We start from the raw sequence: 288,358 nt of genomic DNA on the forward strand, positions 1-288,358 counted from the left end.
TTAGGCACTTCTCAGTCCATGTACTTTTCCTGGCATCTGACTTCTGCCATCGTTTCCTAGAGTGAGATCAACAAAGGCTGATCTGGTAAGAGGCAGAAGACTTCTAAATGATAAAGATCTGGCTTACCATCCTCCATGTCCTGAGAGTACTGGGTTCTCATGTGTTTGCAAGCACAATGGGACTGAGAAGGTAAGCCTCACCCTGGAGCAGGTGTCCTCCTGGGGGTGGGGTGGGCTGTTATGTTCTGGGCACAGCTCCCCACCAGTTGGCTTGGCTCCAGGAGGGTGGGCAGCCTTTCCTACAAGCCCAGGGAGGATGTGCCATGCTGCTGACCCACAAGGGGCCAGAGCTACACCTTGGAAACCACTCACATCTCTTAGTCTTGACTTTGGTATCGGGTACTTTCTGACTGCATCTACCATGCCACTGACCATGCGCTCCTCACAAGCAACAAGAGACAACATTTCCTAAAAAAATTTTTTTGAAACGTTTATTGACTTTGTGTGAATGTTTTGCCTGAATGCATATCTGTGCATGCATGCCTCTGGAGGTCAGAAGAGGGCCCTAGATCCCCTGGAACTAGAGTTATGGATAGTTGTGAGCAACCAGGTGAGTGCTGGGAATTGAACCCAGGTCCTCTGCAAGCACAGACAGAATCTCTTCGCTGCTGAGTCATCTCTCCAGCTCCAACAACAGAGAGGGTTTTTATTTCCAACTCCATTTCACGTGACCTGGAGGCTTGTGGGTCTGTGCCTCCCCTGGTCAGCTGGGAGATGGAGGGTGCTGGATGTGCACCCCAGGGTGCTTCCTCACAGACTGTCTGCAGACAGACAAAGATGCAGAGAAGAACCTGAGCTCCAAGGCTGTGGTTTCAACGCAGAACACCCTCTGGCTCCAGAAGCAGATACATTTGCAGGGTCTCAGGGAGGGGTAGCTGGGGCACAAGGAGAAAACACTTCTTGCCCAAGAGCCTTCGGATGGCACAGCGGCAAAGGTGCTGCAGGCTGCGCGGGGTGTGCGCCAAGGCGAAGAGAGACCTGTAGAACGGCTCGTGCTTCTGGAAGGAAAGGGGAGGAAGAGTGAGGCAGGGTCCCGAGCTAACAGACATTCTTCCTGGCCAGAGCACCTTCGGCTCGCGCCATCCTGCGACTCAGACGCCAGGCAGACAGCAGAGTAGCAGCGCTGTCACCTGAGACCTGGCCTCCACTCAGAGAGTGGACACGTTTTCCCAAAGTGAAGCGCTCATTGTGTCTGAGGGACACTGTTGGGGATGTTTCCTCCAAGCCCTTTCTTCCCTGCCCCTGGCACAGCAACCCTGTAGCTCTAGGGGTGGTCCCATCAATCTGAAATGGGACAAGCATGCTGTCTCTCTGGAGCCACACCAAAGCCCATGGCTCATGGCTTTGTAAGGCACTCACCAACATGTGCAGTGAGACCCCAGAGAATGTTCTCTGGGTGCTTCTGGAAGGCAGTGTCCCCCGCTCTGTGTGATCAGCGGTTGCCTGTGGACCCTGTCATGTGTGGATGTATGCAGTGCTCACAGTGGAGTGCAGGTCACATGTCATAATCTGCATCTCCTACACATGGCCGGGGGGCATTCCTGGAAAAGGCGCCTCCTTCCTTCCTTGCATGCTGGCTCCCCGAGCCCCAGCACTCTTTAGACCATCGAGAGGTGGCTGTTTATTCCTCATGTCCCATAGCACTTCACACTTGTCCCTTGGTGTCCACAGAGGTCTGGCTCTACAACCTCTGAGGACACCAAAGTTCACGATGGGCAAGTCTCTTAAAAGCAAAGCAGCCTCATGTTTGCTCGAAACATACACAACCCTCCCGTTTACTCTCAATCACCTTGAGATTACCCATAATGCAACAATGAAAATGCTGCCTAGGGGGGTTGTTGTATGTTGTGATGTTCCGAGAATAATGACAAGTGATGAAGGTCTGTGTAGTTTTTTTTTGGGGGGGGAATCCAATGTACACCCAATATTTTGGACCTATGGTTGGTTGACTCTATAGGGCAGTGCCCTCTGATCACCACCCAGCTTCCCTGTCTTTCTTCCTTTACATCTTTTACTTCCTGGGTTTGGGTGTAAAACTCCAGACAGAGAAGTGAGAGGGACTGAGTTCTGGAGCGTCAGGGAAAGGGATTGAGATTGAGGCAACTCCTCACCTGGTATACTTCTTCTGGAATCACCTCCTGCCAAGAGTCAGAAACTCGGAGCTTAGTGTAGGAGTTGAACAGAACTTCAATGACAGCAGGCACCTGTGCACAGGTCCTCAGCACCTGGGGGGAAGTGGGGAACAGGATGCAGGGTGATGGGCTTGGGGTTCAAGGGGAGAGAGGCTGGAGATGCAGGCAAGTTTTTGCATTTCATGTCTGCCGCTCCCTGGCTGTGTCCTCAAAGGACCAAGTTACACCACACAGCGGGAAACGATCCCAGAACAGGAGTGTTTTCAGCTGAGTGAACCCTCCGGGAGGCAGGGGCTCTTCCAGGAAGCCCACATCTCTGGATCACTCCCTGTGCAGTCAGGGCTGGGGCTTAATATTCAGGTTTAGGGGCAGGGGTGGGCTGGGGAATGCCGATGGGTGACAGCCCCCTGCCTTTGCCGAGCTGCTCAGAGCAAGCGACAGGCCTGAGGATTGTGTTCCCAATTTTCCACTGCAAGTTTTTAGTGCCAGAAAAGAATGGCAAGGGGAAGAATTGTTTTTCTGTTGCCTTGCTACTTGGTGTGGAATGCCCTTTGCATTTCATTTCACAATTCCCACAGAAAAAATATTCTTTTATTTACGTTTAAATATTTAGTTTTATTTTGACTGTTGCTGTGGGATGTCTTTCTGTAAGCTGTGAATATATGTTGCTCTGATTGGTTGATAAATAAAGCCATTTGGCCTATGGCAGGGCAGGATGGAGCCAGGCAGGAAAATCCAAGGGAGACAGTGAAAGGAGAAAGGAGAGGCAGAGAGATGCCATCCTGCTGTCCAGGGAACAGCATGTAATGATACACAGGAAAGGCCATGGGACATACTGTGAAACATAGATTAATAGAAATGGGCTGAATTTAGTTATAAGAGCTAGCTGGCAAGAAGCCATGGCCATACAGTTCGTAATTAATATAAGCCTCTGTATGTTTATTTGGGTCTGAGCGGCTGTTGGACCTGGTGGGATACAGGAAAACTTCCAGCTACAGACTGTGTGTCTGTGTCTGTGTGGGAGTATGTGCATTTTTTGGCTGGGCAGCGTGGCACACACCTTTAATTCCAGCACGTGAGAAGCAGAGGCAGGCAGATCTCTATGAGTTCTAGGCCAGCCTGGTCTACAGAGTGAGTGTCAGGATAGCCAGGGCTACATAATGAGACTCTGTCTCAAAAAACATTTATTTTTCCTTATGTATATGTGTATGTATTTGGATGAGTTTATGTACCCCATGTTGGAGTTTGAGGAAACCAGAAGAATGTGTCTGATCACCTGGAGCTGGAGTTACAAGTGTTGTGAGGAGCCTAATATGGGTGCTGGGAATAGAACTTGGGTCCTCTTGAAGAATAACAAGTATTATTTTCTGGGTAGATAAGCATTTTTACAGCTGCTCTTCTTTCATCTTTCATATTCATATTTCTTACAGTAAAAAAAATCTTACTACATCGGCTACAGTCTGATGTTTAGTGCAAACAACACTGATAGTTGGCGTAATTATCTTATTCCTAATTTTTGTTTGTTTTTGCAGGTAGCATCTCATTATGTAAGCCTCTATATCTGGAGTTTCTGATAAATAGTCTAAAAATGGTTTATTTATTTATTTAATACATATTAGTGTTTTACCTATATGCATGTCATGTGAGGGTGTAGGGTCCTCTGGAACTAGAGTTATAGATAACTATGAGCCGCCATGTGGGTGCTGGGAATTGACCCTGGGTCCTCTGAAAGAGCAGCCAGTACTCTTAATGGCTGAGCCATCTCTCCAGCCCTTCTGTTAACTTCTTAAAACCTTAATTTTCAATCCCCTTAGTTATTGTGAAGAATTTAAAAAGTAGACAATTATTGGACTTGAGAAGACACTTCAAGCTTTTTGTTTTGTTTTGTTTGGTTTGGTTTTCTGAGACAAGGTTTCTCTGTGTAGCCCTGGCTGTCTGGCCTCGAACTCACAGAGATCCGCCTGTCTCTGCCTCCCGAGTGCTGGGGTTAAAGGCGTTCACTATGATGCCTGGCCCTTTTTAAAGTATTTTTTTTTAGGAGTCAAACCCAGGCCTCACGCCAGGACAGGCTGTGCTGCCGACCTACACTGGTGCCAGCTTTGGCATCACTGAAGTTTAGTTCTTAGTTGCAGGCGACAATTTCATGTTTTCAAATTCTTCTCTGGTTATTAGCATATCTTATTTTAACTTTTCTGGGATCACAATCACCTATGTCTTCTTGGCAAACAATCTCCATTTGAGAGAAATTTAGTGAAGAGATGTGCAAGGCCACAGGCAGGGCACAGCTACAGGGCATCACTGTGCACTATGAAGAGCCCCACTCCATGACCCAGGCGCAGGGGTATCTGAGTGGAGCAGAAGTGGGGTTGGCTCCATTTAGAGGTGTGAGGAGCGTTCAGCAGAGAGACTGTGTTTCCATGAGTCCAGGAGAGGTGGCCCTTAGTGGTCCACACTCAGGGCGGCAGATGGCAGGGAAAGAAAATCATGTTTTTCATCCTCTCTGTGGTTCTTCCTTAGTCTTCTGGGCTGTTTTCTCATCTCCTTTTTTTTTTTTTTTTTCCATAGAGGGATGTCCCTCCGTTCATTTCTGTGCCTATCTCTTCTCCCTTGTCTCTCATCCGGTTTCTCGGCTTCCGGTACCATCCCCATGCCACTGGTCTCCAAGGCTATTGGAATCTCTGGAATTCTGGGCTTGACTCTCCAATGGCTTCCTTCAGATCTCCCCTTTGTCCTGTCCTAGACTGGGTGCATTGAATTCTTAGCTCCCGGGCCACACACCTGTGGCCTTGGCCACCTTAGCTCACTCCTCTTAGCTGGAACATCTGTCCTTCCGACTCTCAGGCTGGAAGCCTGGGGGCATCTTTGGTTTCCATCTCTTTCATTCCCAACATGAGGTCTGTGAAGAAGCTCCCACAGCTCTGCCTTCGAGGGCCATCCTGAATCAGTGTCACCCTAGCCTAAGTGGTGTGCCTCATGTGGGTCACTGTGTCAGGATTCCAACGTGTCTTCTATTCTCTTCCTCATGGCAGTGGGGGAGGGGTGTCTGATGAAACATTGGTCAAGTGAAGCCACTGCTCTGTGGATATCACCAACGGCCAAAGTCACAGCAGTGTCCCTTAGAGCCCTATCCAGCCTCCCATCCACCCTCATCACCTCCGAACACCTTCATCCACCACCGTGGTCCCCTGCTATTCTACGTGCTGCTCAGGCCTCTCCAGCCTCAGGCCACAGACTGACTGCGCATGCTCATCCCCAGACCTCTGTACAGATGACTTCCTCATTTCTTTGAAGTTTTTGTTCAAAGGCCACCAACCTTAACTCCCCACTCTGAACTCACTGCCATATGCTCCACTCTGCTTCTCTCCCCCAAGAAAAACATCAGGGTAAAAATGAAGGCATTTGTGCCAACCCTAATAACAATAAAGTAAAGCCAGGAAGTCCCAAGGGAAGGGTCTGCAGAGCCACATGCTGGCCCAAGATCGGTGGGCACAGCCTCATACAGAAGACACTTCTTCGGGGGCATTTGCCAATACCTGTCTGTCCAGCTTCAGCTAGTATCACCCTTGTCAGTGACTCTGAGGCTGAGGACTATTATTTAAAATATTATATGATTTTCTTAATTAAAAGTACCTGCATTTATTTATTTGTGCATGTATGTGGGTATATATGTGCCAGTGCATGTGGGCAGAGGTCAGAAGACAACTTGCCGGAAGTCAGTTTTCTCTTCCCACTTTACGTGTCTCAGGGATTGAACTCGGGTCACCAGCCTTGTCAGTAAGTGCCCTTATCTGCTGAGGCATCTTGCTGGCCCATGAAATTCTCCCAATTTCCCCCCTTTTGTTTTCGGAGAGAGTCTTGCTGTCTATCCTAGGCTGATCTCCAGCTGACAATCTCTTGCCTCAGTTTCTCAAATTCAGGATTACAGGTGTGTACCACTGTGCCTCACTTAATTTTTGCTTTTGACAACATTCTTTCCCTCACCTGCTTCACATTCATGATGGTGTGTGTGATCCCTCTGTAGTGCTCTGCAATTTCCTGATTCATGACACTATTCTGAGGAGACACTCTCTGTGGTGCACAGGCTAACATCTCCTTGGCCTTCTCCTGTCATTGGTTGGTTATGCTCATGGATGATAGTATCTTTCTGCCCTATTTGGCTGCAGACTTCTTGAGGGAGTATGGCGTTCTCTGATCTGCTCACCCATTTATCCAAAGCACCTAGCATCGTGCTGGTTCTGACTGGTGCTCGTATGTATATCTGTTGAATAAATAATTGAATAGAAATACTTACTACTTTCTTGTTCTTAAAAAAGGATCAAAGATATGTTTTCTGAGCTGTTCAAATCTGAAAATATCTTCTTTCATTTGGTGTCAAGTGAAGGGTTCTTGGTTCAGACTAATATTCTAGTTTCCAAACTTTTCCTTTAAAAATATGTTAAGGGATATTTTTCAGCTTCCCTAGGCCCCTCTGTTTTGCAGAGAGTCTTTTCCTCTGTGTGTCTGCTGTGTGTGTGTGTGTGTGTGTGTGTGTGTGTGTGTGTGTGTGTTTCTTCACCCCCAATAAGTGCTATTCTTCAACTGAGAAAATATGTTAATGAGGGCTGAGGATGTAGCTCAGTTTGGTAGAGTTCTTGCCTAGCATCCAGGAAGCCTCGAGTTCAGCTCACAGCTCCTTATAAAACTCTGGGGTGGTGGCCTGCTTTTGTGTCCCCAGCTCTTCTGAGGTGAAGGGAGGATGATCAGAAGTTCAAAGTCATCCTTAACTATGCAGGAAGTTCAAGGTCAGTCTTGACTACATGAGACCTTGTCTCAAAACATACGTAGAGGGTAGTTCATTGTCTTCTGCTGATATTGTAGCCAAGAAATCTGAATCCAGCCTGTATTTTATACCCTTAGAAATGATCCGTTTCCTGATTGTATAGCTAGTAAGATTTTTCCAAGTATCTTAAGAACAGTTTTGCTAGAATGTCAAAGGTATGTTTTCTGTCATTTACTTGTCAAGAACACTCAATTAACCCCAAATTAAAAGTTAAGACTTTGAATGCAGCTGAGTTTTATTCTATTAAGTCTTTGGCCATGGTTCCTAATCCTCTTTCCTAGACTCGTCTTGAATAACGTCACCATCACACTCTGACCTTTGTGCCTGCCACTGTCTCTTTCTCTTCGCCCACCTTATGTGCCTCAGGGACGGAACTGGTTGAGGTGACATTGTTAAAGTCCAGAGACCATGACTATGCAGGGAGCCTGGCACCACGTCAAGCCAGCAGCGACTGGGGGGTGGTGGTGGGTGAGGTCTGGGTCCAGGGAAGTGGTTGCTGAGTCAGAAGGAGACAAGATGGCATGGATTTGGGTGCAGTAGGTAAGTAAGAGGGGAGGAAACCTGCTTCTTTTTCCACCATGCTCAAATCATGCATGGAGTCCCTGAGCACAGACTGGCTAGACCCTCTCTCTGGCCACTCAGGATACAGCGCAGAATCAGGAGCGGCAGGGAGGGAGGGAACTGGAGAACGCACAGCCAGTGTGAGCAGCACCCGGGCTGTAGTCTGTCTGGCACCCTTGTTTCTCTTCATGTCCCCCTGTTGATTTCTCTTAGCCTGTCTGTCTTCACAGTCCCCAGAGGCTATGTCTTCACCCAGCTCGCAGCTCTTCTAGATTATCTTCTGAGACACACATTTCTTCTCCATGTCTCAGATGCCCTACTTTTTCTCTGTTTGCTGTCTCCTGACCTTGGGAAACCCACCAAGTTTTTATTCGTGTGTGTGTGTGGCTTGTGCACACGTGCACACGAGTGTCCAGGCCTGTGCCTGTGCATGCAGAGGCCAGCATAGCACCCTCAGCGTCTTCCTCTGTTGGATTTTGAGTTACTGCCTTGAGACATGGTCGCACTAAACTGGGGCGCTTGCAGTGCGGGTTGGGTTGGCTAGCTAGGGTGGTCTAGGGGACTGCTTGCTTCCCTCCCGCCCCCAGTGCTGGGGTTACAGGCATGCATGCAGCTGTGTCTTGCTATTTTTATGTAGGTTCTGAAGACTCAAACTCAGGTCCTCGTGACTACAGAGTAATCCTTCCTAGTACTGAGCCACCACACCAGCTCCTCTTTATTCTTTTCTGATAAAGGCGAGGACCGGTGCAAAGTCTGTCAACACGTGAGGAAGTCATGGTCCTGCTCTTTGCCGAGTCCTCAGAGCGGAAGAGGGGCTTCTAGGGCACGTGTCCATCCGCACATTGTATCGTAAGAATGACTATTGCTGATCCATTTCTTCCAATGAAATGACCATCCCCAAGTCAAGCTGAGGCCATTTTCAGAAAAGGGGGCAGGACAGAGTGAGTGGCAGCTGGGGGGCTCTGACCCAGGAGCACCCACCTCTCTACCTCCTCTAGCTAGGTGTGTCCTTGTCCCTTCCAAGAGGCTCTTTACTTGTTGATATTTCTGGTGTCCCCAGTCCTGGGCCATCACCTCTCATTCATTTATCCTCTCCTCTGCTGGGGGAAGCTAGCCCCCAGACAGTCTCCTGCTTCCCAGGTGCTCTCTGGGACTTTCTGTTTCCGAAGGCCATGCTACCCCCTCCCCCACCCCAGACCCGCTTCTTCTCTGCAGAAACAAAACAAAACAAAACAAAACCCCACGTTAAATGGCTCCCAGGGACGGCATGCTAGGCAGACCTCCCCCACCCAGGGTAAGAAAGAGCTGCCCTCCCCTAGAGCCAACCCCTCCCCCACCCGGGGTCATAGACTGTGACAAAGTCTTATTGCCTGTCTCCAGGAATTCATTTTCTGTCTCTCCCTCTGTTCCACCTCTCTGGGGCTCCCCGCCCCTCCCCAGCCCCTCAGCTCCGTGCCCCTCGTGTTTGCCAGGCAGCTGGCTGCCTTCATTATTTTTACGCCAACACAGTTTAAAAATCTCCGCTGCCTCCTTGCTGTCTGCCGAGAGGCGGCTGCCACATTACTCTGACACGTTGATGTCATTAGTGTCCAAGCGCACGCTCTTCAGCTAATGAGGCGGCAGAAAGAAAATTAAGGGGAAAAATCACACAGGCACATTGCTTTATATGTAGATGGAGAAATAAAGGAAGGGTAGGAAAACAGAGGAAAGCTTCCTGACGGCTCCGGTCCCTCCGCCCCTGGAGACACCGCTGCGCAGCGGGCAGCCAGGGAAACAACCGGGCAGCCAGGGAAACCGGGCCTGCATTTTGACCACAGTTCCGCCATCTCCTGCTCAAATCTGGTGGAATTGCAGCGAGTGGCTGAAGTCACTTTGCCTAATTCTGCAATTTGGCACAAAACAAGCAATCAGGCGGCTATGGTTCCAACAGTGTCAGCGTCCAGGAGTGAGGCAAGACCTGAACACTGCAGATGTTTCTGGAATCTTCCTTCGCACTTCCGGCTATCTGTCTCCCTCATCTGAATCTTCCCAGCAGCCAGCGTGTCCCCTCTGCTCTCTCCTCCAGTTTCTTCTTCACACTCAAGTAGATTCATTTCAACACGCAGATTTTGTTAATGTCACCTCCTTCATTTAAAATGATGAACTGGATTTCTATTGTCCTTAGGCAAAGGGCCCAGGCCTTTGATAAGGCAGGCGCCTGCTCAGCTGTTTCGGCATGGGTAGGTGTGGGTGTGGGGGCTTGTGGTTTCCTCTCTACCATGGCAGTCATTTTTCCAGGAGGCATGCATTCCATGCTTGCTCTGTCACAGGGCGTCTGCCTGTCCTGTGCCTGCTGTCTGTAATGCCATCCCCTAGGCTTTGGTCCTCAGATCTGGGCTTGCTCATCTGTATGCCTGGGGTTTCTGATGGTTAATTAAGATTGTCACATTGACAGGATCTAGAATCATCTAAGACACAAATCTCAGGATATGCCAGTGAAGGAGTTTCCAGGTGGGGTCAAATCAGATGGGAAGACACACCCTAAATGTGGACAGCTCTCCTGTGGGCCAGGGACCGTGCAGAATCAGCTCTAAGCATCAGCACCTAGTTCTGTCTGCTTCCTGACTGTGGGTGCACTGTGACCAGATGCACCACACTCCTGATGCTGTGGAGTCCCTATCATGAAACTCTGTACCCACAAATAATGAGCCAACATTACCCCCCACCCCTCTTTTTGGTTTTTAAGACAGGGTTTCTCTGTGTAATGGTCCTGGCTGTACTAGAACTCGCTCTGTAAATCAGGCTGGCCTTGAACCCACAAAGATCTGCTTGCCCTTGCCTCCTGAGTGCTGAGTGTTGGGATTAAAGGCTTGCGCCAGCACTGACTGGCTAGACCTCTGTTTTTTAAGTTGCTTCAGACAGATTTTTATTGCAGATATGAAACAAACAAACAAACAAACAACAACAACAACAACAACAAACCAAATACACACAGCCAGCCAAGGCCAAGACCCAATTTGACACTTGCAAAGGTCAAGTGGTTCTGTGACAGGTCTCAGTGTGTGTGATTGTCTTACCCCCAAGTCCGGCTACCCACAGGGGCAAAAGTCTGTGTGCTCCTGTTCCCAATGGAACTTCAGCCAGGACTCTTAAGCATGTTTTAAAATCTATTGTTATTTTGAATTATGTAAATGTGTGTATGTGCCAAGCAGTGGTGGCTCATGTCTTCAATCTCAGCACTCAGGAGGCAGAGCCAGGCGGATCTCTGTGAGTTCGAGGCCAGCCTGGTTTACAGAGCTAGTTCCAGGACAGGCACCAAAACTACACAGAGAAATCCTGTCTCAAAAACAACAACAACAACAACAACAACAACAAAAATGTGTGTGTGTGTGTGTGTGTGGGTGTGTGTGCATGTGCAAATGTCTGAGGAGTTTAGAGGTATAGGATCCTCCCCCCCCCACATCTGGAGTTACAAGAGGTTGTGAACTGCCTGATGTGGATACTGGCAACTGAACTCAGGTCCTCTGCAAGAGTAGCACATGCTTTTAACCTCTCAGCCATCTCTCTTGCCCTTAAGCGTGGTTGTTAAATGAACACATGAGAGGCGCGGTGGGCAGGCAGAACAGTCAACAAAGCAGGGGAACTCATGGCTGGTCCAGTCTTTACACTTCTGGGGTCACTGGTAGGCCCGCAGCTCAATTACTCCTAACACCCCCTACATCCCCCCCCCCCCCCCCCCGCAGGTGGCTGACGCCCTCCTCGGGTAGCGTACCTTGGCTCCCTTGAAACAGGGCTGGTTCAGAGAAAGAGCACCAGGAAGGGACGGACTGCAAAGGGCTGTGGAGAGGGTCAGTGACACCAGGGGACAAATACAGCTGACCACTCGGTCCCAAGTGGTTCCCAGGTCATGTCTGCCTTAGGCTAGGGCTTAAGGCCCTCCTAGTCTCTTTATGGCCTCAACATTCTCTTTTGTGATGAACCGGAAATGTGCTCTTGAAAGATGTGGAAAAGGGATTTGGATCTCATCTCAGAGCCATGAATTTGAGGAGAAATTCAGTAAAGCCTCTATCCCAGATCACAGCTGGATCCACATTCTTGGGTCTCCCTGCTCTATCGGGAGTCCCTTGCTCCACATCTGGTTCTTACTCTGTCTCTGCACCTTTAGGACTGAACCCTGGCTTCCAGCCTCTACCTGCACCTGCTCTGGGGCTGCCCCTCTGCCTCTGGTGTGAACTAGGGGTCAGCGGGGCAGAAGGGCCTGGCATTGTGGACACAGTGGGCTCCAAAGCCTGGCACTCCTTGGCTTTCACAGCAGTACAGTGAGCATGCTCAGATGGATGTTCCTTGTCTGCCTGATGCCATGACGGTGCCTTTGTCTGGGCACTGGGAACTGTGATTTATGTCACAAGCTCTCTGGGAAACCTTTTGCCTCAGTAATTCTGAGCTCCACGGGTGTCTCTTTACATCTATTTAAAGCACGGCTGCTGCTCATGGGGGCTGCATGCTCTGTAGCATTCCAGGTGGCTTGGTTGTACCTGCCACAGTGCCTGTGTCTTGCCTGTGGAGCATCTTTGGGACAAGTTTGGGTACGCTTGCTGTGCACCCCACGGGGCTGTTGAGGCCAGTTAAGCGAGTAGATGCTTTCCCAGGTGAAACTGACAGGAACCTGGGTGGGAGGGAGTATGTTGCCTTTCCATCCCCTTGGTTTGGTTTTGTCTGCTTACCCCTGGGCAAGGCCAGCCCATCACAGGCACATCTAGCATGGACTTGGTGTGGGTAAGTGCATCTCATCTGCTGGCTGTTCAGGGTAGTGGGGTCATTTCTAGAAGTGCAAGGGTGTCTGGGCAAAGAGATCAGCACCTCATGTCCGAGGTTGGTTGCAGACTTGTGTCCAGGAGTCAGTCACCAGAGTCCCTTGCATTCACACAGCAAACCTTGACTGGGGTTTGCATGTACCTGCACTTGCCAAATGTAGGGCAGGCAATGCCTTTTTTACTATAAAGATTTCTCAAGAGCTATTCAGTTCCTAACACGCTGGTATGAAATTGGCCAGAGGATCCTTGCGACTGCCAGCGTCAAATGTTTCCCATGACCCTGCTGTAGCATATTGCCCGATACACGCAAGCTCACCCCCCAATCCTGAGGTCTGAAGAGATGAACATATGACCACACCCCATATGGCTGGCATGGCATGTGGGCATGTTGCAGAACAGAGGCCCTGAAGACTTGGAGGGGAGCATGGAGCCATGTGCTGTGTCTGTAGGTCAAGATAGGGCGCTCACTGCCCCTAGAAAACCTCCCCAGGGATCAGGTTGGGAGGCTGCAGCTCAAACTCCAGCCTCTGAATGGGGAGGGGTCCCTCAAATTGAAATGACTTGTCATGGCATGTATGTGGAGGTCAGAGGGCAACTTGCAAGAGTCTGTTCTCTCTTACAATGTGAGTCCTGGGGACTAAACTCAAGTCTCCAGGCTTGGCGTCAAGTACCTTTCTCCACTGTTCCATCTCACCCCCTACCCCTTAAAGGAAACCACCATCAATCGCTTTTTGTTTGCAGCCTACTAGGTGAGATCCACTGTGGTTTTTATTTTGTGTGGTTCCATATGATGATGACTGAGCATCTGGGCTTAATGCAGACATGATGTGAACTGAAGGACAGTTCCAAACTGAAGGGCAGTCCATGTCCCGGGTAGTTGAACAGGTCCTGCTGGGAATGGGGAGTGTTTACAGTGTAAGCTATGGATGTCGAGATCCAGAATCCAAGAATGCTAGCACTTCCTTTTTAGAGCCTGTCATATTGAAATCTGTGTATTGGCAGAGCACCATGGGGGATGATGTGGGTGATCCTGTCAACAGAGTCCACATGCTTGAAGCAAGGGGTAGAGTTTCCACCCTTCTCCTGACTCCTGATGCATCCTTCACTCTGAATGTGCCCATATGCAAAGTCATTTGAGAGAAATGTGTGAATCTTACTATCCTCAGACACTGAAAACTTTCTTTGGATCATCTTTGGGTAACAGCTTCCCAGATGCTGGTTCAAAACATACCAGGAACACATACATGTTCACAGGTGCATAGGTAGGTGTATATGACTGAGGTTTCTTGGGAGATGGGGGGCAAATTTTAAAATGAAATGAGCCAAAATATCACGACCAATTTGGCTTCCTTCAATGAAGTCTTCTAGCTAATACTTGGGGAGTGGTATTGTGTGTGTGTGTGTGTGTGTGTGTGTGTGTGTGTGTGTGTGTGTCTGTCCATGTGTGTTGTGTATATGCACATGTGTGAATACCATGTGCATGTGGAATTCAGAGGACATGTTTGGGTGACTATCCTCACCTTTCACATGGGGTCGCATGTCAGATATCCTGCATGTCACATAATTACATTACCATTCATAACAGTAGCAAGATTACAGTTATGAAGTGGCAACGAAATCATTTTATGGCTGGGGGTCACCACAGCATGAGGAACTGTATGTATTAAAGGGTTGCAGCATTAGGAAGGCTGAGGACCACTGCTTTTGCAAACCCTAACACATTGGGTCTGGACAATTAGGCTACGCTGGCTGGTTGGCCTGACACTACACTACTCTTCAGTGTTGGATTGAAGGCATGAAGCCGCCAACGCTGGGCTTTTACATGGCTGCCAGGGATCCAAACTTGGTTCTTCTTGCTTTGCTGCAAGCGGTTTCCCGACTGAGCCGTCTCCTCAGGTCCTGAATGTCCTTTTAACTTTTCCTTTTTTCGTGATTTCTTTATGGCATTTTCAGACATAGACATTATTGTACTTTGTTCACACGTGCCTGGGGGTTTATTATGGAAGCACTGTTTGTCTTTTACGTGATTAACGACCTGACAGATGGAGAAAGAGACAAGGTGAGCTAACAAACTTTGCAAAGGCGCAGCCAGGGCAAGGGATGGAGGTCTCAACACAGGGGTGACCTGAACAGGGCACATGAGGTGAATTTCACGGCAGGGGTGAGGAATTTGCGAAGGTGTAAAGTGCTCTCATTAACAAGGCGCTGGGCAGGTTGGGTGACTTCGATGCAGATCAGACACCAGCTGTGACAAGAGACTCATTTTCATCTTTCTGGAAATTACACCAAAAGACGAGCTGCTGGAATACCCGGGAGCGGGCGTTGGGATGGAATCACGGAAGTAAGTGCTAGGCGTCCCCAGGAGATATTCTGGGATACTTAGCAACAGTGCAGCCTATTTATTTTTCTTTTTGCTAACCACAAGGAGACCTCTAAGTCTTCGCTTCTCAAAGTAGGGTCCCAAGTCTCACAGCCTCCACCTCCCTTGGGAGTTTTGAGAGAAATGCAGACCCTCCCGTGATCCTCTGGGCACACAGCATGCAAGCCTTGGCATGTCCAGTGTCTGCATGGCCAACCTCCCCTGGGGTCCCTTTTACCTTGGGGAAGGCGTCAGGCCACACCGAGGGGGCTCCGTGGTTGAGTAGCGCCTGCACCGTGCGCTGCGGTGCTGCCGGGGGCGCGCACGTGGCCGTCTGCAGCGCGCGCGCCAGCGGCGACGCTCCACCGTAGTCGAGCGCGCCCGCGTCGGCGCCGTGCCGCAGCAGGAGCGTGCACAGGCTGGGGCGCGCGCGGCCGCAGGCCTTGTGCAGCGGGCTGCGCTCGTCCTCGTCGCGCGCGTCTGCCGCCGCGCCGCCGCGCAGCAGGAGCGCGCACAGGCGCAGGCAGCGCGCGTGCTCGTCAGGGCTACGCGTCGCCGCTCCGCACGCCGCGCTCAAGGCTGTCTCGCCGCGAGCGTTCCTCGCGTCCACGCGCGCGCCGCGGCCCAGGTAGAGTTGCGCGTGCTCGTCCAGGCCGTACTGGGCCGCCACGTGCAGCGGTGTGTCCCGGCCAGGGCCGCATTCCAGCTGTACCGTCGCGCCGTGCTCCAGCAGCGCCTGCGCGCACCTGCGGGCAGGCCAAACCGGTCACCAGCGCGCGTGACCAGCCGCGACCGGCCACCCCACGGCGCACCGGGCACCACTGGCGAGCTCCAGCGAAAGCCAGAACTTCGGAGCTCCAGGGCCAAGGCTACCCATTGCAAAGTGAATAGACCTGAGACAAAATAAGATTATGGCAAACCCAGGGTCCCAGCCCCACGGGTCATCAAATGAATAGGGACTTTCATTCTATAAGCACGCAGAGTTAGGATGAGTATGGCAATCACTTGGTGCTATTTGGGAAGGTAATGTCCACATGCATTTTTCAGGGAGCTGGGCACTCGGACTTTATCTGGACTCTCAAACCTGGAGGTTAAGGTCTAGAGAGAATCCTTTTAGGTCAGGATGCCCCATCTTTCCCGTGCAAGGCAAGCCTTGCAGTACCCCAGTCTGGGGCAGAGGGGTGGGGACTTCATCCTCTTTTCAAGGCCTCTGATTCAGACAGGCACCAGAGTTTTCTGCGTTGGAAGCATCAGGCAGAAGCAGCACACCCATGCCTACATATGGCGCTGTTTATTCAGATCCCTTCTTTCTTGACCAAACTGCGCGTTTTGGTGACGCAAGTTTTCAGTCTCTGAGGGTTTCTGAGTCCCACGGGAAATTGCTTCCCCCCCCCCCCCTGAGGAGAACGGGTTCTCCTGCCTCTAGGCTCACCGACTGGATTCAAGACTGCCTTTGACCCTACACACCTATCTTCTTACGGAAGAGCAGCTCTCTCAGCCGCTCTTCTGTCCCCTGGGAGCACCCCCACACCTCATCTTTCACTGATGGCTGTTTGGACCCTGTTAGATCTGACAGCCTAGCTCCCGGGTGGGAAATGTAGTCTGTTAACCTGAGACGGGGAAAGTAGCCACAGGCCCTCCTCGGGTCCCCCCAGCTTGTCTCCTGGGTCTCTGAATCCCTGGAGAGTGTTAAGTTGATATACTCCTGCACACTGACGGAAGAGCAGAACTGACCGCATCAGTTGGCAGTATTCTTCATTTCTGCCCAGTGACACTGAAGACTTGGCTCCTTGACTTTCTCCTTCCCGCTTGGTTTCCCTTTCTCCGGCAGTGCTGCCCGCTCTCATTTCCCTCTGTTGAGGAGAGTATGGCCAACCATTCCTCTCCACCTGCCTGCTGAACTCTGCTGTGGGAGGCAGGACCCTCCTTGGAGACTGGCTCTGGTCTCAGCTGACCCTTCGAGATCATCACACAGCACCCTGTCTGTCTCGTTCAGGGGCATGTCATTTCCCACCCACCGGATACCGCCTCCAGCACACTGCTGCAGATCACAGCTCACTGGGATCTGTTGGCCTCCACCCTTCTCCATTGATGCAGGAGTCTACCCCAGCTCTGCGGGGTGGGGGTGTCTTCAAGAACCCCTCCCTTGCCGTCTCCAGCACTGGCACCTATTTCTGTGCCTGCTGGGATCAGTTTCCACATTTGCTCCTTCTGTCCACCCCCCCCCCCCTCCCCGTGTCTGCCCCTTCCTGTCATCTTAGCATCCCCAGAAGAGGGCCTGTTTCTACCCTCCGGTCATCCTTTGCCGATTCGCCATCCTCCTCCCCCCTCCCCCCACTGCGACTAGTTTCTCAACCTGGCTGGTGACATAATTACCCTCTCCTCACCATTCCTATGCCACTGCCCTTTGAGACCCCCCCCCCTTTATCTGGAATGTCCAGGAGTCTCCTAATTTGTCCACTTTCAGCCAACTAAGCTCCATGCAACCCAAAAAGAATCTTTGTGGTGTGATGAGTCAATGGATCCACACCTGCTTAGGACCCTGCCCTTTCCCCTGGGACACAGGTGTCACGTGGGCCAGCCCCCTTGAGCCTCACCAGCTTCCCTTGCCAAGGCTCCTCCTGCTGGGGTTCGGTTCTCTCTGTCCAAGGATAGACCCTAGGATCGTCCTGTGCTTGTATGCTCTCATGCCTGTGTTTATACTTGTCCCAGGGACTCACTGGTATGGCCTCCAACTTCCTATGCCTTCCCTTCCTCTTCCCCTGGGAAGCCTTCCTCACACCCCCAGGCTGAAGGGTGGCATCTCTGTAGTGTCCTTTGTTTTGTGATCAAGCAGGACACTTGTCACGAAACCGCAGCACTGCATTTCCGACGAGAGAGCTGGCACCTTTGTCTCTCGTCTTAAAACTGTTGGCTCCTGTGTGTAGAAAGTGTGTCTGACTGTTGGGTGTAGTGCTGTGCCTAGCTCATTATCTGAATTCCCTGAAAGCCTGTTGAACAAATGCCTCTCGCTAACGACCATCTCTCAGCTCCCTATTGCATCGCTGCTGTTTTTCCTATTATTTACTTAACTGGGGCTCTGATCCAGATCATCCATCCAGGGTTTGGGGGCTGACAGCCGCTGCCCTGAAATGCATTTCTATTTCGTCCTGGGGACTCTCAGTATTTTTAATTCTCCCTTTGTGTTTCTCTTGCCTCCGCATCAGCAGTATCATGAGAAGTGGTCTGTCTTGGGTGAAAGATCTTTACAAACAACTACAGTGTGATGTGAAGCATCCTTTGGGAAGAAGGTACCCAGCTAAGAAAGGATGCAAATTTTACAATCAGAGTGCTTCGCTTTGCTTCCTGCCTGGCTCTCTGGGAGGAATTTTGAACGGTGCAGCGGGAGGTTAGAAATCAAGGGCTCTGTCTCACTTTGTCACCGAGCCTTGAAAACATTACAAACATTTTTGCCTACTTTTTTTTTTTTTTAAAGCAGCGCAGCCTCCAAAGAAATAGGAAGAGCCTGGCCTGATGAGCTAATGGCAGGTTGCTGTTTGCTACACAGGGACAGAATGGGGACATTGGCCACACTCTGGAGGGTTGCAGATGCCCAGCTTTTCTGCTTTTAATGGAGAGCTTAATAGGCTAACCCTTGGTGCTTTATAATACTGGGCAGGGGCTGGAGATGCAGATTCGCTGGCTGGAGAGAGAAGCCACAGGACAAATTGATAGGGGCAGGTCTCTCTCAGCATAGGTCAGGCGGTCAGTAAAAATGAAGGCGTGCTGGCCTAGGTAATGACACACACACACAGATCTGCCCCATGGCTGCATGTAGCCATCAGTCTACAGGACACACAGACAGTGCTGTCTTAAGCCACCAGTAAAGAATACATTTGAGGAAAGCTTGGGATTGTATAGGGCAAAGAGGGGTTACCTCAGTAGGGGGTGCCGTGGTGATGAAGGGCTTTGATTTCCTCTCACTGTCTTATATTTTCAAAATTTCTAAGACTAGTTGGAGTAACAACTTGATATAAGAGTGACTGACGCTGCTAATCACAGAACCCCCCCTCTCCCACCCCATCAGCCCCAGCCCCAGCTGGATTATAAGAATGTCTCTTTCCAAGTTTCTAGAACACTCTAAAGGTTTCCACCAATGCCTCTGCTAGAAGCAGGGGTTTGGAAATGCAAGACAGGAAGAGAGAAGAGGGCTGATTGTGAAGGGTGGCAAAGAAACAGGTGACGGTGTGGGGACTTTCTGCATCCCATCCCAGGAAGAAACCATTTCTTAAACAATTATCATTTCCACGCCACATCTGTGGTTGTGGCAATTTTCACTGGAAAAATGTCCCCTACAGGTTTGTGTATTGATTGTTTAGTTCCAGGTTGATGGGGCTGTTTGGGGAGACTGGAGGTTTTAGGAGGTAGAGCCTTGTTGGAGGAAGAATGCCCCTGGAGGTGGGCTTTGAGAGCTCATAGATTAACCCCTTACAATTTACTCAACTGGCCTCCTCCGTGTGGCTGAGATGTCACCTCCTGCTCCTGTCCCTGCAGCCATGCCGTCCTCACCGTTACGGACCTCCCCCCACTTCTGGATCCATAAGCCAGAATGAATTCTTCCATTGCCTTGGTCATGGTGTTTTATCACAGAAACAGCAAATGACTAATGCAGTGGTCCAGAGCGAAAGCATCACTCAGCCTTCAGAGGCCAGCAGGGAGCTCCGCTGGCTGAGCGCCGAACTCTAACCTGGGACTTGGTAAGGGAGTTTTCTGCTAGCCTGACAGACAGGAAAAATCAGAAGGGCCTGAGGGGTGGTACAGATTGTCACTGCTGGGAGCCAAGGGTAGTGCCATCACTGGTGGCTCTCAGAACACTGACTCCATCTCACAGGGATTAAGACATTCTTGAAGGTGCCTGATTGCAAGAAACTTGGGCAGAACTCACCCCTTCCCCCTTGCCCTATCTCAGCCTTCATCCCTGTCTTTGACGATGACTGCAGAGATAACGCTCCAAGGTCTAGGTGACAGTAACAGACGAAGCCACTTGACGAGAGGCAGGAGTGACTATAGCTAAGGGCACCAAGAGCTGTCGCATCAGGGCTATTTTATCTCATGCCCCAAACACAAGCATGAAGAGCCCACTCCCTGCACACGGCTCCCCCCTTAGCACTCCCCACAGACCATGGCTGTTACTGGTCACCCTCTGGCAGAAGGTCCAAGCACCTCAGCTTGGCCTTTCCCATGTCCCATCTCTTCTTCGCTCACCTGTGCCCTGCCTGCCTGCTCAGCCTCCACGATTCCTGCACATTCCATTCAGGCGGCTCCAGATAGTCCTCATCTCTGCCTCACGGTCACCTTGCTTCCACAAAGCCCTTCATGTGGTCATGTGGTACTCCCTTGCCCTCTGGTCCTAACTTGGAAGGCCTTTTGGCATCTTCAACACCTTGTTTTATCTTTTAATATTTTATTGATTAGTGTGTGTGTGTGTGTGTGTATGTGTGTATGTACACATGTGCCAGGGGATGCATGTGGAGGCCAGAGGACACTTCTGTAGAGTCAGTGATCTCCTTCTACCTTTATGTGAGTTCCCAGAAGGGAACTCAGGTTATCCGGCTTGAGTGACAAGTGCCTTTACCACCGAGCTATCTTGCTAGCCCATGTGCTTTTTTCCTTGTTGTATTTATTCACTGCCCTATCTCAGTATTGCAGATGCATGGGACTTAGAAGACCAATGATTCCCAGAAAGCCATGTAGCCAGGAAGTGGCAGGGCAGAGTTCTAGATTGTTCCACTTGCCTTCCAAGTTCTCAGTTACACACACCATCCTCTCTGCGGCATCTTCCCATTGAGTACCAAATTGGTACTTTGTGGCCATGTTTCTGCATGTACCATGGCTGTCCTGGGGGGTTACAATGGAGCTAAGGATTCCCATCACCTAGCGTTTCTACCGTGTCTCTTCTATGCATAGGTCTGTCTGTCTGTCCAGGTAAGGTTGCCTGTGTAGTCTGTAACACAGTGACATCCTAACAGGTGGGTATTCTGGGAGTGACTGTCCCATCCTGCCTAGGTGTGAGGCAGGTTACTCCCTTAACATTTGTGTGTTACAATGTGCACACAGCTATGCAACTGCTTTGTGATGACTGTGAAATAGCCTAATGATGAACCTACCAGACTATACCTTGCTGGAGGTGTGTCTTTATAATTTGTTATGCACCTTTGATGAGCCAGAGAGTTCTCTGGGCACATTCCCTAACTCCACTAAGAATTTAAGTGTGTGTGTGTGTGTGTGTGTGTGTGTGTGTGTGTGTGTGTGTAGAAGCCAGAAGCCGGCAGCAGCAGGTGTCTTCCTCTACCACTTATGGTTGGAGATAGGGTCTCACTAAAGATGGAGCTCACCCACTGGCTGGATTGGCTGGCCAGTGAGCTGTGAGAATCTCCCTGTCTGTTGTTCCCGGCACTGGGGTTAAGACAGATGCCAGTACATCTGGCTTTTATGTGGGTGATGGGGACCTGGTGCTTGTGATGCAGACACTTCACCCACTGATCCACCTCCCCTGAACACTGAGCTTTGAAAAAATAATTAATTGATGGAACCCATGCCCAATACTGCTCAGGTGGCTGTGAACCCGAGACGTGATAGTCTATGGACTTGGGAAAAACCAAATGCTGTTAGTTCTACTAAAGAAATACAACAATGATGAAATGACTCCTAATGACATGCTGCCATACCCATAGATCAATGTCTTGCTCAGTCACCATCAGAGAAGCTTCCTCCTACAGTAGATGGGAACAAATACAGAGACCCACAGCTGGACAACATGCCGAGAGTGGGAGGCCATGGAACACTAATTTCTAAATGGAATGTCTCCATCGAGCCTCTCCCTTCAGGACCCAGGGAACTTTGTGGACGAGGAGGCAGAACAATTGTAAGAGCCCAGGGATAGATGATACCAAAGAAATAGTGCCTTCCAGACACAGCAGGACGGACACACATACGAACTCACAGACAGTGGCAGCATGCGGAGAGTCTGCACAGGTCCAGGCCAGATGGCCCAGTACTGAGAAGTGGCTATGACCTCCCATCCCTGGCCAAGAAGCTACCTCAAACTGGAAACGCAGCTATGTCTTCCAATGAAGCAGTTAGAGGAAAGTTGCCTCCCACTGACTGATTCCCCAACCAGGGGATGGGGATGCCACACCCCAGACTAATGGAGAGCTGCTCTACCTAACTTCTCCGGACCTTCTGCCAACTGTCTTCTTTGGGACCAACTACCCACCTTTTCATTTTCCTCCCTCCCCATTCCTCTGGGGATGCATAGGAGTTCCCGGCAGAGAAGGCCAGTGTCAGTAGCCAGAGCCTTCAAGGCAGAGGAAGCGGGAAGAACCTGCTCGGCCAATTGTAGCATCATGGCCTCCCTTGGGGCAATGGCTGCGGCTGCATTTTTCTTGTGTGGGATGGTTGCCGTGGATGGTGATATTTGGGGGCCAACTGTCTCTAGATTACACACGGCCTCCCATGCCTTGGCAAATGGAGGCATAATTAAGTGGAAAGGACATTTCAAAAACTGGCTGCTTTTGATCACACATGGCCCATCAGCTCACACCCGACCTTCTAGAAACTTCTTTAGTGTCCTTTCTTCCAAAAGAGATGAACAGCCATCCTCTCTCTCTCTTCCCCTTCTCTTTTGCACCTCCCCTGATCCTAATACGCTGGATGAAGTGAGAGCCAATGGCATCAGAGGTGAGAAAAAGGCAGGGGTGCAGAGAAGCTGATAACGGAATGAGAGTGAGGAGTTCCCAAGTCACACAGGGAAACACACAGATCCCGCGACTGCGCCTGAACTGCCTCTGACAAAAGAGTCCACTTGACTAACCCCTGCCTCGAAGCGATGCACATCATCACCTGTTCCCAAGGATAGCCTCTTCCTGTCGCTCAGCTATCGCCGCCATAGGCCGCTGCCATTCTGGTTCCTCTCACATTGTCTAGTTTTGTCTTTCTGAGAATCTGTCACGGTTTCTTTTGCGCCCGTCTCTGCCCCTCGGTCACGTTGTGCACAAAGTAAACCGCTCTTGTTTTCACTGTGGAGTCCCGTTCAATTGCTCAGATAGACCACGCTTTAATTGCTGTCGTCTGCTAGTCTTCACAGATGTTTGTGTGTCTTGACTTCCTGATTGCTGCCACGGTCATTTTTGTAAACATCTTCCTGCGGACAGGAGTCTACATTTTCTTTACCTAGAGCCCGGGAAACGGTAACAGGTGGGTCCATATTTAATGTTATAAGAAAATGGAATTTTCCCAAAGAAATTGTATCATTTCACACAGAATTTCACATCAAATAGTGGTGTAGGCAAGTTCTAGTCACTCTACTTTCTCACCAATATTTGCCATGGTCAGGGTTTTGTTCGTTTTGAATTGTAATCAGCGTGAAATGGAGACTGTTTCATTGTGGTTTTAATTTGTGTTTCCTTGACAACCAGTGATGCTTAGTGTCTTTTATGAAGTGTCTTTTATGAAGGCTTTGGTCCTGAGGTAAGAGCTTTGATTTGGTTTCTAGGTAATAAGATGCAGCCTGGGGAGTACACTGCTTAGTTTTGCCAACTCAACACCAACTAGAGTGAGGCCTCTGGGAAGGAAGACCTCAACTAGGAAAAATGCCTCCATCAGATTGGCCTGTGGGCAAGACTATGGGGGCATTTTCTTATTTAATGATTGATGTGGGAGGGCCCAGACCATCTTGGACAGTGTCAACCTGGAGCCTGGGTTGTACAAGAAAGCAGGCTGGGGCTGGAGAGATGGCTCAGAGGTTAAGAGCATCGACTGTTCTTCCAGAGGTCCTGAGTTCAATTCCTGGCAACCACATGGTGGCTCACAACCATCTATGTGATCTGGTGCCCTCTTCTGGCCTGCAGTCATACATGCTGTATGCATAAAAAATAAATAAATCTTAAAAAAAAAAAAAAAAAAGGAAGCAGGCTGAGCAAGCTATGAGAGCAAGCCAGTAAGCTCCTCCATGGTCTCTGCATCAGTTCCTGCCTCTTGGTTCCTGGCTTGAGTTCCTGCCCTGACTTCCTTCAGTGACGCTGTGATCTTTAAGCCAAGGAACCCTGTTCCTTTTCAAATTGGTTTTCTTCAGCATTTCATCAGAGCAACAGAAAATAAAGGAATACAGGGAGAAGCAGAAGGCTGAGGACACCTGCCTGTGATGGCCTCAAGGGCAAGCTCAGGCTGAGCCAGTGGTGGAACATGATTGGATATTAATCATGGCCATGAGTGGAACTTCTCTGGGACACAGGCAGGATTCCAAGGGCTCACAAAGGAGAGGTGATCTTGCAGCATTGCCCACACAATGCCTGCTTGTCTTTGGGTCCTGGCTTTGTCAGTGTTCCTGCGTGTCACACACTGACTCAGCACCAGCCCCCTCTGTATTTCAGCTTTCTAATCTTTAGACTGAGGATGGCCATGTCTGTCAGAGCAGAGAAGGTTCTAGGGAATAAAGCACTTGCAAGTACTCAGGAATGACAGAGTTCTTCAAACAGCAAGCCACCAAGTGGGACGTCCTGAGTCTGCTCTCTTGAATATTCCCTAAGATGCCTTAAATTTATGTCAACTGAGACTTCCTACTTAACGGGCATGGGAGCAGGCTGCTTGCTGGATTATGTATCGGTGACCTCAAACTGTGGGCTGCTGGTGTTGGAGTTGGGAGTCTGAACCATTGTCCCCACTGAAATCCTGAGCAGAGCAGCTTGGCTTGTTTATTATTTTGCTTCAGAGATAGAGTAGAGATAGTGTCGGTCCCACAGCCACAGACTGAAGCAATTGTGGATTGCAAATATTTGAATAAAAATTGCATCTGTCCTGAGCATGTGCAGATTCCCCCTAGCCATTGTTACTAACATTTCAGCACGCTGAGGGTTTATGCAGCACTTACATTGTGTTAGGCATTCTAAGGATCTGGAGGTGATTTAAAATATACTGGAGGATGTGTGTAGCTTCCATTTAAATTTGAGACTGTCTCATATATCAGACTTCAGCATCCTCAGATTCTGGGTACCCACGGATATCCTGGCACCAACTCTGCATGGATACTAAGGAATGCCTGCATGCCCTTTCCTTCCCCTCAGATAGTCCCACCTGCCAGGCTGGAACTGGAGCAGAATTGCTTAATGATTTCCTTCAGTGATGTCTGCCCCCGCCACTCCCCACCTCAATCAGCTGCTTCCACAGGTCCAATTCTGACTTATGAATTATCTTTCACTTAGCTGAACTGACACACCTTGAACAAAAAAGTGAGCCCGTGTGCTTCTTATTAATGTATGTCACGGAGGAAGCAAGTCATCTTGACTTTGCTTCCATCAAGGCGGGAATAGCCAGGTACAAGAATCACGACTCTAGAAGTCATCTATGGTTTTAATCGCTAGAAAGAAAAGGGTGGATAGGGTCGGGGGAGGGGGCTCTGATAACAAACAGGGCGAGGTTGCCATGCAGCCTGCAAGGTGGGGAACAGAGGGACTTTACTGGGATTTTTCTTTTTTGGAAAAAAAAAAAAAAAGTCTCTTCAAACAGCCACTAGATTAAAGGTCTCATATCCCTTTTCGTGTGCTGAAATTCCGAATTCTGAGCTTGCTGGTTGGAAGGAAGCACAGATAACTTTTTTTTTTTTTAATCCCAAGAACTCAGAGACTCAAAGGTTTTCAAGTCCTGTGCCCATGGAGAATTGTGGACTGAAAGGGGGTGGGGGCAGAGCTGGATCCCTTGGTATGGGGACCATTGTTAGAAGAGCGAGGGAACGAAATGGCTCTGGATGTGGGTCAGCGACCTTCTGGCTACTGTGAGGTAAAAAAACATTAAGGATGACCTAAAATTGACTATGTATAAAAGATCCCGGAGAAGGCAGTTCTTTCTTGTCAAAGTGACAATGTTTATACTCCCTGAAGCCAGACCTCCTCAGAGTCCTGCCTTTGGGAGGACTTTTTGGAGCAGAAAAGTCTGCTTGCTCCCTCACATCTTTCCTGACATCTATTAACATTTTTTTCCTCTTAGGGAGTAGGCTACATTGGTGTAGAGGTGTGTGATGGAATCGGCCTGTGTTTTCAGCATGATCATCGACATTGGAGGGGTTCTAAGTTGGCTGTTTCATCGTTCTGCCTGAATTTCGGGTTTAGTCATCATTTAACTTCAACTGCCTCCCCGACATCCCATGCCAAGGATTTAAATGATACAAGACTCCCAGATTAAGCAGTCGAAGGGAAAGGTTCACACACAGAAACAGAAGAGAAAATGATCCAAAAGAAGCAAGAGGATGGCAGAGGAAAAGAAATTTTAACTAACATCATCCTGTCCTGACATGTGTTCAGAGCTCTAATGAAACAATACCCCAGACCTGCACGGCACTTAAAAATCAGCTGGAGCCAGGAAGCTAGTTTCTGTCCAGTGCAAAAACTGAGCAATGTTACTGGCGGCACCAGGTCTCAGGGGCTTGTGGTCAAAATGCAAACTTGTAGGCTTATCATGCGGGCTGCTCTCAGGGCTCACAGTACTTTCTGCTCTGAGTAGGTCCTGCATTCTCAATTCTAAGTAAAATGTTAGAAAATAAAGTATAAAAGAAACCACCTGTTAATTTTATACTCATTTCAGATTCACAGGAGCATTGGCAAGGCAGGACAAACAGCTCACAAATTCCCTTTATCTAGCTCTCCCTCAAGTTAAGATCTTGTGCTGTTATGGGACATGTGTCTCCATTAAGAAACTAACATTGGTGATGAACTAATGGTACTAAAAATGGTGATTGAATTTGGCTCTCCCACTTCATACCCATGCTCTGTGTCAGGATCTAATCTAGGGTACCATGCTGCATTCGAGTTCTCTAACTTTAATTCTGAATAAGACACAAATAAATAATATATGTGTGCCCTTAGGTGTACGGGTTTTTTAAATACTATACATGGAATATCATTGAATGGGTTATATTTTCTATTGGAACATGCTATGCTTTGGAATTTTGTTCTCAACAAAGAACATTCCAGCAAACAAAAGGTCACAGATGACCAACAAATGGATAGGTTAAGGGAAGAAACAATAAAACCTCAAATGAAATGGAAATAGTATTTCAATCTCCATAAAATAAATATAGCAATAATACAACTGATGGGAAGACCTGCTGTGGATGTGGGTAGAACCATCCGGTGGCTATTTTTTAAAATATTTATTTATTATTCATACAGAAGAGGGCAACAGATCTCATTACAGATGGTTGTTCATTACAGATGGTTGTGAGCCACCATGTGGTTGCTGGGAATTGAACTCAGGACTTCTGGAAGAGCAGCCAGTGCTCTTAACCTCTGAGCCATCCCTCCAGCCCCCGGTGGTTCTTAAGATGAAGTAAGGAGTGGGTGGAACCAAGAGAGGAACATAGAGGAATCCATCCTGCCTCCAATGAGGTGAGTAGCCTTATCCACCATGCTCCTGTTGCCATGAGGGTCTGTCTCACCTCAGACTCAAAGCAACGGAGTCAGGTGACTGTGGATCAAAGCCTTTGACACCATGAGCCCAAATAAATCCTTCATTCTGTAAGTTGTTTACATCAGATGTTTGTCATAGTGATGGAAGGTCTATTAGACATACGAAATCATAACTGTCAACACATTTCTCAGTTTGGTAAGTACATATTATCAATTGCTTAAAGTGAGACATAAATAGAAATTCCTAAGTCTGGACAGGGAAGACAGTCGATTTCTTACTGAAGAAATGCAGGTTATAAGACAGTGGATCGGCGTGTCTAATGTGCAGGTAGAAGGAAGAGCAGAAGAGGAAGAGAAGGAAGAAGATGGAAGAATGGGAGGGAATGGGAAAGAACAAAGACCAGGTTGTTGGCCCAGAGTTCCTTATCAGCAGAGATGCCTTTCAAACAGTCAAAAGGAATAACTGTTTTCAAATAGCAAACACTGTGAGCATTCACTAGCAGCAGACTCTGATCCACTGAAGAAGTCCTTGGAGCAGAAGGAAAATGATAATATGATGAAGTCTTGAATTTCCACAGAGCAATGAAAAGAAAAAGTATCTACATAAGTAAAAGTAGAATCTTGTTTTGTATTCTTTCAACCTATTTAGTAGATAATTGACTGTTAAAAACTAATAGCAATACATTGTGGCACTTGAATGTATAAGTAAAGTGTACAATACCAATAGCACAGAGGACAAGAAGAGATAAGTGGTTTTATACTGTCATATAATTTTATAGTATGGATTATTATTGCTTGAGGTCAGACCAAAATAAGGTAAAAATGTACAGTGTAAAGCCCAAATGGAATCACTGCAATAACACAACCAAAATCATATTTATTATGGTATGCCAAAATGGAGATAAAATGAAAAATGCTCAGTAGAGAAGATAGAAGAAGATACAGAGAACAAAGACTAGACTTAAGATTTAATTTGAGCTTAAGTAGACCAAAAATTACGTTAAATGCAACTGAGCCAAACACCAAATTAAAAGGCAGAGGCTTGTGGGATTGAGTAAAAGAAAACAAGATTCAATTGTAACCTGCCTGTAAGAAACCCACTTAAAACATAAAGTTAAAAGTTCAGCCTTTAATCCCAGCAGAAGCAGAGGCAGGTGGATCTATGAGTTTAAGGCCAGCCTGGTCTATAAAGTGAGTTCCAGGACAGCCAGGGTTACATAGAGAGACCCTGTCTCAAAAACAAAACAAAGCTGAAACAAAAACAAAGCTTCATAAGCTGGGCATGGTGGTGTATGTACATTATCTCAGCACTTGGGAGATGGAGGCAAAAGAATCTTTCAAAGTTATTCTTGGATACATAATGATTCTGTGGCCAGCCAGGATATGTGAGGCTCTGTCATCAAACAAACAACAAACAAACAAACAAATCAACAAACAGTTAAAGTTGAAAGGCTGGTTCAACAGGCAGTCGACATCTATCTTAACATTTCCTTTATTCTCTCTCTTGACCATGGATGGGACTTCTGTCATAGTTCTAAAAAATAGTCTATAAAAAAAAAAGATACAGGAGATTTTTTTTTTAATCTGCCAGTAGGTCAAGAAAATTATGACTTCTCCCTTGCTAGTAGGCTCCATTGTCTTCTCAGCTTGCATACACTGATGAAACAAGTTATCACACTAGAAAGGCCTACGCAGCAAAGGTTGTGGGTTGGATGTTTGCGTGTCTCCAAGATTCACCTTGAAAGCCAATCCTCCATGGAAAAGTACCAAGAGGAAATAAATGGATGCACTTTAGGGAGTGGTTAGGTCTGAGGTCTCTGTGGTCACAGGCAGAAGTGGTGCTTATAAAAGGCCTGGAGGGAAGTGAGTTCACTGCTACCAGTTCTTCTGCCTCTTCTGCCATAGGAATATGCAGTTCAGTGCCAGAAGCAGACAGAGCCCTCACTAGAGCTGCATCTGCTGGTGCCTTGATCTTGGACTTCTCGGCCTCAGAAATGGGGGAAATAAATATGTATGATTTATCAATTACCCAACCTAAGACATTTTGTTGTAGCAGCGGAATGGACTGAAAACAACAAGGAACTGAATTCATCCACTACCGGTGAGGAATGGAGACGTCCAACCCAGCAGTCCTTAAGGAACTGAATTCAACCGCATGGGCTTGTCCACAGGTTTTTCTCTAGTTGGCCATTCAGATGAGACCATAGGCCTTCGTGTTGTCTACAGTGCAGTCTTTTGAGAGGTCTGGAAGAAGAAGACCTGACAAAACAGTGGCCAAACTCATGACCCTTAGAAATGATGAGGTAATAAATGCATTTTCAAAAAGTTAATTTCAATTTTATGTGTACACATGCATATCTGCATGCTTGTCTGTGTACCACATTTATGCCTGGTGCCCATGGAGATGAGAAGAAGGCATTGGGTCCTCTGGAATTGAAGTTAAGGATAGTTATGAGCCACCATGTGGGCTCTGGGAACTGAATGAGATTTCTCTGCAAGAGCAATCAGTGTTCTTAAATGCTGAGCCCTCTCTCCAGCCTTTCAATGTAGTGTTTGAAGTCTGTTTGTGCTCATTTCTTACACAGTAGTAACAGAACTCACGAGATGTAAAATGCTAATACCAGTAAAGACAGAACCATACTGATGTTGAAGTAGCTGTTTTAAATTATTTCTTTCATTTTTTAATTTTTGAAATTAAAATGCAATTATATAATTTCCCCTTTCCCTTTCTTCCCTCCAATCTCTCTTATGTATCCACTTCCACACTCTCTCAAATTTAAATTCATGGTCTCTTTTTCTTTAATTATCATTTTATACACATACAGAGAGAGTTTGTTCTAAATATGTAAATATAACCCACTCATATACATACAAGTAATATTATATAGACACCTAACATCATGAGTGACAGAGGTAATGTGACAGAATTTACAGCCAGTAAAAGAAAATAAACATCAACTTCCTGCCAACAACTTAGACAGCTTCGCTGAAAGAGACAAATCTCGGTGAAAGCTTGCTTTAGAGAAAAACCTACTTCTGTCTAGGAGAGAACCGGAGTTCACAGTTAGAAACCTCTGGCCAAGAAAACACCACATCCACATAGCTTTGGTGGTGAACTTCATCAAACACCTGAGACAGTTTAAGATCTAGAAAACAGAAGAGGACAGAGGAGGAGGGACTGCTTCTCAGTTCATTACTGAGATTGTATCACTGATGCTCAAATCAGTCAAAGATGGTGTAAGACAACTGTAGACTAATACCTCTCATGAAAATAAATATAGACATTAAAAACATCCTAGCAAATGAAAACCAATTATCTATCTGTCTATCTATCTATCTATCTATCTATCTATCTATCTATCTATCTATCCAACTGTCTGTCTCCATCTATCTATCCATCCATCTATCCATACAACTATCTATCCACCAATCCACCTATTATCTCTCTCTTTATCTATCTATCTATCTATCTATCTATCTATCTATCTATCTATCTATCTGCATATATAATCCATGAGTGTAGTTAATAATCCTAGGAATACAAGGTTAGTGTAACATCTGAAAAATCAATGTTAAGAGACAAAGTAATATCATATGATCATTTCCATACATATAAAAATTTAAGAAAACTCTATGTCCATATGTAATACAAACTCTCAACAACCTAAGAGTAGAAAGAAGTGCTTTGTCTTTTAAAAAGACAATCTACAAGAACTCCTCAATGGTGAAAGACATTAAATGCTGTGCTCTAAGGCGGCAAGGGACAAGGAAAATAGACTCTTCATCACTACTCTTCAGAATTGCACTGGAAGTTCTAGTCAATGAAACAAATAGGAGAATGAGAATTCAGACTGTAAAGGAAGCCAAGCTTAACTTGTTTGCAGATAATATAATTGCCTGCGTACAGATCCCATGGAACTTATAAAAAGCCTTTAGAGAAACCAGTGAGTCCATTGAGGCAGAGGGCTGCAAGGTTACTACACAAAAAGAACCAATTTCATATGGTAGCTACACAAAATCAGAAACTGAAATAAAAATACCTTCCACGGTGGCATCAAAACTATGAAATGTTAATAGCTGGCCATAGTGGTGTTCTGGTTTCCTTTCTATTACTGTGGTAAAACACTCTGACCAAAAGCAACATAGGGTAGAAAAGGGTTTATTTATTTTATACTTCCAGGTCATAGTCCATCATGGAAGCAAGTAAGGGGAGGGAGGAACTCAAGTAAGAACTTGAAGCAGAAACTATGAAGGGTTGCTCCTTGCTGCCTCACTCACAGGGTCATGCTTGGCTGGCTTCCTTATGCAGACCAGGAGCACCTGCCTGGGGATGCTGCTGCCCACAGTGGACTTGGGCTTCCGGCATCAATTAACAATCAAGACACTTATCCACAGACATGCCTGCTAGCCAATGTGCTCTGTGCAATCCCTCAATGGAGAGTTCCTTCTCAGGTGACGCTAGGGCATGACAAGGTGACGGTTAAAGTTGACTAGGGCAGTAGACATGGTGGGCGTTTGTGACCAGATTTCAAATAGTGGAGGCAGGGAGATCATGAATCTGAAGCCAGCTTGAGCTATACAGCAATACCCTTGCAAGCCGTGTGTGTGTGTGTGTGTGTGTGTGTGTGTGTGTGTGTGTGTGTGAATGTAAGTATGTGAGTGTGTGTGTATGTGCGTGTGCATATATATGAATCAGGAATAAATCTTATACAACATTTGCAAGCCCCATGCACTGAAAACTACAAATCACAGTTGAGAGAAATCAAAGATGACCTAAATAAATGGAGGATGAATTATATCCATATGTTGGAAACTTAAACCTAGACATTTGTTTATGATGCTTTCTCTCCCCAAACTGATGTATATGCTCATGGCAGTCCCAGTCAAAACCCAGGGGCATCATGTAGAAGGTGAGCAACTGAACCTAAAATTCAAATTACATGCAAATGATCTATTCTAGTCAAAACAACTCTGAAAATAACATTGAGGGCTTACTCTTAGGGTGTATTACCCAGTTACAATAGTCAAGGCAATGTTGTATTGGTGTGAAAATGGATGGTTGGCTCTTCCATCCTGACCACTTGGTGAGTGGCCAATGGCCACACTCTCCGTTTGACTGTCTGCTGAGATGGTTTTAGTAGTACATCCTGCTGTCTTCTTGAATCCTTATGAGGATCCATCATAAGGCCACTTGCCTCCCTCATGGCAATCGTGGGGCAGGTTCCTGTCCCTTCCTGGCTTCCGAAGAGCTATGGGGCTTCTTTCCTCAGAGCTACAGACAGAAGCTGCTCAGGGGAAGTCCAGATCTGGCTGCCTGCCATGGGATAGCCTTACACTCACATGGCTGCCATCCACCTCTTCGGGCTGGTGTGTGAGATGAGGACTGTGAGAAGTCCTCATCCATGGCAGCTCTTCCTCTCAGTGTTTATGTAACAGGATGGCTTGATGTACTATTGCCAGTTAAACTAGCAACACTGTGTCTTATTTTGTGTGTACTTGGCACGAGAGTCTAGAAATGACCCCAGATATGATCGGCCAGTTGATCTGTGTGTGTGCATGTGATTGTTTGTGGAGGTCAGAGGTCAACCTTGGGTGTTATTCTTTAGGAATTGTCCCCATCCCCACCCCCTTTTTTGGGGATAGGGTCTTTCAATGGCCTGGAGCCCACTGTGTAAGCTAGGTTGGCCAGCCACTGAGCGCCAGGGATTCTTATGCCTCTGCCTCCCCAGCAACAGGATTGTAAGTGCATGCCGCAGCATTTGGAGGGAGGAAAGGGAAAGAGGAAATGATAATAATTATGTTATAATTTCAAAAAAAGAAACAACTAAAGAAAACAAATGCATGCCACCATGCCTGGCTTTTAAATATGAATGCTCATTATCAAACTCCAATCCTCAGGCTGCAGGGCAAGCACTTTACTGAATGGGCCGTCCACATGGCCCCGATGGATTGAGTTTTGAGCAATGTGCAAAGGCAGCTGAGTGGAGAAGGGGAGGGGCTTTGACACCAGCAGGTTTGATCCACGTCTGAAGCTAAGTTTTGATAGACCAAACCTTAGACCCTGCTTTCCTCCTGGAGGACCCTTCTAAGTAGTATTTCATACCATTGAATACTACTCAGCATGAAAAATTTATGATCTATCGGCTCTACACAGCAAGAGTATGGGTGCGCCTCAGAGTAAATATGCTGAGGGAAAGAAGCTAGAGGAACCCCTGCTGAGACAGTTTGGTATCCATATGGAAAAGCAAAGACACACGTACACACACACACACACACACACACACACACACACACACACACGTCACTTCTCACAACATATTCACACATGAACTCAAAATGGGTCATAGATTTTTCTGGATCAGCTCAGTCTTGGCCTCTGACAGCGAGTCCCACTGTGCTTGAGACAGTAGATAGGAGATGGAGGGCGGGAGGCCAGGCAGCTTTGCATCTGTACACAATTGTTGGGGGACCTATGGAGTGAACTGTGACCTCAGAGGCAGCAAGATGGCCGTTTGGCTCCCAGAGATTTAGATCAGACACAGGACTGTTGTGAGTCCACAGCAGTGGGAATGGATCTAACTTATCTTGGGCTGATATCCAAGATCCAGGCACACTCCTCAGCCAGGTTCTGAGTGCAGAACCTCTCCCACTATTAGCCTGCTTTTGTCTATTGGGTTTCCTGAGAAACTGCAGGACACAGTATCTGGGGTTACTTTGGCCTTGAAGTTATAACTCAAGGTGGTTGCAGTCTGGGCAAGATGAATCCAGATTTTAACGTAGAACTGTAAGATTTAAGTTTGTAGATGAGAACCTAGAAAACCTTTGTGGGCTTGGGTCAGGGAAAGAAGTTTTAGAGAGCCAGGTGGCGGCGGCGGCGGCGGCGGCGGCGGCGGCGGCGGCGCACGCCTTTAATCCCAGCACTCGGGAGGCAGAGGCAGGTGGATCTCTGTGAGTTTGAGGCCAGCGTGGGCTACCAAGTGAGTTCCAGGAAAGGTGCAAAGCTACACAGGGAAACCCTGTCTCGAAAAACAAAAAAAAAGAAGTTTTAGATAAAATAGCCCAACACATATCCTAAAAGAATAAAATTGACAAACTGAACTTTATCGAAATGAAGACCTATTCTTCACAGACATCAAGAGAAGATAATAGAAGGTGAAAGACCCCAGACCCCTGGGATACTTTCGTCTGCGAGAGGGCTCCCCCAGAAACCAAGATTCCAAACCAGCAGACGCAACACGCATGAGGAATGTATTCAGCACTGGCACAAGTGGGCTCTCTGTCCTGGTCAGTCAGAGAGCCCTGAGCAATGGTTACAAGCATTTTTAAAGGCAGAAACTACAAAATTAGCATAAGATACCAGGTGCCCCGGGTTTGGCCCAATTTAAAAATCATCATATATTTCAGCAATCATTTTGTTACGCTGGAAATTTTGTAACATTCGTTGTAAACTGGTTGGCTCAGGGGATGTCTGGGGGAGCGGTTACTCTGGAGGGGAGTTTACATAGTTACAGGCTTGTGATTGGCTGACATTTGACCTAGTTGTGGACTCACCAGATGGTCCTTATCTTGGGTCCCCTTTGAGGAATTTTTAAACAGAGACTTATTATTATTTTAATCTATAATTGCAGACCTTGTCCCAAGGCCGACGGCTGGGCTCTGAAACTTTTTACTTATTTTTAGGGAGAGGATGGGTCAGTGTCTAACGCAAGCAAGTTTACAGAAGCAAAGTCAGCAATTTGCAATTGTAAAATGTATCTCTAGTTTTTTTTTCCTCAAAGGTAGAGGTTGGGAATTGGTGCTTGTCAATCAGGTGTGACGAGAGCCTCGTACCCTCAATATATAAAGAGATCTTGAAGTTTTAACATGAAAATATCTGAACTGAACATCTGGACAAAGGGTCTGAACAGATAGCTCACCTGGGAAGAAATACGGATGGCAGATAAGTATGGGCTAAGTATCTGTGAGTAAGTCCAATATAATTGGGAAATAATATAATCGGGGAAATGCAAACTGAAGCCATGGTGCCCCCCTCCATAAGACAGTCTAGCTATTGCAACCCTAGGTTTACCCAAAAGTAAAGGACACAAAAGCTCAGGGATATTTGATTTGCAACAGCCCCAAACTGGAAACAATTAAATGTCTTTCTTCTTCATCATCATCATCATCATCATCATTTTGCAGTAACTAGGGATTGAACTCACATTCACAATTGTGTGAATTCACAGAGCCTCACAAATGCCAGCGAAGTGCCTTAACCTGAACTACATGCCTGAGTTCAAATATCTTTCAGTTAGGAACGGACAAAACATACTGTAGTATATCCACACCGTGAAGTACTACTTAGCATGAAAAGGGAATGAACTATGGGATGCTCACGACAGCATGGATGTATCCCAGAAGAAATAAGTTGAGGGAGAGAAGCTAGAATATGAAATTTTAGAAACTGTGCGACTTCCTGATGTCCTTCACCGGGTGGGACCGCTGCTTTGGGCCTTTAGCATCTCCTACTCTGAACCCAGCGCCTAACATCTTGGCCTGCTGGCTGCGCCGTGCGCCTCTAGGGGCAGAAGACCCCGGTAACTTTGGGCAGGTGGTGAGCAGCAGACCCCAGCAAGATCCAAGGGCGAAATGGAGTGATTTTATGTTATCACCACTACAGAGAAAGCAGCTAAGCAGTTATAACGCAAGAGCAGGGGCTAGAATATTCGAAAAGAAATGTTGGGACGACCGAGCACAGGCAGGAAATCCCAACAGCAGCACTGAGGTCGCGGGTGGGGGATGGGGGGGGGGGGATGGGGGTGAGCTTTGCTCCTCCCCGACCCCAGGCAGCGCAACCCCGGGCGGGTGGAGTCCTTGCGGGCCTCGGAAGCCTCTGCCCGAGGAGCTAACCATTTATGTCACACTGTGACAATTATTCTGCATAAAATTATCATTAAAAACCCTAATTTTTCAGCTTCCAACTCCGCCAGTGGCCTTTTAGCATTCTTCAGCGCCGCGTCTGCAGGCCGTGATCAGAGGCTCATTACCGCGGCGTGGCGCCCCGCGCGCTCGCAATCAAGCGCTAATTAACCCGCCCGGGGCCGCGCCGGAGGGGCGGGGTCGAGGACGGTCCAGCGGCCGGTGGGGCGGGGTTCATGGCCTGGGGCTGTGAGTCGGGATCATTGGCCTGGGAATTAGGTTCCGAATCCCAAGCCTGGAGACCAGGGTCAGGTTCTCTGATGTGGGGAGCAGGCTTAGGGTCCTCGGCTTGGAGCCTAGGGGGAGACTTAGGTACTAAAGTCACAATCCTAGTTTTGGGTACTAGGACCCATAGATCTTGTCCTGGGGACCAGATTCGGAAAATCTCCAGCATGTGGGGTCTAGGGATAGAGTGGTACCCAGTCTGGGAAGTGGGTTCAGGGTCCCTAACCTAGTCAGGGGCCTGGGAAAGAAGCAAGTATGAACCCGGGCCCAGGAATACGTGACCAAAGGCCAGACTTGGGTCTAGGCCTGAGACCTCCCAAATCTGGGTCCTGAGACCTGTCAGCGGGGCAGGGATCGGCTTACCCCAGAGAGGCGGGTGTGCGGCACAGGTGCAGGGGTGCCAGGCCCTCGGCGCTGAGCAGATCTGGGTTTGCCCCATGCTGCAGCAGCAGCCGGGTGCAGGCGGTATGGCCCCCGAGGCAGGCCTCGTGTAGGGCACCACGACCTCCGGGCCTGGCATCCGGATCAGCACTGTGACTGAGAAGGTGTCGCACGCAGAACACGTGGCCGTGGGCCGCAGCGATGCACAGCGGTGTGGTGAGCTCCCGCTTGTACTCCAGGGTCCAGAGGCCTGGGAGGGGAAGGGAGGGGACGAGATGTAAGGCTGAGGTAGATGGACGGACCGGTGGGGCGGGAGCGCACTTTGCTAAGGTTGAGGGGTGAAACTACCTAGAGGTTAAGTACCCAGATGGACGTGTGCGTGAGTCACTTGACAGCAGAGTTAGAGATGCACACCCCAGACAGAGAGCAGAGAGACACACAGAGTGAAAGACAGGATCCACGGAGGAAGACGAGAGACTGGGGAAGGCTACGATTGAGATTACTGCGAGATAAGGGGATTTCCCAGATGTGGGGTGACTGGAAATCCGGTAAAATTTAGAGTTAAAGGCTGGTCCAGAAGGAAGGATGAGATGAGATAGGATGTATGTATGTATGTATGTATGTATGTATGTATGTATGTATGTAATCCCAGTGCAGAAGGCACCTCTTCTAGGCTCTGGATTGGGGGTAGCTTGAGAGAAGAGTGGGCTGTGGAATTTTCCAGAATCTAACCTTCTGCCGCCTACCCCTTCATCATTAAAAGGAAACAAAATAGAAAACAAACCCCATCACCAAGGTTTGCTGAAAAAAAGACTTCTTCTGAAAAACAAAAAGTTGAGTGTTCATAGAAGTGGTTGCTATAGAAGGTTGCTTTCACAGGGCTGTCAAAGTCCACATGATTCTGGTGTGCGTGCGTGTGTGTGTGTGTGTGCGTGTGCGTGTGCGTGTGTGTGTGTGTGTGCGTGTGTGTGTGTGTGTGTGTGTGTGTGTGTAGGGCTGTTCCTTCTCTATGGATGAACGAGCAAGCACACACTGTGTGTTTGGCTTCTCTGAACACTTCTCGGCTCTCATAAAGCCAGGGCAAGGTTGTTAGTGGCCAGGAGCACCTGCAGGATTGGGAGGTGTCCCCTGGGAATACCATCAAGGGACAGACACTCACATGGCAGGACGGCTTTCTGTAATGATGGAAGAATCGATAAGGTGCCTGTAATGAGCTGTACAGGAGACCCTTTCTGAGGCCACCGCCTTCCTGGGACACATGCTGGGCTGTTTTGAGAGCCCACACTCGTTAATTATCTACCTGCATGTGGCAGAGAATCCCAGCCTGCTGCTTGTCCCCAAGGCCCAGCCTTGAGCTTGCTGTTTGCTCAGTATGGAAAGTGGGGAGGGACTGTTGTCACTGGTGTGGCAGTAGTCAGAGACCCAGGGATTGTGTGTGTGTGTGTGTGTGTGTGTGTGTGTGTGTGTGTGTGTGTGCGCGCGCGCGCGCGCGCGCATGCCTGGGGTTGGGCTCACTTTTCTAGGGAAAACAGTCTGATTCCAGGGATGGGGTGGGTCTTCCTTGAGGAGAGCGATCCCCTGTCTTCCTCAGGGACCACACCTTGAACTCCTGCTTTGGTGTGTTCCCAAAAATACAGAGTCTGCTCACTTTTCCAGAGCCTTCGAAGTTCCTAGCCTACTCTGCTGCCTTCCCCAATCCCCACAGTTCTGTATGCCCACGCTGATGAGCCAAGACTCCCCAGGTTCTGGGCTGTACTGATAAGATTCCTTCACACTAACAAGAAAACTTAAACTTCTGGGCCCAAGAGATGATGAGGTTGGTACAGGACTTGAGTTTGATCTCCAGAACCTACATACAAAATCTTGGTATGGTGGTCCATGCTTGCAACCCCAGTGCTAGGGAGATGGAGCCCAGAAGACATTTGGGCACATTGATCTGACAGCCTAGCCCAGTTGACAAGCCTCAGGTCAATGAGAGACTCTGTCTCAAGAGTCAGTGTTCCCAGGGCCTGTTTCTGCTCTGGGGAGTCAGGTGACTGCGCAAACAACCAGGGAAGCTAAATATCCCCGAGCCCCTTCTTTCCTGGTCCTCACTGAGTTGGGGCTGACTAACTGGACTGGCATTTCCAGGGTACTCCGATGTCAGCACAATCTAGTGTCCTTCCCTGCAGATGTGTGTTATAGAAAGGTGTGGAATATAGGGTTCAAAAGACTATAGGGGAAAAAGGAACTAAATTTTAGACTTTGGCAACATGAAAAAGATGGGGTTGGGGAGGGTGGCTTGCATGTGATTTGAAAAATAAACATAGCTTAGCATTTAAGCAGCTGACATTCTTGGTCTGAGGCAGGTGAAGGAGGGAAGCCCAGAAAGATCCCACTAGGGAGGTGGTGCAGTCCAGATGGATTGACAGCACCCAGCCAGCAGGCCCCATGCTTGTTACAAACTGCATAGCTCTTGGGCAGTGTTTGGGGTTCAGTTCTCCCTCTCATGAGAGGTATAAACAGAAATGTGCTGGTAAAGAATTACCTTTCCACATGCTTAGCCTGCTGGAGCTCCCAGGTTAGGACTTGGGATACTGGCTACAGATCCTCAAATTCCCATGGTCTGCCAGAGCTGTGGTGGATTGCAACACAGCAGCGCATGGCAGGTGGGTGCCCAGTGCAGCCTGAGTCCATCTGGATGGCTCAGCACGTAGCAGTCACACCCGAGTAGCCCAAGTGTGCCTTGACACACAGCACAAGGATCTATGCATTTACTTCCCTTCCTTTCTTGTTTTCAGGCTTCTCTAGGTTCCAAGAGGAGGGTCTGCTGGGAGCCCAGTGTTCTTCCCTCGGTTGAAGCTGTGTGGGTTTTAGGATGTCACTTTCACTGACAAGTTCCAGTGCTGTTCAGTGACTCATAGAAGGACCTCCCTCAGAGCTTTGTGTCAGAGGTCTGTCTGGTCTGCTGTGGCTCCCTCAGCTGCCAAGATCAACAGCTAAACCAAGGCTTTGCTTTCAAGGCAAGAGACACATCCAGCGTCACTGGATGGGTGCTTCTCACCCGTTATTTTCCTTCTCATAGCCCGTCACCCACCAGACCAGGTTTGTTTACAGAGCTCCCTTGGTTACGTGCTCCTGACAGGCAGTCTGTGGACTCCACCTTCACACAGGATGTACACATCTTCAGAGTGTTAGTCAAAGCCTAAAGAAGCACAACTGAGCTTTAGAGGAAGTAGGGTACCTGAAAGCCCAAAAGTGGCCAAGGATGTCACCTGCCATTCCATCTCTCCATTTCTGATCTCAAACACCACGTTGGTGTCCTGGAAGAACTGGTCCATGAGGGATCGAATACGGTCCAGGTCTCCTGCGACCAATGCAGCATGGAACTCAAGCTTGGGAGTCCCAGCTCTGCCTTGAGGCTCTCTGTTCATCTTCTGGAAGATCTGCAGTTTTCTTCCAGCTGAGTTTGGTTGTCTCTCCATTGCAGAACAACTGATTTCAGGGTGGGTTCTTTAGCAGAGGAAGAAGGCCTTACGGAGAGTGGGCTATTTCCATTGTCATTACTCAATTGTCCTCCGGTTGGAGCCCCATGGCAGTGTATTTATAACTCCTGTGGGTTCTGATGTGATAATGGTTACTTGATATGACTGGGGTCATGTGACCACCGAGATGTCACCGGGTTCTCTCCCTTCCTGTGATTGTATAGATGTTAACCCCAAAGGAAAAAAACAATGCTTCTGCTTATCTTGGCGCTGCTCCGAACATGCTGAGTCAAAGACAGACACTGGCTACATGTATTTATCCTGATGGACAGATGCAACATTTCTCTTATTCACTGTTTGGTCAGGTGACCCCAGCCTTACACAACATTGATGATACTTGTTTGTGCAGGTTAAGTGACTAGTTTGTAAATATGACCTCAGTGGCCCAAACACTTAGCAGATAAATAATACTCTCTCAGATTAAGAAAATATCATATTTAGAAATGGTAAGTAAGGGTCTTAAGAGGAAAGACATAGGGGGCCCTGCATGCATGGGTACTGCTACTTAAGGACTGTAGCATCCACTGGGGGTAACAGGCTTGGAGAGAAGAAGGCAGGGCCAGGATTCTCACTGATGTGGTCAAGCTGTGATCGGAGCCCATTACATTGGTGTGGCAGAACCTGCTCTCTGTCCAGTAGTCTATACTGCCCAGATCCCAGGGCTGACAGTGGGATCTGCTCAGAACTCCAGTGGAACTGCTGGAAGCTGCTTTGCAAAGAGGGTCCTGTGCTGGAACTTGCTTTGGTGCTGAAGGAAGGGTGTGATTGTTCCTTGAGTCGCTTGAGGGAGACCGAAGCCCAAAGCTGTCAGCTGTTTGCAAGCAGTGTGCACAGCGCTCAGGTCCTAGCAGTGGTTTCTGCACAGACACATGCTTGAGAGTTTCAAGGTGCTTCAGGATGGCTCCATCAGTAAAGTGCCTTCTGTGCAAGCAAAAGACTTGAGTTCAATACCCAGAACCCATGTAAAAAAGAAGTCGGGTGCAGTGATGTAAGCTTGTATTCCCAGGACTGGGGAAGCATAGATGGGTGGATCCTTGGGACTCCCTGGCCAGCCAGCTTAGCCTAATTAATTAGTGATATTTCCAGAGCACCTCGAGATCTGTCTCCACTAAAGGTAGACGGCTTCTGAGGACAACAGACCATTAAGTCTGTGTTTCAAGACAGCCAGGCTCTACCTCAAGCTGACAGCAAAACTTTGTAGTGTAGTCCACATGGCGCTGGTTCTGTGCTCCAGAAAGTTGCAAGAGTGAAGGGGGTCATGGAAACTTGTACCAACATTCCAGAAAGCAGCCAAGGTCACGTGATGTGTGGCAAAGTTAGATTCTCTGCAAGGAGGTCATGGTAAGCCATTGTCCAATGCTGTGACAGTTTCACTGGAGACCTCAGGACATCGGCAATGCTGGGATCATTGGATGTCCACCCAGGAGAATTCCAAGCACAGGGTAGAGCTGGCCCAGGGGAATCAATGTGTGCTGCAGACTGCAGAGCTGGAGGGCGGGACTGGAGCTCAGACAGCAGATATGGAGCCACGGGACTTGGTGTTCGTCCTGTCTTATAGGACTTGGTGTCTGGTTCTGCTATGGTCTAGTCTTTCATCACTGTGCCTCCCCGCTCCCTTTTGGGCTAGTGATGTTTACTCTGTGCTGTTGGATATTGGAAGTATGTGGCTTGCTTTTATATTTTACAGAAGCTCATAATTAAGAACTTGTCTTGAGGGCCAGCGAGATGGCTCAGCAGATAAACACCTGTTCCACAAGCCTGTCAACCTAAGTCCGATCCCTGGAACCCACATAAAGGTGAAGGAGAGAACCAACTCCACAGAGCTGTCCTCTGACCTCCATATACTCCCTCACACACAAACACAACCATAAGAAATAAATAAGAAAGGAAAATAGGAGAAAAGGAGTTTGCCTTGAATCTCAGATGAGACTTTGAGTTCTCTCTCTCTCTCTCTCTCTCTCTCTCTCTCTCTCTCTCTTTCTCTCTCTCTCTGTGTGTGTGTGTGCATACTTGTAGATTGCACTTGCATGTGGAGGCCTGAAATTAATGGTAGCTCTCCATTTTATTTATTGAGGCTGTGTCTCTAACTGAATTCCGAGCTTGCTAGGTAGCCAGCTTGCCCAGGCTATCCCCACCTCCCATCTCTCTTCAGTACCAAAGTTTCATGCAGCCCTCATGCCTGCCTGGCTTTTCCATGAGCATCTGGGGATCTGACCTAGTGTCCTTGCACTTGTGTGGCAAGTGCTTTATCCACTGAGCCAGCTGCTGGCCCTGGACATTTGAACAGTATTTGGACCATTAAAGACTGTGGAGACGTTTGGAAACGCACTCAGTGCATGTTGCATCATGAGATGAAAATGGAGCTGTAGGTAGAATATGATGATTTAAAATGACATATTTGGGTGTAGAGCCGATGAAGGATGGAGCTGTGATAGTTAATTTTCTTTGTTAACTTGACTAAATTTAGAACCACCACAGATACAGACCTCTGGGTGTGCCTACAGGGCGTTTCCCAAAGGGTTTAACTGAGGTGGAAAGACCCCCCTTCAGTGCGGGCAGCACCGTCTCGTCGGCTGGAGTCCTGGACTGAGTGGAAAGGAGGAAGGGAGCTGAGCGTCCGTGTTCATCTCTCTCTTTGCTTCCTTGTTGCGGACAAGATACCAGCAGCTGCCAGCCCCATGCTCCTGCCGCCACAGCTGGAGTGATTTTTACCATCATACCTTCCCTGCGAGGTAGACCGGGCCTTCAAAATTTGAACCCAAATAGACCCTTCCTTTGCTAGGTTGCTTTTCATGAATTTTTTGTCACAGTGACAAGAAAGACAATATACCTCTCTCCGCTCTTGGTACTGACCCGAGTCACAGGCACAGGTGAGCGTGCACAGGCTGACCCAAAGGCTGGATCCTGCCTGTGATGCTTGGACTCAGCTGTTCCACCAAGTAGGGCCTCAGGATGTACTAGATACAGGGTATGGCTGTCTGTCCACCAGGGATGCCTCCACTCAGGTAGATAAAGGATGCTGGCTGTGCAGAGCTCCAGAGGGTTCACTGGTGAGAGCTAGTGTGGCTGGAGGGGCCTGGCCGCAAGCTACAGCCCCCTTGCTCATTCCAGCAGCAACCTTAAGTGTTTCCATTTCCGAATGCAGGCACTGCACCATCTTATTCTCCTGAAATGGATGGTCATCAGATCCACTTCTAGAGCGCTCCAGCGCAGCTGCAATATGGGGCAACTTGAGTTTGCCCCTCATGTTAAACTGGAGGATGTTTTCCAAGCCATTGTAATCTGTCATTCGATGTTTTTAAGAGAGCTGGAGGGGATCTTGGATGAAATGGGCTGTGCTCTAGGCTAAATTTAGCTTCCTGTGTTTTTGCCAGTTCACTCAATATCTGAGCTGGAATTCAGTAGCTAGGGTGTAGAACTTTAAAAATAACTGCTGGCAGGCAGTGCCGCCTTTGCAAGTGGGACATGAAGATGACCTCACACACCGGGCAGAGAGCTGGCTTTTTTTTTTTCTTCCCCAGAACAAGAATAGAAGCATTGTTGACTATTACATTAAATAAATAAACCAACCGTTTCTTTCTTCTAGTCATTCACCAAGCATTACGTTTTGGGGGGTATATTGTAAGGTTTCAGAGGTTCAGAGATGAAAACTCCATGTGCAAGGATCACACAGAAAAACAACTGTCTGGGATACCCTAACAAGAGTCGTTTAGTCTTCCCCAGCGGTGGGCAGTCCCGCGGGCGGGAGCGACTCCTTTCTGACTCTGCTCTGGATTGGGCTCCTTACCTGCTTTGTCTCTAAGTGACACTACCCATGTACACCTGCCAAATGTTCCCACACGCTCTTTGCCCGCCCCCTCTCTTTCCTCTCTCCATCCCCCTCTTCTTCCTCCCATCCTCACCCCTTTCAACTCAAAGTCAACGTACAGCCCTAAGAATGGACACAGGCTTTACTTTCTTCTCCAAGTCTACATGGAAACCAAACTTGTTTTAAATGTGAATTTGTGGATAAGTTGCTGAAAAACTGTCTAAACCCGAGGACCTACGGTCAAATAGAAGGACCAGAGTCTTTAGTTTTACTTTTCAAGTGCAGAACAAACTGAGATTCCTTAGACTAGAGAACACCACACTAGGCCTGTCTGGAAAAGCCTCCACGGCATTAGGAAAGCTGGTCTGGGGATATTTCAAAACCAGGTGTCACTTGTAGATCAGTGGGAGTCTATCAAGGTGAGCAGGACAAAGTGTGGTTTGGGATGTGATTGTTTGTTACTATATGGTGGGGTGACGTAAGAGGTGTGTGTGCTTCACCCGGAGATGGGTGGTATCCTGAAGACTTCAGAGAAGATGAAAAACCGTGGTTCTTTGGAAAAGAAAATCTGAATGAGTGATTCACAGTGGAGCAGGGCCATGCACGATGCCTCAGAGCAGGGCCTAATACTTTGGTTCCCCTAATACTCGGGATCCCCCAAGGAGCTAGAAAAGCCAGGGAGGACAAAGCCCCAGCCTGAAGACTCTCTTGTGCTGTGCTGGGCTGCGGCCTGGGCATTGGGGCCACTGGGAACTATCTGTGGTCAGGTTGAGACTGTGCTCCAGAAGGGAGCTAGGGACTCTGTAAAATGCTGCCTTAAGGTCTGCCCTGCATGTCCACTGATGGGTGATTTGTATGAATATGAATATACATGGGGAAACAGAGAGCCTCAGAGATGCACTCAGGGTCCAAATGACCCAAGCAGACCAGAGCATTGGGCGGGGTCAGTGTTACAAACCAGTGGGGAAACTCCAGGCATGTCGGAAGGATCCTGTTTCTTGTGAATCGAGGGTATCAGACTGCTACTCATGGCTTTGAATCCTCCTGTTTAAGGCTCTAGAGACTTCTTTTTCTTGTTGTCCAGCTCAGAGGCAGTTGGTGCCAAGGGCATACCAAGGGATATTTGCACCCAAATTTAGGTGACACAAATGTAGCAAGTTATTTGGAGTTATTTTAAACCATCAAAGCATGCCTGTACAGAAGGGTGACTTGTGTCAGTGAAGGGTCAGTTCAAGTTCACTTGGGTTTTCAGAACCCTGAGTCCTTCTTGGAGTCCCCAAGCAACTGTGCTTTGCTGCCTGGGGTCTCCTTTGATCTCTGTTTTGAAGGTTGCATGCATCTGGTTCTGCCTCCACATTGGCTCACAGTTGGTCTGATTTTTCTTGGATAGTGTCTTGTTGCTCAGTTAGATTACTAATTTACCATTTATCAACATTAGCAGTTACATTGAAGATGAGAGTGAATTTTCACACCTCACACAGCCTTAGCAGACCTTTCTCTCCAGTTCCTCTTCCTGTCTTGGGTATCGCCATTAAAATCTCTCTTTTCTTGCATTGAGGTTCCACAGATGTTCTGACCAAAGAGCTGGTCTTACCTGCAAATTCTTCTGAAGGCTGTACTCTCCTGGAAAGAGGATTGCTAATGAATTTAATCTGCCCCAAGTTGGCAGCTATAATTATTTTGTTTCTTCAGACGAACTAACAAATGGTGCCATTTTGACGGTTTGTACGGTAAATGGTGCAGGGCACTAAACAAATGGATGGCTGGGCATGAATGAATGGAGGAGAAGGAAGGGAGAAATCAAGGCAGGAGAGGATGCCCAGCTTCTGTCTGAGTGCGGAATGAGGAGTCGCTTCTCCACCCTTGAGCCAGGTGGTAACTGGATTTGAACATCATATTGCAGAGAATATTATTTGGAAATTTAAATAATAGGCATGAAACTTTGTCCATAGGAGGACACAAATTCATCTTTCCTAACTATCTTGTCATGGAGACAGCTAATGAGAGATTTTTTTTTTTTTGCCTCTGGATCCAGTGAGATGAAGGTGAATTCTACCCTGTGATGACAATGGGTTGTACACATGGTGGAGTCTGAGAGGTGATTCTTATCTTCATGGGGTGCCAGGATCTTGACTTCCTGTATCGGAACTGACAAAAGGCCATCTTTTTCTCCCAAACAGCATTTAAATATTCATACTCTTGGGACTTCGTGGGATAGTCCAGCCAGGTCTGGGTGTTAGGCTGATGGCTTGATGACAGGGCTGGCTATTTTCTCTTCACCAGCAATTTTCTATGCGACCCAGCCAAGAGGAAGAGCTTCCAAAGCAGGACATTGCTGCCGTTTTCCCATACTCTCCAGGTAGAACCAGTGCTTGGCTTTCTTCCCGGGCCATTGGAACGTATCTGGTTTCCTGCTGGGGCCATGTGTCCACGGAAGTGAAAAGTTGAAGGGGCAAGGAGTCGCAGTCACATGGACGCTTTGGAGACTTTGCATAGGCCCTTGAACGTGCTCACTCGCATCGCTGGCCCAGGCAGTGTAGTCCTTTCTGTAAATGGCCAGCGTGGTAGTTTGAATGAGAAAGGTCCCCCATAGGCTCAGGTGTTTAAACATTGGTTCCCAGTTGGTGGTGATGTTTGGCGAGGTTCTGGAATCTTCAGGTCATGGAGTCTTACTGGAGGAAGTATGTCACTGGGAGTAGGTTTGGAGAGTTCATAGCCTCACCCCACTTCAGGTGTGCCTTCTCTACATTTTGTGTGTAGTCGAGAGGTTATCTCTCAGCTTCTTGCTCCCGCGGCCTGTTGCCACACCCTCTGCATCATTATGGCATGTGACCCTCTCATTATATATAGCTCAAGTAAAGTTCCTTCTGGTCATGGCATCTTATCACAGCAACAGAAAAGTGTCTAATACTGCCACCTTCTAGATTCCATAGGACCCCAGGCTGATGGTGTCTCTTCCAACAGCCCCACAGGTGCAGGCTGGGTCACTGGCTTCTCTCAATCCCTTTCTCATCATAGTCTCTCTGGCAGTTTCTGAAGGCCACCTTCCTCCATCCCACACTCTGCATTTACTTTAATCATTATTGTTTTAAACGGGAAGCCTGGCAGGTGCGCAAAGCTCCATTTTCGACTTCTGAGACACAGCTACCTACATTAGTTACACAGACATTAATATGAGGAATGTTAAAGTGTCTTAACCTTTTCTCTGAATGACAATGTGAATACGGCACACCTCATTTAACAAAACATTAAAACATTTACTTCCTCAGATCAAGTGTATCTATTAATAATGACTTAAATTATCTGTACCAATTTCACATTATTAAGAAATCTCATTTCCATTGTGCAGAGGAACACAATATGGGCGCCAGGGTGGGGGGGGGGGGCAAACCACCCCTGTAACTTATTTTCCCTGATGTGCTACACAGCCCAGCACAGGCAATATAAAGCAGCAAGGTCTAGCCCCATCACTGACGTGATCTCAGATAAAGGTCAAGCTCCATTTGTGCAGATAGCCCACAAGTGCTTTTTGGGACCCAGGATGCAAAGGTGCCCTTGAACGTGAGATGCCACTGTGGCTGAACGGAAGGCAGAGCCACCAAATACTCCTCGTGCACGACCCCATGGCAAAAGCTCTGGCAGGACATTTATAGACTGTAGGGCTAATGCTAGGGAGCCTGTTACAGAGCATTCTATGCCCAAGGAGGCGATGTTCTCTTTGCAACTGTCCTGGGGATATAATGACACGGTAAAATTGCAGCTTCTGCCTCTTGAGACAAATTGCATGCTCGGCCTGATTGTTTGCTATGAATCTCACACGGGGAGCAGGATGCTTCCCTCTTGAGGTTGGTTTAGTCTGATTGTTGTGCTGAGCGAGCGCTGTGACCCTGTTTGAAAGCAGAAGTTGATGGGGTCTCTTCCCATTCTTTTACAAAGGGCCAAGCAAAGCCAGTTTCCTCTGATGGATGGAAAATTCTCTGGACTTCTTTCTCCAAAGTTCTCTTTTGTCACATTTATTGATTTACTTAGTGTGTGTGTATATATGTGCGTGCATGAACGTATGATTGCCTCTGAGTTCATGTGCCAGCAAGCAGAGCACCTGAGCAAGCTCTATGGGGCATGTGTGGAGGTCAAGAGGAAAGGTTTCAGAGTCTGTTCTTCCTTTTCACCATGTGGGTCCCAGGGTCAGAACTCAGGTTGTCACGTCTGGAGGTAAGCACCTTTATCACAGAGCCATCTTGCTGGCCCTGGACTTATTTCTTATTGGAAAAAAATGGCGTTAAACCTCCAACAGGAAAAATTACACAAACTAAATGAATATTAAACAAACACGATATCCAAATTTACTAATTTAAAGTGTAAGTTGGGTGGCTGGAGAGATGGCTAAGAAAGTACAGTGCTAACAAGCATGAGGACATGCGTTCAGATCCTGGTGCCCACAAAAGTGACTGGCACGGTGGGCATGACCAACCACCTGTCCTCTCAGGGCTCTGGGCAGAGATAGGGGATTCCCCAGCTCTGGGGTCAATTAAGAGGGTCTGCCTCAACATATAAGAGGACAAGACATCAAGGAAGACAACCCACACCAACTTCTGCCCTGTGCATACCCTCACGTGCACTCATGCCTGCACATACACACGCTCCCATAACCCACACCAACTTCTGCTCTCCACATGCCCTACTGTGCACTCACACCTGCACGTACACATGCTCCCACACACATTTGAACATACACATGCACACCAGACACATGCATACCAGACACATGCACACCAGACACATATACACGTGCAGAAAATGTAAGTTAGGGCTGGGGATGTAGCTCAGTTGATAGGGTGCTTGAATAGCATGTATCAAACTTGGGGTTCAAGCCCCAGCACCGCCTAAGACTGGATATGATGGAGCATGCCTGTAATCCCGGCACTTAGGAGGTGGAAGAAAGAGGACCAGAAGTTCAAGGTCATATTTCAAGTTCTAGCTCAGCTACATAGCAAATTGGAGGTCAGCCTGAGCTAAATGAGACCCTACCTCAAAAAATATGTCAGTTACATTTTCTGGCTAAATCATGAAAGGGTTTCTTACAAAACTGGATTTTGGATGTCCGTTGATGCTGATGGAGGGTTCATTTCTACTGAACTGGAGACATACATGTATGGAGTTAATGTATGCAAAGCTTTCTTCAGTTACTAGAAGCAAATGGATGGTGTGGGAGCTCCTGCCTTGAAGGATTTGAGTCTAGTGGGAGGTGGACAAGGCAGCCATTAGCAGTGACTGGAACTGTGTCATCAGAGGCCTAAGCATTTGTGCTGTGGTTACCTAGGGTAAGGTAAGGTGTCAGAGTAGCTGGACAGCAGGTACCTTCCGAAGGTGGCATATGCCCAGAGCAGTGGGAAGCTGGTGTGTTTCTCTCTGGGGTGTGTGCTTCCTCCCTGATTGCTGCAAGGGAGCAAACCCTGTTATTCTTCACTGAGAAGGAGGCACGGTGCTATGATGCCCAGGGTGGTGTTCTGGAGTCTAGATGGAAGGGATATAGGTAGAAAAGAGACCAGTCTGGCAGAGGGCCTGAGGGTGGGAGCTGAGGGTCGTCACAGGCTGAAACTGCCACTTGTAAGAAAGGCTTGGCCCTCCAGTTGCCAGTGCCCTCAGGATTGAACACAGCTGTAGACGGTCACCAGGCTCACTACTTTCCAGTGTAGCCAAGGGTAATGAAGGCTTCAGGTACCAGTGGGAAGATCTGACGTTTTCACCTGAAAACCGTGACAAGCCACATGGGCTCCACAGCTGCAGGGACAGACCTGAGTCACCGCTTCCACCAAGCATGCGTCGTTCTAGGTTGATCCTAGCCAGTATCCCATGAGTCCAGCCCTCCCCAGTGGATACTGTGAACCCCAGGGCTTCCTGGAAGGAGGAATTGGCATGCTGCCAGTATCCAGAGAGCCCAAAGGTCTCAGAGGCTGAGAGGGTTTCAGGACGGACCCCCTTGCTGAGGTGTAGTTTAGTTTTCCAACCACCTGAGGTGAAGGACCAGGGCTTTCTTTTTCTTTTCTTTTCTTTTCTTTTCTTTCTTTCTTTCTTTTTTTTTTTTTTTGGAGGTTTCCCAATTTGTTATAGACTTGATTCTTTTTCCAGATCCATTGAAAAGTAATTACTGGAGAAAACAAAATGAAAATAGACTTGGAAGTCCATGAATCCTACCTATGAAACTGTGTTATTGTATCAAATCGCTACAAACATTTCTAAAGGCTAGCAGTCAATGTCAGTGTCAAACATTTCCCCCAGACGCTAGCCTCCCAGCAGACTAAGGGTCGCACTGGAGTGTGGAACAGGCTTTAGAGTCATATCTGACAGGTGAAAGGAGACTGGGACGGGATGGCTGGGGCAGGCAGGTCCTCCAGTGTTTGCCCTAAAACTTAAACCATGTGCTGTTGGGTAGATGATGCCACACTTTCTCTGTGAAGCACCAGACAGTAAATGTTTTAGGTTTTATGGGCTTCATGGTCTCTATGGCAACTACTCAGCTCTGTCTTTGGGATATATAAATAGCTGGAGATTATTTGGAAAAAAAAAAAAAGGAGGTGTCAATGTGCCAATAAAACTTTATTCATAAAACTTGTTGGCTGATTTTTGCTGTAGGGACTGTCTTAGTTTCTTTTGCTGTTGGTTTGATGAAATACTCGGCGAAAAACAACTGAAGAGAGAAAAGTCTTATTCTGGGTCATCGACCAAGAGTGAAGTTCATCATGGTGGGGCAGTAAAGGTGGCAGGAGCCTGAAGCAACCATCGCATCACATCCACAATCAGGAAGTGGAGGGTGATGACTGCGTCAGCTCCCTTTCGCCACTTGTACAGCCAAGGGGATGGTGCCCCCCACAGTGGGCATGCCCATAGGTGCATCTCTCCGGTGATTCTAGTCTGTCAAGTTGACAGAGAACACCAGCTGTCACAGAAACCTTTGCTGGCTTGTGGAAAGGAGCACATACCAACTCATCTCCAAATCGACATGCTCTGTCTTACAGGGTAAATGTGACTCTCCCATTGTAACCAAATGCCCAGCATCCAGGCAGACCCTGCTCCCCATCTCTACCTCGGGTATACAGAACATGGATCTGTAAATTCATATCAAACTCATCCTGGAAAATGTGGGGATCAAAGTTATTCCTTCAATCATTTTTAAAAAATATTATTACATTTATTCATTTATTTTACATTCCGATGGCAGTTTTCCCTCCCTCCTCTCCTCCCATTACCTCCCCTCTCCTCTCCTCTGTGCTCCTCTCCACCCAATCTACTCCTCCTCTTTTTCTGTTCAGAAAGGGGCAGGCCTTCCACGGGTGTCAACAAAGCATGGCATTTGATCTTTCTTGTTTCTTGCCCCATTCTGCCCTTTTCTTGGACCCAGCTGTGCATGTCAGCTTTTTACACTATGTGACAGTCCACCGTCATTTTATTTTCATTCACTTTCCTTTCTGTTCTTCAGGTTGGGAACTTTGTGCTGATATGTTTTCAGGTTTCCCGTGTCTCCCCCATGCCCCTCCATCTCCTCTTTGATCTGCTGTTAAGTCCTTTGTAGATGAGAACAAGATCAGCCCCAGCATCAAGGAAGGGGACATGCTTGGGCACATGGCACTGTTCTAAGGACTTTATCAGTAAAGGCGGGAGAGATGGGGAAGCACAGGGGGTGTGTGTCTTGGCACCAATCTCTCTACCTCCACCCTTCCTATGTCTGTTAAGGACTTGTAAGTTTTCTTTCCAAACTGTATGCTCCCAGTCCTCTGCCTAATGGCTGCTCATTGTCTTTTCAGACAAGTGTTGGGAGTTCATTTGGGTCCCACTTCCCTGGACAACGTCTCAGACCCTGTGTGCGCCTCACCCACTGCTGCGTTCATCACAGCCTCTGGACAGTTGCTCATCCGTCCAAGGCCAACCTGAATATCCCATCATCCACCTGGTCTGAAAATATTGACCACTGTGGAGAAGAAGGTCAAAGTCAGCTCGCCCTCCATATCCAGGTTCTGATGTTGGTGTCAAAAGGCAGGGATGCATGGTTCTAGGAAGGTCGACCTACAGAGAGCGTGCCTGCCATGGCATACTGCCTTTGCCATGTTTCAGAGGCAGAGCACCATTTCAGGAGCTGGAGTCCTCTCGGGCAGGCAGAAAACCTCTCTCCTAATTCCTCCCTTCCCTTTTGTTCTTCCCAAACCAAGCTCTCCAGCATGCCTGGCAGTGATGCTAATGGAGAGATGCCATCAGCATACATTACCGTTTTATTAGTCTGTTTCTCCATTTTGATTCTGAAAATATCCTGATTTAGTCTAATTGCAATTTCACCGTGTTCCACAGGCAGGGACAGTAGGGATGGTTCGTCCTGGGGGTGGTGGTGGTGGTGGCTGAGACGTGACCTGGTAGGATTTTTCTTCCTACTCATATGTCTTTTAAGCTGGACCATTAGCTCTAAGGCATGCATTTCATCTCTTCACAGTGTGACTCAACCTGCTTCTGGGACAAGTAAGCACCTAGGGTGTGTGTCTTGCAGAAAGCAAAGAAACTCTCTAATTCTAGGTATTTTTGTGTTATCTAATGCGGGAGCGGCTGCTGTGGCCATCTTATTCCTAAATAATTTAACTATATTCAAAGATAATCTGATGTTATTGTAGGAAAGTGTATTTCTAATAAATTCCACTTGATCTGGGTGAATCAATTCAGGCGGTACATAATTGAGTCTGTTAGCAAGGACTTTAGCAAGAATTTTGCAATCAGCGTTAATTAAGAAGATGGGACAATAATTTGTGCATAATTCCGGATCTTTTCCTGGCTTGTGAATCAAAGTAATAAGAGCAATGCTCAGGCTGGTGGTGGGATAGTGTCATTAGGTTCTGATTTATAAGTACTTAGAAAGGTTTAATTTCATTTTGCTGCGAGCAGGGTCTCCCAGCCCCCACATGCTCTGACCGGGTGAGCAGTAGAGTTGGTGGGGAGCATGTCTGTTTCCTTTCCCTGCCATGGATCCCCTCCTGCTTCTAGTGTCTGCTCTTATTCTGTAGAGGAGCATCTCATGTATTTGCCCCTCCCTCCCTCCCTCCCTCCCTCCCTCCCTCCCTCCCTCCCTCCTGCCCTTCTGTTTTTCCATCTTTTGCTGAAATGTTCAGAACTAGGGTTGTGTGACTGCACATGCATGCATGGGTGCTGGTGGGTTATGTCCCTGGGGCACCAGTTCAGTTAGTTGTAACATCTTCCATGGGAAAGTGCCTTTATGAACCTTCTTGTACAGAGCCTTTAGGTGGGCAGGGAGCATGAGCACCCTGGCTGCAGGCAGGAGGACCTTTGCTCCATTCTTTTTTAAAAACTAATTAATTTCTTAAAATTTATTTTGCATCCCGGCCCCAGCTTCACCTCCACCCCTCTTCCCATTCCCTCCTCCACTTTCCTCTGCCTCCCCTCCCCAACCCACCCCTCCTCTACCTCTGTTCAGGAAGGGCCAGGCCTCCCATGGGTGCCAACAAAGCATGGCCTATCAAGTTGAGGTGAGGCTAAGCTCCTCCCCTCGTAATAAGGCTGGGCAAGACAACCCAGCATTAGGAACAGGTTCCCAAAAGCCAGCCAAAGCATTAGAACAGGCCCTGTTCCCACTGCCAAGAGTCCCAAAAGCAAGAAGAGCAGCTAGGCTGGTCCCATGCAGGCTCTCTAGCCATCTGTGAGCTCCCATGAGCAGGCCAGTTGCTTCTGTGGGTTCTCTTGTGATGATCCTGACCTCCTTCCCCCAACCGGCTCATACAACCCTTCCTCTCTCTCTTCAACAGGATTCCCTGGGCTTGGCTCAGAGCTTGGCTGTGGGTCTCTGCATCTGTTTCCATTGGATATTGGAGGAAAGCTCCCTGGCGACAATTGGGGTAGTTATCAATCTGATCACAGGAGACAGCCAGTTCAAGCTACCTATTGACTGTTGCTGGGAGTCTTAGCTGGAGTCATCCTTGTAGATTTGAGGGAGTTTCCCTTGCGTCAAGATTCCACCTGACCCAGAAATGCCCTCCCACCCACATCAAGTCATCTCTTTTATTACTCTCCCCCTCCATCCACCCCTCAACCCCATCTCCCATATTCCCATCCCCCCTGCCCCCAGTCTACCTAGGAGAGCTCTCCTATTTCCCCTTCCCAAGGAAATCCATGTGGGCCCCTTTGGGCCTTCCTTATTACCTAGCCTCTCTGGGGCTGTGGATTGTAGACTGGTCATCTTTTCTTTACAGCTAACACCCACTTATGAGTGAATACATGTGTTTGTCTTTCTGGGTCTGGGTTACCTCACTCAGGATGGTTCTTTCTAGTCCCATCCATTTGCCTGCAAATTTCCTGATGTTTTAAACACATGCTCCTCTCCACTCATACCTGGTTGGTGTTTACAGAGTGAGCACAGTGAGCCTTGGTGTCCTGCCAAGTGCAGCCCCGGGGTGAACTCTGAGTATCATGAGGTAACCAGGGGAGCATTGGATACACAGTGGCTGGGAGACCTCAGCTGGGTTGCTTAACACCTCTGAGCCTCATCCGAGCCATTTTCTTCCTCAAAGTGGGAAGGTAACACCTCTCGAGAGCAGCAGGTCAGTGTGGCATCACATCACTGATTCCTGTCTCTCTGGGGTGGTTTGAAAGAAAATGGCCTCCAAGGGGAGTGGCACTATTAGGAGGTGTGGCCTTGTTGGACTAGATGTGGTCTTTTTTTAAAAGTGATTTTTATTTATTCTTTTTTTTTTTTAAATTTATGTGCATCGGTGTTTTGCCTGCATATATGTCTGTGTAAAGGTGTCAGATCCCCTGGAACTGGAGTTACACACAGTTGTAAGCTTCCATGTGGGTGCTGGGAATTGAACTTGGTTGCTCCGGAAGAGCAGCCAGTGCTCTTAACTGTTGAGCCATCTCCCTAGATGTGGTCTTATTGGTGGAACTGTGTCACTGTGGAGGCAGGCTTTGAGGTCTCATAAATGCTCAAGCCACACCCAGAGAAATAGACCACTTCCTGTTGCCTGTGCAAGATGTAGAACTCACAGCTACCTCTCCAGCACCATGTCTGCCTGTATGCCGCCATGTCCCACCATGATGATAATTGACTAAACCTCTGAACAGTAAGGCACCCCAGTTAAATGTTCTCCTTTATGAGAGTTGCCATGGTCATGGTGTCTCTTTACAGCAATAGAAACCCTGACTGAGACACTCTGCTGCCTCCATGGGAGGCTGACGGCAGGTCTGGTCCACTCTGCTGAGGGACTTGCTCTCCTTTGCCTCATAGCCAGGCTTTGGCTCATTCTGTGCACATGATGTGCAACTTGGTTTCCTACCAGCCATTTAGACAATACCACTGCTTCCCAGTGACTCCAGAACTAGTCAGTGGAACTCTCTGCTAAAGGCAGGGCATGGTCTGCATAGATCTCTGTGGGAAGACCTACTCAGGGAGACAGGGTGGCTGGGAATGGGTGATGCTAATCTCCTTCACGGACACAACTCCTTCTCAGTTTGTGAAGAGTGTCAGAGTTGACACAAACTGATAGGAAAACTAAGCTTCAGAGGAATGGGCTGACATGTTCAAGGCTCCACTGACAGCAGCAAAGTGAGAGTCATGGTCACTTCATTGAGACCTTTGCCTTGCCCACTGTACCACTAGTCTGGCCCTGGCCCTCATGTTTATTTTGTGGCAGGAGCCACATGTGCTTTCTCAACTTAAATGTCCCATATGGTGCCCCTCTCCATATGGAAGGAAGTATGACATTGCGGCATGGATAAGGCTAAGTGTCATGGCGCCTTCAGTGTACAACCTTGGGTAAGAAGTCCCATTCACAACTGGTCCCCATTTTCACATGTGTGCATGTCTGTTGCATGTTCGTGTGTACTCATCCCACCTATAGATGCTACTGGGGAGACCTCTTAATAAAAGCCCAATTAGTTTTTCGTTAGCTTTCCCCTGGATACTTAAACACCATTGCCCTAAACACAACATCATACATCCATTCCTCCATTTCCATCAGGAATTCAAGTAGCATCTTGACTTGTATATGACGTACCCTCAGCAGAATCACAGAATACTGATACCCTTAATAATAGCAATTAGCAATCAGTTGTTTCTTAAGTATGTGATTATGGCAGTTACTAAATTGTACAGTTGATGCATTTGAGGGGCTAGGTGGGTCTTGCCACCCTCCTCTCAGCCACCCTTTCCCCGTCTCTGTACTCTAGTAGATATAGGAAAGGAGCCAGAACAAATGATACGCTTGTCATGAATAGTAGGAGGTCGGCTTTGGCTTGAAGTGGAGTGAAGTATTTCTCTGCAGAAGCTCACTGTTACAGGGTCTGCATCCATCCAGTGCAATGTCAGTAGGGGGGCTTGGCTAGGGCATGCCAGCACTGTACCCCATGACTGAGCTTCTCCCCAAGACTGAGACCCTGTTCAAGGCACTGGACACAAAGTGTGAGGCCTGGGAGTGGTATGTGAATTTGGAATATCTGGTGGCATACCAAAAAGTAGCCCAGGGAGACAGCTCAGTGAGTATCGTGCTTGCTACCCACTCTCAAGGATCTGAGTTCCGATCCCGAGCAGCCACACAAAAAGCCAGGCACAGTGGGTGGCACAGGTCTGGGCTCAACACCTGGAGGTGGAAACAGGATAATTCAGGCTTCTGTGAGCAACATTAATTAAACTCAATAGGATACACACACACACACACACACACACACACACACACACACACACACACACACACACACACTCTACAAGGACAACCTGATTGGGAAAAAGAATGGGATCAGCAGGAACATAAGGGAGTCAAGAGAAGTAGTAGGTGTGACTATGATCCAAATACATTATACACATGTATGCAGTATCATAATGAAACCCAGTCTTATATATAATAAATGTATGATTTTATATATAATATATAAAAAGCACATGACAAATAGTATAAAAGAAACCTATTCTCTTCTGTTTAGAATGATTTTGCCCATGACACATGGCTCTCGCTTTCCTCATGTGGTGGATATTCCCCACTCTGCCCCTCCCGTCTCCCCACTGCCTGTTCCCAGTCTTCCACATCCCCGAATTCTGTACAGTGTCTATGTGATCTTGAGTCTTTATGCCCTGTCCAGGCTGCAGTCACATATGCCACAGTGTCCCAAAGACCTGCCGTACCTGTCAATCCCAGTAAGTCTTGTGAGAACAAAGGCACACAACCCGTGACCTAAGGCAGTGGGTCCCAAAGGATAGCTAAAAGTTAGTAATCTCATGGGTCAAAGTTCATATAAGAAAAAAGCATGCCAGCTTCACCTCGGGATCACCGTGAGCCTTTGGGATGCCAGTGTCTCTGGGGGCAGTGCAGAAAGCAGGTCCAAGTTCAGCCCGTCCAGGAGCTCCTCTGTGAGGCTCAAGGAAGTACCAAGGAAAGCCCACTCTTGTGCCCTACAAAGTGCTCAGAAACACTGGCCAGACAGACACAGCACCACTGTGGGCTCACACAGTGTGTGGCGGTAGCTCACTTTCCCCTCGAGCTGAGGAGAAGTCTGGGCATCAAAGTCTATAACCAACAGACTTGTGGTGGGAGGATTGTGACTTCCCTGACATATTCTGCCTGTTTCCAGCATCATTGGTGACATGGGAAGAAGCGACAGTCTGAAGAGAGGATTCCATTGTACAAATCTTAGCCGTTCAGGACATGTTAGCAAGGGATGTGCGGAGATCAGTCTCGCTTTGGCCAGGGTCCCAGCGGCTGGCAGGGGGCATGCATGTCCAGAGGTCAAGGAGGAGGTGAGGCAGTTCATGATGCTCAGCCTCAGGGCAGGGTGGGTCAGGAGGGAAGTACATTACTTCCAATCCCATCGCCACCTGTGAAGACACGACCTCCTTTTTTCGGTTCTGGAGCCTGGCTCCTGGACAGATGTGCTGAGCTGAAGGTCAAGGCTGATGGGCCTGAAGACCTCAGATGAGAGGAATAAGAAATGCCTCTCTGAAATGAGCTTAAATACCACATGCCACAAGGAACGTTTGTCTAGGAAAGATACTTCAGTCACAGGCATGGGATGGATTCCTCAGAGGTTTCAACCTTGGACTTCCCTCCTCATCCATTCTGAGTTGTTCTCCAGCAGCAATGCCCAATGCATGCTCCTCATGCTGGTGCATTCATATACTTATGTGTGCATGAATGTGTAATGTCACATGTGCTCATGGATGCACATACATTGGGAGGTCTGACCAGGGGATCGATCAGGGACTCAGAACCAGCATCACCAGGACACATTAGACTGGCCAGAAAACAGTTGATGGTCAACTACAGGCCAGGATCAACTTTGCAGCATCTGTGACCAGGAGACCATGTCAGGTAACAATGACCAGAAGGATTCAAGGGGATAGGAGACATTGGCCATGCATCCACACAGACATGGAACACTACGAGAGGAAAACTGTAAGGCAACACAAAAGCCCATGTCTGGTGAGAAAAGAGAGGATAACGGAGGGCTGGGGAGATGGCTCAATTGGTAAAATGCTTGCCAGACAACCGTGAGGACCCATGCTCAGTTCCCAGACCCAGGGAGAGATGCTGGGTGTGGCAGTACGTGCTTGTAATCCCACAACTGGGTTGGCCAAGATGGGTGGATCCCTGGGCTCTCTGGCCTGCCAGCCTAATATAATAGTGGATTCCAGGCCAGTGATAGACCCTGTTTCAAAAACCAAGATGGATGGAGCCTGAGAAACAATACCTGAGGTTGGTCTCTGTGTTCCCCAGGCACATATACACATGCATGTCACTTCCCCAACACATGCATCCTGTTAATTACATATGTACCCCTGTCCACATGTGCACCTATGTGAGCACACACACACACACACACACACACACACACACACACACACACACACACACACACAGGAATGGCCTACCAGGCAGTGAAGAATTGTCAGCATATCCTCATTAAACTGACAATTTCAACACAAAATTTCAAAACCAACAATGCTTGTGCTCTTAGGGCCATGGCAAAACATGTTTCCTTACTTCCTTTTGAATTTTGGAAACACATCCCAAGAAAATTTCATATTTCTGTACCTGTCACACGGTTCCCAAGAACTTATCTAAAGATATGCCCTGTATAAGAATGAAATACTTTGGTTACAGCATTGTTTATAAGAACAGTAGTGTAAAGACATTCTTCTTCAGGTATTTGGTTTAAGGATTTTTGGTTAATTTGTACATGGGATGGATTTATTTATTTTTAATTATGCATGCATGTGCACAGTTAAAAAATTAAATTAATAAAATTGTGTGTGTATGTGCACATTTGTTTGTGAATGCAGTACCTGCAGAGGCCAGAACAGGGTGCCAGATTCCCCCGAGCTGGAGTTCTGGGCAGTGGTGAGCTGTCTGACTTGGATACTGGGAACTCCACTTGGGACCTCTGCAAGAGCAGTACATGCTCTTAACCACTGAGCCATCTCTTCTGCCCCTACTGTCAATCTTTTTGGATATGAAAAAGACCATCAAATGGCCTCTGTGATGTAGGAGCGGGTCTGTGAAAATTGCACCATAAGTGGATAGAGGAGGAGAAAGATGGATGTGAGCACAGCTTGCCCTGGGGCGGAGCAGAAGCTCAGCTCTTCTCTTGACTATTTTGTGTGATGTTGAACTTGATGCTGAGGTAACATACACAAGTCCTTAGCATGTGTGATAGGCAAGTTTGTAAGCATTGTTGAAGATGAAGTCACCTGTGTTAAATCCTAAGAACACTACAAAAAATGCAGCCAAAACTGGGGAGGAAGGGACTTTATGCCAGAACAAAGGCCACCAAGATCTTACACAGAAAGTGTTTCTGTAGGCGTCTGCCTGTCCAATGGCTGCCTGTCCAACCCAAACAGATGTGGCCCTGGAGACCTGTGTATTCTGCAGTTTTGGGGATGGAGCCCAGAGTCCTGGGCATGTCAGCCAAGCCATCTGTCACCCAGTGACGCCTGCAGCCTCACCCTTGTTACTGACCTTTGCAATAATATCTTACGTTGTTCTTGCTTGCTATGGGGGTTTGAATGGAAATGGCCCCCTAGGCTCAGGGAGTGGTGCTGTTAGGAGGTGTGGCCTTCTTGGAGTAGGTGTGGGGTTTTGGGGGGAAGAGTGTCATTAGGGAGGGTTTTGAGGTTTCAGATGCTCTAGCCAGGCCCAGTGTCACTTCCTCTTCCTGCTGCCTGAGGATCCAGATGTAAAACTCTCAGCTCCTTCTCCAGCACCATGTCTGCCTGCCATGCTTCCTGCCATGACAATAGTGGACTGAACCTCTGAACCGTAAGCCGGCCCCAATTAGATGTTTTCCTTTATAAGAGTTGCCCTGGCCATGGTGTCATTTCACAGCAGTAGACACCCTCACTAAATACTACCTTTTAACAGTTTCCCTTGACATTCATCCTTGAACACATGCACAAATTACTGCCCATTACAGTGTCTACCTGCCGATACACTTACTGTCCTGGAGAATCTCTCCATTTGTTATTTAGTTAACAAACAGCTATCTGAGAATCTCTCCATTTGTTATTCAGTTAACAGCTATCCGAGAAGTGGATATCAAGGATGTATCACCTGTCTGAACCCTTGCCTTCTCTCCCCAGGGCAGACCGTAGCATGCATTAGTAATTGGCCTGTGGCCTTGTGTGGTTGTTACCTAGGAGTGCTCCTGTGGGCAGCTGAGCTGAGGGCTCCTTCATCCAGTCGTCATTAGCCAGCTCTATCACGGCGTCCACGGGCTCCACCTCAGTGCAGATCAGTTCCTGCACAGTGTCATTGTCCCCAGCGGCCAGGGCACACTTTAATCTCCTCACTAAGTCTGAACTGAGGGGATAATCTGGCGGAGAGTCCCAGCTGGACATTGTGGTGTCCCTGTGCAAGAGCAAGGCTTCTTCTCTTCTTCTAAAGCATGTCCAAAGTCAGCCCTGTCCTCAGAGGAGCAGAAGAGGCTATAAATAGAACCAGGGCTGGGTTATGAGCAGCAGGGAGGGCCCAAGCTGCTGCCCCCTCCATTGCAGGGCCGAGGAGGTCTCTTCTCAGGGCCACTGTGCAGGCTGCTAGAGAGATGGGCATAGGCAATTCAGTGTGTTTAGAGAAATAGAAAAGCTCTTTAGAGAGAAACTCTGGAAGTGACATTGTTTGAGAAGGTTGGGTCAGTTATCTTTCTTATTGTGGTAACCAAATTCCCAGCAGGAAGCAACTTAAAGTGTGTGTGTGCTGGGGGGATGGTGGCGGGTGGCGCTGATTTTGGCTCACAGTTGGAGGGGCTGCAGTCCATCTGGGAAGTACAATACAGTAAAGCAGAGAAGGCATGGTGACATGAGTGTGAGGCAGCTGGTCACAGCATCACTTCCACGGTCAGGAAGCATTGAGCAGACAGGAAGTGGGATGGTGCTAAAAGACCTCAAGGCCGGCCCCCTGTGACTCACTTCCTCCAGTGAGACTCCACCTCCTAATGGCTCCACAATCTTCCAAATCAGAGCCACCAACTGTGGACCAAGTGTCAAAACACAAGAGCCTTGGGGGACATTTTACCTTGAAACCACACCACAGGGTTTCACTGTGTAGCTTAAGCTGAATGCGAACCTGCCATCCTCCTGCCTCAGCCTCTGGAATGCAGGGATGACAGGGATGTGACTTAAGGCCAGCTTAGAGGTATTGTTGACTGTTTCCTTTCTTAACACAGGCCACAGAAGCATCTACCTGACCTGGTCTTGGGTCTTCTGTTGTATTGAGAGGGAGGGGCACATGCTGATATTCTATATCATTTATTTACAGATCTATTTAAAGACATCATGTGGTCCAGGATGGCCCCAGACTTATTATTACTACAACCTTAAACTCCTGATCCTCCTGTCTCCTCCTCCTGAGAGCTGGGATAATAGTCCGTGTGCTACCCTATCCAACTGTATGTGGGGCTGGGGATGGAACCCTGGTCTTCCTGCATGCTAGGCAAGTGTGCCATCCTTAGTCCTGGCATTGGGGTCTTGAGTTTGTGCTCCCACATGCAGGTGGTTTTCTGTGTGGCTGGGGAGTGGCCACAGGGACTAGTGACTGGTGGGGGAGGGGAGAAGTGTACAGAAACACAGTGGCATTGTGCAAGGCTGCTATCAAACCCCAAATCAGAAGGGAGGCGAGGGCCCAGCACTCGTTAGGCAGATAATAGGATGACAATGTCTCAAAATACGGCCCTCGCCGATCTTAATTACCCAGCGATCTGCTGGGTGGTTAATCAGCGGCACATACACTATGCTAATGATCCTGGCTAATTTTGTTATAATGTAATCCTTTATCAAGCCTGTGATGTATAAATTAGGAATTGAAATGTAACTAACACAAATTATATTTAAGGCAACATGCATTTCTTTATTTCAGTCTGAAAATTTCTCATCTTGGCTCCTTGCGTTGATGGACTTTCCCTTGTCCCTAATGCATCCCCCCAAAATAGTAGAAAGGAAGACAGAACCTCTAGTTTCCCCACCCAACGTACTTCTTAGAAGCCATGGTTCTCACTTTCTCCTTCAGTGGTTGTCTTTGGAAGGCTCACAATGGTAGTCATTGCAGGTAGATCCCGGCTTCCGCTAAAGGGGGAAGCTCCCTTGTTCTCTTTTAACTTTTAAACCATCACTGGTGTGGATGAAAGACCAACATTCAAGGAAACTGCTTTCCCCCTCTTTTTATGTGTGCGGTGTATGTATACCTCTGCATGTACGTCCACATGTGTTGTGGGTGTGCATGCATGTGTGCGTTTGTGGGGGCCCGAGGCCAATATCAGGTGTCTTTATTTTTTAATGGTTCTACTATATTTACCAAAGCAGGGTCTCTCTGGAGTCCACTGATTCATCTGGCCTGGCTGACCAGAAAACCTTGTGTCTGTTACCCTGTGCTGGGGTTGTAAGTGCTCATCGCCATGCCCAGCTTTTAGATGGATGCTAGAGAATTCAGGTCCTCAAGCTTGTGTGGCAGGCACTACATTGGCTGAGCCATCTCTCCAGACGTTTGTCTGCCTGCACTTATAATGAAATTTAGCCAATTCTGAGGGGTCCGAAGGGCTATGGCACAAGGTGTTCCTATATAGCTGAGGCTGGTTGAAACCTGTCATCTTCCTGCTTCAGCCTCCCCATTGTCAGGTTTACAGGTGTAAGCCATCATGCCCAGCTCAAGGTAGGACATTTGGAAAGTGATTAAGATAAAAGCCATTAGAGTACAGGCCCCACGATTGAGTCTGGGTGATTTTATAAGAGGAGAGAGACACACACACAATGCTCTGTGTCTCTTGTCACACAAGAGACCACCTTGGGACTCTACCAGCAAAAAGGCCATCACTATATACGTCCTTTGACTTTGTACCTCCAGAACCTTGAGACACAAAGAAACTTTTTACTTTATAAAGTCGCCTGCTTCAGGTATTTTGTTATAGCAACAAAGAGGGATCTAATTGATCTTTCTAGTGGCTTCCCTTATTGAGAGCTAGGGGAGCCAGAAACTTTACAATCTGGCTGAAAAATCTCTGATTCTTTCTAGCTGTGTCTTTCACACCTTTTCAAGGGCAACAGTTTTAACCTAGGCGTGAGGGTGAACATGTTCACTGTTTTGTGTCAGGATTAGCTTTTCCATCAGCTCAGTGGGTGACACAGTGGTTTTCATGACAGCTTTTTGTGCAATGAGGGAGAAGGGGCATTCACTCTTCTCTGTGTTTTGACTGGGTGTGGCATAGTAGGTATTTTTGGTGACTCTGGCAGGAGTTTTTGTTCTGAAAGGGATCGACTTTGAAGGTCTAAGCATTGTGCTGCCTAGATGGAGGTGATGGTGTGTTTTTGAGAACAAACACCTGGGTTTCATTCACCAACTCCACCCCCTACTTATCATTTTGAGACAGGGTCTCACTCAGTAGTCTGGAGTGGTCTTGAATTCATGGCGCTCCTCTTGCCTTAGCCCCCTTGAAGGTGGTTGCAAGTCCAGGCATGTACTACCACATTTCACTGGTAAACCCCTTCTGAATCCTGACTTAGGCCAGGCACTTACTGTGTGGAGAGCGTAGCAAGCCCTACACTCCAGGCTGATGACAGCTCTGGCCTGTGCCTGCCCGTTTCTGAAGTCTTGTGTTTATCATTGTGCTTTCTTTTCTCAGAGCTCAGGGACAGGGACGTTTATGTCCTCATGTGGCTCATGAGGAACCGGGCAGGACATCATTGACTGAGGTCACACCGCTTGTCCTAGTTAGGGTGACTATTACCGTGATGAAACACGGTGACCAAAAGCAATTTGGGAGGGAAAAGAATTTTTTTAAATTTTATTTTTTAAAGTTTTTTTTTTTAATTAATAAAATCTATTTATTCTATGTATTTTTCACATCGTATATCTTGATCCATTTATTCCCTGTCCCTTTGCATCTGCCCACCACCCCAGTGGGCCCCCTCCCCAGAATAAAACAAAATTCAAGAGAAAAAAAAATGAAGAAAATAAAACGAGAAACATTTGAAAAAAAAAAAAAAAACAAGGGAAGGAATTAAAAATCTCATCGTGAAAACTTCAGTGCAACCCAACCAGTCACGCCGTGTACTCCTTGGTCCATCCATCTCTACTTGCAAGTGTTCATTGCAAGGAGTCTGGTCTGATTCGAGGCCCCGGTCTCCACTACACGTTTGATGCTCTGTCCCCATTAGGACTCTTCCCGGACATCCTCCTGGTACCCTGTATTGTGGAGATCCTGCAGCTTTGGGTCTGTGGGTCAGGTTCCTTCACGTACTCCAGCAGATCGTAGATGGAATGGATGTTGGGGCAGGCCGAGTCCATGGAGTTGGTCCTCCAGACGGGAGATGGGGATAGTTGTCCCATGCCCACTGGTTCAGGGCCAGCTCACCCACACCTCCGCTAATGGAGTTGGCTCTATTGCGCTGCCCTGGTGAAACAGGGGACCTGTTCTCCTGAGTGCTGCAGCTGGTGGGGGTCAGGGACAGCTCTCCCTTCCACTTGTCTCAGGCGTTGATGGGCGGGGTGGCAGGAAGGGGAGGACACTTCTCTTCCGTCCATGTTGCCACAAGACAGATATCTGTGTGATGGGGGCAGCTCTCCCACACTCAAGACTTCGGGGCTGGCTCACATCTGTGCCAACAGTGTTGCCTTTGTTGTGTTGCTCTGGAGGGGTGCAGGGCCTGCTCTCCCACCCTTATAACCACAGGACCAGCTCTCCCACCTGCCCCAGGTGTTGATAGGTGGGGGAGGCATCTCTCTTAGCCCATGTTGCCATGTGGCAGATGAGGGGTGGGACTAGGCCTCCCACAAGGTCAAGTTTTATTTGGCTTACACTTCTATATCACAAAAGGAAGTCAGGACAGGAACTCAAAGAGGGCAGGAACCTGGAGGCAGGAGCTGAAGCAGAGGTCATGGAGGAGTGTTGCTTATTAGCTTGGTCCTTATGGCTCGCTTAGTCTGCTTTTTTATAGAACCCCGGACTACCAGCCTACTGGTGGCCATCCACAATAGGCTGTGCCTTCCTATATCAATTGCTAATTTAGAAAATTCCCTACAGGTTTTCCTATAGCCAGATCTATGGAGGCATTTTCTCAATGGAGGCCACCTTCTCTTGGATGACATAAAACTAGCCATCACTCTGCTGTTCTTCCAGAACACCCCAGTTCATTTCCCAGCACCCAGATGGTGGCTCACAACTGCCCGTCACTTCAGATCCAGGGAATCTGATTCCCTTTTCTGACCTCCACAGGCACTTGTGTTCAGGTACACATAGACCCTTGTGGGCACAGACATACACATAATAAAAAATTAAAAATAATAAAAACAAATCTTGACAACACCATTTGATAATCTCTAGTATCCATTTCTTACCACATCTTGTAGTGAACTAGAATAAGTGTAAGAAAGACTGTCTTGGCAAAAGTCACAGCTAGCATCTTAGCTGATGTGGGGACATATTTTTCTCTACTATCAAAAGGGAAAATAAAGCAGCTCACTGTCCCCATTTCCTGCCTCTCTTGGTTTGGAACCAATTGGAAGGAGGCGCCAGACCTAGGAGGTCAGAGTGTCAGCCTCATTACTGATGAGCCATCTGCAGAATGTCGCTTCTGATCTGAAGCCAGATGATCTTTCTAGCAATCCCTGAATTAGAGGACATTCGCAGTCACTGCTGCCTGGTTTCTTCCAGCCATGCCTGACTGGCCCCACCCAGGAAGCTGAAGGAGCAAAGAATACTTCTCAGTAACAGAACCAAACAGAACCCAGAAGGGCAAAGCCACACAAGCAAACTCATTCTCCTAAATGAAATCCTCGCCAGGGAAAAGCATGAGAGATAAGACGGGGCCAGGAGCATCCAGGAGTGTCACGTGGACGCAACTTCCTAGATGCGACTTGGTGCGTGAGGAAGTGTGAGGCCAAAGAGACCCCTGAGGTGTTCTCCCTCCTTTGAGATGTTTTAGAAATTGGGCTAGGACAGAAACAGGAAATAAGAACAACACATATCTTAAAAGTCACAAAATGACAGGGCTAGAGAGATGGCTCAGTGGTTAAGGGCACTTATTGCTCTTGCAGAGGACCCTGGTTCAGTTCCCAGCACCTACATATGTTGGCTCACAACTGTATGTAACTCCAGTTCTAGGGAATCTAACGCCTCTTCTGACCTCTGCAGACTTCTTTATCACATGGTACACTCAGACAGACAGACAGGCAGACAGACAGACAGACAGACAGACAGACAGACAGACACACACACACACACACACACACACACAGAGAGAGAGAGAGAGAGAGAGAGAGAGAGAGAGAGAGAGAGAGAGAGAGATCGATTAAAAGACCCATGATAATCAATCACTCTCTGCAGACAATATGGCTTATTAGAAAACACAAACATACACGGTGGAGCTGGCTCAGTGTGTAAAGTGCTTGCTGCAGAAGTATGAGGACCTGTGATTAGGTTCCTTTTGACACAGGTCAAAAGCCAGGGCAGTGCTGTGCTCCTGTAGTCCCAGTGCTGGGGAGCCAGAGGCAAGAGGATCTTGCCTGGCCAAGTCTAGCTGAATGGGTGAGGTCTCGGTTTAGTGAGAGGTTTTGTCTCAAAAAATAAGCTGGAGAGAGATTGAACAAGGCACCCAATGTCAGCCTCTGGTCTCCAGATTCATCTGCACATGTATGTGTGTGCACAGCTGAACACACACGTGCCCACATATACAGAGAAGAAAATACAAGCAGATCAACTCAAATGTATTTATTAGAACCTATAAAATGTTCAGTAAGCCAGACTTATACCCCCACTGAACGACAAAAATGACAGCTTTTCTATAGACCAACAAAGTAGAAAACTGGACTAGGTGTGAGGAGGGACTCCTAAAAAACAAACCACACCAGCGTTGAGGGAATTTAACAAAACAAGAGAGTTGGGAGAAAAACCCATTCTACCAAGCGCGAGCCGCACAGGGTAGCAGCGGAAGAGCCCCGGGCAGAAAGGGGCTGAGGACATTCACAGCAAATTCACAGGAAGGGGAACTACCAATAGATCCCTCAAGATGATGCTAAATCCCACCATATGTGAAGAAATACAAATTGAAAAGAGACATTAAGTTGATAAAGGAAGGCCTGTACCCACCTGAGCTGGACGGGAAACTCTGGAGGGAAGAGCATGTAGTCTGCTTTTCCTTTCCGGCGGCATGCACATAAAAGGATGCAGAGAGAAAGGTGAAGGAGTCTAGGTAATGTATTAACAGCCATTGCTAAGCAAGCACCTTTAGTTTGTAAGAAATTGGCACTAGTTCTGTGAATGGCTGATGCTGGGGATAAATCCCAGCACCTCGTTATGCTAAGTGTGCGGTCTACCACTGAGCCGCATCTCCAGCCCCCAAAGCGGTTACTATTATTACTATTTATTTTACAAAAGAATACATTTGTGAGAAAAACTCAGAAAATGTGGAAGAGTAAGCACAAACGGTGCTCACAGAAGAGAGGAGAGCGTGGTTGGGAGCGTGTTTGTGGGCATGGGGATCGGCGTCTGATGGAGCAGAAAGCCACAATTGTCCTCAGTGGATGGTGGGTCTGGAAACCGTTGGGCTGGAGAACCGCCATTTGCAGGAGAGTGAGCCCTTTCTCCAGGGGGGACTTTTCTTTGGGAGGGGCCACTTGATGAACCCATGCAATCTGGAACCAGCCCAAATATCCACAAAAGGGAATTGGTTCAGTAGGCTGTGGTGCATTAATCCAGTGGGGCTCTGTGTTGTGGGGAGATCATTGTGATGGTGGGGTATTTAATGGCATGGAAATTTGCTTACTGTTTATTGTGAAATGAAAATCTGTTTTTAAACTGAGGGAAGAGTGAATTTGATCACTGTTTGTCAAGGATGCACTTTTTAGGGGAAAGATTTGCAGGATTTTTTTTCTTTTTCTTTTTCTAATTTTATCTGAGTTTAAAAAATTAGTCAAAAGCAGAAAAAAAGAGATGTATTCAGTGTGGTCTTAAGAGAGACAGAGAGATCCAATGACCCCAACAAAGTCTACCTTTGGGGTCCTGGAGTGAGGCTGAGGTTTCAAAGCCAGAGTTGTACATATTTAAATGGTTCCCCTGGCAAGATGTGTTCCTATCCTCTGCTGGCCTACCACTGTCCCCTCTGTAAGACGATCTAACAAGCTGTAAATCTCTTCCTCGAGAAGCTTCCCCTTCGGCTGGCCCAGGCATTTCTCTATAGTGATTTTTTTAAAGCAGGAGAGCACTTTTCGATGGACATCCACTTGATAGATAATATAGGATGGTTTTCCTATAAAATGTGGCTTTTAAATGGTTGAACAAGACAATAAATGCAAGAAAAAGTCAACCAGAAGGTGGTTGCCGAACAAAGAAAGGCCGAGGGTCAATTCTGTGTGTGTGTGTGTGTGTGTGTGTCTGAGAGACAGGGGTAGGGAAGGAGTTCCTAAACCCCACCCATGGGAGGAGAACTTTAGCCTCTGGACTCAGAAAGCTAGATCCGAAGACAAAGCCATGGTTTTGTGAGATGGATACTCAAAGCCACCTGGTGCCTTTCCTTTAGGCTCCCTCTGGCTTTTGACAAGGTTTGTACAGCTAACTGCTCATGTTATTCTAGACTTAGATGGTAGAGAATGGATTAACAACACGGGCCATCACATTACATTAGCCATGTTTTTCTAGAGAGCTGAGCAATGGCAGAAGACACAGAGATAGTGATGTTGGAAAGGACACAAGACCCACAGGCTACACGGCTATGGGAAGAGAGAGGAGGGTTGCACTGGAAAGGGATAGATGAGCTCGGGGTCGTCTACTCCCACACCAGGACCTGCTGACCTGCAGATTTGGGTCAGCATGTTTAGATACCCACATCTTCCAAGACTCTAAACATTTTTTTTTTTAAGTTTTAGTTCTTGAGTGTATGAGTGTTTTGCTTGCATGTGTTTATGCATATCATGTGTGTACAGTACCCACAGAGGCCAGAAGAGGGTGTTGGACCTCCTGGAACTGTAGTTAGACAGGTGTGAGCCGCCAGGTGGGTTCTGGGAACTGAACCTTGGTCCTGGGCAACAACAGCCTGTGCTCTTAACTGCTGCGCCGTCTCTCTAACCCAGGACTCCAGGACTCTTGGCTGGAAGAATGGGTACAAGGCACCCGTACATCAGATTACCACCAAACATAGAGAACGGGAGAGACAAAATGCTGAGGACAGGGCTGTTGCCATGGTGATGCTTGACACTCGGACAAGAAGGTGGGGAGGGTCCACAGGCGGTGGAAGGGACTGACCAGAGAAGTGGAGTTCTGCATGCAACTCAGGGAAAGTAGGAATACAGATGTGAATGGGACACTCCGAGGGTAGGCTTTCATGCAGCGGCGGCTGGGTGTGGAGAAGGAAATACACATCAGGCATTGTGGGGGAGTGTACAGAGAGGAGCGAGTGTGTGCGCCCCGGAAGGTGGACGCTCGTTGGAAGGGACTTTACTGAGAACGCTGCTAACAGAGCAAGTCTAGAATGGGATGGAGGAGCAGATGACCTGAGAGCCAGAGATACTGGCGGGGACATTCCACTGATGTGGGAGAGATGAGATAGATGTGAGGCTGTTCCCCATCCAGATGGGTGAGAGGAGAGTTCTCACGGTGTCCTCTCTGCTGCTGACGTAGAAGTCAAAATCACTTTCCTGAGCAGGGCCCAAGATCAGGGTAGAGAGCTGAAACATAGCAGGAAAGACTGGAAACAGCCTTGGCGGTTGGTGGGGCAGGAGCTCAGGAGGGTCAGAGAGGTGAGTGAGTGGAGTCTTATCTGTGAGTCAAGGAACGGGCAGAATTTTGGAAGATGGAAATGTGTTTGCCTAGATTTGTGGTTCTCAACCTGTGGGTGGTGACCCCTTGGGGAGTCAAATGGCCCTTTCACAGGGGTTGCCTAAGACTATCAGAAAACACATATTTGCATTATGATTCATAACAGCAGCAATATTACAGTTATGAAGTTGCAACACAAATAATGTTATGGTTGGGGGTCACTGCAACGTGAGGAGCTGTATTAAAGAGTGGAAGGTCAGGAAGGCTGAGAACCCCTGCTCTAGATGGAGGTAGGGAAGAGAGTGAATAACAGGGAGACAGGCACATCTGGGCCCCCAAAGGTGGAAGGTACCATGTGACCATGCAGTCTTGGGGAGTGGACACTTAGGCTGGGTCCCTGGTGCCAGACATGAGCTGTCAGTGAGAGACTATCCAAGTTCTCCCGAGGCATCTTGTGACCCTGGAAGGATGCGGTTTGACGAAGGTTAATCTGGCATAATTTATGGACAGGAGCGGAGAGGGGACCCTGGGAATAAGGAGAACGCTCTCTTGTCACAGACATCTAGAAAGAATGGCTAATGAGTGGCAAAACAATGAGATTAAACAATCCATTGATTGTGCATTTAAACTTCTAATTTTAAATCTAGCACACTAATTAAGCATAAATTATTTTGCCATTCAAATGTATTCTGGTTGAAGCTTTCTCTCTGTTGGAGGTGACAGGGGAGGAGGGTGGAGGGGAAGTAACCTCAAGTCAATAATCAGCAACATCTCAGCTTCCCCCGAGAAGCTCGGGTAGTGCAGCCTTGCTCAAGGCTCTCACCTCCATATGCACTCTGCACCTTGCAGTTGGGACCAGCTTCTGCTCTCTGAGAAGTGCTGTCCTTGAAGGTGGATTGGAACTGCTGTGGCTTTTTCTGATTCCTCAACTTGCCAAAGATATCTGGAGTGGAGCACGGGAGCCAGGTGCTTCCAAGCCAGAACAAGCCAGAAGGCAACCCAGATACCACTGAATAGATAGCCTCTAATCAAGGTTGTGTGGGACACCAGCCATTTCCTCCAAGGTAGACCAGAAGGTGCTTGGCAAGTTTAATGGGGAAGGCAGTAATGCAGTATCTCCAGCCCTCCATGATGGGCCAGGCTGCTTGGAGGAGAAGCAGGGTAGATGGAAAAGGAGGCAGAGAAGTGAGGCATGCTCCCTGTTCCCTTACAGGTGTGTCTGAGGACCTGGGCCTCCACAGAGCTACTGTTCTCTCACTGCTGGGGCAGATTCACCTTACTCACAGTCTCATTGATTCACCTACTAGACAAAGCCATATTTACAGTGAGAAAAAGCTCGTTTTCCTCCAGCGGACCTGGAGGATGGGCCCCCATGACTGGAAGAAACTCTCTCTGAGTGCTCGATTGGCCTGAGTTTAGACTCAAACGAAGTGAGTTCCTCCTGGTCCTGAGAAGGTAGAGAGTACAGACAGTGTGATTCCATCATCCCTGTGTGAGCTTTGTGACGAGGCTGAGACGACAACCAGACAACCTTGAGTCGTAGGACTTAGAGGTAAGGGTGCAAAGGTGAACCAGATGATAGGCATGCAATGGCAGAAACATAGATGTTCGGGAACTTCGCTTTTACTCTGGAGAATTTCTCGAAGAGGTGAGTCTGAGCTAGTCTAGAACAATGGATGATGCCAAGAGGTAGACGGAAAGAAGACCCCAGCTAAGGGGACACCAACAAATGCAGGATGAGGATGCAGCAGGAGCCTGAGGGACCATATGATCATCAGAGTCCTGGGGATATAGCAGTGAACCAGAGAAGGTCCTTCCATCATGGAGCATTGGCGGGAGGGGGCCGGGCAGTGAATTTACACAAGGTGCCACCAAGGAAGATGAGGGCTGGGGAACGCTGGGGGGGGTGGGTGGCTGCTATGTATGATGACCAGGAAGTCTCTCTGGATTAGGTGACTTTGGGACAAACACCGAGGAGAGAGTGGGAGAAAGTCATACGGGTACAGTGGTTTGGAGTGCTGGGGGACTTTCCAGGCACTTAGCTAGCAGAGATAAAGTCATCACAGCAAAGAAGGTGATGGGTAACTGGAGAACAGCCTGAGCTGGAGCAGAGTGAGGCCCAGCCAATGGGGGCTACGTCATGGAGGGGCTTCAAGGTCATGGTAAGGACACTGGCTCTTCTAGAAAAGATGGAAGCCCATGGAGGGTCTGAAGCAGGGTCTAAGCTCACCCTCCTTAGTTACTGAGACAAAGTCAGGGCAGACTGCAGGAACAGGAACCTCCATGGATGGGCGTAGGGGCAATGTGGAGGCAAGGGGAGGAGGAGTAGAGGGAGCCTGGGGTTTTCATGGGCCAAGCTGGGGAAAGCTGGAAGAAGAGCTTTGTGGAGTTAATATGGACTTTTGGAAGAGTGAGTGGCCTGTTCTGTGTCTAGGGGAGGGCTTGAGTAGGCAGTTGGAGACACACCTGCCAATTTAGTTAGAGAGAACAGAGGTGAGGATAGGAATTTGAGATGATTAGCATGTAGATGACATTTGGGACCTTTCATCCCTCGGATGCTGTTATCTAGGGAATCAGAATGATCTAGACGACCAGAATCAGGCAGCTAGGAAAAGAAGGTGAGGGGACCACAGAAGAAGAGACCCAGTCAAGTCCCCTCACTTCAACGGTATGCTCTGAGTTTTGACAACGTATTTGGCCACTGAGTCGCCATTTCGGCACCACCACCTGGGGGAAAGTGAAGAAGTGGAGGTGATGTTTGTGGGTATGCTGGCCAGAGGGACTGTCCCCTGCTCTGGTAGTGTGAGAGTCTTCTGAGCTGGAGTGAGTACCAGCCTAGGAAAGGTTTCGACATACAGATAGGTTGGAAATGGTGCTATTAACTGGGGTTTCCCCAGGAGGATGTGCCATAGAAGGCCAATGGTGAACCTCTCAAAAAGGAGTCTTTGTCCTTAGATAGAGGAAAACCCCAAACAAATCCAAAAAGCCTTCAGGCAGTATTACATATATGGTTGAGTTCCCCCATTTAAAAAATACTTTATTTAAAATTCTCTCTCTCTCTCTCTCTCTCTCTCTCTCTCTCTCTCTCTCTCTCTCTCGTGCGTGCGTGCGTGCGTGCGTGCGTGTGTGTGTGTGTGTGTGTGTGTAGGCCAGAAGAGGGTATCAGATCCCCAGGAACTGGAGTTACCAACAGCTGTATGTGAACTGTCCAACACTTGGATGTAGGGAATTGAGCTCAAGTCCTCTGTAAGAACAGTGTATGCTCTTAACTGTTAGGCCAACTCCTCAGCTCTGAATTCCTTACTTTAAGTGAATAGTTTGAGTTTTGACAAATGTATTAGGTCTTGGGTATACTGGTGGAAAACAAAAAGCCCTCCCTCACCAGCTCTAGGCCAATGCTATTGCTTGTTCTTGGGCAGTGTTTCTGTAATGGCTTCAGGTATCCTGTTGGCCTGGCAGCCAATGGCTGAATACTTTAGCAGTTAGTTAACAAAACTCGAAGTTTAGCTTGTGCAGAAACAAGTAAGGTAGAATTTTGTCCCTCAGAACTTATGTGGATACTCTTGCTTGCCAGGTCTTAGTGGGGCCCTGGATACCTCCTTGAGTGTGAACAAAGAGGCAGACTGTTCATCCAAGAACAAGTCCATCTTGCCCTGGGACTGATCACATTTCAGACCAGTATAGTGTCGCCATGGGTGAATTGTAGATTATTGTCTGTCCAGAGGCCCAGCTTCATTTCTAACAGGCCTTAGATCCCTCCCTGCAAGGAATCATAGGATGGAAACTTTCCCTTGGGATAAGGGGAGAGTTCATGTCCAAGCTTTTAACTACCACTGGTTACACTAAGGTAGCTGGGGGAGACTTCCTTGGGGAGCCTGATGGAGCCATATCAACAGCTCTGTCCATTCTCCATGGCACACTCACTGTCTATGAATGGAAGGGCTATTTCCTTCCAGAAATGGCCTTCACTAGTCACTTAGAATGGGCCAGAGGCTGGCTTTGCTCTCCTACCATGGGGCCGAAGAAATGGCTAGAGGCACTTCACCAATCAGCCAGCAGTGGGCAGCAGTTCCCTTGCCACTCTGCCCATGGCTGCCTGGCCTGGCCTCAATCCAGGGCTGGAAGAGAGTGCTAAGGCATAGGGAGGCTAGCCCCAGCAAAAGGTGACCAAAGAGGGCTGTCTACCCACTCTGTGAAGGAGAAGAGGGCTTGGCTGTGGAGGTGGAACCTGGGGTGTAAGTGTAATTAACACAACCGCTGAGGCCTTTGAAGTGGGTCTGGATTCATATCGTACCAGCCACATAAAGACTTGCTTTTCTGTCTCTCAGTTGTCTTGTCTGTAAACTGGGAAGAACATGCCTCTTCTGTGGGCACCAGTATCTGGACAGCTCTGACTTGTGATGAGGACTTCATTGGCTGGATCCCGTGACCTTGTGAGTGATGGTGTTTAGGGTAGAGTGTCTATTTATGGATCATGTACCAAAGCCTCGTGTTCTGGGATTACCTCTTGGGATTAAAGAGGGGAGCTGAGAGGAACCAAGGCTTCTTCCTCCCTGAAGCACTTGGCTGATAACAGAATGCATGGTTTGATGGGTGAGTCACCAGAGCTAAGGCTGGATGTACAGTAAGATCAGGTGCTGTGATCTGCCCCTGCCTCAGTTTCCCCTCTGTTTGGTATTGTCTTGGGTCAGCTTCTCTGCAGCATCTAGTAGCTCTGAGGCTCCTGATTTATGTCCATTTTTGGGTGTGAGGCTTTCCCAAAGGCAGAGCCTCAAAGCATGGGAGGAATGGAGAGCACCCACAGTGCTCCTGGGTTAGCCAGTTTGGCTGGACACACTGAGTCTTTGCCTCTTGTGTTCAGTTTGGCTGGGCACATCCTCGCTGATGACCTGTTTCCTGCATTGTAGGACTCAGCTTCTCCCTGCAGGTCCAGGCAATCAAAACAAGAGGTTAGTGGTGACCAGAAGCCAGTCCATGGTGGGCAGGGTTGAGGGTGGAGGAGGGCAGAAGAGAGAAGGTGTGGCTTATTCAAGGATGGGGATCCATTGGGTTGGAAACATACTGAAGCCTGTCAATGTGGTAGACACAGACACCTGTATGTGTTAAGACTGTGCAGGATGCACATGCAACTGTCCATGTGAATGCAAGTGAAATCGGGTAATCTGAATGAGAGCCTGCGTTTGACAGTGTTGCTGTGATGTTGTGCTATGTTGTTTTTTAACATTTAATTTTAGTTGTGTATATGTGTGTGCTCATATGTATGCAGGTACCTGTGGAAGCCAGAAAAGGCATTGGATATCCTGGGCCTGAAATTATAGGCAGTTGCTAACCATCTGACATGGGACCCAAACTCACATCCTTTGCAAGAACTGCATATGTTCTGAGCCCCAGAATCATGTCTCTAGCTCCTGAATGCTTTTGCAAGGCATTTCCTCAGGGAAAGCTGGGCCAGAGTATATAGGATCTTCCTTTGTTCTTGTGTTATTTGTGACAACTCAGTGTAAACAGTGATCTTAGAATAGTGTGTGTGTGTGTGTGTGTGTGTGTGTGTGTGTGTGTGTGTGTGTATGTATGTGTGCTGTGTGTACACACGTTTGTATGTGTGCTGGTGAACATGTGTGTGAGGGTGTGCACACAGAAGCAGGAGGACAACTTCCAATGTCTTTCCTCAGCCACTGTCCACCCTGGATTGGAACTCACAAAGTTCTCTAAGATGGCCAAATAATCTCAGGGATCTGTCTGTCTCTGCCTCTTGTTGGGACCAGTAAAGGAGCAGATGTCCCTCCTTAGAAGGGTGGACCTCAGCCGGGCGGTGGTGATGCACACCTTTAATCCCAGCACTCGGGAGGCAGAGCCAGGCGGATCTCTGTGAGTTCGAGGCCAGCCTGGTCTACCGAGCGAGATTCAGGAAAGGCGCAAAACTACACAGAGAAACCCTGTCTCGAAAAATCAAAAAATAAAAGGGTGGACCTCATGTCTGTGAACAGAGGCATGGGTCACATATGGCGCCACTCCACACCAGAGCTGATGCCTGTAACGGTTCATCATAGCTGTGTGGCTTCGTGGGAGTCCAGAGCTGCAGGGGACCACCTCAGGCAGCCAATACACTGGTGCCCGCCGGGTGTCATCCTAGGTGCCAGGGTCCTGGGCAGGTTCTCTGTGCTCTACCATCACTTGTCTCTCAGGTGACAAGGATGACGTAAGGCTCTGTCCTCACACTCTGTCTACTGTGAGCTCTCTCCATGTAGCAGGTACCTATTTTATACAGCGAACTTCTCCCCATTTGCTAGCCGAGTCCTCTGCATTCTGAGGGGTTCCTCTCAGACACAGGGTCTTCTGGGCAACCCGGAGGCTGTTTTATTACAATGTAGCTGTCCCAAGACCTGCAGGGAGGTAGCAATGTGACAAGGATCCTGTCCCAGCTTCCAGAGTTCCACAGCGGTTGGGCCTTTGCTCCTTTGTTCTGGGAGACTCAGGAGACTTACTTACCTAATAACACACATAGGATAGTTTGGGAGAAAGTAGCTCGTGTTCCTAATCTCCAAGCAGCTCTAAGTAGCCCCAGTAACAGCACATGGCCTCTGTCTTCTGGTACCTGTTACGATCTAGCCATTCTCCATCCCATGAGAACTGAGAATAAGGGAGGTTTTGAACTATCCTGGTCAAGGGGTCTCAGCATTCCTCCAGGGTCAATGGGGGCCTTTAGGATGTTGTAGGGTCCTAAAATAATTGTCCAAGATAACTAGATGTTCTTATCCATAGTGACCACCAGGTCTACCATTAGAGTAGAAGATTTGCATCATGATAGGGTCCCTGACAGTATGGACCTGATCTGGGGTGATGATGAGTGGAGATTGTACATCTTCACTTTAGGGATCCATGAAGCAGAAGTTGCACGGGTGTCCCTTTGAGGGGGACCTGGGCAGGTGACCAATGGTCCTCAAGCTCTCCCCATGCTCCTAGAGGTGTGAGGGATGGTTTCACACCCATAAGGGTGGAGGCCATGAGCTGAGTGACTGGCTGTGTCTGTCTGCTCAGCATGAAGACAGTGCTAAGTGTTCTTGGCCACTGAAGGAGAGTCACTAGAAAGGAGACTGGCTACCACTTTGTGCAGGCACAGTGAATACTCTGGTGTTTGCCATCCTGTGATACCTGTCTTCCATTTGATCAGTTGGTTGGGGAGAGTCTGGGTCCCTCTTCCTCACAGAGTCCACAGTTGGGCTAGCCTTGCAAGCATCAAGCTCACTGCCAGGTTGAGGAAGTCAGGTCCCTCAAGGGCAGCAGAGACCCTAGCCTTCCTGGCTGCCATCTTATCTCTGGTTGACCCTAGAACAACCTATCCTTCCTCACTTTCCTGAGCCTTGAAGAAAAGACAGGGCTGCCTTCGCCATGGCCACAATAGTCCCAGCCCATGTATTGATCCTGTGGAGGATGGCACAGGCTAATTTCCATAGGAACAAACAACCTGAGCTCTGGCAGCCCTGAAGTTTCTCCCCACCTGTATTCACGCCACCTCGCCACAGGGGCAAACGTGGAATCGCAATGATTCGGTTTTTATCAGCTCATTACCACCGGCGCTATTTAATCCTGGTTGCGCAATAATCCTTCCCCCTGTGTATGAACGAGTATGTATTATGCGTGATTCAAAGCCCCTTGATGCTATGAGTAAAAAGACTCTGCATAGGGCAGAAATAATTTGCAAGACCAACTTGGGGTAGAGTGTTCTCAAATGAACTCCAGTAGGTCCCACAGCTTTCACAGGGCCAGGCGGGCAGCGCTGGCGAAGGGCTCCGTGACAAAAGGCCTTGGTTGGGTGCATTATAATTTGCTCCAGTCAGTTCCAAAGTACTTGCATTTCCCACGATGAGAGAGGAAATACTGATGGCACAGGACGTGGGCATTGTGCTTAGGATAAATACCCACACAAAGGCGAGGTGAGCCGATTTCGGATGTCTTGTTGGGGAGAATGTAATTAAAAGTACTTTGCGAAAGCTTTGAAGTCTGGGGCTAACCATTTTACAGAGATGTGGTGTCCCATCAGTTGCTCTGCCGGTCGCAGAACACTAGCAAATTGGGAAAGTAATGGAGGCAGAATAATCAATTAGGGCGGGTGGCATCTCCATCTCGGTTGTGTGAACCAGTGCCAGCCTTACTGGTGGGGACAGTGGGCCTTGAGCGGTGCTGGTCATCCTCATAGCCACCAACGTACACAGTGGAGAGGCCTTGGATCACCCTGGGATCAGCCCAGGCCAAGCCTTGCCTGACTACCCTAAGATGAGAGGCCTCACTCCTCAGAGCCTCTGACCCTTGCAGCCTGGCTGGTAGAAGGAAAATGCCACAGCTTGCTGGCACACAGCTATGTAAGTGACAGCTCGGGCACCGCACCCCAGCTGAAAGTGTTGGAAGTGGCTGGGTGTTGTGTAGATGGCCTGTGAGTGTAGGTGTCTGCCTGGAGTAGGAGGCTAGCCTTTTCCTCTCAGGGCTTCAGAGTAAGCCCTGCTACACATCTATTGTTCCCCTGGGTCTCTTTCTGGATCTCACGGACAGAGAGAGCATGTGTTTATACTGGGCTCTTTAAGCTCAGGGCAGCTATCCTGTATCCACTCTACATACCCAGATCTGACCCAGCCCTGGCCCAGTGTGCCCCCCTTCTAAGACCCTGGAGTGTGAGAGTCACTATGGTCCAAGAGGATGGACATGGGTAAGCAGACAGTGGGCTTCAGGGCCAGGCAGGGCAGAGAGCAAAAGGAATAAGCCAGGACAGCTGATTACGGGTGTGGTGGCTGTGAAGGGTAGTGTGTGAGGCTGTATTAATGACTGGTCTTCATGGTGAACTTGTGGTTGGCCATGGGTGTCACAGACACATGGGTGTGTGATCTAGCTCTAATCCAGGCCCAAGGGCAGCAGCTTGGAATGAAGGCAGTCCAGGAGACTGAGCTGTGTCTCCTTCTGTCCCTCTGTTCTTGTCCTCTAGTGTTTCTATTCTACAAATATTCTGAGGTCGCTCTGTCCCTTTGCTTCCTTAGCCATTGATAGTAAATGTGTTCATTCATCATCTTTTCACTATCAACTGACTTATTAAAACTTAGAATTTCCATCATTTGATACACTATCCACTTAAAAACACTCCAAAAGATTGTAGATGTGTTTCCCTGGGATATTCTGAGAGAAGATGCTCGTACAAAAATTAAAATAGACTATAGGGCCAAGACACTACAGACGCTTCCTTTCTGTACCTACTAAACTGAAGGTACTGAAGAACCACTTCTGTCCTTGCCCAAGCACCACACATGGCATTGTGTGGCCCTGTCTCCATTTCTCCATGGTCTCTTGTTTCTCTTATGCAATACTTGATATCACAAATCATAGATATTTAATTCTAATTGCAAATGTGTCACAAACTAAATAGAAAGGGCCCGTCGAAAATGAATAAAAATGACAAAGAAAAGAGGTGTTTCTGCAAGTCCACTGTGTACAGATGACAACTGAGCTTGGTATCCAGCCTTCTGATTCTATTTGTACATGTAAACCCTGAAACGCATCACAGCGGACATTTTCCATACAACTGTGTTTACTTTAATCTTGGTAACTCTTAAGTGGAAGATTTTCAGAGGAAACGTACAGTCTTAATTGATATATTGAAAAGAAGGCTGAAAATTCAGAATTTTCTTCATTCTGAGAAAACTAGAGAGACTGAATTAAGTCACAAAAAGGAGCAAAAGGAAAGAAATGGAAAAGACCAGAAATCAATAAGAAAACAAGCTATAATAAATACAGCCATTGAATCAAAAAATTGACCCTTTGAAAGGTTTGTGTTTATATTTTACAAAGATAGAGACCCTATGAAGCCAGTGAAGGAAACAGAGAAGGCAGAAGTAGCCAATGCCAGGAATGAAATGCAGTGTGAGGTCACAGACACTAACATCAGGCTGCTTGACTCTGACAAATGTTAAAAACTAGAAAAGGCCTGGTGGTGGTGACCCACACCTTTAATCCCAGCACTCGGGAGGCAGAGGCAGGCGGATCTCTGTGAGTTTGAGGCCAGTCTGGTCTGCAGAGCGAGATCCAGGACAGGCACCAAAACTGCACAGAGAAACCCTGTCTTGAAAAACCAAAAAACCAAAAACAAACAAACAAAAAAACTAGAAAATAATATCATGATGGCTTTATGCTAAAATTTTAAAGGTCAGATGAAATAGACAAATTTCTTAAAAACACAACTTCCCAAAACTGACACTAGAAGAAATAGAAAATCTGAAGTCTTATCTATCACACATTAATAAATGAACTCTGGAAATTAGAATCTTTTCTTCAAAGAAAACCCCAGCTCTATTTTCCTGTGAATGCTACCAAACTGTTAAAAATACCATAGTGCTGACTTTGTACAAATCCTTCAATGCATAGAAGAAAGAGTATTTTGTTACTGACTTTTATGAAATCTTGATGTGAAAGTCTAGTAAGAATTTTGTATGAGAAGCAAGTTAGACAATGGTTTCATGTGAGAACATACAGAATAGTCGAAGCAAAAATATTACCAAGTGGGATTTGATGATGTGCAGAATAGAAGGGAGGTCACAGACACAACCTTGGACTTGAAAACACAAGGCTTAGTAGTCTAATGCTTAGTAGTCAATCAGTTATTATACAGTAATATAATATCACATATTATAGTAACAGCATCACATGTTGAAGAACATGTGGAGAAACTGAGTCACCCATACACTGCCATGGAAATGTAGTTTTTTCCAATTCAGAATTTTTTTTTTTTTTTATATTATACTTGGGTATTTGTCTCAAAATTTCTTGGGAGAATAAGTTCACCCTAAACCCCATACATGAGTGCTTGTAACAGCTTTATTTGAAATGGTAAAAAACTTAAACACCATCACATATCTTCCTTAGAGGAAAGGGTGAATAACTGTGGTATCTTCATAGCACGGGATGAGAAAAATGCTGGACCACTGGTAAACAAATAATCTAGGAGTCTTCCATGGAATCACATTGAGTAAAGGAAGCTGTTTACAGCTGGACAGTGATGGTGCATACCTTTAATCCCAGCACTCAGGAGGCAGAGGCAGGTGGATCTCTGTTAGATCGAGGCCAGCCTGGGCTACAGAGTGAGTTCTAGGACAGCCAGAGCTATTACATAGAGAAACCCTGTCTTAAAAACAAAACAAAACGAAACTAACAAATAAACAACAAAAACAAAAACAAAAACAAAGCCACTTGCAAAGATTCTGTCCAGCTGTATTAGCGTTCTGCGTAGAGAACATTTTGGAAACAGGACAGATTTGTGGTTACCAGGGCTAAAGGAAAAGTCCTAGGGGGGAGGAACACTTGGTTATAGCTGGGCATTGTGTGTCAATGGATCTGCTGGTGTTAGAATTGCTGTGTTTTGACAATAGCCATAGATACCCAAATATATGCAGATGACAAAATCACATAAAACTTGACACAAATATCAGTAAAATTACACTGGGAAAGTCTGAATATAATCAATATGTTTTAATGACATAATAGTTATGTGCAGTGTTACCACTGGAGGATAGTCAAAGTGTACAAGAGATCTCTCCATGTTATTTCTCATAAGAATATAAATAATTACTTCAATGAAGATCATTTCATTAAACCCAACATGACAACTATGAAAGAGAAAGGTGATTATCCGAATAGATAGAGAAAAGTACTTGATGCACATTTATGTCCACACATGGCCTAAAAAAAATCTTGGCATGCCAAATTTTGTAATTAGATCTTGTTATTTATTTCATGTTTCTCTTTGTGTGCTTGTATGTATGTGTGCACAATCACGTATGTGGTCATATGTGTGGTGGTACATATGTGGGTGTGGGTATGGAAGTCTGAGACTGAGGTTGGTCATCTTCCTTGTTCACTCTCCACATTGCTTATTGAGGCAGGGTTGCCCAGTTGAACCCAGAGCTTAATGATATACCCAGTCTAACTGGGTAGCTTGCTTCCTCTTCTCTCTCTCTCTCTCTCTCTCTCTCTGTCTCTCTCCTCTGTCTCTCTCTCTGTGTGTGTGTGTGATGGGAGCAAGGTGGATAGGTAGGTAGGGAGGATCTTTGTCCTCACCTTCTGAGTGCTAAGGTAAGATGCAGGCTGCTCTGCTCACTTGACATTTACGTGGGCTTTGGAGATATGAACTCTGGTCCTTATGTTTGAGTGGCAAGCACGTTATCTGCTACAGCATCTCCCTAGCCCCCAAACAGGTTTTAATGTGATACAGTATATTTTCATAAAACTTACATGGACTTTTGTACTGAATAGCAATATGCTGAATATTCTCCCAGTGGAAGTTTGAGATTAATATTGTTCTGTTGCTACTTCTATTCAACATTGTAATGAAAGGACCAGTCCTGTGCAATGAAGCAAGAAAAAGTAATAAAAACAATGATAGTTGCAAATAGATCAAACTTATTATTCAAAGAGGCTATGATTACGAACATAGAGAATTGCAGGTAATACTTAAAATTTGATTGCAAGTTAACACATTTATGGATATAAAATTAATACAAAAACTCAGTTCTATATATCAGCAATGAATTGGTGTTAAAGTCTCAAAAATAATGTAAAGATATATACCTAAAAGAACATATTAGGAAGGTTGTGTAAGATCGCAGAGACACGGGTCAATCCACATTCATTTCAGTACAGTTCATAATGCCCAGATACGAAATCAGCATAGCTGTCAATCAACAGGTGGAGTGATAAAGAGAATTGATGTATACTCAATGGAATTTTATTAAGACATAAAGGATAAAATTATGTCATTTGCAGGAAAATAGATGGAACCAGAAATACTCATGTTAAAACAAATAAACCAGACTCAGAAAGACAAACCCCACACATTTTCTTTCATATACACAACCCAGAGCTATTTTTAGGGAGATGGGGGGGCATCAGGAGGGCCACAGGGGAGGGGGAAGTGGGGGTGAATGAGGAAAGTTCAATGATACCCATGAAGAAAACGTCTCAGTGAAACATGTTGCTTTGTGCACTAAAAGTTAATTAAAATGTGTGAGATTTCTACGCATGAAGAACACAGAATCATGAGAAAATTTAAAAGTTTAAGCTCCATGCTGGGAAACACAACTTTCATGGGCTGGAAAATTCAATAATGCAAAGATATCAGATCTCCTCAAATTAATATGTAGATCTGATATAATGCACATTAATCTATTAATGTTAGGTATTTTGTTTTGGTAGAACTAGACAAATTGACTCTAAATTTGTTAAGAAATGCAGATGGTCAAACCTATCTATGACACTTATGGAGAGAAACAAGGTAGGTAGGGCCACTCTAGGGACATAACGAATCTGTAAGCTCCTGTGACAGAGAGCCATTGGCTGAGTGAGACTCTTACGCATTTGGTTGGAGTGGGGCGTTCCTAAGCAAGTTATTGTATCTATGAAGACTTATTTTAGTTTTTCATTGTTATTTTGAATGCTTATTGTGACAACACAGAGAACCCTGCAGAGGTCCAGGCAAAGGGTTCTCTAAAATGAATGGTACTGGACCATTGGGTCAGTTTTATGTTCATACAGATCAAAAAATAAAACAAGCCATTAGCAAAGGTCAATTCTAGGTGAACTGGTAGACAGGACTCTGCTATGTAAAATAACTAGACTTCTAAGAGATATTAGCAAGAAGAGCCCCATAGTCTTGAAGTAGCTGAGGAGTTCGCTCCCAGGACACAGCGAACACCACCCACATGGGAAAACTCTGATCAGCAAAGTGATATTTACGTTAAGAACCTTTGTTCAGCCAGGTGGTGGTGGCACACACCTTGAATCCCAGCTCTTAGGAGGCAGAGACAGAGGCTGGCAGATCTCCCTGAGTTCAAGGCCAGCCTGGTCTACAGAGCTTGTTCCAGGACAGCCAGAGTTACAGAGAGAAGCCATGTCTTGAAAAACAAAACGATGACACCACCACCAAGAGAGGAACTTGTGTTCATCAAAGACCCCATTTTGACAGTTGGAAGGAAACTAAAGAATAGGAGACTGTATTTATGGCTCCGGTATCTGCAACCCCCCCCCCCCGCCCCCCTGCCGCCGCCACCACACCGGGACACTACAAACTTCAAGATACCTAAGTTGGTAAGAAAGAGATGACGTAGTGGGCAAGGGGCCAGCCAGCTTCCCAGGCACATTACACAGACTGTAGCAGATGAATCTCAGCTAAGGGAGAGCTGTGTCACCCCAGTGGTCACCAGGGGAAGGAAATTCAAACTCCCCTGTGATACCGACTCCCACTCCAGAGCAGGGACAATGAAAACACCTGGTCATGCTAAGTGTGGGGATGGTGTGGAGTACTGAGAGTCTGTTGATGGGGAATAAGCCACAACCTTGGAGGATGCTCTGCCAGGAGAGCAGTCACTCTCTCAGCTGTCTCCCTAACAGCGATCTATGCATGCATACATAGAGAGGTTCTTGCACAGACATCCACAGCAACATCACGCACAGAGCCCCCAACGTAAGGCCAAAGACATATTTTCCTTAATTGTGAAATAAACACTCTAAACGCAGTGTCTACACAGCAATCCTGTTCCATGGTGACAGTTGGTAGATGCTGCTGTGTAGGGAGAGCTGAAGAGACTCTGTCAAAATGTAGATGAGAAGAAACCTGGTAGAGGAGTGTGTGTGCTCGAATCTGTGTGAAGTTCAAAACCAGGTGTGACTCGTCTGGGCTGCCATCTCAGGAAGGGGTAGACAGTGTCAGAAGGAGCTGGTCTTTCTGGTTCATGGGGAGTCCTTTTTCTGTATCTGTCAGCGTTCGATAAACACACAAGGCATTTACCCCCTCTGAGGTATTTGCATTTTGGTAAAAGATTATGGGAAAATTTCTCTTTCAAAAGAATAATGACATTTCAGACAGATGAGGGAATGGTATTAATCGGACTGTCAAAGATCTATCATCTCTCATTAACCTATTATCAACCACTTATCATATCGATGTATCTATGTATCTATCTATCTATCATGTATCTAGCTATTATCTATCAATCTATCATCTATATACCATTATCTACAAATCAATCAATCAATCAAAAATCTATATATCATCTATCAATATATCTATTATGTAAGTATCTTATTGGTCATCAATCTATCAATCTATCATTATCTATTCTTCCGTTATCATCAATCATCTACATATTTATAATCTCTTATCTATCTATCTATCTATCTATCTATCTATCTATCTATCTATTCATCTTTCACATATCTACCCTATCATATAACCATCCATCTTCAGTGTCTTTGCTTGGAAATACTGAATTTACTTGAATTGGACACTTGATTCCACAGCTTAAAAACTACCAATATATCTTCATATTTCTGCCTGTGGTGGAGGCCAGCTACACAGACAGCCAGAGTCTCCCCATCTCTTGCACTTGGGTGTAGCTATCTATGTCTGTGTTGAGAAGGAGATGCAGACATGTCCATGTCACTGTGGGGCTGTCTCAGAAAGTCTTCCTTGTCTTGCTCATTTACATGTAGGATGTGAAGTCCAGGGTGAGTTTAGGAAGTGCTGGGTGCAGGCCCCTGCATGAATCCACAATGTAAATGGTAGAGAAGGTTGATTGTATGAAACTTTGGGAGTTTGTTGGTAGCAGAGTTGCATACATTAATTTGTATGCTATTTATGCGGTGTTGAAGGCCCACTTGTCCTAGCTCTGGAACCATAACAGCAACATGGTCATAATCTTGCTTTTCGATTCTCTTGTTCCAGCACACCTTGGGTAGTGCAGAGAGCAGACACTTAGACTTTGTGTCTAGAGGCCACAAAAACTAAGAAAACACAAAGCTTATGTAACAGAGTTGTTGGGTGGGGCATGACCAGCCAGCTGGTAGGTTTTGAGTCATGAGCAGGCAACATTCTGGGTGAGGCAGAGGCAACCTCTTTCCCAGCAGCCTCCTGGGGCACAGGCACAGCCTGGCCAAGATGGCTGTGTGGGTAGCTAGCAAAGATCAAAGGCAAACATTACCTCTGCTGTCTGGGATACAGGCAGCCTTGCACTAGAGTGGGTTCTGGCTCCAACACCAAAGTTCAGGCTTATATAAGGCAGGATGCTCAGAGAACCATGCACCCTGTGGGAATGGTTGCTAAACCCTCCAGCTGTTCAAGTCTTTGCCGAGTGTTGTGTCTTGGCCTTTCAGGATGGAAATCCCAGCATGCTGATCTATCTTCTGGATGTGTTGTACCACTCCTTATCTCCAGAAGGGCCCAGAGTCTGTCATGGCTGAGGCCCTACTCTCTTCTCCTTAGATTGACAGAACTCAGAGACTGAAGGAGCTGTCTGGAGTCCCCCTAGGTCTTTCAAGGATAAAGCAGAAAACAAGGCCCCAGGCCATCCAAAGCTCCACCTCTGCCTACAGTTGTCCAGTCAGACTTGGCATCTCAGGATTTGTATCTCCCCTGGCTTCTCTGAGCCTGATGCTTAATGGAGATACTCTCACAATGTGGACTCTATCCACAGTGCCTTCCTGGGGAGCAGCTGTGGGTCCATCCTACCCCACTTGTGAATGAGGTCCAGCTGGGAGCTGTGGTTCCTGCATCAGCCCTTCCTGCTGCAGCTGGGGTGTCCTTTGACTCCCGTGAGGAGCAGCAGGAAGAGGATGTTTACCCAGAGTGTAGTGAGTGAACAGTCAGCACCATCCAAACACCTGCCTGAGGGGCTTTCACATATGCTGCGCTGGTTTGGTTCCTGCTGTGGCTCCCAGATGTGGCTTGAAGGCCCAGGGTTGTGCAGGCCAGCGGCACCTGCCATCTTCCCTCTGAGGAAGTGGAGGCCTCAGGGTTGAGTGTGAGCATGTGTGTCTTCCCGCCCTTCTTCTTCCCCTTCTTTTTCTCCTCCTCCTCCTTCCCCTCCCCTCCCCCTCCTCTTCTTCTTCTTCCTCCTCCTCCTCCTTCTTCTCTCTGTCTCTCTCTGTCTCTCTCTCTCTCTCTCTCTCTCTCTCTCTCTCTCTCTCTCTCTCTCTCTCTCTCTCTCTCTCTCTCTCTCTCTCTCTCTCTTCCAAGGGGAGGAACTGAGTTAAATGCCTCAGGCTATGAAACCATCATCCAAAAACAAAGCCAGGGTATGGTGAAGAGGACATACTTCCTCCAGCCCTTGAGTTCCCCTTGTCTTCACAAAGGCCACTGTGAGAGCACCCTGGCTAACATCTACTCTGACAGACTGCAACCCTGCAACCTAGGTGATTACAGAGATGTTGATTCAGGAGAGCTGACTCATGTACCTCATCAGGCTCTAATAGCTGACTACTGGGAGTGGGGGAGAAAGCTAGTGGCTGTAAACCTGACCTCTCAGACCAGCTCCCAGGGTTTTTTTTTTTTTTTCCAGAGCGTATCTGTACCATCCATACAGCATTTTATTAATGTTCTTGACTAGTGGACCACCCAGCCACGTTCTGAGCATCACCTAGAAGACAGCTGGGTTGCAACTGAGCCACTATGGAAACAGAATTGCTAAGGAACCTACCTTAGCAAAAGAATAATCCTGTTTCAGGTGCTCTGAGCTGCATGCTTCGGCTAAGGGTCACCAGGGTTTTCCAAATTTGCCCAGTCAGGTGGTAGCTGGTTCCAGACCACAACTGTTTACCCCTTCTGCTTTTACTAACACCATCCCTGACTCCCTCACAGTAAACTCTTAAGTTTTCAGGAACATCCAGAGCTACTGAGCTCAGCGGCTTTGGTTCCACAGTGATGACAAATAGCACAGCTGGGGGACAGTTCCCCTGTGATCACCACAGAGCTTGCCTGGGCCTCGGATGCAGACATGTGCTGAGGAAAAGCCTCAAGAACGGATTCTTCTGCATTAGGTTTTTTAAAACTTGTGATTTCTGAGCAGAGGTGCTTGTCAAAGGGCTGACAGTCTCTGGGGCATTTTGTGAGGAATGCTGGGAGGCCAGGGAATGGGTTGGGAACAGGGATCTACTTCTTCACAAGTGCAGGCTGGGTGTGGAACCACCAGAGAACTCTAATCAGATGCCATTCCATAGAATGCCCCCTTAATGAGGGTTAATGACATTAATTATTGCCCTCTTCACTTAGGAGCATGCTCAAGAGGAGCTAATTGCCACATAATGGCCCAGGAATAACTGAGGCCTTGGCAGAACGGTAGAAGAGAGTGTCCCCTCGTCTCACCCACCCCTCCACCCACTGCTTCCTTTCCTCCCAAGAGGCCTCTGTGTCCCCAGGGAAGTACAGGCTGGGCCTTAAGTGTGATTTCAGGCAAGTCTAACATCAAGTTTGGCATCTGCAACTGCTCTGTGGAATACAGTGGGGGACTTCCCACAGAGCCTGAGTGACAGGGCTCTCCTATGTGCCCCCAACTCTTGCAAAGGGGCACAGTGTGGAATCAAGACGACGCATTGGTGACTGGGCCCAGAAGTTTCTCTTCTAGGAATTTATCTGGGACAGTTGTGCTTTCGGGGTGCACAGAGCATGTCCAAGGCTTGAGGGTCAACAAGGGTCTCTGTGTCTGCTTGTTTGCACTGCCCACCACATACAGATGCAGGCTGGGACATATGTGGCTGGCTGGAGAACTAGTCTTCCTGTGAGCCATGGGCCGTCCTGCTGGGTCCTGGAGAACTTGGATATCTGGCCTGGCCTGTTAATGGGAGACATGGTGACTCTGCTCTACCCCAAACTGTTAGATGGGGTATCCTTAGCACTGAAATGAAACTACCCCATCTCAGTTATCTCTCCTTTCTCTAACTAAGCCCTCAACACTTTTTAAAATGTGTTTCCCACCAAGTAGCTGCTACGTTCTTACAAAGTTTAATTTTCTATGTTGACCTCTTAACTAACTCATCTGTCCTTAAATATTTTTATTTAACTCTTTAGATTTCCTCACTGGGGTTTTATTTGCACTTACTCTATTTTTATTTTTAAAAGTATTTATTACTTTTAATTATATGTATGAGTGTATTTCTGTGTGGGTATATACACACTAGTGCCCCCAGGCCAGAGAGGGCATTGGATTCTCTGGAGTTGGGATTCCGTGGAGTTGGGGTTACAGACAGTTGTAAGCTTCGTGATGTGGTGCTGGGAACCTAACCCAGGACTTCTACAAACACAAGACACACTCTTAACCATTCTTCACCCCTACCCCATTTTTATGTTGTGTTTCCTTGGCCTTCAGAGGTCGGGTGGCTTCTGGGGGCAGCCATCTCAGTGCATTGGTCCAAATTTCAGAGGGGTCCACCACACTTCCTGAGCCTTATCTACATGTTAAGAGACTGACAGACTCCACAGTGAAGACCTTGCTTAACTCTAGCAACCAAATGACCAAGTCAGTTCAAGGACAACAGCTTTATTCCATTAATGTGATATCCATTACAACAGCAAATAATTAATTACAATATGTGCAATAAAATATACAAGGCATATGGGTTAATAAACAGCTAGTGTACTGGCGATACAACTAACGGTTCTCCCGTCACAGGAGAGACCTCCCTAACATGTAGTGATCTTGGAACAAATATTGACAAGTGTGTGAGTTGGGGAGAGTGTGGGGCGTGTGAAAAGCAAACTTCAATTACAGGTAGACTTGGCATGAGTTAAGAAACAGTGGCAAGCAGTAGAAACGGCTGTAGAGGACACCTCGCTTGGTGTCCAGCCTCCTGAAGCTGAATAAACACAGTGGTGAGCGCGCAGTGCCCGGGAGTGACTGCCTGCCTCCTAGCTTCTCCTCGGGCTTCCCCTGGTGGGCAGAGGTGAGCCTCTCCTGGATGAGCTGGGGCCATTGCCGTCTCAAAGGTGCTCAGGGTGGCTCCTGAGGAGGAAGTTACTTCTTTTTCCCCTTTTTCCCTTTCTTTTTCCCCTTCTCCTTCTCCTTTTCTCTGCTGCCACCAACCGTTAGTGACATGACTCGCTTCCTCCCCAGAGGGGTTTTGTCATACCAGTTCTGAAATGAGAAGACGTTTAGGAGACGATCAGACAACACAGACAGACTGAGATAATCCTGGTGGTAAAGACGCATCTGCTGAGAAGGAAGTGGCCATTAGACACCGCGTATTTGATGTGTGTTCAGTACCAAGGGCTCAAGGCCTCAGTGCATTTCTAGCTTGGATTTCTATGACTTGAAACTTGTCCTCAGGTACTTAAGCAGTTCTAGAGATCGGAAAAAAAAACCAACTTCTATGCACAGTCCTGCCTAATTAAGACTTGCCCTGAGGATGTGGCTTTCCTGGTAATGTGGCCATTACCTCACATGTGGTCAGCCATTAGTAGCTCAATTGGTAGGCATGTATGACTACAGGAGGCCACTCAGCATCCTCGGAGGGGGATGTGGAAACATGGAACTGATAATATTTTATTCAAGGCCTGAGAATCATTTCAATTTATAATCTTCAGACAACCTCAGGAAATGATTATTTTATGTATGCTATTTATCAGTTTTCTTACAATCCAGTTAAAAAAGGTTTCTCCCTCCTTTGCCCTTTTTTCTCTTCCGTGTGTGTGTGTGTGTGTGTGTGTGTGTGTGTGTGTGTGTGTGCCTACATGTATGCAGATATCTGGGGAAGCCAGAAGAGGGCATCAGATCCCCTGGAGCTGTGATAATAGTGAATGTGCTCTTTTCTACAATGCTTTCCTGCTTTGACTTTCACATTCACTTTACAAGCCTGTGGTTCCCTGTCCACCCCAGGCTTAGTGTCTCTTATGTGTAGTCAACAAATAGCATATTCACTGAATGTTTACCTCAATGTTTCTCATTTTTTAAGTATCAGATATTCTATTTGGTTCTTTTTATTAAGTATATGCGTTTCCCCCCCTGTAATGTTTCTGGCTTCTAACATGTTGTGTTCCTCAGAATGTTCTATAAGTATTAATGGTCCCAATTCTGTTATTGGTATGTGCTGGGTCTCCCTATGTTATTTCCTTCCGGGTCATAATGCTTTTATTATGAACTTGTTTTCATCAAGAGTTATGTCTCTTATAGGAGTCAGGTGTCCCTGGACCTGGATACACTTCTACACAGAATGGTTCTTCTCTTTGCTTCTGATAACAATTTCAGGGCTTTTAATGATCATGTAACTTTTTAGAACATGTCAGCATTTCAAGTTGAGATTCTGGTGCCCCGGAGTAGTGTTGATATGGATCCTTGATGGACAATGTGCAGGCAAGGTGTTTAGTTATATAGAACATTTTAATTGAACAAACTCCCTGATGTGGCCTAAAAGCATCCCAATGCTTTGCAGGGCCCATTTGCCATAACCTGGGCCCAAAGTTCCCACATATGTGTATCTTATGCTTCCAGGACTCTCAGCTAAATGCACTATCTCAGAGGCTAGTACCTGTCTTGAGAGTTACCTAAGGACCCCTCCCTCCTTCTTTTAGCCTTGGCTCTATTTTTAGATGTGAAGTGGTCAAAGGCTTCAGTGCTGAGCTCTTAAATCTATGACATAGGGTCCAGCAAATGAATGTGGTTTTGGAGCAAGCCATGAATCACAGCTCTGCTGTCCTTGGCTGAGTGCCCTGTAGTTACCTGTTTCATGTATTGTTTTCTTTTCTTTTCTCTTGTTTGTCAAATTACTCATATCAGTACTTAAAAGCCACACATGTAGGACCTCACAGTTCTGAAATGGGCTCACTGATCTAGGTCAAAGCATCGGCAGGGCTGCATCTCTCTGGAGGCCCGAGAGGACAGCCTGTTCTCCTGACTTCTGCAGCTTCCCCAGACCCCTGCTCTTTTGGTGTGTGGTTCTCTGACTATGTACAGGCTGGTGGCATTGGGCTAAATGCCAATAAGTATCCATCCAACTGTCTCCTTTCCCAGTCTCTGATCTCCTTGTCTACTTTCAGGATTTCACTGGACTCCCTAGAACAGTTCAAGCTAGTGTGAGGAACTTAAGGTCAGCCCACAGCAAACCTATTCTCCCTTTGCTTGGCAAGCTCTGCATACCAAGATGTAGGTTCCTTTGAGGGACTCTTATTCACCCATTGTGATGGTTTGAAAAAAAAAAAAAAAAAGCTCCCAAAGGGAGTGGCACTATTAAGAGGTGTGGCTTTGTTGAAGTCAGTGTGACCTTGTTGGAGGCAGTATGTCACTTCGGGGGTGGGCTTGGAGGTCCCTTTTGCTTTCCTCAGTGTGACACACAACTTCCTGAGGCCTGCAAGACGTAGGACTCTCAGCGACTTCTCCAGCACCATGTCTGCCTGCATGCCACCATGTTGCACCATGCTGATTGATAAAGGACTAAATGTAAACCACGCCAATGAAATGGTTTTCTTTTATAAGAGTTCCCATGGTCATGGTGTCTTTTCACAGTAATAGAAACCTTAACTAAGACAGCCACCATACCTCTTTACAGCTCAGGCTTTTTACCCATAAAATAGAAGTCTATGAGGTCTAAATGATTACATCATCCATAGCATTACATGATTCCTCCACCACATCCAAGGAATAGGACAGAATGTTCTTGAGAAGCTGTGAGCTCAGTAGGTAAATTCTCAGAAGCACAGTTAGGGGAAACTTATGGGCCTGATTGTGTACCATGTCAGCACTGGTCATCACAGTATTCAGGAGTGTGATGACATCATCCCATCTATTCAATCAATGTGTCACTAACAAATCTATTGAGCATCTACTTGGGGCCAGGCACTGTGCCTGGTGCTCCATTAATGACTGGGGAACAGGCAAATGGTGGGAAAACGATTTCCTGTCTTTGATAAACAGAATGATTCAAGCCACCAAGAATGGAGGCAGGAGGCATATGCACTTGTGCCCAGAATCAGTCAGCCCTCAAACACCCATCAGAGGTGAAACTCCTAGAGATTAATTTGCAAAGTTAAAAAAACAAAACAAAACACAACAGCTATAGCTTTTAACATGTGAAGCCACACCCCTCAAAATAAGGAGGAAAGTCAGTGTTTTAGAAAGGCTTAAAGAGGGCAGAACTTCAGAAAAGATTAGTTCACTGGGAGATGGTGAGTATTTGTTAATGAATGCAGTTAATGCATCAGGATATTAAACAGTTAACAGGACAGAATAAAATACTCAAGTGCTCAACAAACTGGCTGCAGCTGAAGATTTTTTTTTCTTTTTCAGTTTTGCAAGAGCTGGGCTCCACAAAACAACAATGGGCCAAACCCAGCCTGTTGTCTGCCTTGCCGGGGGGTTTATGGGGCACAACTGCAGTCATTTGTGTACGCTCTGTGTAAGAGGTTCTTGTGTTAGCATTCACAGGAGGCCCAGGCAGCAAGGCTGTCAGAGCCCCAAGTTCACTCCGGGTCTTTCCCTTTCCTTTCTTCTCTTTCTTATTTCTTTTCTTTTCTTTTCTTTCCTTTCCTTTTCTTTCCTTTTCTTTCTTTTTCTTTTTCTTTCTTCCTTTCTTCCTTTCTTCCTTCCTTCCTTTCTTTCTTTCTTTCTTTCTTTCTTTCTTTCTTTCTTTCTTTCTCTTCCTTCCTTCCTTCCTTCCTTCCTTCCTCTCTCTCTTTCTTTTTTTCCCTCTCCTCCCCCTCCTCCTTCTTCTTCTTCTCTCTCTCTCTCTCTCTCCCTTTCATTTTTTTTTTTTTTTTGAGACAGGGTTTCTCTGAGTAGCCTTGGCTGTCCTGAACTCACTCTGTAGACCAACCTCGCCTCAGACTCAGATATCCACCTGCCTCTGCCTCCCGAGTGCTGGGATTAAAGGCACACACTGTCATACCTGGCTCTCTCTCTCTGGATCTTTACAGGAAATGCTCACCACCCTCCAGTTGGGACACTACTTCTGGGACATTATTTTTACAGTTTCTCACTTCCCATGGAAATACTTGGGGACAAAGCAGGAGGGAAAAACAGTTTTAGGCGTGGTGAGAAAGTAATGCATTTTAGAGGGGAAATTTGAACAGGCTCTTGGAGGTGAGATCGTGAATGAAAATCTGCAGTCTCCTTTTGGTGATAGTGTGACACTGTGGTGACTTTCTTAGGCACAGTTTTCAATCCTTGATTCTAGGACACAATTCTATTCATACTGAGCTAAAGGCAGTGGTTCTCATCCTGTGAGTCATGATGCCTTTGTGGGTCGAATGATCCTTTCACAGGGGTCGCCTAAGACCATCAGAAAACACAGATATTTACACTACAATTCGTAACAGCAGCAAAATTACAGTTATGAAGTAGCAATGAAAATAATGTATGGCTGGGGGTCACAACATGAAGAACTGTATTAAAGGGTCAAAGCATTGGGAAGGTTAAGAGCCACTGAGCTAAAGGAAAGAAAGCAGCCTTTGAGGAATGCCTGCCAGCCTGGGCATTGGAACAAGGCGTTCCTGACTGCCTTGGCCCAGCTATGTGAATGGAGAAAGCATGGATCTGGGCAGCTTTGTTCCTCCATAGAAAGAAGGACATGGGATGAGCACTCTCCAGGTCTCTTCTGGATCTCAAACCTCCCATGAACACATTAGAATGTTCCCAAGCACTAGCAAACTGAATTCTGATGAGCTGGCTCATGTTTCTTGTTGTATGCACATAGGAGACCGAGAAAGGAGGGACCCTGTGAGATCAGGGGCCAGAGAGCCTTCAGCTTGAAAGATATTTCAAGAGTAGTTTTCCCCACCTCAAACTTGTTCCATAATATGAAATGTAAAGTGAAAGCAAAATAGAGAGAGAGAGAGAGAGAGAGGGAGAGAGAGGGAGAGATTTTGTTTGTGGGAGGCAGGGTTGGGGATTGAACCCAGGGCCTTGTGTGTTCTTGGCAAATGCTGTGCCACTGAGCTCCACCCCCACACTCCCAGCTCTGAAACCAGTGGCTTCGAATCCAGCAATTTGGCAGTTACTCTGAAAGGCCGCAGATGACAGTTTTGCTGAGATTGAGGAGACATGTACTCTCTCTCTCTCTCTCTTCCTGGTGCAAATGAAATTCACAGGACAAATGCCCCGGGGTACAAAAGATTGTGTCATCTCAGAATGGTGAATTTTAAATTGTCCTGTTTGTGGCAGGACTCCAATCCATGGAACCCAGGAAACTGGAGGGAGAGAGGAGGTCACGTGACAAGTGTTTGCCTAGGATTTGGCTAGCAGGGTGTTCTGTTACCTTAAAATTCTCTTCTTCCTCTTTATACACTGGATTCATGCTGGTCATCATGGTGACGAACTCTACACCAGTGAGGGGTTTGTAAGCCTGCTGCCGGATTCTGCGGTCTGTGAGCACATCCTTGACCACTTTGACGATCTGTCCTTGTGTGAAGCCATCAGTGACTTTAGACAGGCAACTGATGTTCAGGGCGTTGCTGAGCACACCTCCGTTGCGCAGAATGATTTGTTTCCACAGGACTGCCAGCATCCAAGATGGTGGGAAAGACGGAGAACAAGATTAGGACACCGTCAGCAGCATTAGCCAAGGCCTCCATTCCGAACCCAGTCTCAGCAAGAGGAGAGTTCTCAGAGAAACCCACCCCAGCTGGTTTGCAATTCAAATGAGCAGACAGTTGAATCAACTAGATGCGGCTCCTCTGGGGACTTCTCCAGCATTGGAGGTGCATATTGGAGACCCTCAAGTCTGTAGTTTCACAAAGGAAAAATGAAATTATTCGGTTTTAATGTGGCACCTGTAAAGATATTTAAAAACTTCCAAGACCTCAGGTATATGCAAACTCCCAAGACGGGGAAATTCACCTCAGGTGGGTGTGGTGTCACTGTTCATCAAAGTATCATGTGTTCCCATGAGTCTGGATAAATGGGAGATGCATGCCTTTTCTTTTTAATTACAAGGTTCAATCTTTGTATTGTCGTTGTGATTGGAATAAGTACATAGATTCCCGTTTTTATTAGCTGGTGCCAGGCTCTACAGAGCAATGCCACACACTGAACCAAATGGAGCAAGACTGCAGCCCATCAGATGGGCACTGGTCAAGGGACTTTGCTATCGGAGCACAAGGATGCTGTAGAAATGAGTCATAAAATGCCTCGCAGTGCTTAACTGTAGAGACAGATCTATGCCTTGTGTCATCTTCACAGTGACATCATGTCCAGCAAGCTTTGTCCCCACTGCTCAGGGAGCTTCAAGGGGATCGCTGGGGCTTGCTGTTTCCAAACCAGGCCGGGTGAGGAGTGTTCCTGTGACTGTCTGTCTCTTCCTTAGGAAGGTCTGGCGAGACCTCATTTTAACTTACTCAAAGAATACCAAAACTACATTTTAAAAACGACCGTTCTAACGGAGATCTGATGATTGGGTCTGTTGGTCTGGGGTCCATTCTGGGTTTGTTCAGTGACTCCATGAATCTATTCACCCAAAGCAGCCAAGATGTAAAGTTCTGTTTACACTCCAATGATGGATAAAATGCCTGACAGAGTACCCATGGCTATGCTAAGGAGTACCACTGCCCATAGAAGAACTACTCAGTATTCACCCATGGGTAGGGTGGATGGCCCCTGGCCCTCCTGTGTTGGGTGGATGGCCCCTGTCCTCCTAGGTTGGGTGGATAGCCCCTGTCCTCCTGGGTTGGGTTGATGGCCCCTGGCCTCCTGGGTTGGGTAGATGGTCCCTGGCCTCCTGGGTTGGGTGGATGGCCCCTGTCCTCCTGGGTTGGGTGGATGGTCCCTGGCCTCCTGGGTTGGGTAGATGGCCCCTGGCCTCCTGGGTTGGGTAGATGGTCCCTGGCCTCCTGGGTTGGGTGGATGGCCCCTGTCCTCCTGGGTTGGGTGGATGGCCCTTGAAGGAGCCAAACTGCTGTAACATTAGGAAAGGTGTTTGGGGGGGGGCTTGTGGGGAAGCATCCAGGGCCATGGGGAGCCCCTAATGGCTGAAAACAACAGCCAACTTCCTGGAATTCTGCTATGTCCTTGGTGGGTCACTGGGGCTGGAACCCCAGTCAGAGCTAGTAGGAGAAGGAAGTAGAGCTATGTACCTCACATACTTGGAAGTCCCCAACGTGGGACAGGGATTTTTCTGTACCTAGATTACTGCTGTTATTCAAATGATTAACATGGTCTTCAAGTTTCTTAACCCCACTCCTAATCATCAACTATGAGACATGAACTACAGAACGTGTGTGTGTGTGTGTGTGTGTGTGTGTGTGTGTGTGTGTGTGTAGACAGAGCACAGCAAGTATGGAGAATTTGCATCCAAATATAACCACCACTGAGTTAGAAATCAGAAAATACAATCTCCAGCAAAAAATGGCGGACAGCAGCTCCGACTAGAGAACAGCATCACTTGCAAACTTCTTTAGTTTCCACCCAAACATGTTTCATCTACAGACAAGACCAGTGGTTTCCAGTGGTGACTCTGGCAGGGAGGGAGGGGAGAGAGAGTCATACACAGCTGAAGTTACAGCAGAAACCAAGATGGGAACTCAGAGGGCTTCAGTCTTTGTGTGCCTAGGAATGCCACCTGTGGCATGAGGTGGAACTGGCAGTGCGTGAGAGCCTGGGCACCCCAGAATCAGAGCCTCCATTCTGCCTCTGCCTCATGTCAGGTTGTAGTAGGTACAGCCTCAGATGTTCCTGGCCCAGACCATGCAATGGCCTAACATGAGCGATGCCAATCGCCAGTGAGGATTGGCTAGTCATGGAATACACATAGTCTGGTGTAGCAAGGAATGTTTCTTATATACAGAAACCAGACTTACACACACACACACACACACACACACACACACACACACACACACACACAACCTGAGAAGGGAGACTCTCTGGGGGGAAGAAAGAGGCCAGAAGATGGGGGAGAAGGCAGCTGGGAGGGTGGTGGCAGTTCCATAGTTCCATAGTAGCAAGCTACAATGATATAACATGATACTGGCTTATATTAATGAAACTCATTATTTTGTATGGCACCTAAAAATCATTAAAAAACAAAAAAGAAATGTATAATGCCAGAATTTGTGTAGAGCTGTGTTGGAATTCCTGGCCACTCCCCCAGCTACATGGCCACACAGACGCTGAAGTCGGTTCAGGGCCTTACGTCCTATGTAATCTATGTGCTGCGTGATCATGTAATTTGCAAGCAGTGTGATCATGCAGTCTATGTGCATGTGCACGCATGGCGTCGCTGCGTAAGCCCATATGCGCGTGTGAGGGGGGGGAATCCATAAAAAGCAGGCCACATACCCCTCCCCCTCTGTCCTTGCAGGACCATTTCCATAGGCTGAAGCACTCCCCTCTGTTCTTCCCCTAGTAAACTCTTATGGTGGGTTTTGTTATGCCTCATGGCTTCTCTCGCACAGTAAACAGTGCCGCTTAATGAATAACACTGCACCTCGTAATAACTAACACACTGTCCTGAAAACTCCTCGGTGCACATAATTGCTGACAGTCCGAGGGTCATCACCTGAGTGGTGGCACAATGTGAGGGCAGTGAGGGGACTTGTCCATCGGCCCACAGTCACCTTAGGACCCAGGGTGGATGAGAGCAGAAGCCTCATTTCCACCTTGTGGTTGCTGCACTTGACCTACTATCCTTTACAAGAATGTGTCTGGTGGGTGTGGTGGCACCTGCTTTTAATCCCAGCATTTGGGTGGGGCAATGGCAGGCAGGATCTCTGGGAGTTCAAGGCCAGCCTGGCCTACACAGTGAGTTCCAGGCAACTTAGAGCTACAGAGTGAGATTCTTTCTCAAGAGGAGAAGGAGGAGGAGGAAGAGGAAGAGGATAAAGAGGAAGAGGAAGGAGGAGATGGAGGAGAAGGAGAGGAAGAGAAAAAAGAGGAAGAGGAAGAAGTAGGAGATGGAGGAAGAGGTGGAGGAGGGAGAGGAAGAGGAGGAGAGGAAGAGGAAGAAGGAGGAGATGGAGGAGAAGGAAGGAAGGAAGGAAGGAAGGAAGGAAGGAGGAGGAGGAGGAAGAGGAGGAGGAGATGGAGGAGAAGGAAGGAAGGAAGGAAGGAAGGAAGGAAGGAAGGAAGGAAGGAAGGAAGGAGGAGGAGGAAGAGGAGGAGGAGATGGAGAAGGAAGGAAGGAAGGAAGCGGACGAAGAGGAGGAGGAGGAGGAGGAATCTGTGGTGCTACTAAAGCCACTGTCCTCAGAGCCTATGGGACCTGGCACAGGAAGTCTCAGTTGAGACTGGAGCTCCACAGGGGCCCAGGACTGGCAGGCAGCTGGTGTGATCTAGGAATGCAGACAGGAAGGAAAGAGCACAGATGTCTTAGGGCTGGTGTGGGTGGGGTGTGGACCCTCTCAGGACTCAAGGGTACACAACAGCGAGGGGCCTTCTGGTGGGGACTCTGTGTCTCTGTGTGTGGGGTGGTGTCTGTCTGTCTGTCTTTCTGTGTCTGCGTGTGTCCGTGCACTCCAATGTAGAATCCAGAGGTTGATGTCTGACATTTCCCTCAATTGCTCTCCACCTCATTTCATGAGACAAGGTCTCTGGTTGAACCCAGAGCTCACCGATTTGACCAAGCCGGCTGGTGGGCAGGTGGAGGTAGGGAACCCCTGTCCATGCCTCCCCAGAGCTGGGATGATGGGTGTGCATCACCATGCCCAGCATGTAAAGTGGGTGCTCGAGGCCTAAGCTCAGGTCCACATGCACGTCAGCAAGCCTGGGCCATCACTCCAGGCCTGTCTTGGGCTTCCTCTTTTGGGAGGGAAGGTCCCTCACTCTGCAGACCAATCAATGCACATTCTCCTTCCTTTGTAGAGAAGGGGAAGAGTCTTGCTCTGCCATCTGCTTTTGATGCCCCTAACTGACCTGACCCCGGCTGGCCCCGACATGACATAGCATCTTAACACTCAGTCTTGAGCTTCATTGGGTGTAAAGAGTTAAGTGATCTGATTTGGGTGAGTGTCTGACCCTCTGGGGCCTTGAATTCCAAACAAATGTGAAGACATCGCCTCTGCATTCATCCCATGCGGCCAGAGCTTGTGATGAATTGTGTAATTAGCCAGGTAGACCCTAGGGAAGAGCAGCTAGACTGAAGCATTAGGGCGGTCCAGGGGGCTTCTAAGGACCACATGGGGCATCCATCAACCTGGGGGTGGTTTGTAGAGCAGCTTGATTTGGGGGCTAGGAGGGAGGTGGACACTGAGTTATGTCTAGTAAGCCTTACTTCGAGCCCGCCAGCTGCCCGCTGATCTCTCTGTGTCCATACCACCCCACTCAGCCCTGTGGTGTTTTTGAGGTGTGTGTGTGTGTGTGTGTGTGTGTGTGTGTGTGTGTGTGTGTGTGCGCGCTCGCATAAACCTCTGGGCTCTTGCTGCTGGTAGATAAATGGCAGAGTACTGGCCCAGCTATGGATCTGCAGCCCCTGCCTGCAGGGCCGGAGGAAACCACTGTGATCACCTCGGAGGCAGGAATGGTCTTTCTCTAAGACAGATGCTCTGCCGCCCTGATAGTGACAGCCTCAAGGTACTGCAGGAGACACCAACAGCATTTATAATGATGGCAAAAATGGTGGCCAGACAAATCACTGCCAGGAAGAAATGTGTGAGAAGCAGGCACATGGTGAATGGGGCCTGGGCCCAGGAGAGGTATTTTCTTTCCCAGAGGAAGGGCTGCCTTTTCCACCATGATGATGAAGCCAGAGAACATTCAGAAAAGAATCCATAGCATGACCTGAGTTCTTGGAGGTGTCTGGCATTTTGTCACAGACTACAATCTCCTGTGACATCCATGGATGGCTTCCCTTTTGTCAGACAATGGAAGCCACTCAATCCAAAGCCAAGCCTCATACTGAGATCCCTTAAAGTGAACACTCTATCTCTTTGCAAGAAAGTGATGTAAAATACATGCAATAAAAGAGAAGGAAAAGTGGGTGAGAGGAAGAGGGAGCCCCGAGAGGAACAGAATCCTCCACACTGCTGCAAGAGCACGGTCTTCACTGACGCTCTGCATGGCACACTGTTCTCTCTGCTCCCCACAGACACCATCTCTTCATTTCTCCCCAACTCTGCAGCCTCCTCATTTCCTCTCATCTCTGCCTGGCTCCTTGAAGCTCTATATTTTTCTTTCCTGTCACGTCACCTGTGACGCCCACCAACCCACCTTCCCTCTGTCCTTCTGGTCTGAAGGACAGTGAAGAACACTGTGGGCCTACATGACAGACAAGCACTGGGTGGGTAGAGACATAACAGGTCTCAAATTCTTCCTTGCTGAGTATGTAATATGAATTTTATGAAGCCAGGGTCACACTTTGCAGCCAGAGTGACCAATAACCTAGTCCCTGAAGTGCTCAGGGTTCTCTAAGCCAGTGATTCTCAACCTGTGGGTAGCAACCCTTTAGGTGGGGGAGGGCAGGTGACCCTTACACAGGGTCACCTAAAACCATCAGACAACACAGATATTTACATCATGATTCATAACTGTGGCAATGTAACAGTTATGAAATAGCAATGAAAATAATTATATGTTGGGGGTCACCACATCGTGAGGAACTGTATTAAAGAGTTGCAGCATTAGGAAGGTTGAGAACCACTGCTCTAAGCCCACCCACAGCCCCCCTTCTCTACTTGCTTGCAAGCAAACCCCAGTGGCCAGGCTGCGTGGAAGCCCTTATGATACTTGCCATATCTGGAAGCGTAGTCGGGTCTGGGGACCAAAATAATCTTTTGGTATACCCTGCAGAAGGACTGAAGCTCAGCATCAAAAGGGCGCTGTGTGGTCCCCACAATCAGGATCCTATCATCTGGCTTCAGGAGCTTCAGGAGTTTGGGGAGGTGTTTTTTAAGGCGTTTTGGATCATTCTGGGAAGAGGAGAGAGGGGAAAGATTAGGCTGCATGGAGAAAATGAAGTGGAGTGTGTGGTGACGTGCACTTGGTGAGGTGACTTTGAGGCTCTGATCGTGGCCTAAGTGTGTCCCTGAATGAGCCCTGGGAGGTGCATCCTACTTGGCTGACTTTTTACTGTGGTAATTTCCTGCCTCTGGCCTCTGGCATTCAGACTCAGAATTGAGAAGGATGGAAAGAAGGAAGCAACCAATGGAAGAGCCAGGACTTTGACCCTCAATGGGCCACCCCAGGAGGCTGATTTCTTAGCAGAAGGAACCTACTTTGTTCTGATCTGTCTAGATGATGGACTCAAGTTTTCCTTTGCATCTCAAGGCATCACAAGGAACCCGAGGTCCTGGGCTCTCATGACTGGTACAGCTAGACAAGAGGAATCATGGGAAGGGAGCTTGGACAGATGCTCAAACCCAGCCTTGGTCATCGTGGCTCCTGTTGGCTGGTGACTAATGACAGTCTGCATCTTTTCATGACCTTAGTGATCAATCATGTGTCTTCTTTGGAAAAATGCAGATTTTTAGGTCATTAAAAACTTGGGGACTTTATTATTTTGACTGGGTCTCTTGAATTTCCATACAAACTTTAGAATTAGCTTTAAATGTATGTGAACCAGACAACTTCCATGTTGATGGGGGTTGCACTGCACCTGTAGCTGGATCATGGGGTGATGTCATCTGTGCTGGTTAGTTTGTCAACACAAGCGAGTGTCATCCAGGAAGAGGGAACCTCAGTGGAGAAACCGCCTTGCATCAGATTGGCCTGTGAGCACAATGTGAGGCATCTTCTTGATCAATGCTTGGTGTGTATAGGAGGTCCTAGACTACTGTGGGCTGAGCCACCCCGGGCAGGTGACCTGAATCATATAAGAAAAGCTGAGAAAGCAATGGGGACCATGCCAGTGAGTAACATTCCTTCATGGTCTTTGCTTCCTTCATTTCCTGTCTCACAGTTCTGCCCTGGCTTCCCCCAGTGGGCCTATAAGATGTAATAAACCGTTCCTTCCCCAAGTTGGTTTTGGTCAGTGTTTCATCACAGCTACAGAAACCTGACTAAGACTCCTTCTTAGCAACATTAAATCTTCAACCCATGTATACTGAATGTCTTCCTGTTTAGTTAGGTCTTCGGAATTTCTCGATGCTTTTAGGGCTTTCAGAGGAGTCTTGTCCTACTTTCGTGCCATGGTGCTTTTTAAAAACATTTTCTGTGGGGTGGAGATGGGATTGTGGTGGGTTGAGAGGTGAGTGGAGATGAGGAGATGGTAGACTAGTCCTTTAAGACGCAAAGTAGGGCCAGCAAGCCTTGTGGAGGTGGGTAGAATGTGAGGGGTGCATGTGTGAGCCACCCAAAGACTGGTGGAGAAAGGACTGATCTGTGGGTGCTAGAAGGGTCCAAACAGGGACACACCTGCATGGCCGAGCCCATCCATCCTTAGTAACCCAGTTGCTATGGCGATGGCAGTGCCCACTCTTCCTTTTTGGAAGCAGGATATTACTACTTGCATGTCCTGAAATGGCAGGGAGATCTCAAATTAAGTCGCCCATTTGGATGACAAATGTTGATCCTGGGTGGCATCCACAGTGATAGCTTTACACTGAGGAGGTGCCTTCTCCTGAGTCAGGAGTGAGAAAGCAGGGGTATGTGTTCATCCAGTCTCCAGCTCCCCAGTGCTCAGGCCAGTCCATTTCACAGCTGTTCATTCAGCACAAGACCGACTCATCAATCATGCTGGCAAACTTCTCCTGATTAGCTGGCTACCTCCACATCCGCCACCCCCCACGGCTGGCCCACCAGTCTCTCACAACTGTATTACTGTGGGCAATTTCAAATTAGTGGCTAGCATCCACTTTCCTTTTGCAATTTGCTTTTTCTGTGGTTAGTTTCACAAAATGAGCGTCACAGCCAGCGCCAACAAAGCAAGCAATTCCCTGGTGGGGACCTATTGTGGTGGCAGGGAAGGCTGGGGCTAGATGAAGTAACAAAGGGTAATGGTGCAGAAAATGCAGGAGCAGGCACCCTTGCCTCAATCTTTACCTTCGTCTCCGACAGGACTGACCGTCTGGTTATAGCAGCATCATAAGGCAGGCACCAGCAAGGGTCTACCAGGGCAGGCCTGAGCTCCTCAAAGAGGCATGGGTGGAGCTCCCCCACCCCCCCGCCCAGGATTTGACTTTTCTGAAATGTATGAGGTCTCATCAAAGGCTGCTGGAGTGACATGGAGGATCAGGAGTGAGCAGAAGGAGGGGTAATTTCAGAGTTTCTCATCTTTGGCTCCTAAGATAAGAAGTCTTTAAAGGCAGGTCTCAGGAGAGGTCTTGCAAGGTCCCAGGGACCTATGGGAAGCACAGAGTCAAACAGAGAGGCACAGAGAGGAACAGAGGACTGGCCTTATAGCAGAAGGGAAAATCAGTTTCACATTAAGGGTCTTCCAGGCACCCAGGCAGGTTGAAGGTATGGCCTTACTGAGCCCGGTTCTGAATCCCTCACTACCACTTCCCAGTTGTGTTTTCTTGAATCTCTGCTCTCTTTTGTGAGAGAGGACCAGGCCTCCTCCCAGGGTTGTCCTCATGGGTTTATTTTGTTTCTTTTATCTGCCATCTCTGTCAGAACCTGTCTTCATACCCCACAAGTGTGGTGTCCTGACATAGGCTCCACCTTCTGGTTTTCTCATGGCTGGCTAGGCCTTCCATCACCTCATTGCTCAGAATGGGGCAAGCTCCATGAATTTTACTGTGTGGGTCCTTAATCCAAGGCAGAAGTACTGGGGGGGGGCACATCACCATGGATATGAATTCAAGGGAGGCTTGTAGAATCTCCAAGTATGGCAGGTAGCTACCCTGAGCCAAGTGGCCTTGTTCTTTGTGCCATGGCTGTGGCCAGCCAGAACTGGCCTCCTGGTTTTAGGTAGATGCTTTCTTCTCTGGGTGTTTGTAGTTTGGAGATCAGAGAATCCTTTGGGGTAGAGGCTGGGACATGTGGGGAAAGGACTCTGGGTCCCATGTGGTTCCATCCAGTCCCCTTTTCCACTGCAAGAGATGCTGGCCTGGCCTTTGGTCCTCTCCTTCTGAACACAGGTGTCCACTGCTGTGGGTCTCCAAGACCTGGTGGCTGGGGAACTTGGGGAGAGCGAGTCTAGCTTCAGATCTGGCATTGAGAACTTTGGGGCCCTGCTCCCCTGGGTCAGACTGGAGGTTGCTGTGTACATATTTGGCTCTTCCCCACAGCACTCACCTCCTGCAGGGGTGGCTGGGTCAGACACCTTGGGAATGTTTTTACTCAAATTCAATGGGATATTTTATGTGGTAGTTTGAATGATAATGGCTCCTATAGGCTGGTATATCTGAATAATTGGTCCCCAGTTGGTGGAACTGTTTAGGACGGATCAGGAGGTGTGTCAATGGGGGCAGGCTTTGAGGTTTCAAGACTCGGCATTCCCAGGGTACACTCTGCCTCCAGCTCTCAGATCAAGACGTGAGTTCTCAGCTGTTCCTGCTGTCATGACTTCACTAGGCCGTGGTGGACTCGGACCCTCTGAATCCATACGCGAAATTAAATGCTTCCTTTTTATAAGATGCCTTGGTCATGTTTCATCACAGCAATAGAAAAGTAACTAATATGCTCTGGGCCTTGTCCAGGGTGAGATTTGTGGTCTTCAAAGTGGGGAATTCTGCTGACAGTCAAGGATCTTCTGGCCAATGAGAAGAAAGCAAATGTTCAATTTGTCCACAAAAACAAACGTGACAAACGTGAGGCCTGTGCCTCCCCAGCCTCCGTCTCTTACAGAGCAGACTCAGCTATGGATGCCATTTGTGGGGTCAGGGAGACAAGAGAGGAAGGGTGGATGTGGAATCTGGAGAGGTGGTCTGTCTGTACCACCAACGTCTCCATCTCTGCCAGCTTCCTGCCTTGCATGCCAGCTCCCCATGTGAGGTATCTCATCTTGCTGCCTGCCACCAGAACCCCCTAAAAGCAATCCTGGCCCTCCCCACTGGCCTTAGGATCTCTCACCAACAGGCCACATTCTTCAGATTCTCTGGGGATTTAGGTTGCTACAGCTTCTGACTAGTAGAGCTAAGGGGTCATGAGAGGAAACCAGAGAAATTTCCTGAAGTCGGAGGCTCTTCTGGCTGACAGTTAAGTAAGTAGAGACTAAGAGAGGTTAAGTTACTTGATGAAAGACACACAGCCAGCTCAGGTGAACAGCAGAGCCAGCCCTGGGCCTCTGCCTTCTGAGTTTCATATCACTCAGGTTGAAGGCTGTGGGAGAGCAAATCACCAAGCCCATTAACAATGCACATTATGATTACATCATATATATACGACTACTGGCTGACCATAGCCCTGCATTTAGATATACAGTGCCCTTTAGACATATAATCTCGAGGTGATTTCTGTCATCAACTTCTCAGATTGGGACTTTTTTCATCCTCAATGTCTCGACATGGTCAGCAGAGGGAGCTAACCACCAGATTCCCAGATGCACTATAACAAATGAGTCTTCCTAAGAGGCTTTGAAATGACAGGGCAATCAGGCCTCATTTGGAGAAGCAAAGATTGAGCTTTCGGGCTTTACCCAAATCACCTCTACCTGCTGAAAACGATGTATAATACATAAGTGATTAAAATCCTTACAGATTTAATCAGAAATTCACAGCTAACCACTATTTGCTTTGCTACAAATTGGTGTGGAATAACAAGCCTGTGTATCTCTAATTTTTTTTAAACTTGTGGGAAATTTGCTGGTGATTTGTGGGGGGAAGTGTGGGGGAGGGGGCCATTGAAAAGAGAGAAAAGGAGGAAGGAAGCAATTGAGACTGAGCTCCCCAGAGGCCCTGAATGCAGGGCACTTAGCTTTGCCGCTGATGGCCTTTGCTCACAAATTTCAGGCCCTTTGCTATTTATTATTATGAACAATAGGAAATCGTAATAATAACTCCATGTGTGCCCCTGGCTGTAACTGAGCCGAGTTCTCTGAATTGTTTCTTTCCTCTGAATCATGTTTGGGCTGAAAAAAAACAAAAAAAACAAAACCACCCTCCCTCCTTCCTTCTTTCCTTGTCTCCTTCCAAATTATGCCTCATAAAAATCAAGGCACTGGCTTCTTTCAAATACTGACAAGCACTTAGGGCAGAGAGAGCCCTACTGTGGAAGGATTTAAAGCCCCTGTCTCCTTTACTGCTTTGAACAGCTAAGACTGTCTTGAAAAGTAGAGATGGTCCCTTGTGAGGGGCCCTATAGAGGAAGAGGGGAAAAAGTTAGAGACGGAAAAGGAAACCCCCAGGAGGACTCACCAGCTTCTCAGCCTGTGGGACTCTTTTGTAGAAGGTTTTCTCCGTGTCTTGGATCCACACCACAGAAGGTTGAAGCTCTCGAGCTACCTGCAGATGCAAGAGCGGGCCTGGAGGTGAATGTGTTTCTCCTGAGGGATGTCTGCTCTCTTTCCCCACAGCATGACTGGGACATCCTGGCCTGCCTCAGGAAGGCACGCCTCAGGTCACCTGGAAGTGTGTCTGTCCACCTGCCCCGTGCACTTTGCATGTCGGTTCCTGCCTGGAAGGTGAGGCCATGGGGTGGCCCCCTCTTCCACAGGCCTGTCTCAGTGGACACATTCCTGTGTCAGGGCCCAGAGCCCATGCCTAGTTTGGTTTGTTTCAGCCGAAAGTGAATGGGCACTGGGCCATGTGTTTTCACCACAGCCTACTCACAGTTCCCAGGTTCATTCAAGTTTGCTTGCTATGAGAAACAGTTTCATCCCAGGCTCCCGTGAGGCTATTTGTTCATCTCTGTTCACCTGTGCCTTTGTGACTGAAGATCCCCCACAGGACGGTGGCTCTGAGCCTTGCTAGAGAGAGCGGGGCTTCATGGCAGAGTTGGGACTGGACTTAACCAGGGCATGTGAATAATGGCCGCACACCTAACAATTTCTTCAAAGCACCCACCTAGTAGCGGAGTTCAAGTATTTTTGCAACAATTTGAGCTTTGTATGAATTTGTGGTGGATAAAGGCACTATCAGCTACAGCACACACACAGAGTTAGGAACTCTTATTTATGTATTTCTTGAAACATTGTTGAGGGAACATCGTTCAGGCAGCAGGCATGATTTCAAACCCGGTCATTTGTTCAATGGCTGATAGAAAAGTCACTAGGGGCTTGATGACAGAGTCGTCTCCCTGGCATTTTGTGTCAAATGGGAAAGTAGATTATGTACCTTAAAAGACAAAGGAGATGTTGACTGAATTTGATCCAGCATCTGTGTCAGATGCATCTGTGTTCCCAATACTTTAGGACACTCAGCCAACTGTAGGATTCAGTGCAGTTGGGGAGATATCAGGCTTTTAAACCCTGTGCCATGGAGTTGGAGACTTCAAGTCTTTCTTTTAAATCCATCCTCAGGTGGTGTAGGGTGTCACCAAGGGCAGGCTAGGAGCGAGCAGTGGAACTGCTTTGTACCGGACACAGCACAGGTACTGCACAGCTCAGCCAGCTAGCATGCGACACAGCCATCACTCACTGGGCCCTAGCTGCTTACCCAGGGGCTTCACATATATTCCATGTCCCCAACTCCATCCCACAGAGTATGTCCCATTGCCAACAACCTATGTATAGACAGGGATGATGAAGGTCAGAGATGACCTGAAGCACATGGCTGCAAAATGGCAGAAACAGGACAGAGGCCGGCATGATGCAGGACGGGGGCCGGAATGCTGCAGGAAGCAAGGCTACATCCGTGTTTTCCTAGTCGGCTCTATACCAAGGGTGTGGGGCGGCTCAGAGTCCCTGCCTCAGAGGAGAGAACCGAGGACCTTGGAGATGAATGCATGGATCCCTGGAGATGAATGCATGGATGACAAAGACCCAAACACTCTCTGCTGATTCCACAAACCTAGCTCTTTCTTCACAGACATTACTTCCACCGAGCCCCACCCTGAACCACTGTGACTTCTGAATTTGGGGCAACATCCATCTGTGGGAACTTAATTTTTGCCTTGTTTTCTGTGGTTTATTTTTGGTGCCAGAATCTGAATAGATGTTTTCCCTTTCCTAGAGTTTGATGGCTAGAGAAAAAAGGGAATTAATAGGTTCACCCAAGGGGAGGGGAAGAGAAAAAGAGAATGAAGAGGTTCACTCAAGGGGAGGGGGAGATGGCTCAGTCAATAAAGTGTTTTCTGTGCAAGCGTGAGGACCCAGTTCGAATCCCCAGAACCCAGGTTAAAAGATAGCATAGTGGTGTATGTCTGTAATCCCAGTGCTGGGAGCTAGAGACAGAAGGATCCCTGGGGCTTGCTAGCTAACCAGTCCAGCCCAAACAGCCAGATCCAGCTTCAGTGAGAGAGACCTTGTCTCAAAAAAATAAGGTGGCCAGTGACTAAAGAAGACAATCAGGATTGACCTTTGGCCTCCAAACACACATGGACAGGTAAGTACATTCACACACACACACACACACACACACACACACACACACACACACACCCCCTCTGTCTGTGCTAGTAACTGACTACACTAGTTTGTATATGTTGTGTTTGGCCTGGCCCTTCTCACACAGCACCCTTTTCTCCCAATCCCAAGCCCATTCATTGAACAGTGTTCCCTGGAACCGCCACATCCACCCCCTCCAGCTCTGGGGTAGCTTTGCATGGCTGCTAGTGAAGGTGAGAAGTGACCAGCACAAACCAGGCCACCTGCCCCTCAGCTGTCACCCTTGCAGTGGATACATGCCACAAGATAAAGGGACACCCTCTTTGCTTCCCTCTTCCTCATCTGTCACATCCTTTATGTGATAAAATCAGTGCCCAGAGATGTCAAAGCAACTTATTTAATGGCTCTCCAGCTTCAACATTCTTCGAGTCTTGGGGAAGGTTGTGTACACACTGCAGATGGAGGGGCTGGAGCTAGCGATCCCACTCCAGTCCGGCAGTTCAGAATCCATCACATTTAGGCACCAATATCTTTGCTGGGGTGATGAGGACTGACACACAGGACGTAGGCCCCACCTGAGCAATGCCAGGCCCGGCTGGGAAGCCATGAGAAGGGACAGTCAGAGGGACACAGTAACGGGGAGCGTTGCAACTTGTGCTGAAGATTTTACTCTGCTATGCATGTATGCGCTGGTCAGTGGAAGGTACATGATGGGGCACAGAGGAGTCTCTCCCCACAGCACAGTAGCTTTCCTTGGGACAACACTGGAGACTCCAGACCAGTGGTTCTCAAGCTGGGGGGTTGTGACCCCTTTGGGGGTCAAACAACCCTTTCACGGGGTGGCCCGAGACCACCAGAAAACACAGCTATTTACATTCTGATTCAGAACAGTAGCACAATTGCAGTTATGAAGGAGCAATGAAACCAGCTTTATGGTTGGGGATCATCACAACCTGAGGCACTGTATTAAAGGGTCACAGCATTAGGAAGGTGGAGAACCACTGCTCTAGACCATGATGTCCTGGCTGGGAAAACACACTTGTGTGGGTGGGGGGTACCATTGGCATCAGGGTTTTTAAAGTTGAAAAGTTATCATTATAGATGGTCATGTGAGGCCATTTTCATGAATGTGTACAATATACTTGAGCAGATTCCCCTAATTCCTCTGTGCCCTCTCCCATAATTCCCCTTTCTCCCGTGACTCTCCCCTCCCCATGACTCCCTTTCCCCGTTTCCTGTCTACTTGCAAACACTGTGTCTTGTATCTTCTTTCACCCTATCAGAAAGGTCACAAGAAGTATAGTCACCTTGCTCTTGAGAGCACAAGTCTAACATTCCTGTCCTTTCCTGGGAAGTTGAGTGGAGGGTGGCCACAGGACTTCTGGTGCCTGTGCGGTGCTGGCCAGAGAAGAGAGGCCCCGATAGGTGGACACTGAGGGGGATTAGAGGAATGGAGGCTACCTTTGAATGAAGACATGGGGTGAGGGACTCTGAGGAGAGGCACCAGCTTCCCCAATTCTGGCCTGAATGTAGAATAAAGATAACCTTCTTTCTTCCGTTAGAAGACCATGACAGGAGATCAGAGGCAGTGTGCAGAGTGACTGGGTCATAAATCATAGAGATCAATAACGCAGGGACCCGTTTTAAAGGAACTAGGACCTCAAGGAGCCAGGCAGGCAGGAGAGGGTGGGTGTAAATCTGCAGGTGGTTCAAGAACAGCAAAGACCAGGGGACTCCAGGAGGGCGGCAGGGGCAACTGGGATGAAGACTGTGGTCACAGACTATGGCAGACAGAGCCCCAAGGTTCCCAGATGGTCACACTGGAGGGGTAAAGCAGCTGTCACGCTCCGGGTGGGAGCCAGGCTCTTGGACACTCGTCATGATGCATAGCACGAGGGCTTTTTATGGCAGTCCCAGAAGGGGTCAGAGGCCGGGGGCCATGCGATGGAATTTGCTTACATCTTCCATGGATAGCCTGGGAAGACCTCAAGGTACTATCTGTGCCAAGGTCAGTATGTGAGGTCTGCTGTAGCTGGCACTCTGCTGGGGAATGGGCAGCCTCGGCTCTGTGGGCAGTGGGCACTGAGAAGGGCAAGGCTGGAGGGGGAGGGGAGCAGAGGCTTCTGAAGGGAGCAGGTGAGACAGGAGCAGCGCATGCCTGGGAAGGTAGGAATAAATTGAGGGGCATGTAGAGCTGGACACACACACACACACACACACACACACACACACACACACACACACACGCATGCACGCACGAGAAGTGGACATGGGGTGACCAAGGGGACACAATGAGGGAAGAAATGATGTGGTCAGCTTGAGCCTGACCTTGAAGGTACCTGACATCAGAAAAGACCAATGGTCCAGGAGGGAGATTATCCAGGAATGGTGTGCAGGTGTCTGCAAGAGGGAGGGGAGGGTTGGATAGATTATGGCTGGCATAGTCCAAGAACTCTTCCAGGAAGCCACTGACGAAGGAAGGTGGGGCCTGGGAAGGAAAGTCATCCTGGATGCGGGTGCAGGATGAGACTGCTGGTATTGGCAAGGCTGGTCAGGAAGCTGAGCAGCTAGGATGTCACCGGTGGCCTTGGCAGCCGTGCAGAGGACAGAAGGCAGGTGACAGGCTGCCGAAGTGTGCGTGGGTAGAGTCTAGAAGACAAAGAGGGTCTTTCAGGAAGACGTGGAAATAGTTCATCGGGGAAGGGTAGAAATATCTAGACAGCTTACTGTGTCCAAGACGTAGTGCAACAGCACCACAGTGACGTCACATGACGAGGTGGGAAAGCTGGGAAAGACAACCTTGGAGGGAGACAAGGCAGGAGATGTGGATGGAGAGAAGGAGAGAGGACTATGGCTGTGGGACAGTGTGTGACACTGTGAGAGGCCAGGAGTTAGACAGATTCCCTGGTAGGCAGACAGACATCGTCATCGCCAGGCAATCAAGGTGGCAGATCTCCAAGATGGCCAGCTTCTTCCTCAACCTTCTGATATGAGACAGAAGCCTGGCAGCCTAAAACAAAGGTCTTGTGGGCTTTTGTCTCCCACCAGCAGGCTCAACAAGTTCAAGGCCTGCTCAGGATGTGTCACAACCAATCAACCATCCTTCCTTTCTTCAAGTTGGCCAACCCTAAATTAGGGGAGGATGACTCTTCAGAGGCTTTAAGACCCCTAGCCTTCAAGAAGAGGCTTCTTCACCCTCTGCGGGGGCTTTTTCTCTGTGTGTATGCTGCATGTGTGTTTCCTCACCTCCAACAAACGCTCTTCTTCTGTCTGAGGTGCAGGAGATTGCTTGGCTGCTACCTGTTGCACTTTAGATTTTTCCTGCCTTTAACTTTTTTTTTATTTAAAAAGATTTATTTATTTATGTATATGAGTGCTCTACTTGGGTGTAGTGCCTGCATGAGAGAAGAGAGCCTCAGAGAGAGGAGGGCATCTGATCCCATTGTGGATGGTTGAGAGTCACCCTGTGGTTGCTGGGAATTGAACTCAGGACCTCTGGAAGAGCAGTCAGTGCTCTTAACCGCTGAGCCATCTCTTCAGCCCCTGCCTTTTAATTTTTTAACTGGCAGAGAAAATGGACCCAATCAAGACCCCTAGACTGTGTCATTTTGGGGACCCTTCTTGAATTTCTTCTGAAGGCCATATCAACTGGACACATTGGCAGAGGTACTGGACAGACGCATCTGCCAAGGAGAAGGTCTCTTTTTACTACAGCACCCACCAATCAGAGCTCTGGAGCAGACTGGCACAGACCACTTGACTCCATCCATCTCACATCTGTCTTCAGACATTGTGTGTCTTTACAAACACTTCCATGCCAGTCACCGAAATGGGAAGCGGCCGTGACTCCATGAACACTGCCCTGTGGACATCGTGCAGGCTGACCAGTCTCCAAATAGGAAATGTACTTCCCTAACATCCTGTAACGTGAGGGACTGTCTGTCATTCATGGTTCTAACCTTATTTTGAACATATAGATGGCTTCTGACCTGTCCTATAACTATCAGTACGTAGATAGGCATTTGGGAGCACATGGTTGATATTCTCTTAGAATGACTTCTGAGGAGACAGGGCCTGGTAGAGGTCGCACATAGGCTGTGTGGTTTTTAGAGTCACACAGCCTCCTGGAGGATCTACCTGTCTATGCCCCTCACACCGTGTTGAACAGGTAGGGACCACCACAATGGGTCTAAAAGCATGTAAACTATGGGTAATTAATCTGTCATCTGTCAAAAGTGTAGCATGTGTTTTCTTTGTCCAGGTCCTTATACTTTTCCAAAGCTTTGTCACAAAACACCAGCTGAGGCCACAAAGGCCAGACTCTGACTAGGCCAGCAGAGAACTATGTGTTTAGTTTGCTACCAGCATTGCTGTAGATAATACCTCTGGCACTGGCAGTTATGATAAATAATGGCCACTTTGGTCGCCTCACAAAACTTGAAAGCCACTGTGGTGGTTTGAATAAGAATGGCCCCCCATAGGCTCCTATGTTTAATGCTTAGTCATCAGGAGTGGCACTGCTTGTGAAGGATGAGAAGGATTAGGAGGTGTGGCCTTGTTGGAAAGAATGTGTCAATGGGGGTGGGCTTTGAGGTTCCAAAAGCTCACACCAGGGCCAATCTCTCTCTTCAAAGTTCTTTTCATCTTTTTCTTACAGTACTTGGTGACTATCAGTCTCATGCTAGTATTCAGCCTTCGATGGAGTTTACTACCCCCTTTGGGGTTCATTCCCGAGCAACCCGACTCTGGGAAGAACCGGGGTGCCAGGTCTACTAATGGCCTCACAATGTCCACAGTCACTGCGTGGATCCCATTTGTTTAATAACGCCAGCTCTTTACAAGATCCTGCAAATATCTGAGGTGGCACAAAATGCTAGACATCTGTCTTCATATCCTCTCTATGCCCTTCACTGTCTTAACTGGGGCCAGACTCACTTCAGACCAGCACACAGGCCTGTTGACCTCATGATCATTTAAGAAGTACTGTGCCAGGTGGTGGTAATGCACACCTTTAGTTTCAGAACTTGGTAACTAGACACAGAGTTCTAGGACAGCCAGGGCTACACAGAGAAACCCTCTCTCGGAAAACAAAACAAAACAAAATAAAGAAAGGAAGGAGAGAGAGAGAGAGAGAAAGAGAGAGAGAGAGACAGAGACAGAGACAGAGATAGAGAGAGAGATAGAGAGAGAGACAGAGACAGACAGAGAGACAGAGAGAGAAAGAAAGAGAAGAAAAAGCATTTTGCCTAAGCTAATAATCCAGGGCTAGAGTAGGTATATTTCTTCCACCTCAAACTTGCATTTTTATACCAACTTAATCACTGAGAGTCAGTAAGCCATCATAAGGCCAGGACATTGTGCAAGATGACTCTGGCCTCAGTGGCTCAGCAGTTTGTTGAGGAAGTCGACCATCTCTAGACCACCAAGTACAAGGCCAGGTTGTTTCTCCCCAAGAAGAAAAGCTGTTAAAACCACCATGATGATTACCAAACTATCTAGTCCCACTCTCTAGCCAACAAATGGAGCAGTCCGGCCGCTCTGTGCGGCACTGGTTCCTTTGGCTTGATTGACGAGGCCTGGACGGCTGGGTCTTATTTCTGCTATTTCCATGTCTATGATGCTGACAGCCACTGTTACTGGAGGCTCTACCTGGCTGTATCTCAACCTTCTAGAAGCTTCGCCTGTCTATCTACCTCTCTTGATTGGAGGCTCTCTTCACCAACATGAATGCTTGGGTCTGCTGTTCCACTCTTGTGTATGAGTATTAACCAAAATAAAAAAAAAGATTTGACAATTTGCTAATGAAAAATGGTATCTTTTGCTCTTTTAATTTTCATGGGTCTATGGAGAAGCTTCATTTAAATCATGCAGATAGCTTGGGGTCATGGCCAATTAAATGTAATTGAACCTCTAGAAGTCATGTGGAATAATTCACACCTCGGCCAGCAGAGGGCCCTTCAGTCCTATCAAATATCAACTGTCTCTGTCCATTACTGACTAAGCCGGATCTTCATGAAAACAAGGAGGCCTCCATCACTGGGTTCTGTGAATCCTCTGAGCACACTGCCCAATGGTCACCACAGGCATCAGACCTCAGGACACCTTGTCTGAGTTGTTAGAACATGCTTACATCATGTATCTTATGGACACGTGCCCTGGATGCTTTTAGGATTCTCTCAGGATCCTGCTTCACTGGCTAGGGAGAACATTAGGAAACCAAAACCCAATCAATGCTTTCTAAGCTATTGCCTCAGTTTACTAAGCTGGAAAGGACCACTTAACACTCATTCATTTTTTTTATTCCATGAGGACTGGCTGAGCATGTGCTTTTGGCTGGGACCTTTGGTGGTGGGAACCTCTCCCTGTCTGTAGGTGTGCAACATCCTGGGTCTATGTGTGAGGTACTGCCATGCAGGGGGGAACAGAAGGGTGTTACTTCCCATTCTGTGGCTGACAGTGCATGGTGCCTACAGTCTGATGCTCTCTCTCTCTTCGGGCCCCACTTGTCCTTGGAGGGAAGTTAAAACTAGTGAAGAAATTGGCCCTCCTGTTTCTTTCCTCTAGAATCCCACCAGAACTGGAGACACAGCTGTACCTACTACATAGCTCTGTGGCCCAAAGACCTTATCTTTCGTTTTCTTTTTTTTTCTATATTATGACGTCCGTGACTTGGGGTGGACTTTCCCACATAGTTCTATCTGGGCTCCTTCTGGAGTGTTCTCACCTTTGACTCTATCCTTCCAGGATTAAATGCTGAAAGCCCACATTAGTGCAAGACAAGACAGAGGACTCTCTGGCTATCCAGATGCCCACTACTAACAGGCATGATGAAGTGTGGCCTCGCACTGATGACATGGCATTCTGAGTCCCAGACCACAGCACATGCACACTGTGGGATGCTGGCTTGGGGCTGTATGTTTGTGGGAAGAATACAGTGAACTCTCCACACATGCTGCTTAAACCTGCCATTGGCTTAAAAGTGCTATAAACAAAGGACGTGTGCAGGAAAAGGTTTGGGTATCCCCCTGCACCCATCCCTCAATCTGAAACTACCTTTATCACTCTGTGAAAGGCATCATTGGCCTTCATACAGACACCCTTGTAGGATTTATGCTCAGTGTCCAGACCCCTTATATAGGCCTGAGAGAGAGAGAGAGAGAGAGAGAGAGAGAGAGAGAGAGAGAGAGAGAGAGAGAGAATGAATGAATGCTTATATGTGCGCATGTGGTACCAGACATCAATCTTAGATGGCATTCTCTGGGAGTCATCCTCTTGGTTTTTTGAGACAAGGCTTCTCACGGAGACCTGGGGCTCACTGATGAGGCTATGCTGAGATTGCTAGTGAGTCCCAGGGATCCTCCTGTCTCTACCTCCCCAGCCCTGGGATGACCACAGTGGGCTTTTTATGTGGGTGCTTGGGTTGGCACTTAGGTCTTCATAATGCTTGGGGAGCCCTTTACTGACTGAGTCATCTTCCCAGTCACCCCCTCTTTTCATTTGGTCAGCTCTGCTCTGAGGCCATGTGTGGCCTGTGACTTGTGCATCACATTCTTCACAGATCTGTGTTAGCAATACCACCACAAACAACAGCAGTGTCCTGGTCTTATACTTCAGAGTCCTTGTCCCCAGGAGCTATGCAGCAGGGCTGTCCAAGTCCTCTTGGGACTGTGGTACGAGCCTTGGACAATAGCACATCTGGGCAGGGTTCTTTCCTGGGGGAGAAACTGAGCACTAAAACATTGTGCTTCCTTTGCTTCTGGCTGCAGGCTAGTGTGGCTGCATGACCTAGACCTGACATCCTCACCCCGACCCCGCACCCCCAGCTGAGCAGCTGCTTTAGCCATCTCCTAGGACCTCCCTCTTGTGCTGGCCCTTGGCTGGGTTGCTGAGTAGAAGGGAGAAAGAGAGAGCCACAGGCCGGCAGAGAAGAGCCAGCATCTCCCCAGAGTTCAGGTGCAGGCTGGTGAGTTCTGTTTGGCTTGCTATCTGAGCTCTGATTTCCCGTGAGTCTCTGTGGAGAATCCTGAAGGGTCAAGGTCTTTCTTATGAGAAGAGGGGAGAGTCAGGGACAAGCAACTGACTTCGGAAGATGGAGATCCTATGGCTTTGAAGTCAGACCTGGGCTTAAGTTTGGATTTCAGCCCTCTGGTTCTTCTTAGCCTCAGTTTTCCTATCTGTAGCATGGAGGCATTATTGGATTTGGGCACCATTAAAAAGAACAATATGTATAACTCCTTAGTGTGTGCCTCACTTTTGGTTAGATGTCTCCAAAAGTCCTTTTGGCATCCCTGCCTCTGATTTATTATCATAAAGATCCGAAGAAACTAATGCCTGTGGATTCCTGGGAAATGGCCTTTCTGCCCATGCAGAGTTGTTCAGTGTTCATCATACACCAAATCAGCCAATGTTTCTTTTGTTCTTTCTATCTGCTTAAAAACAGAAATGCATTTGTCTTATATTTTGGGGGCTGCAAGGCTAGGATCATGGGATCTGCAGAGTTGGGTGTGCCTTAGGGCTTCCCCACTTCTGTCCCCTCGGGTTTGTTTGTTTTTTTTTTCAAGACAGGGTTTCTCTGTGTCACTTTTCACCTTTCCTGAAATTCAGTCTGTAGCCCAGGCTGGCCTTGAACTCACAGAGATCCGCCCGTCTCTGCCTCCCAAGAGCTGGGATAAAAGGTATGCGCCACCACTGCCCGGCTATTTTTTTTTTTTTTTTTTTTTTTGGTTCCCTGAAGATAAATGTTCTTCCCATGTCTCCCCAACGTCTAGTCTTCTCTTGGTATCTCAACTCTCCCTGTCTACACCAGGAGCTGGAGGGACCGTGAAAGTGTTCCAAATGTTTAATTGATCAGATGAATAATTTCTAATATTTCCTAAAGGTAATACCTTCTTGTCTTCATCTTACCCCAACTGGACAGAGAATCTGAAGTAACCATTGTTCCCATTTATACCAAACATGTCTTAAAGGAGACCCCTCCCCCGGCCACCCTGTGTGAAATACAAGACTCCTTCAGGAGCAGTGGCCACAAAACGGACTTGAATCTGTGGTTGTGAAGCAATCCAGAGGCTTGCTTTCCCACCCTGTTTTCAGGGTGGTGCGGAAGACTGAGCGCCCCCAACTGGCTGCAAGAGCAAATGCAGGTTCCTAGCAGTTCTAGCTTCTCCCCAAAGATTAATTCATGCAGAGGGATTAGTCTCAAGAGGCATGATGGGTAATAAGACCCTTCTAATAAGACCCTTCTGTATTCATCTCCAGCAAATCTCATAGAGCCAGCCTTGCTGCCCTTGAGCCCACGGCCTGAGTCCTACATTTGACAGTGAGCCACACCCTCCAGCTTCCTGGGGTCCTAGTGAGCCACACTCTCCAGCTTCCTGCCCTTGACTCGCCTAAGCAAGCTCCTAATCCTGTCTTCCTCTGGTTAATTAAATGCAGATAACTGCTATGTCAATCATGCTGGAGCACAGTGGCCTCTTGGAGCAGTCTTAATTGAATGACTCCCACTCCTGAGACTTCTGGGTCTTTCATTAATCAGCTACATACACAACAAAGGTGACGCTTAATGAGGTGTGTGTCAGGCTCCCAACACCAAGGGGCCTAGGTGGATTAACAGCCTGACGTCTAGCATTTCCTGTCCATATAATGTCGGGTTGTGATTACTCCAGTAAGTGCAATGGTTCTTTATCTGTTACCAAGACAAGAGCTTTCACTTTCCCAGAAGGAGAACACAAGGCTCAGGTCACTGGCTGTGCTCAGAGTCACACCAGGAGCCGTGTGTGGAGTGGAGAAACCCAGGTACAAACTGTGTGTTCATAACTCAGGTTATGAACCATGGAGGCTCCAGCTGGACTCTGGGGGTCACACAGCAGCACTATGACCCCAGAAAATTATTCCCTTACTTTGTACCTCTGTTTTCTTATTGGTGATGGAGGTAGTAGCAGTGTTGTGAGAAGCGAATACTGTTATAGTTTTATTTCTGTTGCTGTGATAAAATATCACAGTATATTTTATCATATGATTATAATCATATGATAAAATATCACATAAAAGCAACATTGCAGTGGGGTGTTGGGGCCTCAGCTCAGTAGAAGAGTGCTTACTTAGCAAGCTCACGGCTCTGGATTTGGACTTCAGCTCTGGGGCAGAGGGTGGGGGGAGTACAAAACGTAGGAAGGATCTGATTGGCTTACATTTCTAGGCTGCAGTCTATCATAGCAGGAAGTCAACTTCAGACAGCTAGTCATATCACATTCACAGTCAAGAGCAGAGGGGAATGAATGTCTCTTGCTTGCTTGCTTATGTTCAGCTCGATTTCTTTATTCTGACACAGTTCAGGACCCCCTGCCTAGGGAATGGTGTTGCCCAAAATGGACAGTATCTTTCTACATCAATTAGCAACCAAGACAATCCCCACAGACCAACCTGATCTAGGTCATTCCTCTTTGAGACTCTCCCCCGGTGACTCTAGGTTGTGTCAAGTTGACAGTTAAAACTAACACATACAGAGCAACGTGCACAAGAGAGTTGTTTGCGTGGGAGCTCCACCTCAAGCCCTAGCACCCTGGCACCCTGGCACCTTGGCATCCCTATATCCAAAGAGTCTGGAATGTTTGGAAGGAGTCTGGTACTTGGCTCCCCTCCCTAGCTTCTCCCCAAACCCACCCCTTCAAATCCCGCCAAACATACCTCCTCCCACAGAGAGGCTTCAAACCATTCCCACAGGGGATATATAAGAGGCATCCCAGAAAACAGACTTGTGGTTCTTCTGGTCTCACATTCCTGTCTCCTCTCTGTGGGCCCTGCAGGCTGGGGAATCGCCCAGGAGAGCTTTACCCATTAAACCTGGGCTTTCCAATTTGGTCTGATCTGGTTTGTTTCAAAGGCAGAAAGGCCTTCAGGAGGCCTAAAACTTATCAAGTATCTGCTGGGGGAATGCTGATGCTCACAGTTCATGTGTAAGGAAGACTGGTACCCAGGATATACAAACAGTTCCAACATACCAAGAGTCCCCCAAAGTCCAGCTTGAGCCAGTATGGAAGGTGAGCAGCAAGGGAGCCGGGGAGATGACAGAGATGGTAAAGCACTTGCTGAATGATCATGGAGACCTAGCTTGATTCCCAGTCAGTACACATTTAAAAGAGCTGGGCATTTGTGTGTGCTTCTCATTCTGGGCTGGGGAGACAGAGACAGGCAGATCTCTAATGCTTGCTGGCCAGCTAGCCCAGCTTGCTTGGTGAGTCCAGACCTGTGAGTGACCCTGTCTCCTCAAATGAGGTCAATGGTATCTGAAGACTGAAACCCAAGGTTGACCTCTTACACACCTGCATGCTGACCTCTACTCACACAAGTGCATCCCACACAGGCAAACGTAAACACACACCCACTCACCCATCTATCCACACAGAGGAGGCAAGGCCCTGAAGAGATATTTCGCAAGAGGAGTCAGCCATGGGAGCAGAGCACATCAGACAGGCATCCCGTGATGGGAAGTGCTGTGTGTGGGGTTCCTTTGTGACAAGCATGGAAGAAGGGGAAGGCAACACTCCCTAAGAGCCCAATGTGAGCGGTGGCTGAGGGATCAAAGCCCACTCCTGACTTCACTCACTCGAGATTTCTAGGAGGGACCCACTTCTGTGTTCCATTGACACTACCATCCCCATTTTTTTATTGAAAGGCAGGTTCGGCCCAGCGACCAGCCTGGGTAGTATGTGCAGCCACACTGGTTTCTGTAGTCTAAGCTGACATTCTAACAACTAAAGGTAGATCGAGGGGCTGGGGGATGACTTCAGGGTTCTTAGCCAAGTCACAATTACATCTTATAAAATCTTCATATTATCTATAAAAGATTCCTATCAGAGGTATTTAAGGTTCATTCCTTTTGGTGATGGGACCCAAAGGGGCTGTTAGGAACTTAACAAAGGTCACAGAGCTGGCAGAGCGGTTGGTCCTCTGAGATGCTGTCCATGACCCCATGTCACCCTCCTCTGTCAGCCTCCTGTGCTGGGCTTAGCTCTCCGCGGGTTCCTGCTTTAGACCCGCTGGAAGAGACAGCACTCAGAGTAATGGAGCACTGTAATTTATACCACATGAGAAACAATACAAGCACAGGTCTGACGCTGATGCGCTGAGGACGTCAAACATGGGTTTGATTTTCCAGGAGACACACGGGCATTTCCGGAAGGAACCCCGTGGCTGCAGGAGTCTGGTCCTGTGGCTGTGGGAATCTGGTCCAGGCAGCACAGTAGGGCGTTTATGCTGCAAAGCAGCTGTTTGTAATTGTGAGATGCTCAGCCAGATGTGAGAAAGAGCTTATTTATGGAGAGACGAAATGGGAGTTCAACACACATGCACCTGCTGGTCTAGGGAAATGGCCTGCGGGAAGCGAGCATCACTTGGAACAGGAAGGGGAGCCACAGCACGTACCTTGAAGACCAAGTGGAGCATCATCTGCAGGCCGTTCTTGCCAGGGTACTTTCCGGCGATGTTTGAGGCTGACAGGTTGAAGAGGTTAGCTCCTGTTTCTGTGCAGATGGCATGGACCAGCATTTTCTTCCCTACCCCAGAAGGCCCGACCAACAGCAATGACTTCACCCAAGGAGCTTTCTCATGCACTTCTGCGGACCCTGGAAGAGGCAGAAGCCAATGCTGTTGAGTGCTGCCGAGAAAACCAGAGGTCCTTATTATGCCTCAGGCTGTGGCTTCACTGTATGAAGGGGTCTCTGTGGCCATGATGAATACATGGAAACAATGTCAAGCCCAAGGCTCACCTTCTGCCCCAGTGGGCTCTGGGCCATCTGGGGTCCTCCAGGCCAGCTTTTCTTTCCTGGTCCTGTATTTTTCCAATCTCACAATTTTAAAGAGAGTTCCTGTAATAGCTTTTTGTGTATGTGTGATAGTTGTGGGGTTTCTCTGTCAAGAGCTTCACTAAATCCTCTGACAGCTTGGGAAAGGAACGCAGAGAGACAGACAATGAGGTTGGCTGAGACATGTTCATTTCTACTATGTAGAAGTGTATGAGACAGAGGGAAAGGCCAATGGCCGGGGGACAAAGCCTTGGAAGTGTTTCTCCTGAGCTGGCCCCAGACTGTCAGGAGCAAAGGTCACCTGGCACTTGGTAGTAAAGCAACTTGGATTATCATTGTTCCTGCCTCTTGTCTTCATCCACACAGTCTATACCTCAGGGCAGGTGTTCGCCAACATGGGGGTTGGGGGTGGCAGAGCAGAGTGGGCAGGCACTCAGTAGGTACAAGGTACAGAGAATTCAGTGCTGGTTGGTGTGGTGAGTGGATTAGCTGTCCTTGTGGGGTTCTGGTTTGGGTGACTCTGGGTACCTATGTTTTGGCTGTTAATATGTGAATGTAATGATAATAATATTAATAATAAAATCTGAGACAGGATCTTACCCTATAGCCCAGGCTAGCCCAATCCTTTCTCTCTGCCTCTTTTTTTCAGGATTTTTAAGGCTGCCTTAAGGTAGCAAGGACAGGGACTTGGGACCCAAAATCACTAGGTTCCAAGACAGCCAGGGCTCTGTAGAGAGGTCCTGTCAAAACAAAACAAAACAAAACAAAACAAAACAAAACAAACAAAAGAAAACAAAAAACAAAAAAACAGAAGAGCTGATGATGTCCAATGTGGAAAGTATAGGAAAAGAAAGTGTAGAAAATTATTCAAAATACTGACTGCCTCCCCTGTACTTCCTTCAGCCTACGTGAACAAGCCACTGAGGAAATGTAAACAGACTGGAAAGGCAGCTGGGACATACAAGGTGCAGGACAGGCTGCCTGGAGCCATTCAAGGGTCAGGCCTGCTTTGTGATAGTCCTGTCCCAGGAGGGGACTGTGGTCCCTGAGGGCTTCTGGACTGAAGTACCCCTGGCTCCTAGACTTCCTGGTTTATCAAGGCTGCTTCTTTACTGGTCTGGGAGGAAAGTTCCAGCACCTGGCTGACAGGTTTGGAATCAAAGGACAGCTTAGAGAAGTAGGTTCTCTCCTTCCATGTAGGTCCTGGGGACTGAACTCAGGTCACCAGGCTTTACTTACTGAGTGATCTCAGGACCCCTAATGGTGTCTCAAGGGTCAGGCAAAGTTGTAGGCACCAGCACAGGCCAGAGGTGGTGGGTCCTCTGGAGCTGGAATTGCAGCTGTTTGTGCTGCCAGATGTTTGTGCCGGGAACAGAACTCAGGACCTCAGGACTTCCTTCTCCTCCTCTTCCTCCATGTGAAGGTGGGGTGGTGTGGGGGTGGGGGTGGGGTTGGTTGTTGATATGGTGGGGGATACTTGGGGGCATGGGGAGGCTGCTGCCAGATCTCTGGGGCTTTGGTGGGTAGAGGTGGGGCATGGGGTGTGCTCCTGGGGGCAAGGTTCTAAGAGCAAGGCTGTCCAGCCAGGAGCCCAGATACTCATGTGCTCCTCCAGGTAAAGGCAATTCCCTTGGGAGCTCCCCCTCTGCCTTTCTAATGCTAGGACCACGGCCAGGCGCCATCATGCCTGGCTCAATACAATTTGTCCTTTCCTTTCCTTTCAGGTATGATTGAAAAGATACAGGGAATCGTGTGAAAATCAGGAAACTTGTCATTCTCTGTCTTCTTTCGGGTGACATAAACAAGGGCGTGTTGTTTGTGGTCAGGGGAGTTATAGGAACAGGACACGTGGGGGAGGTACAGTTGTCTCAGTGCTGTTCCCCTTTGGTTCATACTTGGACATGGAAGGATGTGCCGGGCCTGCCCGGCAAACCCTGGGTGCTCCTGTGACTAAGCAGGGTAGGTTTAAATGTGCAAAGGTCTTGAGATGTACTGCTGGAGTTTATGGTCAGGAGGGAACTGAGCCCTGGGAAGGTGAACCTGAGTGGAAAGCTAGGTTTCGACTGAGCCTTAGGTGTGGTGTTGTTTGTTTCTGCTCTTTTTGGTCTCTTTTTTTTTGGGGGGGGCACCACCCAGTTCCCAAATAAATTCACACGGAGGCTTAATATTAATTATGAATGGGCGGCTTTAACTTGGCTTTGTTTCTAGCCAGCTTTTCTTAACTTTTCCTTGTCTACCTTTTGCCTCTGGGCTTTTCTGGTTCTCTTACTTCTGTAAATCTTACTCTTGCTCCATGGCTTGCTGTGTAGCTGGGTGGCTGGTTCCTGGAGTCCTTCTTCTCCTCTGGCTGCTAGCTCTCTCCCTCTTCCCAGATTTCTCCCTCTGTGTATCCCTGGCCTGCCAGCCCCGCCTAACACAGCTTCCCAGAGTTAAATAATTGCAACATAAATACAAGTAACACTCTTCCAAATATTCTACTTCACAGGTGTGTCTGCAATGGGAGGCAAAGGGAGCTTGGACCTCAAGATCCACAGATGGTGGATAAGCTAAAACTAAGTTGGGGCCTCAGCTGGCCTCTGGGAGAAGGGGACACATATGCTGTGCTTTGGAGGAGGAAAGCCCAGGAGTGACGCAGGCACAGTGACCAATCAGGTAGGTCTCCAGGGAGCTGCGTGCACTTTGATTGGTGAGGTGGTGGGAAAGATGGGGACAGAGCAGGTGGGGAGACTGATGACATTTTCTGGGTGTCTGGAAGGAGCATGGGAATTGTAGGCTTGCCAAGGGTGTTGGCTGGGGCGAGGGGTGGGAGAATCTAGAATGGAGTCGCGGGACGGGGTGGGATGGGGTGGGGAGACTGTGGAATCTGGTGAAGGGACAGGAGACTTGGGGAAGATGTGCCAGATGTGCATGCAGGCTGTGGCTTTTTGAGGGAGGGATCACCCAGACCACTCAGAGGTGAAGAAGGTGGTCCCAGGGAAGGTCCCTGTAGTTGGGGCCCAGCTAACCTCACAGGTCTGGTGACTGCAGCTCTTCCTGAGAGCTCTCGGAGTGGCTTAGAGATTCAGGACACAGATTGGGGCCTGTCTAAGGTCTGAAGGACTGCAGAGTGATAAGAGGCCCGGACCCCATTTCTACCATCTGGAGATGGACATCTCTGGAGGGTAGGATTCAGGAGGGTATGTGAGCATAGGAACAAACCCAGATCCACCCAGCAAAGCACCCTCCCCAGTACCCTCAGCCTCTTCTATGGATCTTCTAGGATCTGATTGGGCACATCCTGAGGTCTATAGCACTTCAACCCTAGTCCTCGTCACTTAGGATGGGGCTCTGTTTCATGACCAGTGTAAAGTGGCCTCTGTGGGCTTCTGCCAGTGGCTGCCACTGAAGTGGCCTGAGCAATCAGTGCCCCCTAAGGCCTTGCCTCCTTCCTTCTGTAGCAGGACACCACTTTTCACAGGAGGTTTCTCCTGTGGCTGTGGGGAGGCAAGTGGCAGCTAGCTTCGGGAATTGTGCCAGCTGCAGCCGGCATCTCCCCAGGCTGCTCGCACATGCAGCTGGAGGTGCTGCAGGAAATTTAGAGGAAACACCCGGAAGGCATGTCTATGCACGTAGCTCATCTGCCCTATGTGTCTGCATTCTTGACAGGTGACATAAAACTCTCTCAGGAGAACAAACTCTCCAGCTGCCTCTGTGGCCAGGAGGGCTTGGCCGCTGCTGAGGATAGCTGGGGATGGGGGTGCAGTGGGGGGTGGGGAGTGCAGCGGGGGGTGGGGGGTGCAGTGGGGTGGGGTGGGGGAGCAGTGGGATGGAGTGGGGGGGGGGAGGGTCCTTCATGACAAAGGGATGAGGGAGGTAGAGGGGGCAAGCTGCCTCCTGAAGGAAGGCTTTTGAAGCAGAACAGAAAACCATGCACACCAGGAACCTGAAAACCCAGGGAACAGATGTAGCAGCCTTGGGCAGGAGGAGTTCCTTGTAAACTACTGGCTCCTTGTCTCCCAGCACGTTACAATAAGGTGTGAGGCTCAGTGTTCTTTATTAAGTTGGCCTCGTGAATGTTACATATTGAGTTTGTTGACATTCAATCATGTGCTCCAATATGTTATATCTGTATGAAATACAATATGAATGAAATATAGTACCTGTATTTATACAGCCCTCAAATTACATCTACTACTAGTGATGAAATGTCAGGAGAGGACATAAGGCTTTCTTGCCAACAGACTTAAGTTCTTAAGTCAGAGCGGGAAAGTTATCGAAGCAGGTGAAATGAACAGTAATTTCTAGTTTCAGAGCTGTGGGCAGAGCTCCACCAATTGAGGTGCTGCCCTTCCCCAGAGGGAAGGAAGACTGACTCCATGCCTTCCTGCATCCCTAGGCACATCCTAGAGCCATGTCTGAAGAACTGTGATGGAACTCTTTCAGTGGTAAGAAAGGACGTGGGGGGAGATCAGGAGCACCTCGGGGAAAGGTTTAGTACACAGGAAAGACCTAGCCATAGAAGGTCACATGTGAAGGCACACAGGCACCTTAGCCCTTGGGCTCAGCTGACTGACTTTACAGAGGCCACCTCTCCACCTCTCCATAACACAAACTGGACCCAGAGATGGTACAGAAACACCCTTCCCAGCATGCCCTTCTCTGTTGGGCTTGTACTATGGAAGACAAGGCTTCATAGTCTCAGGCAGGGTGGTGAAAAGTCCTTTTGGGATCAAACAGGAAATACCATCAAAGCAGGAAGGGAGGCTGCTGCCTCAGCTTGTGGAATGGCCAGTCCTTACCCAAAGGCAAGATCCCATACAGCGTGATGAGCTGTTTGACGTCCAGGAGGGAGGGCATGGGCTCTATGGCTACCTGGCGCAGAGTAGTCCCCAGGTAGCTGTACTCACCTGGGGAGGAAGGAAATCTGGATGAGTGAATGGGAAACCAAGGTGGTCCAAAAAATGAAGGATCAGAGAACACAATGCAACATGACAGAGCCATCATGGAGGCTGTCCTAGTCATGTTGAACTAGTAACCTGACACAGCTCTGAGTCATCTGAGGGGAAAGCCTTGATCAAGGAATTGCCCAGATTAGCTTGACCTGTGAGCTTGTCTATGGGGGGATTGTCTAGATTATTAATTGATATAAGAAGGCTCAGCCCACAGTGGGCGGCTCCATCCCTATGCAGGTGGTTTGGGGCTGTATAAGAAAGCTAGCTAAGCACACATGAGTAAGTGAACAAAAGCCAGAAGAGTGAGGCAGCAAGATGTCTTCCTCCAGGAGTGGTTCCCACTTTGAGATCTTGCCCTGACTTCTGTCAGTGATGACCTGTGACCTGGAAGTGTAAACCAAATAATCTCTTTTCTCCCCAAGTTGCTTTTGGTCAGAGGATTTTTATCACAGCTACTGAATGAACCCAGGACATCTTTTCTTAGATAAGGTTTGAAGAGAAACCAGGCAAGAAAGCATAGCACACCAGAAGTAATAAAAGGTAAATTATATTAACAGTTAGGAGAATCTCACACAGAATAAATACTGGCTGCTTAGCGTGCACCAGGCCCTGGATTGGATCCTCAGTATTGTCGATCATGGTCACCACAAAGAGAAAAAAAGTACTGGGTTGTGTGAAGTGAGCTAAAGTTTTGAGTGATATACAAAGAAGCTAAAATGTGGCAGGTTTTACTTTCGACGCTAAGAGATTATTTCTTAAATTGGCAGAAAGTTCCACAATAAATTATTTAAGATCCATGTGGAATGTGTGCCTGAGCAGTGCACTGTGAAAGGAAGGGTCTGAGTCTAATTTAGGATAAATAGAAACATCTCCTGTTGAGGGTAATATTAATTTACATTTTTATCATTTTTAAAGGGTTACCAAAGGAATAATATGGAAATAAATCTCTGCAGGTTTAATTAAAGATATCAAAGGGCTTAATTGTAACTAGCCATAAATCTGAAGTGTTATTTTCTAACTCATTTAGATAAGGTCACCAAGAAAATTAGTTTGGCTGTCTCCATTTGTCACAAGGATGGACCTTTATGCACCACCATGACTCCTGTGATCTGTTTCTGAACCCATGGTGAAATACTCGCAGAGTGAGGCCGGGCATTTGACTGTGCCCCCCAGATGCTTTCTTTCCTACTTCAGGTGCTCATCGACCCCGGTGTGTGTGTGTGTGTGTGTGTGTGTGTGTGTGTGTGTGTGTGTGTGTGTGTGAGAGAGAGAGAGACAGAGACAGAGAGAGACAGAGACAGACAGAGAGACAGAGACAGAGAGAGACAGACACACAGAGAGAGATATATGGAACAAACACACTCCTGTATGTGAAATGTCAAAGACACCCAATGCCTATAGCATTTCCAAACGTGTGGAAAATTAGAGCGACAGTCCAGAGATGGGTTGCCGTCTCGTGCAGGGCAGCCTTCCAAATCCTCGGCATTAAAAAAAGAAGTCCTTGGCAAGGGCGGAATGAGTGATAGTGGACACTTCCATTACGGATCCAGAGACTCCTGCGTTTTAACAAGCAGGTAATAAATAGCAGAATGGTTAATTTAGCCTCTACCAGAAGGGAAAGAGGCCCTGTAGTAACCGTTAAATCGAGAGCTTGCTGCCAGTAAACACGACACTAGAGGGGCTGTGAAAGTGACCTCAATTTTCTTGCTTATGTAAATCCATATTAATATCCAGGCAGACCATATTTTCTGGAACCTAGCAGATTTTATTTAAACAAATTATATTAAATTAAATTAGTGGGTGTTGGTTCTGATAGAGAAAAGGGTCCCGCTAGCCCGGGCTGTTTGCCAAGTTATGAGCTTCACTCTGAAAGCATGTCCCTGTGTTTAATGGGGGCCATTATTCCTTCCCATCTACAAGAGTCAGAGCTCAGAAAGTTCTGGATCCCCTGCACAAGCACCAGATCTTCCAGAAGGGAAAGACAAGGAGAGAGCCAGAAGAAAGGGTATTTGAGGTAGGCGACGTGAAATGGGGATAGAAATGCAGGGCAATTGAAAGAGAAGAAACAGAATGTACTGAGGGCTGAACTGAGTTCTGTACAATCTCTGTGTTGGAGTGTTTAGGCCGGCTTCTCACCATATGACCTTACCTGTCAGGAGGGTCCATGAAGATGCTTTTAGATTACAGGACCACCAGGTGGCCTGAAAATGAGCAGGACTCCTGGCCTTATGGGAATGGGAAAATTGGATACAGAGAAAGACAGATCTGGAGGGCAGACAGGACCCTTAGATGAGGGCACAGAAGGGGTAAAGCATCCACACACCAGAAGCAGTGGAGAAGTGCAGAGCGCTTTCCTTACAGCCGCAGAAGGAACCCACCCTGCCTCGTCTCAACCCCAGACTTCCAGTCTGCAGAACTGTGAATCAATCAGTTTCTAGGGTTTAAACCACCAGGCTTGTGGTCCCCGTTAAGACAGCCGTACCACGCAGGTACAGAGTGAGCAAAATAAAGAGAAGCAGCGTGTAAGAGCAGAGCTGAAGGTAACCGGAAACACAAAGGATCCCGGAACTCAACACAAAATCAGCTACTTGCATTTCCACTCTATTCAATGTAGAAATATTAAATGAATGAAGTATGAAACAGTTTATCAAAATACGTGTGTGTGCGTGCGTGCGTGCATGCGTGTGTGTGTGTGTGTGTGCGCGCATGAGTATGCATTTGGAGGTCAGAGGTCAATCTGTTTTTTCTCAGAAGCTGCCCACGTTGTTTTTCAAACAGGGTCTCTCTCTGGCTTGGAGCTCAGTCGGTAGGTAGGGTTGGTGGCCAGTGAGCGCCAGTGATCCTGTCCCTGCTCCCCCAGCACTAGGGGGCGCCACCATACCTGCCTCCCTGTCTGTGGGTTCCAGGGCTGGAAGTCAGATCCTCATGCTGACTCACCTATCTTCCCTGCCAGTAATCAAACTTCTTAAAGACATCCTTCAGGGACAGGGGTGAGGGCACACAGGAGCGTCTATGAACATAAACTGCGCTCCTTGGCCCATGGCCAACATTGGCTCTCTCACCCTACCACTCAGTGCTCACTGCACATGGTGGGGACTGAGGCATGGTGGTCTATGGACAAGCCTAGTGCTGCACAGTTAGAGTCAAAGTCCAGCTGTAATGACGTGTATCGAAAATTTCTGGAAGTGCTGAAGAACTACATTTGTGTTTGGTGTGAGTTCCCCAGGCTCCAAAAGGCACAATCAAGTGATCTGAGAGACATCTCCAGGCGAACTCTTTTGCAAGATCATGCTTGTGCTCAATGCTGGCATACTCCATAGCTTTGGGGACTGGAGTTCTGGAAGCATGTGGAATCTTCCAAGCTTTAGCAGAGGTGACGAGCACCAAGGAGAATGTGACTGGCATGGAGAGGGCTTTGGTTAATTTGTCATTGAGTACAGCCGCTGCTGAGCCACCGCGTGCCAAGATCACTCAGGAGAATCTTAGTTGTGTGTAGGCGGCTGGTCTCTTGGTGTTCTGAGTCGATGTGGTGTACGAGAGGGGTGGGGGCACCCTGAAGGTAACGGCCCTTCTCATGGAAACATCCTTAGTCCACCAGTGAAGGCGGCAACAGCATTGGCGGAGGGTTAGCAGGAGCAGCGGCTAAGGAAGGGCTGAGAACTGGGGGTGTGACTCGCTCAGTGTTGACATCCCTTCACTGAGGCTGCTGCTAATGTCATTGGCATTCCACGGTAGCAGAAATGGGGGCTTCGGAAGAGCCAGAGAAGGACAGCAATGTAGTGCCCTGGAACTCCCAAGTTGGGTAACTGCACCCTGCTTGCCGACCTTGACCTTGATGTCCTCCCTATGCTGATTCCCTGCCAGTCTCCACCCTCCTGAATGCTCACCAGAGGTTCTTTGTGTATCCTGCATTTGGTGTAAGCAACTTAGATGCAAGAATGTAGAACATTCAGTAGCGAACTTCTGCCCTCCAGGGTTTCTTCCATTGTGCTGTAAGCCTGTATTTAAGGTTTCCTCCCTTCTTCAATAAATGGCGCATTTGGCATCCTTTGGCATGTATGACCTGCTGTCTTTTGTCTCTGTTTTTCGATCCACAGCCCCTCAGACACGGTAAATGGGTGGTGGTAGTGCAGGCGCTACCGCAACACAGCAATTCTGGAAGGCTGGAGTGGGCTAGCTTTGGCTATCCCTATCAAGGGTCCCAAGCACTAGACATCCAGCCTTAACCCTGTGGTATTCCTCACAGGAACCTGGAGCTTGCTGCTCCCTGGGTGTGGGGTCTGGGCTCTTCAAAATGAGTGTGTTTGAACAGCTTTGCCCATGCCGTGGTTGCAAAGCCAAATTAGTTGTCTTGTTTCTTGTGTAGCTGAGATCTGGCCAGCAGCCTGTGGCTGGGCCTCTGGTACAGGGCCTGGAGCTGAGCATCTGGACAGGAGCAGAGCTGAGCACCGGGCAGAGGGTGGTGAGGGGGCTGACCTGCCGCAGTGTGGATGACGTCTGGAATTCTAAAGGAGCTAACACGAGAGAGGAACTGCAAACCACAGGACTCCAAAGCTGGCTTCAGGTCTTAGCATTTTTGAGCACTCACAGCTAGACCCGCATTGTGTCCTTAGTCTTCAGAATGCGCAGACTCTGCAGCCTGCTGTGTGTGAGCTCCTGGCTCTCTCCTATTAGAAGGAAGACTCCCTGGGCCTGGCCTGCACACTTGCTCTCCTGTCCACATAAAGGAAAATCAGGGCTCTGAGATGGTATCTTTCATAGGGCATGAGTCACCCAGGCTCAACTGGGGGCCACCTTTGTATAAAAATGCTAAAGAAACCAAGAAGATGAAATCAAAATCAGTGAGCCAGAGGACTAGTGAGAGCAGATCATTTCCACTGACTCTTTCTGGATGAGCAGACCAGATAGGAACTGGCGGAGCAATGCTGAGAAGGAAGCTCTTCCCAGTGGTGGGAATGTCTCACGCTTATGTGACTACAGCTCCCTGAATGCGGGAAGTCTACCTGGCTTTTCTGATGAAGGGTACCTGCAGACTTGAGGTGGTCGGTCCCCAAATCAGAATGGATCCGGGGAGGTAATGACCAGTTATCAAAGCACTAACCAAAGATACCCACCCCTATCCTGGTCTGGCTGGCAGGTCCATGCCCAGTCAGAGAGGCTGGGGAGTGAAGGACTGGATTGTAAGTGGCCTCCTGTGTTAACCAGCTCTGCCAAGAGGACTGAGTTAGATTAGAAAGGTGAATGAAACCAGGGCTGGGATATGACAGTGTTTGCTGAGCAATCATGAGGAACTGAGTTTGTGAAAGCTAGGCTCAGTAGTCTACATCTACCCCAGTGCTGGGGAGGCAGAGACAGTAGGATGTGGGGAATTCCTTATCTAGCCAGCCACATCTGTGAGCTCCAGGTTCAACAAGATAACCTATCTCAAAAAATAAGGTGGAGTGTAATTGTGGGAGACACCAGAGGTCAATCGCTGCTCTTCACATGCCTATGCATATACATGCACACATACCTGTACAAAAATCTAAAAAAGCAAACCATGGGATGGGGGTATAATGAGTAAACAGATAAGACTATAGAACAGGATTCCATAATCAAAGTTCATCAAATCGAGCCAAACTCCTGAACAAATGAAGGTTGGATGAGGCTTGCCTGAGTGTATAGGCCAGTCTTCTAATCTGAGAGATGAAGAGGTAAATTGGCATCTGGGTGGCAAAAATCACCAGTAGAGTCTCAGGTGTTTGCATGAAAGATAGCTTGAAACAATCTCTTGAGTCCCTGGTCCCACCTCAGGGACTGTTCATCATCTGGAAATGGAGCAAGGAAGCTTTCCAAGAGAGAGTCTGGGGATGACACCTTCACCACCAGTTCAACTTAAAAGTCACCAGGTGAGACAGAGAGTCTCCAGATTCCTCCAGTGAAAGGCCCGAGGACAGACCAATGCATGCAGTTTTCCTGCCAAAAATGCTTAACATGGATAGAATAGTGAAGAAACCATCAAAGAAACCCAACGAAGAGGGCCGTCTGTAAAGCAGCCCAGACTCTTTGGAAAGCTGCAGTTGTGATTGGCTCAGAGAGGTGGGTGGGCTGCTTACAGTTGATTTTGTCACCTGGATTCAGCTGAAGTTGTCTAGAAAGAGGAAACCTCAATTGGACAAAAGCCTCCATTGGATTGACCCACGGGCAAGCCTGTAGGGCATTTTCTTAGTGATTGATGGGGAAAGGCCCAGCCCATTGAGGGTGGTGCCATCCCTGGGCTGGATTCTATACGATAGCAGGCTGAGGGAGCTACAAGGAGCAAGCAAGCCAGTAAGCAGCACTCCTCTGTGGCCTCTGAATCAGCTCCTGCCTCTAGGTTCCTGTCTTGAGTTCCTGTTCTGAATTCCTTCAGTGATACGCTGTGATCTTGATGTGTAAGCCAAATAAATCCTTGCACCCCTAAGGTGCTTTTGCTCATGGTGTTTATCACAACTAAAGAAACTTAAGACGGAAGTGACGGGTTCTAGACAGAAGGAGTGGCAGGAGAATAGAAAACCACAACTACCTGCACACCCTCACCAGGATGTGGGACGGAGAAAGACATGCAGTTGTGACAGACACAATTCAGGACTGGTGAGACCGCATGCCAAGGACACATCAGGCAACAGTGTTAGTGTTGGAGCTAGTTTTTTGGGTGTGACTGCCCTTTGTGCTTATGTTAGAGACTGTCCTTGACCACCAGTTAAGTTTTCTTCACTCGAGTAAAGGGCAACGTCTCCACCAGGGTGCAGAAGTGTGGGAAATTTTAAACAGCATGTTCTCAGGTCATCATAGATGTGTTTTTGACTAAAAAAATCAACATATACCCTTAGTTGAATAGTCATTGCTGTCCCACCTCTGTCCCCCCAATGCTTCTGACCCCACTCAGAGTTCTCAGGAAGGAACACCCCGTGAAAGGGCTGCCCACCACAGAAGTGCCAGAGGCAAGGCATCGACCCAAATGCATGAACCATTCATCTCTTTACATCAGGTCATGCCAGAAGGGACTGGCCAGGGACTTCTGCTAACAGGTTGAGAAAACCAGCTTCTGCCATGCTAAGGGACTGGTTTTATTTAGGGGATCCCCTTTGTTCACAGCACCCCCTTAGGTTGTTAAAATCAATTTACCAGCAGCCACCATGACCAGGCTGGAAAGAGACACAAATGAAATGCATTTCTAGAACCTCGGAGTGTCATGTGACAGGTGCAGGTACTGTCCTCAGTGTACTTTACCAATGTAATCGGAGAGGTTGACCTTCAGAGCCTGGATCAGCAGGCCTTTTTCAACCAGTTCCTTGAACAGAGATTCGATGGTCCTGGGGAGAAAGTACACTGTCTCTGTCATCAGCACACACTAACACACAAGACCACAACTGCTCTGAAGTATGCTTTCATATGTGCAAATAAATGAGTTTTTGAAATATTCTACAATTTGGGGATAAATTAGGCTTTTGAAACCAGTGTTTTCAGCCAACCGTGTGGATACTGAATATTTCCCATTAATAAGAATTATATTTGTGGGCATCTGAGACCTGCTATGACTCCATCAGTCTTTATGATGGTCCAAATATGAGTTAGAAATTACCCGATAATAGTAATATAATGTTCCTAGAATTTTATTTTCAGTTAGCATCTGTGAGCCCATAGATCATTAGCCTTTGTGAAATTTCTGTTTAACTTGATGGTATAGTGGCTTCACATCTACAAGGAGCAAGAGGGGTTTATACTGGAGATAATTCTGTGTGTGTGTGTGTGTGTGTGTGTGTGTGTGTGTGTGTGTGTGTGTGTCTATGTGTGCTTGTGTGTATATGTGTGTAGGCCAGAGGTTGTGGTTGTTTGGAGCTTCACAGGCTGACCATCTTTCATCTTTTCATCCTGTAGATTTTTTTTTTTATTTTAGACAAGGTCTCTCTACATAGCCCTGGCTGTCTGGAACTCACCATGTAGATCACGCTAGCTTTAGACTCAAAGAGTTCCATCTGCCTCTCCCTCCTGAGTGCTGGGATCAGAGCATGTGCCACCATGCCCAGCCTGAAGATAATTCTTTTTGTGTTTTGTTTGCAACAATGTCTCACTACGTATCTCTGGTTGTCCTGGAACTCACTATGTAGACCAGGCTGGTCTTGAACTCACAAAGATCTGCCTACCTCCCGAGTATTGGGATGGTGCCACCACTCCTGGCTGAAGAGAATTCTTATATGGAAGACAAAATCATCCAAAGCTGTGTTTGTGTCAGGTGGGTGTTTTATATACATACCAAAACAACAACAAAAATATTCTCAAAAAGGAGCTTGGCACACAGCCAGGATGAGGATAATTTATAACCCTTCATGTGACACAGCTAAGAATCATGGAAGAAAGGAATCTCAATTGAGGGATAATCTAGATCAGACTGACCAGTGGGGATCATCTTTATCAATAATTGACATAGGTGAGTCCAGGCCACTGCGGGCAGCACCATTCCTTAGGCAGGCAGTCCTGAACTACATCTGAAAGCTACCTTTCAATAGCCAATGAAGAAGCCAGCTAGCAATCAGCATCCTCAACAGTTCCTGCTGGACTCCTTGGCTGTAAGTGACATCCTTGGCTGGAGGTAATGCTCTGTGGACTACCAAGAAGGCTCACCTTCAAGTTCCCATCCTGACTTCCCTCAATAATGGACTATGACCTGGAGTTTTAGCTAGAACAACCCTCTCCTTTCCTAAACTGATTTCCATCAGTGTTCTTACCACAATATCAGAAAGGAAACTAGAACAAACTGCTTCTAATTTGTTTGGGACAGATTCAAGTGCAAGGAAGCATCCCAGAACACCTTCAGCATCCCAGCAGTCATTGTGGGGGAGCCACATCTGCGGCCATGCCAGTCAGCACCATTGCATTTGGTGATGCTTCAAATGCAAAGGAACGTGGACGAACCCTTAACTAAGGAGGAGCAGGAGCATGTTGGGAGGCCCAGTGTTTGCTCTTGGTTTCTCATTACTTCACTCTGTTTTGGAACTAAGGCAAAAACAAAGGAGGAAAACACTGTACAAAAACAGTGGCTCTATGTGTCTACCTGGCCAGACCCTCCTCAAAATGACCATGTATCATGTATCTCTGTCCTGGACAGTTTCAGCATTATGCAATGACAGATGTCTGCCTTTCCATGAATGAGTATACCGGAGTTTCAAAATGTACCCTAGGACACTTGTATGCACCAAGCAGCCAAACACTTGTAACTTTGAGGGGAGCTACTTCCAAGCACGCACCAGCTGTGGGGTACTGTGCCCCAGGGATGACTGCAGAGGGACTTGCAAAGAATTCAGGTAGGTTTCTTTTCCCATGGATGTCATTCACGTCTACTAACCCACAGTAAGAGAAGGATGCTTCAGAATGATGCCTGGCCTCCAATCAGCAGGCGTTAACTGAACTTCCTGACAATGTGATGCATGCCTGCATGCCTGCATGCCCACACTCGAAGTTCACAAAAACACAAGCATTTTAAGCCATCTATTAGCACTGAAGTTGGACTCATGAAACTCAAGATTGCAAACATTGCTTGGAGACTCAGCTGCATTACATCTTTGGACTGGCTCCTTCAGCCAGCAGGAAGTAGTGCACAGGGCACGGGGTGAGGCTATAGAGGAAGTGAGGTTCCCCTCTGCCCAGAAGGAACTCAGCTTGCATGTTCTGAGGTCTCATGATGTTATTTTCTCAGCCATTTTTAATAAGCACCACCCCCTGACTCCCATGTAAATACTAGAATTTTTCAAAGTTACAGAAACTTGGATGTGATGGGCAGTTTTACCTCCAGGCAAGTGGTCCTGTTGGGCGTTTTTCTTCCATCCAGAGTCTATACAGGGCTTCCTCCTGGCCTACCACTCCCCACACTCTGTCTAGGAGGGATGTGGTAGGGCTGAAAGGGGCTGTCTCACCTCAGCCTGCTCTGGGATTCGGGCTGCATCTCTGCATTTCTTATTTGCTCTTCTGTCCGCTCTCTGCATCTGTCACCCCCAGAACCAGCCCAGGCCTCACCTGTCAGCTGTCAGGTCTTTGTCCTTCTTTCCCCGTCTCCCTTTCTTCTTGCCTTTCTTTCCTTTACCTTGCTGAAAGAAAGTGGGAAGGAGCGACATTTTCATAAAACATGAGCAAGCAGGAGACTCCTGGAGGTGCCTTCTCACCTTTGAATCACTTTTGTATCTTCGACAAAAGAGTAGTTGTGTGTTTGTGCGCAAGGCTGCCTGGGCCCTATGTCCTGCTGCATCTACATCCACCTGCCTGTCAGTCTGTATGTTTGTATTCTCTATGTACAGCACATAGTGTTGACTAGCATAGCTGTGCAGCATGGAGGTAAATTCCTTCTATACCTAATTTGTTGAGAGTTTTTTTTACAATAGAATATTAAACTATGTCACATACTTTTCCACTTCTAAAAGGACATAGAACAAAGTAATTGATCCCTACCATGAACGACTTGGGCTTTTCAGCTCCATTCTGTCAGTGTGGTGGGGCACAGGGACCTATCTGTGCATGTTGAACCATCCTTGCATTGCATGGTCCTGGAGCAAAATCCATCTAAATGCTGCCAAACTCAGTTTGCCAGTGTTTTGTTGAAGCTATGTGTTCCCCTGTTAGTCAGGAATATTGACACCTAGCTTTCTTTTATTTTGGTGTCTTTATCTGGCTTTGATTTCAGGGTGCCAGAGGGCTCATAAAAGAACTTAGAAGTCTTCCCTCTTCTATTATTGTTGGATTTTCTTCTTCTTCTTCTTCTTCTTCTTCTTCTTCTTCTTCTTCTTCTTCTTCTTCTTCTTCTTCTTCTTCTTCTTCTTCTTCTTCTTCTTTTTTCAGAGCTGAGGATCGAACCCAGGGCCTTGCTTGCTAGGCAAGTGCTCTACCACTGAGCTAAATCCCCAATCCCGGATTTTTTTTTTTTAACTAACTTTTCTTTTTCTCTTTCACTTTCTCTGGTAGCCAGACTGTGACACCTTCAGTCTTGGGGACCAATCCCCATAGGAGCTAGACTTAACCATTAGTCCATACAATAATATACATTGAGGGTTTGCTCTGAGCCAGAGAGGGTCTTTGGTCTACACATTCCTACATTCATGGCCCTTAGGTATAAGAAAGACATTACCATGGTGTCACCAGCAAATATAACACCCACCAGTTATAAAGCACAAGGAAGACAGAGTGCCATTCACATGCAAAAAAAAAGAGCCACTGTGGGGTTTTCAAAGGCCCCCCGAGGGAGACTGTTGTCTGTTCCGACGGTGAATGAGCAGTGTCCAAATCAGACTCGTATTTGGGAAGGACCACTCAGGATGCTGGGTAATCTTTGACCAGGTTGCCGTGTCCAGAAAGTGCAGGGAACTGCCATGGGCTGTCCTTCCTGACTAAAGGTTTCCCTACGAGACTCCTCGTATTGATTATCTTTTAGCTTGCCTTGAGATTCACCTTAGGTCACCTGGGCTGGGACTGGGCTGGGAAAACTCTTCTAGCTACACAATCACTAACAATCCCTTGAGAGCACCTGACAGCGCGGTGACATGGTGGCATCTTGTAGGTGCTTGGTTGAAAAGGGATGAGGAGAGAAGTCAGAGGAGGGAAGGAAGGAAGCAAGGCTGGTTGGGCTTTGGGCTTGGCTGGTGAGGAGGAGAACACCTGCCATCTGACAGGGGTCACAGCCACCTCCAAAATGTGCTTCCCACTGTGATCAGGTCAGTTTCTGTGTCTAGTCATGAGCACACCCCCTTTTCATAGATGAAGACGCACATGGAGTTTCTTCATAGTGGCATCAGGAGATGTCCTTGGAAAGGAGAGGGGACTGCATCAGGCCACCATGCTGTGTCTTCAGAACAGCGCTCTGAGGGGCAATTTAAATGACTTCAGAGTTAAGCTGTATGTTCAGCACGAGATGGACTAGGATAGCTATCCTAGGGCCATGTGTCCCCTGAGATGCCAAGACTCAACACAGTGCAACTGAGCTCATGAGCCACAGGCCAGGTGGCTCAGTGTCCTAAACCTCAGGTTTCTTCTGCCTTTGACAGCACTGCCAGGGGAGTCTTGGATTTCTTCTTTTGAGCATTCTGGCCCAGTTGCGGGCTGTCTGTGGGACGAAGGTGGACACAGGAGGCTAAAGGAATGAACTGTACATGCTTCAGTCCAGCGGGCTGCTGCAAAGCACCATGGGATGGATTTGTGGCAATTCAAGAGTTGACCCACCCAGCTTCTTCCAGCCGGATTCTCCCACTCACAAACCCTGCTCACTGTTAATGGCTTCCACCACAAACTGACCTACGGGAGCAGATAGGGGAGAGGAATTGGGGCATTTGCTAGGCCCCTCAGATAGCGCTCATCTTGTGTAGGGTGATAAAAACCTGTGATGGGTGGTCCTGGGGAGGAGCCTCTCAGAAGGTGAGAGGGCCGTACCCCCAAGCACTGAGTGGTGAAACAGTGAAACCAGCAAAAGGGGGACGCTTGATGTCTTAGTTACTGTTGCTGTGAAGAAGAGACGCCATGACCAAGGCAACGCTTATAGAAGAAAGCATCTAACTGGGGCTTGCTTACAGTTTCAGAGGTTTAGTCCATCTTCATGGTGGGGAGCATGGTAGCATGCAGGCAGACATGGTTCTGGAGAAGTAGTTGTAAGTTCTACATCCAGATCCACAGGCAGTGGGAGAAGAGAGAGCCACTGGGTCTGGCTTGGGCCTTCTGAAACCTCAAATCCCACCCACTGGTGATATACTTCCTCCAACAAGGCCACACCTCCTAATCCTTCCCAAGCAGCACTACTCCTTGATGACCAAGCATCCTGGGTACAACCAGCTGCCCAGCGGGCCCTGCTGTCTGTGGCCATCTCTGATGCCCACGTGTGTTTAATACCCACCTTCTTCCCTTTCTTTCCCCGGGCCGGGTGTTCTATCTCTTTGTTCACAGCCAGTTTAAGGTTTTTCAGCTCTTGTCTCATCAACTCATCAACCTAGGAGAAAATGCAAAGGACATACACCACTTTCAGGTGACGTCACATGCCTTGTGTCTCCTTCGGGTAAATTCTCGGATTGCTTACCAATTTGGAATTGTAAAAAGTGTGATCATGGCAGCAAATGGCTTTTTTTGGTTCTACTGGAGGCAAGCGTAGGCATACCTGAACCCTTATCTCAGTCTCTAATTCCTTCCGTTTCTCCTCCTTGATCATTTCTGGGTCATAGTCCTGAGGGAAATTCCAAGATTCATCTTTATTCATCCATGTGTCTGTGTGCCACAAGGACAGAGAAAAAAGAAATAAAAAAAATCAAGTTCAACATCTAGGTTAATGAGGGCTGTTACCGTAATCTCAACACACATGAATCTGCCTGGTTTCTAGAACAGAAGTTTGAATAGAGAAGCCAGAGAATGAGAGGGTTCATAGACCTGCCATATAATATCCTAAGAAATGAGAGAGAAATGGAATGTGAAAAAATGAAGTAAAGACATGGGAGTAGTTTTGTCAATTTAACACAACCTAGAGTCTGCTGAGGAGAGATCTGAGGAATTGTCTAGATCAGGAATTGTGATACACCATTCTGGGAGGCCTGAGCCAAGAGCCCTTGGGACAGGACAGCTTCATGGAGACATGGACACAAAGGTCTAGTGTCTAAAGCGTGGGTCAAGTCTGCCAGCTATAGACATTAACCTTGTGGCCATGTGGTCACTTATGGAAAAGCAATGGATGTCACCATGCACCAGTGAGGTGGGCCTATGTTAATGGATATCACCATGCAGAAGTGAGGTGGGTCCACATTAATGGATGTCACCATGCAGAAGTGAGGTGGGCCTACTTTAATGGATGTCACCATGCAGAAGTGAGGTGGGCCTTCTTTAATGGATGTCACCATGCACCAGTGAGGTGGGCCCCCTTTACTTCCTAGACAAGCTCTGAGGCCAGCAGATGTTAGCTGGAATATAACCTGGATGGATTCCAACAAAGTCTAGCAAGGGTTCTCACTCACCTCACCTATGTCCTGCCTGAGAAAGACGTGAATTGAGCTGGGTGTGTGTATCACAGTCCCCACTTTACCACACCATACTTTACACCATCATGATCTATGGGTAAGCCTGTGGGTGATGTCTGAGATGTGATGTCAGTGGGTGATGACAAGGGCTTGAAAATGCAGAATGTGGATTTGCAAGAAACAGAGAAAAAAATGGATTTCATACTGGTACATTTTTCATAGACCCAGTTCTTCCATGTGTCCTCCCCTAGACAGGGCAGCTGCATGAGAAGTGTCTTAATGACTGGGTACAGAGCACAGGATAGACGTCAGAGTGGGGAGAGGGGATGCAAAGTACCACTGGAAGGAATCTGGTTTGAAGGTGATGAAAGAGTTGGGGCTGAATTTTAAGGTATGGTCTGGTAGGGGACAAGCCTGGAAAATAGGGGTACCTTGCATGGGTAGACAATACTTCTATCAGAAGACATATTTTATAAAACGAAGATCCCAGTGTCAGGTGTGGGACAGTGTCCTATAAGAAGTTGTTGGCTAATGAACCCCCAGAGACCTCCCAAAAGCAACACAGGCTATGACAAGTATTTTTGGTTGCCCATCAAAACCGTATGGTAAGACTATTGTTAAAGACATAGAGAAATGAAGCTTCAGTTGATCAGGAAGCTTCCTCCATGCTGTCTAGCTTACACAGAGCTAGAAGGTGTTCTGCAGTTGCTGGGGGGCTACTTACAACTCCCCCACATTTCCCCAGAGTGCTCTTGAGTAGAAGCAGCAGGAAATATTAGAAAGAAGGATTAGAGGAGGGAGATAAAGGTAGAAAATACAGGATAGCCTCAAGAGGGCCTAGAATCTATTCCAATGGGCCCCGACTGTCTCTGCCCTAGGGTATATAAAGGAATGCCAAGGGGTGGAGCAAAAGACCCCCTGCCCCAAGTACAGCCAAGTGCAGACCATCTCAGACACCTGCACTCAGGCCTGTGGTCCAATCATTCTCTCTATGCAGACCTGCTGGATAAAGCCACTAGGAAGCTGAAAATGGGCTCCCACATGGAAGAAGTCATAAGTGGTCTCACCCACAGCGGGACCCTGCAAGCTGCAAGGCAAGATGTGCCCACTGGTGCAGTGGTGGCGTGACTGTCGCGTGGGACAACCAGACACTTTCTGATTAGATTTGAGGCCTGCTCAACAGGAAGTAATTCACACCTAGAACTAAACCTGGTCAAAACCCATGGCTGTGGAAGTCACAGAGCACAGTGGGGATACCTGCTACTGTTGTCTTGATAAACGGACATGTTGTCAAACCGCCTCCTAAATATTTATGTCTATACCCACAGATTAGTGCTAGCCTTCACCCTGGTCAGAGAAACTTCTGTCTGAAATGGGCAGTAGCTAATGGGCAAAGTGCCAAGAAAAAGTGACTGTTGTGTGCTCAGCCCTCAGCAGGTAACTGTATCAGTCTTACCCAGGCGCAGCGTTATGGGAAAAGGGAAGGGAAGAATGTAAGAGCAGGAAGATGGGGAGGAGAGCCATGAAATGCTGGCTTCCGGATGTGGCATGGCCATTGGCACCCAGAAACTCCCAGCAGCTGTGTCTACCAGCACATGAGCTGCGCAAGATCAAGCCAGTCGGCATTTCAACATGGGTGGGGAAAGGGCTCATTAATTCCTACCCCAGCTAAGGAGCAGTTGACGGCTGCTTTGGTGGGGTGTCATTTTGTGGGGATACTACTGCTGTGGAAACCCATGCTCTGGTGGGGAGTCCCCCACCATGTATGTGTGGGAAGCACTAATTGAATGCAGTAAATCTTGAGGGGAAATAGAAAGAGAGGACGTGAAGGTTGGAGGGGACATCCTGAGGGGTGTTTAGTGAGGCGAGCTGGCGATGGATATGATCAAAATACATTGTATACATATATAAAATTGTCACAGAATAAATACAAATAGTCTTAATAAGCTCATTTCCCGAAATACACATTATTCTAAGATGTAGAATAGTCTAAATGTAGGGCTGACAGATGCTTCTTTTTTTGAGACAGGGTCTCACTATATCGTCCAACTGGCCTTGACCTAGAGGTCTCCTATTTTATGGCAGGATTATGGGTATTCCCTGCCATGCCTGGCTCAGGGGCTTCTTTCTCTGTGTTAAAAAAAAAAAATCTTACGTTTCCCCTGACCATAGCAAAAAGAGCTTCAGTGTGTTACAAAGTGCTGTTTACTTTTGCTAACTACCTGACATGTTTCCACCTTGCAGGGCTGGTAAGTTTTCAGCCTCCACAAGTTTACTTCCTACATTAGGACATCAGAGAGCAGGTAGTTTTGCTGTTTACAGGGACCCCCTTCTCGGCGCATTGCTAGAGAGGCTCCCCAGACTCTGAGAACAAGATGTTCAGTCGTGGAAGGAGCATGGAATGCTTAACAGGGAGGTAACAGCGGCTCCAGTATTCCGGCCACAGTCGCAAGGAAACATCCCCACACTGGAGTCGCAGCTACGCTTTGTAATACAGCTCCTCACAAGGAGCCCTCTGATCTCCCCTCCAGAAGGTCTCAATGGGCTGATTTTTTTCCCTTCGAAATGTTGCTTTCTCATGACACTTCTGCACAGGGCACTTTTCAATCCCTTCAGGAATTTCATGGGCGTTTGTAAATGCAGGAAGCTCTTTGGGACCCTCAGAGGGTACTTGCTGCCTCGCTCTCCTGCAGCCAGAAAGAGCTTTTTATCCCCAGGCTGTGAAAAGCAGGCCAGGGCCCTTTCACATGGAGGGGAAGGGGAGGGCGGTGCGGTGAGGAGGGGCGGAGGGGGCTTAATCTTAGTGATTAACATGCTAATGTGTTATTTGAGAAGGCAAACCTTTGGTTTTAATGAAAAGGAATCTAAGATGAAGAGATTTCTATTTAAGTTACTTAAGACCTGGAAGATGACAGCCAAAGCCTCCAACTAGAAGACACTTTATGGCTTCTCCCTACTTCGTGGATTTCGTGGAAACAGGCTCTGCGCAAATGGAAACAGGCTCTGCGCAAAAGGTGGTGGTGGAGGCTGGATAACGGAGGTTGCAGGATCTGGCTTCCTATGGGAATGCCAAATCTCCCCCCAAATTCATTTTTGCTTTTTTGTCAAAAAGAAGCACTGACATGGTGCTTGCAAGTGTTAGAAGACCGCGAAAATGAAACTCTTGCGCCATCTGCCTCTGGCTCACAAAGTCTGATGAATTCATTTCTGTGTTCATTCACTCACGAAGGAAGTCAATTCAGTGTCAATTACAATGCGGCCGAGTTGATGAGTCTCAGACCAAGGCCTTGCTTCCGGAGCAACTAAGTGACAGATCTTGCCCTCTGGGACTTGGGCCCCACTGCGGTGTGTGAGTGTGCGCGTGCGCGTGTGTATGTGTGTGAAGCCACACATCCACTGCTTGGCATCTGGGCTGAGTACAAAGGGGCAAAGTGGGTGCAGGTGGAGTAGGAGACTGCCATTCTGCAGAGGCTCCCCAGGGGGGCTTTTCCTGGCCCAAGGCCTGAGGGGACAAGCATTGTGAGCAAGAAGAGTAGGTGGCACACAGCTGCTGTGGGAGTGTTCCGGGCATGCTAAGGGAAGAGAGGTGTCAGTAGGGCTGAAGAGGTGGTCTCCGGAGCTCCTTCAGCTGGTAAATGCATTGCTCTCTCGGGTCTGCATTGTATGCCTCTTCCGTTCCTTAGGGGTTCAGAGTTTCTGAGAGCCTGGTGTGACAAGCGAGGCTTTCCTCCCCCAGTGTCTTCCTCTGCCCTCCTCCTCTCTGCACAGTTGTATGAAAGGGGGATGGGGAGTCAGGCCTTCCAAATTCTCATGGTAAATATGTGCACACAGCCCTTCACACCTGGAAGTCCTTCCTGCTGAGGATGTCTTGGATGACGGTGCCACCAAAGTGAGGGAGAGAGGGGAAGATGAGCGTGTGGCTGGCAATGAGCAGAGATCAGGGAGGGCTTATGGTGGTTGCAAAGGCATCCCCAGGGCTCCCAGGGAGAAAAGGAACTGGCTCCTGTGTGGAAACCATCCTGAGGGCTGGTGGGAGACAGTGAACACACAGCACAAACAGGGTGGTAAAAAGACCAGAAGACATGACTGTCTTGCCAATTATCATTCTTGTACACACACACACACACACACACACACACACACACACACACACACTCACACTCACACTCACACATGCATACATGAGTCAGTGGGATCCCAGTCAGGCCTGGACTTGCAAAGTGGATTCCTGAAGGTCCTGACTGCTCAGGGAGCATGTCTGCTTTCATCTTAAACTCACACAACTACCCAGCTTGGTCCCTCCCCCTCTGGTGCCTTGCAGGCACGTGGAGGGGTGACATCAGTTTTGGACCTCCAGATCAATATAACATCCAGCATGGTGGGGACAGTCAGCGTTTGCTGAGTGAACATGTGAGTGGATGGACATTTTTGATGGCAACTGCTCTGCTCCACTGTAAGTAAAGGTTTGGATGAGTTCTCAAACTTGAAAGATGGCAGGCTTCCCAGTGGCCCTTCCTCACGAGGGCAAGGACTGTGTTCATTGCCTGCTTCCTACAAAGATGGGCACAAAAAACATCTGTCTTTGCATGTTTTGGGCACCTGGTAAATATTAGTTGGTTCCTTTGGCTTCCTTCTTGGACTCAGGTGCTATATGCTAACAGTATCATGGGCACCTCTGGCTTCCCCCAGAGCACCCTGAATGTCCCTGCCCCTAGTGGTCTGTAGGAGGGTACCTGCTAGAATGTATTTAGCATAGTGAACCTGTACTATAGTGAAATTGTTGTTAAGGGTATAACCCAATTTTACTGGGATAAACACCTTGAATCAATATTAAATATATACATATCTGTCTATCACCTATCTATCTATCTATCTATCTATCTATCTATCTATCTATCTATCTATCTATCTATCTATCTATCCATCCATCCATCCATCCATCCATCCATCCATCCATCCATCCATCCATTCATCCATCCATCTGACCCAATTTTTTTCCAGATCAGACTCAGATTAGGAAGGAGGTCCATGACTGACTGACATTAGAAAAATTTCTCCTTTACATCCTTATTACATTTCCCAGGGGTTTCTACAACAGTACTAGGGGTCAAACTGGCCAATCATCTGCTGCTAAGATTTATCCCAAGGGTGCAGTGGAACTAAGGAGCTGGAAAACAGTCCTGGCAAATTACAATGGATATCTGAAAGGGGGTAGAGCCCATATGCTCACACACCCAGCTCAGGTTCCAACAGGGAGTTGAGCCACAGACAAAATGATCATCAGAATGAGATGTGTCTTGGTCTGAGAGGACTAAGATGTATACATATGGAATTTATTTCCTTGATGGAATGCCTTTCTTCATGCCACAAAGCAAGGGCTCGGTCAGCGGCGGAGCGCACAACTGGAGAAAGTTCTAGAATGTTCTCACCCTGTGTGCGTGTCTTCTACCTCAGTTTTTCTAGTTTCATTTCTGTTGCTGTGGGAAATGCCCCGACTGGAAAAACAATGCAGGGAAGGAAGGCTGATGTGGCTACAGCCCATCACTGCAGGGACCTCAAGGCAGGGGCTCAGCTGGCTAGTCTTATCACCTCCACGGTCAAGAGACAACTCTCCCAAGCTGCCTTCCTGCCGTCACCCAGCTAGCCCTCTCTACTCTCATATAGTCCAGAGCCTCAAGCCAATGAGTGGTGCCACCCACAGTGGGCTGGGTCTTCCCACATCAATGAACACAACCAAGACAGTCCCCTATAGACGTGCTCACCAGCTGACCTCACCTAGATAATTCTTTGAGACTCTTTCCTAGGCAACTTTGGGTTGTGTCAAATTGACAATGAAAACCTAACTGTGCTGGTTTGATGATGATGATGATGATGATGATGATGATGATGATGATGATTTTACCGAATTTACGTAAGATAGAGTCATCTAAAAAGAGGGAGGCTTAGTTAAAAAAAATGGCTCCATTGCCAGGTGGTGGACGCCTTTAATTCCAGCACTCAAGAGGCAGAGGCAGAGGCAGAGGCAGGTGGACTTTTGTGAGTTTGAGGCCAACCTGGTATACAGAGTGAGTTCCAGTACAACCAGGGTTACACAGAGAAACGCTGTCTGGAAAAACAAAGCAAAGAACCAAAACCAACCAACCAAACAAATTGCTTCCATCATATTGGTCTATAGCCAAGTCTGTGGCGGCATTGTCTTGATGAATGGTTAATGTAGGTGGACCCAGGCTGCTACGGCCAGTGCCACCCCCGAGGTGGTGCTATAAGAAAGTGAGTGAACCAGCCATCGGGAGCAAGCCAGTAAGCGGCATTCCTACACGGTCTCTGCTTCAGTTCCTGCTTGGTTCTTGACTTGAGTACCTGCCCTGATTTCCCTTCTCGACGCATGGTAAGCTGAAACAGGTCCTTTCTTTCCCAGGTTGCTTTTCTTTTTTTTTTTTTTTTAAATTTTTAATTATTTTGGTTTTTCGAGACAGGATTTCTCTGTGTAGCTTTGCGCCTTTCCTGGATCTCCCTCTGTAGCCCAGGCTGGCCTCGAACTCACAGAGATCCACCTGGCTCTGCCTCCCGAGTGCTGGGATTAACGGTGTGCGCCGCCACCACCACCTGGCTTGCTTTTCTTAAACAAGGACAGCAGCCACCACAACTGTATGTTTTTAGGAAGCATGAGAGCAGGAGAGGGGCAGGTTGGGCTGGAATCACGGCACACAGCCACCTGTGACTGAATACTGAAGACCCGCCCACTCCCTGGGGCTTGGGCACACCCAGCAGACAGGGTGACCCCTCGAGGACCGGGCATTCCCCGGGACTGACCTTTGTATGAGCTATTTCCTTCTTCCAACAGTTGAAGGAAGAGGCTTGGCGACATTTTCCATTCCTCATCTTCTTCCTGCTCAGGGCAGAGGAATATTCTTGTGAATTGCAGGTGCACTTTATCTGTTAAGGCCAACAGCAAAAGGCACACACGATGTAGCTGACTGGAGGTCAGGCCTCACCCACCAGGGAAGTCCCCCTGCTAGTGTCCTGAGCAGGGAGCACTACAACCAGCACTGAAGAGTCGATGGCCAGCCCTGCTGTGGGATGTTCTGTATGTCAAATGTGTTGCTCTGGATTGGTTAAAATAAATAAAGTGCTGATTGGCCAGTAGCCAGGCAGGAAGGATAGGGCAGGCGGGACAAGGAGGAGGAGAATGGTGGGAAGCGGAAGGCTGGGAGGAGACACTGCCAGCTGCCGCCATGACAAACAACGTGTAAAGACACCGGTAAGCCACAAGCCACGTGGCAAAGTATAGATGAATAGAAATGGGTTCATTTAAGATAGAAGTAGATAACAAGAAGCCTGCCACGGCCATACAGTTTGTAAACAATGTAAGTTTCTGTGTGTTTACTTGGTTGGGTCTGAGTGTCTATGGGCCTGGCGGGTGAGAGAGATTTGTTCTGACTGTGGGCCAGGCAGGAAAACTCTAACTACACAGCCCAGGCACCGTTTCTGCGTGGTGGCTTTCCCACAAGACCCATCCCTGGTTTGGGTCCTACCTTATAAGGACTTGCTCAGTGCTGTCTGAAGGCTGAGCACTCAGCTCTGGCCCCGTCTATATCCCTTCTCACTGTCCCCACAGCCAGGCTTTGAGCTTCCCTCCACCTGGGCTTTCCTGCACCCCTGCCATTTCTGGGTTTCTGTGTGACATGTGCTCTTCCTTCCTCTTGCTCATGTGTCCCTTGATCCTGGGAACCAGGCACAGGCTCTTCCTTCCCAGGAACGAACTGGCTTCCCCATGGAGTCGGGTCTACAGAACTCAGATTCCAAGTCTCCACTGCAGAGAGCCCGAACACGCTGCCCTTGGCTTCTCCTGTCAATTCTGTGCATAAAGACAGGAGACCGCCATCTGCCATCTGTGCGGTCGACAGCTCTGCATTGAGCCCCTCTGTCCCTGATTGTGAGAACCAGCCTTGCAGGCTCTCAGCTGGTGTTTCTATCACATCAATGGTTTCTGGTGACAAATGTCATGGTTCTTGTTACTGTCAAAGAGGTCCAAAGGAAGCATGCTTGTCGCTGTGCCATGGGGTGTCTCTAGAGCTCCCTGAATGCTCTTAGCATCTACATGAGGAGGAGACTGTGTGTTGTTATGAGAATCTCTTCACCGGGATGCTGTGAATCCCTGGACACTGGAGAACCGACAGCCTTTCCTTTTCTGGGCTCTAGTGTTGGGCTCTGTGGTGGTACCAATCACTGTGTGTCCACATACCCTGGAGACTGCATGACCTTTGGGCCTCCAATCCCCACTATTTCCTTCTCCTCACCTTCCATAGACAAACAGGCACCAAACCACATCTGTTCTGCCTCCCCTGATTCCAGGAACCTTAACATCTTCTTGTCTCAGCCATCTGATAGGACCCTTGCTTTTACACTGTCTGACTTGGTGCCTCCTTCTCCGTCCTGCCAGAAGGGACTCAGGCAAGATCTGACCAACTTGAAGACTTCCTTCAACTGAAGCCCTGCAGAACCCTGAAGATCCCCATCCGATCTGTCTATCTAGGACCAAGTCCAGCCTGTAGCAGACTGCATGCAGCCCTCCCAGTCCTGGTCCCCAGGCCACTTCCTTGCTCCTGACATTGCTGCATCCATACGGAGGAGGAGGCTGTCTTGTGTGTACGGTGACATGTTCTATCCCTTGCCTCCTTCCCGGTCCCCTCCTTCTGGCTGCTAATGCTTTCTGATAATTTTGTACTCAGGCCACTCTCTTCCAGGAATCCACAGCAGCTGGATTTCTGCATACACTCTCAGGCCTTCCTTGTGAGCATCCCCCACTTCCCAGCAGAGAGGATCACAAATAGTGGGACGCCCCTTAGTCCTGGAGTCGGCATGTCTGCGTACCATAAACACTTATTGGGTGAAAGAAGAATGTTAAACGTACATGCCCAGTCCACAGGGGATTGAATACTACACTGCCCTTTACCCATGGGCACCTGCTATAAGGATACACTGAGCGAGGGAAGCCAGACACGAAGACCACACTTCAGAGGGTCCCACACATAAGAAACGCTCAAACTCTATCTAGTTAGACCCCAGTCAGTCTCTGACCCTAGATGAGCCCTGTGCTCTGCTTGGCCAAGGTGGGACCCCTCCTCCCTGCAGGCCTTTGTGAGGCTGCAGGTGCCAGGAAGTCCCTGCTCACCAGGAGAGATGCCTGAAGCAAGTGGTACAGGCTGTTTCAGAGATGCCCAGGTGCTCCTGGGGGCCCCAGGGGGAGTCCAGGATGACGGCTTGTTAGGCAGGTAAGGAAGCCACCTGCCTTGCACAGCCAGAAAAGAATTTGGTCCCAGAAGTACCAGGACTCAGAGTGGAAGAAGCAGCTAATCAGACTGCTGAGTCAGATTAATCTCATATTAAAGTCAAATTCATTGGTTAAGAAGCCCAGCCATGGCACTGTTGGCTCAGGTTGGCCATTGTCCTACCCTTGGGATGGAGATACCCCAGCATGAGCGAAAAGTCTGCAAGGGTGGTGTCAAAACCAACAAAACCAGCAGCAGTGACAGCTGGTGCCCAGGGGCAGAAGTCCAATCTGTGTCCGATTAGAGGACAACACTCTTACCAATGTCACCAGTGTCTTTCCCTCCTTGCCCTCTCTCATGTGTGTGTTACTTTACTTCCTTATAATCACCACCATCACGCTCTTTTCTTCTCCTTTCCCTCCTTCTGGCACCTTAATTCAAATATTCCCCCCTACACCTAGCAATCTAGTCTCTGCACATCAGAGAAAACATACAATATTCATCTTTCAAGTCTGGCTTATTTTGCTTTGCGTGATGACCCGCTCCATCTGTTTTCCTGCTGATGGCACACTATTGGTATTTATGGTTAAATAAAGCTCCATTGTGTATATGGACCACATTTTCTCTATCTAGTCATGTGTCCATGGACACCTTAGGTTCCTTCTTATCTTGGCTGCTATAAACGGTGCCTCAATGAACATGGATGTGCAGGGATGCCTGTAGTAAGAAGACTTAGAAGCCTTCACAGGAGTGCCTAAGGGCGGTGTAGCCACATAATTCTCTTGAAATCAGTTTTTGAGGATCGCACTAATATCTACATTGGCTGCACTGATTTATACTCCGCTAGTACCTCGAGAAGGGTTCCTTTCCTCCAGCAACTCCATCAGCACTTTTGTTTGTAGTTTTTTCCTTCGTTTGCTTGTCTTTTTGAGACAGGGTCTCGCTTTGTAGCTCTGAGTGCTTGGAACTCTCTGTGTAGACCAGGCTGGCCTCCAGCTCACAGAGATCTGCCTGCCTCTGTCTCAAGGCTTGCACCATGATGCCCAGCTCTTGTTCATCTTCTTGGTGAAAGCCACCTTGCACGTGGTATCCAGGCTTCTTAGCACTGCTTGAAGAGGCTGTCTTTTCTCCAGTGTGTGTTTTTAGCTCCTTTGTAAAATGTTAGGTGACTGTAGCTGCATGGGTGTACTTCCAGGTCCTCTTGTCTGGACCATGGCTCTGCATGCCTGCCTGTGCCAGTACCATGCTGTCTTGGCTACTGTGGCTCTATGGTATAGTTTGAAGTTGGCTATTGTGATGCCTCCAGCTCCAGAATTATAGCAATATTCTTTTTGTTCAGGACAATTTTGGGTCTTTGGACTTATTTGTGCTTCTGTGTTGATTTTAGGATTTTTTTTTTCTGTTTGTGTGGACAATGTCAGTGGAATTTTGAGTGGGATTCCACTGACTCTGTAGACTGCTTTTTGGTGATAGGGTTATTTCGCAATATTGATTCTGCATTGGTAGGCTTCTTCTCTTTGCTTTAATTTCTTTCCTTGGCTTGTGGAGTTCCTATTGAGAGCTGTGCTATTTGCAGGTGTGTGTGTGTGTGTGTGTGTGTGTGCGCGCGCGCGCGCGTGCGTGCAGGTGACAAACATAGGTGCACATGTGGAGGCCACAGATTGACACTGGATGCTTTTCCTTTTGAGACAGGGTCTCTTTCTGAGCCTGGAGCTCTCTGGTTTGGCAAGACTAGCTGGCCAGCAGGGCCAATGATCCTCTTATCTCTGTCTCCTACTGCACTTGGCTTTTCCTTTTCCTTCTCCTTTCTTTTCTTAATGTGGGTTCTGGAGCCTTTCACTTTTATCTCAGTGTCTACACCATGGATTCTTACTTGTGATCTCCAGCTCAGGTTCCAGATCCTTGCAAGCTGTGGTCATGCTTTGTTTGGTTTCTTTACTGCTGTTGGAGAGCAGTGTGTCCTGAGCCCTGACCTCCATCCCAGAGAGTCTTTCTTTAGCTTGATCTACTTTGTTGATGGTACTTTTGTGGATTATACTTTTATTTTGATTTTTTTTTGAGGTTTTCATTTCTAAAAGCTGTTTGTGCCCCCCCCCCCAAAGAAACCATTTGTTTTCTTTCTGACTTTCTCATCCAGGCTGCCGACTTTCTCATCCACTTCCCAGCTTCCTTCATCTATTTGTGGTCTTCTTGGAAGTCACTGATGGTTTTTCTTCAGTGTTGTGCATTCTTGGCATTTTAGCCCTTTCAGTCTGTTTGGATTGTTTTTTTCTTCAAAGTATGATTATTTATTTGTTACTCAAAAGACTCATTTTTTGATTGGGCTCAGACTTAGACATAGAAACTTCTCCTAGTGAGGAGAGCCTGCATCTCTTGGCAATCCATTCTGGGCAATTTTCTTTGGCTTCCTTTGTTCTCTTGGCTAAGAGTTTGGCACGTTCTGCAGCCTCCTCCTTGCCTTTCTTTTCTTTTAATTTATTTATTATGTATGCAGTGTTCTGCCTGCAGTATGCCTGCCCACCAGAAGAGGGCACCAGATCTCATTACAGATGGTTGTGAGTCACCATGTGGTTGCTGGGAATTGAACTCAGGAACCCTGGAAAAGCAGCCAGTGCTCTTAACCGCTGAACCATCTCTCCAACTTAACACATTGTTTTGCTTAACACATTGTTTCTTCAGAGCAATATGTCGACATTTGTGTTTCAGGACAGGTGGAGTAACAAGATGCTGAATCTTGGGTGCTTTGGTCCTGGGCTTCTTATCCTCTTTGTTTAGGGCTTTCTAACAACATACTGATGGACATCATCTTATTTGGGAGAGATCAAAAAGCGTTCTGATTCTGCTAGCTCTTTTAGGTCCCACTGGGTGAAGCACAGTAGTAGCTGTCAGTCCAGGAATATCCTTCTCCTCTCTCTCTCTCTCTCTCTCTCTCTCTCTCTCTCTCTCTCTCTCCCTCTCTCTCTGTCTCTGTCTCTCACAATAACCAAGTTGAGAACATTCAGACTGGCATCCTCAACACGTCTGCGAACAGACTTCCGCTTCCTCTCAATTTTTCCTTGCTCTATAACAAGAACGCCCCTCACTCAACAGCTGGCGCACTCTGCCGTGTGTCAAGTTGCCTGGCTTCATGGGAAAGCCCTGTTTGTCCCTCCCACCACTGATTCAGACCACATACCCTTCCACTCGGCAGCTACCTTTGTGGCCATGTGCTTCTAATAGAGCGTACAAAGCTTTCTTTCATTGTCCACGTCAGTGCGTTTCTGACAGCCGGTGGCAGAGCAGGAGATACTCAGCTTCATCTTGACCTTAGCTTGTTTTCCAAGGAGTCTGACCTTTGGAGTGGTTCTGCTACCTTGCATTTCCCAGGTGCTTCTGTTTCTGTGCTGCAGTTTGGGCCTCGGTTGGGATGCAACACTCTTTTGGTTTTATTTGTGGAGTCCTCAGTGCGGAGCCCATGCCTGAGGACTCAGGAGGGAGAGGAGGAGGAGGAAAAAAGAAAGAGGAGGAGGAACATGAGGAGGAGGAGAAAAGAAAGAGGAGGAGGAGGAGGAGGAGAAAAGAAAGAGGAGGAGGAGCAGGAGGAGAAAAGAAAGAGGAGGAGGAAGGAGAAGGAGGAAGAGGAGGATGATTTCAGGGAAGGTGACCAGGCAGAGCCACAGAGCCACAACAGGAGAGGGAAACACAGGTGGGAACTCTGAACAATGAAAGGTCATCAAGTTAGTGTGAAACACTGGGGCACAGACACTCGGGTGTGTGCAGGAGAGGGCAGGGAGGAAAGCAAGAGCTCCAACAGACACACACAGAGGGGAAAAAAATGTTAAGCCTAGTAGAGCAAGAGCCTGGGAAGGCCCCAGAGCTGAACTCCGAGCAGACCTTGGACTTGGCCTAAGGGCAGGGTGGCGGAGGCAAGGCTGGCCACTGGGACACTTATTTGGCTGGAGCCGCCATGGGGTGCTGCAGGGGGATAGAGTGCTTTCCCTTTTATGGGAATCTTTCTCTGTACACATTATGGGCTGTCAGTGGGCTTGTCGTCGCTGCTCTGGGCTGAGGCACCTGCGGGGCAAGGGTGCCATCTCACCCAGGCTTCCCGTTCTGTCTGAAACCTGCACACAGCTTCGGATGCAACAGGTGTTTGAGGCACGGACATAAAAGCAAAACTGGAGGCCTGTTTTCATTTCTACAATACAGATAAAGTTCTCAAGGGCAAAAACCGTTGTGAGACTGGTTTGGCAAACATCTAATTCTGGGGACTTTAAAGAGAGAACACTAGACATTCCCATGACATAATAGGGTCCGGCTTTCCATGCAGTAATGACATAATTGGCAGTTACACGAGCTGCCTTCTCACTGGAGGGTAAAATACAGCGGGAGCGTCTTCTGCCCCCTTGGAATGTATTTCTTTCTTTGATAAAGGGCCTCCAGCTTCACTGGGTAACTCTCCTTTGGCTGCTGTTCTAAGCATCCGATACATCACTTCTTTGGACAAATACTATAGAATTTTCCTCCAGGAAGGTTGAATCTGTCATCTTAATCCCAAGGTCATTTATTTCCCCAGAATCTTTACTTGGATAGGGTCATAGAAGTGCACTGCACACGTAATCACAGCGCTGTGTTTTACTGACGGAAGCTTTCTGGCCATGACCCTGCTGATCTCAGCTCAGCCAAGGGGTTGGAGATTGTTCTGAAGAGAGGGAGGCCTGGCCCAGCCTCTTGTGAGTGTGCTACAAACAGCTCTCTCAGCATCAAGCTGGGAAGACGAAGGCCAGGTGGGTGAGAGGTAAGAACCTGGCTGCTCACATCTGTTGTGAGATATTTGTACACTGTATGAAAATATATTGGTGTAATAAAAAACTGAATGGCCAATAGCTAGGACGAGGTATAGGCAGGACTTCTGGGGACAGAGAGGACTCTGGGAAGAAGAGAAGCAGAAAAGCCAGCCAGAAGAGGAACAAGTCAGACACACAGAATGGGATAGAAGTAAAAGCCATGTGGTAGAACATAGATTAGATTAGTATAAGTGGTTAATTTATGTTATGAGCTAGTTAGAAACAAGCCTAAGCTATAGGTATATCTTTTATAATTAATAAGAAGTCCCTGTGTCATTATTTGGGAAATGGCTGGTGAGGAAGAGAAAGGAGGAGATGGATGAAGGCGCTGGCTCATGGATCTGAATTCTTAGCCTCTTCTACTCCAGTCCAGGGAGGTCACACCTCTTGTCCCTGCACTTTGCATGTCCCCCTGTCTCATGTTATCACTGGTGACTTTAGCAAGCTTGATTTTGCCCAGTGTTTCCAGGTAAGGAGTGTGACCCCCTACAAGCTCCACCCTTACGCTTCTTCAGAGCCACGCCAATGTCATGCAGGACCTGCTTAGGGTACACACTGTCTGCCAATGCCAGACAGCAGGATCTGGTCCCCTGAAGGCACTCACACCACCCTCTGGACCCTCCCGCTGCCTCACAGCAGAACAACCTCACCCCATTAATTCCACAAATGACGTCATCACACACAGCACTGAGCAAAACCTAAAACCCAATGGGAAAGGGCCACACTTACTGGTCTGGACTGAAGGACCTTCCCATCGGACTCTGCTGTCTGCCTGCCTGTGTGCTCCCTGCCCATCACACCGTGATGCCAAGCGCTTACAGGTTTCACTGGGTGAACAGGTGCAGCAAGCCATTTACTTTTGATTCTTACGGTGTTGGCTGGCGTGACTAAACTTCATTTGTCCGCCCTACACTCTGCCACCACTTGTGTGTGGCGGGGAGTGTTGTTTCCTCACGGCCACTTCTCAAACAAAGCCCAGGGGCATCCTTCTGACAAAAGTCAAACACAAAATCACCAAAGAAAACCGAGACGACAGATTTGGGTCATGGTGCCATAGTTTCAGGTTTCCTTTTTCAAATGGCTGATTTTGTGTGGGTGGGAAAAGACTCCTCAAACCCTGACAAGCACGAACAGCTCCAGGTCTAATGGAGATAGAACACAACTCTAGTGCAAGGTCAACAGTACCTCCAACATGCTGATTATACATAAAATAATGGGCGGTCACGTGATCTCGGCATACTTTTTCTTCAAGTACAGTTTCCAGGCGTGATCATTCTCAGTCAGCAATGGCCTCTATTTCAGGATCTAAGATCTAGAGATGGGAAGATGCTACCCAGTAAATGTTTCCTGTACCCCAGGACAGTGGCCAGGGTGAGTAGGAGACCTGGAAGCCACCAAGGGGTCATCTCTCCTGCCCCTTCTGCAGTTCGAAAACCATTCTGGATGTATTTTTATTATTTATTTTATGCACATTTGTGTTTTGCCTGCATGTGTCTGTGTGTACCATGTGTGTGCCTGCAGAAGTCAGAAGAGAGCACTGGGTCCCTTAAAACTGGGGTTCTGGATGATTGTGAGAACTATGTGGGTACTGGGAACTAAACCTAGGTCCTCTGCTGGAGCAACAAGAACTCTGCCCTGCTGAGTCATCCCTCTAGTCTCCACCCTTCTTCGGTTTTTGATGAGTCAGGTTTTAAGAAGCCACCCGACAGTCTGTTACATTCTTAGCTCTCTCCTCTCACAGCTGAGGGACAGAAAGCAAGTGTTGTTGTTGTTGTTGATCTTCATAGACTGACACAGTTAGACATTTAAATATGGTCTTCACACTGCTGGGGTTTATCCTTGTCCAAGGCCATTTCTGCCGCTCACTGGTCTTTTCCAAAGGTACCTGTGATGGTTAATCTTTGTTGCCAGTTTAATGGGATTTAGAATCTCCATGGAAACAAACCTTTGGCTGTGACTATGAGAGTCCAGAAAGTTTTAGCAGAGCAGGAGAGATACACTCTGTATGTGGGTAGCATATGGCTGGGGCCCAATTCTTCAATACGGAACTCCTCCTTGGGCCAAGAGACTAGAGGGAAGATTGTGGCCAGTCATGGCTGGATGACACCATCACCCAAGAACTCTTAGAAATGACTGTGCTATTAGGGGCCAAAGACCTTCCCAGCAGCACTCAGTCTGGTCCTGTTCTGTTTCAGTCAAAGCACTTATAACAATTTCTAATGGCATACTGTGTGACTTTTGAAAGAGGGACCAGTTGTAGGATGGGTTGATCTCTCTTGGTTTTGTTCCGGAAGCCAGTATGAGGACCATGACAGCCACAGCAGACAAAGGAGATTACTTTGCTATTGAAGCATGTTTGCAGAGGTGATCACCCATTGGCGGAAAATGTCCTTCTGGCTTTAGTGGTTCCTCACAGAGGTATCCCCTCCCCAAGGTATCCCCTCATGAAGGGGTCTATCATGGAGGTATACACTCACTGAGAAATTCCCCTATGGAGGTATCGCCTCATGAAGGTATCTATCATAGAGGTATCCCCTCACAGAGGCATGCCCCATGGAGGTATCCCCTTCATGTGGATGTATGGTAATGGGAACTCCTTGTCTGAAATCCTCAATGGGTTCCATGACAAACCAAAAACCTACCGAAAAGCATTTTTTTTTAAACAGTGAAACTGTGAGAAGTCACTCTTCATTCTTTAGATCATCCTTTGTGAGGTAGTTTAGAAGTATTTTCTTCTGGCTGTAGCTTCCCATTTCACTTTTAAATCCTGCTTCTCAGGTCGTTCACACTGCAAGAGGTTTTGCATTTGATGGAGTCTAACATGTCGAGTTTGGAAGGGATTCTACCCTGCCACAGTTTCTTGTGTATTCGTGTAGTGTGTGTGTGAATATGCCTGTTTGCATGTGTGTATGGGAGGATGCATATGTACGCATGTGCATGTAAAGGCCTGAGGCTGATGTGGGAATCATCCTGGATTAGTTGTCAATTGAACATAGAACTCATTGATATTAAGTCTCACTAGCCAGCTTGCTCTGGGTCTTTTTGTCTCTGTCTCCTGAAGCTGGACTTACAGGGAGTTTGTCAGGCCCAGCTGGCAATTATGTGGGTTCTGGGGATCTGAACTCTGGTCCTCACACTTGTTTGGTAAGCCATCTCCCTAGCCCTGGGCTCTACTTTAAAATAAAAAAGATTTTTATTTTATGTGCCAGAGTGCTTTCCCTGTATGTATGTATGTGTGTGTGTGTGTATGTATGTGTACCACATGCGTGTCTGGTGCCCATGGAGGTCAAAAGAGGGCATCAGATCCCCTTGAACTGGAGTTACAGATGGTTGTGACATTTTGCAGTTGCTGGCAATTGAACCTGGATCCTCTGGAAGAGCAGTCAGTGTTCAACCACTGAGCCATCGCTTGGCCCCTAGATTCCACTTTTGGCAAATCTGAAAAGCTCTTTTCTTAGACTTGCTCATGAAGCTTCTCCCACAATGTTTTCATCTCAAACTTTTATTTATTTATTTTTTAATGTTCCAAGTGTACAGCGCATTCTGAGCTCACACAGAATGTGAACAGAAGGTGTGAAGTTTAGGGACAGATTGCTTTTCTTGAGTACGAGTTAAAAATATTTTTATATGTTTGGGTGTGCACTTGTGTGTCCATATTTGGTACATGTATGTGAGCATGTGTGTGGAGACTATTGATTAACCTCAAGCGCTCTTTCTTGGGAATGCCAACATGTTTTTAAAGACAGCTCTCTCCTTGCTCTGGAACTTGTCAAATGGCCGGGCTGGCCTGCCTGGGAGCCCAGGGACTCACCTGTCTCCATCTTCCATAATGGGAGTACAAGTTTATGTTACCACACCAGGCCAAAATCCTAACATAACCAATATCTTTCTGAAATTCTTACATGAAAAATTGGAGTTTAGCAGCCCAGATGTGAGTGTGGTTTTTTGACTTTTCTGTTTTCCCTCCTTTAACCCCAAAGTGAAGACGACCGTTCGCGTGAGCTCTGTCTTCTTTCTTCTCTAAAAGCTCACTGCTGTGTCGCTAGACGGACCCAGGAAAGGGGAGAAATGGTCCTGTTTTCATTATTTAATTGTTTTGCCAAGCTTCTGATGAATGGATCAAGTGACCCACAGGGGTTTTATTTTAAAACATTCTTCTTTGTTTATTTGAATTTTTCTGTCAATTGAGAATTTCATACATGTGTATAATGTAGTTTGCACAAATCCATCCCCATTCATGTCTTCTTTTTTCAAATCGACTGGGTCTGCCTGTTCGGCATGGACCACATCCTTGAAGAAAATGGGAATTTTCTTCCCTCCCAGGAAGCCAGCAAGTGCCAACAGTTCCTCAGCTGGGGCGGGGTTGGGGGGGGGGGGGACTTCACAAGCCCCGCCCCAGCGCATGCTGGGTTTGGGCTGGCTTGCTTCTTTGCAGGTCTTAAGTGTACAGTCACAGCCATGGTGAGTTCATGTGTTGTCTGGCAAATACTGTTTCAGTGCAAACATCTGCTTCCCCCGTCTCTCACAGTCTTCCGGCCCCTCTTCCATGGTGATGTTCTTAGGTGCAAACACAGAGTCCCAAAGAGAGTGACTCTGCCCTTTCCTCATCCCACTGACCCAGGCGATGGGAGCCCCAGACACCAAGTCACCGATGATGTCACCCACAAGTCCAGTGCTCAGATCCCTGCTTTCCACTCACGTGGCCTTTTCTTCCCAGTGATGATTGTTTGAGACTGTCTCCTGGACCTGCAGCGTGTCCGGCTTTCTGCTTGTGTGATATTTTGGAAAGAGCATACTTTTTACTAATAGATCTTAGTTAAAAAGGTAATTGATCATTTTTAAGATGAAGTCTCTCCACGGTTTGGGAAGAACGAGCCCACTGAGTGCCGCACCATTCTTTAGACAGGGGTGACTGTGTCCGAGTGATATAAGGAAGCTGAACACCCGCAAGCATGCCATGTGCACGCTTTTATTTCTCTCTCCTCTCGACAGATGTGACCATCTGCTTCAAGCTTCCTCCACACCACCGTGGTTTCCCTGCTAAGATGGACTGTAACTGGAGTTGTGAGTTACAATAACCCTTTTCTTACCTAAGTTGCTTTCCTCCTCCCCCAGGGTGTTTCATCATACCAAGAGAGATAAAGACTAGGAGAGTATGTAATTAAAATAAATAGGGCAGGGCTACTATCTTTCCCCCCAGCTGTCTCCTGGGGTAAATGTTAGCTGCTTACACTTTATTGGTGATTTCTGAAGGTGCTGTTGAGGCACACCCTCTGTGTCAGCGTTTCTGATGAATTCAAAGGGGTACATTTGGGCTAGCACTTCATAGTGGCTCCTAGGTTTGCCAAGCCGCTTGCCTTGAGGAAAGACAAGTGTGATGGTTCATTTTGGGGAGCAATTATGTAAATTATGTAAACTGAGTTGTTCGCACTGACAGTTATCCTGGTAGGTATTTATAAAACGTAGAAAAGATTGTGACCAGATGCTATCAACCTAAAACACGGTGAAATCTGAAGCTAGTGAGGGCAACCCCCAGTAGACTGGAGGTTACCCCTTGCCAGAGAGCCCAGCCAGAGGAAGACAGAGTCAGACTTCTAAAGCTCTCCCGCACTCCTTACCTTTACAACTTTCTCTTTCAGGTTGCTTTTCTTCTCCTTCGATTTTTTGCCTTTTTTGGGCTTACTCTCCTTCTCCTCTTTTTTCTTTTTCTTTTTGAGTTTTTCTTCTTCCTCTTGGTTGGCTAGGATATCCTCAATAACCTATGGAAAAGACCAAAACAATCACAGTACCTCACAGGAGGAGGACCGTTTCCCCGTCCTGTTGGGCTCCATCCCTGCTGGATGAGGCTAGTTAGCTAGGTATCCCGAGGAGGGGTAGATGGAGGTCAGACACCTACTCCATATCTCCACACCTTTCAGGGGTTGTGTTGACACTAGAAGAGACCATGCTTTCCCCAGCCAGTCAGTGGCAGCAGGACATGTCTGTCCTGTCCCATTTTAAACCCAAGTAATTCAACCTGAGGACTGCTCTGTTTTCTACCCAGATGATGAGTGTGTGTATGTGTATACATGTATGCATTCATAGGGAAGCTGGAGCTTTTCAGCCTTTGCCCACCTCAATGGGCTCCTAATAAATAATGTTTTAATACCTAGCAGAGATGGTTTCTCTGCTCTCCCCACAGGTCACTTTTGCTCAAGACTTGACTGGGTATCCTCAGCTATCTGAAGCTTAGTGTGCTCACCCTCACCCCCTCTCCATCAAAGGCTCCAACAAATAATAATACATGAGGATTATTTTTTGGATCAGTTACATCTATAGATCAATATTTAGCAGAATTGGGGGTTTGTGACGCTGATCATCCCAACCCAAGGGCAGTGCCCACACTGTGGTCTTGCCTGGAACTCTCACGGCACACATCATTGCTGAGTTTACCACAGGCAGTGCATCTTTATGGTGGCGTTGGTGCTGTGAATGGATGGCTCCTGTGATGTTTCCTTTCCACCAGCCTTTGCACACACAGACCCACTGCTCTGCTCACTAATAGTGTAAGGCTCCTGTCCCAGCCCTCACAGTATCCAGTTCTTCAGCTTATTCTTTGTTTTTTCCATTAGATACACCTGCAGTACATGATCCTTTGCCTGTCCCCATGTCTGTGCCTTGCCCTTTGCCTTGTCTGAGAGTGCACAATAGTTCATATAGAACAATGCTAAATAAAGGTTGTGTAACGGCCATTCCTGTGTGTTTCTGCCGTTCGTGGAACTGTTTCTCATGAATTTAATTAGGCATGACATTGGGTTTCAAACCAAGATGGAAATTGGTTGTTGTGTTAAAGAAGGGTAGCTATATTTCATTTTATTGGATTCAATTTTTATCATGCATGCATATAATGTGTTTTGATTAAGTCCACCCCCATTGTTACCTCCTCCAATGCTTCCCCTATCCCCTCTACCATTCTTTCCTCCCAGCTTCATGTGCTTGCTCTTGAAAACAAACAAGCAAACAGACGGACAGACATCAGACAAACAGACACTGAGGAGTCCTCTGGGTGTTTCCTGTATGTGCACTGGTGATGTATTTGTAACCTTCTCAGAGACCACATCACTGAGGAAAAACTAGCTCTCCTTCCTCAGCAGCCACCAAGTGCAGGTAGCTCCTGAGTTAGGAATGCCATTTCATAAGCCCCTCCCTCCCTGGTCCATACTGGGTTTTGGCTGGTTTGATCTTGTTCAGGTCTTGTGTGTGTGTGCTGTCATGGCTGCTCTGGTTTGCTGCCATGACCAACAGATGATGTTTCTCTGTGGACATCCACTTCCTCTGGCTCTTAGAATTTTTCCACCTCTTCTTCCACAATGGTCCTGGGCAGTTTATTACTCTGTCCATTTAGGAAAATAATAGTAGTAGGTTCTCTCTGTGGCCTATGACCCACCCAGCCATGGGTTTAGGGCCCAGGCACAAATTCTGTCTCGTGGAAGGCTTTCGATCCAATCAGAAGTATTTGGTTACTTCCAGTACTTCATGTCCACCTCTGCACCAGTGGGCATGTCTTGCGGGGTCTGTCAGTACTGAAGTTCCTGAGGTTTGCAGCTGGGTAGTTAAGATGGTCGAATACTTTTCTCCCTTAGTATTGTAAATAGAACCTTCTGGCACTATGTGATCTAGCCAGTAAGGACGTGGCAGCTTGATTTCTCCATGGCCTGTGCCTCAAGTGTGTAGTATCCACAGGAAGAGGGTCTTACAGTCAAGTCCTGGAGGGTAACCAAATGCAACAGAAACGGCTTGTAATGTTTGGGGTGTCTTGGGGACCCCAACTGAGTCTTGGGGACCCCACTGACCAACAACTCAGAAGAAGTTTTTATTTTTTAGTACCAGGGAGAGATGCTGAGTTTGGAAATGACCCTTCCATGTCCATGTGATGAGTCCATGCTCTTTCCTTTGGTCCACTTCCCATGATGCAGTGCATTCGCACATACCTTAAACTCAAAGTGTTGCTGCATTATGAAATAACTGCCGCTTTATCACCATGGTTTCCCTCTTCAGTGTGATGCTGGTTTTAGTGAGCCAGTATTCCACCCTCCCCCACGGTGCTGGGAATTGAACTCCACAGTGCTGGGCTTGATGCGTGCTCTCTCATCTGATCACACAGGGTCCAGGCAGGAAGCTTGAGCCCGATCTCCAGACTGGCGGGCTCAGGCTCCAGATGCAGCTTTTGGTGGAATGTGGCTGGAATCGAGGCTCTGTTCTCACCCTCCATCATCTGTCGTTTAATGTCAAGCTGCCCTGTGGTCCCCTTTGCTTTATCGGAATGCATTAACCAGGCGCCCCGAGGTTTGTTTTTAGTTCGACTAGAGTCAGCTCCTCCTTTTCATGTTTCTTGTGGACAACTGAGACATTCCACCAACATTCTTAATCCCGTAATCACTGCTCTCTAAACTACAGGGAAGCACGTTTGGCTGCTTGCCCTGGTCTGACTTTCAAGACCCTGCTTGTTCCTGAAGACTTAGCTGCAGGGCAAGACCTGCGCGCGCACACACACACACACACACACACACACACACACACACACACACGAAGAAAGAAAGAAAAGAAACAACACAGAGTTAAAGGAAAAAACACAGTTAAAGTGATGGTCCCTCGGGGCAACGCCTGCTGAACTGCCGAGTAGCAATGCTGGTATTGCATGCTTACAGTATTCTGGGGGAGGGCCAGAGTGTGGTCTGGAGGGATGAGAATGATGCTGGCCTCTGCATGAACATGTCAGGTTTAAGAGGAACCCTGTACCTGACCCCATAGGCCACAGGGAGCATGGTGGGCAGTCTGGCTTAGGGGCTGGTGTGAGGTCTCCGACCCTGACCTGAAGAGTGGGTACTCCACTGCATGGTGCTCCAGGTACTTAGCTCTTCATAAGAATACTGGAGGGGTAGGGGACTGGAGCGATGGCTCAGCAGTTAAGAGGACTAGTTGTTTTGTTGAGGACCCGGGTTCAGTTCCCCCCACATGGTGGCTCACAAACACCAGTTACTTCAGCTCCAGGGGATCCAATGCCCTCTTCTGACCTCCACAGGGGCCAGGCACACAAGGTGTATTTTTATATACATATATGCAGACACAACGTTCATATACATAAAATAATATAGAGATTAACAACAACACAAAAAACCCAAACCAACCAACCAACCAAAAAACCCCAAACACTAGAAGGCTGGCTGCCCAGCTGGAAGGGTGCCTGCCCAGCATGCATTAAGCCCTAGCCCTGGCTTCTGTCTTTAACACCACACACATGCTTGTGGTGGTACACACCAGTAAGCCCAGTACTTAGGGACTAGAGTCAGGAGAATCTGAAGTTCAAGGATATCCTTGAGTTTGAGGCTAGCCTGGGCTATGGAGACTATTTCAAAACTCTCATCTATCTCTCTCTCTCTCTCTCTCTCTCTCTCTCTCTCTCTCTCTCTCTCTCTCTCTCTCGTGTTCTTCATCCATGCTATATACAAGGCAGACATGACCAACTTTTACACTCACCCATAGCAGGGGTAATGAGGTATTGGTACTCAAGGCAGATCCGCACAGCCTCATCACTTACATACCATCATGGCTGCCTTCCAGCTATCACGCTATAGTGCTTAGCTGTGGCAGGGGTGTCCACACCCAGCCTGGGTCCTTTCTATTTGCCCTATTGCCTGACATTTTTAACTTTTGGCAACTTGCCTTGTTATTTTCTTTAGTATAAATCTTCAAATGGTGTCCCTCAGGCAGAGAGCATCCATACTGAAATTCTAGATGGTAACTTGGTCCATGGCCCTTAAAAAAATGCCATGCTAACGAATTCACCAGCCATAGTGTTTGAGAGTGACATTCTCCTACAGGCACACCAAGCTTTTTTCCTAACTTAAAATTTTTATTAGTTGTGTGGATAAAGAGACAGAGCTAAACTGTTTTACAGTGAAAGGTCAGTGCCAGTAATTAAAACTTTTTTTCTTAAAAAAAAGTTCATATTTTTGATGTCTTTTTTTATGGAGATGATGACTTATTATTTTCTAAGGACTCTTTAAATATGAACAAACCTTCCATCAGAGATGCCGCAAGCCTTTTCCTTAGGTTTTTCATGACTCTAATTTCTCTTACAGTGTTATTTTTCAACTGCTTGAGTTTTACATACTCAGTTATATCAGTCTGTTTTCTATATGATTTCTGCCTATGGCAACATGCTTCCAAAGTTATCCCCCACCCTTCTGATTATTAAATATTCTAGCAATGTCTTCTCCCCATTTGTGGTTTAACATTTTTACATGTAAATATTCAATGCAAAAGGAATTTATTTTGCAAGTCAAGCAAGGCTCAGGATGTGCTGAATCCTGCCACAGAGAGAGCCTGGCCATCCCTCAAGCTGCCGGTCCACCCCCACTTAGAAAGGAACCATCAGGATGACTGCCTGGCCATCCCTCAACCTGCCAGTCCATTCCCCCTACTTTGAAAGGAACCATCAGGATGACTGACTTCTAATTTGTGTCTGAATCGGCTTCTGAACACAGTATTCTAGAGTTGGCCTCTGTGGTTTGAATTTCAGAACCACAGTTTATTAGCTGTGAGTCTGCCCGGGTTGCTTGATGGTCACAGGATTCGTTTGCACGTGCTGTGCACAGCAGCTGGCACAGAACGTTTCCTCATGTGTGAATATGCCAGTATTGTGGCTGTCACCTGCCTGCTCTTTCTGTGATTTGGTGGCATCACCTCCATTACGGATTCTCTTAAAAAAAAAAAACCTTTTTTTTTTTTTTTTTTTTTAAGATTTCCATGTGTTCTTGCATAAAAACTTGAAAATGTGTTAATCAATATAAAAATGACTTTGGTTTTGATTGAAATTGCACAAAGGGTGGGGATTAATGGACAAAGTATGCTTCTCTTCTACTGAGTCATCAGGGAAATGATCCAGCAATCTCTTTGTCTGACTAAGGCTGCTCTCAACTCCCCAGTAAAGTTTTACCCATGTGATTCTGGACAACTGGGTATCTGCCAATGATTTCATGTTGAGATCACTGCATTTTCTAGGAAGATAACCTATAATGTGAAATAATAAAATATTACTTCAAATATTTATAACTCTGCTGTTTTAAATCTTATTGTATTTGTTAGAATCGCCAAGGAAATATTAACTAATAGATCTGAGAAAAGTTACTTTAGAGCAAAGGAGAGCAGCCTGAGAGAGATGTGGAGATCAAAAAAGAACAGCCTGAGATGTGGGCAGACAAGAGAGAGCAGCCTGAGATGTGGGCAGACAGGAGAGAGCAGCCTGGGATGTGGGCAGACAGGAGAGAGCAGCCTGAGATGTGGGCAGACAGGAGAGAGCATCCTGAGATGTGGGCAGACAGGAGAGAGCAGCCTGGGATGTGGAAGATGGGAAAGTGAACTGCAGGCGTCACGGGCCTGATGCTGGGGATGGAAGAGGGATGGGGAGGTACCAGGAACCAGGACTCAGACTGTTAAGACCTGACAAGAAAATGGCTTGATGTGTCATCACAGCTTTTCCAAATCTGGACAGGAGAAAGAATGAATTGATCATGAAGCAAGTCAGAAAGGATACGTGAGATGATATTCACCCTGGGATATGTAAGTAACCATAAGAAAATAATGGAGACGTAACACACTGTAAATCCATTCATGTTCAAGTCTAAGGGAATGTGACTATGGTATGACCACTTCATACTTTTCATATATTCCTTTACCTGCTCTGGGGTCTTGTTGGAAAATATGATGGCTGAGCCTCCTTCTTCTACATTGGGATAGTCTGGAAATGTACCCGTTAAATTCCTGCAGAGAGAAAGAATGTGAGTTGAAAGAGAAGCGAGATGAATCTCTTTGGTAATGCCCCACTTCCCAACATTAATGTGCACTAGTATCAGTAAGTGACGGCTCTTCAGGGTGAGGACCCCTGTGCTCAGGGCTGGGCAGGGTCCCTGAGTAGCAGAGGAAAAAGGACAAGCAGCCTGAGGTTTCCTGCTTCTGGGGACATGTTAGTCTGAGGTGGACATTGCTCTCTCAGACGGATTCTATTTTTCTTCCTCTGCCTTTTTTTCCCTTTTAATATTAAAATTCTTTGTGGTTTAGTTTCAACAAAGATAGAAGCACAAACCATTTCTTCCTGTTTGAAATGTAGGGTAAACACAGGACTTTGAAACTAAACAGAAGGGTGGAGATGAACAAACGGCATGTCCAGCAAGTGTCTGAAACATTCACATATGCTTTAGGAAGTCTGGGCCCCCCTGTTTGATAGGGTCCAACAAGTATTTCTTTCTGCAACCACAGAGAAAGAAGGTGGTGGAATTTACCGTGGAGAATTACCAAAGGAGGATGTGGTCATTATTTATAAGAGAAACTGACTCTGACATAAGAGCTACACTTACTCCATGTGTAGAAAAAATACACCAGCTGCTAGATTAGAGCCTTTCATTCCCAGAAGTAGAAAGCCCAAGTCTTGGAGGTGGTGGCCATGTTTAACTGCTTCTCAAACTCAAGGTTCTCTTTTCATGCTTAATGATTTTTGAGGACCTCTAAGGGTTTCTGTTTATATGAACTGCACAACTGATATTTATTCTGCTAGACATTAAAACTCAGAAAATTCTAAAATATGTATATTTTAGTTCACTTTAAAACAATAAACCTAAGCTGGGCTATGGTGGCACATGCCTTTAATCTCAGCACTTGGGAGGCAGAGGCAGGTGGGTCTCTATGAGTTCAAGGCCACCCTGGGCTATAGAGTGAGTTTCAGGAAAGGCTCCAAAGCTATACAGAGACACCATGTCTCAAAAAACCTTAATAATAATAATAATAATAATAATAATAATAATAATAATAATAATAAACCTATTATCAGAGGAAGAAATTAATCACTAATTCTATCCATATCTGAACACTTTGAGCTACAAAAACCAGTTGCCTAGCAAGGCAAGCCCATGGCTACAATAGTGGCACATATGTCATGGGAGTAACCTACCACATTCTGACTGGATTTAAGGCCAGCATCACAAGCTGAAACTCCTACCTGGCACTATTTTTTAGGCCAAGAACCTACAGCTAGCCAGGTCATAGGCCCTAGGGAAGAACTTACTACTATTATCCTGCTTAGTGGAAATAATAGTGAACCAATTCCTAATGGGTTGTCACTATACCCATAGATTAACACATTTCTCAACTATCATCAGAGAAGCTACTATTTGTAGTAGATGATGATCAAGCTGGCTAGTTTTCTGTCATCTTGACAAAAGTTAGAGTCATAAGAGAGGGGGGAACACCAATTGAGGAAATGTCTCTGTAAGATCAGGCTGTGGGCAGACCTGTAGGGGATTTTCTTAATTAGAGATTGATCAGAGAAGGCCCAGCCTGCATTGTATAAAAAAAAAAAAACCCACAAAAAACAAAAAACAAAAACAAACAAACAAACAAACAAAAAACCATGGTAAACAAGCCATGGTGAGCAAGCCAATAAGCAGCATCTCACCATGGCCTCTGTATCAGCTCCTGCCACCAGGTTCTCGCCCTGTTTGAGTTCCTGTCCTGACTTCCTTCAGTGATGGACTATGATAGGAAACATAAACCAAATTAACCCCATTTCTCCCAACTTGCTTTTGGTTATGGTGTTTCATCACAGCAATAGTAACCTTAATTAGGACAGCGATGACACAGAGATCCACACCGGGCCTAAATGAAGACATTAAGAGACTGCAGAATGTTCATCCCTAATCAGCACATTTATATCCTCCCAAGGTTCAGGAATCACTGTGGAAGAGGGGGCTGAGAGAGGGTAAGATCTAGATGTAGCAGCTGACTTCCAGGGAACAGCATCTTCTGGACACGATGGAACAGCTGCATTTACAGACTTTCAGTGATTATGACAGTATGCACAAGACCCTGCGCAAGCTCAAGCCAACCCAAACCCTAACATTGAGAGGGGACGTGGTCATGAAGACCACCCCTAGCCAAGGAGCTACTGGCAATAATAACTACTGGAAAAGGCAGAGTCAGATTTAAGAGTGTAGCCCCTGGTAGGTTGGCTATGCTCCAATAGAAGGCCACACATCCAGGGATACATGAGCAGCACAAAAGGCCTCGAGGCCAGCCTGGGCTATAGAGCGAGTTCCAGGAAAGGCTCCAAAGCTATCGACAAAGTCAGGTGGGTAGGGAAGGGGGCATAGACCTTGGAAGAGTTGGGGAGGGTGTGGATATGATCAAAACACACTGTACAAAATTCCCAAACACTAAAACTAAAAAGCAACAAACAAACAGACAAGAAACAAGCGATCATATATTTGCATAGATACAATTTTATGAGCAATAAGTAGTTTCCAAAGTCATAGACTGTTCAAGTCTATTAGAGTCTGGTTTAATGGAAGCTGGCTGGATGTGCCGCTCTGCTTCCATGCTCCAATATGCTGCACTATGTTGTGCTAAATTCAGGAAGGAAATCTGGCCTCAAGAATGGCAGCTGAATGAGTATAGTTGCCTGGAGCTGCTTGCTGTAAGGAATCAACCATCACAACGAACTTCCTCCTGTCACTCCCTCACTGGTCTGATGGACCTATGGGGTGCCCTGGGAATGTCAGGCCTTTGCTCACTTAGAAGATGATCGTCCACTGTCTTCTTCAAGGCATTTTATTGCATGGTGAGATTCGATATGGATCATTAATTTGACAGAATCTAGAATCTCCTAAGAGACAAGACTCTGGGTTGTTTTCCAGTTTCTAGGCTAGCCTAACTGAGTGGGAACACCCACTCTAGATGTCGTTGGTACCATCCCAGAGGCTGTGACCCCAGACTGGATAAAAAGGAAAAGTGACAACACCTGGGAGGCAGAGGAAGGCAGGTCTCCGTGAATTCAAGGCCAGCCTTGTCTGTACAGTAAGACCTTGCCTCAAGGAGAGAGATTACAGACTGAGCAAGCTGCATTTATGTTTTCAGAAACACATGTATGCATGCACATGCACACATACACACACACACACGCACACGCACACGCACACGCACACGCACACGCACACGCACACGCGCACATGCGCATACACTACCACCACTGTCAACAACAACAATAACAATTAATGCAAAATGAGGCCATGAATTTAAAAGAGAGCGAGCAAGGAGGGATGTATGAGAAGGTTTGGAGAGAGGAAAGGGAAGGGAGAAATGATCTAACTATTATCTCAAAAAAGTAAAGAAAAAAGTAGAGAGAGAAAGTACCAGCATTCATTTATTTCTGCTTCCCAACTGCAGATGCAGTGTGACTAGCTGCCTCATGCTCCCCCTCCCTGACTGCCCTGCCACCTTAGCCTGCACCCTCAAACTGTGAGTCAAAGCAACCCCTTTTCTTTGTAAGTTGCTTTTTTTTCTGGTATTTTGTCACAATAGGAAAAGCAGGGCAATGCCAAGGACACCATTCATCAATACTGGGAAGTCTGAGACCCGGAAGCTTTCAGACTCAGAAGGCCCACAGATTCACTTCTCAATCCCTGTCACTCAATAGTTGCATTTGGAATGGAGGTTTGAACAGTCTTCCCACCACACCCACTAACAAGACTTCTGCAGCTACCTCCACAAGTGACACCATCATATGACTCTCTCCTTGGATTGCTGAACTTGAATTTTTTAGGGGTCATGACAAATTTAGTCTCTCTCTCTCCCTCTCCCTCTCCCTCTCCCTCTCCCTCTCCCTCTCCCTCTCCCTCTCTCTCTCTCTCTCTCTCTCTCACACACACACACACACACACACACACACACACACACACACAGAGGCATTAGCCCTCCTGTAGCTGGAGTTACAGGAGGTTGTGAGCCACCTGAGGTGGGTGCTGGGAATTGAACTCAGGTCCTTTGGAAGAGCAATACATGCTCTTAACCTTAACGACTGAGCCATCTCTCCAGCCTCATGACTTATATTTCCCCCTAAAAAACCCAAATTCACATGATTCATTTTGCACGTTACTTCTTAATTTTAGAATGTATCAATTTCACAGCAAGAGTTAATACTAGTATTAACTATTTAATACTAGTTAATTTTAGTATTAAAATTCCACAGTAATTTTTATAAAATAATATTAAAGATATTCATCTTAATGATGGTACTTTATGTCTTGTAATTTATATTCTGTGTGTCCCTGAGCATTCCAGGCTTTGGGATAAGCTCCCACAGGTGTGAGAGATGCAGAGTTGGGGTGCTAATGGTCTTTAAGATGGAACAGCGAATATTATTTAGGTTACTATGGTAATTTTGGCATTGTTTATGGGGCTTGACAGCTGTGACTGCAGGGGATGCCCTTCTGGATCCTCCCAGAAGGAACTGAAGACCCCAAATTATACAGTGTCAGGACCCCAAATTATATAGTGTCAGCACCAAGATGCTTTTGATTAACAGTGGAACACAAAGTATCTGTCTTGGGGACTCATGCCTCTGCCCACCTCCCCCCCACCGTGGCACACTCTCCCCATGGTCTTGGATCCTATGGATGGTGCACACCTGGACACCGGGACACACACAGTTCCACTACCCATGGGACTGAGAATCAACAGGCGTGTACCTGAAATACTTAACTGTGCTTCACATGAGAGCACTGAGTGTGGGACCTTTTCAGTGATGGACACTTGCATCTTTACAAGCTCCTAATAGCCAGGTACCCCACCCACCAGTGAGCCACCACCTTCCTGTCACCTCCTTCAGACATGCTTCTGTCCCTAAGGGCTTGGCTTTGTTTTGTAGTCTCTGGTTTTCTCAGGGGCCACTCTTCTCGAGGTTCCTTCTCCCTCAGTCGTCCATACTTCCTCTGCTCCCTCCCTTCCCCCTTTCCCTCCTCATCTGCCAGCCGTGAATCCTACAGCCCCTCCTTCAGCATGCTCACTGTTCTTAGCTCTCACCTCATGAACTCAGCTGGGAGAACTGTCCACACGCACCACCCCATTAAGAGAGCTCTCACAGGTGTGGAGTGTCGAACTGTGACCCTGACTCTGCCGAGGCTGCTTACATTGAAACTCTAACCTCAGCACCTCAGATATGGCCTTGTTGGAAAGGAGATCCTTGCAGCTGTGCTTGGTTAAGACAAGGCTCCACCTCACGGTCCCCAGAAAGAACCAACCTGCTGACACCCTGGGCTTCCTGCCCAGAACCCAGACAATGCATTCCTGCTGCTCGGCCACCCAGACTTAGGACATAATTATGGCAGCTGGGACCCAGCATCCTAGTATACAGCTTATGGGCTAGCATGGGGTTGCTGTTTTCTAAAGGGCATTCCATCATGATGCTCTGTCTTAGGGTTTTTATTGCTGTGATTAAACACCAGGATTGTCTGCAACTTGAGGAGAAAAGAATTTATTTTATATTATGGTTCCATATCATGGTCCATCACTGAGGTAAGTCAGGGCAGGACCTTGACCAGAGTAGGAGCCGGGAGGCAGGAGCTGATGCAGAGGCCATGGAGGAGTGTTACTTACTTACTTGCTCCTCATGGCTTGCTTAGTCTGATTTCTTACAACAGCCAGGACCACCAGCCCAGGGATGGCGCCACTCACAGTGATCTGGGCCCTTCCACAATAATCATCAATCAAGAAAATGTACCACAGGTTTGCCCACTGGCCAATCTGGTGGAATATTTTCTAAATTGAAGTTCCCTCTTCCCAAATGACTCTGGCTTGTGTGAAGTTGACATAAAACTAGCCAGCACCTGGTTTTTAGCAGTTGGAAGGCAGAGCCTTATTTCTGGAAAGGTTCTCTTGCCTCAGTTTCCAGTGTTCCCCGCCCCCACCAGGGGGGGTCTTCCTCTCTTACTGAGTACCTTCTTTCCTCCATAGAGACAGCTGGTCACATACAGGATGGGCACAGTTCCTGTCCCCTTCTTGGCAGGGATGCTCTGTGGGTTCTCCTTTCTCCTACTGATCTCTGCAACCCAATCCTCTCTGTTGGGTCCTTTCCCCACCCTCATCTATGTGGGTCTGTGTGGGCATATGCTATGTGTGGGTGCTGCAGAAGGCGGAGGTCTTAGGTCTCTTGTAGCTGGAGTTACAGGAGGTTGTGAGCCACCTGAGGTGGGTGCTGGGAATTGAACTCAGGCCCTTTGGAAGAACAATACATGATCCTAACCTTAATGGCTGAGCCATCTCTCCAGCCTTGTAACTTACATTTTTTTCCCCCAAATTCACATGACTCCATTTTGCCTCAGTTTCCAGTGTTCTGTATCCACCCCTTACTGTGAGCTCAGGGCTCAATCTCAGGGCTCCCCATTCTCTGTCTGTCCACCCTCACAGCCTGTGGTCTCACCCAGTTCACAGCTTGACTCACCTCCCACATGCTCAGCTCCTTTTTGGCATCTCCAGTTTTTGCTTCGCCCTGGCTTCACTTTTCCCTGGTTCTCACCTCTCCCTGGTACTGACCCAATCTAGCTGCCCACCCAACACCAGGGAACATATAAGTTCTGAGATGTGTCTGCAGCCTAAGCCTTCTTGCCATCCTGACCCCCAAACTCCTCCTCCTACTGAAGAGAATGGACACCTTGCTTCAGTCATCCCAGGGAGTGCTCCAAGGAGCACGGCCCGGAGTCATCCTCAGCTGTCTCTTTTCCGATGGTTCCACCTTCCCAGCATGTGTTGAGGGTGACTGGTCCACACCACTGCACTAGACCCACGACAGTCACCAAGCGCTTGCTTACACCAGGAGCTGGCCTCTTCTTGCTGCTCTGTGGCCAGCGGGGTAGGTGGCAGGTGAGTGACCCCTTTAAAACATGAGTCATAGTGCATCACTTTTTCGCTCAAAGCTCACCAATTCTTTCCAAATTTTTGCCCATATCATTAGGTTAAGCTTTGTTTCAGCTATCTTGGGACAATTGATCCCAGCGCCCCTTTTATTCTTTTTGGTTTTTTGAGACAGGGTTTCTCTGTGTAGCTTTGCGCCTTTCCTGGATCTCGCTCGGTAGACCAGGCTGGCCTCGAACTCACAAAGATCCGCCTGCCTCTGCCTTCTGAGTGCTGGGATTAAAGGCGTGCGCCACCACCGCCCGGCAACAAGCCAGGTGGTGGTGCACGCTTTTTTTTTTTTTTTTTTTTTTTTGAGCTGAGCTGAGGATCGAACCCAGGACCTTGCGCTTACTAGGCAAGCGCTCTACCACTGAGCTAAATCCCCTTTTATTCTTAAGGGGCCTTAAGCTGTCCTAGTTTGGGACTTAAGTTAGCTTGTTTCTCCAATGACCCTGGCCCCACATGATGCTGCACTCACCCTCCCTCGCTCTGTCTCCTATACCGCTTCCTGCGTGTCCAGCTCTGGTGGATCTGGCTACCTTCTGATTCCTTCCTTCATTTCCCATCTTCTCAAGGGTCATAGTATCAGACAGCCCTGCCTAATCACACCATACGGCACAAGCTGACCAAATAGAATAATTTCTCTCTCATTGTATGATGAAAGATCGGGTAGAGGCACCTATCTGTGGAACTGTGTGAGGGTGATACCCTGGCTCTGTCTCTCTCTGCAGTCTGGAAAACAGTTTAATAAAGGCAAGAACCTGTTCTGTTTAAAATGAACTTTGAGGCAGAATTTTCTGTACAGCCCCGAGATGTTCAATATGCTGAGATTATGCATAATTGTTAAAATTACAGCTTTCCCTCAGCTATGATTCTAAAGCCTTGATTATCTTTAAACCTGCACCGTCTTGCTGACACACAGCGGGTAGCGAGCTAGAATGCCATTCCAGAATTCTGTCTCCTCCCCGCCTGCCCACCCTTTTCCATTCACGCTGAAATTGCTGCGCAGGCATGGTCAGAGGAAGGCTCTCCAAGTAGGCATCAGAACCCCAGGGGGACAACAGACACAGAAAGCTTCGTGGTGAATAGCCAGGGCCACCTGCTTGGGACCTACCAGCTCACCCGTGTCTACAGAACAAAGCGGGGTGGGGGTGGAGAGGGTGAGAGGGTGTGAGGGAGAGGGAGAGAGAATTAGGGAGGTGAAGGGGAGGAGGAAGCTAACAGGGCAGAAAGCTTGCCACAGGTGCTGTCTTGGTGAAGCAAATCTACAGAAGTCGTGAACCATTTGTTGACACTGCAAGCAGACACTAGCGTATTTTATTAGAAATGATGTTTTCTTTAGCAAACTTTGAGGGGTACTTATGTATTGCATGTACATGTTCACATGTGTGCATGTGTGTACTCATGCATGTGGAGGCTGGAGGACAACCTTAGTTGTTGTTAGAGGGTCTCCCACTGGCCTGGACCTCACTGAGTAGGGTGGCTGGCCAGTAAGTCCCAGCAAATCTCCTGTCTACCTTTCCCATTGGCTTGTCTGTTACACGGGTTCTGGGGGTCAAACTCAGGTTCTTGAGCTCACAAGGGGCAAATAACTTTACTAAGTGAATTATCTCCTCAGCCCATGATATTTAATTTTTTATCAAGACAAATATTAATTTCCAAAAAGAAAACTTTTAGTTATTCCTGAACATGTTTCCTGAAATGTACTGGGAAAACAAAAACACCGAAATTTAGAGATGATTTAGTATTTTTAACAGAATGAATGTCACCTCCCCATCACTAGGTGATAAATCACCCCTAGAATGTTGAGAGACAAAAACCCAGAGAGCAAGCGTGCCAGCCTTGGGGAGCCTGGAGTGTCCATCCGTGCTGGAGGCCACCAGACTCTAGCTTTGTGAGCTGCGCTGCCCTGGCGCTCCACCGGGGTGGGGAAAGCTCTAGATAGCAGCTCTTGACATTCCCTTTTCTTCTCCTGGGATCAATCACAGGCTTGACTCTGAATGCTTTCATCCCAACTTCTCCAACCCCACTCCTCCTCCACTGTGGCCTTAGGACTTGGCTTTTATCCCTGTCTTAGTGCTCTCAGATGTGGTAGTGTCGTCTGGAGCCCACCTTGGTCTCAGACAAGAACCCCTGGCCAGACGCCATGGAGCCCACCCAGTACTGCCTCCAGTTCAGCTAGGTCTGTCAGCGGCTTTCTTCCCACAGGGAATTTTCTACCTTCTTTGTGAAGCATTTACCTGGTTTCTGAGAGACTCAGACAATAAATATTGTTGCCCCGTCCTTCTGTGCATTAAAGACCACACTCCTGTACCTCTCAGCTCTGAGGCAGAGGTTACACTGGACTCCCGTGGGGAGGCAGCAGCCAGCCTTTCCTGCCCTGCCCTAACCCACCCAACCCACCTCAGCCACTTTAGGTTACAGCCTGTGGGCATCTAGGCTAACAACAGCCTGTTCCTCAACATCGGATGCTCTGAGTGCAAGGAACACTTTGCCGGAGTTAAGTTCTCACGGTTTTAAGCAGAGGGAACAGAGCTGTGCTGTACAGTCACCACGTTCTTCCTCCCATTGAGTGTCTGCAGGATGCTGGAAATGCACTCAACACCCGTCAGTTCCTGAAATGATGGTACGGCTCTTAGCGGGAAAGACCCAGCAACGGGACGATCACTAACTACTCCTTGCTTTTGTTTAAGAGCAAAGGGGATGGCAGGCGATACCCTGCCCATGTGTCTTCAGGGCCTGGGGACAGGCGAAGGCCTGAGAGTGGGCCGGATCAGGGCTGTTGAGTTCTTGAATCCGCTTCAGTATTGATTTGTTCAGCACAGCAAGTAGGGATGATATATCAAATGCAACAAAGCACAGAGCAAAACAATTTGTAATCACGGCAACTGTCCTACTCGGCTGGTTCCTCTCCTTTTGTAGAGTCTTAATACTGAATAGGCCTCATAATTTTTGCAGCGGGTTTGCCCAATTTTATTTTATAATATTTACGCTTCTGTGGCGTCTTTCCCAGGACATTAAATTCTTTGTTTCTGTTACCAGCCAGCTCTGACAATGTAGTTACCGTAACTGTATTTTTATGTTCTGGCTCCCTTTTAAAAATGCATTTATCAGAAATTACTCATTCCATATACGTCTGTCAGCTCCCCGGCCGCCCTCTTAGTCTGCAGATCTACATTTACGCTTTCTTATTAGCAGCTCTTATTTTTCTTTATAATGTACTTTAGAATACATGGCCATTTGTTCTTCCTCGTTCTTAGATTCTTATTTTAATCCTAATGACTTTAATAATTATATTTCCTGTTCCACAAATAATCCTGTTGGGATTTTAATTGAAACTGTTTTATCCCTATAAATCTCCTGGAGTCAATTCATTGTCTTTCCATTCAGCAGCAGAGCCCATCTCTCCATCTATTCAAGTGATTCTTTTGTCTCTTCACGGCCCACTCTCATCTCACACAGCGCTGATGTTTCCCTTGCGCACGTCGCCCGTCATTATTTAACGGTATAGTTTCCCATTCTCCGTAAGACATGGATTCTTGTTATTTCCCCTTGGTACTATCCTGGTTATCAACTCTCATTCATATCATGGCAGCAGTTATGGGTAGGGAAGAAGGTTGTGCCCAGTGTCTGTGAAGTGTGTCTCTATTGAGGACACAGCATCTTTGACTCACCCATTCATCCTGCATCTGCTCGTTCATGATATGCTCACTATGTGGTGTGCCAGACGGTGCCTATGGCTCTGAGAAAAATCCTCAGGTGGAAGATGTAACAGTCTCTCTACCCCTAGCTTACGTCTTGCCACACTTAAACTAAATGCCATTACAGTTTATGCTCTTTCTTCCATGCCTTAGCTTTTCAGATAAGAAGGGGACATTTAACTTGATCAAATGATTTCTCTCTGGACAAGCAGACGTGATCATATGGCTTCATTCACATCCAACTTCCCTACCATGTAACAGTGTCTGTAAGGACAGACACTAGCATTCTAATTGTACATCTCTTGGAAAGCCCAAAGTGCTTTCTGAAATAACTGAATGAATCACAGAAATTCTGGAAGTACAAACCAGTGGGAAATGAGCAATCAAAGCAAAACAGGATGTCATGGCTCCACAGCAGCCCATTCAGTCCTGCAGGGTAAGAAACAATATGAGTCCAGCCCACTCCCTGCCCCTTCACCAACACCTGGAGAATGAAAAACAGAACACACTAGAGACAATTCTGAGAGCATAAAAGCCTGGGCAGGCTCTCCTGAACTAGGGTTCCCTGTGAGGGGGAAGCCGCACAGCCTCTGACAAAAGGGCGTCCCTGGGTGCCGAGAGCCCAGGATGTACTTGACAACAGCACAGGATGTCACACTTGCATGTGGGGCCCTCGATGGGACTGTTATGATGCTGTGTGTGTGTCTATGATGTTGTGCATGTATGAGTATATGTGTGTATGTGCATATGCATGTTTGTGGAGTGTGCATAGGTGTGTATGCATGTGTGTGTATGCGTGTGTGTGTGTGTGTGTGTGTGTGTGTGTGTGTGTGTGTATGTGTGTTGGGGATTGTACCCAGAGGCATGGTTGTGTATATGTTAAAAAATACATCTTTTTAACTGAACTATGTCCTCAATTTTAAAAAATATGTATTTTTTAAATTTTGAGACCAGGTCTTGCTAAATTGCCCAGGTCGGCTTTGAACTCACTCTGTAGCCTGGATAGGTCTTGAATTTCTGATCATCTGGTTTCAGCGTCCTAAGTAGCTTCCCAGGTCTGTGCCATCAGACCCCTCTCTGCTTTAGGATTTTAAAGGACAGTTATGCACCGGGTGGGGTGACATCTCTTGTAACAGCAGGGAAGAGGCTGAGGCAGGCAAGCACATGGCTCGCATAGATGCCAATAAATTGCATTTACAATAAAGCTTCACACCAGACCAGGGAGCAGGATTTTACTGGAAATGGGGAAAGCTGTGTGGTAGTTGCCACTGGCGACTCCTGTGATAGGGTAAAGCAGGAAATCCCCTTGGAGTGGCCTGGACTGCCTCAGCAGATAACGTCCTCGGCCCCACCCCTAGGCAAGCCTGGCTATCTGAGTTCCATCCCTGGAGCCCATGGGAAGGTAGGAGAGAGCTCACTCCACAGGGTTGTCCTCCAACCTCTATCCACGTGCACACACAAATAACAATAATAATAAATTAAATTAAAAAATCTCCATGAGGACTGGGGCATCTATGTCTCTGCAAAACCTTAGGTTTGTTGTTTTAAAAATAGGAACCTTGTGCCCAAGAGACAATTTTTTGTATTTCCTCTGACTTCAGGAAACTCTACTATTTACATGTGACAAATGATGGGGGCACTGCTAACTTCTTATAAAATTTATTCAGTGACTAATGTTGTCTTTCTCACTAAAAATATGGTGGAAATTGAGTGCTGTCTTCCTGCTCTTTTATCTGAACACGCTGAAGGGGAAACACACTGGTCTCATTTTTCTGTTAACAAACGGTAGGTGTGGTGCACTTGGTCAAGTTAGGGCCTATTAAAAATTTATGGATATTGTCAAAAATTCTCATACAAATGTGCAAATGGCCAGTCTGGAGTTCACAGTGATTTAGAAAGCAGAACTCCTCAAATGATAAATTTCCCCCTGAGGCCCGACACCAAGCTTCGACGGGTCTCACCGTCTCAGACACACAGGACAGAGATTTATCTGTGTTTCATCAAGTATGAAAAATATATGGATGGAGGGGTTTCCGGCCGATCCCCCCCAGTCATCCAGCCACCTCCATTAATGTCAGCAGCCCCATAAATTTCTCCCAAGTTCGAAAGTAAGCAGCTTGTGCCACTGCACAGGAGCCACTGAAGGTGGCACTTGCTGCCCATAAATTCGCAGACACTCAATAAAGGCAATGGACTGCACATGGACTTGATTATATGGCCTCCTTGGGACACCAAGTGGGCCTGTGCTCACAGGAGAGCAGGAGAGCCCTGCGCACCCAGTCTCTTGATCCCCTAGAGCCGAATAAGAGAGTGGGTCTATTCATAGATGCCTTGCTTATTAGTGGATGTTATTAGCCAGTTCCAGTCTAGACCAAAGCTTCCTTCTTGGCCCAAGAGTATTGTCTTGAGTTCTGCTCATGTTTGAACGTGACAAGCACACCCCCCACATCCAGCCAGCCTGGCCTTCCCTTTACAATTTCATTAAAAGAAACAATTCCTTAGGGATGATGTGAGAAACTATGTTGGTTTGCTCTTCTGTTGACAAAGTGACAAGACTTTCCTATTCCAAATGTCGTGTATGGAGGAGAATTAATGCTTGGAACAGAGCTGGGCCTGTCGGGATAAAACAAAGGCCTTTCTTCGCTGTTATCCTTTCCCATCGAGCAAGGCCCAAAACCCAGCCAGTGTCTTCCCTGGCCCTTCCTCATCAGAAGGAGCTTCATCTTCCTGTCCTTTCCTAACCCTCGGTCCCTGTTCGATTGAGTGGCAAGTGTCACTCTATTTAGAAAACACAAAGGTGTGGCTGTTTCTGTCCTGCAGTGTTTACACAAAACCACGGCACTTCTGTCTGTTCAGAACTGGAAGGCCCTGAGTGCAAAGACCCACGTGTGATCTGTCACCACTGTGTTACACACACTGCAGCAGAAATCCTTAGACGTGAGTATTTAATCCACGTCTAAGCCTAAGACAAGTTTTCACTTCTTGGGTGGTGTTAGGCCACCCTTTGGAGATAGAAGATACAGTAGGGGCAGCTAGTGCCAACCTCGATTCTGTGAGATCATTGTCATGGAGATGACGATTCTGTCCTCGCTGTCTGTGGGGCACACTGAGAATGCAGAGGGACCAAGACAAAGGAAATTAGCCTACTGCATTTGCTGAAGAGCCTAGTGTCTGTCTTTCAGCGAGCTCTGGTACCTGGACTGGGGACCACAAGAGCCCCCGGGTGCTCTTACTTTAATTTACTGTGATGAGCCACATCAAAACCTGTCCCCAAGGCCTCAGTGAATAGTGCCAGGACCATGAGTTCTTACCCATCCTCTCTTGTGTCCTCTGTCCAACCTCATACATTTTCCATGGAAGCCTTGGCCGGGAGGAGGTTCATTTGGCTTCTTACTCAATAACCCACACGGGTGTTTGCACCTCCTCTGCTGACTGCAGCTGCATTTGAAAATTCACTGAATGTGTAATTACACAAAGAATTCACAATAATGAGCCCTCAATTCATCTCTCTATGTGTGACACACACCCCTCCCGTCTTCCTTAAACTTCTGTCTCATTTTGAATATAACTCAGGGTCCCTGCAGAACATGTAGAAAATGTGAAGGGAAAAACCAAATACAGCTCGGATTCCAACCACCCGGAGGGTACCTGACAAGGGGCAGGCTGGTGGCTTCTTTTGATGTCAATGAGAGTTCTCAGAGGGAAGCTCTGCCCTTTCCCTGGAGACCACCCTGGGTCTACACAATGCCCATATCCCTGAAGGTCTCTCCCTTACATCTTCATTCTCCATCTGCCAGTCACTAGGTGGACTTCAAGCCAAGTTGCCCAACTTCTGTAAGTCTACGATGTCCCCTGTGAAATAAGTATGGCCAGCCACAGCCAGCTTTCTCAAATCCCTGGGTTCTCCTCCCTCTCTTCCCTCCTCACCTCCTTCTTTCTCTCTCTGTGGCTCCCTCTTATCCTCCTAACTACATTGCATGAAGCAGCCGGGGGAAGAGGAGGAATCAGGAGGGAGCATAGACCTGCGCTCCTAGGAGGTACCTAATGAGCCTGGCAACTGTGAGCACACTTGTGCTTTGAACAAGATATGTCCCCCAAAGGCTCCTGTGTTTAACATTTCAGTTTCCACATGTGATGCTGTTTGGGAAGGCTATAGAACCTTTAAAAGGTGGTGCATCACGTGAGGAAGTAGTCATTAGGTGTGAACTCCAAGGCTTGATAGCCTGGCCTTACTTCCTGTCGTTGTCTACTTCCTGCCTGTAAATGCCTTTACACTTCCGCTTCCATGCCTTTGCTGCCATGATTGTCTGTTTCTCCTTAAACTGAAAGTCAAAATAAGCCCTTCCTCATTTAGGTTGCTTCTTGTCAGCCAGCAAGTCTCTGTTCCTGGCCTGACCTTTGTGTTGACAGGTTGGTTCTAGAATTCCCAATGCATGAGGGAGAAAACAGTCTCAAAGTCTCCCAGACTTAAAATGCCAAACTTTAACTCACAGAACTGTGCACTGAAATGGGGGTGGGGGAACAGACTTAACTTCATTTAAACCTTATCTCAATTTTTAAGACACAAACGGAAAAAAAGAAAATAACAGAAGTGAAAAAAAAAAATAATGCCATCCTTTCATACAATGGGTGGTGACCGTGTCTCAGTCTTTTGTGGCTTAGAGTTGAGGACACTCGGGCCAAGGGCCTTGTTGCTGGAGCCCTTGGGAGGAGAAGATGTTGGTGTGATGGTTAGTATTTTTAATATTTAATGAATTTAATAATTTTACAGGACTTAGAATCACCCAGGAGATAACTTCTGGGCGTGTCTGTGAGGGAGTTTCTGTCAGGTTAACTGAGGTGAGCCCCTCGAGGGCTTGAGATCCTAACGGTATGAAAAGGAGGAAGTGAGCTGAGTGCCAGCTTTGCCCTCCCTTGCCTCCTCACCGTGGCTGCAATGTGACCAGCTGCTCATACCCCTGGGCCCAGGTCTTCCCTGCCAAGACTGTGCTCTCCCAAACTGAAAGCCAGAATAAATCCTTCCTTCCTTAAACTGCTTTCGTCATGGCAACGGGAAAAGCAAGTGATGTCCTGGGCGTTGGGGATCAGAGCTGAGGGAGAATTCTAGTCAAGAACCCCAAGTGAGAAAGCCCCTCAAAGTCTCCAGTTACGTCCGATTCGGGGATTACATGGCACTCCAGACTTAGATCTTCCCAGTCTCTGCATTCCTAATTTCAATGCCATTGGTGGCCTACTGTTACCATGGTTACGCGGCGAGTTGTTCATCTCCTTATATCACGTAAAGAATTCAAAATGATGGTAGAGAACTAAAATGAGAACGGCAACTGGGAGGCTGGCGCCCACCGCTTCAACCTGTGGGGCTTCTGTGTCGCTAGCATGGGCTACTTGCACTAGCTGTGTAAGTGAAATAATGTAGAAGACTAAAGAACTAATTAGATCGGCGCTCATTAGGAGAACCAGGCACAGACCCCTCTCTCGCAGAGCAGGATGCAGCAGGCAGGCTCTTTCGAAAACTGTGAGGATGGAACTAGCGGGGCTGACTGAGGTGGTCCAGCAGCTCTGGCTCTTCAGGCAGGGTGTGGGAGGGCCAGCAGTGGGGGAAAGCAGGACCCCATTCCCTCAGGCCAGGGTCAAAGCCAAGGTTTCCCTGTCCACTGAAGACAGCCGCATAGCCAGCAAGTTTCTGTTCCCAGCCTGGCCCTCCTGGGGGACTCTACATTGACAGGTTGGCTCTCAAGTTCCCGATGCATGATGTGAGGGAGAAGACAGGGTCCCGCATTCAAGGTCTCCCGGTCTTAAAATGCCAAAGTTTAACTCCTACAACGAAGTCTGTAATTTAGTTCTGAAAGCACAAGCCCCCACCCCCAAAGGACTGAAACCTCCTCCCGGAAGAATGCACATCTGCACTCGACCTCAGACAAGTTGCTCCCATACCCTGTGCCCTGGGGCTGGAGCACATTCCACTTGCTGTTCTGTATCACAACCCTATTGGGAGCCCTCTCCCAGCTTAGCCTTGCCTTCCTCTCAGATTTTTCTCTCTCCACCACCCCCACCAGCCAATCTCTCCTTTGTAGGCTGGTAGGCAGCACTGTGACTAAGAGGCCACAAAATAGGCCTCTGGCTGGGGATGTCACAGTGCTGGACGCAGGGATATAACACATGTTCTCAACCATACGTTGCATGTCTGATGGAGCGCCATGAGTCCTCAATAGTCTAATGGTGTCATATCTACTAATCTGTCCTGTCCTGTCCATGAAGTTGGCATTGACTGTCCCCATCACCAACACACATTTAGACGAGGGAACAAAGGCAGAGAGAGGAGGTATGGCTCAAGGTCACAAAGGCTTCAGTGGTGGAGATCTGAACCCAGGCAGCCTCTACTCCTAAGTTAGTGTGCGTATGCAGCATTCACAGTACGTTTGTTTGTTGTCTATACAAGATGCATCGTTGCATCCTAACATTAGCAGGTAGTGATGGTGGCTCCATCTCCAGCAGGGGGGTCACACTGCTGAGGTTCAACTTATCCCCCAGAGTCCTTTCATTTGACCTTCACAGTGACATTGTGTCCACTGGAAAAGTGACGTAAGCCAATATGTCACTCACAGACTCCTGCGTTTGAATACCTGGTCCCCAGCTGGTAGTGCTAATGGAGCCTCAGTGAAAGAAGCAGGGTAGGCCTGGAGGGTTCAGAGTCCTGCTGCGCTTCCTTTCTACTTCCTGCTTCCTGATTGCAGATGCAATATGTCCAACCATGGTCAGGGTTCTGTGCCCTGTCTCCCCTGCTGTGATGGATGATGCATCCCCTCAAACTGTGAGACACAGAAGCCTTTCCTCTCTTAAGTCCCTTCTTGTCAGGAACTTGATCCCAGCAGTGGGAACAGCACCATGGAAGCCTGCTGAACTGGGACTGGAGAGGCCATCAGACTGATCTGACTCCCTCGCTGTAGGCCCCATTTGAAGTCCCTGGAAGTCAGGGCGCTTTTTAAGAAGGTCAATAAACGTTGGTTAGTTTTAACTGTCAACTTGCCATAATCCAGAATAACCTGAGAAGAAAGCCTCAATGGAGGGATTGCCCAGATCAGGTTGGTTTGTGGGCCTATCTCTGGAGAATTATCTTGATCAGTACCTAACGGAGCCCACTCTGGATGACACCATTCTCTAGGTTGGGTCCTGAACGGTATGAGCGAGGAGAAAGAGCCGAAGCAGGGATCATGGGGGCACCATTTCTCCTTGCTCTTGAGTGGATATGATATGACAGACTGCTTCCAGCTCCTGCTTCTGTGACTCTTCTCTGCAATGACGGGCTATAACATGGGCTAAAAACACAAACCAAACCTCTTCTCTCCTACGCTGCTTTCTGTCTGGGTGTTTAATCACAGCAACAGAAATTACACTAATCCAGCAAGCAATGCACTGCCATGGGCAGAGGCACCACAAGACCCCCAAACAAACTTGGGGTTTTCATCGGCAAAGATCTCAAGGCCTAGAATTAGTCCCAGATTTCTGGTGATGAAAGCAGCTTACATGGTACTGATGCAGGTGACTGGGAGGAGGAAAGGCTGTTGCCTCTTCAGTGATGAGAGCCCCAGTTCCATAGACTGGCTCTGGAGGTTGCAGCCTGGCTGGGCCTCAGGGTTCTGCTTCATAACTGCATGTTGGAGGAAGCTTTGGCTAAGACCCCTTCATGAGACTTTGGGATGAAGTTCACGATTGAGCCCTGAAACTTAACGCAGTGAGTGGTGGTCTCAAGTGAGGACACACACCAAGAACAGCAAGTGCTTTCTGGAAACAAGCATCCCCTCAGCTGTGCTGCTCAACGTGGTAGCTACTGGGGACATGCGGCTGCCCCAACCTACACTCAAATGAAGTAAAATGAAATATACAGTTGCTGTTCAGCTTATAGGGCTGTGTCTCATAAACACACTGTGAGTTGGAAAGCACGTTAAGTGGAAAATACATTTAGTATACCTGCCCTGCTGAGTGTCCCAGCTTAACCACACAGCACACCACAGAATCCCCTTGAGGTCACTAGACTGACTAGAAATTCAGTCCCACCCCATGCTCCATGATACTACCCACTACTGTCCATCACCAAGGATCATATCACATAGCTCCAGCCCAGGAAAATGTCCACGTTCAAATTAGGAAAGCCGTTTCTGTAAATGTGCCTTGGTGTGCACATTGCAACATTGAGCCTCTGTAAGTCAGAGCCAGTCCACATACCCAGACAGGGCCATCTTCTACTACTTTGCTAGCTGGCAGAATCCAGAGCATTTCCAGCACAGCAGAGAGTCCTGTTGCGTGGTAACTATCAAGACCAACCCAAAGCCCCGCAGTGTGGTCCTTATTATGCTGTCAGTGGGTGGAAAGGACACAGTGCTATCCATAGGGCTGTAGGTGCATGGTGGGCTGAACAGTGAGCTTCAAAGACCCTTAGTCCTAATCCCTGGAGTCTATGACACCATTCATGGAAGAACGAACGGTTCTGGAAGATGTGACTGAACCTCTGATAGGGGTTATCTGTGTCATGTGGTATTCTCACCATGTTGCCCTCATTATCTTGCAAAACATGCGTCCGGTGGTCAGAGACACAGCAGAGAGAGCGATGTGACCACTGAGGTAGGCTGAGTGACCTAGACACAAGCCAAGGAGTGGCAGCAGCCACCAGAGGCTAGAAGGGGCAAGGACTGGATTATCCTTGGAGTTTCTAGGGAGCACAGCTCTACCCCCTCATCTCAGAACATCCAGACTTCCGGCTAAGACGCCAAGATGGTGGCGATTTAATTCGGCAAGAGCAAAGTAACACAAAGGTCGCTTTGTGTAAAGCATTCTTGAACTAGAAAAACTATTCCGGAAATGAGAGTCTCCCCCTCCTCCCTGTATGCACACCTAGTACCCAGTCACTAAGATGGCTACTGTTACAAACAGACCCTGGGCGTTACAGTGCGGAACTCACTTTTGAGTTCTGGCCAGGAGGAGGAATGAAGGCAAAGCCTGGGAAGTTGGTTCTGGAAACAGCTTCTGACTAGTCATGCTTCCCAGACTGAGATCTTCAACAGGAACTGCTTCAAATAGCCCACGCTATACCATGGATCACATGTGCACTGCCACACTGCAGGAGAGCCTAGGCCCTTAGAGTGTAGAGACGGGAAGAAGACATACCAAAGGATGCATGTGGAAGGAACCTGGAAAGGGCCTGATGCCTCCCTTGGCATAATAATGACAAATAAAAACCTAAACAGTCAGTGTTCTAAACTAAGCCGAACTTAAGGATCTTTAACATTCATATATATAACTACATATCAGAGATCACTTGAAGAAAAACCCAACACCAAGACACAGAGAAGTAGATAAATGATAGAACAGCCCAGACGAAGAATTGTCAATAAGCAAAAACAACTCAAATAAGTTGGAGATGCACACCTGTTAATCCTAGCACTCAGGAGGCTGAGGCAGGGGGATCTTGAATACAAGGCTGACCTGGGCTGCATATTTAGACCCTGTCTCAAGGCAAAAACAAAAATGGAATTATTCCCCAACCCCCAAAATAATTAAATTACCTGGGTGGTGGTGCTGCACACCTTTAATCTCAGCACTTGGGAGGCAGAGGCAGAGGCAATTAAGTCTCTGAATTTAAGGTCAGCCTGATGTATAGATCAAGATCCAGGATAGACAGGGCTACACAGAGAAACCCTGTCTTGAAAAACCAAAAATAAATAAATAAATTTTAAAAATTTAAATTAATACAAATTCCAAGATAACTTGATAGCCTTTTTTAATCGGCTCTGCAAAAATATTAAAAAGATTACAATCAGTTTATTAACTAGTGCACCCATGCAATTGAATGTCAGGCATTCATTAAAAAAAGATCTTTTGAAAAGCATTACAGGGCCATGGGAAAGTTCAATGTTGAAGTTTTAAACATGAGCGAAAATATGAATAAATAAAACTAATTAAAATATATATTAGAGAGAAAAGAGTCAGGAAGGAACTTAACCAAAAATGTTCAAGTCGCTGCCTCTGTGCTGAAACGAAAACTATACACAGGCCAGTTTTTCTTCTTTAAACTCTACCTCAAATGAATATGTGTTACTTTTGAAAATTGAAAACAACCAAAAATTGTTATATATATATATATATATATATATATATATATATATATATATATATGTATGTATGTATGAAACTGTTAATTGTTTAAACCTTCACCTAGGACAGCTGAAAAAACAAATAATCAGAAGGCATGGTGTTGCACACCTGTGACCCAGCCGACGGAGGTAGCTTCACCCTCAACGGCATGGTGAGCTGGAGCCTGAGGCCAGCCTGTACATACTGACCAGATGAGCCAAGAGTATCTGTTTATTGCTTATGGCTTCTCATGATCAGCTGACCTACCCTGCGCATCTTTTTGGAATTTATTCTGAGAACTGACTGTGATTCATACTTCAAAAGACAATATTTGCTTTTATTTGCCTTTGATTTAAAAAGGCAAGAAGCAAAGCTCTTTATCAAAGTCCATCAGATGACTTTAATCCAATTATGAAAATAAATTTACCCTCGACCTTCCATTACTTCAAAAAGAGGAATTTTTATGCCTTTGTGAATTCTGCCCAGTGTACCCACGAGGGAGCCTCGAACCAGCCCTCAGACAGTGGGGTCAGGAGGAAGTGTCCTCAGAGGACCCACCAGCTGTATCTTCAAAGAATCTCATAATTGCTGGAACAAGTGGGCATTTCCAGAGCGACTGCCAGGGCCTCCCAGGACTCAGGTAGGGAAAATAATTCATACCTGTTGCCATCCTACTTAATTCTGCACTGAGAACGACACAGTATGATGACGTCACATTCATCTACTTCCCTAAAACCCGCGTGTCTTAAATATTTTAAATCAACACAAGCTGATTGCCTTTTCCCCTTCTCATAACTGTTTTTTTAATCCTAAAAATAATACTGAAACAAATGAATTCTCACAGTACAGAAGATCGACTCTAGAGTAACCCCTCTCCCTGGAGCCTAGCTGAAAGAGGCTTTCTGCTGCACCCTCCCAAAAGTTTTCCACGAGTGCCACAAAGCTTAGTGTGTTCTGTGTGTTGGGAGCACAGGAGCCCCGTTATCTGTGGGTTTGGCCTCGGTGACCCACTGTCAACAGAGATCTGTGAACACTGAGCCCCAAATCCCAGAATAAACAGTCCATTCCTTTTAAACAGTGTGCCATTTGGAGTAGTGTGATACAACACTGCACTATGCTAGTCCACGCATGTACATACACACTACTACTACACACACATACAGGTATTATCTAGAAACATCATGGCACCCAGTCATGAGGGAGGCTTGGGCATCCAGACGTGTGTGTGTGTGTGTGTGTGTGTGTGTGTGTGTGTGTACCCATGCACAACAGTGAACTCACTTAACACCTCATTTCCCACCACTTGACCCAGTTTTAAGGTGGTAAGTGACAGGTGTCTGTCCACACCTTCAGTGTGGTCACTCTTCACCAGTGTGGTGCTGGGTGTTTGCTGCATGGCTCTCTGTGTAGGCAGGCTCCATAAGAAGAGAAAGCACACAAGATTCTCAAGAAGGGGACATCTGAACTGATGGCACATCTATATAGAAAAGACAGTTGACCTGAAGCAACCATTTTAAACCAGAAGAGCACCTTTCCCTTATGCTATGAGCAGGTGTGGGTTGGGATATGCTGAAACACTGGGTTTTGGTATTCTGAGAAACAGCAAATCGTGTGATTTTTAAGAACTAACATGATGGCATATTGCTGGTACCCCACCCATCGTGTGGCATTCTAACAGATTGGCTTGAGGTATAATTGATAGGTGATAAACTGCTCAGATTTCAAGAGTGGGATTTGATAAGTTTTGACAAATGTGTGCATTTGTGCAACCATCTCCTGGAGAAGAAGACAGGGAGATTGACAGCAAGGAAAGGGGGGGACCTGTTTGTCTGTATATCCCTCCCCCAGGATGAGCCCACCTGTCTCCTAGAATAAGTTCTGAATTCTCCATCAAGATCCTCATTTCAATGCCCCTCCCAGGCAAAGGCAAAGGAAAGTTCACAAATTCAATGCTGAATTTCAGAAAAATCATTAAATGTGCAGAAATGCCATTTATAAGAAAGAGTATAATTGGCAAGCCTAACACCCACCATGAAGTGTGGACGAAGTCAGACTCTTATGCAGGGAACAAGTATTCCATTTCCTGTGAGGTGAACACAGGAAGGTTGAAAACAGTTACACCTTTCCATTCCTTCGTCCACTCACATGGCTGTGGACAGGGCTTGGCTGTCCAGATGCTGGAACCAGGCCCCTGCCCCTTGTCAGTTGTCATCTGGGAGCCTCCATACGTCCCCTGTGAGCCTCTACACCAACAAGAAGGTGAATGATGAACCGGAAGGAGGTGCCATCCCTTCTGCTGGGTTCCTTTCTGTGAGGAACTTCCTGAGTTTGGCCCCAGGAAGGCAAGGATCCCCAGATGTCTGCTCACAGCCTGCCTGCCACACACATACACTCTTTGGTGTGATTTTATTTAAAGAGGAGATATGCTTTTTCTATTCTCAACAATTCAGTTTTCTCATCCCAAAGAGCTGACCAGCACTGGCATTGGAGTGTCTCAGAACCTAATGTTGGGGTGATAAAACACCCCAGCATGGGAAGAGATATCCAAGTCTCCTGCCTCAGCACCCATGACAGAGCACTGCTCTGGGATATCTTTCTGCATGCTGTGAATATATGTTGCTCTGATTGGTTGATAAAGCTGCATTGACCTATGGCAAGGCAGCTTAGAGGCAGGTGGGAAATCCAAGCAGAGATACAGAGAGAAGAAAGGAGAGAAAGAGAGAGACGCCAGCCTCCACCGAAGGAGCAGCAAGATACCAGCAGACAGGTAATGCCAAGGCCATGTGGCAACTTATAGATTAATAGAAATACATTAAGTTATATGAGCTAACTAGCAAGAAGCCTGCCATGGGCCATACAATTGGTAATTAATATAAGCCGCTGAACGATAATTTTTATAAGCAGCCTCCGGACCAGACAGGACTGGAGACACTTCTGGATACAGAACACTCTTATTCTCTCCCCTTGGGAAAAACGTACTTTAAAATGTCTCCAGCAAACAAGTTTCAGACAATATAGCATTTCGTATAAAGGCATTTTAAGAAGTCTAATATAAGAATAGGTCTGGAGCTTTGGTCTCAGAACTCTTAGTAACCCAACACTTTAGGGAGTCCTAGGGCTCCGAACTCGCAGCTACCTCCAACAGGGGCTCAGAGCCTGAAGAAGGCTCCTTATAAGCAATGGATTGCTGGTTCTCAAGGGAGAGGCAGTCAGACCTGGTTATTTCTAGTTCCCTAGGCTTTAGACACACCTGGCCATGTGTACCCTACCCAGCATAGTCTGTTTTATGTAGTCACAGAGCACTGCATGGGCCATATTAAAAAACAAACACAGACCAAGAAGCAATTTAATCAAAAACCTTTCTGAATCCTCAGCGTCAGCATTTGACTTTTTCAAAATAAAGTCAAGAAACCTCACATCTTCATCCTGAGTCCCTTGGTGGCTCAAGTTTACAAGCCCAGCACGCCCGCGCAGAAGCAAGAGGCTTCCTTTAAGTTCAAGCCTGAACTAAACAAGCTAACAACCAACCAACAACCGAAGCATGGAGTGAGCCGGGCCACCCCAGGGGACGCTGTCACCTGCATTCAATGAACCACTGGCGGATCTGGTCTTGAAGGTGCTCCTTGATGTCAGGGCCTTCCATTAACCTCAGCTCCTCCTTGATATTCACCAAGGCTTCCTTGTAGTTCTGTTCATGTTTCAACTGCACCTCGTTCCGCAGGCGCGTCACACGTTCAGACTGGATGGTGGCAGCACTGATTTCATTAAAGACATGAGGTGGCTTCTGAAAAGAAAATCCCCCAGAAGTTGAGATTCTGAGAGTCACAGGACTGGGGAAAATATTAAAAGGGGATCAAATATGTTGTCTCTTGGAGGTAGGTGTCTCACTACAGACGCATTACAAAAATACAGCTAGAGTACCAGATCATAGCCAGTGTGCACACCTCAAGAACCCATTCACTGTGGAGGGAGGGAGAACAGGGCTAGCTCCATACCACTGTGGATTGATAGCTCAAAACACACATATTCAGATCCAAAGAAGTGAGGACCCACTGATTATGAACAATTCTAAAACTCTTGGGTAAAATAAATCTTTTATATTTTAAGTTGATCATTTTGCTACAGTGACACAAAACTAGTACATTTGGGAAGCCTACATAGTCCCTTCAGAAAGCTTTTCCAATCTTCTTATCAGTGGGAGGAAACAGAACGCAGAGAAGGGTTGTTTCTCACAAAGGCTACCAAAAGGAGTTGTATTCTGATTATTTAGAATGATCTAAACTTCCACTCTCAACTCTCTAAAGAAAGACATTGTGCAGCCTAGTTCAGACCTATATCCCAACACATCTTTATAGAATGTTCTCCCTCCAGATCTGTCAATCAACAAATCAGAAAGTGGTTGGTTGTGGTGCATCTTCTGGGCCTTAGCCCCAAGCATTGTGCAGCATCTACACGAGGCTCTAAACAGACACACTCAAATAGTGTTAGGTTAAAACACAGTTCTTCTGAAGCTCCAAGGGAGCAAAATCAGGAAGATTAACCCATATCTCTGCAGCAATCTATCCAAGTCCTGCATTGGAGACGAGGACATAATGACATAAAAGGGCAAGGAGGAGGAGGCCGAGCCTGGTGCTTCCAGTCCCCGAGATCAGAAATACAAGATCAGTTCTCCCATGTGAGGGAAGAGCCCGTCCTCTAGAGACATCCATCCAAAGGTTCAATCAAGGCTCTCAAATCAAAAGCAGGCAGACTGGGTACTGAAGCCAGCCTTTCACGGGTACATTTCTGGGAAATTTGCATGTTGGTTTTAAACGTGGGTATCTTTAAATCTAAAATTACACGGAATAATTTAAGTCAATTATGTCAGTAACCAAGTTACCAACACTCAGAACTCATTACTTCTCAGCTATCTTCCTGCCTTCTATGCTCTTACAGACATTTGTGTCTGTTGTCTCCCTGGCAACGCCGACTGCATCAGTCTGAGTAACTTCTTAACTGCTTGGGAGAAGTAGCTCTGGTCAGTCCCAGGGATCGCTGCGCTAGCCAGTGGGTCGGTGGCTTTGGCACTGATGTCTCAGCACAACCAGGCAAATGGAAGACCAGACTCGGTTCTGGGAATTCTGTACCATGCCAGTGGGACAAATCAGCTTTTGTGCAAACACACACACACACACACACACACACACACACACACACACACACGCACGCACACACACACACACACACGCACATGCACGCACACACACACACACACACACACACACACACACACACGCACGCACAGGCGCGCGCGCACACACACACACACACACACGCACGCGCGCACGCACATCTCTAAGGAACACTTTTGGAACGTCATGTAGGAGAGATTATCTCACCTTTCCATCTGCTAGAATTTAGAATCCACTTAAAACTACACAGTCAAGTGAAACAGAAGAGGAAGAAGCTACATGTGCAATACTTTGTAAACATACCCACCAGAAACTATTAAAAATGAGACAATTTTCTCATTTAGTATAAAGAGAACTTAGTATGAAGGGTACAATTTTTATTCAGGTGGATCCAGAGTGAGAATTATAAAATCTTTTTTTTTTCATGTGTGTGTGCACGCAGGTACAAGTCTGTGTGTGTGTGTGTGTGTGTGTGTGTGTGTGTGTGTGTGTAGGTCAAAGGCTGCCTTTGAGCATCTTCCTGGAGTCTCTCATCTAAACCCAGAACTCATGGATCCGGTCATTCTAGCTAGGAAGTCTGCTCTTGTATTCCCTTCCTGAGAGCGAGGATTACAGGTGGGCCGCCACATCTACCCAGCATTTATGTGGGGACTGGAGATATGACCTCTAGTCCTCATGCCTGAACAGTAAACACTCTGAACTCCTGAGTCATCTCTCCAGCCCCTATAGAATCATTTCACAGGCTGATCTAATCATCTCATGGCGTGGTTGTACTTTTCCTCATAAGCCCTTGCACCGTAGCTTCTTGGTGATGCTCGAATTCAGCTTTGGAGGTAGAAAGGAGAGCATGCAGGATCCCACTGGACAGATATGAAAGCAGAGGTCTCGTGCTGATGGAGATGCAGCAGCAAGCTGCAGGCTCCTTCCACTCTTGTGAAGCTCCTTACTGTGTCATTCAGATGGGAGAGTTCATGCGTGCTTCTCCATAGACTTTCTCTGGCAAGAACACATCTGGGTCATTTGTAACCTCTCCTCTTGCTGTTTCTGCACTTGAAGGTTCTAATAAATTCACATCCTATGCTAACGAGTATCTTGTCCTTTGGGCACAAACATCTTATCTTCTTTAGCAACACTGGTCCTATGAATTCAAATTTGTTAGCTGGCCACATAAACAGCAACTCATTTAAAAATAAATTAGGGATATTAAAAGGCGAGGGAGACCATGATAACATACGATGCATTGAAATGCATGGGCTGTAGATTAATGCATCTTAATGAAGGCTCCCCATGTGAGCAAACCATTACATTTGCCAGCTCTCCACAGTTAACGACCCAGAACGGAGTAACGAAACCTACATTTCCAGCGAGGTCCTCTGTCAGCAAAAACACACACATTAATAATTGATGTTGCTGAAGAAATGCGACGTGAAGCAATGCTTCTTGACTTTGGGAGAGGGTGGGGTGTGGGGACAAGACTCCATGCTCTGTTAATGTCCATGTTTAGCTAACGTTTGACAGGCTTTGGATTTAAAAACCCTTGTTGAAATTAGGAAGGGAAAACGGTCATATACAAAAACCCATTCAGTATATCAGTCCCAAATAGACTGGGAATCATGTGGTTTGGGGCAGGCGATTATCCACAGAACGTCTATCTGTTGTCACCCAAAGGGGAGGAACAGACTTCATCCAGTGACTGTGTCACACCAGCTCTCCCAGGGCCTGCACGTGTCCTTTAGTGCTTGGGGGAGGTGCTTAGAAGAGCTGCCCTGGCAACCAGGCTCTGATTTCATACTAGGAAGGCCTCAGGTTACACAACACCCTACTCTTCATCAGGTCCCATTGGGAATGTGCCAACTGGTGGGTGTCCCATCACTTCAGAGTCACCTGTCCACAAACACACCTACTCTGAGCAAGGACAGGCAGAAGCAGAAGCCGAGGACTACAGGGAAGAGAATCTTTTTCTTTGGTCCTCTGGCTTGAAGGAGTTCAGTGTGAATCTTTGAGACCCACCATTTTAGCCAGCACGAATCTGCTAAAGAGTAAGAATGTTTTCGAGCCCATTAGAATCAATTTCCTTCAAAACCTGGTATTTAATAAACAATTGCTTATTGAAGAACCACGATGGGATGGGGTGTTTGGTGAGCTTTCAGGCTCTCACAATTTAAAGTCCTCACTGTGAGGCAAGTTTGAGTGGCCTCCAAATATGAACTCAATTGGTCCCCACAGTGGCCGTACCCAGAAAGGAGGTTACTGCTTCCATTTTACATCTGAGGAATTGGTAGCACAGAGATGTCAAGGGTCTTGCCCAGGGTCACACAGGCAGAACACACAGACTAAGGCCACTCTTATTCTCTGTGTTTGATGCCTCTCTTGGATTAAGCCATTTTGTCTGAAAATAGTTTCTTATGGATGCTACAGATCACACTTGGAAAGCAATGCGCATTTGGACTTGGTGGCTCTTGCTGAGCTGTGTTCTGGGGTAGTTTTACACAAGGCCCTCTCCCTGCTGAGTCTGCGACAGTGCCCTTTCATGACTTTATGGGGACATAACCCTTCCTGATCCCCCTCTAACCTAAATGGGTTAAGAAACAAACAAACAACAACAACAAACACTTGCTAGCACTTCAATGAGCGGGTCTGAGTTGCAAATGATGTTGGCATCTAACCCAGGATCTTAAGCTTTCTGGAGGGCAGAACAGACCATGTTTGGCCAGTGTTCGTCATGTGCTGTGAGCTGGACACTGCTCCACCCCATTTGCTCTCCCCAGGACAGCATGGTGGCACCAACAGTCCCAGAAGTCCCTTGTGAGCCAGCCAAGCTGACTGGAGCCCTGAGCCTTGCCCACAGTCTATGCAGCATGGAGAGACTTTGTAAAGGGTCTCCTGTGAGATGAACGGAAGCAAGCCTCCAGCTCAAGGGAACCCATGAGGCACTCCAAGGGCCAGAGGACAAAGGGAAGACAAAGAAAAGAATTATCTCTGTCATTTCATGTTTGATGACCTGGAAAGCCGGGGCCACAATTAAGCAGAATATTAACAACAACAACAAATAATACTAATACTATATTATTTCTTAATATACAATTGATATGTATGTATGAATATACATTATATGGATATATAATACATAATATACATATACAAACATGTATAATGAATATGTATATTCATACATACACATTTGACTTGAAATCAAACTAAGGTGTATCAGGTCAGGCAACTGGATGGTAAAATTCTACTTGATAGAAAAGACAGAGATAGCCTCACCTTTTCTCCAATGCATCTCAGGTGGATCGTGTTTGTTTCCTTTTGAAACAGAGTCTCACACTGTAGCCCAGGTTGGCCTGGAGCTTGTGAGTGCCCTCCTTTCTCAGTATAAAAGGCAAGGGGACAGTGGCTGGCTGAAAGGAGCTTTTGAAACCACTAAGCACTTTGGGGAAGCCCCCTCACTATTGGGCATGGTGGGCTGGAGGGGCGGCTTGCTGCCTCTGTGGGCTTTCCTCTGGCTGACTCCAGCATAGGTGGTCACAGCTTTGCCTTGGGGGAATCTCCAGAAGGTCCCTCTGCAGCTCAGTTAGGAAGCACCAAGACAGATTCCGCCTCATGGACTTTTCCAGATCAAATTTTGACAGGCTGGTTTTCAGTACACAGATTCAGTAGGGTGTAGCATACACTGTAGAGCCTAGATACATTGGATCTTTAGGTCTTCAATACATGTGTTTCACACAAGAGCTAAGTTTAAAGTGTATTGTGGTTTTGACTATGAACTTTCAGGACTTAAAGTGTTTTGTTTCAAGGGTCACTCAAACATCGTTCCATTTTATCATTTCCCAAGATGACATCAACCACATTCCTCGGAGGTGTTTCCCACTTCACACTCTGGCAAGGCCTCTCTAAGCTCTTTGGATGTCTTCCTTGCTGCCCTGTGATGGAGGCAGCACTGTGCTGGCCAAAGAGGAAACTGAAGTTTCCAGGGAGGGTGTGTGAGACTTGGGGTCCTGCCCCTGGCAAAGCATAGAGCCGGGCTTTGAACCAAGTCTGCCTCTAAGATACGTGTTGCCAACCAGAGGTCCCAGAGGGGCCCAGTGATTGCAGGAGAAATGCTTGTTGGCTGAATGCTGCCTCTGCTGGGACACTGAGGAGACAGGCAGCTCTTACGATGTTAAAGGATACAGCAGGGTCTCTAAGAGTTTCCGTCTCAGGGTAATCCAGACCGTGCTGGGGTTAACAAGAATAAAATTCTAATTTATTAGCCCCAAAGCCGTGGAGAAAATAGCTCGTTTGATGGTAGAATCTGAAAATGAATGGGGTTTATGGTGCTTTCAGGATTCTGATGATGTTTGGAGAAGCGACAGGCCCTACCCTTTAATAAATGCCCCCAGAGTTCCTCATTACAATTCAAACAGCAATGGCTTCAGGGTAATGTAAAATACATAGGGTCCTGACTGCAGGACGGATGGCTTTGAGGGGTCCATAGAAGAGAATGGATTGTGGTCATTAAGTTTCCTTTCACGGGATCCACGCCATTGGTTCTGCCAATTAAAATAGCCGTACATGATTTTTAGACCACTATTTATTTTCCTCTGTAGACTTTATAATCTAAATATTTAAAATGGCAATATCAAAAAAATAACTTATATGCCAATGGTTAAGAGAAACATTTGGTTGGGGTAAAAGACAGAGTGATGTCCTTTGCTCTGATTCTGCTTTCAGAGACCAAGTCGTTGCTCCTGGAAGCGTGGCGGGCTCATGTGAGGATACAAGCACAGCTGGGATCCGCTAAACCACTGGCTTTACATTGACAAAAACGGAAAACAGATTGGAAATGAGGAGGGCAACACCTTCGTCAATGACAGAGTGGAAAATACATTCAATTGAAAACATGCTCTTGGTTTGGGATAGTGGATTTTTTTTATGGTCATCAGCCAGGAAACTGCAGATAACATTCTTTCAAAAATTGAATCCATGTATTTCTCAGTGGTTAAAATTTCAATAGCACATGTATTATCAAGAGGCGGCATACTGGGTAAAAATGCATGCAGAGAAAGGCTCAGGGAACACACAGCGGGGGAGCTGTTCTCCTCACGTTGTACAAACGGCCCTGTGGAGAGTTCTTAGGCTTGGCTCTTGAGTCCAGACATGGAAATTACAGAGGAAGGCAGAGAGTCTGAGCTATCCACGAGTGATCCACCTTAGAATGGCACCAGGGCAGGCAGTCAAGACCGACCGAAGGGTGAATGCAAAGGTCTTTGGCTGTTGCTTGGGATTCTGGCCTTGTTTTTTTTTCTTTGAATACATAAGATAGCCAGTAAATGAATGCAGGCTAATGAATCACATTAAATGAAAGTTTACTCGAATAGAAGCTGTTGCATCAAAAGTTTGAACACTGTGAAATTTCACATAGCGCTTAAGCACATGCCATGAATCTTAGATTGCTGGTTTGATTTTTAACGTAAAAACCACCAATATAATTAAGTTATTTTTCACATGTGAACGTATGTGGTATGTGTTTCTCTGTATGTGTGTGTTTACATGGGCATTTGTATGTCTGTAGGCACACCTGTGCATTTGGGTGCATGCCTTGATTACCCTTCACCTTATACATGGCCGGGGCACTTGAGCCGGATTTGACTAGTTCGGCTAGCTGACTTCCTCCAGAAATCCCTTCTCTCTGCTTCGTGTACACTGGGATTACAGGCAGTCTCAACGGAGGGACTGGGCAGATCCAAGTGACCTGTGGGCATGTCTGGGAGGGATTGTCTTGGTTGATGATTGATATGGGAGGGCTCAGCCCAGCCCATTGTGAGCAGGTGACATTTCAGGTGTCACTTAAGTGCCATCTACAGATCATTCAGTTTTTAGTTTGTATTTCTGACCCAAAGTCCATAGCCAAGATTTATTTCTTCTTCTGTCTTTTTCTTTCTCTCTATTTTGACGCAATGTTTATTGTCCTTTTACCATATCACTTGGCGGGGGAGGCAGAAACTGAGGTTTGCTTTGCTGCAGTGGTGGGGGACAGTGTCTTGGTCACACTCCAGGAGGTCATACTCCATTGTCATCTGCACTGCCCCAACTGTGACAGAAATAGCATATGGGCAAGGCCACTGCTTGTTGGTAACTCGCTCTGTCTCCCGAGTGAAAATCAACTGTATTTTACTGGTTTTGATTTGCAACAGAAATGCCCTATCAGAGTCTGATGGTAGCTGAACTGCTTAGGTGGAGGAATGGAGCAGGATGGGGATGTGATGGACCTCTGGTCCTTCATGGGCAGGTGCTCCAAGTCCCAGGAGCAAGGTCCAGCCAGGTCAACTTACTGTGTGCTGGCACTGGTGCTCGGCCACACAGGTCATCATTACATGGACCATACAGTACCACCCGAACCACGTCTGCTGTTCTGAGTGGGCTCAGCTCCACCCTGGTTTCTGGAATGAAGTTCCCTGAATACTTTGCAGAAGCGTTGGGCTAACACCACTGCCCTTGGTGCCTAATTCTCCCAGGCCTTGACTAACCCAGAGGCTAGAGAATCTGCCGAGCCTCTGCTACTGTGATTGGCTTAACTGAGGCTTCTTACAGCTTCTGTGAGTTTTGATATTTATATTTCCCTAGATGATCTTCTCTGTTCAGTGTCTTCTAATTTATGACCACAGAGGTTCAAGACATGACCTAATAGTTTTTTTAGCCTGTTAGTGTCTGTGGTTATTTATGGCCTATTTATTATTCCTGTTTCTCCTTTTCTTACTTAGCTTCACCAGAGCTCTATAGGCAGCTAGTTCTTTTCACATACCCAGTCCCTGCCAACACTGCTGTTCATGTGTTTGTATCTGAGGGTACCAATAGGGCACCCAGCAATTCAGCTGGCTCCACATGGTACACCTAAAGCTGGTGCTGTAAGACTTGCTGGGATTCTAGTATTCTCAGTTAAAAATTCCTTTAATGGAAACTGAGCCTGACAGCAAATGAGGACCCACCAGGAATGATCACATCCCTGGTGATGCCAGTGTTACAGAGCTGATTTCCTGGGCTCCGAAGGGATGTCATGTGTAAATGACACAAGAGATCTCCTGAGCTTCGACAGGGAAAAGTGCCCAGTAATTTAGCAGGACTGAGGGGTTGGGGTTGGGGGTGGGCTGGGGGGATTGGTTTCAGTTGAGGAAAAGAGGGATCTGAAAAGGAAGTTGTGGGCTGCCCTGGGAGGCATGGGCTCTGATCAGGACACATGAGCCCTGTTCAGAAGCCCCATGCTCCATGCACAGAAGGTTCTGAGGCCCCATTGTGCCAGAATCTAAGGGGATTCTGGTGCCCTACAACCTGCTGTAACTCCTCTGTGGGAACCTGTCACTCACTTTTAACTAACAACACAGCAATGTCAAAGGTCACTGAGTGTTACCTTCTTTCCCTGCTGTCTCTGGGTAAGCAAGCTGCTACATGGGAGATTCCAGGGTCCATGAGACCAGGTTCTGGCCTGATTTCACTGAGAGCTGGCAAAGAACTGATGGTCCTGGTCTGACTGCCCACCAGGAGTGGGGTGCTGCCAAGAGCCACATGACCTTGGAGGCAGATCCTTTCCCATCTGAGCCTCAGATGAGATCCCTCAGCCCCAGCTTATACAACAGTAGCCATGTGACATCTTAGGCAGAGAACTAAGCTGTGCCAGGTTCCTGATCCTGTGCCATAGGATAGATAGTTGCCTAAGCCACTGTTTTGTGTTGATACAGCTATATGGCGATACACCCATGACTTACTCATCTGTGGAAATGGACCCTCCAATGCCAGCTGGACCAAATCTGCCTCATTCTCACCAGGAAGACACTCATGAAGCCAAAGGCTCTGCTGGCACTAGGCAGGAGTTGGGTATTCCCAACTCAACCGCCTTTCTCCTGTCCAGCGTTCTCTGCATCTTGCAGAGGCATGTCAGTCACCAGTTCTGTTTTCCTTTCTTTCCACAGACATTCACTAGAGAAGATGCACATCCGGCAGAATCTACTCTTTAAGGAGGGAACTTACCATCCCCAGGAATACCATCTCCTCTTCCCTCTCCTTCACCGTTTTCTTGCTTTGATGGAAACCTCGCCAAACCTGCGAACCAATACATCGTTACTCCCATACAAAGTTCTCCTGTAGAAACTGCCCAGCTCAAGCATTGTGACAACCAACTCTAGCCCGCACTTGTGGATGTCGCTAGGATTATTTTTAAATGTTGGGATAACAGGCAACAGCTTTCTTTTCTTCTTCCCCCTCCCTCCCTCCCTTTTAATTTTTTTTCTTATTATTTATTCTTCTCTCATACAATACATCCCAACTGCCTCCTCCCCTTCCTCCACTCCTGCCAGTTCCTACCGCCAACACCTCCCATCTTCTCCCAGGTCCATTGCTCCTCTGTTTTCCGTCAGAAAAGAGCAGATCTCATGGGGTATCACCAAACATGGCACAGCAAGTTACAATAAGATTAGGCACAAACCCTTATATCAAGGCTGGGCGAGCGAGGCAACAGCTTTCTTAACTTTTTATTTTATGTTATGTGTATGAGTATTTCACCTACATGTATGTCTGTGCAATACATGGATGGGTACTAACAGCCACAGAGGCCTAAAGAGCCCATCAGATCCCCTGGAACTGAAGTTATACACAGTTGTGTGCCACCATGGAGGTGCTTTCAATAAACCAGGTCCTCTAGAAGAGCAGCCAATGCTTTAGCCACTGAGCCATCTCCACAGCCCCCACAGACAATAGTTTTAAAGAAGGATAATTACAAAAAATGTCTCATAGATGTCTTTGAATTTTACTTGGGATTCTTCAAGAGAAACGTCTAGAAGTCAGAAGAATGAGGCTGTACCTAAGGATAGCACTTCATTGTTTGACAATCAAAACCTTCCAAAGTAACAGCTTCCAAAAACTGTAAAACTCAAGCTTAGCTTAGGGTGCAGAGGCCAGAGATAGGAAGAAAGGGGTCTGCCTGTCCTTCTCACTGTCCTCTCTCAGGACTACCCAGACACAGCTGGGGACAAGGTCTTGCATACTCAGGCTCCCTATACTTACTCTCTTCTTAATTTAATTCAGATTTTGCCATATGGTGGTAGTTTGCATCTTCTCACAAGCAATCTTGCCCTCCACTAGGAAAAGGACAGGGTACACTGCAACACCATCTAAGAGGAAAGCAATTGGTCCCCGGGGTCCCGCTAGAAGGAATACCGAGGTTCTGGCTCTTAGGCTGGTGGCTGGAATGTGCTCAGTGGAGAGCTTGTCTTCAAGGACCCAGGCGTTGCTCCTGGCTCTCCCTTCCGCAATGGTCTCAGCATGGATGCAGTTTTTTAAAACCTTCATTGTGGGTTTACATCCTTGCTAGAGTCTAGCAACATTCTTTCCTACAATTATCGGTGCCCTTTTGGAAGTCTTTGAACACAGTGTTCTGCATCTTTAACTTCCAAGTTTACAACAAATAAAATAAAAACAACACACTGCTTCTCCAGGGTAAGCCAACAAATCTTTGTGGGGTTTACTAACTCAGCACAGCTTTCCTATAGGTAGGGCTCTGGGTTTTGAATTTTAGAGCTCAGCCACAAGGCTGGAACATGTTGCCTGCCCCCCAAATCCAGAAGCGCCCCCACATCCATACTTTCTGAATCTGCAGTGCCGCCAGGCTGGTGTCTGCTAGTTTCTGGCCCAGCAGCTTGATCTCCTTGGCTCTGCATTCCTGGAGGAAGATCTGCTTCATGAACATGGCCCTGAGGCGGCCCTGCCTTGCTCGCTCCGCAATCTGGATCATCTTGATAGCCTCTTCCAATGCTAGGCTCTTTACAGCGAATTTCTACAAAAATTAAAAAAAAAAATCAGGCAAATCACTATTTATACATGTTGAACTGGACCAGCAAGAAGGCTTAGCAAGTAAAAGCTCTTGCTGCCAACTGCGTACTGTACTATACTATAGCAACTGTAGACTGTGATCCCGACTTAAGGACTGTGTTCTAGATTGCTTTTCTGTTGTGATAAAAACCATGACCACAAGCAACTTGGAGCAGAAAGGGCTTGTTTCACTTCATCATCAAGGGAAGCCAAGGCAGGAGCTAAGGTCAGAAGCGTGAAGCCAACACCACAGAGACATGCTGCTTCCTGGCTGGCTTCCAGGCCCACAGTTAGATGCCGTTCTGGATCGCCTCGGCCCATCTGCTGAGGGATGGTACCATCCACAGTGGGCTGGGATCTCCTACAGCTAACAATCAAGGAAATGTCCCATATTAAAATGAAGAAAGGGAGAATTAGTTTCTTCCAGGGATAAGTTCCCAAATAGGATGTCCGATCTCAAGTGGTCATCTCAAGACACACGTACACATGAGCAAAGTTAAATGGACTTAGTAGGTTGCAGATGCATGTATGAATATATTGATATGTAATATATCATGTATAACATATATAACTGTATATACACACATTCATTATTTTATAATGAACTATAAATATATATATCATATAACTATATACAATTACATATAATATATATATATATGTCTATGTATATACATGCAACAATGGTAATTAAAGAAGAGACCATGAATTTGGAAGGATGGGGGAGTCCCTGGAAGAGTTTGTGGGGTATGGTATAAACACAGGGCTCATGCACAAAATTCTCAAAAAACCAAGCCAAAACAAAAATCCTTTGTAAAAAGAAAGTCCTCATAGACATGTCCACAGACCAATCTGATGGAAGCAATTTCACAGTTGAGGCTCCCTCTTCCCAAGTGTGATAAGTTAATAACCAAGGTTAGCCACCACGGACCAGACCACTATCCTTCCAAACAGAAAGTTAACTGACACACCAAAAGTTTAATTCCATAGCAAATTAGACCTGAGATGACAGAAATGTCAATCAGACATATTGATTAATGCTGGAGATTCCATCATTTGCTTAATGGGAAAATAGCAATGGAAGCCATGTCTCTGAGATGAGGACTTGAATGTACTACAAGTAAGAGGCTGAGGTCAGCAGCAGACGGCAGTGACTAGGATGTTAAACCACTCAGAACTGTTTAGTTCTATGTGTGAAAAGGTAGGGACTGGGGGCCGCAATGACTCGGTCTCTCTCAAGGCTGAGGAACTGAGTTTGAATTTCCAGCACTCAGCTAAAAAGCTGGGTGTGACAGTGAGTGTCAGGAACCCCAGTGCTGGGGTTGCATGTGGGGCATAGCCAAGAGGATCCATGACACTCAGTGGTCAACCGCCTACCTGAACCGGGGAGGTCCAGAGGTCTTGTATCAAAAAGTAAGGTGGAGAATGATTGGGAAATACACTCAACACACAAGTGCAGCACACACATGCACTTGTGTGCACATGAACAGCACACACACACACACATACAGCTACTGCTGTCCTAGAAGCGAGGGGGAAGCTGTGCCAGCATAGAGGAGCATCACGGGAGAGTGCCCCTGCAGGGTAGAGACACTTTTGCTACCACAGTCAGCCTTACAAGGGCTCTGGGGGTTTGAACTCAGGGCCTCATGCTTGTGAAGAGAACTCTACTCACTGAACCATCTCCCAGGCCCTTCTGAGGGTTTCTTAAAGGCCTTCTTTTCCCAGCAATAGTCTTTCTGGTGATCCAAATGTCACTCAGTTAGAACTCATGAAAGGCCAGGGAGCAGCTGAGAACACAAAGCAGGTTTTGAGTGTGTGAATTCTGAACTTTGTGGATTTAGTTTCTGACTTAACCCGGTGAATTAGAGATGAAAAAGCAAACCCAGCTGGTAATTGGCTCAGTCTTATGGCTCCCGATGTAACCCATGAAGCATTATCATTTGATTTTTATTTCATATAAAGTAACTATAACAAATCACTAACAACTACCCCAAAGTTGCACAAACCCTTATAGGCTTCAAACAGCAAGCGGGGAGGGGCAGCTCTTTCCTCTACTTGAGAATAAGGTAAGTGTTCCCCAGACAGTTGGGGGTATGGAGGAGGAGGAGGTTAAACAATGAAAGACATTTCTTAGAATGGTACAAACCACATCTGGGAGGTTCAATCCACATTCATTTAAGATCCGAGCGAGGATCTTCTCTCTTCCTTTTATGACGTCTAACTTCTCCTTCAAAAAATACCTGGGTATGGGGATGTCCAACTGTTGCTGAGGAAGAGAGAATAAACGTAAGACCATTCTGTCAGGGTCCCAGGACTCAAATCCACCGAGAATTACTGCAGGATGAGCAAATTGCGGAGACTTGCTTGTGGGAGGTGTGGAGTAGGAGATGGGGGTGAGGGGATGGGGGGGATGAAGGTGGGGGGATGGGGGTGAGGGGATGGGGGATGAGGGATGGAAGATGGGGGATGGGGATGAGGGGATGGGGGATGAGGGATGGAAGGTGGGGGGATGGGGGTGAGGGGATGGGGGTGAGAGGATGGGGTGAGGGGATGGGGGTGAAGGGATGGGGTGAGGGGATGGGGGTGAGGAGAATGGGGTGAGGGGATGGGGTGAGGGGATGGGGGTGAGGGGATGGGGGTGAAGGGATGGGGTGAGGGGATGGGGGTGAGGGGATAGGAGTGAGGGGATGAGGGATGGAAGGTGAGGGGATGGGGGTGAGGGGATGGGGGTGAGGGATGGAAGGTGGGGGGATGGGGGTGAGGGGATGGGGGTGAGGGGATGGGGGTAAGGGGGTGGGGTGAGGGGATGGGGTGAGGGGATGGGGGTGAGAGGATGGGGATGAGGGGATGGGGATGAGGGGATGGGGTGAGGGGATGGGGTGAGGGGGTGGGGGTGAGGGGATGGGGTGAGGGGATGGGTGTGAGGGGATGGGGTGAGGGGTGGGTGATGGGGGTGGGCTAGAGAAAAGGTAAGAGTGCTTGCTGCACAGCATGAAGACCTGAGTTCAAATCCCAGTGGTCACACATGGGAACATTCTGAGTAACTCATAGGCCAAGGGCAGGGTGGGATGAAGATGTCCTGCTCTTCCTCCCCATCTTTCTTTCTGGCTCTAGCTTTATTTGATCCATTCTTGGCAGCCAACTGAGGCTCTGCCAGCCTGGGAGGACAGTATCACAGAGACACAGATACCATCATTATCTGGCTTCAGATTCTCTCAGGGAAGGTCTGACTGGCACAGCTCCCCTGGTGTCCCAATCTCTGTGGTGAGGACTTAAGTCTACCATACAAACTGCTGGGGGGTGGCCAGAAAAACAGCAAGGAGCGTGGGCTTTGTGAGAGAATGGCCGCAGAGGCCACGTGCAGAGGATGCCGGCAGAGGATGGTCTAAAGGCAGACACATTCCCAAGGCTTGCTTCTTTGCCAGGACACTGTTCACGGAACCCAGACTCTACTGCTGGCCAGCATTCTAGCCCCTGCATTCAAAGACATCATATGGCTTGTCCACCAGGTCCAGGGCTGGTGGGAAACACTGTTGATGTCATCCTATAACATAGACTTCCTGAGCGATGTCTGTTCCCGTCACCCCTCTCCTTGCTGGGCATAATTGGCTTCTCACAGCAGCAACATTTCCTAGTTGTGAGGAAGGTGACCAGCTGAAGCTTGGGGCAGTGTGAATAGTGGGGAAAGTGGAGAGAGGCCAGCATGGGAGTCCCCAAGCCTCTTTAGACTGTAACCGTTTAACAGCCTTGAAATTAGATTTAGACAGTGAATGTCACCTTACTAATTCAATTTGGACTATAATTCAATAAACAGTGATTCCACATTTGACCCAGGCTGTTCTTCCTCTTTTCCCCGGGTGAGCCAAGCACACCTGACTGAATCTGGTTCGCTTTTGTTCTTAGAAATGCAGGAAATGCACATGCAAATTCTGGAACGTCTCCACTCTTTCCAGCTACTTTCTTTATCTATTCTGATGCCATCAGATAATACTGCTAGAAGAATCTTCTCCAGCAAAAGGAATGGCCTTTACAAAAGTCAAACTATTTTCAAAGTGAAGAAGCCTTAAGTCCTGTGTAGAGACATTTTGTCTTTTTAACTTTACCCAAGGCAATCAATCACCCTTTCAAAACTGAGGGTGAGCTCACAGGGCCTATTGCTGGAAGAAATAAGGTGTCTAGTGGTCCTTGAAAGTCCAGCCACCAGGATATTAGAGAAACCTCAGGCAAATGTCTGTCAGCAAGGGGAAAAAGGTTCAGTGGCAGGGTCTGAGTGACCACAGGAGATGCCCAGGTCACTAGGTGGCAGAGGGAGGCTTCCTGGGCAATAAGGAGGGATACCTTTTTCTGCAGTACCTAAGAAACAAAGGCCATAGCTATAAACCCTCTGGGTCAGTACTGACCCAAAGCAAACGAAGAGAGTCACCCAAGCTGCGCACAAGGTCCAGGCCATCCAAGACTATCATCTAAGTGATGATGGGGTAGTAGAAGGCAGAAGGGCATTGCAGACTCAGAGAGTTGGGGGCATGGCCCAGGGAAAATGGGAGACTTTGGGCTATGGAGTATTTTTGAGAGGGTCAGCCTACTCCATTTCAACCATCTTGACATAATGGCATCTCTGTGATAACAGGACTTCATTGTCAAACAGACCCACGGACGGTGCAAAGACCTGTCTACACAGACAAGGAAGCACCCAATGCCTTCCTCATGATGGCGAGGTTTAAGCAAAGAGAATGTTCAGGCTTTTAATTCAACAAGGTCATCACATGTTAACACGGCTAAGAGTCTGCAGACAGTGGGACACAGCCTCAAACGCCTTATTTCCAAAAAAAAAAAAAAAAAAAAAAAGCCTACCAAGGGAACAGTGACAAAAACACTTACAGGAGCCAACTTCAGGTCCTGTAAGATGTCATCAAAATAATGGAACTCTGTCATTTCCAACTCCACCATCTCATTCTTCAGTTCCAGAATGCGACCCATCACTCCATCCAGGATCTTGCGAATCAGCAGGCGTTTCTGCGGATGGACTATCTGGTCATAGACATTCTCCATGTTCCTGAAGATCTGCACATACTTTATGTAGAAGGTGGCTAACATCTGGAAGACTATGACCTTGTTTCTCTGAGGCTCAGTCATCTTCTCAGACTCTTTGTCAAGCAGAGTATTGAGGGCTTCCTGGGTCTGGTGCCACATTTTATTGTACATTCTGAAGGAAGACACAGAGTTTAGACAACCTCATGTATATACTTGATCCCACTGGGCACCCATACTGGCCACCTGGCATCCTAAAACAGAACACACAGGCAGGTGTGGGCTAAGAACACAGTGAATGGCTGGAAGGTTCTCTAGCCTTTTGCTATGCTCACATTTGTCTGTTTCCCTACAACCATTGCTATGATTAGTAGTTTTTAAAAGCCTCTTTATAAATAATGTAACTGTTCTTCAGCATGTCTGTGAAGCCAGTGTTACTACACTAATTTAAATAATAAAGTAATGTATATCCAGAACAATTAACTGATTTTAACTGATTTAAATATAGATGTGTAGATATGATGGAGCGTGCATTGAAACTACCATTTTGGAAAGTAATTCCGCATTGCCTTGTAAAGTTGTATCTGTGCAGACTCTGTGGATAAAATTTTTGACTACGTATCAAGTATGATTGTAGCAATATAATTTTTTTCTGCACTGGGGAATGAATTCAGGACTTTGGGCATACGAGGTGAATACTTTACCATCGCAATATAGCCCTAGCCCTTTAGAATCTTGGTGTGTGTGTGTGTGTGTGTGTGTGTGTGTGTGTGTGTGTGTACAGGTGTGTGGAGGCCAAAGTTCAACCACTATGTCATTTCTCAGGAGACAAAAACCTTGCTTCTTGAGATGCGGTCTCACTGGCCTTGGTATTCATCCCATAGTCTAGACTGGCTGGCCAGTGGGTTCCAGGGATTCCTCCTTTTTCTACCTCCCCAGTGCTGGAAGTATAAGAGTGTATCATCATACCCAGCCTTTTTTTTTCTTATTTTTAATAAATTCAGTTCTCTATGCTTGTAAGGCAAACAGTTTACAGGGTGAGCTATCCCTCCAGTTCCAGTATTGTAAGACATAATAACAGTGGAAGTCTGAGGCTGATGGCTCAGTAGTTGAGAGTATTAGTTGCTCTTGCAGAGGACCTGGGTTCAGTCCCAGCACCCACACAATAGCTCACAGCCTCCTACAACTCCAGTTCCAGGGGGTCTGATGCCCACTTCTGTCCTCAGCAGGCATGGCATGCAGGTGGTCCACAGACACACGTACATGAAGACAAAACACTAACACACATAAAACAAAACATTGTTTAAGGAAATAGCGAAGGTCTAGAGATAGCCCACCAATGAGATGTGAATAACCACAATAGGTCAGCAAACTGTTACACACAGATGTGAGACAGTGTGGATGAACCACAGCTAAAGCCAACAGTTGCTGTCCTCAGAACCATCACAGTGTATGAGAAGTGAGGGTCTGACGGGTCTGTGCCTGCTGGGGTCTCTTGCCCCACTCTACTGGAGTCCATACAACAAGAAGCTTGTTGAATGGGTTTATAAATGCGGACTGTTCCATGCCCTTCTGGGATGAGGCAGCAGAAGGCTGGAGACATCATTCACCACAGGTACCATACCATCCCCTTTCTGTCTTCTCTGTTGATAGTTCTAGCTTTAGATTTGCCTAATATGCCTGTTCTGACTGAAGTAATTACGGGGGAGATTTTCCTCTCCCACATTTTTGCCTTTCACACTTAAGATCTAAGGCTGAAATCAGCTCGATATCATGGGTGTCTGGGCAGAGGCTGCTCTGGAAAGGATGAATGCCCTGTTCCTTGACTCTGAGAAGCCAGAGTTTGAGGACTTGGACGCCCTTGTGGCTCCAGCTTAGACACTTTCCAGGTGTCCTAGTGCCTGGTGTCCAACTACCTGTGTGCATGTGTCATCTTCTGCTGGACCTGGAGCTGCTTAGCCACCTGCTCCCTGGAGTGTGAGAAATGGGGCTGGGGGTGACATGACCTGATACAGCTCTACAGTCAAAGCTCCTTCCAGCCCCCTCAGAAGCTCCAGGGCATCACCCTTGCAGGGGAGCTCTGGCTTTGGGTCCAGCTCCCCAACTGCTTCTCGCCTTGAGCCCATCTCTCCCTCTTCAGGGTGCCTGATGGTTCTCAGCAGGTACTCAGGTGCTCTTTCTCCTCATGAGTTCCCAGCCTTTCAAGTCCTTTGTTGTCACTCAACAAGCAACTGAGGGAGCACTGGGGGAGAGTACTCATACTCAACCACCTTCAGATTTCTCTGACATCTCCCCGCCCCCCAACCCGTTCCTCAGAATTGTTGCTCTACTATCCACTGTGCTGATAAACTGCAGTGGCCCCTGGCTGATGCCGGATTGTCAGTGCTGCTTTGGTCTAACTGGCCCAGTGATAGATGTGGCCCTTGATGTGAGAAGATTTTCAGGGTCATGTGGCCATGGTTACAGTGGTATGATGGTGATGGTGAGGACTGTGGTGGTGATGATAGTGGTAATGATGATGGTGGTCATGGTGGTTAATGATGGTGATGGTGGTGATAGTGGTTGATGATGGTGATGGTGGTAATGATGGTCATGATCATAATGATGATGGTGTTGAGTTAATGGTGATAGAGGCAGTTACTTATTATATACCCCTTCAGCCACACGTCTGAGAGCTTTCCATATAATAGTGCATGCCCTCCTCACAATACCCTTCTGATACAGGTAAATGATTTTCCTGGTTTAGAGATTCGGAAGCCAGAGCATTCAGAAGCTACTGCTCAAGTCATGGGGGTTGAGGGTACACCATGTTGTGGTGTTCCGGCCTTAGGGTTCATTGTTGGCTCTTTAAGCTTTACAGTTCCCGATTGTCAGGAGGAAAGCAAGCATGAGCAAAGACACAAGGTTACTATGAGAAGCAAAGATTGCATAAATCCCAAAGCAGAGCTTTTCCTCCCCTCCATCCCACTGAGCTAGGATGCTGATTCAGGCACCCGCCCCTCCATCCCACTGAGCTAGGATGCTGAGTCAGGCATCCGCCCTTCCATCCCACTGAGTCAAGATGCTGAATCAGGCATCCACCACTCCATCCACACTTCCAAAGCACCACACTTCCAAAAATTCAACAACAATTAGAGGGCTCTTCTAGTGAAAGAACTGGGTAGCTTCTCACGGAAGAGAACAGGAGCCTTAGGAAGTCTGAGCTATGGCTACTGCAGGACACTCCCCAACTACTTAGTGGTTAATGGTAGGTATCACTGACCAGAGGCGATGACTGTCCACGGAAGAGCAAGACCCACAGAAGCAACTGTGCACCTGCTCAAAGCACAGGCGTGCCCGACTTTCTGCATCTGTGTGTTCACACCTCAGAAAGAAAAGCAGCAGGGGAGGACAGGAGACAGCACAGATGAGCAAGTCAAAGATGATATCAGACCTGGACAGAGGCAGCGGTGGCTGGCCATCTGCCTGGAGAACACAACGTCACGAAGGGTGTAAAGTGAGAAGGAGGTCATGTCGCCAAAGCCCAGACTCCCAGGATCTGAGAGGAACACAACCTAAGACGGCCACTGGCCTGAGAGAACACAGCCTGAGCATACCAGCAGGCCCCACAGCTGGTAGCATCAAACACAGAAATATCATAGGATTTAATTTGGGGACAAACTAGGGCTTGGGGCCTCAGCCAACACACACGGGGGCAGGAGAAGAGCACAGGCTGATTTCCATCAGGACTCGGATCTGAAACTCCATTCAGCAAACCAAACGCAGGCAGAAGAAAAGCATCTCTAACCAAGGCGGGGGGGGGGGGGGGGGGGGGGGATGATCTCGGAATGACTGCGGCTCAGCATACTCCACTTTCAGCCCTAGAATGTCGAAACCACAGGGTAGTTACGGGCATTTGGGAAAATACTCAGCACACTGACAGACAGCCCATTCCTGAGCAAAGACGTCCTGTGCACACTAAAGTGACGGCTGCCACAGGATGCTGAATCTAGGGACCACTGCATCTTCACCAGGGAAACACGAGCAACATGGCCCTGGAGATTCGGAGTAAAAGAGGAAGAAGGGGTTGACAAAACAAAAAAAGACCTTTAACGCTGCTGTTTATAAATGACATAACTGCCAAATGCAAGAAGATCATAACAGAGATTGAAACAGCACGGTCGCAAGGCTCAGACAACCCTACATAAAGAAGGGACCGAGAAAAAATAAAGAGAAGTCCCGGCTCTATCCCAGTTCAAATAAAGGGCGTTAAAGAATACTGGGGTGGGGGGCTACATGGATCTAGCTGAAAAAAGGTTAGAGTACAGAAGTCAAGAACAAACAGAAGGCAAGATCTGCTCCTGCTCAAAGACATAAAACATAAAAACAGCACAATCTGGAGGCTGGTATACAAATTTAATATGAACAAGAACCCAGGAATGATAATCTAAGAATAAATATTATAATTTTAATGTGGGGATGGAATAAACAGTAAAAGACGAAGGGTAACTGTCTTGGTAAGTTTTCTATTACCATAACACACCATGGCCAAAGCAACTTAGACAGGGCTCATGGTTCCAGAGGGTTAGAATCCATGACTGTCATGGCAGAGAGTGTGGTGGGGGGCTGGGAGGCATGGTGCTGGAACAGTAGCTGGGAGCTTCCACCTCATCAGCAAGCAGGGAGTAGAGGAGCTATATGGGAATGACATGGGCGTTTGAAACCTCAAAGACCGCCTCCTGTGACACACCTCCTCCAACAAGGCCACACCTCCCAATCCTCCCCAAATAGTTCCACTAACCAGGAACAAACATTAAAACGCATGAGCCTATGGGGACCATTCCTATTTAAACCACCACAGCAACTTGTACTTCAAATTGCTTATCCTTGCAGCAAGCACTACAAAGAGGCTTCCTCCTAAAAGCATGGATGGTGGCTTGACCCCAGCCAGACCCACATGCATCAACAGACTCAGGCTTCAGGCATGGAGATCCACAGATGCCCCAGTGGAACAGAAGGGCAGGGTGAGTAGGTACTGTGATGGGGAGAGCCAGCTAGACAGGCTCACAGAGGGTCTGTGCCCTCCACAGAGTTTATGCCTTCATGAACCCACTTCAGCCAGGGAAAGGACCACAAGGAACGTTCAAGGCTATGGCAGACTGGCTGTTGCTGGAACATTGAGCCAAAGGCAGTCCTGGTGACCGGAGCCTCACAGGTCTCTCTGGGCTGAAGCCTCTCTCTTCCTCACCTGAGCCTTTCAAGGAACCTAAGGGCGTGGTGTGGCTGATGGGAAAAACAGAGTGCTCAGTGAGCACGTGGATTCCATGTCTTGGCCTGATGATTTCTTCACCACTGAAGATGGCTTTCCATTACTTTCTGACAGACCTGTTCCCTAGAGTCTAGGGCCTCCTGCCTTGATCCCTTCACTGTATCTGTAGCCACACTCCACCACTCTGGCTGCCAGCGACCTGACTACCATGCCTCAGCCACACCAGCCTACAGAGTGCTGGCCTCCTTCACAGACATGGTGTGGCATGATCTCACACACGCTCCCTGCAGTGTCTGGTCCTTTGGCTCATGTGGAATATATGTGATGATAATGTGAGGTGAGGGACACTGCAAGGCACTAAATACGAGGGTCATGGAGACACATTTCACAAACCATCAGGAACCCTGTCTGCCATGAAGCAACACAGGGGCTCTAGTATATTTATGGTGCCGTACAACCATCACACTGTCCAGTTCTAGAATGTTTACATCACTCCAAGAGAATCCTGTCCAGACAAATAGTCACTCTTGAGTCTGCCTCCTCCAGCCCTTGGCCATGAATCCCAAGATCGCCTCAGTTGGCCGTATGTAGACAGTGCCACACAGAACTGTACATAACACACACACACATCCTAAGTGAAAACCTATCTCAGTAGTATGGCACACTACAGATATGTGGGAGTTCCCCTCTTGATTAAGAGTTGACCAGGCCGAGCATCCAGAGAACCAGACATCATAAATCATTAGCCCAGGAGGAGATCCACCTTCAAAAGTCATAGTACGGTGTCTACTTAATTCCGATGGCTTTTGATGCCTCTATGAAGCAGAGGGACTGTAAGCTGACCCATCTTAACTTGGGAGCTGTCTATAAAAGGAGTCTGTCCTAATTCACTCTCTATGGGTGGCTTCCTACCATATACTGTGTAGCAAGTTCACTCACGCTGTAGCACAAGCCGGGACTTCTTTTGGTCTAATGGCAACAACCTGTGATGCTGTGGGCATACCTTTATGAGGCTTACCCGCCACCAGTCAAGGGACCCGTGGGACATTTCTGCTCTGTCTTGAGCATGGGGATGATGCTTCAGTCATACAATTCTTTGTGTGGGCATGGGTTCACACCTTTGGTTGTGGCCAGGTGGGGGTCAAAGGGGAGAGTGCAGTAATGGTAAGGCTGTCCTTCTTTTCAAGATAGCTAGGTACAGGCAGACTATGCCACCTCCTGAGCCCATAAATCCTTAGGAGTGGACCCCCATCCCCAAGGCTCCGAGAGGCTGGGTCACAGGTATGATGGTGTGGAGAACTTAGGTATATTTCAACCCTGAGACTGCCTAGTGGTTTTAAAAGCTCATGATGGATTTCAGAGTTGAGAACATAACCTAGAAATGTGACAGACTCTGGTCAGGAGGGCAGTGGGTAAGAGCCGAGAAAGACCACATGGCTGTTCTCTAGCTTGATAGATTTCTTCCTGCCACTGATGGCTAGGGAGGGACCATAAACTGAGTTTCCTTGGGATGTCTACGTGTGTAAATGGGGATTATCTCCCACCACTGACTGATAATAAAACCTTCTCTACTTCCCACTGGGTGCATGGTCACTGTTTTCTGCATGCTCCGACCACCTTCCTGCTCTGAGAGAGACCTGGCTTTTTCCTTACCTATGCTCCTCTCTCTCTCTCTCTCTCTCTCTCTCTCTCTCTCTCTCTCTCTCTCTCTCTGTTGGAGAGTTTAGGTGGCTGCCATTACTGGCCTTCTCTCAGAAGAGCTCTTTTTTTTTTTTTTTTTTTTTTTTTTTTTTTTTTTTTTTTGCCTTCCCTTTGGATGTTTGGCTACACTCAGTTTTGGTTTGCAAAATCAGTACCCAGAGCTGTCTGCTGGCCCACGCGCTCCCATTGGCTCTCACCATCAAGGGTGACACCCACCCACTCCTGGCCTCCTACACTTTCTCGGTTCCTTAGCTACCAGACATTTCTTTGGTACCCCAAAATAAAGTGTTTTCACGTCTAAGGACTCTGTCCTCTGCCAGGGTGACCATCCTATCACCTCTGTGGGGAAACTCTCAGGCCTCCACTGCACTGGCTCCCTTCCTGTCTCCAGAATGATCTTTCCAGCCCGTCATACCACTGTTAGTGATGAGCATGGACCTGATGCCGCTAATCTGCTTCCATTCTAGGCTTTCCACCGACTCACCCCAGCAGCACGGAGCAGAGCCTGGTCTTCCTCCCCGCACCGTTTTCCCACGGAGGGAGGCTTTGGTTCCTTTTCTGTTCGCTCATCTTCCTGCTGTCCTGGGCTTGCCCCTGTTCCATGTCTCATACACACCATCCCGTGTCCACACCATCAAGTTCCTACTTCATCTCCAGGAAGCTTAGACCTGATGTTCAACAGCCTTCATCCGGCCCCATGGGTCTCCGTCCGCTCTCCTGATCTCCCCATACCCCACTCCTCACCCCAAGCCTCATGAGCTAGGAACATCCAGGCTTAGGTTTCCTGGAAGCTGGCCCAGTGCTGTGGTCGACGGCTGCCACAAATGGATGCTCTAAGCCAATGCCCTGCATTGTGCTGGGATTTGTTAACAGTACTCAGAGCTACAGATTGCAGAGTGGTTGTGACCATGGCTGGGGCCTGGGACTACTCCACTTAGTCATACCACATACTCACAATACAGGACCACTGCAGAGCCGAGTGCATTAGGAGGTGAGAGAGACACACTCAGCAATGGCCTGGGGACTAGGCTGGAAGCAGGGTGCTGATGCTTCCTCCAGATCTTTCAGGAATGTAGTTTAGGGTCTGGGGTTCTCACAAGCAACTCCATAAGTAACAGAAAAGCTGCCTGGGTTGGCCATGGGCATGGGACAGAGGCCTGGGGGTAGGTCCTACCCTGGGGAAGGAGGGAAACAGTCCAGTGTTCCTTGCCAACAAGACAGGGATAATCGATTCTGAGGCATATTGAAACTTATGAAAGGTTAAAAGGAGGAGAGAGGAGGACCGTGGAGAGGAGGGTGAAGAGAGGAGAGGAAAAGGCTGAAGAAGCCACCCTGGAGGAGCCGCAGAGGCTAACAGGTAACCCACCACTTACTGGTTCGACATGGCTGGCCTCTTTCTCTCTTTCCTTCACCCACCAGGAAGCTCTTCCTCGCCCTCTGAAGGCTGACCTACTGTAGAGGTCAGGGAACCCCCAGGGGTTCCCGGGGGTTGGGAGTTCCTCTGGAGGGAGGGACAGGGACAGAGTACCGCCTGTGGTTTGGGGCCTGGAAAGGCTTGGTTGGAGAAGTGGATCACCCTGCAGCCCACCTCCCGGGAGCGCAGACACAGACTGGGGTTCCCTCGCTCTGGTTGCTGCCTGGGCTCTGGAACCTCGCTTCTCCCACTAGAGCGGCTCCAGGCCGCCCTGGCAACGGGAACTCTACGCCTACGCGCGCTGCCCTCACGCGTGTCCCGTTTCCTTGGCAACTGCAAGGCAGGGGGGCTGGTGAGGAGCTGGGGGCGGGGCAGGTTCTGCAGCTGGTGGAGTAGGGAGCTACGTCCGGCTTTCCAGGTCCTACTGGTCCCACCTGTCTCTGCCTAGGGTCTTGGACACGGACCTTCCTGATGGCAGACCTTAGTCTTCCCATCTCCAGAGTGAGCGCAGAAGTCACTCGTTCGTCCCGCACTCCGGCACGCACAAAGGGGCCAGCTCTCCAGAAGGGGAGGTACCCTGTGTACGTGGGCTGTTAGCAACCGGCAGGGAGGCTTTCTTTCCTGCCTCCTCTTTCTCCCTCCTTGGTTAAAGCGGAGATGTACTGGCAAACTTTAAAAAGAGTCTACAATTCCCCTAAGGGCATGTCCTGAACCCTCACAGTGGGCAGTGGAGCGAGAGAGAGCCAACTCAAGAAACTACAGACCTGGGTCAATGACCCCCTCCCCACCATTACCGAGGGAGGGAGCAAAGGGGGCTGGAACGTCACCCCCACCAGGTAGCAGTCGCAGAGGAATTACAGGAACCTGCCATGAACCTCCAACTGGAAATGGCAGTGAAGACCGGATCTATGCCCGGCCCAGTTCCCAAAGCTTTTCTGGGGAAAGCAGCTGGGCACACAACACCTCCAAGGTCTCAGGAATGCTCCTTGATGAAAGAGAACCTAAAGAAAAATAATTAGAAAGGGATTAGAAAAAACTGAGAAAGGGCAGACATAACCCAGTGGCTCCTGACCTAGAGGGAAGCCCGAATCAGCCAGGGTGACTGTGACTGGGAACCTTTGGGCGGTTAAGAAGGGTTAGTTGATGTTCCTGGGAAAAAAACGCTTCGCCAGAAGGGCTAGGGAGATGGCTCCGTTGGTGAATTCCTTGGGGAAGAAATAGGAGGACCTGAGTTCTGATCCCCAGCAGGTAAAAAGCCTTGGCGCACATCAGTGATCCCTGTGGAGACATGAGGCCCCCTGAAGCACACTGCCAGCCAATTTAGTCTGTGAGCTCCAGGCTTAGGGGAGACTCTGTCTCAAAAGAGAGAGAGAGAGAGAGAGAGAGAGAGAGAGAGAGAGAGAGAGAGAGAAATAGAGAGCAGTTGAGGAAGACTCCTGATGTTGATTCTGGCTTCTATATATGTGTGTGTGTGTGTGTGTGTGTGTGTGTGTGTGTGTGTGTGTGTGTGTATGTGCGCGCGCGCGCACGGGTGTACCTTCCCCCCCAAAAAGACCCCACATACGTATGCAACACTACTCAGGGAAATGAGACATTTCTAAGATGAAATAACTTAATAAAAAAAAAGGGTTGGGGATTTAGCTCAATGGTAGAGCGCTTGCCTAGCAAGCACAAGGCCCGGGGTTCGATCCTCAGCTAAAAAAAAAAAAAAAAATCTTGCTGTGCTCTGGGAGAAGCAACAGCACCGGGAGCCAAGCTGGCTCTCAGGGACAAGTGAGTTAGAGGCCAAACAAATATCGCAAATCCCCCCCACCCCCACCCCGAGGGAGAGGGAGAACCCAGTTAACAGTCAGACAGTCAGACAGCAAGGCCCTCAGGACCTTAACTGCAAATCAGCATGTTAACAAATGCAGATGAGATCTCAGAGACACACCCCCCCCCCCCCCCCCCCGCAGCTTAACCGGAAGAGGTTGCATAAACTCCCTTCATTCACCTGCATTCCCAGGCAGAGGTAGAAGAAATAACCCAGTCAGGACTCAGCTGGCAGAGGACAGTGCCAGCCAGCCGCATATAGCCAATAGGAGTCACGTGTGAGCTCTTTTAGAAATTCCAACAGCCAAAGAAGGTACGCATTGTGTCAAAACAAAAACAAAAACACCCCAGCCTTTTTACATCCTTCTGTATGCAGAAACCTTGGCACTCCCTTGAGTTTGGTGCTAGGGTGTCAAGCATGAGTCTAACTGAGACGATGTCTATGACATTGACCATCACCTCATGGTTGGCAGTTAAGCAAGGTGGAAACTGAGCCAGAGGGCACAGGCAGCTGGTTTCAAGGCTGCACCAAAGGGACTCTGGAGTTGATGCAAATCGGGGGCTGGATGGGCTCCGAAGACCATACTCAGTTTCCACCGTGTAAAGATGGGAACCATGACTTCACCTCGCTTTATGATATCCGTGAGACGACAGATCCTCATGACAGGTCCTCAACTGTCCTGCTGTGGGACAAACAAACAGCAAAAGATCTGTCTCTGTGTGGGCACCAACACTTGCCTTCCTTAAAATTTTGGGTTTCTGTGAGACCAAAACAGTGGGTCCCCAGCCGCTTAGCCATCAGGGAATCCTGACACTCCCAGCTGAGGGGACAAAGCAGAAGTCCACTTTATCCTTACCTTCTTGTAACAGATACCGCATCGGCATCAGGCTGCCAGCTCATTGGCAAGGTAGCCTTTCTTCTTGCTGTGTTTGGAGCAAATAGACGTTTTTGCTGCTATCTGAAAAGCCCAACGGGGCAGCAGAGTGCTTTGATGGAGTCAATTGCCTTCATGTAGTTGGGGAAGAAGTGACCATTGGGAGCTACAGGCTATTCCTACAGTACACTTTCTTGAAAGTGAATGGGCTTTGAGGTGGCCATGCACAGCCTCTTGAGCTATGCCCTCAACTGATGCCTAAAGGTGACCTCTGAACACACATCAACAGTTTAAAGGTCAGAGAGGACAGAACAGAGCCCAGGCATCCCTGGAAGTCCAGAAGTGGCTGTGACCCTGGGGGCTTGGGCTGCCTAGCAAGCCCCGAGAGCCACTGACCTCTTATGTTGGATGTTTGTCCCTTGGTTCCCTGGTGCAGGGTTTTCCCTCCTTGACATGTCATGATTTCTGGGAAATGGGCAAATGTTAGGAAAGGAGGCAAGGAGGACAATGTGGCTTTGAAAGGGGTTTCTGGAGTCCCCATGGGGTTCCACTGGGCAGGGTGGATAGTGGTAGTGCATCTGCCCTGCTGTCAGGAAAAGCCCTTGCCGCCTGAGTTGTCCCCAAGAGTCTAGGCTCCTGAGCACCTGGGTCGGCCACACTGGCAAAGGGGGGCATGTAGAAACCTTCCCGTCCTCTTCCTGCACGTGGGCTCAGCTGGCCCCTGTCCAGCCTCTGCAGCAGGAGCATTTTTTTGGGTGGTTAAACTCCCACACCAGTCTCCCTAAAGTCTTCCTGACTGCGGTTCATTGGTATATCGAGGTGGGTTTCCTCTTCCTGTGTTCTTTGAGCAGAAAACAAGGATGCTCCACAAGGAAAGAGCAGTGGGTACCAGGTTGGCTCATCCAGAGCTTTCCTGTACACCTTGTGTATTTCTGCATGGCTGCTCACGGCCAGTGGACTCTGTCAGCCTGCAATGTCTTCAGTCGTCACATAGAGGTTCATCATCCCCTCCGGGGCCATGTGGTCCCTCAAATCTAACCAATGCCACTGATAAAAATGCTCCCCCGCCAAAGCGGAGAAGCCTTCAGTACATCTTAAAAGGCACAGCCAGTGTCATTCAACAGTTCAGAAGCCCGCCCTGATCCTGCTGTCCTGCCCTCAACTGTTCCCTGAGATGAAGACAGCAGCAGGTGCTGCTGACATATGGCTCCATCTTAGTGGTCACAGCATCATTCTGACCCATGAGGCCAGACCCACAGGCTTCCACCTCCCTGTTGCCCTGGTGTGTTTGTGGGGAACCCAAGCAGTGGCGCTTGCGATGTCTGCTTTCTCGACAGACTCAGAAATCATTTTAATGATCTGCACTGCTTTCTGGGATCATAGGAAGTTCACAGGCCTCAGCTCGACCTTCTTATCAGTGGGATGTTATTCTTCATGACCCCAGTCTTTGTGACCCTAAGATAATCCCATCAGAGCAGGAATTTGGCTCCCCAGGATCACGTAAATGTCTCCACCTCAGTGTACACCTTATCTGCCTCAACTCTCAGGCCTCTTTCCTGCCACCATGACAGGCATACCACCACTGTCTAGTCCAATGAGACTCCACAGGAAAACCCCTCTCAAGGTTCCAGTATCCTCTTTGCCTCCTTCCCTAACATCTGCCCATTTCCCAGAAATAACAAGACATATCAAGGCAGGAAAACTGCACCAGGAAACCACGGGACAAACCCCTGACAGAGGAGGATAAAGGCTCCCAGGGCTTGCTGGGTAGCCCTGGGGAGAAGACAGCCAGGTAACCATGATCCAAGAAGGGGATTAATCCCCAGGGGCACAGCCACTCCTAGACTTCCAGGGATGCCTGGGCACTGCTCTGTCCCCCCTGACCTCTCAGCTGTTGACACCTGTTCAGAAGTAACCACAAAGGCCTTGGTGAGTGCCAAGGTTTCTTCTTCCTCTGCAAGGATACTTTAGCACCTGTGGTCTGCTGTGCTGGACATCCGAGGCCCATGTCACTGTTCCAGAAATTTCCTTGCATGTGATCATTATCTCTTCTGCAGTCCCTACATTTTGTCTTAAATAGCAGATTTGTTTCATGCGAAGTGGTGAATGGCTGCTTGTCCAGCCTCCTGGCCAGGATCCTGAGTCTCTGGGAAGATGTGTCTTCCTTGTCCCTTTGACTACTAAATTAATGGGACAGATATTTACTGGTGCCTCCTCCCTCTATGGAAGCACAGTGCTTCTTGCAGTAGTATGAAAAGCACAGTACTCCACTCAGTGCTGTGCTGAGTACTCCAGCCAATTCTATGCAAAGCACAGTACTCCATTCAGTGCTGTGCTGAACACAGTACTCTATGCAGCCGTAGAAGAGGGAGTTGTAAGAGGAGCCCAACCTTTAGGAAGTGAGTGGGAGACAAAGATTCCCACACGCAAAGTCCTGTGGAAGCCATGGTATAAACAGGATGTTCAAGTAACATGTGTAAAACTGCAATCAATCAAAATGGCTGCCCTGTTCTTCCATTTTGAACACCTCTGAACCCCAGTCTACCTCTACAGGGTGAGAGGGTCCCTTGTGTCACTCATAGCACCTGGTGGTGTGTCTCTTGATAGTTTTTAAAGGGATTTATTTTAATTTTAATATGTGTGGAGGTTTGTGTCTGTGTGTGGGCATGTGCATGTGCGTGCAGTGCCTGATGAGACCAGAAGAGGGTGTCAGATCTCCCGGGGCTGAATTATGGCTGGTTGTGCTCTGCTTGGTATTGGAGTTGAAACAGATCAGGTCCTCTGAAAGATTAGTATATACTCCTGACTCTCCTGACTGCTGAGCCACAGCCCTCTCCAGTGGGTTTTTTTTGTGTTGTTGTTGTTTTTGTTTTTAAACTGCTATGTGTTGGAGAAACAGGGCAGTGTGGTCTTGTGTATTTAGAGTGACTACCTGACCCTCATGGTTTAGAAGATGGACTCTGTATCACTCACTCAGAAGGAAAAAAATATTGACTCCCAGATTCAGAGGTGTGTGCCCATCATGGTGGGAACAGCACAGCGGAGGAGCAGAGCTGCTCACTCTCAGCATCCAGGAAGCAGAGAAGTCCTCAGGCAAACCGACCATCAAGGACCCACAACCATTTACCTGCTTCCAGTAGCTGGTCCTCACTTCCTGAAGTTCCCAGAACCTCTCAGAAACAGTGCCATCAGCTGGATGCATCCTTGCAACACAGGAGTCCTGGGGCAGCGGGACGCTTTTGTGGCCAAGACTCTACCAGGCTCCCTCTCTAATAATCAGGTCTGTGGTATCCTCAGCAACTTTCCTCACTTCCATCACTGAACCCAGGCAGGAGTGGAGTCTGCCAGAATGAGGTTACTCAACCCGAGCAGTCTGGAGTTGAACAGTACTTCAGGATCCATCATTTGATGGGCACTTCAAGGCCCAGCAGAAAGGAAGCAGGAGTTTCCGGTTGACTTTGATTCTGTCCAGCTCGCTGCTCGGGTAGGCCGCACTGGGCTAGATGAAAGCCAAGGTACCTGAAGTTCACTCGGAACTGGAAGGCCCTGCTCCTCCAAACCGAGATGTGAGAAATACTTCTGTGCTTCTGAGTTGGAAACGCTGTTCTTCAGAGAGCGGTGTTTTAAGATGACAGCTCCGAAGCTGTCTGCTGTCACCGGCCCCTTTCATGTCAGGCGTCAAGTCCATACAGAAGGAGTGGATGAGAGCAGGGCTCGTTATGTTTGCTCTGGACCAGAGCAACACCTGCCATTTGTGAATTAGTTACAGCACACGTTGATGGGACCGTCACCAAGATTACAAGAGAGACAATCACAGAATTTACGCTTCCTGAGAGCCCCCGAGGTCCCTGGGGAGTTACAATTCATGATGGGGAGACTTCCAGCTCTCCTCGGGCAGTTATGGGGGTTGCATGGATACTGAATGCAAATTTGAACCTGCCTTCTGCTGGCTGTCAGGTAGGTTCATAAGCTATGTGGAGTCTGAGGTTCTCCCCAGAATCAGCAAATGTTCATACTTTGGGGCTGCCAGAAACATCTGATCCCCTGGATATTGGTTTGCTTTCTGTTGCTGTAAAATCATGATGATTTCACAGTAACAGAAACTCTGGAGAGGAAACCATGGTTTGCTTGGCTTGCCGTCTATCATCAGGGGAAACCAAGGCAGGAACTCAAGGCAAGCACCCAGGAGACAGGAACTGAAGCAGGGACTCAGGGGGAACTCTGCTCACTGACTTGCTCAGCTACCGTTCTCAGCCAACCCATGACCTCCTGCCCATGGGTAGCACCATGGGTAGCCTCCTGCATCAATTAGCAACCAATAAAACGCCCCACAGACATGTCTACAGGGCCATCGGATAGAAGCGGTTATTCAGGTGAGACTCCCTCCTTCCAGATACGTCAAGATCTGTGTCAACTTGACAGAAACTAGCCAGCACGGGTATTCCACCTTCTGAGACCTGGTTATAGGTGTTCTATAACTCCTGGCATTGGTGGCCTGCCATGACCTCCTGGTATCTGTAACTGTTCTTTCTCTTGGCTTACGCTTGTACAGCACTTTAACCCTCAGGCCAGCTCTCTAGCCCCAAGGACTAGCTAGGGCATATGCCATCCATCCAGAGTCTGTTCCACACTTCAGATGAGCTAACACACAGGTCTTCAAATGAGAACTTTGGACAGGTGTCCCTGGAGCCAGCTGTCCTTGGAACCCGGCCAGCCCAGGTCATTCCCAGGCTGCACAGTTCAGGCTGCCAATCTTGGCTTCTCTCCAGTTGTCTCAATTGTGCCTCCAAGCATCATATATCCTGGAAATGAGTCTGATTTGGTCAGTTGCATTGAGAGGAAGCTGGTAACTAAAAGGGATTCAAGTGGTGGAGCACAGCATTCTGGACAGAGTTCCGGAAAACAAGGCTCCCAAGACCACAGCCAAATTATGTCAAGTAAAGTTCATCTCCCCTGGGGAATGAGTGTGCGTGCCTGTGAATGTGTACCTGTGTGTATGTGTGTGCCTGTGAGTGTGTGTGTGAGAGAGTGTGTGTTTGTGTGAGTGTATGTATGAGAGTGTGTGTTTGTGTGAGTGTGTGTATGAGAGTGTGTTTGTGTGTTTGTGTGAGTATATGTATGAGTGTGTGTGTGTATGAGTATGTGAGTGTGTTTGTGTGAGTGCATGTATGAGAGTATGTGTGTGTGTGAGTGTGTGTATGAGAGTGTGTGTGTATTTGTGTGAGTGTATGTATGAGAATGTGTGTGTGAGAGTGTGTATGTTTGTGTGAGTGTATGTATGAGTGTGTGTGTGAGAGAGAGTGTGTGTGTGTTTGTGTGAGTGTATGTATGAAAGTGTGTGTGTGTGAGTGTGTGTGTGAGAGTATGTATGTTTGTGAGTGTATGTATGAGAGTGTGTGTGAGAGAGTGTGTGTGTTTGTGTGAGTGTATGAGAGTGTGTATCTTCTAAACCACTTCTGTTATCTATAAATAAAGCTGGCCTCGTGAGAACGGAGTAGAAAGACTCTCCACGGCGCAGGATGTTGTTTTTATTATTGTCCCGTTTCTTCACAAACACTGATGCAGCCTTCCTAACCCTGAGCAGAGGTCAGTTCTCATTGTTTTAACACCTGCTCTCTTTGAAAAGGAACACAACTTCCCCAAGCCATTGAGAAATCCAGCCTGCCCCACCCCTCTTGACGGTCTCCCATATTTCACTTCCGATAAATACTTCCGAGTAAATAACACGTGTCCGTCCAGTTTCTGTTGGTTTGTTTGGGGTTTTCACGTCCCGTCTCTTTCGATACTATTTTCACAAGATTTATATAATAAGACAATAGGTTGGGTACCCATGACAGGAGCTAATTGCAAACAACAGCTGGCCTGTTCATAAAACAACACTGACACGTTTAGTTGCTCAGGAGACGGGGAGACAGGGATTACCAACAGCCCCATGACATAAGCAGGCACAGCTGAAAAGCAGGGAGGCAGCAATGTGGCTTATCATCCACCATATTAAACTGTCAGGCTTTGTAGAAACATCTTTGTTTTAAAGACAGGAGGCTGGAAGACTGGCTGTGTTTATTGCTTCCCTTCTGCTTCCCAAGCTCGGGTCACTGTTTACCTCAAGTTCAGCACTTCCTAGATCTAGTCTTGACCCAGACCAGGGGTCAGGATGGCAGCAAGACCACATCTCCAGAGAGCTGAGTTTCATCTGTGGCCCTTCCTCAGGGTCTTATAGGCTCGGGTTTCAGATAATGAAGCCTGCCTGTGCTATGAAGGAGTGTAAATATCAGAGGAAGACCTTCTGGGCATGCTCCTGCCTCAGCATCTCAGTTTGTTGTGTGCTAACCCTTCTGAAGACATAGCTTCAGACTTCGTAGTTATCTTGACACATGAGATGTGGGCAAAAGCAGTGATGGAGGAGGGGGAGACAGCCTTTCAGAAAACAGCTCAGTCGGGCTGGAGAGACGGCTCAGTGGTTGAGAGCTCTGTCTGCTCTTGCGGAGGCCCCAGTTCAGCTGCCAGCACCCACATGAGACAGTTCACAGAAGCCTGTAGCTCCCATTCCAAGGATCCGATGCCTTGCCCATCACCGGCACTCACATGCACATAGCCACACACAGACACACAGGCATAATACACGTAAGTATAAATACAAAAATAAGTCTTATAAAACAAAACAACTCAGTAAAACTGAGTTTACAAAGAAATGCTCGTCTGGGCTGTGGTGGTGGGGTCCTCTGCACTGCCCAGCTGCCTGCATTAAGAATTGGAAGGTTTTTCCTGTGTGCTTATGAAGGATAATTGGTCTGTGATTTTCTTTTAACAAGTGTGTCACGTTTCATTATCAGGGTTGCGTTAGCTTCATAAGATGGGATGCGTTCCTTTCTTCTTGTAGTTTCTAAGAATTTACATAAGGTTGGTATTATGTCTTTATATTTGATTGAAACCAGCTGGGTCAGGAATTTTCTTTGTGGAAGGTTTTCAATGAAGAAACATCAATGTGGCTTGCAGTACAGCTCAGCCCAAGCTTCCTGTGCCTTACCGGTCTGCTTTGGTAGGCTATGAATTGCATCCGACAATTTGATCATTTCGTGTAAGTTGTGAAATTTCTTTTTTTCAATTGCTTAGGATACTTGATACTATCTCTTTCATATCTGTAGGGTCTGTCGTGACTCCACACCATCTCTCTAATATCTGTAGGGTCTGTGGTGACCCCACACCATCTCTCTAACATCTGTAGGGTCTGTGGTGACCCCACACCATCTCTCTAACATCTGTAGGGTCTGTCGTGACTCCACACCATCTCTCTAATATCAGTGGGGTCTTAGTGACTCCACACCATCTCCTTAGTACCTATAGAATATTTGGTGACTCTCTCCACCCCTTTGCCATGTCTGATATGTGTAACTGCTTTTTTTTTTTTTTCTGTCTTTGACCCCTGTTTCTAGTTTATCATTCTTTTCAGTATTTTTGGAGGCTGTCCTCGGTTGATTAATTTTGATTATTTCCTGCTTGAGTTATCCACTGTTGCATAACTAATGATCCCCTGCCTTCGTCACTTAAACAGCATGCTACTCTTATCGACCCTGAGTTCTGCGGTCAGGAATGGTACAGCTCAGATGTCCCTGCATGAGATGGCTCACAGGCTCAGGAATCAAGATCTTGGCTGGCACAATGGCATCACCCAACCGCCTGCCCTGGGGGTGAACAGCTTCCGGGCAGATCACAGAGCTGTCAGCGGGGTGGGGGTCCTGTCCCCTGAGCTGCTGGATTGAAGAATCTAGAATTCTTTGTGGGCATTGACTAGAGAAGGCTCCCTTCATGCCTGTGCACAGTGGGGGCGAAGGGTTTGCCACAGGCAGGCCACAGCATGGTGACTAACTCCAGTAGAGTGAGTAAGCAGGATGGAGCTGCAGAAACAGCAGGGGCAGGGGAGGGCCAGAGACACCTGGCCACCCTGTCTCTGGGAAGCCATCTCTCAAGTTCCATAGTTCCTAGTTTTGTTTTAAAAAAGTCCCCAAACAGGAGGATCACCAATTCCACGCATTCTATGATTTTTGTGGTTGGAGGCCTGGTCCGATGCAGCTGTGGAGTGGGACATAGTCGTTAGCACTTAGTATTAACTAGTATTGGTTACTAGTATTTTGATTAGCAATCCCCTTAGTATTTTAGGCTCTTCCTCATGGATGGATTGTATCTCTGTACAAAATTCTTTCTTGATGCTCTCTGCCTTGGAACTGTCCTAGCTTCTTCCATTCTCTTCATGGTTTGGCCATTGTCTAGACATGAATGATGTACACCACGTGGCAGCATGGGCTGTTTAATCATCCAGGCGGGTCTTCCCACCTACAGCTGCGATGGCTCTTCCGCTCCTGTCGCTTACAGAGCTGCTCAGGCAGTTGTGACACAAAGGCACTGGGTCTCAAAACACTGTTCTGTGGCGTCAGGGCTGATGATGGGCCCTCAAAACCAAATACACTCACACTGCTTATTTCTTTGTGTGTGCCTGTGTGTCTCTGCCTGTGGGTGTGGAAGTCAGAGGACAACGTGCAGGAATCGAGTCTGTGTGGCTTCCCCTGGATTGAACTCGGGGCATCAGACTCAGCCACAAGTGCCTTGAGCAGCTGAGCCATCGTGCCTGCCCTCCACCTTGTATCCTGAGACAAGGTCTTTCACTGATTGTAGAGCTCACTGTTCTAGCTCGGTAGGCTGGCCAGCAAGGTCCGGGGATTCCTGTTTCTGCCTCCCCAACCTTGGAGTTATAGGCACACAGCACCATGCCTGGATTTTCTGGAATTTGAACTCATGGTCCTCATGAGTTCATCACAAGCACTTCACCCATGGACTCACCTCCTCAGCCCTTACTTAGTTCACTTAAGTTTTAAACAGTTCATCCTCCTATTACTGTTACTCATCCAGTTCAGGGCTGCCCATCCGTCTAGACACTGGCATGTCCATGGCTTCCTTTTGAAATTGAGACCATCATCCTTGAGAAAGACCCTGAGATGTAAAAGGGAAGGAGAGGGAGCCCCAAGACCAGAGGGCAGGGGGACAGGTGTGTCAGGGCTGCATAGACCATCCACTGGTTTATAAGTAACCATCTCCACATTCCTGTGCAGCGGTCACTCACTTCTGTCTTCCAACTCTCGGAGAGACTGTGCTGTCCTCACAGATCCCAGCACAGGGGTCTGGTTGAGTCTGTGCATACACCCTGCTATGGCCTCTTGGGGCAATCATTTTCCAAACCAAACACTTCGGTTTACTCATAGAAAATACGGCTTCTGTGGCAACAGTGAAATCCCATTTCACTTCGCTTGTCTCACTCTTTCTGCTTATTTCATGACCTTGGGTGGATCAGAGATGCCAGGGAATGAGGGTCACCAAGGGCCACACTTCCTCTCCTGTGGTTTGGGGGCCCTGTGGCTTCCATGTGGAGTGATGGGCACAGAATTCAAGTAGAGGTGAACAGAGACAAAAACGGCCAGAAGAAGAAAAAAAATTCGAAGAAAAATCCAGAAAGGAAAGGAGGACAAATGGGTAGAAGTGGTGGAAGATGTACCCTATGTGACTGTCTCAGTCCACTGTCAAGGTGAGCCATGGTATCCTGCATTCCCTGCTCACAACCTTGCGCTGAACTCGAGCGCCATCCAGGCCTTGTTCCTGCCCAATGCTCTGGATCCCTTTATGAGTGTGCTTTGGTGGTTGACGGAGGCTACCTGTGGGCTATCCTTGGTTTCTTGTCATTCACTCATCCAGTCTAAAACTCTAAAGCTGCTTGGTCCCTCTTCCCTCAGCTTGAGTCTCCTCCAGGAGATGACTGCCCCATCCACTAGCCATGATCTCCCCAGATGCAGGCAAGCCCAGCCTTGGGGTGACACATTCTTTTGACAGGAACAGGTAGGGTAGAGACCCATGAGTACCCCAAGCCTGCTAGCCTAGCCCTCGGAGAGCTGGCGAGAGGCTTCTGCTCAGGGCATGAAATAAAGTCTGTGGTGGGCTATCATCCATCATGTGGGTGAGAGAATTATTAGTGGTATGCTGACCTGGTATGAATTTGTAGCGAGTTAGGAGATGTTATTGATGGTGCTTCTCATTCCTCAGGCTCCGAGAGCCATACCTGGTACTGACATGTAAACACACCAGGCCTGCTTTCAATAACCACCGTTAGACCTCAGACTCCCCTCCCCTTGTTTAGGGCTTTGGATACTGCACGTAAGACTGACCTGGCACCGTGAATTCCAATAATACAGAGTACTTGAAATGTCAAGCTGTTTATCACAGCAAAGCTGACTCTTATCTTCTCAGTGAAAGATTAACCAAGACATTCCCCAGAGCTCCACGTGGACCTAACCGCACATTGAAGCCTTCTGCCAGAGAATGGAATTCCAGCTCCATTTCTTCCTCACTCAACTGAAACCTGCTTCCCCAGGGAGGGCCATGGTTGAGTTCTGCCCAAGTTGCAGCTCTCTCTGGTAACCTGTCTCAGATTCCACATCCCTCATCTCTAGGACACCTTCAAAGGTCAGAGACCCCCAGATTCTGCAGTGACATTTCTTCCTGGCCTGGATTCTTCCTCAGATAAATTCTAGCATGGTTGTTTATGTTTTCAGATTGTAAATGTCAGGGAGTGGGAACAGCTTAAGTTGACTAGCTGTTTACTAGCGGGTAGTCCCTCAAAACCCGGGGCTGATGAAGACTCTCAACTGGGGCTGGGTGCAGGGTTGGTTGTGTTTCTTCTCTCTGTTGGCATCTCATTCTCGATGAAGGATTCAAAGTGCCTGCTGTGAATTTCTCTAGCCTATCTCCAGCCAGCCACCCCCGTGGGCCCCCTCCAAGAGTCTTGACAATGTAAGAAGTTACAGGCCTGTAGGTAATAGTCTATCTAGATGACATTTTTGTTTGTTTGTTTGTTTGTTTATGGGACTGAGGATTGCCGCCAGGGCCTGGTGCATGGTAGACAATTGCTGTACCATGGAATTTTATCTCCAGCCCTTAAAAAAGAGCCTCCTGCTCTTGGAGAGGTATGAGGGATTAACTATGCAAAGCAAAGGGTTCTGCTATTGTCTCACCATTGTCCCTCAGCATATGCTAATCGAGTTGGTTTGTGTTGGGTTGTGTTAGAATATATGATTCTAAAAATCATTGTTTAAGTTGTGGACTTGAGTTTCATTAAAGAAAATATTCAAATGTATTTTGGCTTGGAATTGGGATAGAGTTTCCAACAATTTCCGAAGTAGGCCTAAACATCTTTCCACCATTTTATACCGTGTATTTATGTGAAACAGTGTTCTTGTCACCAACGGCCACAAAATCAGAACACTATCCAGTTCAGAAAACCACTGAAGATGCTCTGCCTTTGAGACAGTCAACTGTGAGCAAAAACAACAACTTCTTCTCGTTAACCTGTTTCTGTCAGGCATTTTGTCTCAGTGACTAAAAGCTAACACAAGAGCAAAACAATATTGCTGTTGTCCAAGGTCAGGGCTCCAGAGCTAGGGGACAGGAAGCAGGTGGCTGCTGCTGACCTCACTCTGCAGCTGTGAGCCACAAACTCTGTCAGCTAATGGGCCTGTGGCTATCTCTCCTCTACATCAGATCTCAGATCACAAGCCCTGAGCCCCTGCATCCAGGGTTCAGCATAAGTAATAGGCACAGTCTAGACAAAATCTAATTCATGTCCCGACACACCAGGTCACTAGTGAAACACCTGAGGTTGTAAGAAAGGGAAATGTCACATACCAATCATTTTTAAACAAGGTGAGATGGGTTCTTTATATTATTTATATTATGCTAAGATGCACTTATACAACATAGGCCATGGAGATGCAGCCCTTGGTGGCCCACCAAGTCAGGCAAGGAAAGAGCTCATAAAAATCATACTAAATGGCCTGGGGAGATAGCTTAGCCTGTAAGATGCTTGCAAAGCAAGCATGAGGAACCCCAGAGCCCAGTTGAGAATGCTGGTGTGCTTGCACACTTGTAAAACCCACCTCTGTGGCACCAGAGACAAGATCCCTGGGACTGACTTGCTGGCCAGTCAGTCTATGCTAATTTATGAAGTCCAGAATCAGGTTAGAAAGCTTCTCTCAAAAAAATTAATTGGCTGAAATAAATAAATTAAAACAAGATGGATGACACTTGAGGAATTCCATCAAAGGTTAGCCTCTGGCCTCTACACATATGCTCACAGTCACACACACACACACTCACACACAGACCCCAAGAGACAGAGAACAATAAAGAGCTATCTTATATCAACATCTAAATAAATGGATTAAAATTATGAATAGGAAGAGTCTGTAGATGGGTATAATTATTAGTAAAAATTTCCATAAGAATAAATTAAATTAGTAAGTAAGATAGAAAATGTTCACTCACACATGTAATCATGAGATGTAATTAATTTCCCCTCCAGGGAAGTGATTAAGAATATTCACCCTGGAAATTTATCCTAAAGGGAACAACCTGTCTGCACATTTCTTTTCAGTGAGGCCATGACATCAAGTGTCATTAGACAACATTCATCCGAACTGCAGGTGGACACCCAGAAAGCTCATCTGCCATCCCCAGACCTTCCACACATGCAGGGGAGCAGAGTGTCAAGCAGGGCTTGCCTTTCCTTCGTCCTCTGTGTAGACTCTGGATGTCCCATGGATGGGCCACACTCATGAACAGGGGTGATGACATCTGATCTGAAGAGAGGCATGGTCATCAGAAAACCCACAGGGAACCATGGGGGGCCTGAAGATACCCTGTGCTTGGACAGGTGACCGAACCTGAGTCATCTTCCAACACACACACACACACACACACACACACACACACACACACACACTTTAATGACTATTGACTATTTCATTTTTTTTCAATCCAACTTTGCCGCATGCATGATGATAACTCTGTGCCTAGTATGTGTAACTGTCCACACTAGTAAGAACCTCTGCACTGGTCAGTTTTTGTCAACTTGACACAAACGAGTCACCCGGGAAGAAGGAATTAGCTGAGGCAATCCTCCATTAAACTGACCTATGAGCAAGTCTGTGGGGCATGGTTCTGATGAAGGAAGAATGTGGGAGGCCCAGCCCACTGTGGGAGGTGCCATCCTGGGCTGCTGTCCTGGGTTGTATAAGAAAGCAGGCAGAGCAAGCCATGGAGCTCAAGCCGGTAAACAGCACTCTTCCAAGGTCTCTGCTTCAGTTCCTGTAGTAGGAATCTTAAAGGTTCTTATTAATAAAATCAAACCTGAGGCCAGTTATTGGGGTGAATGCTGGAAGATCAGAGAAGCAGAACAAGCCACAGCTACCTCCCCTCGCCAGTTCCTCAGCTGGTCCTGTTTCCTCAGACTGGAAGCTTCTGTGTCCTCATTCCAATGGCTCTCAGCTGAACTGTGCTGCTCCAACGCCTAAAAGCTTAACCAGCCAAATCTTAACTAACTTAGCTCCTGGTCCTCACACCTTATATATCTTTCTGCTTTCTGCCGTCACTCCCTGGGATTAAAGGCTGGATTTCTGGAATTAAAGGCGTGTGTCACCATGCCTGGCTGTTTCTAATGTGGCCTTGAACTCAGAGATCCCGAGATATTTCTGTCTCTGAAATGCTAGAATTAAAGGTGTGCACCACCACCGCCCAACTTCTGCTATGGCTTGCTCTGACCCATTTTCTAGCCACCATTTCTGGCTCTGTTCTAGTGGCTGTCTGTTCTCTGACCCCAGATAAATTTATTAGGGTGCACAACATTGTGGGGAACACAATGCTGCCACAAGTTCCTGCTTCCAGGTTCCTGGCCGGACTTCCCTGGATGATGGACTATAACCTGTGAGCCACATAAACCCTTTTGTGCCCCAAGTTGCTTTTGGACAAGGTGTTTTTCACAGCGATAGACAGCCAACATCTCTTCGGCATTCACCACTTTGACGTGTTGGACATTTTGCATTTTAGTGGTGGCCATTCAGAAATGTATCATTGGTTCATTTGCCTTACAATGTTAAGCAGTAACAAGGGGTTAGTGCTTAGTAATAATAAGGGGTGCTCCTCCACTCCCGCTGGGTCTGACACCTCTTCTTGAAGTTCTGTACCACCTTCCCAGGGAGCAGTATTCCACTCATCCTACAAGAATGACTTACTGGTTTCTACAGAACAATAGGATTTCGTTCTTTTTTTTTTATGGCCACAGAGTATTCTGGATTCAAATCTACTGCTTTCTCGTTATCAATTCATCCAGGGAAGGACATGTGAGTTTGTTCCGTGTTTGGCCCTAGCTTTCCTACAGTTTAATGTCCCCTGAGTGTCTGTGGGGCATATTTCTGCACTCCAGCTCTGGCCATGCAGATCCCCATCGAATGGCGGCCTGGCACTGTATCCAGGCTGAGATTGTGAGGGTCAGCACTACAGCTACATGCACTCCCTTATCATGTTATCCCCAATGTCATCATCGTCAACATCATCATCATCTTTTTGTGAAGTTGGAGAGCTCTTCTCCTCCCCCCCATCTGTTCCAGAGCCCTTCAGAGCTGCATCCAACTTCCAGCCACTGGCAGGTGCTGAGGCTCAGTCTCTTCAGCACTAAATTATGAAGGAGCGGACATCCGACACCATCACTACCTGGACCACTCGCACACTAACATCCTGTCTTAGGTATGCTCCTATAGCTGTGATGAAGCACCATCACCAAGGCAACTGACAGAAGGAAGAGTTTATTTGGACTTATGTTTCCGAGGGATAAGAATGCGTCAGCACCATGGTAGGGACACATGGCAACAGGCAGGGATGGCTGCAGAGGCAGCTGAGAACTCACATCTTAAATGTCAAGTAGGAAGCCAAGAGCAAGAATTTGAAATGGCAAGAGTCGTTAAACTCTCCAAGTCTGCCCCCAGTGCACACTTCCTCCAACGAGCCTGCACTCCTAAATCTCCCCAATAGAGCCACCAACTGGGGACTGGGTCTGTGGGGTCATGTCTCATTCACACCATCACACCTGCATTGTGTCTGCTGTGGCTCTGGTCTCTCAGTCACGTGCTCAACACCTTCATCAGCCGAGTGCTCAGAGACACCGTGTACAAGTGGAGCACATGTGTGCAACTGGGCCATTGGATACTGTCCATTGCCTGTGAAGAGAGCTGTGCATGGTGTGTGTGTGTGTGTGTGTGTGTGTGTGTGTCTTCTACCTATGAAGAGAGTTGCACACAGTATGTATACATGTAGATACACACACACACACACACACACACACACACACACACACACACACACACACACACACACACACACACGCTGCTGCTCCATACAGCTGCTGATCTTATAGGCCATGCAGTCCCAACCCCTGTGTGGAGCACTGAATTCTCAGTCAGGGGAAGAGGATGCAGACACTCTAGCTTATCCTGTGCTCAAGGCTGCTGCACACACCTCTTGCTCTTCTGGGCTGTGTCTGTGAGCGTCTGTGTGTATGGGCCGAGTAGGTATGGTGGGTGAAGAATCCACAGTTACCCCAGTCAGAAAGTTGGCTGATGCCACAATGGCTGGAGTGAAAGGCGAGCTAGGAGGTGGAGTTCAAGAGGGGCTTCTGATCTGCCTCAGGGCCTGAGTCACACCTGTGGTGTGTGCTGGGCATCGGGGTCCAGCAGTCCCTCTGAGGATTCATGAACTCCGGTGGTACGCAGTGGGCAATCTGTGTCTTTTATCTCAGGGCATAGGTGACTTTCAGCTTCTGGATTCCTGTCCCCATCATCTGGCTGTGGAGGGCCATACTAGGGTTGGGAGTCTAGAAAATTAGCTCACCTGACCTGTATGAGACTCAGTCTTTCACCTGTGAAGCGAGAACAAATACTCTCTGCCATTCCTGCCTCATGGGCATTGTGTGGTGGTGACAGATTAGGAATGACAGGCTGCTGACGGCAGTGCTTTACAGTTTTTAAATCCTGTGAAGGCAGACCCTCTGTGGAGGGCAGACAGGGAAGCACATGGACCGTGGGGCTGTAGCAACAACGGCATCCCACGGTGCTGGAGAGCCTGATGAACATCCTGTATCTTGCCACACAGCATAGCTGGTGCCTCACTGTGGTCCCCAGGGTGACCACTCTTAGCATCTTTTCTCACAGGACAATGACTCAGAGACACACAGGTCCTTCTAGAAGAGGCACAGAGGAGGGAAGAGTTTGACAGCCCACTGCCTGCTCCAAATCGTTCTCCAAAGCTTAGGTCATACATGGTGACCTCTGGCCATGGACCAATGGAAAACAAATTTCACCATACAACTCCTAGAGTACCTTCTGCAGAGAAGACGAACATAGGGGTCAAAGGTTAGTCTACCAGTGCTAAGTATGGGAAGTCAGTGGACATAGCTGTGAGAAACTACAGCTGAAGTTGGCTTTGCATGGCACAAGTTGGTGCCTGGATGAACAGTGGGGGCAGTATCTGAGCCTGCTGGGCCCGTTGGTCTAATGTCCCTAGTTATCTGTATTCTCTTCCAGGCGGCAGGCTTGTGATTTCTAGTGTAGAGTTCTCACAGTGCCTGACACAGAAATTTTAACTCTTCTTCCTGGGATATTTCAATGCACATGTCAACTCACACCCAGAGCCTGTCTCAAGACGAAGAGTTGCACAGCCCTCCTTCCCAGTGTCCACAGTGCACTGCCTGCCTGTCCTTCCCAGTGTCCACAGTGCACAGCCCTCCCTTCCCAGTGTCCACAGTGCACTGCCGGCCTGTCCTTCCCAGTGTCCACAGGGCACTGTCCTCCCTTCCCAGTGTCCACAGTGTACTGCTGGCCTGTCCTTCCCAGTGTTCACAGCCAGGAGCTCTGGTCTGGCTTTTCATTCTGTTATCTTTTGTTACCATCACTCACTCAAAGTTAGTGACTTTCTGCACAGACCCGAAGGAAGGGAGGGAGGGAAGGAGGGAGGGAGGGAAGGAGGGAGGGAGGGAGGGGCATGTATAATAATTCAATCAATGTGTTCATCTCCTCTCTCTCGTTCTGCACTTTCCCTGATGTGTGATATCCTCCTCCAGCTTAGTCTTGCTTCGGCTTTAGTGTGTATTCAGGCTCCTTCACCCAAGGTGTTTCTACAACACATTTGGCTTTTGCACTTGACATTTTTTGCACTTGACAGGAGACTAAAAATAGTGTTGTTGCTGTTGGAAGGAGATTCTCTGAGAAGAATCAAGCCTTTGAAAATTATTCCCAGAGAAAACTTTGAAAAAGGTTTTGAGTTAAAGGCCTCTTTGTTTATTTGTTTCCCTTCCTCAGTGTGAAAACCGTTACAGGCAAGCAGAACAGGGTTCCCTTTCCTAGTGCAAGGTGGTTGGTCCTAAGCTGCATCATCTTATCTGGATTTGACTTCTCAAAAATTTTCTGAAGGCCCTTGACAGATCAGGTTTCTAATCTGCCCACAGGATTCACTGCGGTTAAGCCTGTCCTAGAGAATAATGGAGGCTTTAGATGTCTTCAGAAGCGACACGCAGAACATCCAGTTACCAATGTGAAAAGCAGCAGAATGGGGAGTGTTTTCACAATATGAAACTGCAAAAACAAAACAAAACAAAACAAAACAACAACAACACCTGATCAGAAGAACCCATCTGAGCTAGAGATTTGGCTCTGCACCCACAGGGGGAGCTATGTGCCCTCCCTGGGCACAGACCATCATCAAAACCTTTGAGGGACAGGAAGATGGAATGGACCTTTTGAGAAGACCCCGGAAAACTATGTGGAGGAGCTGGTTGCATGCTCAAGCTGACCTGCACAGGGCTTGGTTTGCATCTGAGATGTGGACAGAGTGAGGTCAGACCTACAGGACCTCTGGTCCATGCCAGGTCTTTAGTGCATGTGGACTTCAGAGTGCACGGAGGTGCTGTGCATAGCTCATGTGTTGTATGGGACTGCATCTATCTTAAACTCATTCCTGGTTTTGTCTGAAGTGGAGGCATAGCATCCTGCCAACCCTGGCCACCTAGCTCAGAGCAGGGAAGAACTGGACAGGGTGGAGATGAGCTTGGTTGTCCAAGATTATAAAAAGAATCCTTCCACCATCATCTTTTTCCTGTTGTTGGCTCTGTGTTGTGTGTTTCTTTCTGTAGTAGTCAATAGTCGGTATTGATTATTGTCCTGATTGGATTGAGAGATGTCCACGAAACTAGGAGAGCAGGTTTCTGGGTATGTCTGAAAGGGCCTTTCCAGAGAGGGCAGCAGTGGGGTGGGGGTGGTGATGCCTGCTCTGAATGTGGGTGCACTGTCCAGGAGCTGGGGACTTGGATGGGATCCAAGTGTTTCTCTGTTCACACTTGTACACTCATATGTTTATAGACACCACCCCCATCTATCTGCTCCCCTATTGGCTTTGATCACTTGTAGCTTGATTCTGGCTTGATTCATAGAAAGGCCTACCCATCAGTACATGCTGTTCACCATAAGAGTGAGAAAGGAATATATTTCCCCTCTTCCTCTCTGCAATCATTCCTTTTTCACATTATAAGGCATGACAATAGAATGGTGGGTTGTTTTTTTAAAAAATATTTGTGTGGCACTTTAAACATTTTAGCTTTTAATGTTTTCTACTTTTACCACGAAAATGCTATCCTGACAGACAAACACAGGGTCATACTCCAACAGCAGTGGCTTGCCGCTTTTTCCTCTCCCACAAAGCAGCTGCAAGTGAAGCTTCCTTTGTCTAGCACCTTCCCACAATTCCCCTTGGGTTTCTGAGCCATTCTGTGAGCCAGCTCCATGCTGCTGTGTCAGATTAATTGAAGCCCTGTTGTGAGAGAGAGCTCAGTTTGCTGTTATTTCTCCATTTCTGTGTGTGTGTGTGTGTGTGTGTGTGTGTGTGTGTGTGTGTATGTGTGGTGTATGTGAGTGTGTGTGGTGTGCACGTGTGTATACACATACATATGCACATCTTTTTGTCATCTTGTTTTTGCAAGTGTGTGGGAACACGTGTATATGGGTGTGTGTACAAGAAGTTGATGTCATCCTCAATTGCCCTTCTACATTTTTTTTACTGAAATAGGACCCCTCAGTCAAATCCAAAGCTTACAGATATGGCTAGTCTTGCTAGCCACCTGATTCTGGAGATCTCTTGTCTCTACCTTCTCATGCTGGAGTTATAGGTGGGCTTCCATGCCCAACATTTATGTTGGTTCTGGGGACCCAAACTCAGGTCGTCATGCTTGCACAGCAAGGGCGCTACCCACTGAGCATCTTCTTGGTTTTCAGCTTGCTTTTAAGTGATCAGAATTTCTGTGTTTGTATTGATGACTTTACAAGGTACCTGACAGAAACAGCTTAAGACAAGAAGTGCTCACAGGTTGAGGGGATACTGCACAGCCTGCTGGGAAGATGTGGTAGTGGGAGTGGTTCACAGTTGTGTCAGAAGGAACATGAAGCATCTGGTTATATCATGGTGACAGGTAGCAGCAGGTTTGAGATGGGACCAGGACCAGGATGTGGCCTGTAAGGTCCTCCCAATTTTCTCAGGGTAGGCCCCACTCCTGAAGATCCTTCTGCTTCCTGAAATCACTGTCTGCTGGGGTCAAGTGTTCAAGTGTTCAGACCTTCACTGTATTTGATACTTGACCCAGCACAACAGTTTGCTGTGTGCTGGCCCCCAGCAGAGACCTGTTGCCCTGTTCTGTAAGACTCGACACAGCACCATGTATACAGTAGGCACTTCATGTATACAGTAGGCGCTTCATGCTTCCAGGGTGGATGCACACATAAGCAGTGGGACAGTTCTTGGTACTTCCTGGCATTGGTAATTTAGGGCCCAGCATGCAGCTTGCTTGTGACAGTTTGCAAGAGTGTGCGGTGCTTATCTCTTCCCACGTGTGGTCAGTGAGGTAAGTTTTATATTTGAGGTCAGCCATGGTGGAAGCATTTACACCACAGGACTGGGTAAGAACTGCAAATTCAGGATCTCCTACCCTTAGCCCCAAGGAATGGCCATTAAGCCCTTAGCAATATGTGGAACACACCCTATATATAGTCTTCTTGCTAGTAGGGAGATCCCATTTTCATAGGGTGTCACTGCTGTGGATGGACCAAAGGCTTGTTCCACACAAGAAGTTTATTTTGGAGCTGGGCATCCCCCTGCCAGAGACAGACCCACATGAACACAGTGTTCACTTGTAACATCAGGATGGAATCAAACCCAAGACCAACTTTGTAACCTGTTAACAGAGAGGACTCTACTGAGGACAGTGCGTAGTCAGTGTGTGGGGCCTGAGGTGTCCACCCTGGGCTGTGCCTCTCTGCCTGTGACTTCTCTCCTGCCCTTCCTATATTCTAGAAAAGTGCAGGCAGGAAGGTTTCCCTGTCTCCAGGATGGCTGGCCTCCTTAGGCAGAGAGGCTCAGAGGCTGAAAGACTTGGCAAGGCTCCTGATTCACTTCAACTGAAGAGTTAGCCACAGCCCCTGAATCATCTCTTGTGTCTGTTACTACAACAGACCAGATTGGCAAAGAGAGTCTTACAGTCTTACATGCACGTGTTTGGGGTTAGGCAGGAATGGGGTGGGCTCTGTTCTGAACAGTGCAGCCGTGTTTCTGGAGGACGTGGCATTTCAGTTTGCATTAAGGTTCTGTGGGACTAAAGAGTATATGGCATTTTTTATAAACAGCATAAGCCTGAAAGGAAAGCCTGATCGATCCTTTACCGCACTTATGTATGAGTGTGGAATTTCCCTCCTTCATTTGGAGAAAATTCCACAATCTTGATACACGAGGCCATTATCTGTTCCCTTGGGGACCTTCAGCTATGCATTAGGAATGATTGGTCTAGAACCTGCTTTACACAGGCCTTGGGATAAGCTTCAGGGCGGCTGCAGGAAGAGAGAATTTTTTGTTGCTGTTTTATTTTAATTCATTTTAATTTTCTTTGTGTGTTCATCTTTGTGTGTATGCATGTATAATTGCTTTTGTGTGGGCACGTATGTGTGCAAGTGTGGGTGCAGGTGCACTTATGTGTGTGTGTAGGTTATAGGTACATGTATGCAGACATGCGGATGCTAGAAGTGGATGCTGTGTGTCTTCCCCAAACCTTCTCCATCTTATATTTATAGGCAGGGCCTCTCACTTGAACTTCAGCTAGTCTGGCTAGCTTGCTTACTCTAGGAATCCCTTTCTCCACCTCCTGCAAGCTGGAGGCAGCAAGTTTGGGGATACTAAGGGTCCAAACTTTGGTTCTTGTGATTAGCCTAGCAAGTGCTTTACCGCCTAGCAAGTGCTTTACCTGCTGAACCATCTTCTTAGCCCTTTGTTTTATTCTATCTATCTATCTATCTATCTATCTATCTATCTATCTATCTATCTACCTATCTATCATCTATCTAATCTAGCTACTGTCTATCTATCTATCTATCTATCTATCTATAATCTATCTATCTATCTAATCTAGCTACTGTCTATCTATCTATCTATCTATCTATCTTCTATCTATCTATCTATCTATCTATCTATCTATCTATCTATCTATCTAATCTATCCATCTATCTGAGAAAGATTCTCACTGTGTAACCAAGCCTGGTATAGAACTCATAATTCTCCAACCCAACCTCCCAAGGCAAGAATTACAAGCACATACTCCAGGCATGACCAGATACAGTTCTTCAGAACCACAAATCCATTGTGGACATGGTGAGGTAAGACATTCTTAGTTTAGTGCGACACACTCTTTGCTGGATCTCGATGGAAACCTTCCTGGGCCAGGTGCTGTTTGGGGTTCAGAGGTTGAGTGGGAGTGACTCCAGCAGAAGACTAAGAGCCCATGCTCCCACAGAGGGAGGGAAGGAACACCCCAGAGCCTCAGGCCTCTCAGGACTTGCTTGGGGTTGCCCATCAGTGTTGGGCAAGCTACCTGGGGAGATGGGGGTCGTGCTTTGTGGTGTGAAGTAGGACATTAATGTGGAATGACTCTGCAGTATGGACTGATTCTCACGAAAATGGAAGTCCTGTTCCAAAGTGGTTTGAGGCCACCAAACAGGAGGTGGTGGAAGCCAAAGCAGGCCTGTGGTTCTTCACTCTTCACCCACAGTGAGTTTTCAGAAAGGCTTGGAGAGAAAACAGATTTAGGAGAGTTAGGAAAGTGCTGAGTCCCAGGCCCTCCCTTACCCCTGGGGCTGTGGATAGGTAAATACAAGTGGAGGTGGGGTTTGGGAGGAAGGGGGACCTGCCCTCCTGAGCAGGTGCCTGCCCTATGATAGGAGGTTTGGGCTGGCAAGCAGGTAGAGCTCCTCTGAGGGACTGGCATATAGAGTTTTGCTTGCTTGTTTGTTTGAGACAAGGTTTCACTCTAGAACGTAAACTGGCCTGGAACTTACCACAGAGCCTAGAGCAGTGGTTCTCAACCTTCCTAATGCTGGGACCCTTTAATGTAATTCCTCATGCTGTGGTGAACCCCCCCCCCCCAACCACACGATTATTTTCATTGCTACTTCATAACTGTACTTTTGCTACTGTTGTGAATTGTAATGTACATATCTGATACACAGATGGTCAAAGGGGTTGTGAACCATAGCTTGAGAAGGGCTGGTCTAGGGCAATCTTCCTGCCTGTCCCGGCCTCTCAAGTGCTGGGGTTGGTTACAGGCATGAGACATTACAGTGGCTGATGGACTACATCTTAATTAAGCCACCACACTGGGCATGTTTAATTTGTCTTTTTCTTTTTATTGACAAAGAATAAAAATATTGTACATACTTGTGGGGTACTATACGATGTTTGGAAGCATGTCTACACCGCACTGTTCCTACTCAGACTCAGCACATCCATCTCTTCCAACACTCATTTCTTCTTGTAGTATAAACACTAGCTGTTTCCTTTCCTGTCTTAGACACTTTGATCAGCTGACAGTGAGTGGGAATGGTGGTGTATGACTTCTTTCTTTTGTCAACTTGACACAAACTATCTCAGAAAGAGGAACCTCATTTGATGAATTACCTCCATCAGATTGGCCTGTAGGTAAGACGTGGGGCGCTTTCTTGATTAATGATAGATGTGAGGAGGGGAGGGGCCTAGCTCACTGTGGAGCATGTTACCCCTGGGCAGGTGGTCCTGGGATGTGTAAGAAAGCAGTCTGAGCAAGCTGTGGAGAGCAAGCTAGTAAGCAATGTTTCTCTGTGGTCTCCACTTCAGTTCTTGCCTCCAGCTTCCTGCCTTGAGTTCCTGCCCTGCGTTTCCTCAGTGATGGATTGTGATGGGGACATGTGAGCCAAATAAACCCATTCCTCTCCAGGTTGGTTTTGGTCATGGTTGATCATAGTAATTGAGAGAAAATGGACAGATGGTACAATGTGTTGGGGCAGAAGATTCATCTCCTGGTACAGATATGAAGGGTCCCAAATAGAATTGCCACAGGATCAAATCCACCTATTGAACTTTCTCAATGTAGTGGCTACAGATATTTCGACCCGTGTGAAATGGACATACCCCAGGGTCCAGAGGGTTTTCATCCATGTTTCACACAGTGGAGATAGTCCTGCAGTGATCTTTCGTGGCAGGTAGCCTCCCTGGGGAAATGGCTACCGTCTGAAGCCAGGAGTCCAGTGACCAGGCTGCTGGGGAACATCTGCATTGCTCTGCAATGGTAGTCACAGCTGAGATTAGAGAAAGACTCAGGACTGTTTGTGTGAGCAGAAAGCAAGTGAACATTGAATGTGAAGGATTGAGAAGAAGGGCAGCAACTTCTGGGCTCTGGATGAGCCAGTGAGGGGGACTGTGGTCATCCTGAGCTACAGGAACACAGAGGAGGGGAGTTCAGGGGGAAGACAACTGGCTCCATGCAGAATCTGAGACCCACTGAGGAATACAGTTGGAAGAAAATAGGGACTCGGTATAGGCAATTATATTAATACACTGAAGTATACAAGATGCTTTTTTATTGGATACTTGTGTACATATTTATAGGAGACTTGGAGCATTTGTGTTTTCCCCAAAAGGAACAATCTTGTCTGCTGGTGATGACAAGCAGAATGGGAGAGAAGTGAGAGGCGGACAGCACCTTGGGCTGATGGTACCTGCTCACGGTTGCACCTCAGTATAGCTGCATTGGCTTGCTCTCGGTTCCACGGGACACTTTCTTACCTCTACACACTCCTCATGTTTTAGATGCTTACACATGGAAGACAGAGACCTTTGTTTCTAGCAACTGAAGAATGTGAGGCAAATCCTCATCTGAGAATCACGCCCAGTGGTGCCAGCCTCATTCCAACAGGCTCACTCAGAGGGGGACCCTCTGCCCCATCTTCAGTTACCTGATGAAGAGTGAACCTCTGTGTTCCCAGTGGACAGAGTGGCAGGTCATACCACCACTTCCAAATTCCTACCTGCATTTCTTTAGTCTCAGGTGGATGTCTGAGGGCCTTCCATCAGTGCATCAGAGAGAAGATGGAGAGGAAGTAATACAATGCACACCCCATGAGCAGGAGCTGGAGTGCCATAAGCATGTGATAAATACTTAGATGATTTTGTCCAAGGTCAGGCAGTAAGAGAAAGAAGATGTTAGGATTCAGGACAATGGACATGGGTCAGTCTGTAAAGAGCTTGCCATGCAAGCATCAGGACCTGAGTTTGAATCCGCAGCAGCCACAGAAGAAGGTAGGTGTGGCATGAGCCTGCAACACCACTGCTAAAACAGCAGAAACAGGAGGGCTTCTGGAGCTTCTGGACTAGCTAGGTCAGCCAATCAGTGAGCTCTGGGTTCATCTTGCCAGCCAGCCCAACCAATCAGTGAGCTCTAGGTTCAGGGAAAGTACCCATCTCAAAAGTAAAGAGGGAGAAGTGATTTAGGAAAACACTTGACATTGGCCTCTGGCCTCCACATGGATGTACACACATGTATGTACACATGAACCCACACATACTTTTACACCCACCTACCATTGCTCTCCCCCCTCCATCTTAGTGTCCAGGGATGAATTAGTGCAGGTAACATAGCAATAACACTGTGGGAGCTAACCTGCAGCTCTCTCAAGCGCTGCTTGATCTGATGAAGGTCTGGAAGCCAGCCGTGCTGGCTTTCAGCTTCCCCATCCCCACTGAAAACCTTCTGCTTCAACAGTGAACTGGGGCAGGAGGCTGATTCCGTAGGGACCTTACATTGCCTACAACTCTGTAATGCTGCACTTTACAATGTGGCAATAGAACATAGCGAACTCATGGAGGGGACTGTGGGATCTTTCCTCTCTGGGGATGTGTCATGACACCCCTGGGAAAGTATTTGTAGCTCTTAAGAGGGGAGTCCACAATGCTTTCCAAGCCACAGGCTTTCCTGTAGCCAGTCTTTCGTGGTCCTGACAGCCAGCTCCCAAATGATACAGAGACTTATTAATTATGAAAGCTCGGCCTATAGCTTAGGCTTGTTTCTAACTAGCTCTTATATTATATTAACCAATTTCTATTCCTCTACATACTGCCACGTGACTGTGGCTTTTGCCTCTTCTTCTGCATGTCTTGTTCCCTCTGAGTCTGGCTGGCAATGCCCCACTTTCTTCTTCCCTGAGCTCTCTCTGTCCAGACATCCTGCCTAACTTCTTCTTGCCTAGCTATTGGCCATTCAGCTCTTTGTTAAACCAATCAGAAGAAGCCTTGGCAATGACATATCTTCACAGTGTGCACAAAGATTATTTCCCATAGCTAGAAAGACAAATCACACTCATTTATTAAATCATTTGTGTGATTCCTTCTCTCACATGCCTGTGACACACAACTAGATGAGAACCCAAAGCCCCCTGTTTTCAGCACATGTGAAAGGATTTGAAGGCACGGGCCACCTGGCTCGGCTACAGATGACAGCCTTTGTTCTGACCACAGTGACTTTTACTTCCTTTTCAGGAGCCCATAATACTGTGTTGGTATTCTAGAACGTTCCTTCTGGTGATCCCTGATCTTTAGAGAAAATAGATACCCAGTGATGTTTGTTGAATTTGTAATGTGAGGGCTGTGTTTTTACCTTGTAGGTAAATGGGTCCTTTGATGATTGGTATGCCTTGGAGGAAACTGGGCCTCTTTTTCAGGCTTCTTCTGGAAGGGCAGCCCCTCAGTCCTGGCCACTGAGGCCTGTCACCTCCAGCACTCAGTGAAGTCCTCATGCTTTCTCTCCACCTGTCCTGTATAATGTGAGAGTCACTTTACTACATGAACTTTTTATTTTCAAGACAAGATTTCTCTGCATAGCTGTGACTGTCCTGGAACTCGCTCTGTAGACCAGGCTGTCCTCAAACTCACAGAGGTCTGCCTTCCTCTGCTTCCTGAGTGTTGGAATTAAGGGCATGCGCCACCACCGCCTGGCTCTAAGTGGACTTTTCCCCATTTCGAATTATCTTTTCCTTTAGAATCTCATGAAGCTCATACCGGCCTCTATGTCCCTATACAGCCTACAACAACCTTGGACTTCAAATCCTCCTGTCTCCACTTGCTGAGTGATAGAAATGTAGTTGTGTTAGTTTTAGTCTGTGCTGAGGAGGGAATCCAGGGCTCTGTGCATGCTGATAAAGCACTCCACTAAGTTACATCCCTAGCCCCCAACTCCAAATGTAATAGCTCTTGGGGGCACTGTGGAGTGATGAGATTTAAGAGTGTCAAGTAGCCTCTGAATTTCAGTGATATGATCCCTAGAAGATTTCCAGTGTCCTGGGAGCCTCAGCCTGCCAGACCTGACCCCTTCTGATTCAAGGCTCACCCACTGAAGAAGAGGAATCAGGCAGCATGTGGCAGACTGAGAGACTACCAGGGCCAGAAGTAGCCACCACCAAGACTCTGCTCAGGGACATGATGATTGTGCCAGGAGACTGGTGACCTGGTCCAGTGTCCAGTCCTATCCCCTGTGGCCTGGTTGTCCCCCATGATACCACTCTTTCTCTGCTTTGCTTTCCTCTGGTGATTCCCTGCACAGAGGGAAGGGGTGCCCCTTTTCGTACTGAGAATTGGCATAGCCTTGTTCCCTGGCCTCTACTCTGGGTGGTGGTTCGTGGGCACTGGCTCTGGGGTCAGACGGCTGGAGGTTATGGCAGACTTTCTGCTCTGCTGTTCTCATCAGGACCCTTCCCCTCCAACCCTGCTCCCCCAACCTCCCACCCTGTCTACACAGCACAGGTGGAACCTGCCTCCAGCTACACACACACATTGTCATGGTGGCCAGTGGATACTGGCTCTCAGCAAAGATGATTGTACAAAACACACAAACACATCAAGAAGGGAACACAAGTTACCCAAAGCCTTGCCACGTGAGGAGAGAAACCATCTAAAAGATGAGTGTTTTTGCCACGCATTCAAATTATGCCACACAAAAATGAAGTGCGGTTCCTTAATCTCAGATACCAACAAGAGGCAGATTTAGAATTAACCCAAAGCACAGCACATCAGGATTTACTCACAGATGGATGATGATGATGATATGATTATTTATAACTGACTGATTTGTTCTTTGTTTCTAGAGTAATGTTCTTTGTTTTCTCCCAGAAGCAGAGTCTCTTAAGAAATTCCTTTATGGGGCTGGAGAAATAGCTCAGTGGCTAAGAGCTCTCGCTGTTTTTGCATAGGATCAGAGTTCGGTTCCCAGCACTGTCAGTTTCTGGCCTCCCTGGGAACCTGCACTCAACCTATACAAACCCATATACGGTCACATGCATGCGCTTAATTTTAAAACATTAAAATGAACCAATCCCTACCAGGTCTTTTTGGGACGTTTTCCTAGTGGATAATGGTGGTTTTGCCAACCTGTGCCTGTTTTGATCCTGCTGTCCCTATAGTTAATGACCTGGTTTGCCGTTTGACAGCTTAAGACACCAAGGATAAGTCCTTGGTGTGTGAGATTCCCTCTCTCTGACTTTGACTTCCTCTGGTGCTGTGACCTAGTCTTCTCAGGGCACCATTGAGTCTGCTTTTCCTCCAGAGCGGTTCCTCAGCAGCCCCCTTGTGCCTTCACCTCAACAAAGTGTCCTTACGGTGTACCTGGATGGTGAGCTCTTACATGAATCGCGGCTGAGGCTGGTCGCCCCTCCTGAGCCTGAGGACTTGTGTTGTTCATTGGCCACTTCCCCCAGTATCAGCCCGTTCAGCCTCTTTCTCCTGAGTCTTTCCTCCTGGAACTTGGATGTACGTGGGTTAGCCACTCTACTGGCATCTCCTGCTTTTCCCTCCCCACCACACCCCAGTTCCTTACCTGTTTCTCTGCATGCTCACCATAGTTTGTGCAGGTTTGGTCCTGCTCTCTGCCATTCCCGCCGAAAGCACTCAGTAAGTAACTTGTTTCTGCAGGTTCGGGAGGGTTTTAAGAATTTTTGCCTGTGAGTTTCTGGTTGATCAGTGGTGCTCAGGGGGCTCCTGGAGGCAGGACTGGAGGCTGCTCTTTCCCAGAATGCTGGTTTTGCTCTGGGCTGCCTCATCCATGAAGAGAGGCTTTAAAACAGGCCTGGCTGGGGCCTCAAAGGTGGTGAGACTAGCCCCTTCACCCTCCCGCAGTCTTGTCTTGTACTTTGAATTCTTAGGGATTGTTTTTCTCCTTGCCAGAGCCAAGGTAGAGCTGCTCAGATAGCCCTCCATCTTCTTTACTTCTTTATTAATCTTCTCTGGTAGGGGATGGTGGTGTACACTGTGCGGTCTTCTTAGACCCTGGAGCTTTCATGAGCAAACCAATCCAAGGAATCAGGGAGTAGTTCCTGTTCCACCAGGGAAGAGAGAAGGCAGTGACTGTCACAGCAGACACTAGGTGGGATTGATTGCTGCAGGAGACTTTCCTGTTTTTTTTTGTTTTTGGTTTTTTTTTTTTTTTTTTGCGACAGCATGGGCACTAAGATACACCAGATTGTTCAAAGTGCAGTCATGTTTGCCTAAGAGGCATCTTACCACCCAGAATGCAATTCCTCACAGCAGATGAAGGGACATACTGAGTAGGTTTTGGTTAATTATAATTCATCTAAATCTTTTAAAAAATGTTTTTGATTTTCCTTCCTTCCTTCCTTCCTTCCTTCCTTCCTTCCTTCCTTCCTTCCTTCCCTCCCTCCCTCCCTCCCTCCCTCCTTCCTTCCTCCCTTCCTCCCTCCCTCCCTCCCTTCCTTTCTTTTTTTTTGTGTGTGTGACAGGGTTTTCTGTAGCTCAGGCTAGCCCTTCACTTCTGATCTTCCCACGTCCATTTCCCAAACACTGAGTTTACAAGCTTGGGCCTTTAGACTGAGCTTAAGAACATTAATTACTTTCCTTTACCTTTAGAAGAAAGCTGAGCCCACCTTCATGTGCTAAGAGCCGTGGTAACTTTGTAGCTTTGATATATCTTATCTGATATATATCAGTCGGGGTTCCCCAGAGGAACAGAACCAGTGGAATGGACAGATAGTGCAGAGGGGACTTTCTTTTTCACTTTGGCTCACACGATGTGGGCTGGGCAGTCCAACAATGGCTGTGTGCTGGAGAGGTTGAGAAGCCGGGGCCTGCTCACTCCACAGACCTGGAAGCCTCAACAGTCCCCATCTAGAACTGAAGGCCTGGAGGCTTCCCCGAGAGCCAGCAGTCATCGGCCCACTCGGAAGGAAGAAGGAGCTGGGCTCCAGTGTCTGTGAAGGATGGCAGTGACGGCTCCAACCATGACACATCCCTGCCAGAAGCTGAAGCAGGCAGCAGCATGGTCTCCCCTCAGGACCTTGGGATCTGGGCCATCACCGGAAGGTGCTGCCCACCCTGGAGGATGCTTTGCCCATTTCAGCTAACCCCTCCTTGAACTGCGTGCACAGACTCACCCAGAGGCAAATTTTTCAGTTGATTCCACATCTAACCAAACTGACAGGATTAACCAATCCATGAGTATCTATTTCCCCCAATCTGCAGCCTTCTTTTAGCTCCAGTATCTGGCTCTTTTCTCACCCACCCACCTACCTACCCTCCAGCTTTGGGGCAGGGCACAGGATTGGAACGGATCCACTGTGGCTAGTTTAAGGCCCACCCCTTATCTTTCTGTAGTACCACTGAATCACCCTTTTGAATGCTCATGATGTCTGTGGAACCAGCGGGATGGGCTTGAGTGTCTCTCATTTCTCAGTGGACACAGCTAGCCTTCCAGGATCCATGACTGTCAGCTAGCCATAGCTGGGAGTCAAAGTCAGCCTACAAGGCAACCTCACCTACCTGACCTGTGCCACTTGGGAGTATGTTGACCATGAGTGCATCGCAGGGTAGCAGACACGCTGAGCCTGTGGCATAGCGAAAATGCTCATCTCCTCCCCTGATGCAGCTTTGTGTGAGCACAGCTGGGCGGGAAGGCTTGTGCCTGGTCCATAACTCATCTAGGAAGGGGTTGGGCCATTCTGGGGATGACCCCCCATAGCTGTGGCAGGAAGGAACTGTGGTGAAGCTGGACATACCTTTGAGAAGAGAACCTCCAATGTGTACGAGACGTGTCTAGGGGAACTGATGGGTGAGCACAGACCATAGTTTCCTTCATGAGATTGTGCCTGCAGATAATGGCGGGTGAAGAAGGGTGGTCCGTCTGCAGGCAGGGCACCATCTGTCTGCCCAGACGCCTACCAGCCCATGTGAGAACTCTGAAATGGCAGTTACAGAGCTCCCCTGTTCTACTGACAGCATGGCAGTAGTGTAGACTCCTGCTCTGGTCATGTTCTGAACCCGTGGTCATGAGATGGACTATCTCATGACAGTCTATGCAGTGATGGTGGAGTGGGAGGCAAAGCTTCCTTACTTCCTTGTGCTGTACCTGGGACCCGGGGGGGCTCTGCTGGTACAATCTCTTGCTGCCTGTACTAGCCAGGTCAGGTGTTCTTCCTGGAGTGAAGGGGATTCCCCCCAGTTTCCAGGGATGCTATTACAACTGGAGAGCCAACATGCAATAAAACAACAGCAACAACAACAAACGTGTGTGTGCCTGTTCCTGTTGTGCATGTGTCTTTTTGTGCGTGCACATGTCTGTTCATGTGTGTACATGTCTGTTCGTGTGTGCACGTGTCTGTTCGTGTGTGCACATGACTATGGAGGCCAGAGGGTAAACCTGACTGTCAATCCCTAGGTGCCATCTATCTTGTTATGGTGAGGTGATAGGGTCTTTCATTGGCCTGGATCTTGGCAATTAGGTCAGGGAATTAGCCAGTGAGCCCAAAGAATCTATCTGCTTCTACTCTCCAATCGCCCACTGTGAGATTACAAGAGCACATCGCCATATCCATGTGGGTTCAGTGGAAGAACTCTGGTCTCGTCAAGACAGGCTCTTGACCGACTGAGCTATCTTCTCAGATGAAGCCAACAATCCTCTTCAGCTCTGGGCAGGATAAGCAGGTCGATCTGAGTCTGCCCAAGATGGACAGAGGTTAACTGGACCCTACGCCCAGGACAGGCTGCAGTCAGGGTTTGTAGTATTTTGGACCTTGTAAAAATTTAGCAGAGTCACTGTGTGAACAACCATTTTTTAGAAGTACTCAATGACCTTGAAGAATCCTTGTGGAAACAGTGACTGTTTTGCCGAAAGGGCTCTGCAGCCATCCCACGACTGTGGTCACAAGACACCTCAGACATACCTGAGGTTCTTGAATTATTGTGTCTTTAGCACATGATACATAATAAAGGACTGGAGTCGTGGAGGCATGTGATGTTTTCCTTCAGTAAGACATGTAAATTGAGATCAGTGACCTTTGTATGAGGATATACTTCATGTAACTTTCAATAAATACGCCTTTGTACACTGTTTGGGGTTCAGTCCATTGGAAGAGGCTAGACCTTCCTGCTGCCACACAGGCCTTAAAATTTCATCTTGGGAGTGCCTTCTTTCTTCACTCGACCTGTGCTGCATGGTGCACCCTGACAGGACCTGGGGTTCTTCATTTGTGAAATGGGGACACTTGCCCTCTGCAGGGCTGGTGCCAGGGCTCCCGGTAGATTCTTGGTTCATGTGTATTGCTGTTTTTTCCATTAATAATGAAGCTGTTCACCATGTCCCGGACTGTCACAGGGCCCCTCACACCTCTTTGCTGGGCACACAGGGAGAGCCCATCTTATTGTTCAGTTTCCCTCACCTTCCTTTGTTAACAGAGCTGTCTCTTTTTCTCCAGAAATTGCTCTCTTTGTACGCCCTGACTCAGTTTCCCTACCTCCCTTAGCACTGACGGAAATATACATCTTGCATTCATCTGAGGACACAACTGATATTGTTAGGTGATATCATGCTGCTCTATTTCTGTGTCAGTATCTCAAAATCCAGGGCTTCTTCTAACACGACAGCCTTAGACAGGAAACTGATTTCTCATGCCACCAGCCCTGCGTCCCAGATCCCCTCTTACTTGGCCACTTTAAGGCCCCTGTTTTGGTTTTAACCAAGGCCAGTCTGGTTACAGGGAGAAAAACAAACTCTAGACACTCCTGCAAACACACAGAAAGTGCTTGCCTATGATACCCAGAGGCACACAGAACCAGGTAGGGACAGGCACCGTGAGGGATCCTGGGTAGTTTGCACGATAGGGGCACTTGGTTCAACGTTTGTCTGTGGGAAGCAGACCCCGGAAGCAGCAGGCTCATGCGCTAACTGACCCCGGTGTTCAAGCAGGTGGCATCCTGGCCCTGCACTTGTCCCTCTTCTTATCCAGCAGGAGGAGAGCCTCTGCCGTGCCGAGCAGAGGACTTGGGACAGCAAAATGTGCCTTGGGCTGCTGAGAATCATGGCCTCTCATCTTCAGTGTCAGCCAACTTGAACTCATGCTGCATGCAGCCTGGTCCCCCAAGAGCTGCTTCTGCTGGGCTCTGCTTCCTTGGTTGTCTGAGATGGCCCCAGCAGGCCTATCTGCTATTAGCTCTACCCTGGCCCAGCAAGGTCAATAGCCACAGCTTAGGGTTGGGATGGGAAGGGTCGATCTCCGATCATGCTGCTGGTCCTACTCTCCTGACTGGCTAGGTGCTCTTACACATGCTCAAGCCTTGCATCTTCTTCTTTCACATCTGTAAATTTGTAACTGAAACACGGCCCACCCCTCCCCCAACACACTCCCCGTGCAAACATGCAACTCTCTGCCTGGGTCTGCTGTCTCATACCCAATTCAGAGTTTTGACACCTGTCTACCACAGACCCTGGCATTTCTCAAGGCACAATGGACAGGATCTTTTAGGATGTAAATTCGTATTGTGAACTCCTGAAAGGGGATGTAGAAGTGGGGGAGGACCTCCCTGCCAGGTCAATGGCCCAGGACTGGCCAGTGTGTCCTTGGGATTGTGTGCAAAGGCCACAAGAAGGGACAGACACTGGGGACAGAGAAAGAACTGTCATTTATCTGGAGCTCATTAATTGGCCGGCGAAATTATGAGGAAAGTGGTCAAGGCGGAAGCAGAGGGAACTGTCAGTAAACCCCTTTAAGACGTGTTTACTCCCAGTCTAACTCCCTCCTCTGAGCTTTCCAGATCACAGCGGGTGGGGGGGGGATGGGCAGGGGAAATTTTAGATGGAAGACGGTGAAACTTGCTTTATTTGGATAGCTAGGAAATCTGGATAAAATGAGGACTCGTGGGTGGAGGTGGTGGTCACAGGAGCAGTATATCCGTTTACATAGGTGTGTTTGCAGGGTTTAGAAACCGGGTGGCATTAACACACAGCAGGCAGCCACCAAAGCAAGAAAGCGAGAGGTGGCCACCAGGGCTAAGACACGCAGGTCTCTGCAAAGTTTGGGAGACCCAAACTGGCCACACTGGTGAGTTTTGGCATGGGTATACTTGCCATCTTTTAAAAGGAACTATAATTTTTGTCTAGGCAGCAAAGATGGAGAGGTTGAGAAAGTGAGCCCAAAAGACAGAGGATGGACAAGGGGCACCAGGTGTCACAGGCTGAGCTGGTAGGAAGCAGGCGGTGGTTGGAACAAGGACTGCAAAGTGAGTATCTTAGAGATTAGATAAAGAGGAGCCTAGCTGGAATTTAGCAAGGGCACGTCTCATGCTGTGGAAGGGGTCAGGACTGCATCTATCTGTCAGCCTACGGCACCATCGGTGCACAAAGAATCTAGCCTGGAGGGGTACCACCGCTCGGTGCCTGCAATCACAGCTTTGTACGGTAATGCCGGCTTGTGGGGCCAAGGGTTGGTTGGCACGCATCTGATGCAGGAAAGGGATCTGGAAGATAAAGCCTTCGAGAAACAAAGTGTTCTTTTAGGGACTGTTTTTCATGGCTCCACCCCACCTGTTCTGAGCATCAGGGGACATTTGTCTTGCATTGTTATTCAGCCATCCCCTCCAAGGGTGGCTTTGTTCAGAACCTGCTTTACACCTGCAACTGTGTCATACTCGGCTAGGGTCCCAGACAGCAGGTCACAAGAAACAGCACAGTAGGGAGCCCCACAGCCTCAGCTGTGCCCCATCTCTGTGGAACTCGACCTCTCTCTATTCTGGAAAAACAAAAACAAGAAGTAGTTGCTAACACGGAGAGTTATTAATCCTTTCTACATGTCACATGAACAACTATAGCAGGAAGTGTGATTCAGCCAGTGCCAATAGATCTGAACGGGTCCTGTGCGGACTCCTGAGGGTGACGAGTTCCGAGTGGGAAGGGTCAGGGCAGCTGGAACAAAACAGGAGCTGAAGACTAAAGAGGAACAGTCAGTGAGAGACAGACTATAAGCCTGGTGGCGGGAGCAGGCAGCGTCTACCAGTTTGGAGGGATCCGGGTGTCTCAGTGATGGAATGCTTGCCTAGCGAATATGAGGCCTTGGGTTCTGTCCCTAACAATCCACACCAACAACTCCAAAGACAGTAACAAGAAAGGAGGCATGAAGAACTAACTAGCAAGAAGAGGACTGGAAAGAAGGTGATTTTCGCCGATGCAGAGCAGCCAGGCCCCAAGGCTGAGACACACATGGAAGACTCATCCAGGAATAAGATACAGATGGTATGTAGAAGGCAGGGTTCCTAGGATAGCAGGGACCATCTTATAGGGCTGGGGGATAATCTCAGCTGAGGCAAGTACTTGAATTCACCTTTCTGCAGGGAAACTGAGGCTACCCGACCTCCGGAGTCTGGCCCTGGAGGAGCCCCATGTGCTGTGGAAGCCCACAGGGCCACTGTGCCCAACATGGAGGCAAGACTTCTTTCCTGCGTCCATCCCTGGCACCTTCTTCTGACCTGCATAGTAACACCATTCCCAGTTGGCACAGTGGGAGTGTTGAAAAACCCACACCTTGTCCACAGGACCAACCTTGAGACACAAACGCTTTTGTAGCCTGCTTTGCAGTGAGTTCTTAGACATTCTAAGAGAGTTTCATAGAACGACAGCTTTGGAAAAGGTATTTACAAAACCCACCGGACCCTCCATCGAAGGCCCAAATCCCAAAACCTCACATCTCAATCAAACAGTTGCCAAGCTTGTGTTGGGGTACCCCAGCTGCAGGCTGTTTCCCCCTGGATGGTTGAGAAATGGCTCTTGGAACTGAGCCAGCTTCCTTAGCCAGGTCTGTTCCTGAACACACACACCAGCTTAGGCTCCCTAGCAGCCCTACTAACCTCTCCATGTTTTCATTCTGCATCTTCCCCAGTCCTCCTGCACCCTGCCAACTGTACGCACTTTCTACCAGTGTGGGGATTTAGACTCTTCAATTGCCAATGTAAAACCCAGGGCCAAATCAAGAAACGCCACAATTGCCATAGAAGCAGAAGCCCACCACTTTCTCAATATAAGCCCGAGCCTTTGTTTGAATAAACAGCTTGCTTGCAAGCTCCCAGAGCCTGTGTCTTCACATCTTCTCCCCGCTTCCCCCCAGGGCACTAGAGCCAGAACAGCAACACTCCTAAACCCTACAAACTGTATGCACTTTCTACCTCTGTGGTTATTTAGACTCTTCTGGGGACAGAAGGTAGAGGCCAGACATCCTCCAGTGTGAAGAAGACCCTCCACAGCCTGCTCCAGAGGTGCCAACAGAGAGAGTTAGGCCATCTTCTGCCATGTCACCCAGGGTTTGCTCTGCCTCACTGACCCCAGAGGTTGATCTACCTAAGGGACTGACTCCTTATGTGACTATCTATGCCAGAAACGGGGCTTTGCAGGCTCCCCCATCCCTGGCAACAATGTCCGCGTCAGCCCCGATTCCAGCCTGAGAGGAGAAAGATGGAGGAAGGTACTTGGGAGAGATGTAGTGATTTTCCAGACTGGACTTGACTGGGACAGAAGACTTGACGGGAATGATATGAAGGGCAGCATGACTGATTGGGTTGATTGATACTTCCTTGAGGGGAAAAAAAAGACACTGAAAGCATGGAGACACTGGTGTCATTGACCAATGAACTTGAACTCAATGAATATAGATGCTGTATACTATCTGTTTTAAAAAGACACAGGGACTAACCATCATGGCTAATCTGGAAACTCACAGTGGATTCCACAGACAGTTACAGAGGCATGGAGACCCCAAGAGAGACCGAAAATTGAAGGGAAATTGTGAGAGATTTTCCTGGTCCTGTCCTCACACCTGGGGATGATAACTTTCCTTACTGTGTGTAAAAAGGTCCTTTTCTCTTGGGGAGCCACAGTAGAGAAGACTGGAAAAATCACTTTAGGTGTGATGCTGTGAAGCTGAAAACTAATTCCCACCCAGAGCCCAGAGCTCCCTCTTTGCAGGCAGTGGATAGCTCTCCCCTGTGCTTTGCTCAGTTTTTGCAGACTAAGGAATGGCTTAGTTTGGTTCACAGATCAGGAGCTCCGGCACATGCTGACAGGGAGGGTGCGGTGGAGAAGAACAGCTCACATCATGGTGGCCTGGAAGGAGAGAGGAAGAATGTGCACACTTCCTCCTCTTTCGCCTTTTACTGCACTCTGGCCCCAGCCTAAGGGAGGTGTCATACACAGTTTTCACATCTGGAAATGTCCTCACACACATGCCCAGGTGTTCTTTACCATTATCCTAAGCAGTCCTCAACACAAATAAGTGCAGCACCAAGATTAACCACCACAGACAGAAATGATGGGATCTTGATGCCACTGGGGTTCCTGTCCTGTTCTTCCTGAGGGCAGCTATGGGTATACTTTGCACCCACTGGCTTCCACATAGCATTATTGCTAAGCTCCTTGAAGAGACAGATTTCAGGGCAGGCTAGGGAAAGGAGAAGATGAGAACAGACCAACTCTTGTGTCTGACAACAATTAACTATCCAAAGAATGATGGGAGTATGTTAAAAAGATAGAGGCCAGCTCCTCTTGGAGGAGTGAATACAGAGATGAGGGGCAAAATAAATATTGACAGTAGTGTATTATAACTCACCAAATAAAATGGGAAACCACATGGCAATAAACAAATGAATAAATTGAACGTTTGGGAAAGAATGAGACATTTAAAGTGTGTTCTTGTTAGGAGAACCCTTAAAAGACCAGAGAAAAGAGCATCCAAATGGGAACAAGTTGACATTGTTCATGCTTGGTGGGCCAGCAGGAAGAGCACACCCTCACTTCTGTGGTGTGTGGGGCCACGTATGTACAAGGAACCACCAGACACACACCCCAAAGAAGCAGTCAACACAAGAACCAGCCCATTCAACCCAATGTGTCAGTGTTTCTTGCTAAAAGCCATGGAATATGGAGAAGCAGAGCCAAGTGGAAGGGACTAGAGATAGGGCATATGTGGGCACAGAGTTGTGGGGAGCCTTTCTCCAAATAAAATAATGCTGGACTAACCTTTAAAAGCCCAGTCTTGGAGCTGGAGAGATGTCTCAGAGGTTAGGAACACTTACCACTCATCTGGATCCTGAGTTCAGTTCCCAGCACCCATGTCAAGCAGTTCCTGCCTTCTTCTGGCCTCTGCAGGCGCTTCTCACACATGCATGTGCGTGCACGCACACACACTTGAACACATTCAAAACAGAATAAAACAAAACAACAACAACAACAAAAAAAAAAACAACAAAAAAAAAAAACCAACAACAGCCAAAACACCAGCAAATCCCAGTGGGGCTTGGTAACTTGACGGGGAACGTGTTGCCATTTGCATGCTGAGTCTGGTGACTGAGTCAGGAGAAGAGAGGACATCCCTGCATGTGAGAAACAGCACGTAAGGATGGAAAGACATCGGGTTGCTATGCCAGGACTAATGGTTCAGGGGAAAAGCCCTTTCTTTCTCCTTTACTAGAAACTTTTCTGTGCGTTTGTGATGGTTTTAAAATGAAAAGGAAGAATGAAAAGAAAGGGAGGAGAAGTCTCCCTTACTCAGTTTACCTCTCTGGTGTCTCAGGGGCAAGTCAAACATAAATGAAAAGGGAAATGTTTAGGTCTGCTAGCACGTAGCTCCAATCATTTTATGGGTCAACTAAGGTGCACATTCTTGGCTGGCCTTCGGGGTTTAGGTATTTTTAAGCTGAATGGCTTTAAGTGTTTTGAAGCTAAAATCTATATATTGTAGTTTTAAGGGGCTGAAAGCAGAAGGCTTTGGAACGTTGTCCAAGTTGGGAAAATGAGCCTCAGGTCTGACCCACGGCACTCAGTATCTCATTAGGTTTCCAAGCTTTGATATGTTCTCACGGCAGACGTTTCCGGCCTCTTTGAGAACGGGAGACGTTCTTTTCTGTGTCAAACTTCACACTGAAGCAGAAGCAGGAAGAGGATACTTCATTCCAAACTTTTAAGAACTCGGCCCCCATCTGTTTAAAAACAGCTGAGAATGAAAAATTCCAAACACAAGAGGCACTAAGTGCTAAGGAATAAAAGTGTGTGTGTGCACATGCATGGGTGTAGGCATGCACCTGTGCAAAAGTCCTCTTGTGTTACTCTATTCCTCAATCCCTTGAGAAAAGTTCTTTCATGCAACCTGGAACATATCAGTTTTTATGATTTCTTCTTTCTTTCTTTCTTTCTTTCTTTCTTTCTTTCTTTCTTTCTTTCTTTCTTTCTCTCTTTCTCTCTCTCTCTCTCCCTCCCTCCCTCCCTCCCTCTTTCCCTCTCTCTCCCTCCCTCCCTCCCTCCCTTCCTTTCTCTCTCTCTCTCTCTCTCTCTCTCTCTCTCTCTCTCTCTCTCTCTCTCTTTTTTAATCACCCCTCCACTCCTCTCAGGCTGGCTGGTCACTGAGTTTCTAGGATTAACTCTTCTCTACACACACACACACACACACACACAGCCACACACTAGGATTAAAAGCTCACGTGGCCATTGGCTTTTAAGAGCGTACCATAGATGCCAACTCAGGTCCTCATGTTTGCATAGCAAGTGCTCTTAGTCCTGAGTCATCTTCCCATCTCAAGTAAAACTTACCTTTAATTGACGCCTAAAACTCGAAAATGATAATCAGTGGGGCCTCCCGTGACCTTTGGATGCACAAACACACTGTATTGTTTTAAATCAAGGTAAGCTCCTACCTTCTCGATTGTCATTTCTTTAGAGTGAGACCCTGCTGGGGGATGTCTTTCTGTACGCTAAGAATATGTTGCTCTCATTGGCTAATAAATAAGCTACTTTGGCCTATGGCAAGGCAGCTTAGAGGCAGGTGGGAAATCCAAGGAGAGAGACAGAAAAGAGAAAGGCAGAGTCTGGAGAGAAGCCAGCCTGCCACCCAAAGAGCAACATGCCAGCAGACCGGTAAAGCCACAGAACACATGGGAAATCATAGATTAATAGAAATGGGTTAATTTAAGCTATAAGAGCTAGCTAGCAAGTGCCCTGCCATAGGCCATACAGTTTGTAAATAACATTAAGCCTCTGAGTGATTATTTTATAAGTGGCTGTGGGACCAGGCGGGACCAGAGAAAACTTATGGCTACAAGACCCTTCAAATTCTCTTCTTCTAATGGTGTGAATACATGGGGCATGATTGTTACCTATAGTCAATTATTGTTCACCAGCACCCACTGGTTAGACTCCCTTCATCTCTTCCTCCCGACTCAACTCCCCAGTATCTTGTAACCACCATTCTGCTCTCAACTTTATGTGTGTGTGTAGACAGATTTTTTCTTTGGGCCACCAGCTCACAAAAAATGATATGGAGACTTCTCCTTAATTATGACAGTTCAGCCTATAGCTTAGGCTTGCTCTTAACTAGCTCTTATAACTTAAATTAACCCATTTATATTAATCTACATCCTATCATATGGTGTTACCTTTCTTTTATCTTGCAACTCCCGTTTCCTATTTGTGTCTGGCTGGTGACTCTGCCCTTTCTCTTCACAGAGTCATCTCTGTCCCTGGATGTCCTGCCTAACCTTTTCCTGCCTGGCTACTGGCCATTCAGCTCTTTATTAAACCAATCAGAACTCCCTAGCAAAGACTCAACTTCACAGTGTATAGAAATATTCTATAACATCTGTGTGGGTGAGAGTGCATATTTATATATACATATAGTGTTCTATATAAATACTATATGTAATGAAATATATTGTTTAACTTTACAATGAACTGTGTTTTGTTTACCTTGCTGCAGGTGACAGGATTCCATGCTTTTACAGCTGACTAGTGCGTGTGCTATGTAGTTTTATGTCAACCGAACACATGCTAGAGTCATTCTCCAAGAGAGAATCTCAGTTGATAAAAGCTCCCACCAGATTGGCCTGTAGGTAATGTTGCATTTTCTTGATTAACAGTTGATGTGGGAGGTCTCAGCCCATTATGGTGGTGTTACCTCTAGGCAGGTGGGCATGCGGTATATAAGAAAGTAGGTTGAGCAAGCCATGAGGAGAAAGCCTGTAAGCAGCACTCCTCTGTGGACTCTGCATCAGCTCTTGACCCCAGTTTTGGCCCCGTTGGAATGCCTGCTCTGACTTCCCTCAGTGATGTGGAACTGTAAGCAGAAATAAACTCCTTTCCTGCCATGTTGCTTTTGGTCATTGTGTTTTATCACATCAATAAAAACTGTATGAAAAGACAGCATCCTGTTATGTGTTTGCCACTCACTCATCAGTTGATGGACACTCAGGACATGCCTGTGTTTGTATTATTGGGGGACAGTGTTACAAAGAGCATGGGGTGCAGATACCTCTTTGACATAACCCATTTTATCTTCTTTGGGTATGTACCTAGTGGTGGGACTTCTGGATCTTTTTAAAGACTTGAGGTCTCTCCATGTTGCTTCCAAAAGTGGCTGTTCAGCATTCCTGTTTCTTTGTTTACCTGCCAGATCTTGTCACATTGTCTAGATTCTGGTCACCTCAATGGAGTGAGGCAGCATCTCATGTTGCTCTGGGCTTACATTCTCATGATAATTAGTGATGCTGAACATGTTTTTTTTTTTTTTTTTTTTTTTTTTTTTTTCATGTGCCTGCTGGTCAACTGCATGCCTCCTTTGGAGAAGTGTGTGCTTAGGTCTGTTGCTCATTTGTTACCAAGTTGTCTGCCATGTTCCTATGGTGTGTTCAGGGTTCTCTCTGCACTCTGGGTATTAACCTGCAGGAGGGTGTGCTCCAAGTATTTTGCTTCACTGTACATTGTTCTGAGGTAGGACCCTCACTCTGCTGACTGCTTTCTTTGCTGTGTGAATGCTTGGAAGTCTTGTAGAATCCTGTTCACCTATTTTTGTTTCTGTTTCCTGTGCTTTGAGAATTGTGCCCCCCCCCAAATCCCTTGTCTGTTTTAACTCCTTGAGGTGTTTCCTCTACATTCTTTGCTTGTAGTTTCATAGTGTCAAGCCTTATAGTGTTTTTTATTACTGGCAAGAGATACAGGCTAATGACCATTTGGTTCATATTGCCTATGTTGAATACAACTGTTCTTAACTTTCCTAATGTCTTGGTTAGGGTTTCTATTGCTGTGAAGAGACACCATGACCATGACAACTCTTATAAAGGAAAACATTTAACTGGGTCTGGCCTATAATTTAGAGGTTTTGTCCCTTTTCATCCTGTTGGGAAGCATTTGGGCACACAGGCAGACATGGTACTAGAAGAGGTAGCTGAGAGCTCTACATCCAGATCAACAGGCAGTAGGATGAGAGAATGACACTGGGCTTGGCTTGAGCTTCTGAAACCTCAAAGCCCATACCCAGTGACACACTTCCTCCAACAAAACCGCACCTACTCCAACAAGGACACACCTCCTAATAGTGCCAATCGCTATGGGCCTATGGGGGCATTTTCAAACCACCACAACTATTCATTCTGTGCTTCTTTCTATCAGCTATCTCTTATGTGCACTTGGTTGGGTTTTGTTTTGTTTTGCTTTGTTTTATGCAACTCAGGTCCTCACCATGCTAGGCAAGTGCTTTCCTGCTGAGCTGTATGCCCAGCTCTCTCTCAAATGTACTTGTGAGGAACTGTTCTTGGCCTCTCTACCAGAAAGCCAGATCAATCACATAGCTTCATGATAAGTCAGGGAGCTATGAAGTGTGAGTGTCCAACATTCTTCCATTTAAAAACAGTTTTAACGACATTTGGAGCCTTGGCCCTTCCATGAAGTTTAGTAATTAGCCTACCAATTTTAAAAGAAACACCCAGGGCTTTTATTAGAGCTACATTGAACCTACAGACAGATCTGGGGACCATTGAGCCACATCCCAGCCCTGACACGTTTCACACTTGTTTTCTTATCTTCTTTCGATGATTTGCTCTTCTGTGGTACTAGGCAGAAGTCAGGCAAACTAAGTTTTGTATGCCACCCCCACACCCCACGGTAACTCACTGCCAACTGTTCTCTGGGCCTCAATCTCATTACAGAAGTGAGAGGAGGGTTGCTCTAAGGATTACAAGGAAGAATGTGGGCGGGACCCTCAGAGGGATGAGAGACAGCAAGACAAGTGCTCACACCTAGTGATGGCATCACCCAAGTGTTTGTGTCAACAGCATTAGCTAAGGGACTCCTATATTCCTTAAAGAGCTCTATGCCACAAGAGTTTGGGCTGTTACAGAGGTAGGAGGAGGAAGATCAGCCTCTCTGGGCCCCTGTTGGGTACCCCAACATGCACCTGCTCCTTGAACCCTGACTGGCACCCAGCAAGAACAGTAGGTCCATTTACTACACATGACAGACAACCTGTCACTCAAAGAGACTCAGTCCCCTGAGGAGAGTTGACACAAGAGTCACTTCCAAGATGGAGCTGTTTGGACTGCCCAGTTGGGACATCCTCTGGAGGTTAGGGTACTGACCTCACCTCTAAGGAAGGGATCTGGTATTGCAGTAACTCAGGGGATGTCCTGTCCCGCAGGAAGCACTCCTGTCCCTACTGGCCACTGGAGGATGACGCCTCTTTCTGGGTTGCAATGCGTGGACATTGTAATGCTTTGTCCCCGGCCAGCTGCTTGAAGATCCCTGGACATATTCACAGTAACTCAACATTTCCATTCTACTCTGCAGGCTGTGAGTAGGGTCTAGCCTGCCCCAACCCTGGCCCTTCAAGGGTGGTCATTTGAGTGCATAGGCTTCAGGCAGGAGGTGACGGCAGGCATGCTACCATGAGAATGGGTTCCAGAGGGCATAGCTGTTGTATGGGCTTCTGAGTGAGCTGAGTGGGAGACACCTGATACTTTGCACTCAACACACCCGAGGACTGTAGCATCTAGGAGCGGAGCTCTGGGCAGTTGGGACGGTGTCCTGTTCCTGTTTTGTCCTATTGTGAGTCATCCAACAGGTTCCTGGCCAAAGCAGGGAGGCCTTAAATAGGACAATATGCTTCATTTCAGCCAAATAGGCATACCTTACAAAATGGCGTTCTGCACCAAGACAGTCCTTTCTAGAGCTGGGGAATAGCGACGGTTTCATGGACGTGGCCTATGCCTCTGGGCCCTGGACTTAATGTCTTAGAATGCTACACTCTCACTTCTTCCTTCCTTCCTTCCTTCCTTCTCTCTCTCTCTCTCTCTCTCTCTCTCTCATACACACACACACACACACACACACACACACACACGAACACACGGAGGTCGGAGGACAACTTTTGCGAATTAGTTCTCTTTTTTTGGTACTGGGAATCCAACTCAGATCACAGGCCTGGCCCCCAGGGCCTCTCCCCTCTGCGCCATCTTGTCCACCCTCATCCTTGTTGCTGAGAGATGAGTGAGGCTCCAGGAACTTCGAGGACAGACTCTCCAGCTAGAGGCTGAGCCATCTAGAGCGCTCAGGCTGGGTGTATATTTACCGCTTTTAAAAAATTTACTTTGCCCAGGGAGGTGGTGGCACAGGCCTTCAGTCCCAGCAGAAGCAGGTCTCCATGAGTTCGAGGCCAGCCTGGTCTACAAAGCGAGTTCCAGGACTGCCAAGGCTACACAGAAAAACCCTGTCTCGGAAAAAAAAAAAAAGAAAAAAGAAAAGAAAAGAACAACAAAATTACTGTGTCTTCCTCCTTGGCAAGTGCATGATTTGATCAATGTGGCTCTGCGTAGTAGACAGCGCACTTCCTGCAGGAAGAGTCCAGTCCTCTGTGGTCCACTTTGGTCTATGCCTCTCGGTGAGAAGCGGAGCGGTCCCGGTTGTGGACATCCTGAGCTGACCGCACGAGGGCAGGTCTCTGCTTTGCTCCAAGCCAGCGCTGGGCTCTGGACAAAGGCGTCTAAGAGCTTTCCTTGCCGAGGGGTTGGCCTGGGCCTGGGCGTGTTGCGGCGCGCAGGCGCTTTGCCAACCCGCTGGAAGCCTGGGCGGACTGCTACCCCGCAAATCCAGCCTGGTCTTTAGAGAATGGAAGTTAGAAGGCCTGGGGCAGGACGGCCAGGCTGACTGCAGACCCCTCCCTCTCTGACCCTGAGGCCTCAGACGTCCCTGCCCTGCCAGAAGCTGTAGGACACTCCTTGTGCATGCAGACCCTCCCTGCTGAGTCAAGCCTCCTTTCCTTTGGGACCACAGACACGTCTTTGAGGCCACAGAACCGCCCCCTTTCTAGCCAGACCCAGATCCACCCTTGAGACCACAGACCACACCTCCGGGCCACAGACCCCGCCCCGCAGGCCTTAGGACCACTCCCCAGCAGTGAGGCCACAGACACCCCGGAGGCCGCAGGACCCCCTACCCAGATCTCACACTGCTTGTTGCAGATACAGACCCCTCCCACAGCCTTGAAAGCAGGTGTGCTCCCCAGGAGCTCACTGAGCAGGATCTGCCCCGCCAGGAGTAAAGTGCAAGGATGTTTAAACAAACCATCCCTTTTGTTAGGGTTTTTCTCGAGACCGAAGGTCTTTAGCTTGCCTGAGACTCTGACCCCCGGGTCCTCGGGTTTCTGTGTTCAGTGTCTCGCGGGAACCTCAGAAAAAGTAGATTCAGCAAGTCCTAGCGCCCGGCAGGAGAATGCGTACAGCTGGTGCCTCCACGTTGGTCCTGTAGCAGCTTTTTAGAAGTCCAGGAGAACCGGAGAGCAGGGTGGCAGCCAGCACTTGGAGGGGGGGGCGGGTGGGAGTTTGGGGGGGGGAGAGGCGTCGCAGTGATTCGGCTTTAAAAGTAAAAAACTGGGCCATTTTATGCTTGATTTTACTAAATGGGGCATTGCAAGGAACGCATCTTTACTGGAACCTTAACCAGGAGCACCTAGGTAAGAATGTAGATTTTGATAAAGCCGAGGACGATGCCGATAGAGAGGTTTGCTAACCTCACCATGGTGATAAAGGGTTGCTACCTCACCTGACAAGACCTTGTCAGTGACTGGCACGGCTCGGCTGTGTAGAACACGGTCTTGATAGGGTCTCAAGGACTTGTGGGAAAGTTCCAGTAGAATCCAGCTTAGGCACTTTCCCTCATTTCTGGGTGATGCGGTACTGGGCCGATTAATTGTTCCCTTTCCAAAGTGTGACTTCTGTTTTGGAGGAATCGGCAAAGAGCGCGCAAGCTTGACAAATCAACACCGAAGTTCAGAAGTTCAGAGTAATTTGTCTTGGGAACAAAGACTTCCCTGAAGCTACAGCCGTTCAAAGGAACTCCCGGTGCTCATGAGATGATTACAGATATACCTGAGACTGGCTCAATATTTGATCATTTTGCGAAGCCCTAGGACCTCTTTTGGTTTTTCTTCTGCTGACATTCCCCCCCATGGGGTCTAGACTTTGCAAAGGAAGGGAGGCTGAGGGCTCCCAAAAGTGTGTTTGTGCGGAAAACTACAGCCCAGAGTGGGTTACGGGAGGGCGTGTGCGTGTGTACAAGCGTGCTTGCCTGAGCTGTGGAGGGAGGGAGGAGGGGAGAGTTACCAGGGCTGCAAAACCGCCGCCTAGAGGCTCCTTCCTGCAGTGTATATAAAAGGCAAGTCCCGAGCCTGAGAGGTCTCAGTCGCTACAAACCGCTCAGCACTGGAGGAGCGCTCACAGCCAGGAAGGCAACCCAGAGCCCAGGCAGCCCTGAGGTAAGAATGCCGTGCTTCTGAGCAACGACAGCGAGGGCAGGGCTCTTGTTCTTACAGGTTTTTATTCAGAGAATTCTTGGATCCCTGAGCTGGGGGCCTTTGAGCCCGCAGGTCTGGTTTTGAAAACTCGGGGTGATTGCATGATGCATTCCTGCATTGCAAACTACTGATTTGGGGAGATCCGAGTTCAGTCACTCGTGGAGGGAAATCTCCGTGTGTATTTGTCTGCTACTGGACTCTGATTTGTCCCTGTGAGTACTTAAGTTCAAGGAGGCAGAGGAACTTTAGAGAGAATGAGGAATGCCCCATTTAGCTTGCCCAAAGCTGGCTTAGGGGTGAGCTTGGTACCACTGTTTACCTGCTCTGCTTCGGATTATCAGGTTGGACGTACGTAGAACTGGCTGTAAAAACATAAACATACTTTCAGAAAAGCATATACTGTGTTCAGAGGTGTCCTCCAGTAGACCAGACAACCGGGCTAAATGTTTCTGAGTTTAGGATGGGTTTACACTCGATGCTTTTGGCGGGGGTGGGGGTGGGAATTCTCAGCTCCTGAATTCTGGAAGTTGTAAATGTCAATGTTAGATACAGCTCATCTTATCTCTTCATTGCTTCCCTGCTAATCTAATTTTGAGAAAATATTGCCCAGCTTCAATTGGGGGAAAAAAAGAAGCTCACACACACACACACACACACACACACACACACACACACAAGTCTGGTATTTTATAACTCTCCAAGTAAACTGTGAGTATTAGAGAGTTTTGTTAGGGTGCATAAAGGTTCACAGGGCGGCCAGCAGTGAGGACTGCAGAGGGAGGTCAGGGGTGGGTGGTCAGCCAAGACTCCTGGCTGCTAGGAGAATGGGGCACTGTGAAAGGCAGACAGGCTGTCTCTTCCTCTCTTTCTCCCCATGTCTCTCTCCATTCATTTGCTCACAACAAGATTAATTAATTTCTCTGAAGTGGAGTCGGAGCAAGCATCGTTTAAAGGTGTCTGGGGGTAGTGGCATCCCTAAGACCTCAGTGTGCGCTGTGCTAGTGTGGAAACTTTCTGGTTTTCTTTGAAGGAGCAGATGCTGGCTTTGTGTCTATTTAGTTCAGGAGAATGTGGAGCTCAGATGAGCAGGACCAGAAAGGAGACAGGGCGCTCTGGTTTGTGTGTGTCTTGCTGCAGATTTTAAATGGAGAAAGCCCTGGTCTTTCTCCCGTCTCAATAGGAGCTTACCCCAGATGGAGAGAAAACCGTTCCTATCGAGAGCTGGACACAAGCTCCAGCTTGGAAACATTTTGCTCTAATTTCCCCCAGTCTGAGCAGTAAACACTGAGTGTTGTTCTGTGGTTGAGCTCAGCCACAGCCTCCAGGAGGCAGCAGGGGCAGGAGGGAGCTGTCTGTAAGGAGAGGTGTAAAGCAGGAAAAAGCTGCCTGCCTACATGTTGCCTGTTGCGCTGGCCAGTTTATTTTTAAAGGAGGATACATGGTGCAGTCACACAGATACTTTTAAAGGTTCCAGAAAGTTACACGGCAGTATGGCTGTGCTTAACCAAGTCAGGACTTTGCAGGTTAGCTTATCCAGTATTAATAGCAAGTCCTCAGGGAGCTAAGAAGGTATTATGATTTCTAATCAGGCCCAGAGCGGGCCAAGGATAGGCTTTCTAGATGGAAAAAAAAAAAAAAAAAACAAAAAAAAAACACAACCACGAAACACCCTGGTTAACCAGAACAGTGGCTTTTTGTGTGAGGATTTGAGGCAAAGAGCTCTTATTTTCAAATCCACATAGGGAAGTTGGTTGAAGTTACTCAGCGCTGAAGGGATACTTCTTTAAAACTCTAAGAGTCACCGAGGGAGGAAAGGAAAGGGTCGCAGATTTCAGAACTTTTCTTTTCTCACTGGTTTTGTAGCAAACAGAATGGAATTTGGGCCCAAAGGCATTCTTAACTTGTAAACTAAGCCACCCAGGGATTCCTAAGGACTGGCATGGTATTAAAATGCTTCTTGTTCCTTGTTAGGTGGGTGCGGCCTGTAATTCCAACACTCTAGAGGCTGAGGCAGGAGGATTGTAGTGAGTTCGAAGCCAGCTTGGGTTACAAAGCATACATACCATGCCTCAGAATAAATAAACAAACAAAAAGTCTTGTAATTGAAATCTGTGTGTTTAGATAAAAATTGATAATCATGTGTAGTGATGAGTGTTTTCAAAGTCCCCAGGCACTGGGACACCTATCCCCTATTACAATGAAAGCAAACAGCCTAAATAAACAGATGGGACCAGGTGGCAGGCAAGGGCATTTTCTGCAGGGAATGGTTGATGCCTTTCTGGCCAAGAATCTACTCACTTAGAAATGTTTCAGAAGGGGACAGCTAGTCTGCCCTCCCCCAAATTCATTCATTCTTTCTTTCTTTCTTTCTTTCTTTCTTTCTTTCTTTCTTTCTTTCTTTCCTTCCTTCCTTCCTTCCTTCCTTCCTTCCTTCCTTCCTTCCTTCCTTCCTTCCTTCTTTCTTAACACATCCCAGGAACTGTGGAATTTTATGGCAACAATTTTGCAGAGAACAAGTAGGTTGGAAGCAGACAGTGTTTTGTTCTCTGGCCCACAGCTGGGAGAGATGGAGGCTATCTCAGGTGCCCTTGAACTGCTACCGGGGGAGTTCTGGTGAGCATGGGAAGCTGTGTTTGAAGGCTGTGTCCGCTGGGTCTTCTCATTTTCCTGTTGGCTCTGAGTGTAGTATATAGGAAGAGCCTCAGCTTTCGTAACACGGTCTTGGGAACCCTGGACCTCCCATTGTCTTGCCCAGGTCCTAAGCTGGTGGGAATGCAGGCTCTGGCTATATCCTGCCAGCTGGCAGCCTTTGTGTGGTACAGGGACCGCGATCTCTCCACTGCAGGCAAGCTCTGCTCCCTTGGGCTGCTGAACACAATGGCTCTGACCCGGTTTCTGGATGGGACGTTCATTGTGTCTGTGAGTGTTCACAGTGCAGAAGGCTGTCTCATGTGTTGCTGGGAAGTTCAGCCAAGAACCCTGGGGATAGGTGGCCTGTATCGGAATCAGGGTGTGAGTTTTTCTCTCTGTATTTATTATTTTTTGAGTTCTCAAATAATTCAAAGCAGTCCCTTACTTACATGAAGTAAGGTCACTCAGGGCCACAGTGAATGTGTGGTCAAGACAGCACTGTTTCCCATTGGCTAGGTGCTGGGGGATAGACAGAGTCCCTCCCTTTCTGCACTTGAGACTAGTATTTGGCCATGGAAAGCTGCCTGGGTGGGTGTCACCTGGGTGGGTGTCACCCGGGTTTCAGGTAGACTTAAGCCGGGATTTGATTCATCAGGAACTGCAGCCATCACCTCCCTGGTGGGCAGTTGCCTCATAGTTCTACAGAGGTGGCCAGACTCTCCTGCTTCAGCAGCACACTCCGTGTAGACTCTCCCAGCCAACTGGAAACACTGTGCCTGCAGCACAGGACCCAAATGGGGGATACTGAGCCCGGATCCTCCTCTCTGGAGTGTGGACAAGCTGCAGCACATACATACATACTTCTGTTTGCATCCCTCCGTCTCGTCACCTGCCCTGACCTGTTTCCAGAGGTGTAGATAGTGAAGGCCCTGGACAAATGTCACCTCCTGGCTTGAGTCCACACCGAATTTCTCCAGGAAGTTCCATGTGGGACACAGGCCACAAGTTGCAGAAAACCTGTAAAGGAAGTGGAGGCAGTGGTCTGACAGGCCCAGAGGGCTTCTTGTTTTCTGGCAGAGTCTGGATCCTCAAAGCTGGAACCACATTATCTTATCTGACTTCTGTGGGTCAGTAAGCCTTATTTTCCAAGAGATCCTAGGCCAAGCCTTCTCCACTGTGTGGCACCTCTGTCTTTAAATCCTCTCTGCCCAAAGTCATGGCCTTTCTCCAAATCTGTGCTGGCATAGACAGGCGAAGGCTAACCCTCCTTGCCCATAGGTCAAGGCTCACCTCTGATCTCTGCTCTCCTCCATGGAGACGGTGACTCACCTTTCAGCAATACCTCTGTGACGTCCTGACTTGCCTCCGTTCTCCTGAAGGTTCCCCACCTTACTACTGAAGGATGTATCCATGCCTGGGAGGATGACAAGCCTTTGTAGCTTCCAGATGGTCTTGTTTAGATGGTGTGTACATGGGGGGAGGTGGTCCCTGTTTGAGCAGTGTCTCTGAGAAGAGAGCATCTGAATCACCTGGAAAAGGACTACAGTTGAGTCTTTGCAGATGCTCAGTGTTGCCCAGGTCATGCCTAGAGCATGACCGCTTTGCCAGGTCACTTTGCTCCATGAGTTAAAACAAAGGTAAATGTGACATGATGGGGAAGAGATGTATAGGGCAACAGTGTGGACAGCTTTGCAGTGAACAGTGGGATACACAGCTCTTAGACGGGAGGAGTGGGACAGGACCAGGCTAGGAAGGGTCTTCTACTCTCCGATGGGATGTGGTGAACATGTTGAGGCAATTTGGTGAACCTTAGCCAGACACCTGAACACACTTGGCAATCTCCTGAAGGATCTTTCTGGGGATAAGGACATATGGATCGCAGCCCAAACCACCACCCCATGGAGACTCTAAATTTGGATGCTTCTAATTCTGGTGCTGTCCCAGCATGCTAGAGAGCTTAGGCGAGCCATTTGAAAACAGCTGGATACCGCAGGCTGCTTGCAGCAGCTGGGTGTGATCCAGGACATTTTATGGAGAGTAGTGAACCTTAAAAGTGAGAGGCATATCTCTAAGAAAATCTTCCACTTTACAAAGAGGACTCTTGGGCCACTGGGACTGGGAGCCATGGCTGAACCACTTGATGGGCTGTGGACTCATGGGAGAGCTGGACAGATGTGGGTCGTGTCTGAGGATGTGCATCCATGGGAGAGCAGGGCAGATGTGGGTGATATCTGCGTGTAGATAATGGGCAAAGTCACTGACAAGCAAGACGGAATGAACTGAGAGTCAGTCCTGGGAAGAGCGAGCGAGACACTCTTGCTTTAGTGAATCTCTGGTCCAGAAAAGCAGAGCAGGAGCCTTTAATGGTCAGTGGCTCATTCCTCCCTCTGCTAAGATTTACATCATTTGGGCATTTTTCTGGAGTCAAAATGACAAGGCTGCCTCTGCCTTCGCCGCCTCCTGTTTACGTCTCGGACCAAAGTTTTAGCCTCGTGGAAGATCTTTGTCTGTGTTTTTGTATGCATGTATTTGCATAGAAAACACTCCTAATTTTGCCTTTTTTTCTGACATCAAGGGGATTGTGTGGCAGGCTGCTGTGCATCTGCCTCTTGCCTTTTGCTTAACAGCATGCCATTTACTGCCCTTGTTCTTAAAAGTAGCTCTCCCCCACCCCCCCCCCCCACCTACTTTTACAGCTGTGTCGTATTCCACACAGTAGATGCACCACACTTTATTGAACTGGTCTGCTATTGTTGAACATCTATACAGCCAACAGTTTTTGCTGGTAAACAAATGTCGCTTTAGTAGATACCTTGGATGTGCATTTGAGGACAGGTGGGTATCTCAAGAAGAGGTTCATGAATTTGTAAAATCATAGAATAAAATCACCATTCGGAGGCTCTGCTCCTCCCTCTCCCCAAGCATTCTTTACCCAGATGTGGTCCACTGGAAGCATCCGAAGTGAGTCTCATCCCTGCCTTCCCAGGGGTGGACTTCAAGTGAACAGGAATGAGACTGTGTGCAGGGGCACATGACAAATCACTCTTCACCTCTGACCTAAAGACAGCAGGGAAGGAACCAGGGTTGATTCCAGCGGTGGGGGGACTGGGCAGGATGGGGAAAGCTCTTTCTGGTCTCCTTGGTTGTCAGCCCTCCTTGTTGCCAGCAATGAACAGACCTGTCATGATGGCCAAGAGACATAAATTGTGGACACAAACCCCTGCCCATCCAGATTAGTGTGGAATGTAGTCCATTCTCCTGAGCTGCCCGGGAATCCCATGTCTGCTGGAGGGAGTCCAGGTCTCCATGCGGGGCTCTCTGGGAGGTCAGGAGAGTCTTATTTTCTCTTACTGACCTTCACTTTTAGATTTCTCTGAGAGCTTTGCCCAGGACAGGTGGAGTCCAGGGACTGTGTGTGGATGGATGTCATTCGGTTTACTGTGTCATGACTCCGCTTCTGTCAAAAATGCTGAAGGCCATTTGCTGAGGATTAAGCAAGAAATGGAGGAGGGCTCTTGGCTTCAGTGGTGGGCAGACATTACCAGTGTTAGGAGAGCACACACCTGATGTCCTGCATAGGGGCTGTGGCTTCCAGACCACAGCCAGGTGACATGCAGCTTTTGTTGTCCCTAAGAAGACGGATCGTCCTGTTATCATCTCTTTTCTAGAATCAGTCTTACTTGTTTCTAGAACCCGATGCACGAATGGTGTCCGAACGATGAAGGCCAGGCTGTGGGTGACTGTCTGACACCTCTTCCTTAGTCACCTGTGTGAAGCAGAGAGGTCAGGTTGCTCCTTCTGCCTGGTCTCCAGGAGCCTTCTACACCCAGTGGTCATGAAACCAAGGTTCTTTTCCCAGAGGTAAAAGCCAGAAGCCAAAGGGCTGGGGATGGGGGTGGATCCTCGAGCCCCTGCTACCATCCACTGCTGTTCTAGAATCCGACCAAAGCCAAGATTAGCAAATGCACAAGAGAGCCAGAGAGCTGATCCTGCATGGACTGTGGAAGAATGCAGAAGGCAGACACCTTCCCCTGCCCCTGCGCACATGCGCCTTCTTGGACCACTGCCAGCACTAAGCACGCCTGGGCACTGAAGGGAGGTGGTGGGAGCCAGGCGCTGCCTCCTGGTGCGGACAGAGAAGGAGGACAGGTTCAGGATCCAAGGTCAAGTCATCTAGGATTGAGGCCAGTTCTTTCTTTTGAGTTTCAGCCTCCATGACTGTGTTTACTGAAGCCTCAGGCTGTACCAGTAGGTCAAGAGGTCAAGGAAGGGCCCACACCATCGTCAACCAAGAACTCTGGTCTCCCTTTGCTGCCCCTCCTTTTGTATGCTTGTTGGGCCTGTTTTTTTAAAATCCTATCTCTGATGCTCTGTAGAGACTCCAGGCCAGAGAAGACTGAGAAGGCTCTGTCTAGACTGAGGCTCTTGTAATCCAGGCTGGCCTCCAACTTCTTATGTAGCTGAGGATGACCTTGAACTCTTGATCTTCTTGCTTCCACCCCCTGAGTGCTTTATTTGAATGAAATAGAGTAAAAAGAAAATAGATCTTTGCCCTGGAGTCATGAAGGACACAATTCTTGTTCATTCTTTCCAAGTCAGGAGCTCGGAGTGGAGAGTCAGCAGGCAGTGTGTGTGTGTGTGTGTGTGTGTGTGTGTGTGTGTGTGTGTGTGTGTGTAGCAGTTCTAAGCAACCTGGGGCTGGCGCTCTTATCAGAGGCCGGTCCAGCTGGTCATGGAGGATCCATCCTTTGGAAGGGACTCTCCGCAGCTCCGACAGCTGCTCTTCTGAACTTCTCAGAACTGTGTTGTAGGACAGAACCAGCATCTTCTATGCTGTATGGGCTCTGGGTCCACCTGCCAGGACATCTCTGAGGACCATCGCCCTCTCCATCCATGGGAGACGCTCTGAATGAGGAGGATGTGAAGCTCCCTATTCAGAAGGCGAGATCTTCAATCAGCAGCTGAGGACACAGAATCTAGCCAGATTGCCAGGGAAGAAGCCCCTTCCAGGCATTCTCCTTTAGTTGGGGTTCAGGAGTGGATCACCTGCTGTGGGTTGAAGGTGTGGGTGGTCCTAAGTGGCATCAGAAGTTATTTCTTTTAAAGATTGCATCTCCATTGTCTCGAAGAAGAAAGCCCTCTGACTTGCTGTTGCCTGCCAGCTCTTGACTTGCCCTCTGTCAGGGATTTAATACTCCTAAGAGCACATTGCCAGCATTCTTGTTAGTGAGGTCAGGCTTTGCTAACGGGGGTAATTGGCCACTTCCAGCTGGAGAGTCCTGTGTGCTCTCCTCCGGACCATGTGCTGGAGGTGAAGGTTTGTGGTGCTCCTGCTGATTCTCAGCTTCTGTGTTGTGCCCTTCTGCCCTGGGACAGTAGACACAGGTGGTTAAATCTTAGTTTAGATGTGATTGAGAAGTCATCATGTTAACCCAGGTATGTCCAATCCTGGATTTAGTGGTTTTTCATACCTTGGTGTCAGCCTCCTGGGCACTGACCCACTGACTGCAGTCCCATGGGAGTTCTCATGCTTAACCTGGAGTCCATCGCCAGTGAACCCAAAAAAGACAACCTTGGCTCTCTTTCAGTTATCACCTCATGACTGGTGCCATCATGTGAGTGGATGCCTCTCCATTCAGGTCATGCAGTGTAGTTTGGCCGTGATGACATGGTCAGTTGTCCCAGAACCATGAACAGATGGGCACTAGAAGACAGTTCCCGGCAGTCCTTACAGTGTCTGGAGAAATCACCCCAGGCATAGTGCTTCCCTGGGGTCACATTCTCACTAGGTGTGACATGATGACAGCTAAGCATGTTGGCTTCAGGTCAGGCAGTTCAGCAGGGACATCAGTCAACAGGTTCATCAGCCCTGCAGAGATACAGCAGGTGGCTGATGGCTTATATGCTTTGAGTCTCTGCACACAGTGCTCTCCATTGAGCAAGTAAGAAATGGAAACTCAGGCAAAGGCTAAGAGCTTGAGGCAGCTGGCTGGTTGCCCTTGGCTGAAAACTCCCAGCAAACCCAGAGTCTGCAAGTTTGGGGTACAGTCAGATGGCAGGGCATTCCACACACGCTGGCTGTGTTTCCTATGGCCTTCATGACTGTCAGTTGAGGGCAGGTGAGGACCCAGGGAGGCTCCAGGTTAGCAGATGGATATTGCAAAAAGCCTGAAAACAGAGTCCCATTTTAAATGCAAATTGAAAGAGGATTTAAAGTGCTTTCATTAAGACACCAAAGCAACACACTTGTAATTTTCATGCCAAGAGCAAATCAACCCTGCCACTCTTGGGGATGTCAGTAAAATGGTTCTGTGGACTCCCACTGAGTGTAGGCAAGCCGTCAGCATTGCTGTGTCCAGGACTCTGCCGGCTGACATTTCTTTGTCCCTTGTATCATGTTGATCTCACACCCAGGACTCAGCCAAGCTGATGCCTCAATAACACAGCCCTGGCAAGACACAGCAGACAAACACAGCTTCTCTTTAGCATCATGGAGCTGTAGCTGGCATGTGGCTTTGTTTCCCCCAGCCTTATTTTCTTCTCTCCTTTCTTTGTGAAGACTTCATAAAGCAAAATGAATGTTTTAACTGAGACCTGAGGTTTTCCTAGGGAAATGATCTTGTCTCTCTGTCTGTCCAGTTTCCTTTGCTGTAGGTCATTTGGTGGCTCTCCTCCAGACCATGGATGTGCATCTGTTTGACTATGCAGAGCCTGGGAACTACTCTGACATCAACTGGCCATGCAACAGCAGTGACTGCATTGTGGTAGACACTGTGCAGTGTCCCACCATGCCCAACAAGAGTGTGCTGTTGTACACACTCTCCTTCATCTACATTTTCATCTTCGTGATTGGCATGATTGCCAACTCCGTGGTGGTCTGGGTGAACATCCAGGCCAAGACCACAGGCTATGACACACACTGCTACATCTTGAACCTGGCCATTGCAGACCTGTGGGTCGTCATCACTATCCCTGTCTGGGTGGTCAGTCTCGTGCAACATAACCAGTGGCCCATGGGTGAGCTTACATGCAAGGTCACACACCTCATCTTCTCCATCAACCTTTTTGGGAGCATCTTCTTCCTGGCATGCATGAGCGTAGACCGCTATCTGTCCATTACCTACTTTACCAGCACCTCTAGCTATAAGAAGAAGATGGCACGCCGTGTTGTCTGCATCTTGGTGTGGCTGCTGGCCTTTTTTGTGTCCTTGCCTGATACCTACTACCTGAAGACAGTTACATCTGCTTCTAACAACGAGACCTACTGCCGGTCCTTCTACCCTGAGCACAGCATCAAGGAATGGCTGATAGGCATGGAGCTGGTCTCCGTCATCTTGGGTTTTGCTGTTCCCTTCACCATCATTGCTATCTTCTACTTCCTGCTTGCCAGAGCCATGTCAGCATCAGGAGACCAGGAGAAGCACAGCAGCCGGAAGATCATCTTCTCCTACGTGGTGGTCTTCCTGGTGTGTTGGCTGCCATACCACGCTGTGGTTCTTCTGGACATCTTCTCCATCTTGCACTACATCCCGTTCACCTGCCAGCTGGAGAATGTGCTCTTCACAGCCCTGCATGTCACTCAGTGCCTGTCCCTGGTGCATTGCTGTGTCAACCCAGTGCTCTACAGCTTTATCAACCGTAACTACCGGTACGAGCTGATGAAGGCCTTCATTTTCAAGTACTCAGCTAAGACAGGCCTCACCAAGCTCATCGATGCCTCCAGAGTGTCAGAGACGGAGTACTCTGCCCTGGAACAGAACACCAAGTGATCGCTCTGCAGAGGTGTAGGGACATATGTGTGGTGCAAGTCGGGCGCTGAGCCCTGTGGTTTCTAGAAGAAAGCAAAATAGCTTGAGGCCCTGTGGCTTAAGTGGTATGAAGAGAAGAAGGTGTGTGACCACGCTTCTTGTCTCTCAGAATCCAGCCAAGATGGCTGTCACCTGGACGCTCATCCTGACAGCTTGCCCAAGGCAGGGCTGTGCTTTGCAGCCAGAGCTGTGTATAAAAGCCAGCCTCAGGACAGGTTCATGGACATCTGTATAATAGAATCTTCTGTGTTTCCTCAAGTTTTTACTTGGTGACTTTTGTATTTAAGTTTTAAGACTTTATTTTCTCACTATGGATGTACCTTATAAATGTATTTGAAAGTTAAATATATTTTAAATATTGTATGGGAGGTGTAACGCTGTTGTATTCAGACCATGTAGGCCTCAGATTAGATGGACTTGAGTTTTGACTAAGGATGACATTAATTGTTAGCTGATTTGAAATTATATATATATAAATATATATATAAAAAGTTTATGCCAGTCTTGGCTGAAATGTTTTATTTACAATAGTTTTATATCTGTGTGGTGTTTTGTGCCGGCACAGGATATGGAACAAAAACTGCCCAGCAATGCAGTTTGTGACATGAACCATATTGTAGAGTTATGTTTCTGGCTGCAAACCCGTGAACAAAGGGAACAGAGCGTTCTCTTTATTTGTAAGTTATTTTTTTAAATAAAGATTTTTGTTTCCTAAAACTGCTTCTGGGTTTCTGTTTTGAAAGCGTGCTTGGGCTTTGGACGGCATGCATGCTACTAATGAATGGACGTGTGTGGCAGACCCATGCATGAACAATGTTCAATGAGAGAGAACTGCCATAAAGCCCAACTGTGGGGCTCCCGTGGACGGACTGGTGTAATGGCAGCATCTGGGCAGGGTGAGCAGTATTGCTTTGCTCCTGAAAGACCATTTTCAGGCAGTGATGTGTTTGGAGAGGTGGGGAGGATGAGGAAGGTAAGGGTTGGTAGAGCTCAGTGGCTGATGGGTAGAACTTGCCGAAAAGATGTTCGGCCTTCTGTCCACTGTCCAGGAACTCAAGTCCTCACCTCAACGCCTGCCGTCCTCCACAGTCACATGCCCATTAGACCTCCCTGCTGAGCACATAGGGTTCAGCACTGCTTTCCTATTCTTCCTACTAAGTGCAACTGAGAGCTATGCATGCTATGTGACTTGCCAATCACTGACACCTTCCATCCCAGCACTCTGGAGGCAGAGGCAGGTGGAGCTCTGTGAGGTCAAGACCAGGGTCAACCTAATCTACATAGTGAGCTCCAGGCTAGCCAGGGCTATGTGGTAAGTCTCTGTCTCAAAATACATACATACATACATACATACATACATACATACATACATACATACTACCCCAAAATAAATAAATAAATAGAATAAAACAAAATAAAAAATTAAGGCTTTGGACACCCCCCTCCCCAATACAGGCAGCGAGTGCTCAGCCTGTGCATTCATTTACACTGCAATGAGTTTGAAAGTGTTCTTTTGAAATGGGTCTACTGCCCTCACCTAGTCTCCATGGAGCCAAGGGAACACTAGAGGTGTCAGCAGGCAAGTGTTCCAGGCAGAAGCTCAGAGACAGGCTGGCTGCCAAAGCTGCCCTTACCCACTCCGGCTCAGGATGATCTACATGGGAGCTGGGAACCCAGGTACAGATAGATCAAAGTCAAAATGCTGATCTGGGGGCCTGCGGCTGCCCTTCTGCAGGAAAGCCCCTGTGTACGTGGGCTTTCCCCCATTCACAGTCAGTGGCCTTAAAGGTCCCCAGGGACACATGGACCATGTCAGCAGCAGGGCATCTATATCCTGTGAAGGTCTTCATGTCTGAAAATTTGACACTAGGGCTGCAATTGTATTAATACCTGCTGGATGCACACCTACATTCCTTGGTGCTTGGACAGTTGGCCTCTATCCAAAGAACATTCTGCCTAGACAGCGATAATACAGACAATGAGATGATAGTCAGAAATAACACAGACAATGAGAGAATAGTCCAACAATAGGCAAAATCACTGACGAGGGAAATTACAGCCCAGTGTGGGTCCCTAACAATAAACAGGGACCCCAGGGCTGCTCTGAGGTTTCAAGTGCTTCAAATGAGCAGAAACACTCTCTCTAAGAAGTGAACTCAAGGGGAATGGGGAGTGTGTGAGAGAGAGAGGTGGACTCAGACCAGAGGCTGTAGCTCAGCCTGCATTCAGTGGAAATAGTCAACATAACTCACCTCCAGCTTTGAGCCCCATCGTGGCCAGTGAAGACCTGCCTTTCTCTAGAGCACTGGGTAAGTGATAGGTGGCTGGACCTTGCTGGGTTGGGTAGGGGTCCTTGATGGTCATTTGTCCGTAATGATGCCTGCTACACCTTTTCTGCCTGGTCCTCAGGCAGGTCTCCTGTGTCAGGCCTAGTCCAGGAGCTCCTGCTGTCATGTGGGACCCTGGGGTGATGCTGGGGAGACTACTCATCACTTTCTACATTGTTATCACGCTGTGCCACAGGGTAGCCATCTAGCTGCCTCCTGCTCCGAGATGAGGGGAAGGCCACAGAAAAAGGTTCACCAGCCTGTGTCTTTGCACCAGGGGGATTTCCTCTGTTGGCCCCACAAGGTTCTATCTGTCAAGTCTGCTGTCCCAGGATGCAGGTGCCACCTCCATCTCAGAGATGGCTCAGTGACAGAGCTCTCTCCATATTTCTACAAACCCCCTTTTTCGTCCCCCTGGGGCTTCAAGACCTGGTGATGCATCAGTGCTGTTTATACTCCAAGTCTGCCTTTGGGCTTCTGCAGCACCATTCCTGAGGTGCTATGGGAGAATGAAGAATCAAGGGGTGTAGAATGTGCTCAAGGGAATTGGCCATCCCTTACCATGGAAAGAATAGTCTGCCCCCATCCACATATGTGAGTACTGGAGAGGCAGAAGGAAGATGGTGTGAGTGGGTGGGTATGGTGCATAACTTGGCAGAAAAAGGGAAGCCAAGAGACCTTGATTTCCCTTAAATCTGGACACCAGAGGCCCAGGAATTCTGTAACCTGGGGTGTTGGCTAGTTTTATGTCAACTTGACACAAGCTACGAGTCATTTTGGAGGAAGGAACTTCATCGGAGAAAATGTCCCCATTAGATTGGCTTGTGGTCTAGCCTGGGGTGCATTTTCTTGATTCATGATTAATAGGAGAGAGCCCAGTTCCCTGTGGGTGGCACCATCCCTGGGCTGGTCATCCTGGGTGCTATAGAAAGCAGACTGAACAAGCCATGGAGAGCAAGCCTGTGAACAGCACTCCTCCATGGCTCTGCTTTAGTTCCTGCCTCCAGGTCCCTGCCTTGAGATCTTGTCCTGACTTCCCCCAGCAATGGACTATTGCCTGGAATTGTATGTTGAAATAAACCCTTTCTTCACAGCAATAAGAAATCTGACCATGGCGCTTAGAGTGCACTCTTTTGGCTACCTTTGTGAAAGACAGACCTTTCAAAATGCCAGCCTTCAGCCTCCCAAAGCCTCTTGATGCCTTAACAGCCGGTGGCACTTGTACTTTAGGAGGACAGTGGGTGTGTCCCAGCTATCAGAAAAAAAAGCAGCTTTTGCTTCCTCAGGGCTCCTTCCTGGAGCCATGCCTCTCTGCACCCTCCATTCTTCTGCTGGCAGGGCAGATGTTCCAGGGATGGCAGGCAGTGCTTGTTAGTGCCGCCTTCTATTGTGTAGACCTACTCTACCTGGTTTGATGCATAAACTGCTTACTCTGAGTATGGCTTGGGTTTTCTGGAAATGAAGACTGATGGCTGTCAAAGCCTTGGCATCAAGGAACAAAAACCTAACCACTGCTCAATGCCGTTTAGTCCTCTGAGGAGCCTTACGCAAATGCCCATCTCAGCACACCGGGGGAGACCCACCCCTGACAAGCGTGTTCACAACTGTCAGAGAGTCACGAAGTTTAAGGTGATTGTACCCGAGGCTTGTAGGGGCTTCTCCTGGAAGCAGCTGTAGGAGTCTGGTGTATTTACCAGGACGTGGAAATTCTAACTTCTGGGCTTCTCCCTGGGAGTCACTTTGTCTCTGGTAGGTCCCAGAGACACCCATCTAAGCCAAACACGGTGCCTCAGAGCTCAGGAGAAATATGAGGATCTATGGACTCTCATGGGGTGGAATGGGATGGGATGGATAGGGTGGGATGTGTAGGAGAGAGCTACAAGGAGGCCCCCAGGTACCTGATGGGGGAGCAGGGTCTCACTTCTGAGTTCTGTGTTGCTTCTTTGTAGATTTTAGTCCTTCAAGAGTGTGGGTTCAGATGGGTCAAATACTTCAAAAGATCAGCTTCGCACTGACAAACATCTTCCACTCCCTTATCCCTGGATCTTCAGGCAGAGTTTCTGTTCAGCTTCGGTGTGGTATCTTCCTGCAACACCTTCAAGGGCCCTATGGTCTTGATTCCAGGGATACCATACACACATGGCATGAGACAAGTTTGAACAAGTTCTGGTGGGGAATTGACTTCCCTGCACCATTTGGCTTTGTGGTGTTTTACTGTGTTGTGGGTAGCTGGGGAGACCTGGCAGTGGGTCAATCCTCCTAGGAACATTTCCTTCCCTTACTTCGATTCTCTCACCCTCATACACTCGCATGCATATGCCCACAGACGGACATGCCTGGACTCGCTACTGCTCCTGTAACCAACACACGTGCCGACATGGTTTCCAGTGTCATGTTTGGGATGAGCTGCATGAGCATTCTGGATATGATTTGAGGTTCATCTTCTAAGAGGAACTGTTACCTACCATGGTGGGGGCAGCCCTGGGAGCAGACCAGAGAACCGTCACTGCTCACCACGTTGGGAACTGAGAAAGGCTTTAACTTAGCTAAACCCAGTTGCTCTTCTGTGGCATTGGATGTGATATGCCTTGTTCCAAAGGATTATTGTGATAACCCTAATCATAAGAAGGGCTTGTTACAAATACTCAGAAGACAGCAGCTGACACATCCTCACTCTCTGGACCATCTTCAGTTTTTCCCCATAACAATAAGGCATTCTAGAGAAACAAGGGGAAGTGAGGGAACATTTGTCTTTGGGATTCATGCCTTAGCAATGTTTTTCTGCTGAAGCAACTGTCCCATGACACACGTGGCAATACATAGACATATTTTTGGGGGGCTGGTGGGTGATGGGGAAATTAGCATCTAGTGGGTAGATGGTAAGGCCACTGCTGAACATCCCATGGTGCACAGTCTTGCCCAATAACAATGAAACATCAGGGTCCAGACATCAATAAAGTGGTGACGAGGAGGCCCTGGGCCTGGTGATGAGGAACCCTATCTAGCCACTAGGACTTGAGACTTCAGGATATCAATGATTTCCTTAGCAGGGCCTCTGACAATCCCAGGGCTGGGAACAGCATCCAAAGGGGACCAGCAGAGTCACGAATTGTCTTCTGACCCTTTCTCACACATAAACAAACAAACAAATAAATAAATGCACAGCCCCAGAAAGAACATGGTCAGTGGGCAGGGGCCAGCAGGATACTATCAGGCCTTGGTGATGGATGCCATGGCTTCGTACAGGTTTGGTGAGGTGCATATATTTCTTCTTTGAACCTCATACTACTGCTTCCCTTCCTGAGAGGATTATTCATGAGCCTGAAACATAGTACACCTGTGAAACAATGCAGTTGAATGAGTAGAGAGAGAAACGTGTCTGGAAATCTGCATGGGGCCTAATGTTCTTGGAAATTTGCCAAGATCCAACCCCTACCCCATGTGCATCATCTTTCTGTCACTGAAAACCGGGATGCTCTATGATTCTGTCACCAACATGGAAATGTACAGCCCCTAGGTATAACCCATGCTTTAGGGCTTGCCTGATGTCTGCTCCAAGCGTCTGGTCACCTGGCTGTCTGTAAGAAGCAATCCATACAGCCCTGGGTCTGGTCCCACACTGTCCTTACCTCCATTTTTGAGGGTCCTGCTTCTCAGCCTCTGAGATCCATGGGCCCAGGGCAGGATCCTGAATAAAAATGGTCATGGTTGTCTGTATGGTATGTGCAAAGTGAGGTACAGTTTTGGAACTTTGCCTCCTCCCTTCATGTCTGTGGGCTTTCATATGCTGATGCTCTCAGACACTTCAAGTAGGATTCTGAATGGCTGCCACTCAGGGCAGTTCTCCCTATAGGCTGAGGGGTATGGAGCGGGGACTTCACAGACATTTGTTACAACATAATGTCCAGAAGCAGAGAAACAGGCGCATCTGCATTTCCATAGTTATTTCCGGAACAAAATTGATTAAAACCATTTCCTAGGATAGGTCAGCATCTTCCCTTCAACAATTTTCACAAGAAAAGGCAGAGAGAAAGTCGTCGGGGCGATGGCATTAAATCTGCTTGGGTGACTCAGAATGTATGTTGGCACGGCAACGCGCCATGTGGCGGGCAGCAGACGTGTCTTGTTGGTGGCGGTGGCGTGTCTGAAGAGGCCTGGCTTCAGCAAGCCATGCACAATTTGCTTCCTTTTAGCCTTTCATATGAAAGCGTTTGAAGCTATCTTTTCATTCCCTTCCACGGGGCTGTAATCAATAGGAAGAACGCATTAAAAGTTCCCCACTGTCCCGTTTCTCAGGGTCCTTGTTGAAAGTGCGGGCTGCGTTCTGTGCAGTGCTGTAATGAGAATTTGAATTTCGTGTGGTGCCCGAAGTGTCAATGAAGAATCGCCAGTCCCCCAGCTGTGCAGCCCGAACCATGCCTTTGCCGACGATTTAGTCTGCACTTGCTCCTGTTAATTCATTCATCCATCCATACATTCGCTCATTCAATCACTAGTTGGACAGGCTTTATGGAACGCCCACTGCGGGCTGCACAATGTGCTTGTCTTTAAAGCACAGAGATGGCCAGGCCACTGCGGGCCACTGCGGGCCACTGCGTTTCCTTTAGAGATGCTCCCGGCCTGCAGCGGTGATGGGCAAAGAGACTTAAGAGAGTGCATCAAAGCCAGGGACATCCTGGAGTCTTAGCTGAAGGGAAGGTGTGGTCCCTTAGATCAGAGAAACAGGGAAGGCTTACCAGAGCAGGGGCCCTGCTGACGGCTAGAACTGCAGGGCAGGCCCAGGGACAAAGCTGGGACCTTAAGCCTCAGGTGCCAGGATGCCATTGATTTTTAACTGTTCTTGGGGGGGGGGGGCAGTGAAGGGGGTTGTTTGAGCAAAGCTAATGAATACTGAGACTGTCAATCCTTGTGTGGTGGCTTACATTGGTATTCATAGTTCACAATGTCCCCACTTTTGGGACAGAAAATGAAGCCCAGCAAGGAAGTGAAGAGATAGCTTAGAGAAGCCTAGGGCTTTCCACGTAGGTGATTGCAGCCTCCGCACAGTTGGCCTGAACACCCTCGGACTTGATCCTCATAGCTCCTTACAAAGTAGGGACACACCCAAAGTTCATGACTCCACAGGAATCCCAACTTGGCTTGTCCAGGGTGGCATCTTTTGGGTCGATTTCTGCCTACAGATTTGAGGCATCTATGGTTTTCTTCATTCAACAGAGCCGTGTGCAGTGTGTGTTGTACCGTGAGTCTGTTTTTGTTTGGCTGTTGTGTTCACGATGCTGTCCTTAAATACTGAGGAAGCAGAGAAAGGCGTCAGGAGGTGGCTCCTTGTTAACTCCTCAGGGTGATGACAGGGTTAACGCTAGTCTCAGAGGGAATAGTATGGCCCCTCAGTTGCGTGCGTGTGAGCGCGAGGGTGTGTATTTGTGTGTGATGTCATATGTATGTTGGGTGTATGTTGTATGTGAGTATGCATGGAACCAGTGCTGTATCAAGTATAAGTAATATGTACAGTGTATATGTGGGCTATTGTGTGTATATGTATATGTGGGTTGTGTGTATATGAAAGCTGTGGGCATGTATGGTGTGTTGTATAGTCCCTACACTGTCTATGTAGTGTCTGTTGTGTGGCCTAAGTTGTATGATGGCATATACTGTGTGTCTTGTGTGTACGGTGTGATGATGCGGTGCATGTTGTATAACTCTTGTGTCCTGCTTTGCCCAGATGTCCCGACTCTGAGGCTGAAAGCCATTCCAGGCCTGGATTGTGCTGGGTTTGTGTTTCTTTGGGCTCTGGCTCTGTCAGGGAAGCTCACACTGTCTAATCTGCTGCCTCCTTGCAGGGGTCAGTGTGTGGCAGTGCCTGCTGCAGCTGAGCTCTGTCCCTTCCTTCTCTGCTCATCCTTTCCTTCTGCACCTGGTCATAGGTCGGGTGGATAGGAACATTGCTTCCCTAGAAACACATGGCTAAAATGCATGCTTCACTGGCCACAGGGAACAGGCTGACTCTGACACTAGACACTAGCCCAGTCCTGCTGACAGGAAGGGTCCTTCTCATTCCACTGCCCACCAACTGGTATGTGCAATGACTTCAGATGAGCTCACCAAGGCCTCACCAGAGATCGAAGATCTGCATGATCTCTACCTGCCATGAGTCAGAGCAGTGGTTCTCAAGAGGGCATGGTCTTGCCCCCAGGGGACACTTGGCAAAGGTCTGGAGACAGCTTGGGTGTCATAAGTGGGTGTTGTTGCTAATATCCAGCACCCAGAGGCCAGGGATGTGTCTAGACATCCTGTAGTGCTGAGGATGGAGCTTGAGGTGGTGGATTATCCAGCCCCAAATGTCCATAGCGCTGAGACAGAGAAACCCTGGCTCGGAGATGCACACTTGTTTTCTGAGGTGGCTCACTCTAGCCCCGAGGAGGCCACCTGGTCCTTGGGCTGGGTGTGGCTGGAGTTCCTGGAGCTTCTTGCTGTTGAGGGAGTGTCCAGCTGAGGTCTACCCATTGCCCATCTTTCCTGCGGCCCTCACACACTTTCCTCCTCTCCCCTGATGTGCCGTGGGTGGAGGGAATGACTGTTTCTGTCTCTCTATTAGTGTCTGTCCTCACTATACTCCATAGTCTTTTGTCACTGCTGGTGAGGTCCTCCTCCCTCTCTGCTGGAGTCAGTGTCTCTGGCCGGGTCACCTCATCTCTTTAGACCCAGTTTTCATAGCAGTGGCCGTCTACAGCTCATCTTGGCTACCTAGCCTTGCCTCCTTCCCTACCTGAGGTCTGCCAGCCTCGGAGGTGACTGTCTCTCCCCTGAAGCTGAGCTCCGGGCTTCTTTCTTGTTGCCATGGCTTTCCCAGACCCCAGCCCCTTCTCTGGACCTCACACACCCCCTCCCTCTAGACAGGCAGTCAGGGGGCCACTTCTCATCTCCGCCTGCTACTCCCTTTCTCCGGGGTCTAACACTTCTCTTCTCCCTCTTCCTTTATGGCGAGTCCCAATACTTGACAACAAGCATAGGCCAAACGCTACATTATCCCCTGCATTCTCCAAGAGCAGTCTCAGGTCCCCAAAATACTTCCTCTCTAGCCTGCAAGGCTGGCGGCCCACCTGGTGATGCCTAAGGGCTATGGTACTAGCAGGAGACCAGGCTTCTCAGGCTCACTCTCAGTGCCAGAGGAGGAAACATGTCAGGCAGCCCATTGAGGGAAGGCCAGTGAGTCAGTGATGTGGAATTCCTGGTCAGGCCCTGAGTGCTGGGTGAGTAATTTGGTGTGGTTGCTGGTGGCCTGCCTCTAGACCGGCTTAATCAATTCATCACCTCTGCTTTCCTCCGGCTAGGCTTACTGTGTGGACCCAGACATTTATCTTCCCGGTGAGAGTCTATGTGAGGAGAGATAAATCATGTTTGAGATCCACTAAGTCATCGCCTGCCTTTGTGGCCAAACCTGAAAGCCAGGCCCTGTTCTCATTTCCCCAACATCGGATTGTGAGATACCATAGAGACAAACCAGCGGTGAACGACTTCATTAAGTCTGGTCAGCAAGAGAGTTGGGATGGTTCTTGAGGCCAGGCATTTCCGCTGAGGTCGACTCTAAGCAGCCCTCCTTGGAAAAGCATGCTTTTCCAAGTCAGATATGTTTGAGAAATGCTGCATTGCATCGTGGGAAATTCCTAGTGTATCCCAGACTCTGAGAAGGCCTGAAGGATCTTTCCAAACAACAGTGCTGACTGTACACTCATGGATCCCAGTGAGGAGACTTAACGTCAGCACATCTGAGGTTTCTGGGACTGTTCCTATGGTGTTGTTTGAGGAGCTCACGGGTGGGCCCCACGGTCCACATTCTCTCAAACTTCTCCAGTGACTGAGCACCGGTCACTCGGTTAAGGGGCAAAGGGAGATTGTTCAGTTGGTAAAGCGCTTGCTGATGCCTAGCACCTGCTTTAACAACATCAGATGGAGTGAGGAAGAGGAGGAGGAGAGGAAGAAGAGACACAGCAGCTAGCTGTGGTGCATGTGTCTGTAATTCCAGTGCGGGGGAGACAGCTAGCCAAGCAAGCCATATTATGAGTTCCAGGTTTGATGAAAGAGCCTGTCTTTAAAAAAAAAAAAAATTGAAAAAGGATTGAAGAAGACACCTAAGTACCTGACATTGATTTCTGGTTAACACACACATGCATACACACACACACACACACACACACACACACACACACACGTACACACATGTGCACACACATACACACATACACACACATACACACATACACACATGTGTACACACACATACACACACGTACACACATACACACGTACACACATGTGTACACACACATACACACATGTGTACACACACATGTGTACACACACGTACACACATGTACACACACACACACACACACACACAGATGGTTACCACAGAGCCCACTCTGAGCTTTTTCTTCTTTCTCCTTTAACCCTGAGCTTACCAAAGGCAAACAGAAGTCAGAGGTGGGCTAGAGCCATCTTAGATTGACTCATGGGTGAGCATCTTGGAAGCAGCCTCAGAAGAGGGATCTTTCAGATTGGGAAGGAGGCTGTGAGAAAACAAGCCTCACGGATATCTTGAGTGCAAAGGCAAATGTTTGCTCCTTAGGGGTCTTACCTTCACCGTTCTGTAAGTAGAGCATCCTTGGGGTACATGGGGAGGAAATGGTTTCCTCCAGGAATGTTTATTTATCCCTGGTTTGGGCTGAATCCAGGTACATGGTTTTAGTGCCTTTCCACACATCCAAAGAAAGGCACTCAACCTAACATGGGAAAGTCGAGCCATCAGAGACATCCCAGGTGTGTGGGGACCCATTTCAAACATTTGAGGAGGAGCCCCAGGTCATAGATTAGTACTGATCCACCAGGTGCCTTGTTAGTAATGGGATGTAATTAGGCCTGTTAACCAAGCCCCACTGAGCCAGAACAGAACACACAGCAGGAGGATGTAGCTGCATTGGACGTAGCTGCCACTAGCCTCATGGAGTAAAGCCCCAGTGTAGTGACCAGAGGAAAGCCGGGATGTCCAACCTTTCTGAACATTGTCATGAGTGGCCATTATGCCCTCTGGACATAGTGACAGGCCATGCTGGCCTTGTGACAAGTACTAACTGCTGAATTGTTGCATGGATTAATGCACAGATGAACAAAGCCAGAACGTCTAGTATTCAGCCCTGCTTTATGCATTCATTTGATTGTCTTTAGAGAGAACTTTGTGTTAAATGCCACAAAAGCAGAAACGGGGCTAATTTAAATAAACTGATGAAACCATTGTCTCATGGCTAGTAGATACACTGAGAAATCACTGTCAGTGTTGTCTTATCAGGGCACATCCATGTCACATAGTTTCCTATATAGAGTCATAGAGCGTGTGCGTGTGCATGTGTGTGTGTGTGTCTGTGTGTGTGTGCATGTGTGTGTGTGTGTGTGTGTCTGTCTGTCTGTCTGTCTCTCTCTCTCTCTCTGTGTGTGTGTGTGTGTGTGGTTTTCTCTGTGTGGAAGGAAGAGAAGCATCGCTCGGCAAACTGACTTCTAAGATGGAATTGGACACACAGGCTGGAAAGAAGAAATGAAATGCTCCTGTGCTCTTAGTGGACCAAACTGGAGCTCCGGGCACTTTTGGCTCCCACTGTGGGGTCTGGCAACTTTGGTAACATCAAGCAAACAGCCCATGAACTCAGTTGATTGCTTGCCCCCAATTTAAACCCAAGGCCATCTGGTTCTGAAGCTGTTCCCCTAGGCTGCCTCCAGTGGGACAAGCGTTCAAGGCAGGAAACCAGTGTCTCTTGGTGACAGCCCCGCTGCCCAGAGCAACAGGCTGTGGTCAGAAGCCACAGCAACCTCACAGAGGAGTGTTCTTTCTTCCCTCTTCCAAGCTGCGAGTTTGGGCCTCAGTCCTCCAGCAGACAGATAGACCTGATGAAATAGAATATTTGTTTTGCTGAGTTCTTTAAAGTGAGAAGTCATTCAAAGGCCAAATAAGATTGCTAGCCAGGGATGTTATCTGAAAATAGGGGCTTGGCTGCTCTGGTCATCCTACAGGAAAAGGAAGACATGGCTTTGAGACAGAGCGAACCCACAGACTTTGGGGGATCAGAGTCCATCCCTTCACCCACCCGGCTTTTCTTTCTGATGATTCGGTTTGGTCTAATTGAATCTTGTGAGATTTCCTTGAGTTTGTCAAGCAGACAATGTGCTGTCCTTCTTGATAGGAAATAAAAATAGGGATCACTTTATGGCTAAAAACCTCGCTCTTTAAAAGCCAGGTCCAGTTAAAGATGGACAACTCAAAGGTCATGACGTTTTGGCCCTTAGTGCTACAATGTCTGAGGTTGTCTGTTACATCAGCGGAGGTTAGAAGAGGCCAAACAGTGCAGGGGAGGCCAAGCCTGCCCCCTTGCCCCCATCCCCCCGCCCCGTTTCAGATCTCAACATGTCTCTCCACGTTAAAGACGGCCATTTCTGTGCTGACCTGCTCT

General features: G+C 47.8%; 3 protein-coding genes across 4 annotated transcripts; 1 reads left to right on the top strand and 2 right to left on the bottom strand.

Moving 5' to 3' along the window:
• Window positions 1-652: 652 nt before the first annotated feature.
• Asb18 (ankyrin repeat and SOCS box containing 18) lies at window positions 653-61,012 on the bottom strand. 2 transcript variants are annotated; one of them, XM_036173298.1, is made up of 6 exons: window positions 60,726-61,012; window positions 39,949-40,071; window positions 36,708-36,975; window positions 14,963-15,470; window positions 2,172-2,285; window positions 653-1,058 (listed from the first exon to the last, which is right to left on the bottom strand). In XM_036173298.1, the coding sequence occupies exons 1-6, from the start codon at window positions 60,928-60,930 to the stop codon at window positions 873-875; spliced, it is 1,404 nt and encodes a 467-aa protein (XP_036029191.1). In that variant the 5' UTR covers window positions 60,931-61,012; the 3' UTR covers window positions 653-872. The 2 variants fall into 2 exon arrangements, with proteins under 2 accessions (XP_036029191.1, XP_036029192.1); XM_036173299.1 differs by lacking the exon at window positions 39,949-40,071.
• Window positions 61,013-89,700: 28,688 nt separating this feature from the next.
• Iqca1 (IQ motif containing with AAA domain 1) lies at window positions 89,701-216,457 on the bottom strand. Its single transcript, XM_036173484.1, has 19 exons — window positions 216,182-216,457; window positions 207,710-208,034; window positions 204,978-205,097; window positions 202,602-202,793; window positions 200,993-201,064; window positions 191,396-191,601; window positions 166,947-167,031; window positions 160,848-160,988; window positions 147,945-148,020; window positions 140,285-140,391; window positions 140,027-140,119; window positions 137,173-137,243; window positions 134,392-134,474; window positions 126,988-127,095; window positions 121,830-122,029; window positions 107,281-107,367; window positions 101,775-101,952; window positions 95,373-95,611; window positions 89,701-90,262 (listed from the first exon to the last, which is right to left on the bottom strand). Exons 1-19 carry the CDS (start codon window positions 216,190-216,192, stop codon window positions 90,143-90,145), a joined length of 2,514 nt encoding a protein of 837 aa, XP_036029377.1. The 5' UTR covers window positions 216,193-216,457; the 3' UTR covers window positions 89,701-90,142.
• A 48,512-nt stretch (window positions 216,458-264,969) lies between these two features.
• Window positions 264,970-276,204, top strand: Ackr3 (atypical chemokine receptor 3). The gene is made up of 2 exons (XM_036173732.1): window positions 264,970-265,057; window positions 274,367-276,204. The coding sequence occupies exon 2, from the start codon at window positions 274,408-274,410 to the stop codon at window positions 275,494-275,496; it is 1,089 nt and encodes a 362-aa protein (XP_036029625.1). The 5' UTR covers window positions 264,970-265,057; window positions 274,367-274,407; the 3' UTR covers window positions 275,497-276,204.
• Window positions 276,205-288,358: the final 12,154 nt, after the last annotated feature.

Source organism: Onychomys torridus, chromosome 23, assembly GCF_903995425.1.
Source record: "Onychomys torridus chromosome 23, mOncTor1.1, whole genome shotgun sequence".
Lineage (NCBI taxonomy): Eukaryota > Metazoa > Chordata > Mammalia > Rodentia > Cricetidae > Onychomys > Onychomys torridus.

Coding starts and splice junctions, on each gene's coding strand:
- Iqca1 (XM_036173484.1), bottom strand. Junction 137,244..140,026: donor GGGGAAAGAAAGGGAAGAAG/GTGGGTATTAAA, acceptor ACTTTCTTTCAG/CAAGGTAAAGGAAAGAAAGG. Junction 95,612..101,774: donor CGACTACGCTTCCAGATATG/GCAAGTATCATA, acceptor GGATGCTGGCAG/TCCTGTGGAAACAAATCATT.
- Ackr3 (XM_036173732.1), top strand. CDS start 274,408: ATGGATGTGCATCTGTTTGACTATGCAGAGCCTGGGAACTACTCTGAC.
- Asb18 (XM_036173298.1), bottom strand. CDS start 60,930: ATGTCCAGCTGGGACTCTCCGCCAGATTATCCCCTCAGTTCAGACTTA. Junction 36,976..39,948: donor GGCCACTTTTGGGCTTTCAG/GTACCCTACTTC, acceptor TTCCCCTCCCAG/GCCTCTGGACCCTGGAGTAC. Junction 15,471..36,707: donor CGCACACCCGCCTCTCTGGG/GTAAGCCGATCC, acceptor GCCTGCCCGCAG/GTGCGCGCAGGCGCTGCTGG.